Source organism: Pongo abelii, chromosome 5, assembly GCF_028885655.2.
Source record: "Pongo abelii isolate AG06213 chromosome 5, NHGRI_mPonAbe1-v2.0_pri, whole genome shotgun sequence".
In the NCBI taxonomy this organism is placed as follows: domain Eukaryota; kingdom Metazoa; phylum Chordata; class Mammalia; order Primates; family Hominidae; genus Pongo; species Pongo abelii.
The window spans coordinates 112,164,604-112,379,670 of NC_071990.2; the positions used below are offsets into that span (position 1 = coordinate 112,164,604).

Consider the following 215,067-nt stretch of genomic DNA (forward strand, 5'->3'; position numbering starts at 1 on the left):
CACTACAGCTGGGCTAGTTTTTTTTTTTTTTTTTTTTTGTAGAGACGATGTTTCACTATGTTGCCCAGGCTGGTCTTGAACTCCTGGCCTCATGCAATACTCCCGCCTCAGCTTTCCAGAGCATTGAAATCACAGGCGTGAGCCACAGTGCCCAGCCCATAAATGCGTTTTAATTCTGTTCTTGTTTTTCCATTAAACTTCTGTCCTTTCTCAGCCGCGCGCGGTGGCTCACGCCTGTAATCCCAGCACTTTGGGAGGCTGAGGCGGGTGGATCATGAGGTCAGGAGATCGAGACCATCCTGGCTAACACGGTGAAACCCTGTCTCTACTAAAAAATAGGAAAAATTAGCCGGGCATGGTGGCGGGCGCCTGTAGTCCCAGCTACTCGGGAGGCTGAGACTGGAGAATGGCGTGAACCCAGGAGGCAGAGCTTGCAGTGAGCCGAGATCACGCCACTGTACTCCAGCCTGGGCGACAGAGCGAGACTCCGTCTCAAAAATAAAATAAAATAATAAAATAAAATAAACTTCTGTCCTTCCTTCCCCAACCCATCTCACTCCCACCCCCATTCCTCTCACACATGTTCAAGGAATCAGAAAGTGGGTTCCAAACAGGGAGAAAACTCTGGCTCTGGTTTCATACAAGCTGGGGCTTGCATGAAAGAAGGCAGATAAGGAAGAAATGGCAAAGTATGTAGAACTCAGCAGTTAGAGCATTTGCCAAGCAAAGATCAAAGCCCCAGAGCTGTAAGTGCTTTACTGGATTGGGATTGATTCCTCAAACTGAAAACCAGGCTTCTGAGGGCTCAGACAGACGCAGAGTGGCAGATGTTGGCTCCGTGAGGCGTTGCCCTCTCACCCAGCTGGAACCCAGGGCTGCACAGGCACCATCTGTGGACACTAGATCACCGAGTGGGAGGGGGAACCTGCAACCAGAGTTAGAGCCAAGCTAAAGTTGAGCTTGTGTTCTGGTAACTCCCTCTGTCCCTCTCACACACTGTGGATGAGTTACGAAAGAGGTTCCTGAAAGGCAAGCTTATTTAATTTCTGCATTTGAAATAGATTTTGAAGATTCACATTTATCAGCTTGAGCAATTTATTTTCCCACTCTCCTACCTGATTTCCCCAGAGTCATTTATCTGACAAAGCAAATAGCATAGTGACTTGACTGATGAGAGACATCAGTTTAGATGACACCACCTGCAACAGCACCTCTGGCTCAGCCTTTCGGAGGCCGCTCTGGGTTTATGGCATTGGGAGAGCATGAGAATTCTTTACTGTCCCCATGAGGCCCCATTTCATCCCTCTGGCTCCCCAGTCAAAGCTAGTGAATGCCACAAATATGTTTTGAATTTTACCTCCAGCACCTTCCTCCATTTAAGGGCGACCTTGGGGAAGGATTAGACAGAATCTCGAAAAATCAATCAAAGCTCAAGTGGCATGAGAGCTCCTCAAAAGCAGCATCACCATACAGGCAGGAGAGTATGTAGGAGTGGCAGACAGGGCAGTGTTGTGGGAAGGAGTGTGGCATTAAATGAAACCGACACAACCCTCGCCTGCTACTCTGAGAGCTCAGCTAAGATTTAAAAGGACAATTAAAAGATACAGTGCCTAAAACCATGGGCAACACCAATTAGTAATATGGTTCTCTAAGAAAAGTGAAAATGTTTGCAGACTCAAGAAATGCAAAGGGCAGTCAATGTGGCTTTGTTTTGTAGTAGTAGTAGTAGCAGTATGACAAAGAATTTTAAAAGGGGACTTGATAAGGCAACTGGTATATTACTGGCTGGTGAAATTCCCATGTTATCTCCATTCTTAGAAAATGAGAGGAGTAGTCATCATGATTGAGAAATAAGGCTCCCGAAAGTAATTCTAGCCTAACCTCAAGGTGGGTGAAATATGGCATGCAAAGCACCTGGCCGCTTGAAATAACTTTGAGTCTCCATTCCAAACATGCATATTCAGTTAATCTTGAAGGAATTATGGGGACGTAGAATGAAGCAGAGAACTGGTGACAGATATCTTCAGTTTTGACTCTGGCAAAATTATAAGAAGAATCATGTAGGTGCCTCATGAGCTCCTACTTAGAATTGGAAATAGTCATCGCTAGGAGCCAGCCTGGGTTCCCTGAGAGTTAAGAGTGTTAACCCATTTCCTTTTTTGAAACAGGTACTTTCCCGGTAGAGCATTGAAGTCAAAATTGTAGAGACGAATCTCTAAATTTGTTTTACTTGGGAGAAAGAATTGTAACCATAATAAATTTGTTGCCTGAGGCACACAGCAAGTCAATATGCTGAGACACCAGGTTGCAGCAGAGAAAGAAGAAGAATCATAAAAATTTGAACCAGGAGGTCAGGCATGGTGGCTCACACCTATAATCCCAGCACTTTGGGAGGCCAAGGCGGACAGATTGCTTAAGCTCAGGAGTTCGAGAACAGCCTGACTAACATGGCGAAATCCCATCTCTACTAAAAATACAAAAATAAACTGGGCACGGTAGTACACGCTTTTTATTGCAGCTACTCAGGAGGCTGAGGCAGGAGAATCACTCAAACTCAGGAGGCGGAAGTTGCAGTGAGCTGAGATCACACCACTGCACTCCAGCCTGGGGGACAGAGTGAGACCCTGTCTCAAGAAAAAGAAAAGAAAAGAAAAGAAAAATTTGAGTGAGGAGATGGGAAGAAACCTCAGATACAACTCTAAGGAATTTGAGGTTAGGATTTTTTAGGGTTTTAGAGATTGTTAATTGATCAAAGAGGGCAAAGTGAAGTCATAGGACAGGGAGATGAAGAAACTATTCTCATACTGATCCCCTTTCTCTGATGGGATCTTCAAGCTGGTTGGCATCAGCTGTTTTGTTGGAATTCAGGGTCTGAAAAACATCTTCTGTTTGTTTTTGTTTTTTGAGATGGGGACTTGCTGTGTCACCCGGTGTGATTATAGCTCACTGCAACCTCGAACTCTTTGGGCTCAAGCAGTCCTCCAAACTCAGCCTCCCGAATAGAACTACAGGCACGCACTACCAGGGCCAGCTAATTTTTTAATATTTTTGTAGGAAGATACAGGGTCTCGCTATGTTCCTCAGGCTGGCTGAACTCTGCCTTAAGCAGTCCTCCCATCTTGGCCTCCCAAAGTGCTGGGATTTCAGGCTCTCGCCACCACACCTGGCCCTGAAAAACATTTTAAGTGATCCTTAAACGAAAGTGTTATGATCTAATGTTCAGAGACCCTGTAGGAACAATGGGGATGCAAGTCAATTCTTAGTCTTATGACCCTGATGTCAGAAATCCTGTCCATCATACAGTGGGGATGCAGATGGTCAGTATCTAGTGCTATGCGATTTAGCAACAAGGAAGTGGGCCAAAGGGCAGCTCGATTAATGTAAATTATAAATACATTTCTGGCCAGAACCTAACATGCAATTCTTGTCAACCCTGTGGGGGTGGTTTCAGAATTATAAGTTCAGGTATACATGCAGACTGGGTGGTCTTCAGAATGGCTGAAGAACAAAGAAAAGGCCAGAGGTTTTATTTAAAAGGAGAAATGTTACGTATTGCTGTTTGAGAAAGTTCGTTGGCACTATGGGTTTGGGGAGCTGGGAGCTCTGATCGGTGAGCAACAGCAGTGGGCAAAATTAGTCCTAGAATTGTAGCAAGTTATCTCAGAAGCTAGAGATAAAACTGGTTTCAGCTTACAACAAGCAGTTTCAGCAGCCAGGCTTGCAAAGAAACTCTATTCTTGGAGCAATGCTTTGTACCCTGAATGCTTTTTCCTCCTAGCTTCTCGACTCTGTTTTAGTTGGATCTGACAAGAATGACCCAATTCTAATGGATCAACTTTCACAGGGCAATAACCATTCACTCCACATTTATCAAGCATTATTGTTTCAGGCATTGGGAATAACACCTGACACAGTATATGTTTACAATTTAGAAAGCATTTTCTTTCTTTCTTTTTTGTTTTTCATTTTCTTTTTTTTTTTTTTTTTTCGAGATGAGTCCTGCTCTGTCGCCCCAGGCTGGAGTGCAGTGGCACGGATCTTGGCTCACTGCAACCTCCGCCTCCCAGGTTCAAGTGATTCTCCTGCCTCAGCCTTCTGAGCTGAGATTACAGCTGGGGGCGCCCACCACCATGCCCGGCTAATTTTTGTATTTTTAGTAGAGACGGGGTTTCGCCACGTTGGCCAGGCTGCTCTGGAACTCCTGACCTCAGTTGATCCGCTTGACTTGGTCTCACAAAGTGCTGGGATTACAGGGGTGAGCCACCACACCAGGTCAAGCATTTTCTTTCAAATACAAGGAATATTTTTCTGATTTAAAAAGAAAAGGAACATTTTTTTCTGATAATCAAAGGGAAAGTTGCAAAGATGAAAATAAAAGTCACCTGTAATCTCAGATGATACCAGAGATACCATCATTAACATTTTGCTGTATTTCTTACCACTGAAAAAAATGCATAGTTTAAGATGGGTGTGGTGGTGCGCATGTAGTCCCAGTGTAACTGCCCAAGGGTTCACTTTACCGGCTGCCTAGACAGAGTCGATTTACCAAGACAGGGGAATTGCAATGGACAAAGAGTAATTCACGCAGAGCCGGCTATGTGGGAGACCGGAGTTTTATTATTACCCAAATCAGTCTCCCTGAGCATTTGGGGATCAGAGTTTTCAAAGATAATTTGGTGGGTAGGGGCTTGGGAAGTGGGGAGTGCTGATTGGTCAGGTTGGAGATGGACTCATAGGGGGCGGAAGTGAATTTTTCTTGCTCTCTTCTGCTCCTGGGTGGGATGGCAGAACTGGTTGAGCCAGATTACAGTCTGGGTGGTGTCAGCTGATCCATTGAGTTCAGGGTCTGCACAATAGCTCTGATCATAGGTTTTACAATGCTGATGTTATCCCCAGGAGCAATTTGGGAAGGTTCAGACTCTTGGAGCCAGAGGCTGCATGACCCCTAAACTGTAATTTCTAGCCTTGTAGCTAATTTGTTAGTCCTGCAAAGGCGGACTGGTCCCCAGACAAGAAGGGGGTCGTTTCGGGAAAGAGCTATTACCAATTTTGTTTTAGAGTCAAACCATGAACTGAATTCCTTCCCAAAGTTAGTTCGGCCTATGCCCAGGGATGAACAAGGACCGCTTAAAGGTTAGAAGCAAGATGGAGTTGTTTAGGTCTGATTTCTTTCACTGTCATACTTTCCTCAGTTATAATTTTTGCAAAGGGGGTTTCGCCAGCTACTCAGGAGACTGAAGCGGGAGATTCCCTTAAGCCCAGGTGGCCTTAGTATGCTATAATCATGCCTGTGAATAGCCATTGTACTCCAGCCTGAGTAACATAGCACGACCCTGTCTCTAAAAAAATAAAAATAGGACCAGGCACAGTGGCTCAAACATGTAATTTCAGGAGTATTGCTTGTGTCCAGAAGTTCAAGACTAGCCTGGGCAACATATCAAGATCCTGTCTCTACAAAAAAATTTAAAAACTTAGCCAGGCATAGTGGTGCATGCCTATAGTCCTAGCTACTCTGGAGACTGAGGCAGGAGGATCATTTCAGCCCAGGAGTCTGAGACTGCAGTGAGCTGTGGTTTTGCCACTGCACTCCAGCCTAGGTGATAGAGTAAGACACTGTCTCTAAAAAATATTTAAAATATATATCTTTAAAAAACCCCAAATTTAAAAATAAAACTATGGGGTTGGGCACAGTGCCTCACGCCTGTAATTCCAGCGCTTTGGGAGGCCGAGGCGGGCGGATCACTTGAGGTCAGGAGTTTGAGACCAGCCTGGCCAACATGGCAAAACCCCATCTCTACTAAAAATACAAAAATTAGCCAGGAATGGTGACACACACCTGTAGTCTAGCTACTCAGGAGACTGAGCCAAGAGAATAACCTGAACCCTGGAGGCAAAAGTTGCAGTGAGTCTAGATCATGCCACTGCACTCTATCCTGGGCAACAGAGAATGAGACTCTGTCACAATCAATCAATAAAATACAGAAAATAAAACTGTGGTCTTATTTTGAGTTCTGCTTTTTTATTTTTAAATACATATATAGCTAAAACCTACATGTATGGAAGTGTTCATAAGAGCAAAACATGATGAATTTTTACCAAGTGAACACACTTGCATAATTATCCAGATCAAGAAATAGAAATATCCTAAGTGAATTAACATAAAGGAACAGAAAACCAAATACCACACTTGTAAGTAGGAGCTAAACAATTGGTATGCATGGACATAAAGATGGCAACAGTAGATACTGGGGACCGACTACTAGCGGGGAGGGAGCAAGGAGGCCAAGGGTTCAAAAACTGTTGGGTACTGTGCTCAATACCTAGGTAACGGGATCAATCATACCCCAAACTTCAGCATCATGCAACATACCCAGGTAACAAACCTGTACTTGTAACCCCTTTATCTAAGTTGGAAAATAAAAAGAAATAGAAATATTGTAAAGACCCACAGAAGTCCCCTTGTACCTGCTCCCATCATTAGCCCTTGCCCAAGGGTTCACTAGGTGCTCCGCCCTTTATTTTTTTAACACAGATTCTCACTCTCGCCCTGGCTGGAGTACAGTGGCATGATCACAGCACACTGCAGCCTCAACCTCCCAGGCTTAGGTGATCCTCCCACCTCAGCATTCCTAGTAGCTGGGACTGCAGGCACGTGCCACCGCCCAGCTAATTTTTTACAACAGAGGTCTTGCCATGTTGCCCAGGCTGATCTTGAACTCCTGGGCTCAAGCAATCCTCCTGCATCAGCTTCCCAAAGTGCTGGGATTACAGGTGTGAGCCATTGTGTCTGGCCTGCCCTGCTCTTTAAAATCAATGTTATATGTAAGCAGTTTCTTGCGTCATTAGTTATTTTTTAAACACTATTTTTGATGGCTCTGTAATGTTTGATTATGTGGATATGTTATTTATTTTAGTCATTCTATTGTTGGGCCTTAACGGCATTTCCTGTTGATATTATTATAAATAGTATGATAAGCACAATCTTTTTTTTTTTTTGAGATGGAGTCTTGCTGTGTCACCCAGGCTAGAGTGCAGTGGCATGATCTCAGCTCACTGCAACCTCCGCCTCCCAGGTTCAAGCAATTCTCCTGCCTCAGCCTCCCAAGTAGCTGGGATTACAGGCGCCCGCCACCACACTTGGGTAATTTTTGTATTTTTAGTAGAGGCGGGGTTTCGCCATGTTGGCCAGGCTGGTCTCAAACTCCTGACCTCATGATCTGCCCACCTTGGCCTCCCTAAGTGCTGGGATTATAGGCGTGAGCCACCGCACCCGGTTGATAAGCGCAGTCTTTTTTTGAAAGTACTTTCACATGGTATTTTCAGTTGATATTTAAAATATTCCATAAACTGAATAGTGCAGGTGGTATTTTATATAATTTCCAGTCGAGAAAGCAGAGGCTTGGATTAAGTAATCTTGTCCAACGTTATGCAACTTAAAGAGGTAAATCTGGGCCTAGAACTCAAGTCTTCTAATTCCTAATCTAGTGGATTCTCAGCAAGATGTTTTAAGTGTCTCACAGTATTCATGTGAATCACATGGAGAAATGATGTAACTAATCAGCACCCAGGCCAATTCATAGCAATTTAAACAACTACACCCAAAGGGTATTGATGAATGATGAATACATCCATGGCATCCAGAAAGCAGATCTTTACTGACAAGCCTCAGGGCTGCTATTGGCCTTTGTCTCTTTAAACGGTGTTATCTTCCACGTTCACGAAGACAAAAAAAGACACAAAGGAAAGTTCAGAACCTGGAGGGAAAATATACACATAGTTAGGATAAAGGTAACTGTTCTACAGTTGGGAAATGCCCCTGGAGGCAAACCCAATGTCAGACATCAGTGTAAGCCAGCTTCTGAAAGGTCCCCCTAAATTTAAGCTGCACTGACAGAAGTGAAACATTCAGGCTGATTAAAATCATTTATATGAGATTTTTTGAAGTCTAAAAACAAGAAATCCTGATTCAAATGTACAGTAATAAAAAAGTGGAAGTAACAGGGACCCAATATACTCTAACCTGTTCATATCTATAGTATTGGTTCCATTTCTGGGCACCACCCTTGGAGAAATTGAGCTACCTGGTAAAGGCGAAGGTAATGAAAAATCTTGAAACCCTGTCAGATTAGGTAGGGATCATTCACCTGGAGAAAAAAAGTATTTACTGAACAAAATTTGATTCCATCAACTTAATTGGAGTATAATTTACATAAAATTATTAAAATTATTTATTTTTAAAATAGAGACAAGGTCTTACTATGTTGCCCGTGCTGGTCTCGAACTGCTGGGCTCAAGTAATCCCCCTACCTCAGCCTCCCAAAGTGCTGAGATTACAGATGTGAGCCACTGTGCCTGGCCTAATTTATGTACAGTTAAATGCACCTGTTTAAAGTGTACAATTTGGTGAGTTTTGACATTTGTGAATACCTATGAAAACACTGCCACAATCAAGAGGCAGAATATTTTCATCTCACCTAAAAAATTCATACCTGTTTATTTCCCTCCACCCCATGTCCTGGGCAACCACTGATTTGCTTTTTGTCTCTAGAAATTAATTTATGTTTAATGGAATTTTGTATATACGGAATGAAAGAGAAGAACTCTTGTGACTCGCTTCTTTCACTCAGCATGAATATTTTGAAGTTCATACGTGTTGCTACATGTATCTGTAGTTGGTTGCTATAGGTAGTAGTCCATAATACGGATTTCTTATAGATTTTTAATATATTCATCTGTTTATAGACACTTGGGTTACTTTTACTTTTTGGCTGTTACGAAAAAAGATGCTATGAACATTCGTGCTACAAGTCTTTGTATGGTCAAGTGATTTCATTGCTTTGGGGTACCTGGGTCAAATTAGGAGCTGAATGAACAAGAGACAGATTCCCAGTCCCCAGAAGGCTCACTTTCTAGTGGAGGGAAAGAGGTGGTAAAACATATAAACAAATAGAATACATTCAGAAAGAGATAAGTGATATAAGAACAATATAAGAGGCCGGGCGCAGTGGCTCACACCTGTAATCCCAGCACGTTGGGAGGCCGAGGTGGGTGGATCACCTGAGGTCAGGAGTTCAAGACCAGCCTGGCCAACATGGTGAAACTCCATCTCTACTAAAAGTCCAAAAATTAGCTGGGCATGGTGGCAGGAGCCTGTAAACCCAGCACTTTGGGAGGCTGAGGTGGGCGGATCACCTAGGTCAGGAGTTCAAGACCAGCCTGACCAACATGGTGAAACCCTGTCTCTACTAAAAATGCAAAAATTAACTGGGTATGGTGGCACACACCTGTAATCCCAGCTACTCGGAAGGCTGAGGCAGGAGAACCACTTGAACCCAAGAGTCAGAGGTTGCAGTGAGCTGAGATCGCACCACTGCACTCCAGCCTGGGTGACAGGGCGAGATTCCATCTCGAGGGGGAGAAAAAGAAAAAAAAAGAAAACATTCAAGTGTTTATTAAAAGGCTGAGAAAAGAAGAATGTTAGGCCAGATGCGGTGGCTCACGCCTGTAATCCCAGCACTTCGGGAGGCTAAGGCGGGTGGATCACAAGGTCAGGAGTTCAAGACCAGCCTGGCCAACACGGTGAAACCCTGTCTCTACTAAAAACACAAAAATTAGCCAGGTGTGGTGGCATGCGCATGTAATCCCAGCTACTTGGGAGGCTGAGGCACGAGAAATGCTTGAACCAAGGAGGCAGGGGTTGCAGTGAACTGAGATTACGCCACTGCACCACTCCAGCCTGGGCAATAGAGTGAGACTCCATCTCAAAGAAAAGAAGAATGTACTATTCTCTTTCAGTCAAATGGCATAGTCTATAGTTAGTGTATAAGAAAGTGTGAGAAAATGTTTTTTTGTTTGTTTAGTTTGAGATGGGATCTTACTCTGTTGTCCAGGCTGGAGTGCAGTGGCATGATTACTGCAGACTTGACCTCCTGGGCTCAGTCAATCCTCCCATCTCAGTCTCTCAAATAGCTGGGACTACAGGCATGCGTCACCACACCCAGCTATGTTGCTCAGGCTGGTCTCAAATTCGTGGGCTCAAGTGCTCTGCCCACCTCAACACCGTAAAGTGCTAGGATTACAGGCATGAGGCACTATGCCTGGCTGAGGAAATGTTAATGATAAAAATGGGGGAAGCTGAGCACAGTGGTGCGAGCCTGGTAGTCTCATCTACTTGAGAAACTGAGACAGAAGGATCACTTGAGCCCAGGAGTTTGAGCCCAGCCTGGGCAACATAGCAGAACCCTATCTCTAAAAAAAAGAAGGGATGATAATCCATCATTTACCTAAATCAGCCCATTTACAAATAATACCACCAGCCTGGACAACCACAGTGAGACCCTATTTCTACCAATAAATAAGAAAATAAATAAGAAAGAGAGAAAATGAAAAAAGAAGAAGGAAGGAAGGGAAGGAAGGGAGGAAAGAAGGAAGAAAGGCATGCAGACAAGCCGGTCATGGTGGCTCATGCCTATAATCCCAGCTACTTGAGTGGTGGGAGGGTTACACGAGCCCAGGAGTTCAAGACTAGCCTTGGCAACCTAGCAAGACGCCTTCTGTAATAAATAAATAAAGTAATTAAAATAATAATTAACTTTTATTAATAAAATTAAATGATATGTACCAAGGTATTAATCTGGATAAAAAGATGTGACAACACAATTGGAATATGTATTAGAAGACTAAATTATACCTGATTTTATAAATGCTTATTTATCCTAATTATTGTGCAAACTTAAGAACAACAATGGAAGAAAAGAAAGGGGAAAAGGCCGGGCACGGTGGCTCATGCCTGTAATCCCGGCACTCTGGGAGGCCAAGGCAGGCAGATCACCTGAGGTCAGGAGTTCAAGACCGGCCTGTCCAACACGGTGAAACCCCATCTCTACTAAAAACACAAAAATTAGCCAGGCCTAGTCGCAGGTGCCTGTAAGGTGAATGGTGGGAGGCTGAGCAAAGAGAATCATTTGAACTCGGGAGGCAGAGGTTGCAGTGAGCCAAGATTGTGCCATTGCACTCCAGCCTGGGGTACAAGAGCGAGACTTATCTCAAAAAAAAAAAAAAAAGGTGGGGGGGAGGAAGAGGAGGAGAAGAAAGAAGAGTTGCAAAAGACAAAATTATAACAAATTTAGCTTAAAAACTTAATTGGCTTTTTGTAATTCTAGAACTGAGCAACACCTCATACTATAAAATACAATAAGGCCGGGTGTGGTGTCTCATGCCTGTAATCCCAGCACTTTGGGAGGCCAAGGTGGGTGGATCACCTGAGGTCAGGAGTTTGAGACCAGCCTGGCCAATATGGTAAAACCCGTCTCTACTAAAAATACAAAAATTAGCCAGGCGTGGTGGCAGGCGCATGTAATCCCAGCTACTCGGGAGGATGAGGCACGAGAATTGCTTGAGCCCAGGAGGCGGAGGTTGCAGTGAGCCAAGATCGCACCACTGCACTATAGCCTGGGCGACAGAGCGAGACTCCGTCTCAAAAAAAAAAAAAAAAAAAAAAGTACAATGAGTGTTCTAATTAGAGGAGGTTGGCTTTATAGACAGAAAAAGGCTGAGAAAAGCCAAAACAGAAAACAAAAAGTCGATTGATTGTTTCAAAGTTATACTTTCCTTGTAAAGGCTAAAGTAGAGGGGATTTCTTTATCATACTGGCTGAAATTGCTTGTTTGGGGATTTAGCTATTATCTCTCTCCTGATTTCTTAGAATGTTAGATAAACAACTTAGTTTCAGTTTGGTGATGTGAAACTTTAGCATGACTGACTCCATTTTGGTTTGATCTGTTGGACCTAGGGCAGGAGCTCAGTACAAACCAATGGCCTCCTATAATTGTTTTTTTTTTTTAAACAATTTCACCATTTGGGTCAGGCTGTCACCCAGGTGAGAGTGCGACCAAAACCTAGGCCATTCACACTGCTCTTAGTTCCATCATTCTGGGTTTCTGGTCTTGATGTACCATTCTTAGATGGTGGTGTCCTCATGATCACATATTTGTTTTCCTTTTTTTTTCAAACAGAGTCTCGCTCTGTCGCCCAGGCTGGAGTGCAGTGGCACGATCTGGGCTCACTGCAAGCTCCACCTCCCGGGTTCACACCACTCTCCTGCCTCAGCCTCCTGAGTAGCTGGGACTACTGGCGCCCGCTACAACGCCCGGCTAATTTTTTTTTGTATTTTAGTAGAGACAAGGTTTCATCGTGTTAACCAGGATGGTCTTGATCTCCTGACCTCGTGATCTACTGGCCTTGGCATCCCAAAGTGCTGGGATTATAGACGTGAGTCATCATGTCTTGTCTGATCACATATTTCTTTGAGTTTTTGTTATTCTAGCTGAAGACAGACCATTCAATGTTCGATGGATGGCTACATGTAAGTATTTAAAACCTTTGAGAGAATATAGCACACCAGCAAGACTACTATTATGACTATCAGGAGGATAATACCAGCAGTTTGGCATAAGCTCCTTAGCCAGGGTCCCCATGAACCAAACCAACTAAAATTTGAATAGATCAAAGAATGAGCCAGATGAGGAGTCCACTTGTTTTAACCAAGCAGACTGTTCATTTTTTGCAACCGAGTCTCTGTAATACCCATGTACAAGAAGTGTTATCAATGGCACAGACTCCTCCTATACTATACAGCTAGCAGGAAATCTGGTATCCTATGACTGGGTTATATTAAAGCAGAGAGTGAGAACAAGTGGATCTAGAAGTGTAACCCTATTAAAGGGACCACTAGTACAATTTGAAAAACAGTTACGTTAGGGATGTTGCTAAACTTACCCACTAGACGGACTAAAGAAGCTCTTAGGTTGTGTAAAGATTTGGGTTTCACATGACAGATCCAACAGTTCATCAGATTGCCCCCGTAGGAGGTGCTGACTGTGCCAAGCGAAGAAGATGGGCAAAAAAAAAAAAAAAAAAAAACAAGTTCAGAGGGTCAAGAGTCTTATGATAGGCAGTCTTGTGCTGACACCTTGGGAAAAGCTGTTTACAGCATGAAGTTGTCAACCTCTTTCCCTGGTTTGCAGTTTGAATGTCTCTGGTTATGGCATCAGGCGTTTTGGTGAACTCTGTGTGGCCAACACATCAGGAATGACACTTGTCCCTTGAAATTTACATCGAGTTGTCTGATTTCAGCTTAGAGGGCTTTGGGTACGGAGCAGTTCTTGTTCTTAGTTGGAGAATTATAGCCAGGTATTGGAGGAAAAGAGAAGAATTCTAGAATCTAGTCCAGTCTACAAGAAGATAAGAAAAACTTGAAAACGATGAGCAAAGCCACAACCTAACAGCAGGTGTACTATAGCTTTTCTTCAGAAACAGTTTTTCTCTCTACAGTCACTCCCATTTCTACCAAGAATAATCAGAATAAGACAAATGTGTTTACAAAATAAGGTTAGTCTCATCAAACTTGGCCTGATTATTTACATAAGAGCAGCAGGAATAGTGAATGACCACACAGACTGTTTTTAAGTTTGCTTTGCTGGAACTTTTTTTTTTTTTTGAGACAGAATTTCACTCTTATTGCCCAGGCTGGAGTGCAATGGTGCAATCTCAGCTCGCTGCAACCTCCGCCTCCCAGGTTCAAGCAATTCTGCCTCAGTCTCCCGAGTAGCTGGGATTACAGGCATGCGCCACCACAACCGGCTGATTTTGTATTTTTCATAGAAACTGGGTTTGTTCATGTTGGTCAGGCTGGTCTTGAACTCCTGACCTCAGGTGATCCTCCTGCCTTGGCCTCCCAAAGTGCTGGGATTACAGGCGTGAGCCACTGCGCCCAGCCTGCTGGAACTTTTTTTCTCTTTTTCTATAGCATTAACTGCTGCAAAGCTTTGCTGGAACTTTTGATAAGAACTCTAAGAATGGACAGTTTAAAACTTCTTTAGGCTAGAAAGCCAAATCAAGGCATACTTTAGACTTAGCCTGCAGTACCTATAGATTCATTCTATATATCTTCTCATATATGACATCCCAGTCACAGCTTCAGTGATACAACCAAAATCTGCCTAAAGATGGATCTTCCAAAAGAACTCAATTGTCATCAATCCTTTCATTAGGAAGTTGCAACCAGGGGAGTTTTATTTAACAAGAAGGAGAAGGAAAATTGAAGGAGAAAATCATATTCACTGCCATGAGAAACCTATTGCCTTCATCCTTCAGTGGTCTCCCTCAGTTCTGGAGTCGCCGGGTAAGAGTCCAGGCATATTTGTAGGACTATATAACTTTGTGGCATACCAACTCAACAAAGCACATCTTTAACTACAAATTTCTTTTCTTTTTATTATTTATTTATTTATTTATTTAGTTTTGAGATGGAGCCTTGTTCTGTCGCCCAGGCTGGAGTACAGTGGCATGATCTTGGTTCACCGCAACCTCCGCCTTCCACGTTCTAGCAATTCTCAGGCCTTGGCCTCCCAAAGTGCTGGGATTATAGGCATGAGCCACCATGCCTGGACGAGTGTTCTAATTTCTCCACATCATCGCCAATGCTTGCTATTTTCCATTTTTTCCCCATATAACACAAGTCCACTTATGTATATTTTCCATTTTTATTATAGTTATCCTAATGGATGTAAAGTGGTATCTCATGGTTTTGATTTGCATTTATCAGATGATTAATGGTGTTGAGCATTGGAATTTTTTCACTCTCTTGATGATGCACTTTGAAGGACTAAAGTTTTGTTTTAATAAAGTCTAATTTACACATTTTTTTCTTTTTCTTGCTTGTGATTTTGGTGTCATATCTAAGAAACTATTGCCTAGTCCAAGGTCATAAAGACTTACTCCTGTCTTTTCCTTGAAGAGTTTTGGAGTTTTAGCTCTTAGGTTTAAGTATTTGATCCATTTTGAATTCATTTTTGTATCTGGTGTGAGTTAGAGGGTCCATCTTCATCCCTTGCATATGGATATCCAGTGTCTTGGCACCATTTTTTGAAAAGACTATTCTTTCCTCATTGAATGGTTGTGTGCTCTTCTCAAAAATCAATTGACAGTAAATGTGAGGCTTTATTTCTGGACTTTCAATTCTGTTCTGTTGATTGATATGTCTGTCCTTATGCCAGTACCACTCTGTCTTGATTACTATAGGTTTGTAGTGAGTTTTAGAATTGGGAAATGTAAATTCTACAGCTTTGTTCTTTTTAAAAACTGTTTTGACCATTCTGAGTTTCTTAAATTTCCATGAGTTTTAGGATTAGCTTGCCATTTTTTGCAAAGAAATCAGCCGAGATTTTTGTTAGGGATTGTATTGAATCAGTTCAATTTGAAGAGTTTTTCCATCTTAACAATGTTAAGTGTTCTGATCTGTGAACATAGAATATCTTTCCATTTATTAAAATCTTCAATTTCTTTCAAAGATGTTTTGTAGGTTTCAGTGTACAAGCTTTGTACCTCTTTTGTTAAAGTTATTCCTGTGTATTTTTTCTTTTTGATGTTATTGTAAACAGAATTTTCTTTATTTCATTTTCTGTTTGCTTATTGCTACTATAAAGAAATACAGTTTCTGTTTGTATATTGATCTTGTATTCTGAAACCTTGTTGAACTTGTTTATTAGTTCGAATAGTTTCTTAGTGGATTCATTAGAATTTTCTATATGCAAAATCACATCATCAACTAATAGGATACTTTTATTTCTTCCTTTCCAAGCTGGGTGCTTTTATTTCTTATTCTTGCCTAATTGCCTTGGCTAGAACCTCCTTCACAATGTTGAATAGAAGCCGGGAGAGCAGACATCTTTGTCCTGTTCTTCATTTTGTCTTGATGCTTCATCTGAAAAAGAATCAGTTATTTTACCATTAAATATGCTGTTACCTGTGGGTTTTTTGTAGAAGCCTTATATTAGGTTGAAGAAATTCTCATCTATTCCTACTTTGTTGAGTGTTTTTTTCATCATGAAAGGGTGTTAAATTTTGTCAATGCTTTTTCTGCATCTATTGAAATGATCCTGTAGATTTTGACATTTATTCTTTGTGTGTGAGTGTATGTGTGTGTGTGTATGTGTGTGTGTGTGTTTTAGGCTTTACTTGGATCAGGTAGGCTTAAGGCAGGGGCCATGCTGCAGGAGAAGGGCCTGTAAACCAGTCAGTACTGCTCTTTCATGCAGCCCTGGGACCTCAGGGCTGAGCTCCACAGGCGAGGGGCCAGTTAGGCCCCTCAAAGCAGACACAACCACTAACAGGAAGGAAGGTCAGGCTGGCTTTAGTGCAGGGAAGGGTAATGTTGGGAGGGAGACGTTCATGAAGGAAAATGGGTAGCTGAGGCTTTAAAGGGCTTGGATGGGACAGGGGTTTAGGGGAACTGAAGAGGGCCAATAAAGTCTTGGGGGTAAAGAAGGGAATAAACAGGAGAAAGGAACAAGAAGGTAGGTGCTGGGGTGTAGAGTCCAGCTGCTCTCCACAGCCTGGGCAACAGGCTGAGTATGGGCAACTCACTCCCACCTCCTGGCCTTCAAGGCACTACTTGTTGCCCCAGACAGCCATCTTTGTGAACACAGGTCTTGGGAGGAAGCAGCTGGATTTCATGTAGGCAGAGATCTCCAAGCCCTCAAATCGGGAGATGAAGTCCTTCAGGTTTGGGAAGGCGTCCAACCACTTGGGCTCAAATACTTGGTTTCTCTCAAGGACACCATAAGCGATGAAATCCGCAAGTGTGATCTTGTCCCCAAGCAACCATGGCTGCTTCCCCAGAAACTGTGAGTAGAGCTTCAGCATTGCAGGGAGTGCATCCAGGTAGTCTGGCTTCAGTTTCTCAAAATCTGGGTTGTAGCAGAGTCTGGCCAGCTGCACGTGGTTGTCCACAAGCTGGTTCTCCAAAATGTCTTCCCAAATCTTCTCTCCTTCTGTCTCCCCACATAGGTTGTGCTTGTAGGCAATGCAGCCCAGGATGGCCTTGCTCTGGGTGATCTTGTGAGCCCCATCAATCAAGTAGGGCAGATTGGGAAGGTCCAGGCCCAGCTCGAATTTTTCATTCAGCCACTGGCTTCTGTCATAGTCAGGAGCTTCCCCCATCATGTACTTCTTTTCCTCATAGCTTAAGTCTGTGTATTGCAGGAGCAGGCAGACGGCGTGGGCCAGCCCTCAGATGTCCCAGTACCCCAGTGTCACGGGCATGGTGCTGGTCGGTGCGGATTCTGCAGAAAGGCCCATTTACTCTATCGATGTGATGTGTTATGTCAATTGACTTTTGGATGTTAAAACGATCTTGCATTCCTGGGATAAATTCCACTTGGTCGTGGTGTATAATCCATTTTACATATTGCCAAATTCTACTTCCTAATATTTTTTTGAGGATTTTGCGTCTTATTTGTAAGAGATATTAGTCTGTAGCTTTCTTGTGGTGTCTTTGGTTTGGGTATCAGGGTAACACCAGCCTCATAGAATGAGTTGGGAAATGTTCCCTTCTCTTCTATATTTTGAAAGAGTTTGTGAAGAATTTGTATCATTTATCTTTTAAAAATTGTGGTAAAATACACTAATATAAAAATTTCTATCTTAACCATTTTTAAGTTTACAATTTAGTAGTGATAAGTATATTCATATTGTTGTGCAACCAGCTTCCAGAACTTTTTTTTTTTTAAGGCGGAGTCTCACTGTTGTCACCCAGGCTGGAGTGCAATGGCACGATCTCAGCTCACTGCAACCTCCGCCTCCCGGGTTCCAGCAGTTCTCCTGCCTCAGCCTCCCGAGTAGCTGGGATTACAGACATGCTCTACCATGCCCAGCTAATTTTGTATTTTTAGTAGAGATGGGGTTTCACCATGTTAGCCAGGCTGGTCTTGAGCTCCTGACCTCAGGTGATCCACCTGCCTCAGTCTTCCAAAGTGCTGGGATTACAAGCATGAGCACCGTACCTGGCCCAGAACTTTTTTATCTTGCAAAATGGAAACTCTACACCTATTAAACAACCTCCCATTTCCCCTTCTCCCAGCTCCTAGTAACCACTGTTCTATTTTCTGTTTCTATAATTAAAAAAAATTTTTTGAGACAAGATCTCACTATGTCGCCCAATCTAGAGTGCAGTGGTTATTCTCAGGCACAATCATAGTGCACCATAGCCTCGAACTCATGCTCAAGCAATCCTTCTGCCTTAGCCTCCCACGTACCTCAGACTTTAGACGCATACCTGGCTTTGTTCCTATGATTCTGACTGCTCTTACGTACCTCGTATAAGGGGAATCATACAGTATTTATCTTTGTATGATTGGTTTATTTCACATTAGCATAATGTCCTCAAGGATCATTCATGTTATACCATGCATCAGAATTTTCCTCCTTTTTAAGGCTGAGTAATATTCCATTGTAGGTATACGTCACGTCTTGTATATCCATTCATCTTTCGATGGACACTTTGGCTGCTTCCATCTTTTGACTATTGTGAATATTGCTGCTATGAACAAGAAATATAATATATCTTTGAGAACATGCTTTCCATTATTTTGGATATATATCCAGAAGTAGATTTTCCAGATTATATGGTAATTCTATTTTTAATTTTGAGGAATCGCCATGCCATAATACTATCATAGAATAACACCATAGTGGTATTATTTCTTTTTTAAATGCTTGGTATAATTCACCAGTGAAGCTCAGACTTTTCTTTTATTTTACTATTAATTCAGCCTGTTTAGTTGTTATAGGTATACTCAGATTTTCCATTCTTTCTTGAATCAGGTTTGGTAGTTTATGTCTTTTGAGGAATGTGTTCATTTCATCTAAATTATATTATGTAATATGTTGGCATGCAGTTGTTCATAGTATTCCCTTATAATTTACTATTATTATTATTATTTTTTTTTTTGAGACAGGATCTCTCTCTGTTGCCCAGGCCGGAGTGCAGTGGTGCAATCTTGGCTAACTGCAACCTCTGCCTCCCGGGTTCAAGTGATTCTCCTGCCAACAGCCTCCCGAACAGCTGGGATTACAGGTGTGCACCACCACACCTGGCTGATTTTGTATTTTTAGTAGAGACGGGGTTTCACCATGTTGGTCAGGCTGGTTTTGAACTACTGACCTCAGGTGATCCACCCACCTCGGCCTCCCAAAGTGCTGGGATTACAGGCATGAGCCACCTTGCCTGGCTGCCTTACAATTTTTATTTCTGTGAGATTAGCAGTAATGAGCCCTCTTTCAATTCTGGATTTGGTAATTGAGTATTTTTTTCTTGGTCAGTCTTGCTAAGATTTTGACCATTTTGTTGGTATTTTTAAAGAATCAACTTTTGCTTTCATTGATTTGCTCTACTGTTTTTCTATTCTCTATTCATTAATATCTGCACTAATCCTTATTATTTCCTTCCTTCTGCTTGCTTTGGGTTTAGATTGTTCTTCTTTATCTCTTTGTCCTTTTGGCTGTGTGCCTTCTTTTCTTTACTCTTGTTAGAGTGGACTAGAGAGACAGCAGAGATAAATGCATGTAAAACAGAAGTCCTCTAGAGAATCCATTCACTAATGAACTGTTCCTTTGAGTCAAAACATTGTTGCCTCTGGGTGACCTTTAAAAAAATGATATGGAGGCCTGGCACCGTGGCTCACGCCTGTAATCCCAGCACTTCGGGAGGCTGAGGCGGGTGGATCACCTGAAGTCAGGAGTTCAAGACCAGCCTAGCCAACATGGTGAAACCCTGTCTCTAGTAAAAGTACAAAAATTAGTCAGGCATGGTGGCACGTGCCAGTAATCCCAGCTACTTGGGAGGCTGAGGCAGGAGAATCGCTTGAAACCGGGAGGCGGAGGTTGCAGTGAGCTGAGATTGCACCATTGTACTCCAGCCTGGGCAACAAGAGTGAAACTCCATCTCAAAGAAAAAAAAAACAGACATGGAAAATTGCCACCAGTGTTTTCTACATTAGTGTGAGTTAATTCCTCAGATACTTTGTTAAAGCCCAGTGTGATAGGTAAAAGCTGCCTAGTAGAAATAGAAGTTTTAAAAACAGGGCAAAGGGAAGAGTAACTTTCCTGTTTTCTGACTGCTGAATGGTCAGGAAAAGTTGCCAAACAGGAGACTGATTTGTTTAAAATTTGGGAACTTGCTGAAGTAGGGGACTGGGAGAGGGAAGGAAAACATAAGACGGGAGACGAGGAAGCTAAAAAAGGGAAAGAACAGTTCTTCTCACATATTACTTCTTAATCAGCACAAAGTTAAGACATTTCCACCCCCGATTTAATTCCTTTCTGTGCTTTACATCATGCCATTTGTATTTTGTCAGCTATTTACTATTTTAATAGTGATAAACTTCCAGAATCTATGAGACACATAAATCTGAGCCTTTAAAATCTGAATTTTCAAAGATAGAAAAACTAGAAAGTGAATATTTACATTACAAATATATTTCTTACTATTGCAAACAAAATTCAGTATAAGGATCTCTAAAGTAGTTGATATCTTTAGATATCAGATGATTCACTTTCCAAAAATAGTTTGCAGACAGCCTTCAAGGAACACAACGGACTTTTAAAATAAGGCACACATTTCCCTAGCAAGCAGACACAGAAAAAAAGAAATAAATAAAATCAGGCCCATTTATAATAATAAAGTGAGAAAAATAGGAAAACTAATATTTGGATTTATTTTAGCGGCAACAGTCCTGATCTAATTCTTGAGACAGTTAGTCAATTCTGTCTATATTTTATTCATTTATTTGAAGCATGCAAACAGTATTTTTGCTCCCCTTAGATGTGTTCAGAGGCCTAGAAACTTTGGGGGAAGAAACCACAAAAAACTTTTAAAGTAGATTTTAGGCCGGGTGCAGTGGCTTACGCCTGTAATCCCAGTGCTTTGGGAGGCCAAGGCAGGCAGATCACTGAGGTCAGGAGTTCAAGACCAGCCTGGCCAACATGGTGAAACCCAGTCTCTACTAAAAATACAAAAATTAGCCATGTGTGGTGGCATGCGCCTATAATCCCAGCTACTCAGGAGGCTGAGGCAGGAGAATGGCTTGAACCCAGGAGGCGGAGGTTGCAGTGAGCCAAGATGGTGCCACTGCACTCCAGCCTGGGTGACAGAGCGAGATTCTGTTTCAATAAATAAATAAATAAAAATAAAATAAATTTAAGTGGCCAGGTGTGGTTTGGCCAGGCTCATGCCTGTAGTCCCAGCACTTTGAGAGGCTGAGGCAAACGGATCCCTCGAGTCCAGGAGTTTGAGATCAGCCTGGGCAACATGGTAAAACTCCATCACTACAGAAAAATAAAAAAATTGGCTGGGTGCAGCGGCTCATGCCTGTAATCCCAGCACTTTGGGAGGCCCAGGTGGGCAGATCACTAGGTCAGGAGTTCAAGACCAGCCTGGCCAACATGGTGCAACCCCATCTCTACTAAAAATACAAAAATTAGATGAGTGTGGTGGCATGCACCTGTAATCCCAGCTACTTGGGAGGCTGAGACAGGAGAATTGCTTGAACCCAGGAGGTGGAGGCTGCAGTGAGCCGAGATTGTGCCACTGCACTCCAGCCTGAGCGACAGAGTGAGACTCAGTCTCAAAAAAATAAAAAAATTAGCCAGGCATGGTGTTGTGCACCTGTAGTCCCACCTACTCAGGGGGCTGAGACGGAAGGATCACTTGAGCCCAGGTGGTCGAGGCTGCAGTGAGTCATGAGTGCACCACCACACTCAGCCTGGGAAACAGAGTGAAACCCTGTCTCAATACATAAATAAATAATAAATTTAAGCAACAGAAAATACCAGATGACACACATTGCATTCACTCAGAAATTATTTATTGAAGGTCTAGAATGTGCTAGGCCACTGGGATATAACAATGAGTAAGACAGGCATGTTTCTGCCTTCATGGGAGTTTAAGGTCTACTATTGGAAAGACAAACAAAAGACTTGACAAAAGTAAACAAACAAAATTATCACAAAACATGATAAAAATCTATAAAGAAACAAACCATGGCCAGGGATAAAGAACATCAGGGAGAGGGAGACACTTCTGTTCCACGAGGTGGTCAGGAAGGCACTTCTGAAGAAATGATATGTCAGCTGAGACCTGTGAGACAAGAAGGAGCCAGGCACTTAAAAAGCAGGGGGCACAGTTAGAAGGAACAGTGCATTCAAAGCTCCAGAGCCTAGAACGGGGCTGACCTTCTAGAAACTAGAAAAGACCAGTGTGGCTGGAGGGCCATGAGCAAAGGAGAATGGTGAAAGAGTGAACCCTAGGTTAGCAGGGATCCAGATCACACCCAGCTCTCTTAAGCAACTGTGTTAGTCGGCTGGGGCTACCATAACAAAATACCACAGGCTGGGTGGCTTAAACAATAGAAATGTATTTTATTTATTTTCTCATGGCTGGAGGCTGGAGATCCAAGATCAAGGTATTGGCAGGTTTGGTTTCTTCTAAGGTCTCTCTCCTTGGCTTACAGATGGCCACCTTCTCTCAGTGTCTCCATGTTACCGTCGGAGGGTGTCCAGGTTCTTGGCATTCTGAACAAAGAATTGGACAAAATGGACAAACAAAGCCAGGAAATAATGAGCAATAAAAACAGAGATTTATTGCAAACAAAAGTACACTCCACAGGGTGGGAGCAGGCCAAGCACAGGGACTCAAGAGCCCAGCTACAGAATTTTCTGGAGTTTAAATATCCTCTAGAGGTTTTCCATTGGCCACTTGGTGTACACCCCATGCAAATGAAGTAGTGGCCCACAATCAGTGAAGTGAAGTTACAAAGGGTACACCCTTTGCAAACATCTGATTGGTTGTGGAAAGCAACCATTCAGAGACTAAAATGAAGTTACAAAGTTATGCTTTTATGCAAAGGAAGACAAGGCCTGCAATCAGTCTGAATGGTTGTGGTAAGCAACCAATCAGAAGCTGAGGTGAAGTTACAAGTTACACTCCTATGCAAACATCTGATTGGTTGCAGAAAGCAACCAATCAGAGGTACTTTCAATATTCCATCTGCCACGCATAAAAAGTCGGGGGCAGTTTGCAAAGGGAGTAGCTTCCAGTCCTTTTGTTACTTAGGTGTGGAAAGTTGAGGTCTGCCTTTTGATTTAGTTCTAGAGAGTCAGCGTGAATTGGCCTTAGCTTCCCTGCCTCCAGACCCTATTCTCCTGCCTCATCCACATGGTCTTTTCCCTGTGCCTGCACATCCCTAGTGTCTCTCTGCATGTCCTAATCTCCTCTTTTTATAGGGATCCAGTCAGATTGGATTAGGGCCCACCATAAAGACTCCCATTTAGCTTAATTACTTCATTGAAGGCCCTATATGCAATGACAGTCACATTCTGAGGTACTGAGAGTTAAGGTTTCAACGTATGAATTTTTTTTGTGTGGGGTTGGGGGACACAATTCAGTCCATAGAGTAACTTTAAGGGTTTCATTTTTATTTATTATTATTATTATTATTATTATAATAATAAAGACAGAGTCTCACTATGTTGCCCAGGCTGGTCTCGAACTCCTGGCCTCAAGTGATCCTCCCATCTCAGCTTCCCAAAGTGCTGGGATTACAGGCATGAGCGACTATACCTGGCCTATTTTTTTTTTTAATTTTTATTTTTACATAAAAAATGTTTTTCTGTGTCATTTCACTTAGGATAACTTTAAAGATTTCAGATTTTTTCTTAAAAGCAGTGGAAAACCATTGAAGGGTTTGAAGCAGAGACTGTATTGAAGGGGATGTGGCAAACACTTCCAGATATCAATTTTTTTTTAAATTTTATTTTAATTTTTAATTTTTTGAGACTGAGTCTCGCTCTGTCGCCCAGGCTGGAGTCAGTGGTACGATCTCAGCTCAATGCAACCTCCACCTCCTGAATTCAAGTGATTCTCCTGCCTCAGCTTCCTGAATAGCTGGGACTACAGGGCTGCGCCACCACACGTAGCTAATTTTTGTATTTTTAGCCGAGATGGAGTTTCAGCATGTTGGCCAGGCTGGTCTTGAACTCCTGACCTCAGGTGATCCATCTGCCTTGGCCTCCCAAAGTGCTGGGATTACAGGTGTGAGCCACCATGCCCTGCCCAGATATCAGTTCTTTACTATCAAAACTCTGATTTTGTTGAAGGCAGCAGTGTGTTCAGCCAAAAATGCAAACTGACTTATTTCTTTGCCACGGGGTGGCCCAGTGATAGTATAAGTGGCTAATGAGATATAATTGGAAGTCTACTGAGAGGACTTTAGTAGTCTCAGTGATGGCTATTGTTTTACTGATAAAAGGTATGTGCCTTTGTCCTATACCCTTTCTCATTTTTCCTGCCTGGGAAAACGATACAATGCCTAGAGTTGCAGCAGCCTTATTGCAACCATGAGGGTGAAAGTTTCATGCCAATATACGTATATACACACACAGCAGGCAGATATAGGAGCTTGTTTTTCAGATGACACTCTTGAGCAGCCATATAAGCTCTAGTCTGTCCACATCCAGACTTTTTGTTACATAAGAAAAATAAATCTACTTGTTTCAACCACTGAGGTAGGGATTCCTGTTACAGCTGAACAGACTCCTGGCTGATACGGAGGGCTGGAGTAGAAGAGGGACTACCAGTTTGGAGGCCTTTTCATTGGTCCATAGCAGAGATCAGAAATATCTAGACAAGTGCTGGCAGTTAACTCAGAGCAAAGTAGAGGAATTCCCGATATAAAATACATTGCCTGAGCAGCCCCCACATGGATACCAAGAATTTCCCCTCACTTATTCAGGGCCATTGAGTCCACCTTGCTTTAATAGGCCTTATCTTAAAGTCCTGTAGCATGTGCAGCCTCAATAATCTTTTTTTTTTTAAAGATAGTCTTGCTGTGTCGCCCAGGCTGGAGTGCAGTGGTATGATCTTGGCTCACTGCAACCTCACCTCCCAGGTTCAAGCGTTTCTCATGCCTCAGCCTCCCGAGTAGCTGGGATTACAGGTGTGCACCACCACGCCCAGCTAATTTCTGTATTTTTAGTAGAGACAGGGTTTCGCCTCCTTGGCCAGGCTGATTTCAAACTACTGACCTCAAGTGATCCGCCTGCCTCAGCCTCCCAAAGTACTGGGATTACAGGTGAGCCACCGTGCCCAGCCTCAATAAACATTTTTGGAGCACCTACCCTGTGCTACATCCTGTGCTTTTGAGGGATTTATTTCCAGGTTTCTAAAATTTACATTGGTGACTCCTTCCTGTGATATCAGTTGTTTTCAAACTTTGTGTCTGTAAGCCACAATAAAAAATATATTTCACATCATGACTGGAACACATGTGACTTGACAAAAAACTGAAAACAAAGGTTTCACAAAACAATATCCAAAGTATGTGCTGTATGCCTTAATATTTTCCGTTCTATTCTACTCCATTAAAAAAACTTCTGGTCACATCCACTGTCCACCAAACTCGCTTTTATTATCCACTGATGAGTCAAGACCCATAGTTTAAAAGTCAATCTGTGTTATTCTTTTGGCAATCTTTCTTTATCACCCAGTGATAGCTCTTGTATAGTTGACTTAAAAACATTTTTTGTGGGTACGTAGTAGGTGTATATATTTATGGGGTACATGAGATGTTTTGATACAGGCATGCAATGTGAAATAAACACATCATGGAGAATGGGCTATCCATCCCCTCAAGCAGTTATCTTTGTATCACAAACAATCCAATTACACTCTTAGTTATTTTAAAATGTACAATTGGCTGGGTGCAGTGGCTCACGCCTGTAATCCCAGCACTTTGGGAGGCCAAGGCAGGCAGATCACCTGAGGTCAGGAGTTCGAGACTAGCCTGGCCACCATGGCAAAACCCCGTCTCTACTAAAAAATACAAAAATTAGGTAGGCGTGGTGGTGGACGCCTGTAATCCCAGCTACTAGGGAGGCTGAGGCAGGAGAATCGCTTGAACCCGGGAGGCAGAGGTTGCAGTGACCTGAGATTGTGCCACTGCACTCCAGCCTGGGTGACAAAGTGAGACTCCATCTCAAAAATAAGTAAAAAATAAAATTTACAATTAAGTTATTGTTCACTATAGTCCTCTGTTGTGCTATCAAATAGTAGGTCTTATTCGTTCTATTTTTTTTTTTGTACTCATTAACCCTCCCCGTCTAGTTGATTTTTCATGCCAATGTCTCATCTTATCTCCTGGTTCATGAGCCCCTGCCTTGCTCATCTCTGTATCCATAGTGCCTGGCCCTGTGCCTGGCAAATAGGGGATTGTATGTTCCTTGAAACCCAGAGCCATACAATGTGGCTCTTAGGATCTCCTCAACACAGTAAACATGATAAATGCACCCTTTCCATTTGTCTGGGGTCACGGTGGGAGCGGACATGGTTCTTAGTAGTTTAGGCAAATAGGAAAAGTTTGTCCCCAACAAATACTTCAGGCTGCCGTCCACATTTCTCTTCAACAATCTGCCTCTTTATAGGACTCTTAGTGTTATCATTATTATGTCAAATCTTAGATTTTTAGTGCCTTTCTCAGTATTCAACACATGGGCTAGTTGATCTGATTTAAGGCAACATACACCTTAAAACGCTAGAGGATTGAGCTAGGGCAGAAGACTGTCTCGCTAACTAGGAAATTTCTAGAAGCCTAGGAGGAAAAGGCCATGGCAAGGTGATGGTAGAGCGATGGGGGACAGGGATGTTTATTGGCCCTGGTCACAACATCCTTGGATCAGCCCATCTGCATTTGAGGCATTCGAGAGATGGAAGGCTGGGGAATTGGGGGGCAGTTTTCTAGAGCACCTGGACTTGCACAAGCCAGCGGGCAGGAGACAGAAAGCAACCTTATTCCTGGAGCGAAGTGCATTCTTCAGTCTTGTTTTCTCTGGACATGCTGCCTCCATTTATTAACAAGAGATATTTCTGCCTCCTGAGCGTCCCCACACTGTGGGCAAGAGACAGGAATCTCAGAGTTTGTATTCCTGGTTTCCATGGGCAGACCTGGTAGGTGGGCCACTTGCTTCCTGTCATTTTGGCTCAAGGGAGGATCTAGATGCCCCTGGGAGAGCCACCATTTGTTGTGTGCAAAGAAATTGCTATTCTAATAAAAAGCTATTCCAATTGCCTGCTTTAATTAGGCAATCTGGAACAGGCTCCAGGATACACTGTTAGGTGAAAAAAATAAGGTGCAGAGAGTGTGCATAGTCTGCTGCCACTAGGGGGAGAAGAAGGAAGAATATTTATTTGTAAATTCATTTTGCACATACACAAAATATCTCTGGAAGTACACACGACAGACTAGAACTCTTTGATGAGAGCTGGGTGGTTGGAAGACAGGGATGGGAACGCGGGGAGACATCTTTCTTCTTGGCCCTCCGTATCTGCCGAATGTACTACACCATTTTATATAAGGGACTTGAGCATCTACAGGTTTTTGGTATCCTCCGGGGATCCTGGAACCAATCTCTTGTGAATGGGGAGGGACAACTGTATTTTTTTGCATTTTGAATTTTTTTTTACCATATATATTATAATCTACTCAAATAAATTATTTCATAACAAATATAACAAAGTAATTACATTATTTCATAACGAATATAACAAAATAATTAATGTAGCTCCTAAAAGTAATATTTGTGAGACATATATAATAACATAGTTTATAATATCTTTTTTTTTTCTTTTTTGAGACAGAGTTTTGCTCTTGTTGCCCAGGTTGGAGTGCAATGGCGCGATCTCGGCTCACCGTAACCTCTGCCTCCTGGGTTCAAGCAATTCTCCTGCCTCAGCCTCCCTAGTAGCTGGGATTACAGGTATGTGCCACCACGGCCGGCTAAGTTTGTATTTTTAGTAGAGATGGAGTTTCTCCATGTTGGTCAGGTTGGTCTCGAACTCCCAACCTCAGGTGATCCCCCCGCCTCAGCCTTCCAAAGTGTTGGGATACAGGCGTGAGCCACTGCGCCCAGACTTCTGTCAGTCTTAAGATCTCTATTTTAATGTTAATGGTGATCAGCTGTGTGTGAACTTTAAAAGGGAGAGTGTATAATGAGGCATGTTCAGCAACCCCATCCTATCATGGCCTGGACTAGCTATTTGGGTTTCTTTGGAAGGCCCTTGGCTGAGAGGGGGTGTCCATTCAGTTTGTTGGGGGACTTGGAATTTTAATTTTGGTTTACAGTATCCTCGTTGTTAAGTGACACATGACTATTTTTTCTTCCCAGGTTGCAGCAACTGAGCTGCCCAAAGGTGGACTAACCTACTCACATGTTCTTGACTCCCCTTGTCGGGGAGAGGGCTACATTTGAACTAGAAGCTGGGTATGGTGGAGCAGTCCCACCTACAATCCTAGGTATTCAGAAGGCTGAGGCAGGAGGATTGCTTGAGCCTAGGACTTCCAGATCAGCCTGGGCAACATAGCCAGACGCCATCTGTGAAGAAATAAGATAAAACAGATCTGGACTAGAGATGAAGCTGTAAGGCAGTGGGCAGAGTCAAACAAAGGAGGAAGGATTTCAGTTGCTTCCACCTGAGGCATTTTCTCCACCTTCACCACGGCTGTTTGTGTGCTGTGGGAGAGCCAAGTGAGCCTGTCTGCATACACCTCCTCCTTGAAGCTTTCCCATTTACTGTGCTCTCACAGCTTGGATCACCTCCCATTCTAAGTTCTCTCTAGTTGGTAGCTCGTAAGTTCACACTTAGCTCCTTGTCCTTTTTTTTTTTTTTTTTTTTTTGAGACTGAGTCTCATTCTATTGCCCAGGCTGTAGTGCAGCGGTGCCATCTTGGCTCACTCACTGCAACCTCCGCCTCCTGGGTTCAAGCGATTCTGCTGCCTCAGCCTCCTGAGTAGATGGGATTACAGGTACACGCCACCACATCTGGCTAATTTTTGTATTTTTAGTGGAGACAGGGTTTCACCATGTTGGCCAGGCTGGTCTCGAACTCCTGACCCCAGATGATCCACCTGCCTCAGCCTCCCAAGGTGATGGGATTACAGGCGTGAGCCACCTCACCTGGCCGGTAGGGTCCATTTTGATTCTCCATCTATAGGTGTGTCCCCACCTGTGCTAAAAATGTCCCTAGCCTCTACCTCTTGTTTTAAAGTCCCCTACCTCCTGGGTGTCTTCTGGAGAACACCCAGCTACATTAAACAGGTTTGAAGTAAGCATGTGTTTCCCCTGCCAAACCTGCTGCCTACCTTGTACTCTCCGTCTCTGTTAATAGCACTACCACCCACCCAGTTGTCGGGCAGGATCTTGGCATTCACCTTGACTCTCTCCTCTCCCTCGACCCCTCTCTCCCTCCCACTGTTCTGCCAGTTCTCCCCTTCTCTCCATACCCTCTGCCTATCATCCTTTACCTTTCAGTCTCCCAGCCTTTACTAGAATCTGTCATTTATAAATAAAAGTCTGATCCAGCAGCTCTCCTACTTAAGGACTCTCAGCTCTCCTCCTTAACAATTCCATTCATGTGATAAAATCCAAATTTCTTGTGTGGTAGAAGAGAGTCTTTATAATATATTCCCAACCTGCCTCTCTGGCTGCATTCTCTAACACAGCCTAAATTATACCAGCCTTCAGCTTCTTAATGTCCTCCAAACAAAATCTGTTCTTTACAACTCGGTACTTTGTACAACTCTGTACTTTTGAACACTGCTGTTTTTCATACTTAGTGATCTCCTACTCACCTTTTCAAGGTTGCCTCAATGGTTTGAGGGGCAATCTCTTTCCCCTTGTCTCTCAATCAGCAGACCTGGGCTATGTGGATGATGGAATGCATGATAAAACAGCTAAACCTTTGATTTGATTATGTTCTTAATTTTCATCCCACTCAACTCTACTCTTTGTAAAGGTTTAATAAATAAGCATGAATTCTTTCTTGGCATTAGGCTGCAATTGGAGCCAGAGGATTATATTACAGCTAAGAAGTGTCTGAACAAACAGGGGACAGGACGTCAAAATTGTGCCGGAAGGAAAAATGCCTTTCAGGCTCTTGGAGATTTGCTGCCCCTGATCCTCTGGCTTTGATCTCCAGGACTCCATTACAATAAGGTGTTAGCATTAACTAGCTCATTGTTTCTGTGCCAGGAATGTAGGCCAAGGGGTCGTACTTAGAAAAGAAGTGAGACATTGTCTCTACAAAAAATTAAAAAATTAACCAAGGATAATGGTGCGTGACTGTAGTCCTAACTACTCAGGAGGCTGAGGTGGGAGGATCGCTTAAGCCCAGGAGTTGGAGGCTGCAGTGAGCTATGATAGCGCTTCTGCACTGCAGCCTGGGGGAAAGAGGAAGACCCTGTTTCCTAAAAAACAACAACAACGAAAAACCAGCAACAATGATCTGCGGTCAGACTCAGACACACACAACACTAGAAGACAGGTCCTTCTCCAGTAAGGACAAGAAGTAGAAGCATCAGGGGATGGATATTCAATTTTCCATGTTGTGATTGTTACGCATTACATGCCTGTACCAAAATATCTCATGTACCCCATAAATATATACACCTACTGTGTACCCACAAACATTAGAAATTTAAAAAATTAAGAAAGAAGTAGGAGCAGCCATGGCTGTGATCTAGAAGCAGGAGAGGAGGTAGCCCCTGACCCTGACTGTGGTTAACCAACTTCTCTGGAGCCGCAGCCCCTGCTGACTAGAGGAGACCCAGGCCCAGGACTTCCTGTGGGCAACTGCTATTGTCACACCTCCATAGGATGATCATCATGTGGGCTGAGTGAGGACAGGTGAAGGATGGGAGCCATCACTTGAGAAATTGACAACACAAGTGTGGCAAAGGGCATTGTTGGGATGAGGTGCACAGTTTCTAAGCACTCCATGCCCCCTCCCCTCCCCACATGCACACGCATGCACACACATGCACGTTCACACACACAAAGACATGGTCACAGACATGCACCCCTTCCTTTTAGCCTCCTTCCAATCCTGTTTCATTGTCTGTTTCAGATTCAGGTAGACGATTATAATATCCAGGATTATGATGCTGAGACGTGGCTCAATTTGCTATAGCAGAGATGGGAGCAGGAAATAAAAAGAGTAGTATTTGCCTTTTTGAGGACAAGATAGCCCTTTGGCAGCCAAAATACAGTGACATTCAAAGAACATGCCTCCTTCTGGCCTAGCAAACATTAACCTCCTCTCTTTCATTCCTAAACTTACAAAGTCACTGGATTAGTCTGTTTTCATGCTGCTGACAAAGACATACCCAAGATTGGGAAGAAAAAGAGGTTTAATTGAACTTACAGTTCCGCATGGCTGGGGAGGCCTCAGAATCATGGCGGGAGGCAAAAGGCATCTCCTACGTGGTGGTGGCAAGAGAAAATGAGGAAGAAGCAAAAGCACAAACCCCGGATAAACCCATCAGATCTTGTGAGACTTATTCACTATCATGAGAATAGCACGGGAAAGACCAGCCCCCATGATTCAGTTACCTCCCCCTGGGCCCCTCCCACAACACGTGGGAATTCTGGGAGATGCAATTCAAGTTGATATTTGAGTGGGGACACAGCCAAACCATATCAGTCATCATCTCTCACCACCTCCATTTCCTTACCACAAACTCACTCATCACTCTGCAGGATGGCTCCCTCCTCCAGTCCTTCTCCAGGAAGACACCAAGACTCCTGAATCTTCTCAGACCACATCATCTCCCCTGGGGGAATAGCACTGCCATTCCCAGAACCAGGAAAAAGGTGGTCTCTCAGGCAGCAGCTATGAAGCCTTGGAGTCATCTTTACCTCTTTTGTGCACGTCCCCTCCCCCACCAGCTCAGCATCTGATGAGTTGCCAAGTCCCACCAAGTCCACCCCGTAGGATCTCTCTAGCATCTGCTGACATTGACATCTTCACCCTCACAGCAATCACAAAGCACCAAAGCCGGACTGAGAAAACTGCCCGCTATCAACCCCAACTCTCCAACCACCGTCTTCTTCATGTCTGTATGAGCTTCCCAAGGTTGCTATAACAAAATACCACAGGGTGGCCTTAAACTGCAGAAGCTGGCCGGGCACCATGACTCACACCTGTAATCCCAGCACTTTGGGAGGCCGAGGCTGGTGGATCGCCTGAGGTCAGGAGTTTGAGACCAGCCTGGCCAAGATGGTGAAACCCCATCTCTACTTAAAAAAATACAAAATTAGCCAGGCATGGTGGCTGCACCTGTAATCTCAGCTACTTGGGAGGCTGAGGCTTGAACCCTGGAAGTAGAGGTTGCAGTGAGCCGAAATCACGCCACTGCCCAGCCTGGGCAGCAAGAGTGAAACTCTGTCTCAAAACAACAACAACAAAAATTAACCAGGCATGGTGACATGCACCTGTAGTCCCAGCTACTTGCGAGGCTGAGGTGGGAGGATGGCTTGAGTCCAGGAGGTAGAGGTTTCAGTGAGCTGAGATTGTGCCAGTGCACTCTAGCCTGGACAGCAGAGCCAAACCATGTCTCAATAAATAAATAAATATTTTTTTAAATGCAGAAATTTATTCTCTCCCAGTTCTGGAGTCTAGGAGTTCTTTTTATTTTTATTTTTTATTTTTTACTATTACACTTTAAGTTCTGGGATACATGTGCACAATGTGCAGGTTTGTTACATAGGTATACATGTGCCATGGCAGTTTGCTGCACCCATCAACTCATCATTTCCATTAGGTATTTCTCCTAATGTTGTCCCTCCCCCGGCCTCCCACCCCCCGACAGGCCCTGGTGTCTGACGTTCCCCTCCCTATGTCCATGTGTTCTCATTGTGCAGCTCCCATTTATGAGTGAGAACGTGCAGTGTTTGGTTTTCTCTTCTTGTGTTACTTTGCTCAGAATGATGGTTTCCAGTTGCATCCATGTCCCTGCAAAGGACATGAACTCATCCTTTTTTTCTGGCTGCATAGTATTCCATGGTGTATATGTGCCACATTTTCTTTATCCAGTCTATCATTGATGGACATTTGGGTTGGTTCCAAGACTTTGCTATTGTGAACAGTGCTGCAATAAACATATGTGTGCATGTGTCTGTATAGTAGAATGATTTATAATCCTTTGGGTATATACCCAGTAATGGGATTGCTGGGTCAAATGGTATTTCTAGTTCTAGATCCTTGGGGAATTGCCACACTGTCTTCCACAATGGTTGAACTAATTTACACTCCCACCAACAGTGTAAACGCGTTCCTATTTCTGCACATCCTCTCCAGCACGTGTTGTTTCCTGACTTTTTAATGATCGCCATTCTAACTGGCATGAGATGGTATCTCATTGTGGTTTTGATTTGCATTTCTCTGATGGCCAGTGATGATGAACATTTTTTCATAAGTTTGTTGGCTGCATAAATGTCTTCTTTTGAGAAGTGTTTGTTCATATCCTTTGCTTATTTTTTGATGGGGTTGTTTGTTTGTTTGTAAATTTGTTTAAGTTCTTTGTAGATTATGGATATTAGCCCTTGGTCAGATGGATAGATTGCAAAAATTTTCTCCCAATCTGTAGGTTGCCTGTTCACTCTGATGATAGTTTCTTTTGCTCTGTGGAAGCTCTTTAATTAGATCCCATTTTTCTATTTTGGCTTTTGTTGCCATTGCTTTTGTTGTTTTAGTCATGAAGTTTTTGCCCATGCCTATCTCCTGAATGGTATTGCCTAGGTTTTCTTCTAGGGTTTTTATGGTGTTAGGTCTTACATTTAAGTCTTTAATCCATCTTGAGTTAATTTTTGTATAAGGTGTAAGGAAGGGATCTAGTTTCAGCTTTCTGCATACAGCTAGCCAGTTTTCCCAGCACCGTTTATTAAATAGGAAATCCTTTCCCCATTTCTTGTTTTTGTCAGGTTTGTCAAAGATCAGATGGTTGTAGATATGTGTTTTTATTTCTGAGGCCTCTGTTCTGTTCCATTGGTCTATATATCTGTTTTTGTACCAGTACCATGCTGTTTTGGTTACTGTAGCCTTGTAGTATAGTTTGAAGTCATGTAGCATGATGCCTCCAGCTTTGTTCTTTTTGCTTAGGATTGTCTTGGCAATGCAGGCTCTTTTTTGGTTCCATATGAAATTTAAAGTAGTTTTTTTTTTTTCCAATTCTGTAAAGAAAGTCAGTGGTAGCTTGATTGGGGACAGCATTGAATCTATAAATTACCTTGGGCAGTATGGCCATTTTCATGATATTGATTCTTCCTATCCATGAGCATGGAATGTTCTTCCATTTGTTTGTGTCCTCTTTTATTTCGTTGGGCAGTGGTTTGTAGTTCTCCTTGAAGAGATCCTTCACATCCCTTGTAAGTTGTATTCCTAGGTATTTTTTTCTCTTTATAGCAATTGTGAATGGGAGTTCATTCATGATTTGGCTCTCTGTTTGTCTATTATTGGTATATAGGAATGTTTGTGATTTTCATATATTGATTTTGTATCCTGAGACTTTGCCCAAGTTGCTTATCAGCTTAAGGAGATTTTGGGCTGAGACGATGTGGTTTTCTAAATATGCAATCATGTCATCTGCAAACGGGGACAATTTGATTTCCTCTTTTCCTAACTGAATACCCTTTATTTCTTTCTCCTGACTGATTTCCCTGGCCAGAACTTCTAATACTATGTTGAATAGGAGTGGTGAGAGAGGGCATCCATGTCTTGTGTCGGTTTTCAAAGGGAATGCTTCCAGCTTTTGCCCATTCAATATGATATTGGTTGTGGGTTTGTCATAAATAGCTCTTATTATTTTGAGATATGTTCCATCAATATCTAGTTCATTGAGAGTTTTTAGCATGAAGCGCTGTTGAATTTTGTCGAAGGCCTTTTCTGCATCTATTGAGATAATCATGTGGTTTTTGTCGTTGGTTCTGTTTATGTGATGGATTATGTTTATTGATTTGCATATGTTGAACCCTTGCATCCCAGGGATGAAGCTGACTTGATCGTGGTGGATAAGCTTTTGGGAGTCTAGGAGTTCTAAATGAAGGTGTTGGCAGGGATGGTTCCTTCCGGAGGCCCTGAGGAAGAACCTGTTCCCTGCCTCTTTCCCAGCTGCTGGTGGTTCCTGGCAACACTTGGTATTCCTTGGTTCGCAGACGCATCAGCCTCAACTCTGGCTCCATCTTTACATGGCACCCTCCTCTGTATGTGCATATCTCTGTGTTTCTGATTTCTTCTAAGGATACCAGTCAATATATTTAGGGCCCATCCCAGACTAGAGTGACCTCATCTTACCTAATTACATCTTCAAAGACCCTATTTCCAAATAAGATCACATTCTGAGGTTCTGGGTGGACATGAGCTTTTGGGGACACTCTTCAGTCTAGTACGGTGTCTTTCCAGTTGTCACCTTCTCACTTCTCTCACATGTTCTCCTTCCCTCTTGGGGACCTGAAGTCTGACTGCCTCCCTACTTTGTTGGTCCTCTGTTGACCCCAGACGTTCCCTTTTTTTTTCTTTTCTTGAGATAGGGTCTCACCCTGTCACCCAGGTTTGAGTGTGGTGGCACGATCTTGGCTCACTGCAACCTCCACCTCCCACGCTCACACAATCCTCCCACCCCAGCCTCCCAAGGACCTGGGACCACAGGTGTGCACCTACTGATCCTAGCTAATATTTTTGTGCTTTTTTTTTGTAGAGACAGGGTTTTGCCATGTTGCCCAGGCTGGTCTTGAACTCCTGAACTCAAGCAATACCCCCCTCCCTTGGCCTCCCAGAGTGCTGGGATTACAGGCATGAGCCACCACACCTGGCCAGATATTCCTATCTAGCCTTGATTCACACACCTGGTGACCTGAACCTTATCATCTCTTCCTCTGACTTCCTATCCTCTGTCTGCAGCCTGTCTCCCTCCATAAGGATGCATAGGCTTCTGTCTAAAAGAAACCACACTCTTGTGTGGACTAGGACCACAACAAAACCTCTGTCCTCTCCAGTCGCACCTGAGCCCCCCCATGCCCAACACTGGTCTTCAGTGAGGCTTGCAAAGTTTCCCTGCTCTCCCCAAGCCCCACCCGACAGAACCTCCTGACTCTCCGGAATTGACTCCTTACTTCATGGAAAAAATTGAACGACCTGCTCCTGCTTCCTTTTTATGTCCACTTAGACCTAAACACACTCCTCTCTCCCACATCGCAGGACGAGCTGTCCCTCTGCACAGGCCAGCTCAGCACCACAGCCTCTTGGGGAGCTGCCCTCCTGGGCCTTCAGCTCTCTCTTCTTTCTAGCTAATGCCATCTCGCTCTCTCTTTCTTTTCAAGCTAAGCTGCTTGGAAAATAGTCTCTGTGGTTTTTATGCCCTCCCTTACCATTTACTCAGAAGCCACCTGCTTCCTGGAGCCTCCCCAGGCCCCTCAATGGGATGCAGTCACTCTTCCCTCTCTCCCCCACCTAAGTCTCAGTGCTCTGTTTGTCCTCCCCAAGTGCCTGTACTGTTTGGTGTCATCATATCTACTGTGCCAGATCTGTAGCAGGGAAAGAGCAGGGCCTCTGACTTTGCACATCATCACAGACATTCTATAAATATAGTTTAAAGACTCCAAAGTTGGTTGCTCCTGGGCCACACTGTGTTCCACCAGGCCCAGTTTAGGTGTCTGCTTTCCCCCATGGAGCTGAATGAATGAAATGGGCCATAAGGGCTGAGAGGGACAGCACCTTCATAGAACAAGTCAACAGACCCCAGGCTCCCAGGATCTCCTCCCAGTAGATGCTGTGGGTGCTTTCAGTGAGTTGCAGCTGGTGACAATTTAGGCAGGGAAAGGGGGAAGGGGTCTGAGAGAACAGCTCTCCCAGTGGTGCCCACAGTCTTGTTACCTCCCCTCTGACCTGAGGCTTGCATATGTACAAGACAGTGCATGAGTCTGTGAACTTTGCTTCATGTGTGGCTTTATGGAACCAATCTTTGCCAGACCATACGTATCTTCTCCTGTACCTCCAAGGCATGGTGGTGGGTCGGCTCCTCTCCTCCACTTCCAAGTCTCCTTTGTTTTATTCTCTGGGGCACACTTGCAATCTGCCAGGCTCTGAGCTACTTGCTTTGCATACCACTTCATCCAGTCCTTATAGCTGTCCAATCACTTAGGTACTATTCCTCCCCCTACCTTTTTTTTTTTTTTTGAGACAGAATCTCGCTCTGTTGGCCAGGATGGAGGGCAGTGGTGCAATCTTGGCTCAAGCCTCTGTATCCTGGGCTCAAGCATTCTCCCACCTCAGCCTCCTAACTGAGATTACAGGCACACAACACCAAGCCTGGCTAATTTTAGTTTTAGTTTTTTTTTTTTTAGTAGAAACAGGGTTTCACCATGTTGGCCAGGCTGGTCTCGAACTCCTGACCTCAGGTGATCAGCCCACCTTGGCCTCCCAAAGTGCTGAGATTACAGGCGTAAGACACCATGCCCAGCCAAGCCTGCCTTTCTTTCTTTTTTCTTTTTTTTTGAGACGAAGTCTTGCTCTGTCACCAGGCTGGAGTGCAGTGGTGGGATCTTGGCTCACTGCAACCTCCAACTCCTGGGTTCAAGTGATTCTCCTGCCTCAGCCTCCCGAGTAGCTGGGATTACAGGTGCCCACCACCACACCCAGCTAATTTTTGTATTTTTAGTAGAGACAAGGTTTCAACATGTTGGCCAGGATGGTCTCGATCTCTTGACCTCATGATCCAGCTGCTTAGGCCTCCCAAAGTGCTGGGATCACAGGAGTGAGCCACCATGCCCGACCAAGCCTTTCTTTCTCCAGCAAGACCAACTTTGATCTTAATCTTCACGTGATCTCATGCATAGTGGTTCCGGGGTGTGTTCACCAGCTGTGTTGTGTCCGTGACACAATTCTCCCTCTCCCTGTGTGTCTCATCCACTAGCTATCCCGAAATATGTAAGGATGTCAGTGGAGAAGGAGTGATTAAAAAGGGGGCACCATAAAGCAGCAACTCAAAATACTAAAAGAAAATTTTTAAAAAGGGATAACAGGTTATGAGCTCTTACTAGATTCCATCTAATGTGACTAAGGACAAGGACTGGGGCTGTGCTCCATCTGTTTTCATATCTCTAGTGCCCATAATTATGTGCTGAGTGAAGGAGTTTACTTTTATTCCTGATCAAAATCTGCAAGCTCCTTTATCTGCCTTGGCGGTGAAAGATGTTGCAGCAGCAGTGGGTGCAGATCCTCATCTTGACTCTCCTCCCACTGCCTTATCGGAATGTCATCTCAAATAGGAACAACTGTAGGTGCACCAGAATAGGGATGTCTCTGAATTCTCTTGTCAGAAGACCTGAAGATGGTTTTGGTAACCTTGATAAAGGTTTTTGTGAAGATTTAATGTGATCATGTAGGTAAAACCTGGCACAACTTTATCAAAAAAGAAGTGTTTAGTAAAGTAACAAACATATTGACCTAGATAATCCTCTGAAGCATCCAAATAAACAAGGCTAAAGGGGTGGCCAATAACTTTTGTGCCACTTAGGAGGCCATTGGACCTTGATGTTGTTCATGTCACTGTATGTGGCACAGAGAAAAACACATCAGAACCTGAAAATCTATTTTTCCTGTGGCTCTCCTTGTGCTCAGAATCATACCTAGCTGCCTTCTCTGACCTTAAGATCTCTTCCATGTGGCTCCTGCCTCCATTTCGGATCTCATCTCAAAACCCCTCCCTCTGCAGTCTCTTGGCTGGGGGAGCAGCCCAGCCCCTTTCACCTCAGGATCTCTGCATGTGCTGTTCCTGCTCATCCTTCAGTCTCAGCTGAGGTGTCATCTCCTTCCCTGAGCACCTAGCAGAATCCCTATCTGTCATTTACAAACAAAACAACCCACTGCATGCCCAAGAATGCCCAACAAGCATGCTCAACAGATAGCTGTTGGATGCGTGCACGAAGAAACTGTACCACAGCCAGCTTAGGCAGGAAAGGAGGGCCTTGTTTTTTTTGAAATCTTATCTGTGCTTGGGGCTGTTTTAAAAATTTGTGGTGATCTGGAAGGTATTGTTTATTTATTTATTTATTATTATTTGTTTAAGACAGAGTCTCGCTCTTTTGTCCAGGCTAGAGTGCAGTGGCGTGATCTCTGCTCACCTCAACCTCCGCCACCGGGGTTCAAACGATTCTCATGCCTCAGCCACCTGAGTAGCCAAGATTACAGGCAGGAGCCACAACACCCAACTAATTTTTGTATTTTTAGCAGAGGCGAGGTTTCGTCATGTTGCCCAGGCTGGTCTTGAACTCCTGGCCTCAAGTGATCTACCCCCCTTGACCTCCCAAAGTGCTAGGATTATAGGCGTGAGCCACCGTGCCTGGGCTGATTATCTTTTTAATAAAAGGGAAAAGAGGAAAAGAGCATTCTGTTTGCAAAGCTAGTAGAATACTGCTTGAAATATTTTTAGCAATCTCTGGATGCCATCCATTCTCTGATTCTGCCTGTTGATCTCATCCTGAGTACTAAATGCGCGTCAGCTTAACTTATGGTTACCACCACTGTTTTCTGGATTTCCTGGCTTGTTGCTTTCTTGATTTCTAAGTTAACAAGGGAAGTCTTGTTACACAGCTTTTAAAAATCCCAATTAAAATTATTCTGCAACAGTAGTAATAGGAGTGATACAATTTGTATCATGGTCCATAAAGTGTTGGTTGGTTTCAAAAAGAGGCCAGAATGGGACTGGGGCTGACGCAGTGTGACCCCTCACCCAGAAATCATTAGCCTCTGGAACAGCCTCAGCAAAGAAGCAGAGGCAGCAGCAGGTCTAGGGACTTGTGCAGAGCTCGGGTACTGCCCCTGGGCATCATTAGGAGGTGTTGCTCTACAGGGGAGAAAGAAATGAGTAGGAAGCACAAAGTGTTTCCAGGGTAAAAAAGAGTTACAGAGAAAAGGAAATGTTTGACCATCCTGTGAAAACTAATAGCATAGACCAGGGATATGAGGCTTTCTGTATTCACTCATTCATTCATTCTCTCCTCCATTTATTCATTCATTCAACAAATGAACATTAAGCAGGCACCAAACTAAGTCCCAGATGATGCGAGGATGAATGGGTCTCGATTCTTGGCTTTGAATAGCTCACATTACACTGCCAAACGATATGGTGTTTGTAAAAGTGGCTTGTAAATGGCACAACACTACAACGTGTTGGTTATTCTTCCAACATTTAATATGATGGCTGGCATGAAACAGGTGCTCAAAATGGCCGTTGAATGAATGAATAAGGAGCAGGAAGTGATAGGCACTGAAACAACATAGGCACTAAGCAAGCTATAATACGTGAGAACTGGAGACAGTCTGGGTTGAAAACTAAAAAGGGATCTGTGTGATTCAGTACAGCACTAAACAGGGCTCCTTGATTATTTCAGAGACTGGGAACTTCATGTTCTAAACCTTGCTTTTTTTCATAACTGTGTGACTGTGACGACTTAATCTCTCTATGGTTGAGCAAAGGACTACAACCACATCATCAGACCCCTCCTTAGATACACTTTGTGAATTGGGCTCCATCCTAAAGTTTAAGAAAGGAGCTAGAGTTAGAAAAATGCACAGTTGCCTCTCAACTGTAAATCCCTTCAAATCCACAGTAAGAAATGAAACAGATGAAACTGTTGAACAAACATTTCCTTTTCTGGGTAGGAATGTGGTCATCACAAAAGAGAACTACTAGTTAAATTATAACCCTACGCTGGTGCTTACGTGAGCTTCTGTCTTTCTCCTGTTGACCTTCAGGAAGCTACAATGATGATCAGTATCTAATTTGGAAATTAATTACCTTATTTGGTTTTGAAACGTACTAGTTTCAAGAGACTGACAAGAATTGTGCCAAATTTGCTCCCTCAAATTCTTATATCATAGAAAGTGGCCATTATTGGAGAGATATATATATATATATATATAAACCTTTTAAAAGGTTGTTTGACTATAAAAGCCAATATCACTCTTAATTTGTGCCAGGTCAGGGAAGAAAGCCCAGACTTAAATGTGGCCAGAAACCACAGTGCAGAAAGATTTAACAGTCCTCCCCACATTTTAGAATGAGTTGGAAAGGAGTCAAAATTTAATCTTAAAATCTCACAGATGCTTTATGACTACAATTAGTGCTCAAAGCTATCAGGTGGTGTAGACATGTCCTACTATTGCAGAAATTGAGTAGTACATCTAGGTTTCCCAACAGAAAGATTTCTTTGAGGCTAAACTCATCATAAATTGTAAGGACCTTTCCTTCCTTCCTCCCTCCTTCCCTCCCTTCCTTCCTTCTTTCTTTCTTCTTTCTTTTTTTCTTTTTTTTTTTTTTTTTTTTGACAGAATCTCACTCTATCACCCAGGCTGGAATGCAGTGGCATGATCTTAGCTCACTACGACCTCTGTCGCCCAGGTTCAAGCAATTCTCCTGCCTCAGCTTCCTGAGTAGCTGAGATTACAGGTGCACACCACCATGCCCAGCGAATTTTTGTATTTTTAGTAGAGACAGAGTTTCACCATGTTGGCCAGGCTGGTCTGGAATTCCTGGCCTCAAATGATCCACCCACCGTGGGCTCCCAAAGTTCTGGGATTACCGTCATGTGCCACTGTGCTGGCCAGGATCTATTTTTTATTAAAATAATTAAATATATTTCATTATATGATAAATAGAAATTGGAAGAGGCAAGGAACAGATTCTCCCTTGGAGCCTCCAGCCCTGCTAACATCTTAATTTTAGCCCAATAAGACTGACTTCAGACTGCTGACCTTCAAATCTGTAAGAGAATCAATTTGTGCTATTTTAAGCCAGTACATTGTGGGGATTTGTTACAGCAGTAATAGGAAACCGATACAATCCTCATTTCAAAATAGTTCCCAATATGGCCGCTGCAGTGGCACACCTGTAATCCCAGCACTTTGGGAGGCCATGGCAGGAGGATTGCTTGAGCACGGGAGTTCGAGCAGCCAGCCTGGGTAACATAGTGAGACCTTGTCTGTTAAAAAAAAAAAAAAAAAGATCTTTTAAAAAATTTCTAATATATTATTTTTTATTAGACTATTGGACGTCTGGAGGGTATGTGGGCAGTAGAAGATGAAATCCTTTTGTCTCTGTGGGTGGCGGTGTTCAAATATTTTCCACTTTGGTATTTCAAAAGCTTTGTAATGTGTTGTGTTTATTTTATTCATCTGTTTTTGTCTCCCTTTATCAAGCTCTCTGGCTACATAGCCCATCATGTTTTTTCTACTCTTATTTAAGAAACTGTCTCATGAAGAGCTGTCTGAGTCAGGGAAGAGTCAAAATCGAAGCTTCTATTTGTGCCTTTTGTCACAAACCTCCCACACTTGTTCCATTCTTCCTTCACACTCCAAGTCTTTTAGTCTTTCTTTTTCTCAAGATGTCCCCCTCCTCTTATATCTCCTTTTCTGTCCCTCTGCTCCACTTACTTCCACTTAATTGATCACTGTTTTCTTCTCCTCTTTTGCTCTGGAGCTCTCTCTCATCTGTCATATTCTTGAGTTTCCACCTGATCTTCTTCAAGAGTCCAAACCCTTTGCCTACTTCACCCTCAAGAATTTCTCAGCCAGTGGTTGAATCTCAACCAGAGGCGTCAGAAGTTCTCAGAATTTGAAAGGGTTTCAAAGATTATTCTAACCATTCACGTTTGAAGTCTCCCCTCCTGCCTGACATATTTGATAAATAAATAATTTCCTTCTTTCCAAAAGTTGTTTTTTATTTCTTTTTATTTTATTTTTTTGAGACAGGGTTTTGATCTGTTTCCCAGGCTGGAGTGCAGTGGCACAATCATAGCTCTCTGCAGCCTCTAACTCCTGGGCTCAAGTGATCCTCCTGCCCCAGCCTCCCAAAGCACTGGGATTATAGGCGTGAACCACTGCACCCTGTCTGTGTCTGTTTTGTCCTACCTGCTTGTCAGGCCTACGCTCAGCCTTTGCCTGAGATCCCCAGGATGGCGGGTCACTCCTTTATGAGGCAGTCTAACCTGACTTTGGACAGCTCTGATGGAGAAGGAGTTCTTCCTTCTGCTGAGATAGCAATCTTTTTCCTTCTAACTCTGATCCATGACTTTAATTCTATCCCTTACGTCACTTGTAACAATACCATTTCCTTATCCACATGCTAGTCCTCCATTATTTGAAGATAATCTTCACATCCCCTACTGAATTTTCCTCTACTCCAGGCTTAATATCTCTAGTCTTTTGAACTATTTCACAAATGATGAATTCTAGCTTTGTGGTTACCCTCTTCTGATTTTTTTGGTCCCTGCTTCACTTAGAGTGATGTGCAGGGCTGACTGAACACACCAGAGCAGAGGGTCACTGTTACTGCTCATTACGCCAGCACTGCCTAGTAGAACTTTCGGTGATTAGGAAAATGTTCTGTATCTGTGCTGTCCAATCACAACCACCTGTGATTATTGGGCATTTGACATATGGCTAATGAGAATGAAGAACTGAACTTCTCATTTTACCTTAATTATTTTAAATTTAAATAGCTGCATATGGCCAGTGGTGATCACATTGGGCAGCACAATTCTAGTCGTTATATTTGTAATAATGTAGTTTAATTTTGCATGGTTTTGGAGTAGCCATTGGTTCATCTTCAGTTTACTTCTCTGAAAACTCTTAATTCTTTACTGATGCTAAGCCAGCTTGTTGTCACTTGTCATATAAGTACAATTGTCATATAATAAGAGAAACCCATTTTGTGTTTCTCCCTGGCTAGCATTTTAAAATGGCATGTTTTCCACCATTCTTAATCTGACTTGTGGCCATCTATGTATTCTGAGTCTAGCTCAGTACTCTCTTCTCATTGTACTTCTTGGTTTCCTGATTCTGACCCTGAAGTCTGGAATCCAGATTTTGAGCTGGGATTCTTTAGATCTTCTGCTTGTTCTTACATTATATATGCCATTTATTTATTCTATATGTTTATATGGAGCACCTTTCAAGTTCCAGGCAGGAACTGTGCTGGAGTCAGAGCCAAGAGAGATAAGACACAGCATCTCCACCAGCGCTAACTGATATCCTGCTCTAATCTGCCAGTGTAGGGGTTTTGGCTCCTGTCCTAGACTTCATATCTCAAGTTCAATATCTTGGTCTTAAGTCTTATTGTTTGAGGGTAGGTAGGGAAGAGGTAGGAAGACAGGTGGGAAGGAGAAAGGGGAATTGAGAGAAATGTTGTGGAATTCTAAGGAAAAACAGATCAAACTCCCTAGAACAACAGTATATATTTTTCTTACTGAGAGAGAAAAAAAATCCTCCCAATCATACATTTTTTTATGGCTAGCAGTCAACTTGCCTGTCTACTCTAACCATTTTCTTCTCTTTTATGTATCCACAGCCTTCTACCTCATGTTCAAAAATATGGCCTGTGGAAACACAGCCAACAAAAAGATATTCTTGATTTTGTTTTTGTATTTGTTTTCCTGATTCCTTTAAATAACCAGGACCAGGCAATGACGGTTTCTGTATATTCTGTATGTAACATACTGCCAATCTCATAAGGAGTTTATCATTTGAAGAATACATACCCTTTACCCCTCATCTAAGCCAGGAAGAAGGGAGAGAGGAAGGAGGTAGGATGGTCTTAGGATGAGAAGGTAGAGGAAGCCATTTGCCTGAGGGCAAATAGATGCTGCTTTGCTTCTCTGAAATCCATCACAACTAGTTCCGGGATAGGGGTTATCACACTTCCAGACAGCTGCCCAATTGGCCCAAATGGCTCTTGATCAACCAGGGTTAGTCATGGACCAGTTATCTGCAGGATTCTCCCCACATCCCATTTTTCCCCATGGAAAGGAACTATCTTTTATCTTAATTTTCAGAGGCCAGGCTTCAGGTGATCCTTCTCAGGGGCTGGCTAACTAATTGGAAGAAAAAATCCCCACCAACGTTAAGATTTGAGGAGAAAAAGACCCCTACATTCCCCATAGGGTGCTCTTTTCTGTGGTCACTAGTATGTTAAGCCATAGCAATGGGGGCAGTTCAGGGCAGGTGAGAAGGAGGGAAGGCTCATCTAACCTCCTCTCTTTTAAAATAGAAATAGGAAATATTACTTCTTTACACGTGGACAGGAGAAGGTATAGGAGCTACTGAAGTAAGGCCATGCTGAGGCTCTGGAAGCCTGGGGTCTTGTTGCTGTCACGCTGTAGACGTCCGTGTAGTCAGGGAATAGTCAAATGTTCATCATTTCATTTTTCCCAGCCTCAGTTTCTTCATTTGTAAAATGGGAGGGTTAGACTGAATCAGTGTTCTTCAAACCTCAAAGCACAATCTATTAGTAGGAGGTGGAATCAATTTAGAGTTTTTATCGACAGTTTTTAAAAAACGAAATAAAACATCAGAATGTGCTGTCTCGTATTTAGTAATGTAAACATTGTTTTGTTAGACTGTTGTTCCAATTGTGTGTGTTTGTGAGTGTGTACTGGGTAATGACATCCAGCGTGTTTCTAACTATGAGTTATGGTAAAAAATGTTTTAAAAACACAGGAATCCGTGATTCTTGAGGTTCCTTCCACCTGGTGTTTTAGGTTTCCCTGTCTCTGCAGAGGGCACTCTTTGGGGATCCACCTCCACCGTGATTTGGAAGAACAAGTTTCCATGACGCCATCACACACTCTCCTCCTAAGCAGGCAGTCTTTGTTTGTATCGAGCCTGTGACATGCAGAGCCCCTCAGAAGGTGAGCAGAGGAGAGGGTGAGGGGTAACTGCGAGCCGTGTTGTTAATGTGGACTCCCTGACATTTACATACACTGACAGAGTTCCTTGGCATGGCGTAGGCCCTTCAGTTTTACAATGAGGCTTTAGAAGAGTTTTTTGCCTTAAGCAGGAGGTTGGACAAAATAATAAACTCCCTCCTCTAGAGGTAATATTGTATAAGTCCATGAATACAACATTTCAAGAGCTATTTATAACTAAGGACATCATTTTCAGCAATTGCAACAACAGCAGCAGGTTCACAGTGAGGCATGGGTCACAGAGAACTTCTGGTCATTTTTCTGCTTCATTTCCTCAATAGTCCTGAGGCCTGAGGTCAGCAGCTTGTGAGAGGTTGAGTCACAACTTGCTCAAATCTTCTTCCTCCAAAATCCTTTTAACTTCTACTATACCACAAGGAAACCGATTATTTTCACCAAATGTAAATTATTAAACATGTTCTTTTGGTCAGGCACGGTGCTCACCCCTGTAATCCCAGCAATGTGGGAGGCCAAGGCAGGAAGTCTCCTTGAGGACAGGAGTTTGAGACCAGCCTGGGCAACATAGCAAGACCATGTCTCTACAAAAAAGTTTTAAATGTCAGCTAGTGCATGCCTGTAGTCATAGCTACTTGGGAGACTGAGGTGGAAGAATCACTTGAGCCCAGGAGAGCGAGGTTACAGGGAGCTATGATTGTACCACTGCACTCCAGCTTGGGCGATGGAGTAAGACACTGTCTCTAATGAAGGAATTTTTTAAACATGTTTTTTCTTCTTCTGACAGTAAATTTAATTCTATTCAGTACACTTCAACAAACATCGTAGGAAGGATCTGCGCTGAAGAGAGATATTTGTTAAGCAGCCATGCTTTGGGGACACAGCATGGGGAGCCACAGGCCACAAATAGGACATATTCCTAAGTCTTAAGACCTGGTTAGGCAATGTTGCTGTATGCAAATGAAACTGTTTAAATATCTAAACCACAGTTGTCATTCCAGAATATTTTCAAAGACTATGTGGCTCACGCCTGTAATGCCAGCACTTTGAGAGGCCGAGGCGAAACCCCATCTGTGCTAAAAATACAAAAGTTAGCCAGGCGTGGTGTCGGGCGCCAGTACTCTCAGCTATTTGGGAGGCTGAGGCAGGAGAATTGCTTGAACCTGGGAGGTGGAGTTTGCAGTGAGCTGAGATCACGCCATTGCACTCCAGCCTGGGCAACAGAGCGAGACTCCTTCCCAAAAAAAAAAAAATATATATATATATATATGTATATATATATATATATATGGGTTTCTTCAAACCTCATGAATAGTGCTAAAGTATATCTAAGGTAAACTATAGCATGACTGAGGTAATGCTATCATAATAGAATGATGGCATATGGGGTGGACCAATTGGGGTTAGATGCCCAGGAATTGTTGTGGGTTCCTAAGCACAACAAGAGACCTAGCCTCTTGAAAGCTAGCAACTGGACCACGGCCACACAGATGTGAAGTGACAGAAGCTCATCTGATTCCCAATGCTGGCTGGGCACGGTGGCTCACCCTGTAATCCCAGCACTTTGGGAAGCCAAGGCAGGTGGATTGCTTGAGGCCAGGAGTTCGAGACCAGCCTGGCCAACATGGCGAAACTTTGTCTCTACGAAAAATTACAAAAATTAGCCAGGTGTGATGGTGGGCACCTGTAATCCCAGCTACTCGGGAGACTGAGGTGGGAGAATCGCTTGAACCTTTGAGGCAGAGGTTGCAGTTGCAGTGAGCTGAGATTGTGCCATTGCACTCCAGCCTGGGCAACAAAGTGAGGCTCTGTCTCAAAAAAAAAAAAAAAAAAGAAAAAAAAAATACCAGGTGCAGCGGCTCATGCCTGTAATCCTAACATTTAGGTGGATCGCCTGAGGTCAGGTCAACACCAGCCTCACCAATATGGTGAAACCCTGTCTCTACTAAAAACAAAACAAAACAAAACAAAACATTAGCTGGGTGTGGTGACGTGCACCTACAGTTCCAGCTACTCGGGAGGCTGAGGCAGGAGAATCACTTGAACTCAGAAGGCAGAGGTTGCAGTGAGCTGAGATCGCGCCACTGCCCTCCAGCCTGGGAGAAAGGGTGAGACTCTGTCTCAAAACACCACCCCGCCCCCCCACCCCCTAAAAAAGAAAAAACCCAAGTGCTTTTGCCATTATAGCCGATGTTTTCTATGGTGGACTTGGGGAGACATCAGGGTAGCATAGCTTGATGACATTTTCTCTAAATATTATTAAATCTTTTTAACCTGGTTCTGAATCCCCTAAGAGCCTTTTTATAGTAATAGGTTTTGTCACACAGAGTTTTCCCCCTTAGAAAATAAGGCACTGTGCAACCCGTAAGAATACTCAAGTTGGCCTGACAGCACATGAAATTACATTTAAAAATGATATTGCAGGTTCTCAATTCATTTTACTGTAAATTTGCTTTCACTAAATCATTCTCTAGAGGCTAAATGGCTCTGGTGAGGGGAGATAATTGAATTCTGGAACACAAAGAGCTGAAGACCAGACTCTGGGCCCACATCACACCCACAAGGGTGGAGTGTCCTGGGGGCCTGAGGGGTGTCCTGGGAGCCTTGGGCTGCTCTCTGCCCTCTCCTATAGACATACCCCAGCACAAAGCTGGAGAAATCTGATGGAACAATTAACAGCATAAAAACCGATGCCCAATGTTTTGCTTTTGAATACACCTGAGATAAGAACCAAAATGTTTGAGGACAGAAGTCGTTGCATTAAAAAAATGAAGTGGTGCTGGGCATGGTGGCCCACGCCTGTAATCCCAGCACTTTGGGAGGCCAAGGGGGCAGATCACCTGAGGTCAGGAGTTCCAGACCAGCCTGACCAACATGGAGAAACCCCGTCTCTACTAAAAATACAAAATTAGTCGGGCGTGGTGGCATGTGCCTGTAATTCCAACTACTCAGGAGGCTGAGGCAGGAGAATCGCTTGAACCCGGGAGGTGGAGGTTGCGGTGAGCTGAGATCGTGCCATTGCGCTTCAGCCTGGGTAACAAGAGCGAAACTCCATCTCAAAAAAAATAAAAATAAAAGTAAAAAAGAAAAGAAATGGTGAAGTTATTTTCCATTAGAAATATGAAATAGGTTGGGGCATTTGTAACGGCATAAAAATAAAAATTTAAAAAGTGTATTCATTTAAGATGTAGGATTTAGATGTAACGTAAACCGTAAAATGAGAAAAAAATTTAAAGTTTTTTAAAATGTCAATAGTTTTTGGAGAACATGTGGTTTTTTGTTATGTGGATAAATTCTTTAGTTTGATTTCTGAGATTCTGGTGCAGTGTACCCAAGCAGTGTACACTGTACCCAATGGGTAGTCTTTTATCTCTCACTCTCCTCTCACCCTTCCCTGGAGTCCCCCAAGTCCATCATATCATTCTTATGCCTTTGAGTCCTCATAGCTTAGCTCCCAGAGAAAAATTTTTTTAAGGCTGTGTTATTTCAACCTAGGAGAGCCGGTTTTACTGTCAAATGCCAGACTAAAAGAAAAATTATCATTTAATGATAATTGAAGCACTATATTTAAATTTCCCCAGATTTCTCAAAAATATAATATACTACAGTGGTGGGATCAGATAACTATATAAAAACTTAATTGCTTTTTACTGCATTAGCAGTAACCAGTTAGAAGTTCTTACGGAAAAAAATTCATTCCCAAAAGCAGTGACAACAGCATTGGCAGCATGAAAATGAAATGCCTGACATAATCCTAACAAGAAATGCATGGGATCTACATGGAGAAATATTAATAAATATCACTAAGTAAAAGCCAATTTCTCTGTTAGAAAATGTGAAGAACAACCACCAAGAAACAATTTATAAAAAAGAAAATAGAGATGGTCAATAAATATGATCTTTCTCACTGATAACCAAAGATTTGAAAAAGAAACTAACAATGAAATTTCATCTTTATCCTAAATTGGCAAAGATTTAAAAATAATTATATTATTCAAGATTTCCTGCTAGGTACAGTGGCTCATGCCTGTAATCCCAGCACTTTGGGAGGCCGAGGTGCACAGATTGCTTGAGCTCAGGAGTTCAAGACCAGCCTGGGCAACATGGTGAGACCTCATCTCTACTAAAAATAAATTTTAAAAAAAAGAAGCCAGGCATGGTGGTGTGCATCTGTGGTCCCAGCTACTCGGGAGGCTGAGGTGGGAGGATAGCTTGAGCCCAGGAGGAAGAGGTTGCAGTGAGTTGAGATCGCACCACTACACTCCAGACTGAGCAACACAGTGAGACCCTGTCTCAAAAAAAAAAAAAAAATTTCCTGGAGTACGCTAACATGGGCATTTTGATACAGTACTTGTGGTAGTATGAATTGATAAAGTTCTTTAAAATTTACCAATGTATTAGGAGCCTTAAAATACTGCTTTTCACCAGTAATCTCAAATCTAGAATTCTATTCTAAGAACTTGTTAGAGATACAAAGATTTGTGTGTAAAGACGTTTATTGCAGTATTATTTATTACAGTGGAAAACCTGAAATAACTTACATGTACAATGATAGGGATGTGACTAAATAAATTATGGTCCATCTCCACAGTAGAATGCTTTATAGCCATTTGCATCTTGCTTTTGAAGAATATTTGATAACATGGGGAAATTATTTATGATGTGATAAGTAAAAAAATGCAGGATACAAAATTATGCTTTATTATGTGCACTGTGTTAGTTTTTGTTTTTAAGAGACAGGGTCTCACTCTGTCACCCAGGCTGGAGTGCAGCGGTATGATCATGGCTCACTGCAGCCTCGACCTCTTAGGCTCAAGTGATTCTCTTGCCTCAGGCTTCCAAGTAGCTGGGTCTACAGGCATGCACCACCATGCCCAGCTAATTTTTTTTATGTTGCATTAGTTTCATAGGGCTGCCAAAATGAAATACCACAGACCTAGTGACTCAAACAATAGAAGTTGTTTGTTTTTTTAGAGATGGGGGGGGTCTCGAAATGTTGCCCAGACTGGAGTGCAGTGTCTATTCACAGGTGTGGTCATAGCACACTGCAGCCTCAAACTCCTGGGCTCAAGTGATCATCCTGCCTCCCGAGTAGCTGGGACTACAGGCATGTGGCACTATGCCAGGCTCAAACAACAGAAATGTATTTTCTCACACTTCTGGAGTCTGGAAGTCCAAGATCAAGGTATCAGCAGCAGGTGTGATTTCTCCCGAGGCCATTCTCCTTGGCTTGCAGACATCTTCCTTCCCGTGTCCTCACATGGCCTTTTCCTGGTCACTCTCTAGGTTCCAATCCCCTCTTCTGAGGTGGACTCCAGTCATATTGGATTAGGGTCCACCCTAATGATCCCATTTTAATTTAATTAGCTCTTTGAAGGTGCTACCTCCAAGTACAGTCACATTCTGAGGTACTGGTGGCTAGGGCTTCAACATATGAATTTTGGAGATGGGGACACAATTAAGTCCATAAAACCATGATTCTCATTTTGTTTAAAAATACATAGAAACAAAGACTAGAAGAAAATACAGTAGACCTGTGGCTTTTGAGCAATCCTGAAGGTTCATAATATATAATAATTGGTAGGTATGTTTGCTGATGTATAGATTTGAGACATAACCTCTGGAGGAGGCCTGTGGCAGAACCCCTAAGTATAAATGACTCTAGTTGTCCTCTGGGCATCCTAATCTTATCAGCTTCTTCATGTTTCACTTATCATCTTGAATGCAACAATTTTATTTAAGAATCAAATGAGTTGCTTAATTTTTTTTGGTGATACTATACCATTTTTACAGGAAAAATACAAAACAAATATGGTAACTCTCATACATGCATAATTAATAAATATTAAGGTTAAAATGGGTTATTTGAGTGGTTCTATAATAAATATATATATATATATTTTTGAGACAGAGTCTCACTGTGTTGCCCAGGCTGGAGTGCAGTGGCACCATCTTGGCTCACTGCAACCTCTGCCTCCTGGGTTCAAGTGATTCTCATGCCTCAGCCTCCCAAGTAGCTGGGATTACAAGTGTGTGCCCCCACACCCAGATAATTTTTGTAAATTTTGTAGAGATAGGGCTTCAATATGTTGGCCAGGCTGGTCTCAAACTCCTGGCCTCAAGTTATCCACCTGCCTTGGCCTCCCAAAGTGCTGGGATTACAGGGTTGAGCCACCATGCCTGGGCTATAATAAATGATTTAAACTTTATTGTTTGTATGGTACTTGCTATAACAAGCATGTATTACTTTTTTTTTTTTTTTTTGTCTGTAGAGATAGGGTCTCACCATGTTGTCTAGGTTGGTCTAGAACTCCTGGGCTCAAGTAATCCTCCCACCTTGGCCTCCCAAACCAAAGTGCTAGGATTACAGGTGTGAACCACTATACCTGGCCTGTATTCTTTTTTTTTTTTTTTTTTTTTTGAGACAGAGTTTTGTTCTTGTTTCCCAGGCTGGAGTGCAATGGCATGATCTCGGCTCACTGAAACCTCCACCTCCCAGATTCAGGTGATTCTCCTGCCTCAGCCTCCCGAGTAGCTGGGACTACAGGCATGCGCCACCACCCCTGGCTAATTTTTGCATTTTTAGTAGAGACGGGATTTCTCCATGTTGGCCAGGCTGGTCTCGAAGTCCTCACCTCAGGTGATCCACCCACCTCGGCCTCCCAAAGTGTTGGGATTACACGCGTGAGCCACTGCACCCGGCCTTTTTTTTTTTTAGACTGAGTTTCGCTCTTATTGCCCAGGCTGGAGTGCAATGGCGTGATCTTGGCTCACTGCAACCTCCGCCTCATGGGTTCAAGGATTCTCCTGTCTCAGCCTCCCAAGTAGCTGGGATTACAAGCATATGCCACCATGCCTGGCTAATTTTTTGTATTTTTAGTAGAGATGGGGTTTCACCAGGTTAGCCAGGCTGGTCTCAAACTCCTGACCTCAAATAATCTGCCCACCTCAGCCTCCCAAAGTGCTGGGATTACAGATGTGAGCCACCTTGCCCAGCTCTGTATTACTTCTATAACTAAAAAAAGAAACACATGGTTTAAACATATTTAAAAGTTTTCACCTGAAAATACGGAATCTTCTCAATTACACACTTTGTGATTCTTTAAATTATTTTTGAACTCTATTCAATTTGGTTCAATAAATATTTGTTGTGCGCTAACACTACTTGGTGCTGTGGTTCAAAGATTTGTGAAAGACTCTCTGACCTGTCTGAAAATTCCTACACTAGCCAAGGAGATTGAAAACCATGCTACTGACCATAAAAACTGCTATAAATAAAATATGGAAGCCTAGAGGAAGGATCAGTAAAGGCTTCAGACAAGTGAATTGCATTTTGGAGTGGAGCCTTGAAGACTGAGTGAGAGTTCACCATTTGGAAAAGGGGAGAGAAGGTCATTTCAGAAGCAGGGTCTGCAGGGAGGAATAGAGGTGTTTATACTTGTTCCTGAAATGAGGAGCAGGCCTTAAGGCTGCAGAACAGAGTTTGGGCAGGTATAGGGTAGAGGATGAATTGGTGCAGGCAGAATTTGTTGGCAGCAAGACTAATTAGTAGGTCATTATGATGGCCCTTGAGAAATGATAAGGAATCATTAAGGAACCAGCAGCAAGGATGGAGAATAGGGAACCAGGCAAAAGACCTTCTGGAGCTAGAGTTGACAGGATTGCGTTTGAGAGAACCAGGGGAGAAGTATATCAGGAAGCGGACCCAGGTTTTAGCTTGGATTTGGGAGGATTAGGAGTAATACCAAAGGAGAATCAGGTTGAGGGGACTTCTGAAAGAGAGGTAAAAAAGTGGAGATGAGAGAATTAATTCAGTCTCATTTTTAAAGTGCATTTTTTGGCCCTGCGTGGTGGCTCACACCTGTAAGCTCAGCACTGTGGGAGGCTGAGGTGGGCAAATCACTTGAGATGAGGAGTTTGAGACCAGCTTGGCCAACATGGTGAAACTTTGTCTCTACTGAAAATACAAAAAATAGCTAGGCGTGGTGGCACGTGCTTGTAATCCCAGCTACTTCGGAGGCCGAGGCAGGAGAATCACTTGAACTCAGGAGGCAGAGGTTGCAGTGAGCTGAGATTGTGCCACTGCCCTCCAGCCTCAGGGACAGAGCGAGACTCTGTCTCAAAAAAAAAAAAAAAAAAAAAGGGCCGGGCACAGTGGCTTACACCTGTAATCCCAGCACTTTGGGAGGCAGAGGCAGGCGGATCATGAGGTCAGGAGATCGAGACCATCCTGGGAGGCTGAGGCAGGAGAATCACTTGAACCTAGGAGGTGGAGTTGCAGTGAACCAAGATCTTGCCACTGCATTTCAGCCTGGGTGACAGAGCGAGACTCCGTCTCAAAAATAAAATAAAATAAAACAAAATAAAAATAAATAAATAAGACTGTCCTAAATAGGAAAGGTTGGTCTTTTGAAATAGAATAAGGAATCAAGTGGATTGTTTTATTTAATAAATAAGTTTAACATAAACTACAGATGAAAAGGCCTACATAAAGTACTGTTGGCATTTAGATTTAATGAACTATTATACCTTTTAAAATTTTATAAATCTTTTTATCTGATCTCAAAGCACTTAATAAATAGGAACTCATTAAAAACATACCATCACTGCACTGAGCATCATGCCTGTAATCCCAGCACTTTGGGAGGCCAAGGCGGGCAGATTACAAAGTCAAGAGATCGAGACCATCCTGGCCAACATGGTAAAACCCCATCTCTACTAAAAATACAAAAATTAGCTGGGTGTGGTGGTGCATGCCTGTAGTCCCAGCTACTCAGGAGGCTGAGGCAGGAGAATCGCTTGAACCCGGGAGGCGGAAGTTGAAGTGAGCCCAGATTGGGCCACTGTACTCCAGCCTGGTGACAGAGTGAGACTCCATCTCAGGAAAAAAAAAAAAAAAATACCATCACTATGATGTAGTTATAAGTAAACAGGTTCATATTTTCAGGTGGAGAAGATGAGGTCAATCCAATAACACAATGTGAGTTATTGATTAGTGTGGACATAGAAATAGAAGGTAGTTTTCCTGGACACCTAAAACTCTGCTCCATTCAATAGCCTATTGGTAGTTAGAAGTAAACACTTTTTTTTTAAAGAGATGGATTATTACTTATGTTGCTTGAGGCCAGGAGTTTGAGACCAGCCTGGTTGCTGGTCTCAGCAATGCTGCTCAGGCTGGTCTCGAACTCCTGGCCTCAAGCAATCCTCCCACCTGAGCCTCCCAAAGTGCTGGGATTACAGGCTTGAGCCACCACACCTTGCCTCATTTGTTACAATTAATGACCCAATGTTGATACATTATTATTAACTAAAGCCCACATTTTGTTCATATTTCTTTACTTTTAATCTAATGTCCTTTTTCTGTTTCAGTATCCATCCAGGATATCACATTACATTTAGTTATCATGTCTCTTAGGCTTTTTTTTTTTTGAGTTGGAATCTCACTGTCACCCAGGCTGGGGTAGGGTGGCGCGATCTCAGCTCACTGCAATCTCTGCCTTCCGGGTTCAAGCGATTCTCCTGCCTCAGCCACCTGAGTATCTGGGATTACAGGCCCACGCCACTATGCCTGGCTAATTTTTGTATTTTTGGTAGAGATGGGGTTTCGCCATGTTGGCCAGGCTGGTCTCCAACTCCTGACCTCAAGAGATCCACCCGCCTCGGCCTCCCAAAGTGCTGGCATTACCAGCATGAGCCACAACACCCAGCCCTCTTAGACTCTTTTTTTACTGTGACAGTTTCTCAGACTTTTCTTGTTTTTGATGACCTTTACAGTAATGAAAGTACTTAATGGGTATTTTGTAGACTGTCCTTGATTGGGATTTGTCTAATGTTTTTCTGATGGTTAGCCAGGGATTATGGGTTTTGGCAGGAAGACCACAGAGGTAAAGTACCATTTTCATCACATCATATCGGGGATACATTATCATCTGGTTGAGGTACTGTATGCCATTTTTTGCACCCTAAAGTTACTTCTTCCCCCCACTCCCCCTTTCCATCCTATACTCTTTGGAAGAAAGTTACTATGCATACCCACACTTAAAGAGTAAACCATTGTACTTCACTTCCATGAGGGAGGGAGTATGTTCATAAAGTATTTACATTTCCTGCAGGAGAGATTTGTCTATTCTCTCCTCATTATTTATTTAATAATTTACTTACATCAGTATTGACTCGTGGATAATTCTTACATATGTGTGTGTTTGTGTGCATGCAAATATATAATCGATGTGCTTTCTTTGCCCAATAATATGTTATGGACAACTTTCAAAGTCAATAAATACAGATGACCTTCAGAACTTTTAAAGGTTATAAAGTAAGTATTTAATCAGTCTTCTACCAATGTACATTATACTTCCAAATTTTCCTTATTTCCAACAATACTGGGGTAACATCTTCATACATTCATTTTTGTGCACTTATGTGCCTATTCCTTAGTTTACTATTTTACCCTCATTTCTAAGGCAGATTACACTTGAGCTATGTTCCCCATTCCACAACCAAGCACGGCTTGCTTTCCTTAGTTTATGCTATTTTCTCTACCGGGAATGCTCTTTTCCTGTCTTGACCCACTGAAGTTGTATGTATGAATCAGGGCTTCGGCCAAAGGCTGCTTGCTGTAGAGGCTCTTCTACAGTGTTTGGAGGGAATTTAAGGGACTATCTCACCTCTCTCTTTTGTACATGTATTATAACACATCATCTGAGCCTCCTAGTCTCTCCCAGGACTCTTTTTTCCTACCAGTTTATCAACTGATAAGAGGCAGAAACGTGATCAATCGCACTCATCTGTGTACTCTATCACAGTGGTGGGCACATCAAGTAACTAGCATATTTTGACTTTGATTGAAGTGAAGAATACGAATAACAGCAATTAAGAAGCATCCTCAATATTGCATAGCAGGTTACTACTCTTCCTTTCTTTTACATAGGATGGCACTCCATGCTTCAGGGAGACAGAGGAGCTGAATACAGGTTTTAGTTTTTGTTTAAAGTGAAAACGACTGTGATGTAGTTGAAAAGTAAAGCTTTCTAGCTGTCTGTTAAAAATGTTTGTTGGTTGAAGACTTCGGAATTGCAGTCCAGTGAGGACTGAAAATAAGCATCTTCGGTGTGCCAAATATTCATAAGGAAATTGTATACGAATGCAAGAGAATGGAACTGAAGTAATAAAATAAGGGCTTTGATCCTTCAGATGACTTCTTTAAGAAGCCAGGTGGCATAACTAATCTTACGTATTATAATTAGTACTGAGAGGTGAATGCCAAAACATAAAACAAACACAATCGAGACAATGTTAGTGTGACTGTGACGCTGTGTCGGTGAGTTGAGGCTAAAGATCCAGTGTGGCTCTCCTGAAGGCCCACCGCGCCCGCACCTAGGAGACGCGCCCCTTCTGCTCATGCTTTGAGGCAGAGTGACCCACACATATCTGTGCCCCTCTCTGAGCAGGAGGAGGCCCCGTCGCAGACGCGCGCGCAGACGGCGTCTGCAGCGGGCACCTGGGGCCGCGCGCCGCGGGGCGCCCCGCCTCCGCTCTCCGAGGCCCAATCATCTGGAGGCTATGGGGGCACGTCCCGCTCCCGGCCACGCCCCCAGCCGGCGGGGCTGGGGGTGCTTTTAAGAACCGGCAGCTGGCCGTGGGCTCAGTCGGGGGTGCGGGGCTGTGACCTAGAGGCTTCGTTGTCGATCCCCGAGGCGTTCGCGCGCGCCAGCTGTCCTCGCGGCCGCCTGCGCGCTGCCCCCCCCGCCCGCCCGCCAGGGGCTCCGCCGCCCTCGCCTCGGCCTCGTTAGCCCGCCAGGAGCCCCGCAGCTCCTCCGGGAGCCCGCTGGTAACTCGCGTCCCTCGCGCTTCTCCGGCGCCTGAGGGGGCCGCCTCGGGCCATGGTGCTCTCCCAGGAGGAGCCGGACTCCGCGCGGGGCACGAGCGAGGCGCAGCCGCTCGGCCCCGCGCCCACGGGGACCGCTCCGCCGCCCGGCCCGGGACCCTCGGACAGCCCCGAGGCGGCTGTCGAGAAGGTGGAGGTGGAGCTGGCGGGGCCGGCGACCGCGGAGCCCCATGAGCCCCCCGAACCCCCCGAGGGCGGCTGGGGCTGGCTGGTGATGCTGGCGGCCATGTGGTGCAACGGGTCGGTGTTCGGCATCCAGAACGCTTGCGGGGTGCTCTTCGTGTCCATGCTGGAAACCTTCGGCTCCAAAGACGATGACAAGATGGTCTTTAAGACAGGTGAGGCGCGGCGCCCGCAGAGGCCAGCCTGGGGGACCCGCGTGGGGCCCCCGAGCGCATCCCGCGTGTGGGCTGTGTCTGCCTCCGAGTGTGCATGTCGGTGGGTCCCCGTGCCAGAGGGTGCGAGCAGGGGGGGTCTGTCGAGTTGCAGACAGAGCCTGCCGCTTCTGGGGCCTCGGGGTGCCCGTCTTTATATGGAATCCAGATGCAGAGCTGTGTGTTTGCAAGCAGGTCGCAGAACTTACTTGCCGAGATCGTCCTCCTTTCCCTCGGCAGAGCAGACACTAACAGTCCACAGGAGCCCTTCCTTTTAATGTTTGAAAACAAACAGAACCCCAGAACCTTCAACCCCAGACATCGCCCTGTCATTTTTGTGGTCTCTTTCGTGACTATGCCAGTTATGTAGTTCTTCACCTGCCTCCCATGGCCGCAGAGGGGTGTGCGTGTGTTGGCGGGGCGGGGGGTGGAGTTTGGAGGAATGAAAGAGATTTGTACGAAGGTCGCTGGAGTTCCAAAGGGGGCCCTGCAAGAGTCACGGTTCCGTGCGTTCCCGTCCCCCCGCCTTTTTTTGCCCTCTGGGCTAAATGTAGAAAACAAGGGAGGCAGCCGGATTAGGGACTGGGATGAGGAAGGTGAAGGGTTGCTTCTTCCCTCTTCCTGTTGTGTTTTTTGACTTTTTTTTTTAACCATATAGTAAATTAGATACAAAAGGTGCAGATTCAGCGTTTTCTCCCTGTAGAGCATTATTATGACTTTTTGGCTGGTTAGGCAAAAAACAAATCTAAGACCTTCTGCATGACACTTTAACATAAATTCTTTCACTGTATCCTGCACGGTAAGCGCGGTCAACCCCATTTGGGTGAGAAAACTGTAGCTCAGTGAAAGTGTCTTGGTGGGTAGTAAAATGGCAATAAAACACATATCAACTGACTTCAAGGGCTAAGTGATTTCCATTACTAAATCAACCTCCCTCCCCGTCATTTGGGGTAACTTTATATGATTAATAGTCTTTTTTTTAAACCTTGATTTTCTATTATTTTTAGAGTGAATATTCCTTAGGTCTTTAGTATGCATATGAGGAATAGGCAAGACTGTAATAAATTCTGAGACAAAGGTAATGCTGGGTTATGCTGAGAGTTTTAAAACCTTATATAAATACTATTATACTATTTGTATCATTCTGCAACTTACTTTTCTTCCATTGCGCGTCATGTTTGTGACTTATCCACATAATACCTCAGTGTGAACTGATAACTCAAATTCTTTCCATTTTAACTTACATGGTTTGCATTGTTTGACTATATTATACTCTATGCATTCTTCCTTTGATGGGCATTTAGATTGCTTCCAAACTCATTCTAAACAATGCTGCAATGAATATTCTTGTACACTCTCTTTATGCATGTGAATACCGTACCATATTTAACCTGGAATTTTTGTTCTTTAAATAGCTATTGAAACTGCTGTGGTATGCAGGTCAATGGGCTAGGTACAAAAAGTGTTAAAAATGTAGTAACATGTCCTTACCATTTAAGGAAAATAATCCTTGTAAAGTTTAGCAGGGGAGATATGCATATATAATAGCAAACAAAAATAGTTTGGTGTCTTTTCTGTATGAGTATTGGGTGTCTGAGAGAAAAAAGCCCCAAAAGAAGGCAGAATTGACAGAGTTAACATTTAAAGACTAGTTCCAACATTTACCATATTCCTGCCTGGGATTACAGATTTTTTCATGCAGTCAAGACAACAGCAGTCTTTTGTTTATCATCGTTTTTGCAAATTCGGTTAAGTAGATCCTTTGGTGTCTTTGGGTGTTTTTTTTTTTTTGAGAGAGAGAAAGAGTGAGCAATTGCCAGAGAGACCATAGCTTTGCCAGGGATGAGAATTTTGCAGTGTCAAAGTCTCTACCTACTACTTGTCCCCAAAGTTCCAATTGGCTACAATATCCCAATACTGGGTAGCTGAAAGTGAGGGAAGGAACCTGGTTTTTCTTTTGCACTCTGTGGAACTTTTTGTTTTCCATTTTGATGAATATCTTTTTTCTTTTTACTTAGTTCAGTCTTTGACAACTTTTTCAGTCATGTTTGTGTATGTGTGGGTATATATCATATAAACAGTTGTACAGGTATGCTAGTTAAATGTGTGAAGATCTTTGTGTTTCTCTGCCTGACTGCTGTATATCTATATATGGTTGTGCCATTGCACAAGGGTGTCCAACTCAGGGGTAAGTGGGGACTGAAAACCAGCCTGGGCTCTGGGTGCTCTTTGTCTGATTCCTACAGAAGGGCCCTGTGCACTTGTAATGGCCCTGTATAACACAGCATCTAGATTGAACAATGGCCATTGCTTGGGTGCTAGGTAATACATATATGACTGATAGATGTTAAGGGCTGAGAAAAAAACAGATTTAAACTTAGTGCTGAAAAAATGGTTACAAGATAGTCTTTAAGCCAGTTATTGTTGAGATCTCTCTTCCCCTGTCCCATACCCCTTTCTCTTTCCTTCAGTGCACACACACACACAAAGGTGTTTCATAAAGTCCCTCATCTACTACAGGCACTGTTATTTGAGAATATCTGCTTTGAAGTTTGATTGGTCACACTTTTTCACTTTGATATTCGAATGCTGAGTCATCTGTGATCAAGCATATGCAAGCTTCAAATACATGCCAAAAAAAATCTGGAATTTGTTTAAGCCTTTTATTTTTCAAAGTTTTGGTCTATTTTCTATTACCGTACTCATGATGGATAATCCTGGTGTTAGAGTACAGCTAGTTCTGTCTCCTTGTTTCCATTACTTTATAGCAAGTGACTAGCCTAAGGATATACAGGGAGGTGGTAGTGGAATGGAATCTAGGTCTCCAAATGATGGTGCACATTTCTTGAGTACTTTTCTATGGCTAAGCACTTTAGATGCATTCCTATTTGAACCTTACCACAATTTTCTGATAGACTTTGTTAATATCTTTCTTTTCAGATATGGGAACTCAGGCTTACAGACTTTAAGAAAGAAGTGGAGCCAGAATTCAACCCCAGGCTTATCTGACTCTAAGAGCTGGGATTTTTATTTTAATTATTTATTTATTTAAAATATGGAATGCTTCATGAATTTGCATGTCATCCTTGTGCAGGGGTCACGCTAATCTTCTCTGTGTCGTTCCAATTTTAGTAGATTGTTGTTCAAAGTGCTGCTGAAGCAAGCACCAGGAGCTGGGTTTTAATCATTCATCATATTGCATTGACTAGATAACATTCTGCAAATACGATGTTCTTTATGTTGTTGATTAATTTAAGTGTTAGTGATTGGTTGAGTGCTCTACCATGCATTCTGGGATTAGAAAGAAGGGTCCCTGTTTCTTGGTCCTACTTTGTGGTGAATAAACAATTGCAAATTATTAATGTCTCGAACTATATTTCTGAAGTGTAGAGAGACTTCCATAGAAGAACAAGATACTTCCATATGCCGTTCAAGCAAAAGTCTGGGGTTTCCTTTGAAGAACTTTTAGATTGATCCACAGCAGGACAATGTTTCTAAGCAGAACTGAGGAGGAGCCTTTCTTAGGCTGACTTCTCTTCAGGGCTCTGTTAACTCTTCCCACACAATGGATAATCTACCCAAAATTTCTCAGGAGAGGGCCTGAAGAAGTTCATTCACACTAAGGTGTAAGTGAGTTTACACATCTTACTGTTAATTCTCTTTCTACAAATGTTTACCAAGTTATCTAACACGCTCTGTTTTGGGCTGTGTCGTGGGGACTGGAGATAATGACTGACAGAGAAAATGTCAGCTGTTTCAAAGTAGCTTAGGATCTGTTGTGGGATACAAATTAATAACAAACCAGAAGTAATAGAATATTTCCCTGAAGGATTTTCAATATAACAGGACTTAGTTTTACTATAAAAGGCTGAAATTCTAAGGTCATTTCAACAGGTGGTGGGGTTAGGGGTGGGGAAGGCATTTGACACCTCTTTCTCTATGGTTATAAATCTCACTTGGTGAAATTAAGACTTTGGAAAGGTGAAGTAAGCTGACTCCAAGTTGGGCAGTAGAACCAATGAAAAATGCTGACGGCATCACAGTCCCATTATGGTGCCCAGCTGCCAATGACATGGCACTCAGAGGAGTGTCTCACACATCCTGCTGTGTCTGAGGGAGAAAGCTGAGCTTGAGTTGTCTCTTTTTTTGTTTTTTGTTTTTTGTTTTTTTTGAGACAGAGTCTCGCTCTGTTGCCCAAGCTGGAGTGCAGTGGCACCATCTTGGCTCACCGCAACCACTGCCTCCCAGATTCAAGCAATTCTGCCTCAGCCTTCTGAGTAACTGGACTACCTGCGCATGCCACCACACCTGGCTAATTTTTGTATTTTTAGTAGAGACGGGGTTTCACCATATTGGCCAGGCTGGTCTCAAACTCCTGACCTCGTGATCCGCCTGCCTCGGCCTCCCGAAGTGCTGGGATTACAGGGGTGAGCCACCGTGCCCGGCCGAGTTGTCTCTTTTTAGTTGAATTTTTACCTGTTCACATGTGCATTCTTCTTGCCTAGGTAGAGAGGAATCAGACACTCTGGGGAAGAATACAAAGAAATACCATTAAGTGGAACATTGTTTTTCCTTAGAAAGTACAATTTTAGGCTAGGCGCAGTGGCTCATGCCTGTAATCCCAGCACTTTGGGAGGCCGAGGCAGGTGGATCACCTGAGGTCAGGAGTTCGAGACCAGCCTGGCCAACATGGTGAAACCCCGTTTCTACTAAAAATACAAAAAATTAGCTGGACATGGTGGCAGATGCCTGTAATCCCAGCTATTTGGGAGGCTGAGGCAGAATTGCTTGAACCTGGGAGGCAGAGGTTGTAGTGAGCCGAGATGGCGCCACTGTACTCCAGCATGGGCAACAAGAGCGAAACTCTGTCTCAAAAAAAAAAAAAAGAAAAGAAAAAAAGAAAGAACAACTTTGTTTTAACTCTGCTAGATACTGGAAAACCCATGGAACTAATGAAGAGCCTAGGGCTTTTTGTTTATTTATTTTGTTTTGAGATTGTGCCATTTCACTCCAGCCTGGGCAACAAGAGAGAAACTTTGTCTCACAAAAAAAAAAAGTGTAAATCAAAACATTAAAAATTCAGTAGTTTGGAAGTAGATTATCAAAAAGGTCCTGAAAGGGAGGTTCTTTGGCTATAATCTTTAACGCAACTCTACACTCCCTGTATGGAGACAGATTTCTTTTTAGATGGTTACAATCACAAAGTAGGATTTTCAGTAGCATTTAGGGATGAATGAATCTTGCAGCACCTCTCCATGTATCTTGCTAGCCCCTCTGAAACTTCAGGTCAGTTAGTGCTTCCTCAGAAATTGTTCCCCCACACCAAGTTTTCACATTTACAGTTATACTGATATTCACATCGTACAGTTGTATGTGACACCTAGATTATAGGAAATTTTGGCTATAGTTCAGAAGTTAACTGCTATGTTTTGCCTTTACGCTAAAGAGATTTTGTTTTGTTTAGTAGGAAAAGCGGCCTGCATAACTAGCCATTTCTGTATCTTAGAAAAGTTTTCAGTAACAGTCCTTTGTTGAGCTAGTTACAGTGAACAAATAATCTGGTTCATGGTCCTATACATCTTTCACTATAAGAAAAATACCTGATTGTTATTTACACTGGAAGAGAGGTAGAAAAGCTAAGAGAACTCACTTAACGGCAATAAACCAATCTAAACTACCTGCTAAAATAAGTGAGAAGATTATAAAAATGGTTCTAGGATTTTGGAATAATAGTGAGTATGGTGTGGGCGTTTCATACTTCATTTCCAGAATGTTTCTGGATTCAGTGCGAGACTGAATAGCGTATATAGTGAATTCTAATTAAATACAACAATGTGAGATTCCTGTGGTGTTTTTTCATGGAATTAAAAATTAATAATTTCAATAAAATTAACTGCTGAAAGAACCCAATTAGCCAAAATGAAAAGCATAACAAATTTTTTCAGGAGAGATTTTGAGGTGTCTTTTAGAATAAATTGTACTCTGCTTTTGATGTGATTTGCTACATCTTTTTGTTGCAGTTCCTTGAGGCTCAGTCCCTGGCCATGTACTTGCTTCACTCTTCCTGCCTTCTTCCATCCACTGTCTTGGGGCTGTTATTTCCAAATCTCATCTCTGTGTTCAAGACCCTTATTTACTATTTCTGGACAGTTCCATTTGGGTACACAGGTATATCATACTAAACTAACGTGAACTCATTTTTCAGCCACACCATACAACCTTCCCTTACTACCAAAAATGACAGCCCATTTGTCGGCATTCTTCTGAATCCATATTCCTCCTTCTTAATTCTCAGTGCATGATACCTCTGGTTGTTTAAGTCAGAAACCTGGAATGTGTCTTAACTTCTTATTTCTCTTCCTTCCTTACCTGTTTTGTTAAATCAGAGTTCTTTTGTGTTTACCTTCTTAATGCCTCATAAATCAGTCCCACTTTTCTTTCACTACTGTGTCTCTTAATTCATGCCTTCATTTACTTTTTATTTTATTTTTTGAGATAGGGTCTCACTGTGTTCCCCAGGCTGGAGTGCAGTGGCATGATCATAGCTCACTGCAGCCTCAAACTTCTAGGCTCAAGCAATCCTCCTATCTCAGCTTCTTGAGCAGCTGCAACACCAGGCACGTGCCACCATGGCCGGCTAATTAAAAAAATTTTTTGTGTGGAGATGGCATTTTGCTATTTTGCTCAGCCTTGTCTTGAACTCCTGGCCTCAAGTGACCCTCCTGCCTCAGCTTCCCAAAGTGTTGGGACTACAGGCGGGACCTACTGTGCCTGGCCACCTTCGTTACTATTGGCCACAATTAGTCATAACCCCTTAACAGGATTGCTTGTCCTCAGTTGTACATCTGAGTGATTTTTCTAAAAGATTGGACCATATGATTTTTCTGTTTAAATGCCCAGTGACACTCATTACTTTTAGGAAAACGTCAAACTCCCTACTCCGAAGGCCTGCAAGCTCTGGCCCTTGCCTGGCCCTCTAGCCTTGCCCCTGCTTCTCTTCCTTATTGGTCTTTGTGTTCTAACCAACCTGTAGGTGTTACACTGGCCCAAATTTGTCTTGCTGCTTTTTGCCTCTGTACCTTTGTGTGTGCCATTCCTGTCTTCAGTGCGACGGTTGGTCCTTGTGAGATTCTGATGAAATGGTTGGCCATTTTATTCTTATGTCACAATCCTGGGACACAAACAGTGATTTTATGCAATTGTTATGTATTTGATGCACTTGGAATATTGGGGGTAGCTACATTTTGGAGTTTTGAGAATGAATTCAAATAAGTTACAAATTATGTTTAAAGTGGTAGACAGAGAACCTGATTTCAACCCATTCTAATAAAGCATTCCATGAAAGCCATTTTAAAGATCCGTATTTGTTAAAGTGGTAATTTTTATATTCTCTGATATAGTTTGGCTGTGTTCCCACCCAAATCTCATCTTGAATTGTAGCTCCCATAATCCACACTTGTCATGGGAAGGAGGTAATTACCTGGTGGGAGGTAATTGAATCATGGGGGCAGGTTTTCCTGTGCTGTTCTTGTGATAGTTAATAAGTCTCATGAGATCTGATGGTTTATAAAGGGCAGTTCCCCTGCACACTTTCTGTTGCCTGTTGCCATGTAAGACATGCCTTTGCTCCTCTTTCACCTTCCACCATGATTGTGAGGCCCCCCTAGCCATGTGGAACTGTGAGTCCATTAAACCTCTTTTTCTTTATAAATTACCCAGCCTCAGATATTTCTTCATAACAGTATGAAAATGGAGTAATACATTCCATTACCATAAAGAAAAGGCTTTCATGTACATTATTTTTTAGAGTAGCCTTGTGGTATGTCATTACCTCCATGGATAGGTAAGAAAGTTGCAACTTGCACAGTATTAGGATTGATATCAGTATTTACTTTTATTAAGTTGAGCTTAAGAGCAGCTTTTTGGCTGGAAAAAAGTTGTACTTATGTCAAAGTTGTCCTGGAAGTAGAATCCTACTCCTGTCCCCAGCCTGAAACTATTTACTACATATTTACTTGCATGTTCTTTAGAATATTCTCTCAATAGTGTCTCCTACTCAAGTCATCAGAAATGCTGTGATGTCATTTTTGGAAAAGAATTCCAGAGTTATCACCGCCTAGCTAGAAATCTGGTCTTATATTCAAATTAAACAAGCAAACCTTAACAAAAACAAGCTAAATCCTAAACATAACTTGAACAGTCAGCTCACCATAGTTCTGAGCACCTGCCTTGCCTGGTGCCACCCACGCAGGGACTGTAGATGTTTTTATTGGCAGAGATTCAGAACAGGAAACTCCAGCACACCTGGGAACTGCGCAGACCCACCACATAAGAGAGATAGCCTATCAGTGGCTGGAGGAATGGAGGAAAGCAGTGCTTTCAAACGTACATGCGTATGATCATACCTCTTTGTTAAAGTGCCTTCTGTAACAGCAAAATTCCTCACCTTGCATATAGGAACTAAAAAAAAGTCGATGAAGAAATGGCTTGCCTTATTTTCAAGTAAGAAGTCTTTTTTCATTTCACTAATTTTTAATCATGGGCATAAGTATGAAATACAGATTAGAAATACTGAATATGGACCAAAGCAATGTTTCCTTTGTGGACCAAAGCAGTGTATCTTTTTTCTTTCTTTCTTTTCTTTTTTTTTTTTTTTTTTAAGAGACAGGGTCTTACTCTGTTGCTCAGACTGGAGTGCAGTCAGTGATGTGATCATGGCTCACCATAACCTCAACCTCTTGGGCTCAAGGGATCCTCCTGCCCCAGCCTCCTGAACAGCTGGGATTACAGGCACATACCACCATACCTGGCTAATTTTTAAAAATTTTTTTGTAGCGGGGGGGGGTCTCTCTATATTGCCCAAGCTGGTTTCAGATGCCTGAGCTCAATTGGTCCTCCAACCTCAGGCTCCCAGAGTGTTGGGATTACAGGTTTGAGCCACTGTGCCTGGCCCCAAAACAGTGTTTGTAACTCCCTTTGTCCCCTCTTGATAAACATAAAAGTCTCATGTTACTTCAGAATTTTGTCACACACATCCAAGTGTAGTTTGCCTTTCCTTGTGAGTGGCAGAAGACAATGTCATACTTTGTATTTATCCATCAGCCAAAGTTTTGTCAAGCTTTACTTTTATTTTTAAGTTTTTATTTGTATTTTTTTTGGAGACGGAGTCTTGCTGTGTCACCCAGGCTGGAGTGCAGTGACGTGATCTCGGCTCACTGCAACCTCTGCCGCCTGGGTTCAAGCGATTTTCGTGCCCCAGCCTCCAGAGTAGCTGGGACTACAGACGTGCACCACCATGCCTGGCTAATTTTTTTGTATTTTTAGTAGAGGTAGGGTTTCGCCATGTTGGTCAGGCTGGTCTCGAACTCCTAACCTCAGGTGACCCACCCGCCTCAGCCTCCCAAAGTGCTGGGATTACAGGCATGAGCCACCATGCCCGGCCAAGCTTTACTTTTAGTTATGTTGTGGATATAATTAGAATTATTTTCTTGTTCTTTAAATACAGAATTATAATATTGAATGTGTGCTTTAAAAAAATTAGTAAATGTACCCCTCTAGAACTTCTGATCTGTGCCTCTTAGTGAGTGAGGGGAGCTGTGCCGCTTTTCTCCTCCAGTGCCTCCACTTAAGAATCACTCACTAAGGAGTTTTAAATTCAATTAAAGGTATGCTTTAGATGGTTAAGTCTAAATGAAAGGTCAATGATTAAATTAATGGATAAAAGTCCATTGCACCTACGGAAAGGTGCATTGGTCTGCAGTTCAGCTAGTACCTATTTTTTGCTAAAGAGTAAATTGCAGCTGGGCAGGGTGGCTCATACCTGTAATCCCAGCACTTTGAAAACCTGATGGAGGCCGGGTGCTGTGGCTCATGCCTGTAAATCTTAGCACTTTGGGAGGCCGAGGTGGGCGGATCACTTGAGGTCCGGAGTTAGAGACCAGCCTGACCAACATGGAGAAACCCTGTCTCTACTAAAAATACAAAATTAGCCGGGTGTGGTGGCGCATGCCTGTAATCTCAGCTACCGGGGAAGCTGAGGTAGGAGAATCACTTGAACCCGGGAGGTGGAGGTTGCAGTGAGCCAAGATCGTGCCATTGTACTCCAGCCTGGGCAACAAGAGTGAAACTCAGTCTCAAAAAAAAAGAAAACCCTAGGTGGAAGGATCGCTTGAGTCCAGGAGTTCAAGAACAGCCTGGGCAACATAGTGAGACCCCGTCTCTACTTTTAATTAAAATAAAATTAACATTAAAAAGTGTAGTAAAAATTTTAAAAAGAGTAAATTGTATCAGCAATGTTCTGCCTGTGTTCAGAAAGCCAAAATTTATATTTGTGTTGCATTTAGATTGAATCCAAGACCAATTTTGAGATGTGTTTTAATATTACAAAAATAGAAAACTACCTGTTCATTAAATGGTGATATTTATTGACTTTTCTGTGTAGATAAGTATTAATGCCAAGTCAAGTAGGTTAGTCTGGAGACTGTTTTTATTAATAAAAACCTTTTCATCTTACTTAATTATCCTTTTTATTAGTTTTGACTTTATGTTGCAACTTCAAATGGCAGCATCTCAAAGGGTTCACATTTGTCAGTGGTTGTTTAAACAACGACATTCCACAAAGTTAGTGTGAATGGGGCAGGAAGTTGTCATTGTTGTCCTGTGGTAATGTAGCACTCAAACTTTGACAGGAGGACCCCAGCCATGTAGTTATTGACTGTAAGTACACTTCCCTTAAGAGTAAGTTGTTTTTTAGGAATAAATGATAAATGTATGGAGTTTTAGTTGTAGGTGTTATGTTTTGTCTCCTTCTACTCAGAGAAAAATGTTACTGTGGAATAGGCTTAAACTGAAAAAAGGACTTGATTTTTAATAAGATCAGATCCTTTGGCCATATTTTGATGTTGGTTCAAAACAAATGTTTAATATCAGATGCACAATTGTTAAGAGCTCTGTGATGTAGTGATAACAACTGAGCCTCAGCCAGTGACTACACATTAAGTTCTTGTTCATTTTTTGCAGGGGCAGGGGAGCTGGTGAGGCATAAAGAAGGGTCAGAGGAGATAATAGACTTATATTTGTATTTTTATGCATAATTATATAGGAAACATTAAATCCAGAGTTGATAAATAATTTGTATGTATGTATTTATTTATTTTTGAGACTGGGTCCTGTTCTGCTGCCCAGGCTGAAGCGTAGGGGTATGAACACAGCTCACTGCAGCCTTGACCTGGGCTCAAGCGATTTTCTTGCCTCAGCCTCCTGAGTAGCTGGGATCACAGGCATGTGCCACTACACCTGGCTAATTTTTGAAGTTTTTTTGTAGAGATGGGGTCTCACCACGTTGCCCAGGCTGGTCTTGAACTCCTGGGCTCAAGCAGTCCTCCTGCCTTGGCCTCCCAGAGTGTTGGGATTATAGGTGTTAGCCACCATGCTCAACTGATAAATAATTTGTAATCTAAAAATCCTATTTTGTATGGAGAGGGGAGGGCAAATAGGCTATTTTTTCCACATTTTGTTGCTGGCCAGAATCTCAGAGGGTTTTTACCTGCATTAAAAATGATTAAGGCTGGGCAGAGTGGCTCATGCCTGTAATCCCATCACTTTGGGAGGCCGAGGCAGATGAATTGCTTGAGCCCAGAAGTTCTAGAGCAGCCTGGGCAACATGGTGAAACCCCATCTCTACGAAAAATACAAAAATTAGCTGGACATGTTGGCAGGCACCTGTAGTCCCAGCTACTCAAAAGGCTGAGGTGGGAGGATCACCTAGCCCTAGAGGTCAAGGATGCAATGAGCCAAGATTGTTCCACAGCCCGCCAGCCTGGGCAACAGAGCAAGACTCTGTCTCAAAAAAAAAAGAAAAGTTATTTTCTTTCAGCATAGACAAAGCAGGGGAAAGAAAAGATTATGTTTCAAATGTTCATTTAAACCACTACATTTAAAGTAATACTTTCTAATGATTTAAACTTTAGTCTATTTACGGGTCACCTGGAAGATTCTTTATAAAACATGAGAGTTTATTACTTCTTTCAATACACGGGTGTCTGTAAATGATGCTCAATAGATCTGAAGCCTGAACTTTCTGCAGAAATGTTGTGAAATTATCTATAGATGTCTACTTAAATTTAAATAAAAATAAATTATAATACATTTGGTTTTATTGGTTTTGAATCTGTAATTATTTGGGGATTCGGATTTGGTTTATCTACAGTTGTCTTTTTTTTTTGAGATGGAGTCTCGCTTTGTCACCAGGCTGGAGTGCAGTGGTGTGACCTCGGCTCCCTGCAATCTCCGTCTCCCGTGTTCAAGCGATTCTCCTGCTTCAGCTTCCTGAGTAGCTAGGATTACAGGCATGCACCTCCATGCCCAGCTAATTTTTGTATTTTTAGTAGAGATGAGGTTTCACCATGTTAGCCAGGATGGTCTCGATATCTTGACCTCGTGATCCGCCTCGGCCTACCAAAGTGCTGTGATTACAGATGTGAGCCACCGTGCCTGGCCTACAGTTGTCTTTTTTTACTCACCCCCACAGATGAAGCATTATAAGGAGGTTAGCTTTCCTTAAAGAATACACTCTCCTTAAGCGGTTTTATCAACAAAGCCAGGGAATGCCAAAGTTTAACACTTTTACCTAAATTTATAACTGATGCATGTATGCATATATACATACATACATACATACATGTATATGTTGTTATATATTTATAGATATCATCAGTATAGATAGTCTGTCAGTATAGTAATTGTTTGTCTGAAACTTGGGGTTCTCTCTCTCTCTCTCTCTCTCTCTCTCTCTCTCTCTCTATATATATATATATATATATTTTTTTTTTTTTTTTTTCTTCCTTTTTTGAGACAGGATCTCATTGTGTCACCCAGGCTGGAGTGCAGTGGTGGGATCATGGCTCACTGCAGCCTCAACCTCCTGGGCTCAAGTGATCCTCCCACCTCAACCTCCCAAGTAGTTAGGACTACAGGGGCATGCCACTACACGTAGCTAATTTTTGTATTTTTTTGTAGAGACAGGGTTTTGCCTTGTTGTCCAAGCTGGTCTTGAAATCCTTGGCTCAAGCAATCTGTCCACCTCGGCCTCCTAAAGTGCTGGCATTACAGGTCTGAGCCACTGCGCCCAGCCTAGGTTTTTTTGAATTGTAAAAAAGTAACCTGCTCCCTACTGAAGTAAATAGAGTTAAAAAAAAGTAACTTGGTACAGACACCTGTATTTTCTGACACCCCTAGAAGAGTCCCAGGTACCCTATAATCAAATACATTAACATTTCTGCAGCAAAATGTATGGATAAGTGAGTTAAATAGAGACCATGAGTAGCTTCACGTCAGTTCAGATCAAGTTTTGCTTCTAATTAAATGTTGATATTCTCTTACAAAAACTTTGGGTTTGGGTTTTCAGATTTGCAAATAAATAATTATAAATTATTATTTTTTTTGAGACAGAGTCTTGCTGTGTTGCTCAGGCTGGAGTGCCATGGCACGATCACGGCTCACTGCGACCTCAACCTCAGGCTGAAGCCATCCTCCCACTTCAGCCTCCCAAGTAGCTGGGACTACAGGAGTGTGCCACCATGTCCAGCTCATTTTTGTATTCTTAGTAGAGACAGGGTTTCGCCGTGTTGGCCAGGCTGGTCTCAAACTCCTGGTCTCAATGATCCGCCTGCCTTGGCCTTCCAAAGTGTTGAGATTATAGGCGTTAGCCACTGGGCCTGGCAGAATTATACATTTATATGTCAATATTTGCTTTTGTTTTCTGTTTTTCAGTAAACATTTTTTAAGGTACATTTTTCTGTATCACATAAGGCACCTGCTTAATTGTTTCAGTAAGTGTGATGTTCTACCATATTGGTCTACCCTAGGTTACTCAACCAGGCCTCCTTTGTTTAGTGAGTAGCAGGCAGTGTTATACAACATATGTAACATATCTGTATATGTTGTCGAACAAATTGTTTTTTTCCCCTCTCTTGGATTGCTTCCTTGGGTGTACATCCAAAAGTGAGATTACTGGTTCAAAGGGTATGAACAACTTTATAACACCTGTTACACATTGCCAGATTATTCTTTAGAAAACTTGAATCAGTTTATTGTGCCACTAGTGATGTGCTGGCTTCCTGAAAACCCTACCAATGTTTGGTTTTATTTTTATTAGTATTTGCTAAATTGATAAGTACCAATGATATTTTTTAAAAGTAGTTTAAAATCATATTTCAGTGCTTATAAGTCTGTGTTCCCAGTTTTTGAGCCCTTTAGAAGCTGCAAATGACCTGGCAATTACATATAATATTTGCAAATACAAGAGGACATATGTCAGTGAATATATTAGGGTAAAACTTCATTCCCATAGGTAATGAAGGAAGGCTTGAGATTATCTTAGGCCTTAGATTCTCACCTGACACATCTTGGCAGGTAGACCATGTCCTTGTTTCCTCTGCTGTCTTAGCCCAGGTGTTGATCAAGGTCTGTCTTAGGGCGGGGGATAGGAATGGAAATAAACCATGTAGAGACTTGGGCATGAGGATTTTGTGATTCTTCCAGGTGACATCTCATCCTTCAGAGGATCAAGTCTGCAAGAGTAGCCATATCTTAATCTCTTTCAGTGCTGTCACCTTGCATCAACCTCTGGACTCGAGCTAATTCCATTGAAAATATTTTATCAATTAATTTTGGGGTATGTTAAAAATTTTGTTTGCATGTATTTATTTAGTTATTTTTATGAGACAGGGTCTCGCTCTGTCACCCATGCTGGAGTACATACAGTTGCACACTCATGGCTCACTGCAGCCTTGACTTCCCAGGCTCAAGTGATCCTCCCACCTCAGCCTCCCGAGTAGCTGGGACTACAAGTGCATGTCACCACATCCAGCTAATTTTCACATTTTTTGTAGAGACGGGGTTTCACCACATTGCCCAGGCTGGTCTCAAACTCCTGAACTCAGGGGATCTGCCTGCCTCAGCCTCCCGAAGTGCTGAGATTATAGGTGTGAACCACCGGGCCCAGCTCCCCATTTAATTTTTTTGTTGTTTTTTAGATGGAGTTTCACTCTTGTCGCCCAAGCTGGAATGCAATGGCACGATCTCGGCTCACTGCCACTTCCACCTCCTGGGTTCAAGCGATTCTCCTGTCTCAGCCTCCTGAGTAGCTGGGATTACAGACACACGCCACTATGCCTGGCTAATTTTTGTATTTTTAGTAGAAATGGGGTTTCACCATGTTGGTCAGGTGGGTCTCAAACTCTTGACCTCAGGTGATCCACCTGCCTCAGCCTCTCAAAGTGCTGGGATTATAGATGTGAGCCACCATGTCCAGCCACCCATTTAATTTTTTGAGCACAAAATATGTACTGAGAGCCACACAAGAAACAAATTCGACTTATTCCATGCTCTTGAGAGGTCATGAGGGGAAACAGAATGATACATACTTAAGTAAGTCTGAGAGAATATGCTGTACATGCTAAATGCTGTGCAAGCAAGATACAGGATTTTAGAGGAAGGGAGAATGACTTCTGATTGAGCGAACTAGAGAAGGCTTCAGTTTTTGAGTTAGGTGTTACGAGATTGGGAGACTTTCCTCAGCATATCTAACAGAAGAGGGTATCTGAGGTGAGAGTGTAAGGCCTGGGCAAGGGTTGGGAGGCAGTTCTAATACTGAATGTTCTGACTGTGGTTTATTATGTATTTTAGGTTATTTTGTTAAATCTATCCAGTAATCCTTTCATGTAACAATTATGATGTGTGTGTTTTAGGTGGGGCTACTAAGGCTAGTAAGTAGTGAGGCTGGATTTAAACTTAAGTCTCCAGCTTCATGGCCCAGGTTCTTTATACTTGACTCCACACTGGGCTTATTAAGTGAATGACAAGGAGTTTGGTTTGTCGAGGGGCCCAGGATATGTAGTGAAAGGTCATAGACTATAAGGCTGGAAAAGAATGGTGGAGCTGGGGAATGGAAGATCTAAATGCCAAGGTAAGCTTGGACGTTATTTAATAGAGGCAATGGGGAGATACTGAGGATTTCTGAAGAGGGTTTCTAAGTAGTGCTTTAAAAAGATCTCTGGGTTGCAGAGGCAAGAAATAGGAGGAACACCAATTACAAAGCCCCGACCGAAAGCCGAGTGAGATTTGAGGGGCAGCCATGGAAATGGGAATGAAGGGACAGATGTGAGGCATTTCAAAGGATAGACTGCAGGAATTCTGGCAAACAGTGGGTGTGGACAGTGATAAAGAACACAGAAACAGCATTGATGCCTACATCTGGAGCCTGTGTCTTAATAATTTTTGATCAGGGAGACCTACAATACATTTTGTATTGTGCCCCACAAAATCATGTTGACAGCCCTAGACGGTGCCATGGACAGGTATGGGGCATGAGGAGAAGGAGTTGCCAGGGAAAGGCTGGCTCACATTTTAGACATGTGGAGCATTAAGGGTCAGCAAGACATCAAGGGCGATGTCAGGCAGGTAACTGGAAATGCAAACTGGGAATCTCAGAGTGACGCTGAGTCCAGTGGTGGGGCTTTGGAAAGAACATATATCTCTAAGAGGAACATGACATAATAGAAACCCAGAAATCCTGCCTTGAGTGGACTCAGGGGCTGCTTCTAGGTAATTTAGTTCATTTCTACTGAAATCATTATATTTAAAAGTACGGCCGCACTGAGATGGCCACTGTAGCTGCTGCCACCTCTTAGCTTTGGTCTTAAAAAAAAAAAAAAAAAGTAATAGAACTTCCTTAAAATGTCTTTCTAGCCTTTGGATTTCTCTAATTCAGATTTGCATCTTCCCAAGGGTCAAAATTATAATTTTACTATCCCTGTCTTAGGTATTTCCAAAACTTCGTCTTAAGACTTAGTCATTTTTTTCCCTTCAATTTGACATGACTGCTAAAGACTTTTGTCATGTTCCTCCTCCTTTCATTTGTGATGTAATTAAGTTGGTCTGTAAGTCTTATTTTTAAGATGTTCTAGACCAAGAGACTGTGAGAATAGCTTACAGTCATTTCAACTAATTTATGTATTTTAAATTTAAAGTATTGACAGTGGTGAAAACCTGTTCAACAAGCAGATGATGTTATCTTATATATTCACAGAGTTTAGTAACTGAGCCAACTACTTCATTCATAATTCAAAATGAAAACAGCTAATTCTTTTAACTATAATACTATTATAGAATAAGTGAAATTAAGTTATCTGACTAGGACTGGGGTGGAATATTGCACAGTTTATTGAGAAATATGGACTGTTTTTGCACATTCATAATAGACATTTGAGGTTTGTTAGGGGAGGAGGTGTCTTCTTTATGGCACTTTCTGGCTGGGAAGGGGGTCAGTCCTAATTGAGATAATAACTAGCCACCTGGCCACACACAAGTATGTTTTGCCTTAATTACCTGTCACACAGTGAGCAGCGAGACTCAAGAGAGTGTCAAAGTACTTTTCAGTGCATAAAGCGCTACAGAACCGTCCAACACTGTTGTGACTGAGCAGGTTGGCACGGTGCCTGTGTGCAGGCGTGTGTGTTGACTCACGTGCTGTCCTGTGATCTCTCAGGACTCAGGTCCTGAATTGCTCTCTTGTGATTGAAGCCCAGCTGAAGGTGCTGGAAGTGCAGTGACCCTGGAGGAAGAACCAGTAACAGCAGGGGGTGGATGAAAGGGAATTGATAGTTGTGCAAGAAGAGATATCTGCCGTTTTTTGTAAGCCAAGACACCTTTACCCTTCCAGTAATTGTTTCGTCTTTTAATATCATTTGGCTTCATTTACAGAATCTGTATTAAAGCAAAAGTCAGCATGTAAGGCAGTATTTTGACCACATTTGTCTGCTGTTGTGCCTTCTGGGTGAACTGAAGTACTGGCTTGCTGACCAGTAAATATGTTTTCTGACAGTTATAGGGAAGGGAAGAAAAGGAAAGTCCAATTAAAGCATTTTTCTCCTCAGAGTTTGAAAAATAGAATTTATACAATCTTTTAAATTCCTTGCTAACACATCAGACAAGAAGAGACTTGATAGTAGTAAAGGTTGGGAACCAAAAGAACAATGTAAGTTTTTGATATTGACTTCAAAACATGGTGTTCTATAATTTAGTGTTCATTTGTTACATGTATGGTATTATAATTAATTTTGTATATGTGGTAGTTATTTTTTGCACTTTGATTAGGAAACAAATATTGAGCCACTTCAAGAGGCAGACTATTTTGGAAAAAAAAATCTGGTAAAAGTAATGCTTAATCTAATTAATCTGTCTTCATCCTCTTAATTCATCAAGATGACTTTGGGTGTCTGGTGGCAACTGAGAATGGGTTATGGAAGAATGTCAAGGCAATGTAATCCCCATTATTTATGGTTACTTGAGAGGATAAATTAATCAGCGGTCACTAATCTTTGGATAATCACTCTATTGAGCCAGAACTATCCTTAGTATTTTGGAAAGCAAGTCAGTGAGTTAGAACTGTCAAAACTGATCAGCTTTTCTAAGCTTAATGGTAAGTGAATAGAAACTAGTTGCCTTCAACCCTTTCCTCCCTGCATTGCAGCATGATCATTCTGTAACTCTGGAAATGGTTTATGGAACAACAGGGAAAATACATTGATACACTGTCTTGTGGTAGATTTTCAGATAGGCTTTAGACAAAGTTCAGAGCCTTTCCTCTAGCTGGGGATTAACAAAGCTGTCTTCATAGTTAAAGATTTGCACCCTGTGTATGCATTTTCAGTTACTAGAATTAGGTAAGTTAGTGTTATAAAATTGGTTTGAGTGTGAATTGTTTAGGAAGTGAGTCTTTTGGTGGCAGCAATTCTGTTATGCATCAAATAGATACATATTTTGAACTAGTCAACATTGTTTAAGTACTGTATTAGATGCTGGGGGTGGGTATGGGAATAAAGAAACGTATGAGGGGTCTTGGAAAAGTTCATGGAAAAAATGTACACTATGAAAAAAAACTATGCATGGATTTCAAAATATTTTTGAACCAAAATCAACTTGTACTAACTTGTTACAACATGTTTGAACTTGTTACAACATGTCTGAACAGTTCGAGACATTAAGAAATGATATGGTACCAGTTTTTAAAAAGCCCCTATCAGGGCAGCATGAATTCTGCTAAAATTGAAGCAAGAACAAACATCAAATTTATGGTGGTGCTTGGGTAGAAGGATGGTGAAATCATTGATGCTTTACAAAAAGTTTATGGGGACAATCCTCTAAAGAAACCAACAGTTTACAAATGGCTAACATCCTTTAAGAAGGGACGAGATGATGTTGAAGAGGAAGCCCACAGCAGTAGACCACCCACGTCAATTTTCAAGGAAAAAATTAATCTTGTTAATGCTATAATTGAAGAGGGAACTTTACATGAAATTTTAAACAAGTGGGATTGAGATCCTGTGGCATATGTCCGAAGGATTGTAATAGGAGAGGAAACATGGCTTTACCAGTATGATGCTGAAGACAAAGCACAACCAAAGCAATGGCTACCAAGAGGTGGAAGTGGTCTAGTTAAAGCAAAAGCAGACTAGTCAAGAACAAAGGTCATGACAAGAGACTTTTGGGATGCTCAAGGTATTTTGCTTGTTGACTTTCTGGGGAGCCAAAGAATGATAATATTTGCTTATTGTGTGTGCTTTGAGAAAATTAGCCAAAGTTTTAGCAAAACAAACAAACAAACACCCAGGGAAGCTTTACCAGAGAGTCCTTCTCCACCAGGACAATGTTCCCACTCATCCTCTCATCAAAAAAGGGCAATTTTGCAAGAGTTTTGATGGGAAATTATTAGGCATTCACTTACAGTCTTTTTTTTTTTTTTTGAGTTGCAGTCTCACTTTGTCTCCCAGGCTGGAGTGCAGTGGTGCAATCTTGGCTCACTGCAACCTCCACCTGCCAGGTTCAAGCAATTCTCCTGCCTCAGCCTCCCAAGTAGCTGGGATTACAGGCATGATCCACCATGTCCAGCTATTTTTTGTATTTTTAATAGAGATGGGGTTTCACCATGATGACCAGGCTGGTCTTGAACTCCTGACCTCAGGTGATTCACCTGTCTCGGCCTTCCAAAGTGCTGAGATTACAGGCATGAGCCACTGTGCCTGGCCTATCTTACAGTCTTGATTTGGCTCTATCTGACTTCTTTTTCTTTCCTAATCTTAAAAAATATTTAAAGGGCACCTATTTTTCTTCAGTTAATAATGTAAAAAGGACTGCATTGACATGATTAAATTCTGGGACCCTCAATTCTTTAGAGATGGACTAATGGCTGGTATCATTACTCACAAAAGTATCTTGAACTTGATGGAGCTTATGTTGAGAAATGAAGTGTATATTTTCATTATCTCTTAATTTCATTTTTTAATGAATTTTTTGGAGTCCCCTTGTATACATTTTAATCCTAAGGGAATAAAGAAAGGAGGAAGTCCTAGCCCTGTGCTTTCCGCCTAGGTACAGTGTCTGAAAGACAGACCAGTATTCACCCTTTGAAATTTGAGGTTTCCATTCAGGAGGTTCTCAAAGAGAATAAATGAAATTGCTATGCAGGCAGAATCAAAGAGCACACGGCTTATTTATCATAATCAAAATAATGCCATTTTCATAACAAACTTCACCTGCTTATGTACATTGTAAATTGTTGCCTTGATAAGCTTCCCGGAGATAAAGTAATTCAGCTAAGTATTATTTCCAATCATAATTTTGTGTCATTATGAGCAACACAATACTATATATGGGATTGATTCACCGCAGAACTGAAATAAATATAAATTAGGTCTTTAGAAAAGAAACGTAGATTTAAAAATCTTATTTTAGAAGGCTCAATTAGTTAAATGTAATTAATTTTTTAAAATCAGCTTTATTGAGGGATGACTTAGATATTATATAATTCACAAATTTTAAGTGTACAGTTTGATAGTTCTGACAAATATATACAATCATGTAACCACCATCACAATCATAATATAGTGTGTCCATCACCCCAGGATGTACCCTCGTGATCCTTTTTGCAGTTAGTCTTTTTCCCCTACATTCTGGCTCCTGAAAACTTTATCTGCTTTCTGTCACTATAGCTGTGCCTTTTCTAAAATTTTATATGAATGGAATCATACAGTGTGTTTTCTTTTGCATCTGTTTTTCACTCAGCATGATGCTTTTGAGATTTCTCCTTGTTGTGGTATGTATTAGTAGTTCATTCTTTTTTATTACTAAGTAGTATTCCGTTGTATGCCTATGCCACATTTTTTTTTTTTGTTTTCAAGGCAGAGTTTTGCTCTGACACCCAGGCTGGAGTGCAGTGGTGTGATCATGGCTCACTGCAGCCTTGACTTCCCAGACTCAGGTGATCCACCTGCCTCAGCCTCCTGAGTAACTGGGACCACAGGTGTGTGCCACCATGTCTGTCTAATTTTTAAATTATTTGTAGAGATGGGGGTCTCTGTATGTTGCCCAGGCTGGTCTCAATCTCCTGGCCTCAAGCAATCCTTCCACCTTGGCCTCCCAAAGTGTTGGGATTACAAGTGTGAGCCATCACACCTGGCCTACCACAATTTTTTATCGATTCACATATTGATGGATATTGGGTTGTTTTCAGTTGTTGCCTATTATGAATAGAGCTGCTATGAACATTTGTGTGCAAATCTTTGTTGGGATGTATGTTTTTATTTCTCTTTTGTACATTAAATTTAAATTTAAATTTTGTTCTGTATTATTTATCTGTATTTTTAAATTTCTCAAGTGGGTAATACTGTGTACTTTTTTTTGAAATTAAAAAAATTGTGGCCGAACAAGGAGATAAAAAAGTAAGAGTGAGAGGACTCTGGAGAGTTACAGGGCTTTGGTTTAGAGAATTGGATGAATAGTGGTGCTGCCAATAAAGAAATTTAAATATGGCTGATATTTCCTATATTTAAGAAAGACCAAAGAGGGTCCATTGAAATGAGTCAGTGGGAAATCCCCTATGACTTCAGCCAGCACGCTTTCATCGGCCTGGATATATGGGAAGTGAAGTCTGATTATAGTCTGTGGAGCAGTGAATGGGAGGAAGAGATAGGGGTACAGGCTAAGAAGGGAGGAAGTCAAGTCAAAGGGAGAAGTAGGGTGGTAGCTAGAGGAAGATTAGAGTCAAAGGAGGGTAACAATTTTTTTTTTTTTTTTTGAAGATAGGAGTAGCTTGAGAACTAACTTAAAGAAGGAGCCTGTAGAGAGGGAGGAGGTGAAGTTACTAAAGGGCTAATTGATGGGATAAGGTTCATGAGCAGATCAGATCTTTACAAGGAAGGTTCTTGCTAGAGGGGCAAGATTCAAAACCCCTATTCAGAACCGGGAGAGAAGAAAGTAAGAATGGGAGCAAATGTAGGTAGGTTTGGTGAGGATCAGGAAATGGAGGGGAAGAGGTCATTAAATGTGGTCCTGGGGTTGAGCAGCAGATTGAAAGAGAATGGCAAAAGTTTGGGAGCTGATTAGTGATAAGGAAAAGGTTTGAGAATCTGATGAAGATTAGAAACCATGCATTTGTAGTGAAACCTGTTTCTAAGATTGTGCTCTTACCCACCTCCAGCTGTGCTCTGATAGGTGCACTATACAATCGATGTAAGGCTGGCAGATAATCAAAGCCAAGAAATTTCATGTTTTCTGTCTATTTTCACTTCTGTGCCATATAGCTTCTCTCATATAGCACTCATATGTTTTAAGTTTTTGGTGAAGTTGATTAAACATTTAACAACTTGTTTTTTACATTTTTATTGTGACAAAACATATATAGCATAAAATTACTATTCTGGTAAATTTACCAAAACCCATTTATAGCATAAAATTTACCATTTTGGTCAACTTATTGTAAAGATTACTGCCAGTTCTGTACAGCCATTTGTTTAATGCAGTCTGCTCTAATACCCTCCAAGGCAAAATTGCAAATAAAAACCTTTTTTGATTTCTACTTAATTTTGGTAAATTTACCAAAAGGGCAAATTTTATGCTATGAATTTTTTTTTGTTTTGACATTTAAAATATGTTTTGTAAAAAAAATTGGCAGATAACATTGTATGTATTTAACATGCATAATGTGATGTTTTGTATTATGCATAACATGATGTATATGTCATACATAACATATATACATTGTAGAATTGTTAAGTCTAGGTAATTAACAAATGCATTACCTCACACAGTTATCATTGTTGTGGTAAGAACATTTTAACATCCACTCTCTTTAAATTTTTCAAGAATAAAATGTTATCATCTGGTCATGGTGGCTCATGCCAGTAATCGCAACACTTTGGGAGGGCAAGGCGGGAGGATTGATTGAGACTAGGAGTTCTAGACCAGTCTAGACAACATAGTGAGACCCCGTCTCTACAAAAAATAATAAAAAAGAATGCAATATTGTCTAAATTTCTTGAATTTATTTTTCCTACCTAATTATCATTATATATCCTTTAACCAACGTCTGCCCATTTCCCTCTCCTCTCTAACCAGTCCAGCCTCTGAGACCATTGTACTTTCTATTTCTATGAGATCAGCTTTTTAAGATTCTGCATGTGAGTGAGGTCGTATAAGTATTTGTCTTTCTGTACCTGGCTTGTTTTTACCATTGTCACCATTTTGAAAGTGTACAATTTAGTGGCATTAAGTACATACAGAATGCTGTTCACCCATTACTACTATCCTACAATTTTAATTTGAGGCATGACTTTGTCATCTCTCTTCTATCCTTTGTACCATTCTTGATCTATAAACTCAACAAAGTCCTTAACTGAGTAGAATATTTGTGTATGTGTGTATAGATGTGTGTGTGTGTGTATATAGATGTGTGTGTGTATATATGTATATATATATAATTTTTTTTTGAGACAGAGTCTTGCTCTGTTGCCCGGGCTGGAGTGAGTGGCATGATCATGGCTGACTATAGCCTCTACCATACAGGCTCAAGCAATCCTCTCATCTCAGCCTCCCAAGTAGCTAGGACTACATGCATGCACCACCATGCCTGACTAATTTAAAAAAATTTTTTTTTTCTAGAGATGGGGTCTCTCTGTGTTGCCTAGGCTGGCCTCAAACCTCTAGGCTCAAGCAGTCCTCCTGCCTTGGCCTCCCAAGGTGCTGGGATTATAGGAATGAGCCACCATGCCTGGCCAGTATTTGTATTTTTGATACTGAGCTTAATTTTGGCAAGTGCTGTGCAAGGCACAAATTGTGATGTTAGCTTTCTAACTATTTGGTTGTGATTATTTGTTAATGTCTGTCTTTCCTAGTCATGGAAAGTCCATGAGTGCAGGGGCTGTGTCTGTCTTGTTTACAACTGTATTTGCCCTGGCCAGCACAGTGCTTGACACATAGTAGGCATTCAGTGATGTTTCTGAACAAATGAAAGTCCTTTGCTGCAAGAAGAATTTATTTTAGTTTAATAAGTTCTTTCTGAATGCTTCATATGAAGTAGGCAAAATTTGTATTCACATATTAATACAGATTATAGGTATGGCACATTCCAATGTCTGTTTAATTAGTAGAAATCAAAAAGAGTTTTTATTTGCAATTTTGCATTGGAGGGCATTAGAACAGACTGTGCACTAAACAAATGGCTGTACAGAATTGGCAGCAATAATCCCAAAGTTTGAAGGCTGTAGGTTAATTAGGATAACTTGACAGAAAGTGAGTTAATCAAATTTGAGAGTTTAATCTTCCAATAATTTATGTTCAGACATATTTCAAGTATATCAGCAGGTAACAGGAACTTTAGTTGCAGAATGCCCCAAAACACAAGAACTCCAGTGGATTTTCTGGCTTCCAGGAATGTTTTGGAGGAAGAAAAACCAGTAAAATGATTTGGGGGTCATTTTGTTCCATTACTGTATATTAAATATACTAGAATTTAAAATATTAAATTTTAAAAGATAAAAAGATGCAGTTTACCTATTAACAAATTAAATAATTTAGGAATTCTACTTTTCTTTGATGGTTACATTTATTAATGGGTTCTGTAATACTTTAATATGAGTAAATATGGGCATTTCTGTGTTAGCTAGAATTAGATAGAGTATTGCCATTTTTTTCAACTGGCTTATGGTTAAATGGAGGTAAAGGGCCAAACTACACGTATAAGAATTAGTAGTACAATATTTAATACACCCCTGTAAGAGTTATCACAGTGTGTCCTCTGTGAAAAGTAAGGGCTCCATGTGTGCTTGTGAAAAAGGCCACTGGAGGCCCTTTTCAAAAATTAAATCTGCCTCCGGCAAGGTGTTTTTGATCACATGGAAAGGGGAAGAAGAAGCTATCAGGAGCTGTAGGGTTTTTTTGTTATTGTTTGTTTGTTTGTTTTGCCACTTTTAACTCTCAAGCTAAAACTGGGGTTTCATTTGAGGAACCAGTAATAGAAAATTTCTTATGTACATTCAGCAAAATCTAGTACTGAGTGGTTACTTTGACTTTTCATCGTGGGGATTGTGTGTGTGTGAGTACATGAACGCACATGTGTGTTTAAGCGTGTAAGGCAGACAGTGGGTACAGGTCTTTGAAATGGACCTCTTGGCTAAAGTAATAGAGAAAAAGTGGAATACAAATAAGGGAGGAGGGACAGGGAAGAACAGAGTCACAGAAAACAGTGAATGAGGCTGCAGTCTCAGTCGCCCTTTCTTTGTCCCTCCACTGTTGTTGCCTGTCTTATGATGATGCTGGTTTTCAGCCAACCTTGAGTGAGTAAAAGCCGGGTCTGAGGTCTCAGTGCTTGCGTGGCTGATATGAGCAGCTTGCATTTCTGACTGGGCCCTGGAGTAGCAACAGCACAGATTTCCAGGAAACAGTTCCTCTTGTCATTTTTATTCCTGAGTCATCAAGTTTAGTTTTTCAGATGTCTGCTGTTCCCAGCTACATACAAATCAAACAAGCAGGGAATTTTTTTCTTTCTCTTCTCTCCCTCTTTTTTTCGTATTTCCATCTTGTTTTGTATACCTTTTCTTTGTTTAAGTCAAGCATTTGAACATCACTAGTTACCATTTCTTTTAGCAAGCATAGGACTTCTGTCTTACTTAAATGTCTTCTAATGCTGTGATGTGTCACGGTTAGTTGAGACGTTAAAGATGTTCCATACATGTGACAACATTGCTAAATCTCAAAAACATCATATCGAATGAAAAGACAAAGTTGTGAAATGTCTAATGTGATGCCATTTCCTTAAAAAGTCATGTAAAGCAATCCTACCACATCTCATAGAATCTAAAAGGCTACACTGATGCTAAGATGCACTATTATTTTATATACACTGAGAAAGGGGGAAAATTGCCTGTTAAATTGTGATGTAATGTCTCATTATGGATTGTAAGATACATCTACATTTTAGAAATGGTATAATGTTAAAAGTATGCATTTTAAATTGAAGGTAAATTTAATTAAATTATTTCAAAGGAAATAAGGTAAATGTATTTTATTGAAGCATAGTTATGTAATAAAAATAGAAAAGCATGCATAGGAATGCTATTTAGCCAATACAAGATGTGGTAATCTCTATAAAGGGAGGGAGGGAAATGGAGGGGGGAGTCCAGAGGAGGGGCCTCATCTCTGTAATTTATTTTTTAAAATTATAAAGCAAATATTACCAGAGTTAAGATTTGACAAAATTAATTGGTAAGCACCTATAATTTTCTGAATGCTTTCAGTATTTCATAATGAAAAGTATATATTTTAAAGGTACGTTATCTATTTATTTTTATTTATTTTTTTTGAGACAGTGTCTCATTCCATCGCCCAGGCTGGAGTGCAGTGGTGCGATCTTGGCTCACTGCAACCTCCTTAAAGCTACATTATTTAAAAGTCACATACAAAGCAAGTTGCAGAAGTCTGTATGTAGTGGATTCTATTTTTTTCTAATAGTATTTAATTGTGTGTTCTTCCACACTTTTTCCTATGTCCATTGTACCATAGCTGTGCCTTTTTTGGTGGAAGTGAGGACAGATTGCTTTCCACATCTCCATTTTTGTGTCTGAATTAAAAGATGTACAAGTATCATGTATTATCTTAGTAGTCATCAAACAAAGAAAAAGGTTTCTTTGTTTGCTTGTTTTTTTTAGATGAAGTCTCTACCCAGGCTGGAGCGCAGTGGCACGGTCTTGGCTCACTGCAACCTCTGCCTCCTGTGTTCAAGCAGTTCTCTGCCTCAGCCTCCTATATAGGTGGGATTATAGGCGCCTGCCATCACGCCGGCTAATTTTTGTATTTTGAGTAGAGACAAGGTTTTGCCAAGTTGGCCAGGCTGGTCTTGAACTCCTGACCTCAGGTGATCCACCTGCCTTGGCCTCCCAAAGTGTTGGGATTACAGGCGTGAGCCACTGTGCCCGGCCTGGAAAAAGTTTTTAATGGTAAAGATGTCATGGAATGAATAGGATTGGCTGGCATTATTTCTTGCTGTTAATAAGCAGTGAGAAGTGTTTCCATTATATGTTTCTTTGAAGCCAGCTTTCTGGTTGCTCCCTTATTCTTTCTTTCTCAGGCATGTGGTATCTAGAAAGGGTCAGGAGTACCTTGATAAAAATTATTGTACAAATTGAGCAAAACTCGGTAGTATCATGCCTAGAAATCTGATAAAGGGGCACTTTTAAAATAGAGCCTTGAAGCTAACAAACTTTTTTTTTTACCCCTTTACTGAAACCTAAAAAGAGGTCTGCAGTTTTTCCCTCCTATCACCAGATGAAAGGGCTGTAGTAGTGTTTGCTTATTCCTCAGGCAGTGAGGAATCAAAGGACTGAAGGGGCGTTTGTTTTATCATACTACTTGTAGGGACCCCTTACCTCCTATACCCATGAAAAAGGAATATTTCTTATATCCGATAATATTCTTTTAGTATCACACTTAGGTTTTAATGTCCTTACTGTTAGAGTAAAATAATTTGGGCAAGACCAATTTTTTAAATGGCAAATATAGTCACATCACTTGATTCAGAATCTCACTCCCTAGCATCTCGTGTAATTACTCATAAGAAAGAAAAAGCTAAATGCATGAAGAGGTTCACTATACCATTACTATAAAAAAGTAAAAATTTGTTTTCGTTTTTGTTTTTTTGTTTTTTGAGATGGAGTCTATCTCTGTTGCCCAGACTGGAGTGCAATGGCGCAATCTCAGCTCACTGAAACCTCCGCCACCTGGGTTCAAGCAGTTCTCATGCCTCAGCCTCCCGAGTAGCTGGGATTACAGGCATGCACCACCATGCCCGGCTAATTTTTGTATTATTAGTAGAGACGGGGTTTCACCGTGTTGGCCAGGCTGGTCTCGAACTCCTGACCTCAGGTGATCCACCCACCACAGCCTCCCAAAGTGCTGGGATTACAGGCATGAGACACTGCACCTGTGCAAAAAAAGTAAAAATTTGAAATCAACTTAAATGCCCCCAAATACAGAAATGGTTAAATGCTGATGACCTACTTTATGTACTATGATGCAAGTGATAATGTTACTGTGCAGCAACATGGAAGAACTTGGTGAAAGCAGGATGTGCCGCATGACTGTAACTCCAAAATGTGCTTGCATGTGAGGACAGATCAAGGGAATATAGAAAAATGAAGACAAAGTTGTATTAGGGTGGTAGAATTTTGAGTGGATTTCTCCCCCAACTATTGGTAAAAATTTTTGTACTTAATTCATTGTGGGCAGCCAGATCTTTTAAAGGTAAATTTGAATTTCTCTTTAAGAAAATGGCAGACAGTAGGATGGGGGATACTAGAAAACTAAAAGTAGTGCCCCTTTTGAAGACAAAACTAAAGCATTTTAAGCCTGGAATTGCTTTAGCAGTACATGTATTGATTATTTAATTTTGTCCTTTAGAAGAAAGTTGGCCCAACACAATTACATGGAAGTTGGGATATTGAAGAGGATTGATAAAAGAAGTGGGAAGGTCAGGCCAGGTGTGGTGGCTCATGCCTGTAATCCCATGATTACAGGGATTGTTACTTGGGAGGCTGAGGCGGGTGGATCACGAGGTCAGGAGATCGAGACCATCCTGGCTAACACGTTGAAACCCCGTCTCTACTAGAAATACAAAAAAAATTAGCCCGGCGTGGTGTTGGGTGCCTGTAGTCCCAGCTACTTGGGAGGCTGAGACAGGAGAATGGCGTGAACCCGGGAGGCGGAGGTTGCAGTGAGCCCAGATCAAGCCACTGCACTCCATCCTGGGCGACAGACCGAGACTCCGTCTCAAAAAAAAAAAAAAAAAAAAAAAAAAGTGGGAGGGTCAAAGCCAATGTGCAGGTTTATTCTTTTGTACCACCAAATAAACCAGATTTTTGGACCAACTTTACTTTAGTCTATATTTGGTTATTTGCTTTGAAGCTATTTGTTTGCAATAATGCAATTAACATCCTCAACAGAGCCAAAGTCTGACCCTGAAATGGCAGCATCTTAACTAATTTTATCATTTTTATAGAAATTGAACCCTTTGAGGGCATGAAGTACTATTTCTTTTCTCTATACTTCTTGTTTTTGGTTTTTGCTTCACCACCAATTTATGACTACCAAAACCCCACAGATCCTACAATTAACTCACAGCTGCTATCTTGCCACCGTAGATAGAATTCAGGAGCTGGTGATGAATGGGGAGAGAATAGAAAAACTAATAGACTGTAAGAATTTTAGACCTCTGTGGCCTTGCTGAACAATTAATCCAGCCCCTTCACTTTACAGGTAAGTCAACAAGTCCCAGGGACCCAGCAGTGAACCTGTGTCTTAGGACTTCAAATCTAGTGCACTTTCTGTTATACTTCAAGGAGAAAACTGGAGGGAAAGCGAAGCCAAAATACTGACATTTTAGAGGCTGCTTTTTAAGAAAGGATAGGACATTGGATTTGGTGTCATTATCATGTTAAGTTATAGAATTTTTAAAAACACTACCGCTCCAAAACAAAAATAGGTAAAAGATACGAACAGGCAGTTCACCAAAGAAGAAATACAGTAGACATGAAAGAATGCACAACATAATTTAAGAAATGTAAATAACAAATGTCTATTGCTATCTCAAGAGAAAACATTTACTATGAGCTTTATTATTCAAACCATTGGCTTCATAGGGCTTCTTGTTGACAATCTATGCTAATTTTAGGAAATGTAATTATAACATGAAAAAAATGAATGCAAATGATAAAAGACGAAGTATAACCTGCTCAATAAATTTTCTGAAAGTTATGGTAGTTTTAAACCTCTTTTTATTTATTCCCTCCAGTTCTGTCTAGCACCTATAAAGATGAATTATTGGCTGGGTGTGGTGGCTCACGCCTGTAATCCCAGAATTTTGGGAGGCCGAGGCAGGCGGATCATGAGGTCAAGAGATCAAGACCATCCTGGCCAACATGGTGAAACCCTGTCTCTACTAAAAATCCAAAAATTAGCTGGGCGTGCTGGTGCATGCCTGTAGTCCCAGCTACTCAGGAGGCTGAGGCAGAATTGCTTGAACCCAGGAGGTGGAGGTTGCAGTGAGCCAAGATCGCACCACTGCACCCCAGCCTGGCGACAGAGTGAGCCTCCGTCTCAAAAAAAAAGAAAAAAAGGTGAATTATCTCAGGTTTTATATGGCATTGATGGACCACTATTGAAGGAAGCTGTGAAGGACTCAAAGCAGTTGAGAATAGGTATCGCCACCTAATTTTACTTGCCTTTCCTGCCACACACAACCAGAGAAGCTGGTTTATCTCTTACTGAGGAAATATTTTCATGCTTATTCAGAAGATTTTGCAGGATCCTCAGGAAGACAAAGGCAAAGAACAAGAACAGTCAAAGTAGGAACAGGACCAAAAGTCTGCACAGTCACTGGAAGGTGTCATGCTGAAGAAGGCAGGGATGGAACTTTGAAATGAGGCCAAGTGCATTTCAGTAAAGCCAAGATTAAGGGGACTGAGTGGGTTATCTGTTGTTGGCAAGCAATGTGCCACACCTTTGAAGGGCTAAGCTAGCCCAGGAGTTCTGATAAGAGCTTTGAACTTAATATTGCTGACACAAAAATAGGTCTCCTCAGATCCTATTTGGAGGTAAACCGGGTAAAGGTGATAAATAGTACTGCTTTTTAAAGTTCATTATATATTTTAGAGGTGAGTCAGTCAGACCATATAGAGATGCTTCATTTTAATTCTCTGTAGCAAGAATTGGCAAAAATATTCTCTGTAAAGAGCCATTTAGTAAATATTTTAGAGTAGGCTGCATAGTCTCTTTTGCAGCTACTCAGCTTCATACAACAAGTAAACAAATGCGTGTGACTGTATTTTAGTAAAACTTTGTTAGACGCTAACATTGGAATCTTACACAATTTTTACATGTTTTGACATATTCTTTTGATTTTTTCCAACCATTTAAAAATGTAAAAAGCATTTTTAGCTTGTGAGGTGTACAAAAATGAGCAGTGGACCATGTTTTGCCTGCAGGGCACGTTGTGCTGATCTTTGCTCTATAGCATCACTGCCAGTAGAAATATAAAGCTAGCCATATGTTATGGACTGAATGTTTGTGACCCCCAAAATCCATATTTTGAAGCTCAAACCCCTGGTGTGGCAATATTTGGAGATGGGACCTTGACAGATGTACTTAAGGTTAAATGAGGTCACGAGGGTGGAGTCCTGATCAGATAGGATTAGTGTCCTTATAAGAAGAAACACCAGATACACTCACTGAGGAAATGCAGAACATTGTAACCTTACTGGTTTAGAAACCATAATACTGGCAGGCTTGCTTGTCTTCATTTTTATTAGTTTGAATGTCTTCTTTCAAGTATTTTATGTATCCAGACCCAATTTGTATGATAAGGGAATTTCTTTCAAACTATTAGGTGAAGTCTTTAATTATGAAGTTGGCTTAAACCATTAAGTAGTATTAATGGGGACATCCATCTTAGAAATTAACTGGAAATGTAGACTAGAAATATAAAAAAGTGTGGTCATGACTAATGTCTGTACCCATTTCCCAAAAAAGGGATTGCGTATGTCCTCACATTGCAGAACCACACTGACAATGAGGGAAACATGCTGACATCATTCTTCCAACATCCTTAGTTTGGATATCATGAAACATTTTTTTCCATTTCTCCTTTTTCTGTGTTTAGTAATCCTTTCTTGGATTCTTGGAAAAATAATCAAGACTTTTTCCTGGGGGTATATTTGTAATCATAGGCATATACCTAGTGTGAAAAGTGATCATCAACATTGTTTTACTTAAAAAAAAAAACTTGCATCAACATTGTTTAAAAATATACATAAGTATGCAAAAAAGTGCTCTGAAATCAGAGGCATTTATTTGAGTTGATAAATGGCAGTTCTTCGTGTCACTGTTTTAGAAATTTAACTTAGCTTATGGACTAGTTCAGGCTTAGATAACTCTGGAAGTCTTTGCACTTTCAAATATACTTTTTTATAGTTGAGTTTCTACACAACATAACATTTTATAACTTAAATGGAAATAAAGTGAAATGCCAAAATGCCAGTTGATTCTGTTAATGTGTGCATCCCTCCATTCCAGAATTCCAAAAATATCAGACATAATGACTTTTATTTGTATTTTATTAGATTTATCAGATATAAAATTGTTCTTTTAAACTGCTGTTTCTAAACACTCTTTGTTTCTTTAGTTATCTTGTGAACTGGTAATAGTTTGCAGACTGGTGCCTGTCCATGAACCACTTTAAGCATTGGTCTAGATGACTTTCACTTATACCATGAGCCAGCAGATACTGTAGATTATTTGGCTGTTTTTAAAAAGAGAACATCATATCATAGTGTTGGTTATTAATATTTGAGCAAGATATTAGGGTTGTCTCAATGTCTCAATCATTGTGGAGTGTTTAGTGCTTAGTGTGTGTTTGTTTTTTAAGAATTGACTTGGAAACATTTATCTTAAGGTGTTAGGGTTATTTTTATTCTTTAGTACTAATGTTATAAACTGAATTCCACTGAAATAGATCTTATTTTGATGTATAATTTTTAAAGTTATTTTTTATAAGTCTGTGGGTAGATAGCAGCCAAGTAGGCACTTTATTTCCCTAATAGAAAAAAATATATAAAGTATTTTTGTCAAATATTTCTGATTTATTCATTAATTCAAAGTATATTTGGAATGTTTATTTCCAGGAAATTTTGGAATATACAATACAACCAGCTTCTTATAACTCCACTTTAAGTGAGCCATAGGTCAAATAATGACCAGCAAAATGTAATGACACATGTGCCTGTTACTCCCTGTTGGAGGAATTGAGGCACTCTGGTAACCCTGTAGGCCTGGATTAGTCCAGTTCATTGGCACCAGCATTATCCAGATTTTATTGTGGCCGGCCACAGTGGCTCACACCTGTAATCCCGGCACTTTGGGAGGCTGAGTTGGGCCCATTGCTTGAGCCCAGGAGTTCAAGACCAGCCTGGGCAACATAGGAAACCCTGTCTCTACAAAATATATAAAAATTAGCTGGGCATGGTGGCGTGTGCCTGTAGTCCCAGCTACTTGGGAGGCTGAGGCATGAGGATCACCTGAGCCCAGGAAGTTGAGGCTGTGGTCAGCTCTGATTGTGCCACTGCACCCCAGCTTGGGTGATACAGTGAGACCCTGTCTTAAACAAACAAAAGAGATTGTATTGTGTTTTGAAAAACATAGTTTTTAGAGAAATTCTGTGTTATTCTTCTATTTCCATTACAGCTTGGTTTAAAGAAACTTTATGGAAAGCTACAGACTAACCTCCTTTTCCTTTGGTTTTTTTTCCATGTTATAGCAGAGAACCAGCCAGGGCCAGATTCCTGGGCTTGTGTCCTCTACAGTTGCACAGGACTCTGCTCAGAAGGGTCCCATACTTGGCTTAATGCTCTGCTGTCAGCATCTTGAAAATTTTTAATAATTTTATTTTATTTTATTTTATTTTATTATTTTTTTTAAAATAATAAACTAATTACATATCTTTTTATTCACTGAAACAGAAAATTGTTCCTGAGGTATTTATAATTCCTAGAGATGAAAGATGTATAGTTATAATTCTTCTAATTGTTTACTTGGAATTTCTCTGCTTTTCTTTTTTTTTTTTTTTTTTTTTTTTAGTTTTTTGTTTGTTTTTTTTTGTTTGTTTGTTTTTTTTTTTCTTTTATTATTATTATTATTATTATACTTTAGGTTTTATGGTACATGTGCGCAATGTGCAGGTAAGTTACATATGTATACATGTGCCATGCTGGTGCGCTGCACCCACCAACTCGTCATCTAGCATTAGGTATATCTCCCAATGCTATCCCTCCCCCCTCCCCCCACCCCACAACAGTCCCCAGAGTGTGATGTTCCCCTTCCTGTGTCCATGTGTTCTCATTGTTCAATTCCCACCTATGAGTGAGAATATGCGGTGTTTGGTTTTTTGTAATTTTATATTTAATCTTGTTTTGTAAGTTAAGCCCAGTGGGCCAATGGAGGCTGTTCTAGGGGTCTGGGTTTGGCTCATGAGAGGTACATCCTTCCCACCTCCCCAGGATGGGCTCTCAGCAGCTGGCTTTCTGTACCCTGGCACCCCAGGCCCTTCTTGGCCCCTACCCCATGTTCACTGTTGCCCTCACCTTGGGTGATGACTGGGTCACATGGGGGAGGAGGAAACCCATGTTCTGCTGTCACCCTCCACCTCTTGCTGGGTCCTGGGTACAAGCTCAGGGAGGGTTGGGATCATGCGTCTGTGACTCACAGTGTTGTGGGGAGTGGTGGTGGTCATTTTATCCCAGGCTGGCAGCGTGCTGGCATATTGATGAGCAGCTGCTGGCATGATGATTTGTCCTGACCCTGGACCGGACTCTGTATCTTGGCTTTAGTCTAGTCCACTTCTCAGCATTCCTTGGAAGCCCACCTAAACTGCAGAGACAAAGAGGAATATGCTTTGGGATTTTAAAGATGGAACCCCATATGCTATCAATTGGAAAGGAGTTCAGATTCTGGCTGGGCTGAGTCACTGATTTTCTGGGCAAGTGGAACTTTAATGACCCACTAGTGCCCTTTGTTCACTGTGGGCTGGCTGGGGAGGAACCCTTGCCTTTAAAGAACCCTGTGCTCTTTAAAGTTTCCAGGGCACAATTGAGATCCTCGAGGTACAGTTCATCCACGCAGACCTAGCACCTGCTTTAGGTAAGGGCTCTTGTTACCTCTTGTTCTTATCAGGTTCTTATCATGTTCAGCTCAGCTTCCTGCTTCCTCAGAGAGAAGTGGTGGGTTCTGTTTTAGGCTTTTCTTTTTTGGTGGTGGTGGGAGGTGTCAAAACCACATTATTGAGGGGAGTGGGGGTGGTAAAGCAGTGGTGAGGAGATGAGAAGCGACCTCCTCAGCCAGGCCGGGAGCTCACCTCCAAGACCCTGCCCTGCAGGCACTGAAAACTGTTTTAGGCTTTTCTGCATGGTTGGAATTTACTCTTAGTTACTGACTGTCACTCATCCCCTGGAGAGGGGTACTGAGCATAATCACTGTTGGTATTTTATTTACTACCAGTTCTTCATCATTACCGAGACTCATTCCATTTGGAAAATAAACATTGCCTCATCTGTTCATGGTATATTTTTACACTTGCCTTTCACTCACATGTTGCATATTAACTGAAAAGATCAGCATGATCTTGGAGCCTAATGTGATCTGGATCTTATTACCATGTATGTTTTTATCATCAGGTGCTGCTTTGGACTCTGGCCCATTCCTCCCACCTGTCATCATCCTGTAGGGGTTGATCTCTGCCTGGTTCCATAGTCACTTGGCTTTTAGAGTTTCATTTCTTCTCTAACCCACTCTTCCTTTCCCTGTCAAATATAATTCTCTCGTGAGCAACTGTGCCTGATAATCCCAATGTATAGGCCGTAGCTCAGGTTGTTTTCATGCTTGCAAGGAAGTCTCTTCAGATTACTACAGGGTAAAAGAATCCATTCCCTTTCAACATCTCATTACTTACTGAATCAATTATTTATTTACTTGTGTAATTCACATCCATGCTCAGGTATGTGTTTAGTTTACCTCTGAGACTGTGGCTCCCTCTAGACAAGGGTCTTTGTCTGGTATTAGTCCACTTCCTCAGTGTCTAATTTCGTGAGGACAGAATCAGGGCAAGACCTACTGGCTAAGACTTGCTGCTGCCTCAGTTATTTGGTTTACTGTTTAAGCCCTTGAGCCAGGAGGTGACAGTATCTTTGCCTGATTCTTTTGTGTTCCAATAGTTGGATAACCAGTAACAGTTTCTAGATATTCTGATGTAGGTCTAAGGGGTAATAGGAGCCTAAATCTGAGCCCCTTGGCACGGATGGTTTCCCTGGGTTACTGGATTTGAGTCTTTGTCTTCCATAATAGTAACTTCTGTGACCCTTGGCTCAAGGAGTCCTTTCTAACCTAAATGCCCTCCTGAAGAAAGTGCTGATATTCATCAGAGAAAAAAGTAGGGTTTGTGTTATGTTACCAACTGGGAGACATTGGCTTTAATCCTCTCCCCTCTTCTTTTCCTTTTAAAATTTTCAAGAATCCCCAGAATTGAGGGTCAATCCTGGATCAGAAGGGACAGAAAAGTCAGCCAGTCAGAGGTGAGAAAGGGGCCTTGTGTTCCAGTGCTCTACTTTAGAGGGCTTGAGGGCCGCATTAGGAGCAAACCAAATACTCTGAGGTCCTAAGAGAAAATTGCTCTAAATCCAGGATGATTTCATCACATGACATGAGATGGAGGGGTTCTTGATTAGTAATGGGCTTTTTGATTGGCAGGAAGTAGGTAAACTGTAGGTAATAGGATTGGCCATAGAAATATAGGGAACTCTGTGCTTTCAACTCTTGTGAAGTTAGGACCGAACCAAATTACCAAATTATTTGGGGTTCATTGGTGGCTAAGAAATTGACTTTTATACTTATAGTTTAAAAAAAAAAAACTTAAAGAACTTTTATTAATTCTTCCCCAATAGAGTGATTTTTTTTTTTTTTTTTTTTTTTTTTTTTAAAGAGACGGAGTCTGGCTCTGTTGCTCAGGCTGGAGTGCAGTGGTGCAATCATGGTCACGGCTCACTGCAGCCTTGACCTCCCAGGCTCAAGTGACCCTCCCACCTCAGCCTCCTGAAGTAGCTAGGACTACAAGCGTGCACCACCACACCCAGCTAATTTTTGTATTTTTTGCAGAGATGAGATTTTGTCATGTTGCCCAGGATAGTCTCCAACTCCTGGGCTCGGGCCATCTGCCCGCCTTGGCCTTCCAAAGTGCTGGGATTACAGGCATGAGACACCATGCCCAGCCAGAATGATTTTCCTTTGTTGAATTCTCAAAATTTTATTCTGGCTTAGGTAATTGAGTAGGAATGGCAGAGAGTAATAATTTTCAGAGTAATCTTTAGCATTACATAAATCTCTACAAACATGAAGTAAAAAGTTCTTTACAGACTTTCTATAGGAAAAATAAATGTTTATAGATCTGCTTATCAACTGTTTGTTCTTCCTACCTCTGCAATTTCATCCATTGATAACTGTCAGAGTTCAAGTTCAGTTCATTGTACAGTTTCTGGGAGTTTTTCTCACTGTTAATTAGTAAGACTTTGAATCATTAAGTGCTGATGACTACATGGCACAATTCATTAAAGACAGTCATACTTTAACCTTAGTACAGCTATAATGGGAAGGTGAAATACAACTAGGAAAGTATCTTATTAAAGTATTTTACATTTTACTAATAAAATTTATTTAAACCCTGAATTAGTGTTTATTTTTGTTTCCAAATTCTTAGTAACATCTCAGTAGATCCGTGAATCCTGCCAAAAGACGTATTTTAATCCAAAGATCTTTTTGCATCTATAATTTACCACACTAAAGCTCACGTTATCATTAAAAGCAGCATTATCATTAAATTATAGACATTTATTAGTTCATTTCCAGGGCTAATGGGAGTCGTTTGGAGTAAACCTTTGTAGAAACAATAATATGTTTTGATAAATGCATATGGGCGTGGAGTGATTATCACTTACCTCCTCATGAAATTTCTGGAAAGATGTGATCTGGAAAACCAGGACACATTTATGGTAAGATGTTATGATTAAGGCTCATTGAAAAACTCTGATTTAATGAGTTTACCAAAAAACTGTTCTATTCACATCTCATCAAACTGCCCCTGAAATTCCCTTGCTTCTGTTAAATTTTTCTAGACAGTCTGAATAGAGGCATGTAATTTTTTTGGATTTTTCTGTGGTTAAATAAATATCCTTTACAACTCTCTTTATTCTTGAATATCTGTAAGAGTTTATATTTATACTGTATGTTTGCTATTAGGATTCCTTTCAATTGCTATATAAAAAATGTAAAGTCTGTTTACTGCCTTAAACCTTCTGGTGTATTTTTATATAAAGTAACACCCTTAATTCTAACTTGGCCAACAGGCAGGATGGTATTATTATTATCTTCATTGTACAGATAAGGAAACTGAGGCTCAGATTGACTAGATCAAACAGGACTTGTCTGGAAAACCTAGGACGCAAGCCTAAATCTTTGGACTCAAATACTGCTCTACACTGAATTACAGTTATATATTGATTTCTGTTATAAATTCTTAGAGAAGACAGACATAGAAATTAGTAACTTGACTCAGTAGTGGCTTTGTTCAAACACAGGCACATGCATATTTTATGGTATATGTTTATATCTGTGTAATATCAAAAATGTCAGATTTATAATCGATAGTGCCCTATTTCTAAATTTATAGTTGAAACCTCTACTTCAGTAGGAATTAGGAATTGTCTTAAAGTCCTAGAATAATAAATATTAAGATTTTGAAGACTGCTCAAAACAGTGTTCCAGGCTGGATTTTTTCCTTAGTTTTTTTTTCCTTAGTTTTTTACCTTAGTTTTTTCCATGTAATGAATGAGGAGCCATTGGGGTTGGTGTTTGGTTGTAAAGGGCAGGTTGACTTCACCAGGAGGTGTTTCTTGGTATTTATGGATCCTGTTTTTCACACTAATACTTTGATTAGTTTCTTCTTATAGTTCATGCTTGTACAGTTGCAGCTGAGTGGTAAGTAGGTAGAAATATGCATTGACTAATGTTGAACTGTATCTAGGAGTGTCATATTCATGCTACTACTGAGCACTGTGACCTAGATGATGTGTGAGATTAAAGAACTTTATGCTTACCACGTTTCTTTTTGATCTAGTTAGAGTCATGTGAGGCAGTCCATGACTTTTAGGATGTTATAATATAATCCACATAGTACTTTATACTTTTCAATTTGTTTTTATATATTTTTCCTCACTATAAGCCTGTCAAGTCTAGTGAGACGACATGGTTATTAATATATTACAAATGAAGAAATCTGACTTGGAGGTAGTATAGCACTGTGGTTAATAATAGAAGTTCTTATATTTTTATATGAATTATATATTATGAACCAGACCAGAATACTAGCTCTACCAATTACCTAGCTGAGTGATGGTACAGCAACTTAATCTCTCAAAGCCCTGGTTTTCTCATTGTGAAATGGAGGACCTTGTAGGATTGTTGGGTAGCTTAAATGAGATAATAGGTAGAATTAAAAGTAATGGCAAAAACCGCAGTTACTTTTGCACCAACCTGATATTTAGAACAGTGGAGGCATATAGTAGGCATTCAATAAATATTGGTAGTATTATTTTCAGAGGTTATTACTCATTTAACTCAACAAAAATTGAGAGCCCCTTTCTATACGCTAGTCACTGTGCTAGGCATCAGGAACACAGGGCAAACCTGGTAGGGTGCTTACTCTGATGGAATTTACATTTTAGTGGTAGAAGTGGTAAATGAGTCAACAAGAATTTTATGGGGTGACAAGGACTTTGAGGAAAGTAAAACGGGACAATGCTTGAGAAGGGTGCTAGTTGGGAAGTCCTATCACACGAAGTGGTATTTGATCTGAGACCTGAGTGACCATAGCCGCATGAATACCTGGGGGAATCACTTCCCAGGAGGAAACAGAAGCACAGAAGCCAAAAGGCAGGATCACAGGCGGCACATTTTATTGGTACCGTGTGGAGGTAGAGGGACTGGATTGTGTAGGGTTTGTAGGCCAGGGTAAAGAGCTTGGATTTCTTCTGAGTGTAGGATTTTGAGCAGGGGAGTGATGTGTCTTATTTTGGGTGGGCGCTAGGCCAGGTACTGTGAAGGAAATAAAGGTATAGAAGAAATATGTCTTTCTTTTTAGAATCTGATGTGACATACAACTAGTGGTGGCTGATCAGCAATTAGAACTGCAGTGTTCTTGCTGGTGTACTCCTAATCTGATCATTGGATGATATTTATCATGTATTGCAGCAGTCATCTCTAAAGTGGCATTATGGTTCTAGTTTTCTATCATTGAATCTGTTTGCTCTAACAGTCCGAAGGGGCATGAAGGGTGGAAACAGAGTAGAGGGAAAGGGGTGAAGAGGCTATTTCTAAACACTAGACACAAAATAGGGATTAGGAAGTAGTGGGGGTTAGGAGAAAAAACAAAATCCTGTTGTGCATGGAGAGGGACATTGTTGAAACTGTGGCTTCTTGAGATTACATGAGTGAACCTGTGTGGACTGGGTCATGTCTTCCCTATTCACCAAGCTGAATCCAGGCCCAATCCAAGATTACTGCTGCCTTTGCTCTGAGGCTTTAGACTGTTAGTAGCTTTTCTCATCTGTACTGAGGCCAAAAGGGGCAGTGATACCCTTGAATTTTCTTCTTAAAACAGGGTTTCATTTCCTTGGAAGTTTGTTTCTTTGAATCATTCTGTCAGTTTAACTGTTATCGTCAATTGGTTAGCATTCTAATAATAATTATAATTATAGCAAACATTTATTGAGTGCTTACGAAGAGACAGTTCCAAGCTTTTTTATCTCCATTATTCTGCTACTTTCCTTCTCAGTTTACAGATGAGGAAAATGAGGCACAGAGTGGTTAATTAATCTGTTTGAGGTCCCGCTGCAGATCAGTGATGCCAGGGTTCAAACCCACACTTAACTCTACACTAGAGACTGTTTTCTTAATTATTTCTTCACAATCATATGTTTAATGATTACTTATTGATTATTTAGTGGTCTGATAAGAAGAGGAAGCATTGCTCTTCTATTGGAGAAGAAAGGCTGGCTGATCAAGACACACTGGTTGGTTTGAAGAAAAAATATAGATGTTAATTCCGTAACACCACACTCTAAACCTTTCTACTGGACGAGTTCCACCTGTGTGCCACTCGAAGTCAGATGCAGTAAGGAAGGCTATTTATTGAGGAGAGAACGAATACCTCTGTGTTCAAAAGAGAGTGTGTTGTTCCTTATAGAAGATGGAAGGGGGCTTGCCAGTGACAGATTATGATGATTACCTCCTTAGTGGTTTTTTATTGCACAGACTATAATAATAATTATAAAAATTTGTAAATCAAGAAAAATCTTTACCCCAACAAATTGTTTTTATTTTTTCATATTCACTTCCAGTTCTTAGGTGTGTATAAGCTATACACAGTTATAGAGTATCTACTTATTCTTCATTTAACATTATGCTATAACAGGTTTTAAAGTTAGGCAGTAAGTCTTTCCAGTGAAAAGGAAAAGACTGAAACGTGAAAAGGTTACGAGGCATTACTAATTGATTGGAATGATGCCTACCAGGCAGCCCATGTCAGTTTTGGAGCTGGCCTTGGAAGGAACAGCTGTGTGTTTGGACCTTGGAGCAGTCTGTCAGGCTTCCAAGAAAGTGGGCAAAGAAGGGAGGGGGGTTGGGGGCACAAGTGGAAAAGTACAGTGGTTTGGAACTGATGTGAAACTATCAAGCTGGTTGAGTTCAGTGTTAGAAAATAGGAAAAAGAAAACCATTTCTACCTGATATGGTACTTTAATTGAGGTTAGCACTTCGGTGAATAGGCAATGCATTATAATTTGTCAGAATTATCAATATTTTGTTCTTTTCAGTGGCTTTATATTTAATAGTTACATGTTATAAAGCCAGTTTTATCAGTGAAAGAACAAAGTTCTTGACAAATGCTATTTTAGTGATAAAGCTGTTATTCTGTATTTAAATTCAGTTTAACTCAAAGTGGTTTTTAAGTTTTACATTTGTATAACTATGGACTAGCCATATGGCATTCAAAGGCCTCCAAGATGTAACTCCAGACACCCTTAGGATGGAATCCCATATTCAGAATCTTTACTGACAGCTCCCCATATCCAAATTGCCTTTTCTCTCTTGGGCCTCTGGATGTGACAAGGGATAACTTGAGTGAAAGGCCACAGGACAAAGTAGAGATGCTGTTAAATCTCAATGCAGAAGGCCTGAGACAATTGATAGAGGCAATTGTTTCTCTTTTCTCCCTCATAAAATAAGTAAAATTCAAAGTGACTTTTTTTTTATTTTTTGCTTTGACACATTGTGTTTAGTCTGATTGAGGTCATCTTACACAGCAAAATCCAAAATCCTGAGAAAATAATTTATACAACTAGAATTCCAAAATTAGGTTTTGCATTAAGTTCAAGCTATCATTTCTTTAAGAAAACCTACGCTGGAGTTACGAACTGGAATATTTGGTTATGAGACACAATCATCATATCAGAGTATGTAGTTTGCTTCTAACACTTATTTGTATGCTTTTAAGACCTGCTCCCTGCCACACTTTATCATAACAAAAAACAAGAGACACATGTTAGTATTGTAGCATGTATAGTCATGGGGAATGTGTTCTAAACGAAATGCCATCACAGTGGAGTCAACACAATATTTCTAGGGGAGAAGGTCTTCCTGTTAAACTCATGTGAAGGCATTCTTCTCTACTATGGGAACTTGTTTATGTGCCCTCTAGAAGACAGCTGAGATAGTCTTCAGTGAATCTGTTCTCTGACATGTTGCTAGTTCCTTTATGTTTACATGTAAACAGTGCTTAGAAGCATCTTTCCCCAAGCTGTTCTTTTTTTGATGGACTCCCCCTTTTTGGGGGAGTATCAGTTGAATGAGCACTGTTGTACTCTCAGCACTAGACATTCTGTTATATGTGTGTGGAGCTTCCTTGTGGCTTGGTAGCATTACCTCTGCATTACATGCTGCAGCCTCACCAGGCAGAAGGGCCATTCACTTCTGCTGCTGCTTACCAGCACCTCTGTTTCCTCGAGTGTGTTACCCTCCCACCACCTGGGCCTTGGACCTGGGTCTGTTGGGCTATTATCCATGCTCCCACCTGCCCATCTCTGCTCTGATATAATCTACTAGGATAATAAAGTAGCTTTTCCCCACCAGAATGTTTTTTAAATAGACATACAGCAATGTGTAATGGTTAAGAGCATGATCCAAACTGTGTCTGATTTTGAATCCTGGCTGAGTTACTAGCTATGTAATCTTGAGAAAACTACTCAATCTCTCTGTGCCTTAATTTTCTTAGGTATAAAGCAGATACTAATCATGCCATCATAGGGTAGGTATGAGGATTAAATGAGTGAGTATTTGTAAAACACTTAAAACAGTGACTGACTTGGGCTACCCTTTTTGGGTCCCCTCCCTTTGTATGGGAGCTCTGTTTTCACTCTATTAAATCTTGCAACTGCACACTCTTCCGGTTTGTGTTTGTTATGGCTCGAGCTGAGCTTTTGCTCGCTGTCCACCACTGCTGTTTGCTGCCATTGCAGACCCGCCGCTGACTTCCACCCCTCTGGATCCGGCAGGGTGGCCACTGCACCTCTGGTCCAGCGAGGCAGTGCCCATTGCCACTCCCAGTTTGGTTAGGCATTGTTCCTGCACGGGCTAAGTGCCCGGGGTTCATGCTAATTGAGCTGAATAGAGCTATAACACTCACTGTATGGCCCAAGGTTCCATTCCTTGGAATCCGTGAGGCCAAGAACCCCAGGTCAGAGAAGAAGAGGCTTGCCGCCATCTTGGAGGCAGCCCACCACCATCTTGGGAGCTCTAAGAACAAGGACCCCCCAGTAACATTTTGGCCACCATGAAGGGACTTCCAAAGCGGTGAGTAATATTGGACCACTTTCGCTTGCCATTCTATCCTATTCTTTGTTGGAATTGGAGGAAAATACCGGGCACCTGTCAGCTGGTTACAAACAATTAGCATGGCCGCCAGACTTAAGACTCAGGTGTGAGGCTGTCTGGGGAAGGGCCTTCTAACAACCCCCAACCCTTCTGGGTTGGGACCATTGGGCTATCTGGAACCAGCTTCCACTTTCAGTTTTCCTGGGGAAGCTGAGGGCCGACTAGAGGCAGAAAGCTGTTGTCCTGAACTCCCGGCATTAGCTGGTTGAGATCATGGCGCAGCCAGAAGTCTCTACTCAACAGTCACCCATGCGTGCGCCCCTACCTTTCCTTCTGACCCATACGTCCTGGTCCTGACCACAACTTGCTTGAAAGTGCAGCCCCAAAATTCTCCTTACCTCTGAATCTACTTCCTCTGATCCCTACCTCCTAGGTACTAATGGTTCAGACCTTCATTTCCTCTAGCAAGTTGTATCTCCAAAGGGATCTAAGGAAGCTCTATGCTGTGTCCTTAAGCCCCTAGGCTCTGAACCCAGAGAGTCTTGTCCCTGGTGTCCCTCCCAATTTAGTCATACAGCTCTCAACATGGGCAGTTATGTAGGACCTCTTCCCCACCACCCTTGCTAGGGCCCCAAGTTTGTAAAGGGCTAGGAGAAGAGAGAGAGAGAGAGACGGGAGAGAAAGAGAGAGAGACAAAGAGGGAGTCAAAGAGAGAAAGAAAAAGATAGAAGTAGTAAAGAAAAAATAGTGTGCCCTATTCCTTTAAAAGCCAGAGTAAATTTAAAACCTATAATTGATCATTGAAGGTCTTCTCCTGACCCTGTAACACTCCAATACAACTTTATTGTCAGTGTAAACAAGGGTGTAGCCCAAAAACACTGAGACCACTGACAATCTATCAAAATCCTATCAAAAATCCGTAACCCAGTAACACATGGATGGGCCAAATGCATTCAGTTGGTAGTAGCAACTGCTTTGCTAAAAGTAGAAAAATAACTTTAGAGGAAACTTCATTGTGAGTACACCTCACCAGTTCAAAACTATCCTAAGTCAAAAAAGCAAAAAGGTAACTTACTAACTTGAAAATCTTAAAATATGGGGCTATTCTGTTAGAAAAAAGGTAACTCATTAACCACTGAAAATTCCCTTAACCCAGCAGATTTCCTAACAGGGGATTTAAATCTTAATTACCATACAAAGGTCCGACAGACCTAGGAGGAACTCCCTTCAGGACAGGATGATAGATGGTTCCTCCCAGGTAATTCAGGGAAAAAAACACAATGGGTATTCAGTAATTGATAGGGAAACTCTTCTAGAAGCAGAGTTAGGAAAATTGCCTAATAATTGGTCTGCTCAAACCTGCGAGCCATTTGCACTCAGCCAAGCCTTAAACTATTTACAGAATCAAAAAAACTCGATCTCAGTCCTGACTCAAAAGGTTACCTACACCCTCTCTGAAATGAATTTGCATAAGAACTGTTGTTTATGGGAATGCATCTTGATGGGGCAACTGGGTTGTTTTGAAATACTCAGGAACCCAGCCCAGCTCTAGGACTCACCCCTGAGCACAAAGGCAATGTTGGGCATGCTGGTAAAGGACCACTAGAATCCAGCAGCCCAGACCCCTTTCTTTGTGGTCAAGAAAGTCAGGAAAAGGGGTGCAGGACTGCTACATCAGTGAGTGCAACTAATCTGATAAGCAGAGGTCCATAAGTGGTTACACACCCTGGAAAGGAATAAGCATTAGGACCATAGAGAACGCTCTAGGACTAATGCTCATTGGAAAATGACTAGGAGTGCTGGCATCCCTATGTCCTTTTTCAGATAGGAAATGTTCCCCCCAAGGCAAAAATGCCCCTAAGATGTATTCTAGAGAATTGGGACCAATTTGACCCTCAGATGCTAAGGAAGAAATGACTTACATTCTTCTGCAGTACCGCCTGGCCATGATGTCCTCTTCAAGGGGGAGAAACCTGGCCTCCTGAGGGAGTATAAATTATAACACCATCTTACAACTAGACCTCTTTTGTAGAAAAGAAGGCAAATGGAGTGAAGTGCCAAACTTTCTTTTCATTAAGAGACAGCTTGCAATTATGTAAAAAGTGTGATTTATGCCCTACAGGAAGCCCTCAGAGTCTACCTCCCTACCCTGACGTCCCCTGACTCCTTCCCCAACTAATAAGGACCCCCCCTTTCAACCCAAACAGTCCAAAAGGAGATAGACAAAGGGGTAAACAATGAACCAAAGAGTGCCAATATTCCCCGGTTATGCCCCCTCCAAGCGGTGGGAGGAGAAGAATTCGGCCCAGCCAGAGTGCATGTACCTTTTTCTCTCTCAGACTTGAAGCAAATTAAAATAGACCTAGGTAAATTCTCGGATAACCCTGATGGCTATATTGATGTTTTACAAGGATTAGGACAATCCTTTGATCTGACATGGAGAGATATAATATTACTGCTAAATCAGACGCTAACCCCAAATGAGAGAAGTGCTGCCATAACTGGAGCCCGAGAGTTTGGCAATCTCTGGTATCTCAGTCAGGTCAATGATAGGATGACAACAGAGGAAAGAGAACGATTCCCCACAGGCCAGCAGGCAGTTCCCAGTGTAGACCCTCATTGGGACACAGAATCAGAAGCTGGAGATTGGTGCTGCAGACATTTGCTAACTTGCGTGCTAGAAGGACTAAGGAAAACTAGGAAGAAACCTATGAATTATTCATTGATGTCCACTATAACACAGGGAAAGGAAGAAAATCCTACTGCCTTTCTGGAGAGACTAAGGGAGGCATTGAGAAAGCATATCTCTCTGTCACCTGACTCTATTGAAGGCCAACTAATCTTAAAGGAAAAGTTTATTACTCAGTCAGCTGCAGACATTAGAAAAAAACTTCCAAAGTCCGCCTTAGGCCCGGAGCAAAACTTAGAAACCCTACTGAACTTGGCAACCTCGGTTTTTTATAATAGAGATCAGGAGGAGCAGGCGGAATGGGACAAATGGGATTAAAAAAAAGGCCACTGTTTTAGTCATGGCCCTCAGGCAAGCGGACTTTGGAGGTTCTGGAAAAGGGAAAAGCTGGGCAAATCGAATGCCTAATAGGGCTTGCTTCCAGTGCGGTCTACAAGGACACTTTAAAAAAGATTATCCAAATAGAAATAAGCCGCCCCCTCGTCCATGCCCCTTGTGTCAAGGGAATCACTGTAAGGCCCACTGCCCCAGGGGATGTAAGTCCTCTGAGTCAGAAGCCACTAACCAGATGATCCAGCAGCAGGACTGAGGGTGCCTGGGGCAAGCACCAGCCCATGCCATCACTCTCACAGAGCCCTGGGTATGCTTGATCATTGAGGGCCAGGAGGTTAGCTGTCTCCTGGACACTGGTGTGACCTTCTCAGTCTTACTCTCCTGTCCCAGACAACTGTCCTCCATATCTGTCACTATCCTAGGACAGCCAGTCACTAGATACTTCTCCCAGCCACTAAGTTGTGACTGGGGAACTTTACTGTTTTCACATGCTTTTCTAATTATGCCTGAAAGCCCCACTCCCTTGTTAGGGAGAGACATTCTAGCAAAAGCAGGGGCCATTATACACCTGAACATAGAAGGAACACCCATTTGTTGTCCTCTGCTTGAGGAAGGAATTAATCCTGAAGTCTGGGCAACAGAAGGACAATATGGATGAGCAAAGAATGCCCATTCTGTTCAAGTTAAACTAAAGGATTCTGCCTCCTTTCCCTACCAAAGGCAGTACCCCTTAGACCGGAGGCCCACCAAGGACTCCAAAAGATTGTTAAGGACCTAAAAGCCCAAGGCCTAGTAAAAGCATGCAATAGCCCCTGCAACACTCCAACTTTAGGAGTACAGAAACCCAATGGACAGTGGAGGTTAGTGTAAGATCTCAGGATTATCAATGAGGCCATTGTCCCTCTATACCCAGCTGTACCTAACCCTTATATTCCGCTTTCCCAAATACTAGAGGAAGCAAAGTGGTTTACAGTCCTGGACCTTAAGGATGCCTTTTTCTGCATTCCTGTACATGCTGACTCTCAATTCTTGTTTGCCTTTGAAGATCCTTCGAACCCAACATCTCAACTCACCTGGACTGTTTTACCCCAAGGGTTCAGGGATAGCCCCCATCTATTTGGCCAGGCATTAGCCCAAGACTTGAGCCAGTTCTCCTACCTGGATATTCTTGTCCTTTGGTATGCGTATGATTTACTTTTAGCTGCCTGTTAAGAAACCTTGTGCCATCAAGCCACCCAAGTGCTCTTAAATTTCGTCGCCACCTGTGGCTACAAGGTTTCCAAATCAAAGGCTCAGCTCTGCTCACAGCAGAGGGCTATTTATCCCTAAATACTTAGGGCTAAAATTATCCAAAGGCACCAGGGCCCTCAGTGAGGAACGTATCCAGCCTATACTGGCTTATCCTCATCCCAAAACCCTAAAGCAACTAAGAAGGTTCCTTGGCATAACAGGCATAACAGGTTTCTGCTGAATATGGATTCCCAAGTACGGCGAAATAGCCAGACCATTATATACACTAATTAAGGAAACTCAGAAAGCCAATAACCATCTAGTAAGTGGACACCTGAAGCAGAAGTGGCTTTCCAGGCCCTAAAGAAGGCCCTAACCCAAGCCCCAGTGTTAAGCTTGCCAGCGGGGCAAGACTTTTCTTTCTATGTCACAGAAAAAAACAAGAATAGCTCTAGGAGTCCTTAGACAGGTCCGAGGGACCAGCTTGCAACCCGTGGCATACCTGAGTAAGGAAATTGATATAGTGGCAAAGGGTTGGCCTCATTGTTTACGGGTAGTGGCGGCAGTAGCAGTCTTAGTATCTGAAGCAGTTAAAATAATACAGGGAAGAGATCTTACTGTGTGAACCTCTCATGATGTGAACTGCATACTTGCTGCTAAAGAAGACTGGTGGCTGTCAGACAACTGTTTGCTTAAATATCAGGCTCTATTACTTGAAGGGCCAGTGCTGTGACTGCGCACTTGTGCAACTCTTAACCCAGCAACATTTCTTCCAGACAATGAAGAAAAGATAGAACGTAACTGTCAACAAGTAATTGCTCAAACCTACCGCTCAAGGGGACCTTCTAGTGGTTCCCTTGACTGATCCCAACCTCAACTTGTATACTGATGGAAATTCCTTTGTAGAAAAAGGACTTCGAAAAGCAGAGTATGCAGTGGTCAGTGATAATGGAATACTTGAAAGTAATCCCCTCACTCCAGGAACTAGTGCTCAGCTGGCAGAACTAATAGCCCTCACTCAGGTGCTAGAATTAGGAGAAGGAAAAAGGGCAAATATATATACAGACTCTAAGTATGCTTACCTAGTCCTCCATGCCCACGCAGCAATATGGAGAGAAAGGGAATTCCTAACTTCCGAGGGAACACCTATCAAACATCAGGAAGCCATTAGGAAACTATTATTGGCTGCACAGAAATCTAAAGAAGTGGCAGTCTTACACTGCTGGGGTCATCAGAAAGGAAAGGGAAATAGAAGGGAACCGCCGAGTGGATATTGAAGCCGAAAGAGCCACAAGGCGGGACTGTCCATTAGAAATGCTTATAGAAGAACCCCTAGTATGGGGTAATCCCCTCCGGGAAACCAAGCGCCAGTACTCAGAAGAAGAAATAGAATGGGAAACCTCATGAGGACATAGTTTCCTCCTCTCAGGATGGTTAGCCACCAAAGAAGGAAAAATACTTTTGCCTGCAGCTAACCAATGGAAATTACTTAAAATCCTTCACCAGACCTTTCACTTAGGCATTGATAGCACCCATAAGATGGCCAAATCATTATTTACTGGACCAGGCCTTTTCAAAACTATGAAGCAGATAGTCAGAACCTGTAAAGTGTGCCAAAAAAATAATCCCCTGCACTTCAGGCCATACATTTCAATCCCTGAATCTTTAACCTCCTTGTTAAGTTTGTCTCTTCCAGAATCGAAGCTGTAAAGCTACAAATGGTGCTTCAAATGGATCCCTAGATGCAGTCCATGACTCAAATCTACCACGGACCCTTGGACCGGCCTGCTAGTCCATGATCCGATGTTGATGACATGGAAGGCACCCCTCCCGAGGAAATCTCAAGTGCACGACCCTTAGTTGCACCAGTTCAGCAGGAAGCAGAGCGGCCGTTGGCCAACCTCCCCAACAGTACTTGGGTTTTCCTGTTGAGAGGGGGAGCTGAGAGACAGGACTAGCTGGATTTCCTAGGCCGACTAAGAATCCCTAAGCCTAGCTGGGAAGGTGGCCGCATCCACCTTTAAACACTGGGCTTGCAACATAGCTCACACCCGACCAATCAGGTAGTAAAGAGAGCTCACTAAAATGCTAATTAGGCAAAAACAGGAGGTAAAGAAGTACCCAATCATCTATCACCTGAGAGCACAGGGGGAGGGACAATGATCAGGATATAAACCCAGGCATTCTAGCCGGCAATGGCTACCCTCTTTGGGTACCCTCCCTTTGTATGGGAGCTCTGTTTTCACTCTATTAAATCTTGCAACTGCACAAAAACAAAACAAAACCAACCAAACAAAAAAACAGTGACTGACTTATGGTAAACATTATATAAGCATAAAGTAAACCAAATACTTTTTTTCTGATTATAAAAGTCCTACACTAACATTGCAGAAAACTTGAGGAATTCAGAAAAGTTATTACTTAGTAAGAGTTGGAATGAATAAATAAGTGGGTAGTGAGGATGGCGGCATGTGTTTTAGGCAGAGAGATACAAGATAAAGAACTAAAACTAGAATCTGGTCTTTGAACCCCTGGCCTGATTGTCTTATTCATCATGATGATTTGCTTATTTTTCCAATTTCTAAATCATTCCTCTGCTGTTGACAAAGCAATAAATTATTATATTTGATAAGTGAATCTTCAGAGAACTGGCCTTGAGCCAGCTCTACAACTAACCAGCTCTGTGGCCCTTTGGAGAATTACTTAATATTTGTAAACCTCAGCTTTCCTACCAGTGAAATGAAGTGAGTCCTCCCTGTCCTGCAGGGTTGCTGCAAGGATTTAACAACATGTATATGTACAAACCACTTAGTCCTGTGCCTGGCTCGTTTGGTGCTTTTTTTTTTCTTTTTTTTAAGACAGGGTCTTGCTTGAATCTTGCTGAGGCTGGATTCAAACTCCGGGGCTCAAGTGATCCTCCTGCCTCAGCCTTCCAAGTAGCTGGGACTGCAGGCATGTACCACTGTGCCTGGCGGCAATGCTCGTTGAATGTTCTTTTTCCTTAGTTCCTTCCTAGCGCTTCTGACAGTTTTGGGGCTTATGTATATAAGGACTTGGTTGCCTCAGGGAGAGAGGATGCAGTAGAGTTACATAGCTCACCTCACATCCTCCAACAGCTGAATTCATAAGTAAACAAAGTGAGCATTTCACCCATACTTTACACAAAGTCTAGAATATTTATGGTGTCCACCAGGCTCACATACTATGACCTTCTGAGATACTTTTCCCTCTCCATTCCCTTTCCTTCTCCCTGCTGGCTTTTTTTTTTTCTTCTTCTTCTTCTTTTTTTTTTTTACTGTGAAAAACAACCTATATACAGAATAGTACAAAAACGTATCTGTATAGTTTGGAGAGTAATTATTAACAGTCTTATTAAGAAACAATGCTCCATCCATGTTACTGCAAAAGACATGATCTTATTCTTTTTCTTCTTAATTTTTTTCTTTTTCTTTCTTCATTTTGGCCCTTTTTCAGATCTAGACCTGCAGAGATCTTGTTCTTTTTTTGAGACAGCGTCTCGCTCTGTCACCAGGCTGGAGTTCAGTGGCACCCTCTGCCTCCTGGGTTCACTGCACCCTCTGCCTCCTGGGTTCAAGTGATTCCCCTGCCTCAGCCTCCTGAGTAGCTGGGACTACAGGTGCATGACACCGCATCCAGCTAATTTTTTTATTTTTAGTAGAGACTGGGTTTCACCATGTTGGCCAGGATGGTCTCAATCTCTTGACCTGGTGATCTGCCCACCTCGGCCCCCCAAAATGCTGGAATTACAGGCGTGAGCCACCGCGCCCAGCCAATCTTGTTCTTTTTTATGACTGCATAGTATTCCATGGTATATATGTACCACATTTTCTTTATGCATTCTATCATTGATGGGCATCTAGGTTGATTCCATGTCTGCTATTGTGAACAGTGCTGCAGTGAACATTCACATGCATGTGTCTTTGTGGTAGACTGCTTTATATTCCTCTGGGTATATACTCAGTAATGGGATTGCTGGATTGAATGGTAATTCTTCTTTTAGCTCTTTGAGGACTTTCTGTACTGCTTTCCACAATGGTTGGACTAACTTACACTCATACAGTATATAAGCATTCCTTTTTCTCTACAACCTCGCCAGCATCTGTTATTTTTTGTCTTATAAGTGGGAGCTAAATGATAAGAACTTATGAATGTAAAGAAGGAAACAGACACTGGGATCTACTTGAGTGGGAAGAGTGGGAAGAGGGAGAGGAGCAAAAAAGATAACTCTTGGTTACTGAGCTTAATACTTGGACAATGTAATAATATGTACAACAAACCCCCATGACACGTTTATCTATGTAACAAACCTTCACGTGTACCCCTAAACCTAATTTTTTTTTTTAAAAGAAACAGAATACCAGCCAGGCATGGAGGCTTATTGCCTCTAATCCCAGCACTTTGGGAGGGTGAGATGGGCAGATCACTTGAGCCCAGGAGTTTAAGGCCAGCCCAGGCAACATAGCAGAACCCCATCTCTTCAAAAAGTACAAAAATTAGCTGGGCGTGGTGGTGTGCACCTGTAGTCCCAGCCCCTTGGGAGACTGAGCTGGGAGGATGGCTTGAGCCCAGGAGGTCAAGGCTGCAGTGAGCTGTGATCATGCCACTGCACTCCAGCCTGGGCGACACAGCAAGACCCTGTCTCCAAAAAAAAAAAAAAAGAAACAGAATGTTGCCAGCCCAACTGCACTTCTTCACTCCCCCACCACTCTAATGAAGTCATCACCAACCCACTTCTAAAGTACTCACATACCCTAGGTCTATGGAGGTATGTCAGTGGAGGCTAAGGTATGCCAGTGGAGGCTTACGTACCTTATGTCTAAATATTTAAAGTTATTAAATTAAAAAACCATTAAAATATGCTTTCTACCTTGACAAACCTTTATAACAAAATTAGAAAATGTTTAATGTTATGGCATTAAATAATTGAAAGCAAAATATCAAAGATGACAGAATTTAATTATTTAATTATTTTATTTTATTTGAGACAGGGTCTTCCTGTGTCACCAAGGCTGGAGTGTAGTGATGCAATCATGGTTCACTGCAACCTCAACTTCCTGGGCTCTAGTGATCCTCCCGCCTCAGCCTCCCAAGTGGTTGGGACTACAGACATGTGCCACCAAATCCAGCTAATTTTTAAATTGTTTTTAATAGAGATAAGGGTCTCACTATGTTGCCTAGGCCGGTCTCGAATTCCAGGGGCTCAAGGGATCCTTTCGCCTTGTCCTCCCAAAGTGCTCGGATTTAAGGTGGGAGCCACTGTACCCACCCAACATAATTCAATTATTTAATATTTCACAGGTTTTAGTATTCCTTTGATAGGGTTGTGATGTTTGGGTGAATAATAAAGTAAATCAAAGACGTATATTTCAAAATTATGTAGTTATTCTAAAAAATTAATTATTTACCTTTATTTTAGCAAAATCAGTGTGTTAGCATAATCAAGATATTTTGGTGTTCTAGTAACAAGATCTAGTCACAGTAGTGATGTAAAGATTAAAAAATAAAATATAATAGGAACCAGTATAAACAAGTGGAATTTAAATTTAAAATGCAATACCAGCTGGGTACGATGCCTCACGCCTGTAATCCCAGCACTTTGGGAGGCCAAGGCAGGTGGATCACCTGGGGTCAGGAGTTCAAGACCAGCCTGACCAACATGGAAAAACCCCATCTCTCCTAAAAATACAAAATAAGCTGGGTGTGGTGGTGCATGCCTGTAATCCCAGCTACTCGGGAGGCTGAGGCGGGGGAATCACTTGAACCAGGGAGGCAGAGGTTGTGGTGAGCTGAGATCACGCCATTGCAGTCCAGTTTGGGCAACAAGAGCAAAACTCTGTCTCAAAAACAAAAACAAACAAAAAACACAATACCATTTACATTAGCACCCCTCAAAATCAAATACTTAGGTATAAATCCAGCAAAATAGGTATAAGAGATATGTAAGTAAAACTATAAAGCTCTGATGAAAGAAATAAAAGAACCAAATAAATGGACAGATATTCCATGTTCATGGATAGGAAGACTCAATATTGTCAAGATGTCAGTTCTTTTCATCTTTATCTATAGATTCAGTACACTTCCAATCAAAATCCCCGCTAGTTATTTTGTGGATATTGACAAACTGATTCTAAAGTTTATGTGGACAGGCAAAAGACCCAAATAGGTGACATACTATTGAAGCAGAATAAAGTTAAAGTCTCTACTTCTTCTTCTTCAATATCATTTTCTTCAATATCAAATCAACTCATTTTCTTCAATATCAAGTCAACTGTAGACTGACACTGTCCTACTTCAAGACTTACTGTAAAGCTACAGTAATCAGAGCAGTGTGGTATTGGTGAAAGAATAGACAAATAGATCGATGGAACCAGAATAGAGAGCCCAGAAATAGACCCAGACAATACAGTTAATCTGTGACAAAGGAGCAAAGGCAATAGAATGGAGCAAAGATAACCTTTTCAACAAATGCTGTTGGAATAACTGGATATCCACATGTAAAAAAATGAATCTAGACACAGACCTTACACCCTTCACAAAAATGAACACAAAATGGATCATCAACCTAGACATGAAACACAAAACTATACAAATTTCTGCTCTGTGAAAGACAATGTCAAGAGAATGAGAAGACTTGGAAAATATTTGCAAAAGACACATCTGATAAATGATTCTTATCTAAAATATATAGGAACTCTTAAAACTGAACAATAAAAAAAGAAACCTGATTTTAAAATGTGCCAAACACTCTAATAGACATCTCATCAACGAAGATATATAGATGGCAAATAAGCATATGCAAAGATGCTCCACATCATATGTCATCAGAAAAATGCAAATTAAAATGATGAGATTCTACTACACACTTATTAGAATGGCCAAAATCCAAAACACTGACAACACCAAGTGCTGGTGAGGATGTGGGGCAACAGGAACTTTCATTTATTGCTGGTGGGAATGCAAAATGGTATAGCCACTTTGAAAGACAGTTTGGCAGTTTCTTACAAAATTAAACACATTCATCATATGATCCAACAATTGCACTACTTGATATTTACCCAAAGGAGTTGAAAACTTATGTTCACACAGAAACCTGCACATAGTTGCTTATAGCAGCTTTATTCATAATTGCCAAAACTTTGAAGCAACCAAGATGTCCTTCAATAGGTAAATGAATAAATAAACTGTAGCATATCCATAAATGGAGTACTCAGTGCTAAAAAGGAATGAGGTATCAAGCTATGAAAAGACATGGAGGAACCTTTATATTTTTATTTTTTTAGAGACAGGGTCTTGCTCTGTCATCCAGGCTGGAATGCAGTGGCACAATTATGGCTCACTGTTGCCTTGACCTCCTGGGCTCGAGCTCTCTTCCTGCCTCAGCCTCCCAAGTAGCTGGGACTACAGGTGCATGTCACCACACCTGGCTAATTTTTTTTTTTTGAGAGATTGGGTCTTGCTGTGTTGCCCAGGCTGGTTTTGAACTCCTGGGCTCAAGTGATCTTCCTGCCTTAGCCTCCTGAAGTGCTGGGATTATCAGTGTGAGCCACTATGCCTGACTTTTTTTTAAATTTACTTTTCTTCTAGAGACAAGGCCTTGCTTTATTGCCCAGGCTGGAGTGTAGTGATGCAGTCATAGCTCACTGTGGCCTCAAGATCCTGGGCTCAAGTAGGAGCTCAGCTACTTTTTTTTTTTTTTTAATTTTTGTAGAGATGGAGCCTTGCAATGTGGCCCATGCTATGGAGGAAACTTAAATGCATATTTCTAAGTGAAGAAGCCAGTCTGAAAAGGTTATATACCATGTGATTTCAACTGTAAGACATCCTGGAAATGGCAAAACGATGCAACAATAAAAAGATGAATTGTCAGGGAGCTGGTCAGGGGAGAATGAATAGGTGGAGTACAGAAGATTTTTAGGGCAGTGAAATGGCTCTGATACAGTAATGGTGGACACACGTTGTATATTTGTCCAAATCCATAGACTCTATAATACCAAGAGTGAACCTTAATATAAACTGTGGACTTTGGGGCTGGGCATAGTGACTCATGTCTGTAATCCCAACACTTTGGGAGGTCAAGATGGGAGGATCACTTGAGGCCAGGAGTTTGAAACCAGCCTGGTCAGCATTGTGAGGCTCTATCTCTACAAAAATAAGTAAACCATGGACTTTGGATTATCATGATGTTTCAGTGTAGGTTCCTCAGTTATAACAAATGTACCACTCTGGTGGGGGATGTTTATAATAAAGGAGGCAATGCATGTGTTGGGGCAGGAGGTATACGGGAAATCTGTTTACCTTCGTCTAAATTTTACTGTGAATCCAAAACTGCTCTTAAAAAAAAGTCTTAAAAAATAAAATTATATTTGAGGGAAAATATTTGAATTATTATTATTATTTTCTTTTTGAGACGGAGTCTCACTCTGTCGCCCAGGCTGGAGTGCAGTGGCACGATCTCGGCTCACTGCAAGCTCCGCCTCCCGGGTTCACGCCATTCTCCTGCCTCAGCCTCCCGAGTAGCTGGGACTACAGGCGCACGCTGCTACGCCCGGCTAATTTTTTGTATTTTTAGTAGAGATGGGGTTTCACCGTATCAGCCAGAATGGTCTCGATCTCCTGACCTCGTGATCCGCCTGCCTCGGCCTCCCAAAGTGCTGGGATTACAGGCATGAGCCACCGCGCCTGGCGTATTTGAATGATTTTTATCAAAGATGTAAATTAAAACAAATGTAAAAATAAAAAACAAATCACTGTCTGATTCTATTTGTATAAATGTCTAGAAAATGCAAACTAACTTATAATGGCAAACTACTCTATAGATCAGCAGTTGCCTGGAGGCAAGAGGGAGGAATTGCAGTGAGGTATGATAAAACTTTTGGGGTAATAAATATATTCATTATCTTGATTGTAGTGATGTTGGCACAGGTACATCCATATGTCAAGATTTCTTGTTCAATACTTTAGTTTATTGCATAACAGTTCTATAAAACTAAAAATCAAAATTTTGTTTGTTTTAAAAACATTCTTTCTTTCTTTTTTCCTGAGACGGAGTCTCCCTGTATCACCTAGACTGGAGTGCTGATTGCAGCCTTGACCTCCTAGGCTCAAGTGATCCTCCAGCCTCAGCTTCCTAAGTAGCTGGTACCACACAGGTGCATGCCACCACACCCATATAATTTTTAAATTAGTTTTTGTAGAAATAGGGCCTTGCCATGTTGCCCAGGCTGGTCTTGAACTCCTGGGCTCAAGCAATCCTCCATCTTGGCCTCCCAAAGTGCCGAAATTACAGGTGTGAGCCACTGCACCTGGCCATCTTAATAATTTTTAATATTTAAAAGAAAAGTAAGGGCCAGACACTGTGGCTCACACCTGTAATCCCAGCATGAGGCCAGCCTGGGTAACATGGCAAGACCCCATCTCTATAAAAAACTGAAAAATTAACTGCGCATGGTGGTGGCCTGTGGTCCCAGCTACTCAGGAGGCTGTAGCTGGAGGATCACTTGAGCCCAGCACGTTGAGGCTGCAGTAAGCCATGTTTGCATCACTGCACTCCAGCTTAGGTGAGAGAGTGAGACACTGTGTCAGAATAAATAGATAGATAATAAATGTTGTATTTTTAAAAAGGTATTATTAAGATAAAAAACAAGCCAAGACAATTAAGTGGGGGAAGAATAGTTTTTCCAACAAATGGTGCTGGAACAACTGCATAGCCACAGGAAAAAGAATGAAGTTAGATCCCCTACCTTACACCATATTAAAAAATTAACTCAAAATGGATTAAAGACCTAAGTACAAGCTGAGACAAGAAGATTACTTGAGGCTTGGAGTTCAAGACCAGCCTGGGCAACATATTGAGACCTCCATCTCTTAAAAAAAAAAAATCAGCCGGGCATGGCAGTGTGTACCTGTATTCCTAGCTTCTCAGAAGGCCGAGGCCAGAGGATTGCTTGAGCCCAGGAGTTAGAGGCTGCAGTGAGCTATGATTGCACCACTGTACTCCAGCCTGGGTGACAGAGTGAGACCTTGTCTCCTCTACCCCTCCTCCACAAAGTATAAAGGTATAAATGTTTGTGGCCTTAGATTAGGCAATGGTTTATTAAATATGACATTAAAAGCACAAACAACAACAAAATAGATTAATTGGACTTCATCAAAATTAAAACCTCTGTGCTTCAAAGGGCACACGAAGAAAGTGAAAAGAGAATCCACACAATGGGAGATAATTTTTTGCAAATCATGTATTTTACAAGACTGGTGTCCAGAATATATAAAGAACCCTTGCAACTCAGCAATAAAAAGACAAGTAACACAATTTTAAAATGTTCAAAGGATTTGAATAGACATTTCTTCAAAGAAGATATATAAGTCACCAATGAGCATATGAAAATGTACTCAACTTCATTGGTCATTAGAGAAATGCAAATAGAAGTCACACCCATTAGGATGACTAAAATAAAAAAAGATGAACAATAACAAATGTTGGCAAGTATGTGGAAAAATTAGAACCCTCATACACTGTGGATGGGAATGTAAAATGGTGCAGACACTTTGGAAAGTTGGCTGTTCCTCAGAGATTTACCATATGACACAGCAATTCTACTCTTAGGTGTATACCCAAGACAATTTAAAAGATACATACAGGCCGGGCGCGGTGGCTCAAGCCTGTAATCCCAGCACTTTGGGATGCCGAGGCAGGTGGATCACGAGGTCAGGAGATCGAGACCATCCTGGCTGATACGGTGAAACCCCATCTCTACTAAAAATACAAAAAATTAGCCGGGCGTGGTGGGGGGCGCCTGTAGTCGCAGCTGCTAGGGAGGCTGAGGCAGGAGAATGGCGTGAACCCGGGAGGCGGAGCTTGCAGTGAGCCGAGATTGCGCCACTGCACTCCAGCCTGGGCGACAGAGCGAGACTCCGTCTCAAAAATATATATATATACACAGAAAAACTTGTACATAGATGTTCATAGTAGTATTCCAAAACACATGCCCATCAGTAGATGAATGGATAAGCAAAACGTGGTATATTAATAAATGAAATATTATCCAGCCATAAAAAGCAATGAAGTACTGATACATGATCCAATATGGATAGACCTTGACAACATTATACTAAATGAAAGAAGCCAGCCACAAAAGGCCACATAGTACATGATTACATTTGTATAAAATGTCCAGAATTAGCAATTCCATAAAGACAGAAAGTAGATTAGTAGTTGCCAAGGGCTGAGGGAAGGAGGAATGGGAGTGACTGCTAATGGGTACAGGGTTTCTTTTTGGGGTGAGAAAAGTGTTCTGGAATTACATAATGATGATAGTTGTATAACTTTGTGAATATACTAAGACACACTGAATTGTATCTTTTAAAAAGTTAAATTTTATGGTATGTGAATGATACCTCATTAAAATAGTTACATGAGAAAAAAATCAAAGGCAAAATAAAGAGTATAATTCAAGAATTTTAATTTTTAAATATGAAGTATTTATAGCCAAATTTGATTTACTTTTAAAATATGTCTTATTAAATAGTTTAATAAAAGCAAAACTGTTCTAGCATTCAGTGTTTATTAATTTGCAATACACAAACAATATCATGTTTTACTCATGTTGGGTCCACCACATATGTATGTATTTAAGAATAATGTGATTGGTCAGTACTGCAAAATGTTTCTCTTCGTGTACAGTGGCTGTGAGTACCATACTAATTAGTACACCTAGAACTATGAATTGGAACAGGAAGAAAAGCAAGAAAATGAACATTCAGCACTATTTGGAAATGAAACCTCATTATGCAAGAATTCATTGCATTCATGCCCTCTCCGGGGGAGTGTTTGATAAATTAATATTTCACTAACCTAAGAGCTTCTGCTGCTCAAATCCTCTAAACACACTAATGCGGTGTCAGTCTCTGAGTTTGGCAGTGGCACAGCCACAACTTTATGGCAGTTAGATGAAATCCCTTTTTGTTTTGTGGACATAGAACAACAGATGTGGAGCTGTACTTCTCTGGGGCCAGCACAAACGCCATTAAGTCTGTGAGTCTCATTCTGTCAGTGCTGAGCATCCATGTGTTCTTTGATTTGAGAGTGTGTGTTTGTGATTGGCAGGTTTCTCTTACGTGACTCTGAAGGAGTGTTGCTGATCACATCACACCCATCCTTAGGCCTTATTGATCATCAGTGTACCTTCCCACTACTATACTTTAAGTAGATGCCTGTTATTTAAATTTGATTTTGAGATTAAATAGAACGGCAGAGACAATTTTGAGACAAATCTTTCTTTCATGCTCTGGTAGGAAGATCAAGATTTCTAGGACACGGTAGAACAGAGTAAAAGATGAATGCTCTTGGGATCCTATCTTTCTCCTAAGCTATTTTTTCTCTCTCAGTTATTCATCATCTATCTAAATTTTTCCTAATGAACTCTTCTATATAAAAGAGGATCCAGGTCCCACATCCACTGTCAAGGAGGAATGTAAGATTGACTTGCAACTCAGCCTGTGTACGTAGTTTATGGTTTTTCTTGGCAGTTTTAATGTTCTTTCTTATCTCTTAACTTCTTGCTATTCAATAGTAAGTAACTCCCTGGCAGAATTACTTGTGGCTAGAGAATGCTGTTAACAGAGCATCTTTGTTTAATTGGTACTTAGAACAGAAGGTGTCACCTATTTGACAGGCCAACAATTATGAGCAAAGAGGCATTTGATTCATCAAGATAGAAATCTGCCTGTTAGGTGGAAACATGTCTGTGTGGGTTGATATGTTTTTAGAATATTAAGGCTTGTTTGTGCATGACAACTTCAGGAAGGTGTACTCCGAATGTCTCCAAAGGTTTGCTGTAGTTCTTTACAGAAGTTGGGCTGCTCCTGGTGGACAGTGTGTAACAATGAACAATGTATGCTCTAGACTGGGTTCCCTTCCTCCACCCTGTGTCTGTGTGGCCTTGGACAAGTTGTTTAGCCAACCACTTTTTGCCTCAGTTTCTTTATCGGAACAAGGAGAATAAGAATACTTCAATCAGGCCAGGCATGTTGACTCACACCTGTAATCCCAGCCTTTGGGAGGCTGAGGTGGGTGGATCACCTGAGGTCAGGAGTTCCAGACCAGCCTGGCCAACGTGGTGAAACCCCATCTCTCCTTTACTTATGCTGGCCTGATATTGATCGTCCATGGTAGAATTGATACTGCTTGACAAAGCAGCCTATTTCAGTGAGGACCCTTCTTCTCTAGTTTCCTCTGTGGCTATTACCTTGGCCTTCCATTTCACTCTTCACACTGCAGATACTCTCATTGATAAAGGAATGATGTCTTTATGCTTTCAAGCATTCTGGCAAGTTAGTAATTCAACTATGATTCTAGGTCAGACAAAACCAGTTATGAACATAAGACTGTTTTTAATCTCCTCCCTGGTCCCCCAACCACCCACCCCAATCAGGAGAAACTATGTTCTGCATTGGTTTAAGGAACCCGCTTCTTTCTTTGATACCTGACCTACAGATCCAATCTATTCCCAGGAATTTTGATAAGAATTCTCAAATCCTCAGCAAGGCTATGCCACTGTCATGACTCTCCTATTCCCGGTAGTGTCATTCTCAGTGTAGGCTATTTGATAGGTAGTTTTGTGAAGTCTTATTCATCATAATGGATCATAGAATTTTTAAAAGCAGGACCTGAGTCATATGCCCAGATTAATTTCAACAAAGTTGGTATGTTTTCTTCCTAAAATTAATTTTTTATGATTATCAAAGTTTTATATGCATACAGTAAAAAAATATCAGATTTCTATAAGGCTTATAATAAAGAGTAGCATTCCTCTGCCCTATTCCCCTCTCATACTGGGCACCTTACTCCAACATCAACTGCTTTCAGCTCTTTTAGCCATTTCTTATGGTTATCTTCATATTTCAAACAGCATGCTTATATGGTTGTATTTTGGATTTTCAAACTTAGATTTTTATCTACAGACTTCCTTATGGAAGATGAATATTTAACTCTTTTTGTGCTACTCCTTTTCTCATCTCTTAATGTAGGCTATGTTAAAATTTTTGGTTAAATCAATTAAAAGCCAGTATAGTATAGTGGCTTAAGAGTGAGGGTGCTCACCTCAAATTCCAGCCTCACCACCCATTACTTTGTGTGACTTTGAGCAAGTTTTAAAACCTCAGTGTCTCAGTGTTGTCAACTGAGTAGATACCTCATAGAATTGCTGTTGATATTAAGTGGCTTAATCCTATGGGCTGAATTTGTCTCTCAAAGTTCATTTGTTGGAAACTTAATCCCCAGTGCATGTGTTAAGAAGTGGGACCTTTCAGAGGTGAATAGGCTATGAGGGTTCTGCCTTCATGAATGGATTAATGCCATTGTTGCAGTAGTGGGTTCCTTATAAAAGGAAGAGTTTGACCCCCTTTCCTTGCCACCTCATGCGTGTGATGGCCTTAGCCATGTTATAATGCAGTAGTAAGGCCCTTACCAGACACTGGCTCCTTGATCTTGGACCTCTCAGCCTCCAGAACTGTAAGAAATAAAAGTTTTTTTCTTTATAAGTTACCCGGTCTCTGATATTCTGTTACGGCAGCAAAAACCAGACTGAGACACTTAATGTATATGAAGCATCTAGACTGTCTGGCACATTGTACATTTTAAATAGCAGATATTGACATCATCAATATCATCATCATCATCATCATCTGTGGCTGTATAATACCTCCCTGTGCATTTAAAGGATGAGGGCTGGCGTAGCAGTTATTAATATAAGTGAGCTAGTTGTCTACAAACCTCTCCTGTAGGCTTTGCCATAAACTTGTGTCATGGATAATCAGAGAATTTGGACCTCCTAATGACAGGCCACTGACAAGAAAAGCCCAGAGGGAGCTGACTGAGCATGCTCAGTTCTTCCTACCAAAGGCCTCAATCAGACAGATTCTCTTTCCCAGGAGTAGACGCTGAGGGGGTGGAAACAGGCTCTGAGTTGACTCCACTGAGAAGTCTCTGAATGGATAGCAGCCTGGGAATTAAGGAGTTTCCCTGTGGCAAGTCTCTACTTATACAATATTAGGACAGCTGTTTTTTTAATTTGTTCTGTGGGTGCATATTTTTGATCTCCACAACATAACTACTTACTCACTGTGTTGCTTTTTGAAATTTATAACATTTAAATTTGCAAATGTGAGGTATGCTCTCAGGAAAATTGTATATCTGTTAAAATTCTTTGCTCCTTTTAGGACACTTCCATCCATCAGGTGACCTCTAGTAGCATACATACTCAGCAACAATTAAAGGTAGTTTCTGGCTTGTTTTTCCCAAACAATAATTTGTTCAAAATACAGAAATTTGGAAAGTACCCCATGATGAGAAACTTTTGAAAGAGAATTTAAAGTAACTATTTTTTTTCTCTGAGGAATAATTTTGGGAAAAGAAATTTGCCTTATATTCAGGCATATTGAGTAAGTTGCCTTCATTTTCAAACGAATTCATCACCTCTCCTTTCCCCATTCCCCGAACTTGTTCATTTTCTTCATTCTTAAACTCTGCATCTGTCTTCCCCTCGCTTTACCACGTAGCTAAATCTCTTAAGAGCCAACCTATTGCCACTCCCTTCATCTTTTTTAATCTAATGGATCATAAGTTCTGTTAATTCCATCACTCACATCTCTCAAATCGGTCTCCTTGGATATCTTGCTACTTCTGATTTCAGACAATTGTCATTTGTCACTTGCAGCAGCCTTCCAGCTGCTTTCCTCCCAGTCTCCCCTATAAGCATTCTGTTCTTCAAACTGTTCCCAAAGAGGAGTTTCTAAAATACCGTTTGATCATGTAATTCCAGGTTTTAAAAACCTGATGTTGACTCTCTGACATTTAAAGAACAAAGTCCGTATTTCTTGGGATGACTGACATGACTTTGCTGCGACTCTGGCTACATCCTTAGAGAATCACTTGCAGATATTAATTTTGCATATGCTATTCCCTTTACGTGGAATGTTCCTGCCTCCTCTTTCCCCGATCCCTTGCCTGATGAAAGCCTATTCATCCTTCATGTCACTTTGGGTGTTACCCTGAGGAAAGAGTGATTATTTTTTCCTTGCCCATCTGGGCTGGATACCCCTCCTAAGTTGTCCCACAACACACAGTACACACCTTGGTCAATTATCACACTGTTTGTTGTTCTGCCGTTGCTGTTTGTGTCTCTCAAATATGAGTTTCTTGAGATTAGGGACTTGAGATCCCCAGTGCCCAGCAGAGCAGGACCTGTTTCCACCCCCTCAGTAACTACTCCTGGAGAAGAGAACCTACAAATAATGTGTATTGCATGAATAAAACTATATATCCCCTTCCTGTTCATACTTATCCATTTAATTTCTGAACTCTAAATGCTGTATTTTTTTCCATTAAATTTGGTTTTATTGGTTTCAGTTTTCTCTTTATATGGATTTTGAGTCCTAATTTTGTCAACCAGCATATCAACAGTTCTTTCTAGCTTTTGTCCCCCAGTAGAATGGCAGCTCCATGAAGACAGGGATTAGTGTCTGTTTTGTTCACCGCTGTCTTCTCAGCATCTAGAATAGTGCTGGCACTTATATTCTAGATACTCAAAAAGTATTTGTTGGATGAATGAAGGTCACTTACAAATTTGATAAATAAAACTTTTCTTTCAAATATTAATCCTTAGCTCCATTCTGTTCAGTATTTTTATTAGAGATAACCTTAAAAAATCTTCCTTGTCACATAAGAGTTAATTCCATGAATCTTACAGAACAAGGCTATACTGAGAAATTCAAGGAACACCTTAATGAATCAAGGTTATTTCATTGTGAGAGAATATAGAAATGGTTGATAGTATGCTGTAAGTAGTTTTACTTTACGTGTAAGTACTTTTCTCTGGCTTTCCAGAACATGCTGTTGGAGTAAGAGAGGAATGCCTTATTGTGGACCGAGGAGATAGATTTGGATACAGCCTTCTTTGAGGAAGGTAGAGAGGTCGACTATTACATATCCAGCAGTAACTTCCCTTTCAAAGACTGAGTGTTCTCATTCAATCATTGGATACTTTTTGTGCATCTACTACAATTTGAAGAATAGAAGAGGGAAATGCATGTATAAGGCGTGGTGGCGACATTTAAGAAACCCAGATTTGGGGATACAAAGTGTGTGTGTGCACATGCATGTGTGTGCAATTTAAATGCACAGGGTAAAGAAACTTGGGTCAGTGACAATGAGTGGCAATGGTGGTAAGTAAGTGCTGAGGAAGATCAAGGGGGAGAGAGAGTGCTGAGAGCCAATAGGGTGGAACATTTTTGGAAGAGCTGGGTTCTGATGTATTCCTCCATAGAAAGGCATTTTAAATAGCTTTTTTGTGTCCTTTTTCTATTAAGCATTATTAAATTGTTCTCCCATCTTTAAAAGGTTCCCTAGCTTAGGTGCACTGACAAGAAATTATAAAAGCAGCATGGCCAGGCATGGTGGCACATGCCTGTAATCCCAGCACTTTGGGAGGCCGAGGTGGGAGGATTGCTTGATCTCAGGAGTTTGAGACCAGCCTGGGCAACATGGTGAAACACTGCCTCTACAAAAAGTACAAAAATTAGCTGGGAGCAGTGGCACGTGCCTCTAGCCCCAGCTACTCAGGAGGCTAAGGTGAGAGGTTGGCTTGAGCCTGGGAGGTGGAGGTTGCAGTAAGCTGAGATTGCACCACTACACTGCAGCCTGGGCAACAGAGCGAGACCCTGTCTCAAAAAAATAAATAAATAAAAACAATAAAAGCAGTGTGGTTGCTTATAAGGAGTGATGGAATGAACAGAGGAGGTTTTTGGGCTAGTCAGGTAAGGCTGGGGTATAACTCTAGAAGTTTCCACTTAAATAGCAGGGAGCCCTTAGGCAAATCACTTAACTTCTGAGCCTTGCCTGTTTCACTTGAGGTTGCTTCAAAGATTGAATGAAACGGTATATATAAAGTGCTCCTAAACATCATCTGCCATGTGGCAGGTTCTCAAGAAATGTTAGTTTCCCGTTCTCCTTAGAAAGATAAGATGCTTGCTTTGAGTACATTTTTAGGCTTCCTGATCATTATTGGTTATGATTTTAAATCTTGGTCCAGCCACCACCTATCTGGTTCCTGCAGTTAACAAAAGAGGCAAAGGTTCCCTCTTGGGGGAAAGGAGGTGTACAGAAATGGGTGTAGAGAAAGTAGATGTTTGAAAGGGATCTAATTAGGAAAGTATTTTTCCTGGTGGTCCAGAATTTAAAATTATATCATAGAGTCTTATGAGAAAGTGATAATGTTCAAGTTAAGAACAGTTTATTATTTCCTCTCCATTTTGGAGAATATTTTCAATATCTTATATAAGAACCTTGTAAAAATTTTTCTTCTTAACTAGTTTCCCACTATAGGCCATTAATCCTGTTATTTCAAAGATTAAACAACTATAGTAATAATAGGATTATATGTGCATTAATTTATATTACTTCATTCTGCAAAGGATTTGAGGTAGTTTTTAGAAGCATAAAACACTACACAAATAAAATAGCAGGATAGGAGCAGAAAATAAAATTTCAGCAACAATGAAAAATATGACATAGTATATGTTGTGAAGACTGGGGGAATATAAACACATCACCAGTCAGGGCATATATAGTTGTTACAATCCCGTAGCAAATTTGACTCTAAGCTTCTGGCAAACAACATGAAAAGGGAAGCATGATGGATGTGGTTAAATAAGACACAATTTACTTGTTGCTTTACTCAAGGAAGCAAGTATTTTTTGCCCTTTTGTTTCTTATAGGAGATGCTGGGTAATGAAGTAATGTTGGCATTGGCCTTATAGTAGAGGTAATAATGGATTTTATCAGGCAGTTTCTTTAAGCATCTCTTGATGAAAGATGAGGCTGTGACATCAAGAGACAATTCTGAGGCTGGGCACGGTGGCTCACACCTGTAATCCCAGCACTTTGGGAGGCCGAGGCGGGCAGATCACTTGAGGTCAGGAGTGCGAGACCAGCCTGGCCAACATGTAAACCCCGTCTCTACTGAAAATACAAAAATCAGAAACCCTGTCTTTACTAAAAATGCAAAAATTAGCTGGGCATGGTGGCAGTGCCTGTAATCTCAGCTACTTGGGAGGCTGAGGCAGGAGAATTGCTTGAACCCAGTAGGTGGAGGTTGCAGTGAACTGAGATCACACCACAGCACTCCAGCTTGGGTGAGAGAACAAGACTCCATCTCAAAAAAAAAAAAAAAAAAGACAATTCTGAAAGTGGTAAGTGGTTCTACCAGGGGCCAGGATGATCTCATCTGGGTTATGGATTCTAGGTCTGGCCTCATCTAAGGTGACACACAGAGGGTACACTGCACAATCTTCCTGTCTTCTTTAAATATCACTGCTTTCAACAGGGTTTTTTTTTTTTTTTTTTTTGAAACAGGGTCTTGCCCTGCCCTGTCACCCAGGTTGAAGAGCAGTGGCATGATCATGGCTCACTGCAGCCTTGACCTCCCAGCTCAGCCTTCTGAGTAGCTGGGACAACAGGTGCATGCCACCGTGACTGGCTAATTTTAAAAAGTTGTTTCGTTTTTTTTTTTCTGTAGAGACAGGGTCTCCCTAGATTGTCCAGGCTGGTCTCAAACTCCTGGCCTCAAGCAACTCTCCAGCATTGGCCTCCCAAAGTGTTGGGATTACAGACGTGAGCCACCATGCCTGGCCCAAAAAACATAATAATGTGGTTATTCGAAGAAGTGATTTCCTCTCAAAACATAAATTCATTTCTTCTTTTACTTTTGTAACTTTCTGAGGTGAAAAGTAGGAAGTTCCCAGATTTTTCATTGCTGTAATGAAAGATTATAGACAAGCAAGGAAGGAGTTAGAATAACCTATGTGATAATGAATTAGAGTTGGAGGTATATATAAGTATGCTCAGCATGAATTTATGTTTAGCTTAATATAGACACAGATGGTTACACGTGGAAGGTATTTAGATACGCATAGGTAGGTTGGTATATGCACATGTATTTTCTACCTCGTTTGGCTAAGAGGGCGCAGACGCCATGACATCCCTGTTGCAACAAGCACACCTAGCACCATTTATCTTGGTTTGTAATACTATTCTCCAGTAAAAGCAACCAGAGCTCCGTGCAGAAAGGGCTGATGATAATATATAAGATTAGCCTGAGGCATCTTATGTGTCAGAAAGCAAGGGAGTACTCAAAAACTAAAAACAATAAACTGCTCCCCAATTATGGGAGTATGTCAAAGGGTCACAGGAGCCACGTGAAAGAGTTCGCAATAGCCAACAAAATGAAGAAATATTTGAATTTAAATCAGAGTATAAAATAAATATCTACGAGTCCATAATGATATAAACAAGTGATTGAATAATAAATAAATAAATGTGGGAGACTAGACAAATCCCCCATGCAGAAGAATTCCAAGTAATTTATGTAGGTAAATACTTCACTGTCAAAGAGGCAGAGCATAATTAATTCCCCACTCCTGTAAGGGTGGGCTGTTCTTAGTGACTTCCTTCCAGGAGTGCAGTATAAATAGGGAAAAGAAGACAACTTCACAGTGGAGGAATCTGGCAAACTCTATCCCACCCAGATGATCAATGTTTACATCAAAAGCACTAAGCCACGTTGATACTGCACTGTGTTTCCTTGATATAATGGGATGAAATGGCACTTTGTGTAGTCGTGCTTCTAAAAAACCTCATAGTCCTAGACTAATCATGGGAAGAACACCAGACAAATTCTAATCGAGGGACATGCTACATAATTCCTGAAAAGTACTCCTCAATACTGTCAAGGTCATCTGAAACAAGAAAAGTCTGGCAAACTGTCACAGTCAAGAGGAGACTAAGGAGACATGATGACTAAATATAATGTGGTATCCTGTATGGGATCTTGGAATAGAAAAAGGATATTAGTGAAAACTGAGGAAATCTGAGTAAAGTATAGACGTTTGTTAGTAATAATGTATCAATAGTAGTTCATTAATTGTGACAAATGTAACATACTATCATAAGATGTTAATAATAGAGGAAACTGGATGTGAGGTATATGGGCACTCTCTGTACTGTCTTCACAATTGTTATGTAAATCTGAAACTATTCTAAAATGAAAGTTTATTTTATTTTATTTTTTTTGAGATGGAGTCTTGCTCTGTTGCCCAGGCTATAGTGCAGTGGTGAAATCTCGGCTCACTGCAACCTCCACCTCCCGGTCTCAAGCAATTCTCCTGCCTCAGCCTCCTAAGTAGCTGGGATTACAGGCACACGCCACCACACCCAGCTAATTTTTGTATTTTTAGTAGAAATGGGGTTTCACCATGTTGGCCAAGCTGGTCTTGAACTCCTGACCTGAGGTGATCCACCCACCTCGGCCTCCCAAAGTGCTGGGATTACAAGCGTGAGCCACCGCACCCAGCCAAAAGTTTATTTTTTAAAAGGTAGGAAAGTGTCACATTTTGATTGTACTATTGAGATAAAACTTGGTTGTTGTTGTTGTTTTTGAGATGGAGTCTTGTACTGTTACCTGGGCTGGAGTGCAATGGCATGATCTTGGCTCACTGCTACCTCCGCTTCCTGGGTTCAAGCGATTCTCCTGCCTCAGCCTCCTGAGTAGCTGGGACTACAGGCGCCTGCCACCACGCTCAGCTAATTTTTTGTATTTTTAGTAGAGATGGGTTTCATTATGTTGGCCAGGCCGGTCTCTAACTCCTGACCTCATGATCTGCCTACCTTGGCCTCCCAAAGTGCTGGGATTACAGGCATGAGCCACCGTGCCCGGCCAAACTTGATGTTTTTATCTAAGAATGAGGTTTCCAAGAATAGAAGATACAAGCTAGCTAAGTAGTCAGTATCAGTGAAACCATAGAATATAACTTCAGACCACTTGTGGTTTTAAGGCAGATCTATGCCACAGAGAAGTATTTGAATTTAAATCAAAGTATAAAATAAATATCTATGAGTCCATAATGATATAAACAAGTGATTGAATAAATACATAAATGTGGGAGACTAGACAAATCTCCCATGCAGAAGAATTCTAAATAGTTTATGTAGGTAAATACTTCAGAGAGTATCAGTACTATGATCCTTCCTACAATGCTACATCTGACTAAAAAAAAAAAAGAAAAAGAACTGTGATCCTAGTTGCGAATGTTGACTTACAGCCAAAAAAAGATGACTTTCTTATTTGAAAGCATCATGAAATGCTATCAGTATGCAGAAATGAGAGGGGATAACAGAGAGCTATTCTATCGTATTTTTATTTAATGTTTTAAAAGAACTATTAATAATATAATGTGAAGAGAAGTTTTAATTTCAGAGGAATGGGATGTTTGGTTTTAAGATTATTTTTGCAAAGTGTAGTGTCATTTTTAAAGTGAACTTTATAATGAAAAGAGTTTGAAATTATTTCCCTATTATTAATATTTATTTATTTTTATTACTTTTCTGCCATGACAATTACAGTGCACATTTTCCCTATTTTTAGCCTTTTTCTGGTAAAGTGATTTTACCTCCTCTAGATTGTCAGTCCCCAGACTTTCTGGCACTAGGGATTGGCTTCACAGAGGACAATTTATTGACAAATGGGATGAGGGATGATTTCAGGATAAAACTGTTCTATCTCAGATCATCAGGCATTAGATTCTTATAAGGAATGTGCAACCTAGATCCCCTGCATGCGTAGTTCACAATAGGGTTTGTGCTCCTACGAGAATCTAATGCTGTGCTGATCCGACAGGAGGTGGAGCTCAGGTGGTAATGCTCGCTCACCTACCACTCACCTCCTGCTGTGTGGCCTGGTTCCTAACAGGCTTGGGGGCTGGGGACCCCTGCTGTAAATAACCTTTTGAAGATCTGAAAATTAACTTTAGTATTTTTTTGTATTTACTCGATATTTTAAACAAACAAAAATCTAGAGAATGACATAACAAATGTATTTTCTGCATATCCACTACTCTTTACTCAGATCCTAACATTCTCAGTTTTGAAAAGATGTGGGCCAGTCACAGTGGCTCATGCCTGTAATGTCAACACTTTAGGAGGCCAAGGAGGGCAGATCACTTGAATCCAGGAGTTAGAAACCAGCCTGGGCTATAAGGCAAAAAAACCCCGTCTCTACAAAAATTAGCCAGGTGTGGTGGCATGCAGCTGTAGTTCCAGCTACTTGGGAGCCTGAGGTGGGAGGATCAATTGACCAGAGGCTATAGTGAGCTGTGATCCTGCCACTGCACTCCAGTCTGGGTTGGCAAAGCAAGACCCTGACTCAAAAAAAAAAAAAAAAAAAAAGATGTAAACATTACAGGCCCAGCTGTGGTCCCCTGTGTACACTTCTCCATTCCTAATCCCCTTCATGCACACTTTCCCACAGGTAATCACTGTCCCAAATTTGCTTTAATTATTCCCATCATGTTTTATGCTATGACTACTAATGTGTGAATCTATATTCCATTGTATGTTAATACCAACGTTTTTTCATTTATTTTATCGCTGATGGGCAATTTAGGTTATTTCCAGATTTTTACTATTACAGATGCTTCTGTGAACATCCTTACTCATTTCTCCTTGTGCACATGTGCAAAATTTCTCTGGAGTACATACCTGGGAGTGGAATTACTAGAATGTGGTGCATGTACATGTTGTTGTATTTATCAATAGTTCACTCTTATTTATTGCTGTGTATTCCATTACATAGATATACCATAATTTGTTTATCTAATCACTTATTTATAGACATTTGGGTTCTTTCTGTTTTTTTGACTATTAGAAATAAAGCAGCTATAAACATTTGTATATACATTTTTGTATAGGCATATGCTTTGGTTTCTCTTAGGCTCGGGGGCTGGGAACCCCCTAGGAATGGAGGAATAGCTGGGTCATATGGTAGGTTTATGTTTAACTTTTTAAGAAATTCCTGAACTGCTTTCCAAAGTGTTCATACTATTTTATATTCCCAGTAGCAGTATGTGAAAGTTCTTGTTGCTCTACATCCTCACCAACACTTGGTATGATTAGTAATTTTTAGATATCCTGTGATATGTGTGGTTTTTCATTGTTTCAATTGACAGTTCCCTGATGACTAATGATATTGGGTGTCATAGGCATATTTTCCATTTATATATCTTTTTTGTAAAGTTCAAATTTTTTGCCCATTTTTAAAATTGAGTTGCTTGGTTTTTATTGAGTTCTGAGAATTTTGTATGTAATTTGTATACAAGTTCTTTATTAGATATGTAATTTGCAAATCTCTCTCAGTCTGTGGCTTGTCTTTTTATTCTCTTAGCAGTGTCTTTCAAAGAGAAGTTCTTAGTTTTGATGAAATTTAGTTTATCAACATTTCCTTGTATTGATTTCTTGTATGGGCATTTAGGTTGTTGATGTTCTATCTAAGAAATCTTTGCCTAAACCAAGATCACAAAGATTTTCTCCAGTATTTTCTTCTTCTTTTGTTTGAGACAGAGTCTCACTCTGTTGCCCAGGCTGGAGTGCAGTAGTGCAATCTCAGCTCACTGCAACCTCCATCTCCTGGGTTCAAGCGATTCTTGTGCTTCCTGAATAGCTGGGATTACAGGTGTGTGGCACCATGCTCAGCTAATTTTTGTATTTTTTTTAAGTAGAGACAGGGTTTCACCATGTTGGGAAGGCTGGTCTTCAATTCCTAACCTCAGGTGATCTGCCCAACTCAGCCTCCCAAAGTGCTGGTGACACAGGATTTTTCTCAGCTACTTTGCCAACCAGGGACTCACTCGGCCATGGGCCGAGGCACCCCACTCACTTGGTCCATCTGTGCTATAGCTTGTACCGACGTTCAGCGGTTCCCGAGCTCTTGTCATGCATCTGAAAAGGAGGAGGATATGCTGACAATTTGAAGTGTAAGAATGGGTGGAGAAGAATTTTACTGAGTGATGGAACAGCTCTCAGCATTAAGGGGACACGGGGTGGTCCCTCACCCCCACAGTCAGGTGGTTTCTCTCTCTCTCTCTGTGTCTGGGTCTGGGGCTTTTTATGGACTCAGAATGGGGAGTGCATACAGATTGGTTTGTGAGTATGCAATAAAAGTTAAAGTGAAGACAATATTCAAAGGTGGGTGCGATAGTGTATAAAACCAATTAGGAAAGGGTAGGTATGTAGCCTGGCATGGTGGCTCGTGCCTGTAATCCCAGCACTTTGGGATCAGAGGAAAGCATGCCAAACGGGAAGACAGGTTCTCAGTCCAGTCCCTGGATTTACCTGGGACTTGTAGCTAGGCTTTAAACTGTCTTCAGCTTGAAGGTCAGGTTTCACCAGGGACCCGTTCCTACCCCCTATCTGCCTAGGCATTTGTCTGCGTCTTGCTGCTGTCAGTTCTCCCCTCTGAAGAGGTACATCTAACTGCCATTAGAATAGGGATGTTGACTGATACTAACTGCTTCCTGCTGACAGGAGTGCTGTTTTGGGAAAATGGCAGTCACATCTCCCTCAGAGGACTATCTAAGGGTCCCCAGTAAAAGGGAGCCATCGTCTGAGGCTCCAGTTTCATGACTGGAGTTTAATGGCCTGAAAATGAGAAGACAAACAGATTATTAGAAGACATGTATCAAAACAAAATAAGGGGGTAAGGACAGCTCAAAAATCCCGAGGCTGCCAACATGCCCAGATAACAGGTGGCTATAGTTATGCCTGCTAAGATTTGGGTGCATGAGGCTTGGCTTTGGTCAGCTTCTTTGGTCTTATTTTTCCAAACAAAGAAACCTCTGGGTTACGGGCACCCTGTTTACTCCTATCACCTGGCAGGATTTGCAGGATAATTGCCCAGAACTAGAATATTGATCCAGATTTTTGCATCACCCATCCCTTTTGTTTCTTCTGAGCTGCAGCTGATGATCACTGGTTGGTTCACAGAAATAAGCAGGGTTAGTCTAAAATGCAGACAAAAACTTAAAAACAACTAATGAGACTAGAATTTAATGAAAAGTGTATGATAAATTTTGAAACATAATTTTTCTCTCTCCAGTCCTCATTTTTGTTAAAAACAAATCATGATAGGACTGAGTCATTTGCAGAATAAACTTTAGTCTTATATTTGGCCTGGTTATTTGCATAAAGTACAGCAAGAATAATTATTTTTCACACAGGCTTTTAAAATTGGCTTTGATGGAACTTTGTTCCACAAGGAATTTCAGATAAGACCTTTTAAAGCTGAGCCCAGCCATGGGTTTGTATCCTCAAATACCTATGAGTTGGGTAAATTCCTCTCTTCTTGAGGTCCCAAGATAACATGGGGTTCCTGCGCCTATTAGAAAGTGACATTCTTTATTCACCACAGATTAGGAACCCTGTACAGGGACTGTGTAGAAGACAAAGTATGAGGCCAGTTTTCCCAAGGGGCTTTTATTGGTTCTGCAAGTCAAACTTGATTTCTTAAAGGTAAGCACACCCTTCCAGTCAAAGCCTTGGTAAAACAACCAGTTTCTCCAATTGTGTCCTGTTGCAAAAGAAAATGGATTCTTACTGCACTGGTGCAAATAACTGTATTGCTGCAAATTAAGAATACTCAAAAATAGTTTCCAAGTTCTGGGGAAACCAGGCAGAAAGAAATAAATGTGCTCCAAATTTTGTTCACTGGAGTATACCTTACTCAATTGTTAAAAGCTATAGATAGCTCAACATAAAAGTTTCCTTGACTCTGAAAAACAAAACAAGGATCAGCAATGTTTTAAGCAAAAAAAAAGATTACTTCAGCTTTCTATTAGTTCAGTACATTCTATTAACTCTTCTTCTGCTTGATATTCACAAACATTTCAGCTCTTCATGAGTCCTGTACATTTTCCCTCTATTCCAATGTCACAATCTCCAAAGTTATCAGAAACCTGCATTTGAGAGCACTTGTCAAAGTCCCATAGCTGATTATAAACCATCTTTTGAAAAGGATCAAAATAAGACAATTGTCTGTGAATGACAAAATGTCTTTGGGTAATAACAGTCAAAACCATGATTGACAAAGAAATTTGGTTATTTCTGAGCTTTACAATAACAACATAATAATTTTAATTACGATTGATAGCATATACTCAGACATTAGAATTTTAGAAATCTGATACAATTTTGGAACATATGTATTTTTCACTAAAATATAACCTGAAGAAGATTAAACATTTTTATTTTGGCAATCCCACATAACTAAACATGTCAATTAATCCTGTTTACCTCTCTTTTGGATGCTCCAGGAGCCCTCTGTAGTACTCAAAAGTAAGGGGTCAGAAAAGACAACCTTGAAACTGAAGTTTGATTTTGGGAAGCCTGTTAAATACGTTAGAAGTTTAAAACACTTTATATTATGAAATACAGTTCCAGATTACCATAAGTCATTTATTTAGCCAAAATGATGACTCAAAAATTTTTAAAAAGGTAAAAACCTTTACTCATTAAGAGTGAAGACAGCTTTCCAAACAATCCATCTCTGGTCTCTCCCACACCCTTTATTTTTTGATGAAATCAAATCTAAAGATAATTCTGTCCAATCTTAACCAGTTTGACCATGAGGTGAGATTCTTATAAACCTTTACAAATTTTTGTTAAAGAGTAGATCAGTGCCTTAAGAAAACCTTGTTGTGCTTTTATTCTAATGTTCAATTTACAGAAAAACCATGTAATACCCTTTTGAATTTAGTCAGTATGTTCACACACAGAATTTCTTTGGCAAGATTAATTTTTACAAACCTTCCACAACTTGTTTAAACCTTCGACTTTATCTTATCCATCTTAAAACAATTATTTAAACCTCTAGGCAAAAATTTAAATTCCCATGCCTTCTTATAATCCTTTACTAAAAACACATTTTACTTTCCTTAGACACCTTGATGTAAATCTGTTTTCAGTAGTCTCAATTACATGGTATAATGGTAAACCTTAGCAATTTTTAATTTTAATGTAAAGCCTGGTAAGTTATTTTAATTATGTGCTACCAATTATACCTTAAGTTGTAGCCACTCTGGTGTGCTATTGGTAATATGGCCTTATGAAACTGTAAAGCAAGCAAGGTGAACAATTTTCAAAAGCGAAAGAAGCAGGCTGGGTGTGGTGGCTCACACCTGTAATCCCAGCACTTTGGGAGCCCAGCCAGGTGGATCACCTGAGGTCAGGAGTTCAAGACCAGCCTGGCTAACATGGTGAAAATCCGTCTCTACTAAAAAAAAAAATAGAAAAGTTAGTTGGTCATTATGGTGTGTCCCTGTAGTCCCAGCTACTCAGGTGGGTGAGGCAGGAGAATCACTTGAACCTGGGAGGCAGAGGCAACCAAGATCATGCCACTGCACTCCATCCTGGACAACAGAATGATACTGTTGAAAAAACAAAAAAGAGAAAAAAAGCCAAAGAAGCAGTTTATAACTTTAAAGCATTTAGCAAACCTAGTATCTGACCTGCATAATTTAGACCACTTGTTTACATTTTGAAGACATTTGTTATTTTACCAATAATCTCTAAAACTTTTTATTTTTCAAATATTAAAATCATTTGAACTAAAAGATATTATAGCTTTTATTTTTCCTTCAAAAAATATTTTATCTAAGTGCTTATTTTTCTCTAAGCCAATTAGAGCTCTTTTTTATACAAACATCACACACATTACGCATATATAACTATACAGACAGAGGATCCAGTAGTTCTAAGATTTTTCATTGTCCAATCTCCTAATTAGATTACTGACCTCAGGATGGAGCCCTTCAAGATCAGGGCTAGGAAAGCATGCAGTTTCTAGGGCCTAATAAATACTTATGGCTGGAAGACAAAAACAGATTTTGAGAGGGATTTATCTGCTTTTAATTCTTTGGGTTTCATGAGGAAAACAGAGGTTTTTTTCTCAAATGGGGTCAGTGGTGCCTCTTCCATTTTTTCCAGGGAGTCCCAGGCCATCAGAAGTTATCTTAGGGCCTCTCATGCATGCATTAAGAGTGGCAAGACAAAATGGAGAAAAGTAATTCAGTTGACTGAAAAAGAAAATCTTTTTCCAGTGAAACAAGATGCAAGAAGAGGAAAACATAGAGGCCTTTTAAATATGCCTATAGCTTGGATATCCACTTTTAATTAAGCTGACTTTTGACCATAGTGCTCTTATTTTAAAAAATCCTTTTAAATCCCTTGTTACTCAACTTTAGCCTCACCAAGTGGCCAATATTTCTGGCTTTTGAACTTTACTAAAAGTAACCTCCCAAGTGAAACCAACAAGCCTTAAGTAAGGTTGTGACTTAACTGCCTGTGTACAAGGTATTTTCAAAGAGATGGTAAGCAGTTTTTACAAAATCTAGAATTTTTAAAGATAGCTCAGAGAAAGGAAGATTTAAGAAAGGAAGCTAGAAGTTAGTTGTTCATGGAGGGGAAGAGAATCAGCAAATGATAAAAGTCACACAGGTATTAGCCAGAAAGTACTCATTCCCTAAGCCAGGATTGAACCTGGGCTTCCATTGTAAAATGGCAGAGACCAAAAGAAAGTACTGCCACGTGGTTACAAGGTCAAGCTCCCAAGGACATAAAACAAGATGGAGACCTTATTCAGTTTTTTTCCCTTCAGAGACCTGTAGCAAAGTCTGTAACTGACCAGTTTGCACGGCTGGCTTCAACAGTGGGCTTATGGGGTCCTAGGTCTGTGTTCTATCCTGTCTTACTCCTTATGACAGAACTATACAGAAAGACACACAAAGCATAGCAGATTGGCTACAGCTTAAGATTAGCCTCACAAATCCTTTTTTCCATTAATCAAAACTTTACAGAAGAATAAACAGTGATTTTTATCCTTCCTTTTACTGGTTTGCACAGGGAGAAAGAGGCCAGAAGTCTGACTGGTAAGAACTTTTACTCTTTTACTGGCATGTCAGGCTTCTGGGTTCCCTTCCCAGTTCAATTTTAAGCCAAGCAGTTTAAGGTTTGGGGAAATTAAACTTTTCACAGTTTGGGGGATACATCCAAGGGCAGTATCCTGTGGTACAGGGACACAATTACCCATCCACGAAGAGAAGACAGAAGATGAAAAAGAAGACATTTATTTCAAAGGAGTCCCAGTGATTTAGGATGCATTCAAAAGAAGTACAGACTGAAGATGGCTGGTTACCCATCTGGACAGAGGGGAAAAAGGCATCCTTTAGTTCCTTTCTCTTCCCAGCATGTACCTAGGGTACGTGAGGGAGAGAAAGAAAAGGTGTCCCCTTTCTTTCTTCCATCTTTGTATCTCCAAGTTCCGGTGACCTTAGCAGGTGCTGCCCACGGGTGCCAACACGGCTTTCACCTGTGTGGAACAGGGAGGCCTAGAGGGTAGGAATTATCTGTACTCACCTACGCCCTGCCTATCCTCCCTGCTGTCAGTAACCTTTGAGTTTCCTAGACCTCATCTATGCCATAGATACAAGCATGACCTCTTTCCATGAAGCAGGGGTTTAATTGGCAGGAATTAGTCCTACTTGCCTATGCTGTGTCCCTTGACTTTCATTGCCATCTGCTTCTCGATCCCTCAGATCCAGTTTTTCTTTCTAGGGCTTCAACCTGAAGCTTGAAATTGAGTTTGGGACAAAAAGGTGCCTCAGGAGGGTGCATGGGCTCATTAAGTTAGGGAGTCCCATGAATTTGGGTCCTGGCCTAGTAAGATCCTTCCAAAAGGACAAAAGAAAACCCTTGCATGGAAAAGCTCTCTGTATTCACAGGGCTGTGTTTAACTCCTGATACTGTGGAGAAAAGACAAAAAGCAGCTTAAGTACAAGAAGGGGGAAGTGCCTGGGAGAAAAAGCCTCTTGCTCTATGCAAATGGGTTCCTTCAACAGGGAAAAAAAAAAGACACTTTTAATCCCTGTATCCTCCTTGCCTCTAAGAACAGATGGAAACTGCATTGTTCTGAATTGCATATCTGACAGCTGGGCCAAATGCTCATTCTCCCCAGTAATATCTCTGTAGTTTGCAGCAACTCTCTTAACATTGTAAAAGAAGAGATAGGTGCCTTGACAGACCCCCCAAAAAGAAGGAAAATGTGGTAGAAAAAACTGGATTAGAACGAGGTTGACACTCCCAACGCTTGAGAGCAATGGGGTGAAGGGTGGGTATAGGGGTCCTCTCCAGCATCCTCTCCTCTGTAGCTGCGCCATTCGCTCTTAATTGGCTCACCAGAGGTTTGTTGCTTCATCTGTCTTCAGCACAAAGTCTGAGGACAAGAAGCCTTGGAAATGAAAGTAAAAGAGTTTAGGTCCGCATTTACTCACCCTTCAGGGATCCCGGATGAGCCCCGAGACTGGGATTACAGTTGTGAGCCGTCATGCCTGGATTCCAATATTTTCTTCTAGAAGTTTTATAGTTTTCAGTTTTACATTTAAGTTCTATGATCCATTTTGAGGTGATGTTTTATATGGTGTAAAGTAGGGATCAAATTTCATTGCTTCCTGTATTTTTAAAGCTCTGTTATTAGGTATATATACATTTATAATTTTTATAGTTTCCTGATGCCTTGACACTTTTACCATTATGAAGTATTCCTCTTCATTTCTAGTAATACTTCTTGTCTCAAAGTCTGTCTTGTCTAATATTAGTATAGCCACCTTAGGCTTTTAGGCCCAGTGTTTACATGTGATATCTTTTTCCATCTTTTTATTTTTAACTTATTTGCCTTTGAATTTAAAATGTATCTCTAAACAGGATATAATTAGTTCTTATGTCTTTATCCAGTCAGACAATCTTTGCCATTTGATTAAAGTCTTTAGTCTATTTTTATTTAATGTAAAAATTGAGGACAGGCATGGTGGCTCATGCCTGTAATCCCAGCACTTCGGGAGGGTGAGGTGGGCGGATCACTTGAGGTCAGGAGTTCAAGAGCGCCTGGCCAACATGGTGAAATCCCATCTCTATTAAAAATACAAAAATTAGCCGGGTGCGGTGGAATGTGCCTGTAAACCCAGCTACTCGAGAGGCTGAGGCAAGAGGATCACTTGAACCCAGGAGGCGGAGGTTGCGGTGAGTTGAGATCATGCCACTGCACTCCAGCTTGGGTGACAGAGCAAGACTCCATCTCAAAAAAAAAAAATGATATGACCGTATCAATTTAGGTATTTTTAAATTTAATGACATTTAGGTCAATTTTTATTTAATGTAATAATTGATATGGCCATATCATTTAGGTCTGCCATTTTGCTATTTGTTTTCTTTTTGTCTCATCTACCTTTTGTTTTTCTGTTCCTTCTTTTCTGCCTGCCTTTTCATTAATCAAATAATTTTTAGTAATCAATTTTAATTCCTTGATTGGCTTTCTAGCTATATCTCTGTGCATAATTTTTTAGTGCTTTCTTTGAGTATTACAATGTGCATCTTTAAGTCATTCCAATCTATTTTAAGTTAATACAGAATTCAGGTAAAATATAGGAGCCTTATAACAGTATATACCCATTTACATCCATCTTTAATGCTGTTTTTTCACATATTTATTTATTATAACATCTATATATAGTGTTATAGTTTTTGTTTAAACAGTAATTTAAAGTTATCTTTGTAAAGAAATTATGAGGAAAAGTGTGTGTGTGTGTGTGTGTGTGTGTGTGTTAATCCTTCCTTTGGACCCAAGTTGCCAGTGGTGTCATTTCTCTTCAGCCTGAAGAACTTTATTTAACATTCTTGTAGTGTAAATTTCCTAGTGACAGATTCTCTCCATTTAAAGAAATCTTTATTTTGCCTTCATTTTTGAAGGCTAGTTCAAAAGGCTGGATATAGAATTCTTGATTATTTTCCCCCACCTTCAGCACTATCAATATGAAAGTTCCAGTGTCTTCTGTCCCTTATTATTTACAAGAGGCCACCTGTTAATGATATCGTTGTTCTCTCTAGATATAATATATTATTTTTCTCTGCTTTCAAAATTTTCTTTTTGGCATTCAGCAGTTTGACTGTGATGAGCTTAGGAATTGTTTTCTTAGTGTTTATCTTGCTGGGGGGGTCTTTGAACTTCTTGGATCTATAAGTTAAAGTTTTTCACACAATTTGCAACTTTTATTTTGGGCTGTTCTTTTTATTTGTTTGTTTGCTTTTTACAGTGTCTTCCTCTGTCATCCAGGCTGGAGTGCAGTGGCACAATCGTAGCTCACTGAAGCCTCAACCTCCCAGGCTCAAGTGATCCTCCCCTCAGCTTCCTGAGTAGTTGGGACCACAGGTGGTGCATGCTATCACACCTAGCCTTTTTTTTTTTTTTCCTGTAAGGATGAGGTCTCACTATTTTGCTCAGGCTGATCTCGAATATCTGGGCTCAAGTGATCCTCCTGCCTTGGCCTCCCAAAGTGCTGGGAATATAAGCATGAGCCACTGTACCCAGCCCCATTATTTCTTCAAAATGACCCACATTTTTTCCTAGAGATCCATAGGTCTCTAAGACTTAGTTAATTTTGTTTAATATTATTCTCTCACCGTGAGACAGGATTTGCAATGTGAACAAAGGCCCGCTGTCTTTAGATTGGGTAATTTCTTTATATTGGGTAATTTCTACCTCCAATACTTCATCCTTCAAAAGTATGACTGAAAAAATGCATTCAGTAGTTATCTGTAGTAGGGTTTGCATGACCACTTTATTCCAATGCCATAAACAGAGGTTGATTAGCAAATATTTTTAAAGCCACTCTTAAGTGAAATATGACTACCAAATAACCTTTAGGATGGCAATAAAATGGTCAAGGCAAGAGTACAGTCTATCCACTCCTGAATTTTTGTATAGTTTCCAGACAGTTTCATGCCCCAGGAATTACTGGGACTTCGGTAAATAATATTTTGCATTTTAATATCTGTTTTGCATATTATTATGTTATATAATTTATGCTATTAGACTGATACTGAGTTATTACAGAGGAAAGATACCAATATACTTCAAAAGTATGACTGGAAAATGCATTCAATAGGTTTGCTTAGCAGATTGGAGATGGAAGATAAGAAAGGTCTGGGAACTTTGAAGATAGAAATTACCCAATCTTTAGATACATACTTTTCATCTCTAGAATTTTCTCTTTTTTCATAGTTTACATTTTGTTTTTGAGATCCCCTATCTCTTCAGTAAGTAAGATCACTTCATATCTTAAATTCTTTGAAAAATATTATTTTCTAATTCATCTAACATATTTATAATAGAAACTTTGAAATCTTGTTTGCTAAATTCAATGGCTGAGCCCTTCAGAGTCTGTTTTTATTGATTGCCTGTTTGTTTGCATGCCTCATAATTTTCGGTTGAAACTTGAACATGTAGAGAATATTTTGAAATAACTCTGATTCTACTCAAGAATTATTGAGTTTTTGCTCCTAGCAGATAGCTTGCCGGAGCTCACGTTGCAAATCCTGTCTCACTGTGGTGTGCGGCAGCTGATATCTCTGCTTAGTTCTTATAACTTTCGGATGCTGCCTTTCTTTATTCTGGCTTCTGTTCAGTCTACCAAGCATCTGCACATTTTATTGGCCCTCTAGAAAGCCCACAGCTTTGTAATTCTTCTTGCAACTGTAGCTTTTCAAACTCTCCCCCAATTTCTATCAGTTTTTCGGATATTTTCCACTATGTTTAAATAGTTTTGTTTAGCCCAGATTTAATAATAGTTATCTGTAGTAGGGTATGCATGACCACTTTATTCCAATGCCATAAACAGAAGTTGATTAGCAAATATATATATATTTGCATATGTTTATTTTACATAATTTAAGGCTGTTAGACCAATATTGGTTATTACAGAGCATAGATACCTTGAAAGAGGCCAAGATGGAGCGGAAATGCAGGTTGGAGCTACCAAAGGGCAAAAAACTATTCATCAACCTTTAACTACAATAAATCTTCCCTTTGGGTATTTGGGTAAAGTGTTTCATTTGTAAACACTTTGCCCTTGCAGTCATTTACATCTGCATAATTACAACACCTTTGCTTTATTTGGCATGCAGGAGAATCTTCTTAAATATTAAACCTAACCACTTTGAGTGATTTGCATCCTGCTTTTGTCATACATTTAGAGCCTTGGGATTTTTTCTCAGAATGGAGTAGGAAACAAATAGAGTCTGGATAGGGAAATTGAAAAGCTTCCTGGTATTTTTCTGTAGAAAGATTTCTTAACATGGCTTCTTGGGTGTGTCTCTCTGATGTCAAACATACACACGTATTCAAATAAGAGTTATACAAGCACGTCTTGTACATTTTTGGCATCTATGTCTCTTAAGACACAGGACATTCTATCTGGTGTTCTGATCGAACCACTTTTGCATATGTTACTAGACTGAAAATTATTGGAAGGTAGAGAAATCTCTTATTTGTTTTTATATTCCCAACAGCCTAGGATAGAGCCTAGAACATTAAAGAATACTAAAATTTTAATAGTGTAACTGAAAAGCAGGTTAGTTGGTCACTTCATGTAGAGTCCAATTAACAAGAGCAAATTCTGATACAAAGAAGTGTATTTATTTCAAAACCAGCTTAGGGGAAGAGGCACAAAGCATCCTGCCTTTAAATGTGCCACTTCACCTTTGGAGCAAAAAGTAGTGGGTGTTTTTATAAGGTAGGGGAGAAAATGAGCAAGGGCAAGGGTCCCTCTGCTACTGGGCAAGTATCTGAGCTGGCACCTTCTTGGGCAGAAGTAAGTTGTAAAAGTGGCCATGTGGGTGTGCTTTCAACATGCCCTCCTAGTGGGCATGAGTTCTGAGATGACCCTGTGGAGAGTTCTGTGGGGGCATGCTTTGGTTTGCAAATAGACTGTTAACTTTCGAGGAGAGATCCTCGGGGGAAAAATATATATTACGAAGTCCTCTGTGGGTGTTTTGTAGAAGGACATAGAGGGACTAGTGCTCGATTGCTATTTATTTATTTATTTATTTATTTATTTAGTGTGTGTGTGTATGTGTGTATGTGAGAGAGAGAGAGAGAAAGACAGAGACAGAGAGAGAGAGACAAGGTCTTGCTCTGTTGCCCAGGCGGGAGTGCAGTGGCACGATCATACCTTACTGCAGCCTCAAACTCCTGGGCTCCAGGGAGCCTCCTATCTCACCCTCCCAAGAATTTGGGAGTACTGTTGTGTGCTGCCATGCCCAGCTAGTTTTTAAAGTATTTTTTTTTTGTAGAGATGGGGTCTTGCTTTGTTGCCCAGGCTGGGCTTGAACTCCTGGCTTCAAGTAATCCTCCTACCTCAGCCTCCCAAAGTGCTGGGATTATACCTATGAGCCACTGTTCCTGGTCTAGTTTGCACTTTTTTTTTTTTTTTCTGAGACAGAGTCTTACTCTGTTGCCCAGGCTGGAGTGCAGTGGCACAATCTCAGCTCACTGGAACCTCCACCTTCCAGATTCAAGCCATTCTCATTACTCAGCCTCCCGAATAGCTGGGATTACAGGCGCCCGCCACCACACCCAGCTAATTTTTGTATTTTTAGTAGAGACGGGGTTTCGCCCTGTTGGCCAGGCTGGTCTCGAACTCCTGACCTCAGGTGATCCACCCACCTCGGGCTCCCAAGGTGCTGGGATTACAGGTGTGAGCCAACACACCCAGCTGATTGCATTTTTAAGATAAAAATTTTACCATGCTGGATATATTATAGTAGCTATGTACTTCAGTTTCTCAATTGTTAAACAAACTTAATAGAAGTACTACATTATAGAATTTTGGGGATTAAATGAAATAGTCTTCTGAGCACAACAAATATATTATCAGCACAACAGCTAGCTCTATTGAGTCTTTATTATTATAATAGCAGTAATAGTCAGACTTGGAAGGGGTGAAAGAGAACAACAGTCCATTTTATTTTTGTGGCATATATATCATAGGTCATAAGCCCTTGGATTATTTAGATGCCATGTTAAAACTTGACAAAACTAGAAATGTTGTGAGTGTGCAATAGCAGGTGATAACTAATCCAATCATTAATTTATTCTTGAATTTGATCAGAAGACAGACCTAACTTCATCTATTGCCAATTATTATTGTAACAAAATCTATTGGAATTTCATTTTAGGCACTGCAGTACAACAGTGTGAATTTCAAAAGTGAGATATTTTATGTGGGTTTTTAAAGTAGGTTTTCAAACCAGTTAAAGGCTCTAAAACCCGTTAAGAAGGACACTATGGGTCAGGAATAGCATTTTATGAGGACTCTTGAGAAAACGGTGCTGTGTCCCCTCCACCATGGTATAAGTGGAGGTTACTCTCACTTGTTCTCCTACTTGATATCTCTCCTTGTTCTCTCACTTGGTATCGAGTGAGAAGGGCTTGAGAGGGATGACTTAAGAGATTTAAAGGATTCCCCCCAGTTGCGGGGAACAGAGGACCAGGGTCTGACTCTCCGAGACACCCAACAAGGAGAGAACTGTGGCTGGCTTACTGTTCCCACAGAAAGAGCTATACTGTAATGGTGTCTGTGTTGAATTTGCCTACACTCCAGCCTTTGTCAGGGCAAAGGAAATGTATTTCCTGCAGATTAGAGGTGGGCCTAGTGGAGGAGAGGGGTAGCCTGGAATTTGACTCCTGTCCAAATAGATGCCTGAAAGGGCAGTGAGGTTCCAACGGTGAGTCTTTTGAATGACAGCCAAAAAGCCAGGAGAAGAATGAATTATCCAAGTCAATGGAGCTATGGCCAGGAAGGAACTCTGAGGTGAGACTCTGAATAACCCATGAAAGTGCATCTGAGAAAAAAGAATTAGCTTCAAACATCAGCAGACAGGTGTTTTGGCAGGAAGACTCGTGTTGGAATCTCCTTGCCTTCCTTCCCCAGCCTCCCTGTCTCCCATGCCTACCTTGGAAAGATCCAACAGCTAGGGATGGCGAAAAGTCGCGGAAGAGAAGAAAAGCAGCTGATTTCAATCCCTTCCCAGGTTCCCTGGGGCTGGGGAAAAGATTTGATTACCTAGTGAAGGTTGGTTTGTTACCTGCAGTGACCATAAGCCTTTCTTTAACATTGACCAAAAGAATCAAATGGGCCTGCTGAAGTGGTCATCTAGTGTCAAGGGAAAATTTTTCCCCACTGAATAAATTTTAAGAAGACAGTCAAGACAAGAGGCTGTAGATTATATCCTGTTCGTGCTTATTCAATAGACGCATAAATCTGTAATTTTTAATATTTGGTATAGAAGTAGGTTGAAATCCACAGTAATTCACAGAAACTTGTGCAAGGGTTTTTTTGTTTTGTTTTCTTTTCTTTTCTTTCTTTCTTTTTTTTTTTTTTGAGACAGAATCTCACTCTGTCCCCCAGGTTGGAGTACAGTAGGATGACCTCAGCTAACTGCAGCCTCCACCTGCCAGGTTCAAGCAATTTTTGTGCCTCAGCCTCCTGAGTAGCTGGGATTACAGGCATGAGCCAACACGGGCGGCTAATTTTTGTATTTTTAGTAGAGACGAGGTTTCTGCATGTTGGCCAGGCTGGTCTTGATCCTGACCTCAGGTGATCTGCCTGCCTTGACCTCCCAAAGTGCTGGGATTACAGGTGTGAGCCACCATGTCCAGCCAAGGTCTTTTTTCTTGAAAATATCTTCACTCATATAAGCAGTATATGCAATATAAGGATATGCTCTTGGGTTTTCTTGATGTGGTCTAATATTTAGTGTTGGCCCCTTAATTATAAAAGTTGCTTTTATCTAAAAGTAGATGTTAGTTGTCAGGCAATGTTTGCTGTAAAAAATAAATAAAAAATAAAAGTAGATGTTAGGATATTTTCTTCTAGCCTGCCTAGTATTTATATTAGATTCTTTCTTTTTTTGAGAAAGAATCTCGCTCAGCTGCCCAGGCTGGAGTGTGCAGTGGCGCGATCTCGGCTCACTGCAACCACGATCTCCTGGGTTCAAGTGACTCTCCCATCTCAGCCTCCCGAGTAGCTGGGATTACAGGCACCCACCACCACGCCTGGCTAATTTTTGTATTTTAGTAGAGATGGGGTTTCACCATGTTGGCCAGGCTGGTCTGGAACTCCTGACCTCAGGTGATCAGCCCGCCTCGGCCTCCCAAAGTGCTAGGATTACAGATGTGAGCCACTGCACCCAGCCTAGATCGTTTCTTAAACACCATAGATGTCTGAACTTTTTTGAATGAAATTAAATTATTAGAGATTAGTAAAATTTTTGTATAGGATAGTAGACTAACAGATTCTTACTAGGCTGGGTGTGGTGACTCATGCCTGTAATGCCAGCAATTTGGGAGACCAGGGTGGGCTAATCACAAGCCCAGGAGTTTGAGACCAGCGTGGGCAACATGGTGAAACCTTGTCTCTACAAAAGATACTAAAATTAGCTGGTGTGGTGGCACACACCTGTAGTCCCAGCTGCTCAGGAGGCTTAGGTGGGAGGATGGCTTGAGCCCAGAAGGCAGAGGTTGCAGTGAGCAAACATTGCGTCACCGCACTCCAGCCTGGGTGACACAGTGAGACCCTGTCTCATTAAAAAAAGAAAATTTAACCTATCTCAAGCTCTCCATATTGTAAGGCTCTGCATGTCTTGGTTGGATTGTGCTAATATATTTGGCCAATCAGCTCCTTCCTACTGTCTACTTTTGAATCCCTGTCACCACCATCTGAGTCAAGATGACAGTGTTTACACAGTCTCTTCATTGTGTTTTAAGATTATAGTCTTCTTTCTGGTGAGGGAAGAAAGAAAATAGAAATATGGCTTACTGATTGGGCCATGGCTCACGCCTGCAATCCCAGCATTTTAGAGGCCGAGGTGGGAGGATTGCTGGAAGCCAGGAGTTCAAGACCAGCTTGAGTTAGCAAAGTGAGACCCTGTCTGTACAAAAGAAACACACACAAAAGAAATATGACTGACTAAAATACATATAATTTTCATAATACTTTAAAATGTAAGAAGGCAAAAAATTTCTGGGCTCAAGGTGGATGATCGCTTGAACCCAGGAGTTCAAGACCAGCCTGGGCAACCTGGCAAAACCTTCTTTCTACCAAAAATACAAAAATTAGCCAGGTATGGTGGTGCACACCTGTGGTTCCAGCTACTCAGAAGATTGAGGTGGGAAATTTGCTTGAGCCTGGGCTGTTGAGATCACAGTGAGCTGAGATTGCACCACTGCACTCCAGCCTGGGCAGTGGAGCGAAACCTTTTCTCAAAAAAAAAAAAAAAAAAAAAAAAGGCAAAAAATTAAATTATTAGTGTGGTAAAGTTTCATTTGGACTTAATATGAAATTCATTACTAGAAATGATGATCATTTGCATAGGGCTTAACTTCCTTTGCTAAGAAAATAGAGTAGTATACTAGGAGACTTCCAGAGCTGCATAGAGCTGCAGGGTCATCTACCAAGACAATTTGTTGTCATCATCAGTGTTAAAACTCTAAATTATTAAGTGCATATGTGCCAGATACTGAGGTTTAAATACACTTTCTCTGATCTTTAATAATTCTAGAAAGGTATGTGTTTGATCCATTTTCAAGATAAGAAAACTCATTCAGAGGGGAAGTAACTTGACCAAGAATACGTTGTAGTTGTAGAGCTGGGAATATGACTCATGTCTGTTTTTTCCACAGCCCGTTTTCACTTGGGTTCCATTAGTTTATTATATATTTTAGAAGGACTTACAGACTTGATTTCCTCAGTGAAGTCAGATTACTCATTTCTTTGGCACAGAATTATGATTATTTGTATTTAATATTTCTTTCTTGTTGGTTTTCATTTTTGGGTTTTTACGGAATCTGACCTCTGATTCTCAATTTTTTATTGTGAAATATAACATACCTTCAGAAAAGAAGATTAAACATATCTATGGTTTTATAAATAATTATAAAATAAATACCCAGTAACTATTATCCAGGTCAGCAAATATTCTACTAGTGTATGAGTCAATTTCCATGGCAAAAGAACTAAGCTTAGGCACTATACTCAAAAAAACTAAAAATAAAATTTTTCTAAATGTGTATTATATCAGTGGAATAAATACAAATATAACTTACCATGTCATAATTTCCCCGACCCTTTCCCCTCTTTTACAGCATGGGTAGGTTCTCTCTCCATGGGGATGATTTTCTTTTGCTGCCCAATAGTCAGCGTCTTCACAGACCTATTTGGTTGTCGGAAAACAGCTGTCATGGGTGCTGCTGTTGGATTTGTTGGGCTCATGTCCAGTTCTTTTGTAAGGTAAGGACTTGGTTTTTTCATGTTGCTTTTTAAAAACTGTTAGATACCTTAAAGTTTTACTTTCAGAAACTCTGCTATTTACAAGCAAAGATCCTCCTTTTCATTTCTTAAAACTTTAAGCAGTATGACTTATAAAACAAACTGTTATCCATAGCAGCAAATCAGAGCTTGAGAATTTGAGTGCTTTTTTTTTTCTTGTAATGCCTAAGACTTAGACATCAATCAGGATATATGTGTTTCTTGGTGCATGGAAAAATGTTTCTCCTTATCTTTTTCTTCTATTCACATAAAAATCCTAATGGCACTCAAGTTATAACAATGAGTTATCTAAAACAGCAGCCTTAGTTTAAGGTCAGTTCAGTCTGAGGCCCATGGGTTACAATAAGTGGTGTTTTAAAGTAGCTGTTCATAGGCTTGATATGAAATATTTTTATTAATGAGACCAAAACTTTGCCATTTATTCCAACTCAGGTAGAGAATTCCTGTCTGTTCTTTAAAAAAAGAACATGCTAACATTTTAAAATATCATGGCAAAATGAAGTGGTCCAATGTACCTTAAAATAAAACTTAATGTCAATGTACTTCTCCTGTGTCTATTAGAATAAGGATCCCCAACCCCTGTGCCACAGACTGGTATGGGTCCATGGCCTGTTAGGAATTGGGCTGCACAGCAGGAGGTGAGCTGTGGGTGAGTAAGCAAAGTTTCCTCTATATTTATAGCTGCTCCCCATTACTTGCATTACCACCTGAGCTCCACCTCCTGTCAGATCAGTGGCAGCATTAGATTCTCCTAGGAGTGCAAACCCTATTGTGAACTGTACATATGAGGGATCCAGGTTGCACTCCCCTTATGAGAATCTAAATGCCTGATGATCTGTCACTTTCTCCTGTCACACCCAGATGTGACCGTCTAGTTTTAGGAAAACAAGCCCAGGACTCCCACTGATTCTACATTATGACGAGTTGTATAATTATTTCATTATATATTACAATGTAATATTAATAGAAATAAAGTGCACAATAAATGTAATGCACTTGAATCATCCCTAACCACTCTCCCCCGGCACCATCCATATGGAAAAATTCTTCCTGAAACTGGTCTCTGGTGCCAAAAAGATTGGGGATTCCTGTATTAGAAGAAAAGACGCAGTGCACTGAAGAGGGACTAACTGTAAGGAGCGGATGGGCACATAACTGCATGGAACACCTCTCCCTGCAGCTCTAGTTCTCCTTGTAAGTCCCTTGCATTGGTAGAATAATCTTCAGTTAGACAAACACTGATTTAATATGTAGCTCTGGCTAACAGGAGGTGATTAAGAAGAAAACCTCTTAAGATAATTTCCATCCTTTGTCTCTACTTTAGTGGTTTATCTTCATTTCCTGCCTCTTTCCTGTCCCTAGCTGTCTTTATGCTGCTTTAGTTGAAAAGCGTTAATGTGGTCATTAAGGAAAAATAAGTCAAATTTACATTTGACTTTTTATTTTTAAATATTTAATCAACAGAATCCTTGGTTTTACTCATTGCTGCCCCCCACCCCCCAACACACATCGCTTCCTCAACTCTAAAGTGAGCCTCATTCTTTCATATTTTCTTCCATCTAATTTAGAAATTCTATTTGGATTTTTGAAAATTATATTTATTTCTTTGTAGAAAATAGATATTTTGTCTTTAAAGTACCTTTATGGGTTTTTTCTTCTAAAATTGTTTTTTAAAGGAAAAAAGCTTTGTTTGGAATAAGATTCTGTGTAGGTAATTCCATGAGATGATTTATTTTAGCAGCAACATAATATTTACATTATTATTAATGTAATTAATGTTATTAATACCTCATCAGATAGCTTCTTTGATCTGGAAGCTTCCAGGTACCTATTGTCAGTGCTTGTGGCTCTACCACTTGCCGAATGTATTACAACTCTAGTTGTGGTAGAGAGGGGACTGAGAGGTAGATAACTTATGTAATCTACTACCTAGTTTGTTAACAAAACACACATACAAAGCAATGTTTTTCAAATTTTTCTGACCACTGAGCAATAAAAATTATGACATATATTTTGATGTGACCCAGTTCTGTCTCTCTTTCTCTACCCTCTAAGTGAAACAAAATTTATTGAAACCAAAATTCCCTTACTACATGTAATATTCTCATATATTCTATAAATTTCATTATTTAGCTTGCTGATCAAAGGCTACTGAAACTTGAGAGCAAGATACAGGAGCAAGGGGAAATGTGGTATAGATTCTGAGTGTCGAGTGGCAGGTCCATTTTTCCTCTAGTTCCAGTTCTGCCTTCTGAGGAAAACCTTCTCCAACAACTTAGGTCAATCACACCCATGTGCCTTCTCTGAATCCTTTTTGCACATATGATTGGTATCTGACAGCCTTACTCATTTACATTGCACTTATTCGGCTGCCAAGCATCACAAACTGGAACCATGTGTTACTGAAGGGAAAACCTGGAAGTGAAAAGGGTTCAGCAGTAGTGAAAATACCATCACAAAGCTCATATACTTCACTCTGTAGGAGGGAGAAGCTCTGTGGTTTTCCAGCTGAGAGCATTACAGTACAGTGGTACCACTGTACAGGAACTGATGTTCCTGATGATTCTGCTGTGAACAGTATTTTTAATATACACTTTGAAGAAGGCAGAGAGAAATGTATAATAGACTTACATTTTTTTCTTTAAAATTGTTAAATAAAACAAATAAGCACTTTAAGTAAGTTACAATTATCTGGAAAACTGCTTAGGTGGAAAAACTGATACAGAATGAATGAAGTATTAATTTCTGTTTTGTTCTGTGTTATATTATTATTATTTGGGATAGATGTCTTGTTTCTTTAAGCAGACTATGAGTATCTTGAAGGCAGAACCACATTTTTTTTTTTTTTTTTTTTTTTTTTTTGAGACAGGGTCTCACTATTACCCAGGCCAGAATGCAGTGGTGTTATCATAGCTGACTGCAGCCTGGATTCCTGGGTTCAAGCCATCCTCCTGCCCCAGCTTCCTGAGTAGCTAGGACTACAGGCATGTGCCATCACACCCAGCTAATTTCAGCTATTTTTTTTTTTAAGTAGAGATGGGGTTTTGCTATGTTGCCAGACTGGTCTCAAGCCATCCTCCTGCCTTGGCCACCCAAAGTGTTGGGATTACAGGTGTGAGCCACCACGTCTGGCCAAGGACCAGATTTTTAATATTCTTTTCTGCAATGTATCTGGTACATAGTAGTTGCTTAATATGTTGGCTAAACAAAGAGTGGAGATTCAGTAAAGGGTGATCAGAGTGAGGTGAGATTAATTTGGGAAAGCCTAGAAGTGACTCTTGAGCCTGATTTGAAGGTGGTGCTAGCTGTGGATTAATAGAGGGAGAAGGGCATCTCAGAGAGGATTGCCAACATGCCTTAATTTTATCAGATTCTAGAGTTCCTTATGATTACCTCAGCATGTTGCTAGACTAGCATTATTGTCCAAAATTTAATTATTAACCAACTTTAATCTTACTTTCTAATAAATTGTTTGCTTTTACTACTGATAGCCTTTTCAAAAAACTTTAACTAGTTTTATTCCTTACCATAATTGTTTCAAAGAACATAATGATATGATCCTTTATCTTCCTAAGAAACGTGCAATTATTTGGTTAAACTGTAAGATTATTTAATCCATTATTCTTTTGACACATGCATGGCCTTACAGCTTGCAAACTGGCATCACTAAAGGAATACACTTAATTTAGTCTTTCTGCAGTCAGAATATGATTTCTTGTTATCTTGCACAATACTGGGAACAGTGCAGTACAGGGCGAAGGTTGGTCTACAGCCCTTAGGCCAGCAAAAACAGGCACAACTGCGCCTCTGTGCAAATGTTCCTGACATAACCTTGGGGAAAAAATTTAAAATGCGGCCTTTTCTTTTACTACCTTGTTTGGTAAGTACCTGGAAAAACTCCATGAAGTAATTAGTTTTCATAGTTAATTCTAACTTTTTAAAAAAATGTTTCATTGAGACTAGGTTTTTGGTTTGTTAATTGAATCACTGTTGATTTTACCCTTCCTGGCACCAACCTTTATTTCTGAGCTGTGGAGAGCACAGTTCTTATTCAGTGCTGTGTGCATCACCTGAAATCCACAGAAAGAGAGGGTGGAACAAAATCACTGATGACCTTAATGGTTATTTTTCACATATTCAGATTAAATTAAAATACGTTTAGTGCTACATTCTTGACTTACTGAGTTTTCCCTCTATTTTGGTTAAATTTTTTTTTTTTTTTTGGTTAACTTTTACTTGTAGAAAATATGTTGATGAACAAAAACCCACTTTTACTATAAGGTTTTATTCTACCAAGCACACAGTAACAATATTGAAAGCTGCTTTCCATCTTTTTCATCTTTATACAGTTCCATCGAGCCTCTGTACCTTACCTATGGAATCATATTTGCCTGCGGCTGCTCCTTTGCATACCAGCCTTCATTGGTCATTTTGGGACACTATTTCAAGAAGCGCCTTGGACTGGTGAATGGCATTGTCACTGCTGGCAGCAGTGTCTTCACAATCCTGCTGCCTTTGCTCTTAAGGGTTCTGATTGACAGCGTGGGCCTCTTTTACACATTGAGGGTGCTCTGCATCTTCATGTTTGTTCTCTTTCTGGCTGGCTTTACTTACCGACCTCTTGCTACCAGTACCAAAGATAAAGAGAGTGGAGGTAGCGGATCTTCCCTCTTTTCCAGGAGAAAGTTCAGTCCTCCAAAAAAAATTTTCAATTTTGCCATCTTCAAGGTGACAGCTTATGCAGTGTGGGCAGTTGGAATACCACTTGCACTCTTTGGATACTTTGTGCCTTATGTTCACTTGGTGAGTATGCTCCTTCACTGATCATGAATATTACTATTTCATAAAGAAAAACTTCTTTGAAGAGAAAGATAGGTCAAGTTAAAGTTGGCCTCAAACATTATCCTGGTTGTAATTTGGGTATTCTTGAAATGAAAGGTCTCTCAAGACAATGTCAACACATCCATCAGACCACTAAACAGAGAGAGTATGTTTCGTAGTGTGCTTTGGTATTCTAAAAACCCCGCAAACCCAGCCAGACACCATGGTGCCTGTCTGTGGTCCCAGCTACTAAGCTGAGGCAGGAGGATCGCTTGAGCCCAGGAGTTCAAATCCAGCCTAGACAACATAGAGAGACTCTACCTCTAAAAATAAAATAAAAGTCCCCAAACAAACACAATTTTTTTAAAAAAGGAAGGCTAAAATCGTGGAACAAATTACATTCAATATAAAACATTCGATAGGTCTCTTTTTCTTCATGTGACTTTTATCAGGGACAAAGCTAGTGCTATGATTTTGCTACCATAAGTAAATTGTTTTTCAACCGAAGGGTGTAGGTAATTAGCAAAAAAGCCATGACGTTGATACAAAGAAACATTACATCTACTTGTGGTACACTTCTGGGAAGATGGGAATTCTATTCAGAGGAATATCTGAGAAAAGTTACTCAAGATCTAAATGAGGAAAGAGAGCTATGGTTTTATAGGAAATTAGGATTTCAAGTGCTCAAGCAGTTTATATTGTTTATCTCTATTTCAAAGGCAAAATTCAGCTTCATTATACTGAAATACGAATAATTAGTGTCTAGACTGGGGTTGGTGCCTCACGCCTGTAATCCCACCACTTTGGGGGGCTGATGCAGGAGTTCAAGACCAGCATGGGCAACATAGGGAGACTTCATCCCTACCTGGGGAAGGAAAAAAAAAAAAAAAAAAAAAAAAAAAGAAGGAAGAAGCAGTGTCTAAAGTATCTGCCCCGGCAACGTTTGTTCAAAAGTGTTCATTATGTTTCTTCCTTTTTTCTTACTTTTGTGGCTGAAAATGTATTTACAATTCACCGTAAATGATAAACAAAAATGGCATTGGCACACATATTTGTATGTTTGTGAACTTGGATTTTTTTCTAGCTTACAGTCTACTTTTGGAGATTTGTGCAATTTTTCTTTAGTTAAGAAATAAGTATAAATATAACTGATTTATGGACTATCAGGCTACATCCTGATCTGATAGTCCATTTTCATACTGTTAGGAAAGTATAGCTGAACCACCTTAAACTAAGTTTCCTGGAATATAGATCTGTTGTGACAGGATTAACTTTACCAACCAACCTCTTTCATAGCTTCTGTAGTCAAGAGAACATTTATTGTGTCCTTTCTCAAAAAGATGAGTAGAAATTCTTCTTCTTTTTTTCTTTTTTCCAGACAGGGTCTTGTTAAGTTGCTCAGGCTGGCTTCAAGCAACCCGCCTGCCCAGCTTTAAAAAAAAAATTCTCTTTGGTACTACCACGTGAACACACCCAGAGAAATCATAACTCAGCTTTGCTAATACTAGACATTTACCAAAGGAAAAGTGGTAGATGACTGTCTAGTTATTTTTGGTTATATATTTATAATTTGTAAATTAATTTCACATGTATTACTTCATTTGACTTTCACAATAAACAAGTAAAGCAGATAAAATAAATATTAGCTCCAATTTTACAGACTGAAAAACAGATCTATTGTTAATAGAGACGTTAAGTGATTTTCCAAGAATTACATGTCACTAAACAGCAGAGCAGGAGTTAGTTCTCTTCCACTGTGCTTATCTGGTAGCAAAATCAGTCTACAGTCTTAATAGCATATTGGGCCACTTCCCTGGATATATTACCAAATGTGTTCATCTTATTAGGGGAAAAATGAGTATGCCTAAGGAAATTTAATAAACATGTTATTTCTCCAGGTAAATCAAATTTCATAGTGGAAAGTGAGTTAGACAATGTTATAGATACTTTTGTGATCAGGAGATGGCAAATCAGATGGTGCACAGAACAATAAAGTCTCTGTTAATTCTGTTAATAAACCATGCCTCTTTTCTGCTTTCCCTTCTTCCAGGCATGTTTTCTTACAAAATATGTTGACATTGTTCATTTGAGATTTTCTCTTTCTCAACCCGTTATGGCACCGAATGCAGCACGGTAGAGGAAAGATCAGATTGCTAAATGCCATACAGGTGTTTAAATCTCCTCTTTGGTGATGTACTGAGTTTGTCACTTCGTTGTAATTTAAGGTTTGAATTATGGATACTTAACCAGGAATGGGACACTAGTTTCCTCCTTCTACAGGGAAAAGGTGTCTCATATCCTTCAAAAGACTAGTGAAGTAGATGATGTTCAATTTCTACTAAACCCTTTATTGACTGTTGAGGGGACACATATATGAGGCATAAAAATTTGCTCTGAAGGAGCATAAACCTAGTACATGTAATTAAAAATGGCTACAGTTTATAAAGCACTTTTACATACATTCTCTCATTTAATATTCACAACAATGCAGTACCTGTGGTGTATCCTCTTTATTTAATGGATGGGAAGACTAAGGCCCAGAAAGATTAAATAACTTGCTCAGCCAGGCACAGTGGCTCACACCTATAATCTCACCACTTTGGGAGAGTGAGGTGGAAGGATCACTTGAGCCCAGCAGTTCAAGACCAGCTTGAGCAACATAGTGAGATTCCATCTCTACAAAAAGTAATTTAAAAAAATTATCTGGGCATAGTGGTGCATGCCTGTGGTCCCAGCTACTTGGGAGGCTGAGGTGGAAGGATCGCATGAGCCCAGGAGGTCAAGGCTGCAGTGAGCCGTGATGGTGCGACTGCACTCCAGCCTGGGTGACTGAGTAAGACCCTATCTCTAAAAAAAATTATAAAGTATTCTAAAGGAAGAACAGATTGAACAATTTTTTATTTATTTGTCTCCTCCTCCTAGTGGCAGGCTTTTAAATATGGAAGGTGAAGAAATAAAGAGCCAGGTGTGGTGGTACACACCTGTAGTCCTAACTACTCAGGAGGCTGAGGCAGGAGGATCGCTGGACTCCAGCCCACGAGTTCAAGGCTGTGGTGTGCTATGATTGTGCCACTGCACGCCAGCCTGGGTAACAGAGTGAGACTCTGTCTCTAAAAAACAAATAATAAATAAATAAAGAAGTAACTTGCTCAAGGTCACAGAGATAGTGACTGATAATTATTAGTGTAGTACTTTTATGTAAGTGGCAGTATTGTATAGTGGTTTAAAAGTGAACGTTCTGGGCCTGGTGCGGTGGCTCACCCCTGTAATCCCAGCACTTTGGGAGGCCAAGGTAGGTGGATCACCAGAGGGCAGGAATTCGTGACCAGCCTGGCCAACATGGTGAAACCCTGTCTCTACTAAAAATACAAAAATTAGCTGGATGTGATTGCTTGCACCTGTAATCTCAGCTACTCGGAGGCTGAGGCAGGAGAATTGCTTGAACTTGGGAGGTGGAGGTTGCAGTGAGCTGAGACCATGCCATTGCACTCCAGCCTGGGTGACAAGAGCGAAACCCCATCTCAAAAAAAAAAAAAAAAAAAAAAAAAAGTGAAGGTTCTGAAGTAAGACATCTGGATTTCAATTCAGGTTTTGTTTCTTACTAGTTGCATAACCTTGGGCATCCTCTGTAAGCATCAGTTTCCTCATCTATGGAGATAAACTCAATTTTGCAGAGTTGTGAGGATTAGATAAAGTGTATGTGAAACATCTACCTCAGTTCTGGCATAAAAATGGGAGTTATTTGAATGTAAGGCAATGTGATTGCCAACTTGAGATAGAAGTAAATTTTAAAAGGAGAACGATAATACCCATTTGGAAAAGTGGTTTTAAAAAGTTTCATAGCATTGGAGTTGGGCCTTGAGCATGAGATTTTGTGTACAAATCTGATCTTTGATCAACTAGGGAACGAACTTACCAGTTTAGGTCTTTGAAGATTCAGAAGTACAACTGAGTGCTCTCATTGCTATGTTAAAAATTCTAAGATCTTATTAGATTGTACATGATGATTTGAGAGAGAATATGTATGCTTGCTTTCAAAGTGAGGTTGGAGGTTTGATCTTCTTGTAGTTGACTTTTCAAAAAGAAGAATTAGATTGCCTCCTTGAAGCTAATTCACCTCTCTTTTAGGCTTTCCCACTTAAAATCTTTTTTAGAAGGATACAAATCTTATAGATCAATTTAGATAAGGCCTAACTTTCTAAAAATGATTCCTAGTAGCAGCTGCGTCAGTTTTTATGAATTGCCCCTTTTGCCTGAGAGTTGTTTTGTTTTCTGGAATCTTTTTTTGTTTTGTTTTGTTTTTGTTTTCGTTTTTTTTTTTTGAGACGGAGTCTTGCTCTGTCTCCCAGGCTGGAGTGCAGTAGCGCAATCTCGGCTCACTGCGACCTCCACTTCCCGGATTCAAGTGATTCTCCTGCCTCAGCCTCCCTAGTAGCTGGGATTACAGGCACCTGCCACCATACCTGACTTAATTTTTTGTATTTTTAGTAGAGACAGGGTTTTGCCACGTTGGCCAGGCTGGTCCCGAACTCCTGACCTCAGGTGATCCACCCACCTCGGCCTCCCAAAATGCTGGTATTACTGGTGTGAGCCACTGCGCCTGGCCTCTGGGTTTCTTTTTCTTTTTTTTTTTTTTTAACGTCTCCTCTGACTCTGGTTTTTCTCATTTAGCTTTCAGGAGCATAAACTCTCTTGGTTTTCTGCCTACCTCCACATCACTCCTCCTTAGTTTCTTTGCTCACGTCTTTTTCCCACTGACCCCTGAATATCGGCATGTCCTAGGGCTTGTCCCCTGATCTTTTTCTCCATGTATTCTACTGGTGGTTTCATCCAGTCTCCTAAGTTCATACATCATGTATATGTCAATGACTTCAAATTTATAATTCTAGTCCAGACCTTTTCCCTGAATCCTCCACCAGAGCTGTATATCCAGCTGCTTACTTAATATCTCCACTTGGGTAACTGCTAGATGTTTCAGACTTACCCTGTCTAACCCTGAGGTCTTGATCTTACCCCCTAAAACTTACTCTGCCCCCAGCCATCCTCATCTCAGGAGTTGGCAATTCCACCCTTTCAGTTGATCAGACTCAAAACTTTGGAGTCATCCTTGGCTCTTCTTTCTTGCACACTGTAGTCCTGATCCGGTCAAGAAATCCTGGTGGCTTTTCTTTCAAAATATATCCAGGATCTGACCACCTCTCACCATCCTCACTACTCATACCTTAGCCCAGGCTACCACGTACCCCTAGCCTGGATCACTGCCAGAGCCTCCTAACTGGTCTCCCTGTTCCTTCTCTGCCCCGCGTAGTTTGTTCTCTATAAAGAAGCCACAGACATTCTTTCTAAACATAAGTCACTCTGCTCAGAATCCTTCAATGGCTTCCCATTTCTCTAAGAGTAAAAACCAATATCCTTACAGTGGCCTACAAGGTCCTTCACAATCTGGCCCCCACTACCTCTCCGAGCTTCCATCCCTGTCCCCTTGCCCACTCTGCTTCTGCCATTCGCCTTTTAATGGGGCTCACTCTGACTGCCTGCTTGAAACTTCCTGTGTCCCTTTTCCCCCAAGTATTCCCAAACCCCTCCTATTACTCCTTTTCTTTTTTTGTAGCACTTAATACTTTCTAACATTATCTATTTTACTTCTTTATTGTAGTCATTGCTTACTATCCATATATTTACATGTCTGCTAGAATGTAAACACCACAAGAGTAAGGATCTATTTCATTCAGTGGTAGATCCCAAGCATCTAGCACAGTGCCTAGCACACATTGGGTGCTCAAATATTTGTTGAATGACTAAATATATTCTGGGTCAGTCTAAAGTGACACTGTATAAGTAATGTTCATTTTTTCACCATTTGGATCTTTAAAATTCTCTACTTTGATGCTATAATGATTTTTCACATTCTGTACTTGCAGGACATGGTGTTATTCATATTTATTCAATACTTATTCGACAAATAAGCTCAAACTAAGGAAACCTCAGAATAATTGAGTAACCAGTAATGCTGTCCGTTGATGGAGGAGAGAGTTGGTGTGTTTTGCTCTGATTCACTTATGCCTTTGCTGAAATTTTAAGATAAATAGAAGAAATTTCTGGTCCCTCAAGCAACTGTGTCTTCACTGTCCACTGAAAAATCTCAAAGAGTCTGGAGTGGTGTGTGTAAGAATAGGATGCAGGATGCAGAACCATAACCAGGCCTCACGTCTGCATAGCTTTGGTCGAGCATTGAGCATAGGGCCTCGTGAGATAACTGATAAATGTCAAATATGACAATAATAAATGCCGAAGAATGAAGTGACAATGATAATGAAGTTACCAAAAATGATGGTAACTTTTCTCATTGGCATGAAATGCTCTAGCTTCAATCTGAAGCTGATGATTTAGTTTTAATTACTCTCATCTCTCTCCCCTGCTACTCAGATTGAAAATCAGCTACTTAGTACCTGTGTTCTTTGACTCTAGACCGTATCATTGGGTCAAATTTCAGTTTTTAAATTTTAGATCCACATGGTTCTCCGTCAAGAAGATGACTGACTCATATTGAAATCTGTAAAATATGTATCATATTGAAATCTGTAAAATATGTATCATATTGAAATCTGTAAAATATGTATCCATTAGCTTGTTTTTTAAAAACTCCCTTATAAGTGGGTTGACTTTGTGGCAGATAGTAATTGACTGTTCTCAAAAGAAACTTTGACCTGGTAGGAAGATCCCATTTACCTGATGCTATGATTCAAGACAGACAGATCATTTGCTTGCTAGCAGGGCAATTAGGTGAACTTCAAGTCCACTAGTAATTGGAAATGAATTTTTTTTTTTTTTTGAGACTGAGTCTCATTCTGTCGCCCAGGCTGGAGTGCAGTGGCATGCTCTCAGCTCACTGCAACCTCTGCCTCCTGGGTTCAAGCGATTCTTCTGCCTCAGCCTCCCGAGTAGCTGGGATTACAGGTAGCTGCCACCACGCCTGGCTAATTTTTGTATTTTTGGTAGAGATGGGGTTTCACCATGTTGGCCAGGTTGGTCTCAAACTCCTGACTCCTGGTGATCTGTCTGCCTCGGCCTCCCAAAGTGCTGGGTTATAGGCATTAACCACCGCCCTTGGCCATGAATTGTATTTTTAAACCAGAAATGAAAATTTGAGGCTAATAAGTCAGTACAGGGAGCATGTAAACCTCAAAAGGTATTTTTTAGCTTTGAGTGGTGCCACATGCTGCCAAGGGTCAATCAAAACTGGAGTGTGGCTATTGGACCTTGCTAGGCAGAGCACCTCCATTTACACTGTGGTCAGAGCAGCAGTACTGCTCCAAGCCAGAGCTAAGGGCACTGAGCCACGCAAATAGGAACAGCATACAAGCCTTCATCTCTCTGTGGCTTCCTCAGAGGGAGATTCATGTAACATTTGCCAATAATTGATATGTGTCAAGCACTTCCCCAAAATCTCACAGAACCACCACAAGGATGAGTGTAATAAATAACACATACTTAGAGCCAAGGAAACAATTCTGCAAAGCTGTGCTTGTTCAAAGTCATTCGCATTATGCTTAAAGCTGGGATTTGAACACAGGTTTCAGACAAATATGTCTGAAATATACTCTTTTTATGAAGGAGTCTGCATTCCTTCATTGCTAATCCAGAGATAGGAATGCTGCTATTTTCAGCCATACTGGACCTACACCAAAGATTGCTTTGCACGTTTCCCTTCTGTTCTCTCAGAACTAAGAACAGAGACCATGTTGAGCTGTTCCAGCACTCAGAGCATGCTTCACAGCCAGGGAGAAAACTCTGAAGGAAACCAGCTTTTGTTTTGATATAATTAATCGGAATGAGAAAATATCTATACCCTTATTTTCAGCCCCAACTTCTCTTTTGATCTCTAGTACATTGTGAATATGAGAAAACTGAGGCCATGCAAAGTTACTTTTCACAACCTGTGACAAGCAGAACATGGACCATACATAGCTTTGTGTTCAATTTTGCTTTCTACAGTAAACATTAAGCATAGCAGAAGAACAAAAATGGACATGTACAAATTTATAGCAAGATCTATCCTTTATTTGATTAACATAAATACTATTGTAGGAAAATGGAAAAAGATAAACTGCTTGAAATTTAGTCACATATAAATGCTCTGAGGCCACTGGTGGATCATTAGTCTCCTGAGAGAGCTCTAAAGAATTAGTGTGTTGGAAAACTGTTCCCTCTTGTTAATGTGTAAATTTCACCAGCGGGTTTTTTTTTAAGACAGGGTGTCACTCTCTTGTCCAGGCTGGAATGCAGGGGTGCAATCACACCTCACTGTAGCTTCGACCTCCTGGGCTCAAGCAATCCTCCCACCTCAGCCTCCCAAGTAGCTAGGACCACAGGTGCACACCACCACACATGGCTAATTTTTAAATTTTTTGTAGAGACGGGGTTCTCACCACATTGCCCAGGCTGGTCTCAAAGTTCTGTGCTCAAACAATCCTCCTGCCTTGGCTCCCTGCCAAAGCACTGGGATTACAGGTGCAAGCCACTGCATCTGGCCTTCACTAGGTTTTTCATTTTGTTTTGCATGTGTCTCAGGTTTTATTTGATAAAATGCAGTATACTTTGAATCATCTCAAATTTCATTTCTAATATGGACATTGGCATGTCTCAAATCCTTGGATTAATAATCAAAGTTTGTTCAAGTTTGAGGAACCTAAATTAGCCAATTAGATAAGGGTCCTTTCATGTTTTTATATCAACTAGAAAATAAATTGTTTTGATATGGGATGAATAGAAATAGAAATCTTAATTTGAAGAATCTTCCCCTTGTGAGGCTATACTAAATGGCTTTTGCCTGACATTTACAAGGTGGCTTTGGGTTGTGGAGAGAGTTGTCTGATCCATTGAGAGTACATTTCTTACCTTCAACATCTAGGGCATCCTTTGAGAGAAGCCCTTGCAGTCACTAACTCTAAGGATTATAGAGCATAAGGGTAAGCAGGCCTTCTTATGTATTCATGCTATCAGGAAGGGTCTTCAGCACCCAAACAAAGTTCTAGGGGCTGTACATTGCTGATGTGTTAACCCTCAGCTGCCCATGTAGTGTCTATTTCCCCCTATGCTTTCCCCCCTTTCTATCCCTATCATTATATCTCTGGCTCTTTTCCCCCTCTCCCCTTGGGCAGCTTACTTGTAATTAGAAAGTTTATATTCCCTCATAACAGATTGTAAAAGTGCTCATTTAAAGGGCAATGCACACCAAATTGGAGGTGTATAATTGCAAACGTGGAATCCCTATATCTCTGTTATGCAATCCCTATATCTCTGTATCTATGTTAAATTGAACTGATGCTTTTTTGAAGTAAAATGGTAAGAACAATGGCAACATCTAGTCTTCAGAGCGTAGTTTAAGATTTTTGCCCAATCCTCCAACCCATGCAATGGTGTGCTTTGAAAACCACAGATTTCTTTTAGACAAATATAACATTTATTTCCCACATTTCTTTTTGATGTAACATTTTAGTTAACATTTTTATCAACATTTTAATCTACAAGATGCTTCCACACTATCTCTCATTGGAGTCTCAGGACCACCGTGTGAAATGGGCAATATCAGGGCTTCTATCTAGCAAGAAAAGAACCAGATTTGGGGTGGTGAAACAACTTGCTCAGGGTTGCAAGGATGGTATGTGGTGCAGCCAGGGTTTGAGCTTGGGTCTTCTTAAAAGTGTGGCTGTTAAATAAAATACTTAAGTGCCTGCCAAAAAAGTATAACAGTAACTTAGGACCTGAAAGGCATTGTACAGGTCAGGTAGTTGCACTCCTCCCCCTGCCCTACAAAAAAAGAAAGGTAAAGGAACTAACGCATGCAATGGTTAAGTTGCTTGCCAAAAGCCACAGTTATAAAAGTAGCAGAACTGGGTGTAACACCCAAGAACATCCATGGAAAATAAATGGAAGCTTATTACAGCCCAGCCTGTAAATATGTACATAGAAACAGAATGTGTATGTAAAAACAAAATTTTTAGAGGAGTGAAATTAGTTTCTCTCCTAACCCTGGTCAACTCATAGGGTTCATTTCCCAATCAGGAGGTTGCTTTGCCATTTTGACATGATCCATTTTCTCAGAGTTGCCAAGAGCAATTGCATCTGGCTTTGTTGTCTTTCTTTCATGGATCTATTTGGAGCTCAGGGACAAGGTTGTTATGCGGCAGATTGTCCCTCACAATGCAAGGCTCACAGTAGTATCCTTATAAACCAAAGTTCACTGTACACTGGGCCAGGAATGGGCTGCTGAAGGTGACCTCTTCTTCATGTTGGTTGGTTTATCTCTGTTGGTTGGTTGTGTTTATCTCTGTTCACTATAAGGTTCTGACAGAAGCAAAGTCTTGGGCCCCGTTACATGTCCCCAGCCTGGTGGATGATGGTTACAGAGTGCTGGAAACTTTTTTATTGATTTAAAATGGAGTTATAACTGAAGAGTTGCCCTATCTCAGTCTTCTTAGCACTGCAACCAATTAAAATAGAAAGGCTTAAAATGTTAATTTTGTTTTTGGCCTAGAGTCTTAAATACTAGGGTTTAAAAGTTTCATTTACTTTCTCTCTCCCTCTCTCCCTCCCTCCCTTCCTTCTTTCTTCCCTCCCTCCCTTCTTTCCTTTTTCCTTTTTCTTAACTATGCAGAATGCTTTGCTACTTTGCAAAATAAAGAGTAATCACATCGCTTTTTCATCAAGATTTTCAAATATAAGTAGTTTTGTTTTTCTATTTTTCATTCAAAAATAGGGTTTATAACATTTCCTTGACACAGGATATATATATATATTTAGAGACAGCGTCTTCCTATGTTGCTTAGGCTGGCCTTGAATTCCTGGTGTCAAGTGATCCTCCTGTCTCAGCCTCCCCAAGTGCTGGGATCACAGGCATTAGCCACTGTACTCAGCTTTTATTAATCTAAATATGATAATTTACCCACTGAGATTCATGTGTGCTGATTAAATTTACTCTCAATCCCTATATGTATTTCTTGTATTTTTGTTGTTGTTATGTGGCCTGGAAATGTTTCCTTTATTCATTTATTCATTCCCTTCACAATTTACTTCCAAAAAGGCTATGAAGATATTTATGCACATATACATTTTCTGATTCAACTCTCATGGTAACCTTTTATAAGGAAAGCAGTGCTAATAGTGGTTCTCCTACTAATAGATAAGAATATTGAGGCTCAGAGAGGTTTAAAAGGTTTGCCTAAGGTTGTACAGTTAAGTAACAGAGTTGCCATTAGAATAGATTTCCAATTTATTCTAATGGCAACCTTAATTATTGTTGTTTGACTTGCTCTAATTATAAATCAGTTAAACAGATTCAAGCGTTCATTTGAGTATCTATTGTGTGCCATAGACACACAATATGGCACACAATATGTCTATGGCACACAATATGGGGATACAATGCTAAGAACAGATACTTTCTCACACACAGCTCAATAAACAAGTAAGTTCGTAAGAAACAAAGTAGTTTTCAAATAGTGATATTTTCTTCAAAGGAAACAAATTGAGATGGAAGGTAATGGTAAGAGATGGTAAGAGACAACTTGGGCCAGTCAGGGACAATCTCATTGAAAAGCTGATAGTAAGTACATCCTTTGGGTAAAGAGTAGTATAAGGTACTTTGAAGGTACAAAAATAAGACAGCTTTCTATTGCCCTTAGGAGGCCTATAACAGAATTTCTCAAGTCTCTAAGGCCAATCAAGAGTTGGATTTTTTTATCCAACTTATTTTTAATTGATGTATTATTAAAAATCTGCATGTCAAAAATGAAAATGTCTTGCATACTTTGCTGTAGGACCCAATCATTGTTTTTTCTTCATATACTGCATTAGTCTGTTTTCACACTGCTAATAAAGACTTACAGGCCGGGCGCGGTGGCTCATGCCTGTAATCCCAGCTCTTTGGGAGGCCGAGGCAGGCGGATCACCTGAGGTCAGGAGTTCGAGACCAGCCTGACCAACATGGAGAAACCCCATCTCTACTAAAAATACAAAATTAGCTGGGCTTGGTGGCACATGCCTGTAATCCCAGCTACTAGGGAGGCTGAGGCAGGAGAATCACTTGAACCTGGGAGGCGGAGGTTGTGATGAGCCAAGATTGTGCCATTGCACTCCAGCCTGGGCAACAAGAGTGAAACTCCTACTTAAAAAAAAAAAAAAAAAAAGACTTACCCGAGACCGGGTAATTTATGAAGAAAAAGAGGTTTAATGGACTCACAGTCCCATATGGCTGGGGAGGCTTCACAGTCATGGTGGAAGACGGAGGAGGAGCAAAGTCATGTCTTACATGGTGGCAGACAAAGGAGTGTGTGCAGGGGAACTGCCCTTTATAAAACCATCAGATCACATGAGACTTATTCACTGTCATGAGAATAGCACAAGAAACACCTGCCCCCATGATTTAATTACCTCCCACCAGCTTGCTCCCATGACGTGGGAATTATGGGAGCTACAATTCAAGATGAAATTTGGGTAGGGAACACAGCCAAACCATATCATTCTGCCCCTGGCTCCTCCCAAATCTCATGTCCTCACATTTCAAAACCAATTATGCCTTCCCAATAGTCCCTCAAAGTATTAACTCATTTCAGCATTAACTCAAAAGTCCACAGTCCAAAGTCTCATCTGAGACAAGGCAGATTCATCTGCCTATGAATCTGTGAAATCGAAAGCAAGTTAGTTACTTCCTAGATACAATAGGGGTACATGCATTGGGTAAATACACCCATTCGAAATGGGAGAAATTGGCCAAAACAAAGGGGCTACAGGTCCTATGCAAGTCTGAAATCCAATAGGGCAGTCATTAAACCTTAAAGTTCCAAAACGATCTTCTTTGATTCCATGTCTCACATTCAGGGCACATTGATGTAAGAGGTGTTCTCCCATGGCCTTGGGAAGCTCTGCCCCTGTGGCTTTGCAGGGTACAGCCCCCCTTCTGGCTGCTTTCATGGTCTGGCATTGAGTGTCTGCAGCTTTTCCAGATGCACAGTGTAGGCTGTCAGTGGATCTACCATTCTAGGGTCTGGGGGGGACGGTAGCCCTCTTTTCATAGCTCCACTAGGCAGTACCCCACTGGGGAATCTGTGTAGGGGCTCCAATCCCACATTTCCCTTCCACACTGCCTTAGCAGAGGTTCTTCATAAGGGCCCTGCCCCTGCAGCAAACTTCTGCCTGGACATCCAGGCATTTCCATACATCCTCTGAAATCTAGGTGGAGGTTCCCAAACCTCAATTCTTGATTTCTGCATACCCGCAGACTCAACACCATGTGGAAGCTGCCAAGGCTTGGGGCTTGCACCCTCTGAAGCCATGGCCTGAGCTGTACCTTGGCCCCTTTTAGCCATGGCTGGTGCAGCTAGGATACGGTACACTAAGTCCCTAAGCTGCACACAGCAGGGGGGCTCTGGGCCTGGCCCGTGAAACCATTTTTTCCTTCTAGGCCTCGAGGCCTGTGATAAGAAGGGCTACGTTGAAGGTCTCTGACATGCCTTGGGGACGTTTTCACCATTGTCTTGGCAATTAACATTGAGCTTCTTGTCACTTATGCAAATTCTGCAAATGTCTGCAGCTGGCTTGAACTTCTCCCCAGAAAATGGATTTTTCTTTTTCTTCTTCTTTTTTTATTATTATACTTTAAGTTATGGAATACATGTGCAGAACATGCAGGTTTGTTACATAGGTATACATGTGCCAAGGTGGTTTGCTGTACCCATCAACCTGTCATCTACATTAGGCATTTCTCCTAATGCTATCCCTCCTGTAGTCCCCCACTCCCCCAACCAGCCCTGGAGTGTGATGTTCCCCTCCTGTGTCCATGTGTTCTGATGTTCAACTCCCACTTATGAGTGAGAGCATGTGGTGTTTGGTTTTCTGTTCCTATGTTAGTTTCCTGAGAATGATGGTTTCCAGCTTCATCCATGTCCCTGCAAAGGACATGAACTCATCCTTTTTTATGGCTGCATAGTATTCCATGGTGTATATGTGCCACATTTTCTTTATCCAGTCTATCATTGATGGGCATTTGGGTTGGTTCCAAGTCTTTGCTATTGTGAATAGTGCTGCAATAAACATATGTGTGCATGTGTCTTTATAGTAGAATGATTTATAATCCTTTGGGTATATACCCAGTAATGGGATTGCTGGGTCAAATGGTATTTCTAGTTCTAGTTCCTTGAGGAATCGACACACTATCTTCCACAATGGTTGAACTAATTTACACTCCCACCAACAGTGTAAAAGCGTTTTTATTTCTCCACATCCTCTCCAGCATCTGTTGTTTCCTGACATTTTAATGATTGCCATTCTAACTGGCGTGAGATAGTATCTCATTGTGGTTTTGATTTGCATTTCTCTAATGACCAGTGATGATGATCTTTTTTTTTTTATATGTTTGTTGGCTGCATAAATGTCTTCTTTTGAAAAATGTTCATATCCTTCACCTACTTTTTGATGGGGTTGTTTGTTTTTTTCTTGTAAATTTAGGTTCCTTATAGATTCTGGATATTAGCCCTTTGTCAGATGGATAGATTGCAAAAATTTTCTCCCATTCTGTAGGTTGCCTGTTCACTCTGATGGTAGTTCCTTTTGCTGTGCAGAAGCGCTTTAGTTTAGTTAGATCCGATTTGTCAATTTTGGCTTTTGTTGCCATTGCTTTTGGTGTTTTAGTCATGAAGTCTTTGCCCATGCCTATTTCCTGAATGGTATTGCCTAGGTTTTCTTCTAAGGTTTTTATGGTTCTGTTGCATCGTCAGGCTGCAAATTTTCCAAACTTTTATGCTCTGCTTCCTCTTGAACACTTTGCTGCTTAGAAATTTTTTCCACCAGATACCCCAAATCATCCTTTCAAGTTCAAAGTTCCACAGATCTCTAGGGCAGGGACAAAATGCCACCAGTCTCTTTGTATAGCAAGTGTGACCTTTACTCCAGTTCCCAACAAATTCCTCATCTCCATCTGAGACCACCTCAGAAGCCATTCAACAGGTCTCTAGGAAGTTCCAAACTTCCCTACATCTTCCTTTCTTCTGAGCCCTCCAAGTCTCTAGGAAGTTTCAAACTTTCCCACATTTTCCTGTCTTCTTCTGAGCCCTCCAGACTGTTCTAACCTCTGCCTGTTACCTAGTTCCAAAGTTGCTTCCACACTTTTGGGTATCTTTACAGCAGCACCCCACTACCCAATACCAATTTACTGTATTAGTCTGTTCTCATGCTGCTAATAAAGACATACCCAAGACTGGGTAATTTATAAAGAAAAGAGGTTTAATGGACTCAACAGTTCCATATGGCTGGGGAGGCCTCACAATCATGGTGGAAGGTGGAGGAGGAGCAAAACAATGTCTTACATGGCAGGAGACAAGAGTGTGCATGCAGAGGAACTGCCCTTTATGAAACCATCAGATCTCATGAGACTTATTCACTATCATGAGAACAGCACAGGAAAAACCCACCCCCATGATTCAATTAAGTCCCACCAGGTCCCTCCTAGGACACATGGGGATTATGGGAGTTACAATTCAAGATGAGATTTGGATGGGAACACAGCCAAGCCACATTATATACTTTATTAGCTACTTATTTCTTCTAATAATACACTTGTGTTACTTAGTTCTCATGTGGTTATTCTTCTTATTACCTTTTTTTGAGATGAAGTCTCACTATGTTGCCCAGGCTAGTCTCAAACTCCTGGGCATGAGCCGTCCTCCCACATGGCCTCCCAAAGTGCTGGGATTACAGATGTGAGCCATCACTCCTGGCCTCATGTGGTTATTACAGTGAATGATTAAGACATCTTCTCTCCTTCACTTTGTCCCTACTTTTTCTCAGATTTTTTTCAATTATGTCTATGCTTTTCTTGTTTTTTTCTAGCTTTTCTAACCTTGCATTTATTTTCCTTCAGATCTCAACATCTGCTGCAATTTGACTATTCAGGTTAGTGACAATTTGCCCATTTATCAGTTTTGTGCCTTAGGCAGTATTCACCAGCATTCTCCTACTTGAGATGAATAAGGATCTTTATTTCTCTGACCACTTGTTTACTCATTCATGGGGACATTTAATATTTACAGAACACTTTCATCAAAACAAACTAGTTTTTTCTTTTCAAAATGTAATATACTAGCACAGGAACTTGAGAGAAGAGGTAATAATACAGAAGAAATCTAGAGAACTGATCATGAAGAAATAATTAAACTAAAAGCTGCTGCTTATAGTAAGGTAGACCAAGTTTGTCCTGTGTTCCAAATTATACTTAGCCAAAAATAAATATTTATAGATAATTGAATAGTAGTTTTTAGAAATGATTACTCATGGGTGGAAATTATCCCTGTAATGTAGGCCCCAAACTTCTAAAAGATTTTAAATTTGTGAGGGAGAAATAAACCCACAAACATTTGAAAATATCTAATTTTAACTTAAATTGAAAAACAGCAGTAGTGTATTTTTGTTAGGCCCTTGTATTGGGTAATATAGTCTATGTAAGTATGGGAAAGGCTGGTGAAAACTGTGGATTTATCTACAAAATGCATTGGTACATTGGGGAGTTTTGTGTGGGAAGTGTCCTAACACCTCAGGAAATGCTAAGGAAGAAATGGGTAGGGTAGACTGAACACTCCGCAAGGGTAGGGAGAGCTGCTTCTCTTCATTGCTCTAGCCCCAGCACCTAGCATATGCCTGGGACTCAATCTTTTCTTTTCTTTTCTTTTTTAACTGATTTCAGGTTGAGTTTATAGGCTAGCTGAGTTTATAGGCTGGTAGAGTACAAGGTCTACTAATTTCTCTACTCATGACTACTTTACTTTCTAATAGCACTTTATGTTCTTCAGGTGCTTTTTTTCTTTGTTCTTCAATGTATAATAAGGTGAGAACAGTTTTATCTCCATCTTGCAGGGAGAAGAGTTAGTTAAGAGAGTTTCTCAGGTCACACACAATGACAGGGTGAGGTTTAAACCTTAAATAATAGAAATAAAAGTGATTTTATAATTATCTAGAGTAGTTTCAATGTGAAATAACTTAAAGGTATGGAAATGGATGCCAAGAGGTATAGTCAGTCTTGATGGAGTAAAATAATGCCCTCTGCTTAGTGCCTTCTCTCAGGTGCTGCTTCTAGAAGAATGGGGTGTCTGAGTGTGAACATCACCCAACAAGTAGGTTAACAGATACCCACGCCCCTCTTGACCCACACACATATCAGTGGGATTTAGAATGCTGCCACATATTGATGATTGAATTTATGAAGCATTATAATATCCTCAATAATAAACCAAGTGTCCCTGTCCCAACTTGTTATCTCTGCTTCTGTGAACACATGTTTTCTTTTATATGCTCCTTACTCCTCAGTAGCTCTCTCAGGGTCTTTTCAGTTCCTGACCTTGTCCTTTTCAGCATTTTCTCACAGGACAATCCTTAGCTCCCTGTTTATTCCTCAAGCATTAATTGCTTTTTTCTGCCAGGTATTTCCTTGCTAGGCTCTTGAGCCCTCAGAGCTGTTCTGAATTATGGGGTTGGAATTGCCCAGGATTAGGAATCACCTAATGTCCCCACCATCCCCGCTTCCTTGTGAGGCACTTTCTCAAATCTGCATCCCTTTCACCTTCACAGCAACCCTGTAATGTACCCAAAGCAGTGTCACACTCGGTGCCTCCTTTTCTCTCCTGAAATAAAATTCCTAGATAAGAAGACCTCTATATTCCAGGCCTTGTCTTTGATTTTAGGAAAAAAAAAAGAAAACTACCTATATACATAATGTTTTTAAAAACCAGTAATGTCCCACTTGTTACAGAAAGGAGAAATAAAAGAAGTAAGGTAATGCTTGGGATACATGCTACAACATGGATGAACCATGAGGACATTACACCAAGTAAAATACTCCAGGCACAAAAGTACGAATACTGTATGGTTCCACTTAGATGAGGTACCCAGAGAAGTCACATTCATACATACTGAAAGTTGTATGGTGGTTTCCAAGGGGAGGGGGAAATGAGGAGTTATTTAATGGGTACAGAGTTTCAGCTTGAGAAAATGAAAAGTTCTGGAGCTGAATGGTGGTGACAGTTGTACAACAATGTAAATGTACTTAATATAGTACCCTTAAAATGGTTAATATGGCAAATTTTATGAAATAGGAATTTATCATGATAAAAAATTAAAAAGTAAGAAAAGTTACTGCTTGGGCAAAAGTATATCAAAAAAATAAAAATAGTCCCCACAAATTTCCAAAACAACCCTAATGAGGTGTTGCTGCCTAAATTGTGAACCAAATTGTGAACCAATGTGTAGTGTTTGAGACTGGGAAACTGATGCCCAAGATTTTAGCCTCAATAAGGAGTAGAGTTCATAATTTGACTCCAAAGACATTTCTTTCCCTACCATGCCAAGGCCATCTGATTCCCAGTCCAAAGAAGTTTTCTCTCTGCTCTGTAGGCTGCCTTAATCCAGAGTACACAGGCCTTCCATTTTCTTATCTGTCCTCCTGCCAGGGTATGGTCCTTTTCCTCCTGAACACTGACTGTATAATTACCAGACAAAACTAAACATATTTAAATTATAGGCAGTCCTCTATATCCAAGGTTCCACATCCTTGGATTCAACCAACCATGGATTGAAAATATTTGGGGGAAAAAAAACAATAAAAAAAACACTGGCCTGGGCAGCATAGTGAGATGCCATCTCTACAAAAACATTAAAATATTAGCTGAGCATTCCAGCACTTTGGGAGGCTGAGACAGGCAGATCACCTGAGGTCAGGAGTTCGAGACCAGACTGGCCAACATGGCAAAACCCTGTCTGTACTAAAAATACAAAAATTAGCTAGGCATGATGGCAGCTGCCTGTAGTCCCAGCTACTCAGGAGGCTGAGGCAGGGAAAATTTCTTGAACCCGGGAAGCAGAGGTTGCAGTTAGCCAAGATCCCACCACTGCACTGCAGCCTGGGTGACAGAGCGAGACTCCGTCTCAAAAAAATAAAAATAAAAATAAATAAAAGTTAGCTGAGCATAGTGGCATGTGCCCATGGTCCCAGCTACTTGGGGGGCTGAGGTGGCAGTGAGCCGTGATCATGCCACTGCACTCCAGCCTAGGCAACAGCGAGACCCCATCTCAAAACAGAAACAATAAAAAAGAACACAGATTAAAAACAAAATACAGGCTGGGCTCAGTGGCTTATGCCTGTAATCCCAGAACTTTGAGAGGCCAAGGTGGGAGGATTGCTTGTGCTCAGGAGTTTGAGATCAGCCTGGGTAACATGGCAAGACCACATCTCTACAAACAACAACAATGGGAGACTATACTTTCAGGGACCATTTCTGGGGATCATAGTTTGTTACTAGAGAAGTTTCTCTGTGTAGAGCATTGAAATATAAAAATGCAGAATAATCATTTACATAACATTTACCTTGTATTGGTTATTATAAGTAATCTAGAGATTAATTAAAGCATACAGGAGGATATACATAGGTTACATGCAAATACTACACCATTTTATATCGGGGACTTGAGCATCCATACATACGGGTATCTGAGGAGGTGCTGGGTTCAGTTCCCCACAGATACCAAGAGACTAATGTTAATTTCATTTCCCCAACCTCCACACCAGAACTCTGAAATAAGAATAAGAAAAGGAACAGTTGGGATAGACAATATCAGAAGTATGTGGAAATGATAACAGTGGAAGGAAAGCTGATCTAGGCCTACTCAACAAATTTTAATCTTCATTCAGGTAAAAACAAATTAGATTTATGGATGCAAATTTGAGCCAGCAATTAGATGGCTCTTAGGAGTAATAAAAAAAAGACTGAACATCATGCCTTCCAAAGACTGAGGGAAAGAGAAAGATAGATAGGAGACTTTGGCAAAGTAGCACTTTAGCCAACATCATTAGCCTAAATCTTAGTGAAGAGAGGTTAGAAGAAGGTAGAATTTTCATGGAAGGATCCATTTTTCTTCACTTCAGAATTAAGGGAAAAATTAGGAAGCTGAATAAGAACTAATGGCCTAATTTCTTTGTTTCTTTCAAAAATCAAATCTTTAAGTTAAAATTTCAATAACCAACAGAAGAAGGTAGAACCAATTTTGTGAATTTACAAAATACTTGCTTATTGACACTATTGCCAAGGTCATTAAATAAGTTATCAAGTTACCTCAGAGCCCAGTGATTTAAATAATGCTTTCTGAATGTGTCCTTTTCTGTTTTAAAAAGAAGCTGTATTAGGTTCTTGTGTTCCTGTAAAGAAATACCTGAGGTCGGGTGATTTATAAAGAAAAGAGGTTTAATTGGCTCACGATTCTGCAGGCTGTATAGGAAGCATGGCCCCAGCATCTGCTCAGTTTTCTGGTGAGGTCTCGGGGAGCTTTTGCTCATGGCGAAAGCAGAGTGGGAGCAGCAGGTCACTTGATGAGATTGGGAGCAAGAGTGTGGGTGGGGAGCTGCCACACTCTTAAAACAACCCAATCTCTAGTGAACTCAAGCAATAACTCACTTATCACCAAGGGAATGGTGCTAAGCCACTTGTGATGGATCCACCTCCAAAATCCAGTCACCTCCCACCAGGTCCCACCTCCAACATTGGGAATCACATTTCAGCATGAGATATGGAAGGGACAAACATTCAAACCATATCAGAAGCCTATCTTAGGCCGGGCACAGTGGCTCATGCCTGTAATCGCAGCACTTTGAGAGGCCGAGGCAGGCAGATCATTTGAGGTCAGGAGTTTGAGACAAGCATGGGCAACATGGTGAAACCCCATCTCTACTAAATATACAAAAACTAGCTAGGCATGGTGGCACACGCCTGTAATCTCAGCTACTCGGGAGGCTGAGGCAGGAAGCTCTCTTGAACCCATGGGCAGAGGTTGCAGTGAACTGAGATTCTGCCACTGCACTCCAGTCTGGGCAACCAAGCAAGGCTCTGTCTAAAAAAAAAAGAGAAGCCTATATTAAACTTATAAAATTTAGTATCATTTCCACTAGCCTTTTCTTGAGTGCATTTGTTCACTTTGGACTATTTTTCCAAATTCATTTACAGTCATGCATCTCTTAACAATGAGGATATGTTCTGAGAAATGCATCCTTAGGCAATGTCATTGTTGTGCAAACATCACAGAGTGTACTTAGACAACCCTACATGGTGTAGTCACTACATACCTAGGCTATAAGGCATAGGTAAAGCCTATTGCTCCTAGGCTACAAACCTGTATAGCATGTTACTGCACTGAATGCTGTAGGCAGTTGTAACACATGGTATTTGTGTATCTAAACATGGAAAAGGTACAGTGAAAGTACAGGATTATAATCTTATGGAATCACTGTTGTATATGTGGTTCATCTTTGACCAGAAATGTTATTATGTAGCACATGACTGTAATTCCACTATTGATTAGAGACTCCATAACCCACACCTACCTGTTCATTTGCATGCACATTTAGCCGATAGGTGACTTTATCACTAGATCAATCCAAGAATAAGTTTAAAGAGCATGTCCCCTTTTCTTGTTTTTTAATAAATGTAAAACATGGAAGTACATGATACCTCAAAGGAGCATGAATCACAAATAGGAGTCCACATCTACAGAGCCTTTGCAACCACTTTCATATCTTCAAAGTGCTCTACCAAAGTATCGGAGTCAGTCAGTCATGCAGGTAGGCTGCCAACCATGGCTGAGCCCTCAGGAACCATCTTGATGACCAGCATAGACACGGTCTGTTGTATTCATTCAAACTTGCCAGGAACCAAAGATCTGAGAGTGGTAAGTCTGGTGTGCCAAGAATGAAACTCCAAGAAAGAAACAGAATCAAATTTGAATTTAGGCCGGATGTGGTGGATCATGCCAGTAGTCCCAGCGCTTTGAGAGGCTGAGGTGGGCAGATCACCTGAGGTCAGGAGTTTGAGACCAGCCTGGGCAACATGGTGAAACCCTGTCTCTGCTAAAAATACAAAATTAGCTGGGCATGGTGGCGGACACCTGTAACCCTAGCTACTTGGGAGGCTGACACAGGAGAATTGCTTGAATCCGGGAGGTGGAGGTTGCAGTGAGCCAAGATCACACCATTGCATTCCAGCCTGGGTGATAAGACCAAAACGCCATCTCAAAAAAAAAAAAAAAAAAAAAAAAAAAAAAATGGAATGTAGGTGAAATTAATAAAAATTTAAATAAACTAACAGATTAAACCTTTCATTGTTCAGGAAGGAACAGAACAATTTTTGATAACTTGTGAAATATCTGGCACAGAAATTATTTAGAGCCACTAAATAATTTCAAGTTACCTAAAAATCCTAGTGATTTATTTTCTATTTTAAGATGAAGTCTACTTTAAACTTCTAAAATGCAGGGTTCTTTAAACTGGCATCTAAATCCAAGCTGGTTTTGGTTGGTAATTCCTCTAGGACATTTTACTAAATCTTGATCTTATCTAAATGATGCTATGTCGTAGATGGACTGTTTATTTGTTTTGTTTGTAATCCAGGGAAAATTATTTTTTTAAAAAAAAAACAAGTAGAAATAACAAAGGCTTTTAAAGAATTTTTAGTATTAGAAATGTTTTCAAAATTAGGTTCCTTAAACCATTAACCATCTCTTCCTTCTGAACTCTTCTTTTTTCTGCCCTTTGGTAGCTATGAAATAATCTGCACTCCAGAAACTTCTTTTTTCCCAGTCCTTTTTAATGTCTTAACAGTGCCATGCGTGATTATCTACACCATGGAAACCCATCTTAATGAAATGGAAAGATCAGCTGTTTAAAAAAACAAACAGAACCAATCACCCATGCCTCCTACGTCCTGTTAGGCCAAAGGTCTGCTCTCCACCTGGTCAGCTGCTGAGGAGGGGGCAGGTACCTGTACCATAGTTTAGCCACAACAGAAATATCATTAAAAAATAGACACTGGGCTACCAAAAGATGTCAGTCCTTAAAAATGTTGGCAAGCAAAGAAATTTTTCTCTAAGCACATCTTAGAGATACTTTAGTCTAAAGGCACAGTTGATCAGATTAAAGAAGCTAAGATTACATTTTGGGGCTGGTCTAATCAATGAATATCAGTGGCCATAAAGTTTTATTTCAGTGTTTTCTGGTGTAAAGGGATAAATTTTATGTACTCAAATCTATGGAGTTCATTTTTTTCCACTTTTAATCACCTCGCTCAGCTTGCTGGTGTGCAGTGCTCATGCAAAACTTCCTAAGGGAGTGCCCCACTTGTTTTAATTTACTTCCTCTAGCAAAAACACAGCTAGAGGAAACACAATCGTTTAAAAAAGAAAGAAAAAAACAAAATAAACTGTCTCATTTCATTCAGAAGATTTCTGTTCATCCTACTTTTAAGTCAAAGGGTAGTGTTAAGTTTTGATTTGCAACAAACTCAGATTATCCATTAACCCACGCTTGCAGGCTTTCTACTCCCTTTCAGATGTACGTCTATTTTTTTAAAGGGCCCAGGCTTTTTGAGTTTACCTTTCAAAAAAGTATGTTTAGGCAGAATGGTCTTCTAGAGTTATGGAATAGCTTTTCAAATGTTGGATGGATATTTTCTTAGAATTACTCCAAAATGCAGTAAATGAGAAGCAACAAGCTGAAGGTGCCAATCTCTGGTATGAACAGCAGTGAGTAAAAGTGCTTTGAACTTAGTGTCCGTATTGGAAAGTAGGAAGTTGAAAGAATCAGTTTGAATTCCATAATTGCTGTAAATATTATGTAGCATTTATTATCCCATTTTTTGATGTACCATGTAAATGTAAAACATACAGGTCCCCTCGCTCCCCCGAAGAGTTTATTCTCCTAGACATAAAATGAGTGTACATGCCTAGCCATTGTCCACCCCTTTTCAGTTTGATGATGTGTATCTTATGAGGAAGGACAGAGATGAGAGAATCAAAATCATTATAAACGAATACAGATGATGACTGGGTGACTGAAATCTTATCTCCCACAGAGCATAGTTAACTGCAGCAGCAGTGGATGATAACTACTGGGTGGGGGTAGAGGGGTTGTTTTGCTCAGTTCTGCCTAGAAGACAGTTGTAGTTATTTTAGTCCCACAGTCTCTACTCCTCCTTGGGCCTGTTTTTGCCCTGCTTTCCTGGCCTCTGTATACGGCCTTTGTTAGCACTTTGTAGTTGTCAGTCAGCTGTTACTCCAAGTCCTCTGTCAGAAATAAAGTTACTTTTGTTTGAAGAGTCTCCAGTAATCCCCCTTCTTTTTAAACTATGACTCCCCGAAGATATATAGTCTAACTTGTGTGCACCAGTATTTTATCATATTTATTTAATAAATTCCATAAACCTTACATAAAATATATTAAACAAAAAGTACTCACCCCCTTAAAAGGAGGAAGATAATGACCATCAAGGCATGGCCAAATTACACAGTCTTAGGAAACAGTACAGTAGGTAATTATTGGACCTTTTTGATCAATGGCATCCTTGCTTTGCAGGTATGTACCACCACTGCGCTTCACAGGTTTCTGTAAATAAAGTGATTTGGGGTTCCCTTCTGTTGGGCATTCTTCTATCGTGAAACCATTTGGTGATGAGAAGCTTGAGTTCTAATGCATGTTCGTTGGCTTTGTTGGAGCTGCTTTTGTATTGTGGCCACCCATTTAACTTCCTCTGTGGTTGGTATATGAGAGCTAGAGGACTCTGCCTTAGCTGCTTCATCAGAACGCCATCTGATGTCTCCAAATGTCTTACACTGTGGCTCCCCTGTAAGAGAGGTGGAGAGGAGAGAGGCCAGGGCTGAGGCCATTCCAGTGAGATGATCACTTTTTTAGGCTGCTGCCTGAGACCTCTCAAACAGGATCTGTCTGTGGGCTCTAGCGAGGGGAAAGGAACCTGCCTTCAGTTGGCTGGTCAGAAACAATTACCCAGGGCCAGGTGTGGTGGCTCATGCCTGTAATTCCAGCACTTTGGGAGGTCAAGGGTGGAGGATTGCTTAAGCCCAGCAGTTTGAGACCAGCCTGGGCAACATAACAGGACCATGTCTCTACAAAAATGATTTAAAAATTAGCTGGGTGTGGTGGCATGTACCTGTGGTCCCAGGTACTCGGGAGGCTGAGGTAGGAGAATTGGTTAAGCCCAGGAGGTCGAGGCTGCAGTGAGCTCTGATTGCGCCAGTGCACTCCAGCCTGGGCAACAGAATGAAACTCTGTCTCAAAAAGAAAAAATGTTTCAGGCACAGTCAGTGTTGAAGATGTGAATTAGCAAGGTTTTGTTAATCTCCTGGAAGTGTGCAACCCAGGATTAAACAGATGTTTAAGAACATAAATAAAAGATGAATTCCTGGCCGGGCGCAGTGGCTCACACCTGTAATCCCAGCACTTTGGGAGGCCGAGGCAGGTGGATCATGAGGTCAGGAGTTCGAGACCAGCCTGACCAACATGGTGAAACCCCGTCTCTACTAAAGATACAAAAATAAGCCAGGCGTGGTGGCAGGCACCTGTAATCCCAACGACTCAGGAGGCTGAGGCAGGAGAATTGCTTGAACCCGGGAGGCGGAGGTTGCAGTGAGCCGAGATTGTGCCACTGCACTCCAGCCTGGGTGACAGAGCGAGACTCCATCAAAAAAAAAAAAAAAAAAGATGAATTCCTGACACTTAATACATTTAGATAAAGTCTAACTTATCCTTAAAGTTAACTTTAAACAACTGCTCTACAGCATAATATTATCCCCGTGTAGACAGTGACCTCTAGTATAAGCTTTAAATTGGTTTAAAAAATAGATTAAGTATGAAAACATCTCTTCAACATTTTCATATCTCTACACAACTCTTTATTAGAAATATCCATTTTGTCCTATATTCACTTTCTTCTGAACTAAAGTGCATGCCAGTCTCCAGAGGATGACAGATGAGCAGAAATTTATAAAACAGCAGCAGTTGTGGATGGCCCAGGCTACAAGTAGAACATACCAGACCTCCTGGGTACTACTGTCTCAGTGAGAAAGGATCCAGAGATCCAGCATCCCCAGATTCCCTCACATACTGACCAAAGAAACTTTTTTAGTTTGCAGATTTTGGTGGGAATAGGGAAGGAGTATTAGAAGCTGAAGTTCTTGCTTTATTTAAATAATCATGGCAGTAACAAAATTCAGTTAAATAATGCCCCTTCTAGGCCGGGCGTGGTGGCTCATGCACTTTAGGAAGCCAAAGCAGGCAGATCACTTGAGGTCAGGAGTTTGAGACCAGTCTGGCCAACATGGTGAAACTTCATCTCTACTAAAAATACAAAAATTAGCCGGGTGTGGTGGTGCATACCTGTAATTCCAGCCACTCTGGAGGCTGAGGCAGGAGAATCGCTTGAACCGGGGAGGTGGAGGTTGCAGTGAGCTGAGATCGCGCCACTGCACTCTAGCCTGGGCGACAGTGAAACTCCATCTCAAATAAATAAATTAATTAATTAATAAATTAATTAAATAATGCCCCTTCTAGTTGAAGAACTAAGTTCCCACCTAAGCATAATTTGGATTTACCCAATTTATCTTCTTTCAAAATACCTCAAACATTTCACCTTATTATTCCTTTTAAGGATTACAAAGTAGAGCAGGGGGGAAATCATAAACCACTAATAAAGAATAATAGCCATTTGACAGACAGGTGTTCTTAGTTTCATTAAAAAAAAAGATGCCTGGTAGATTCAGTCTTTTATGAATACTAAAGAATGTCTCTTATTTTTGTTTGTTTGAGACAGGTTCATTTTGAACCTAACCTGGTGTTCTCAGGGAACATAGGTTAGAGGGGAGAGATTTAGGAGTGAGGGCTCAAGCAAGAAGCATGTTAGAAGACTCCTGTAGTGGTCCCGGTGAGGAGTGAAAGGAACGGAACTAAAATACCATGAGGAACGTGGGCCAAAGGAAACAAGTCTGAGAGATTTAGAAAGTAAATCATCAGGATTCACTGGTGACTCTTGGATTTGAAGAGGGAAAGGGAATAATCTAGGGCAGCTGTCAGTTTCTGCCATGGGTAGTTGGGCTAACAGTAGTGTATTAACTGAAATGGGGGGCAGGCAATTTGTGAGGGTGAGTTGAGTTCAGCACAGGGCCTGTTGATTTTGAGGTGCCTTTGAAACAGGAGTGGATATGTCTAATTTTACATGAAGTGTCTACTAAAGACAATGTGTAGAGACATTAACAGGGCTGGGTAGGAACACGGAATACCTCAGGTGCCAAATGAAAATTTTTGGCAATAACAAGAAGTTAGGAAGTTGAAGAGGGTAGAAGAGGCAGCAGAAATGTAGATGGATAAGAACATGTTGGCATGTTTAAGTGACATTGTGAATAAACCTGTCCTACTGGGACAGATGGGATTAGGGCTGAGATCAAAGCAGGCCTAATGCAGTTTGCAGACGTGTTTTGTTAAGACTTTTGTAGAGCTGGATCACACAGTGTCCTAAATTTAAATTAGGTGCCAACATTTCCACACAAAATCCGGATTTCTGACTTTTCTTTTAAATTAAAGGGCTCGTAGAGGTAGATTTGGCAACATTGGTAGACCTATATGATAATAATCGACTGAAGTATATGTCCTTTCTCTCCAATGAACCTGTTTTACTTATGTTATTTCGCTGAGCCCTTAGACATTTAAATTTTCTACTTTTTTTTTTAATCCAGGCTTATAAGTCAGATGAATTTTTTACTTCTGAGTCAAAGATCAGGAGGTAATAAAGGTACAAAGATAGATTAGCAACAGATTACGGAGAGCTTTGAATACCAAACTAAGGAGTGTAAATGTAGGCAGCGGGCCACCTTTGAATAAGGAATTGATGAGATTAAAGCCATATTTAGGAGGACTATTCTGGACCAGTATGAAAACACAAAAGTTAGGGAAAACAGTTAATAGTTTTGAAAGAGAAGAGAAAAAGGAGATGGTGTTGGGATACGTAAATGGGCTTTTAAAATGCAAAATGAGAAGTGTTTTAAAGAGATATCACCCAGGAAGGCTATTCACTGCCACATGGGCAGTATATGGGTGGTTGTATTTGGTGGGAAATTTGCTTGCAGACTTCCAGAACTCAGACCAATATGTGGTGTGGGGGATGGTGATTGTTGGGCATTATGGAAAGGTCAAACAAAATATGCTCACTGGCTATCTATGGCCCACAGGTCACTGTAGTCTCTGTTATAAGTACACTAAGTGGAGGAGAAAGGTCCTTTAAAAAAAAGAAAGCTAAAATTAATATCTGATTGTTATTACCTGTGTGCCAAACACTGTTCTAAGCTCTTTACACAGACATTTTATTTAATCCTCGCAACCAATTTCTGAAGTAGGTACTTTTCCAATTTCCATTTTACAGACAAAGAAACTGAAACCCTAGAGGTTAAGAACTTACCCAAAGCCACAAGGCTGATAAGAACAGAACCAGGACTTGAATGCAAGCAGTCTGCCTCTCCAGAGGTTTATCTTTTAACTGCTATGTTAAGCTGCCCCTGCATTTTAATCTGTTCTAATGCTACACAAATAGGCAACTTTACAGGTAGAGAACCTTATGCTTTATTCTAGACGCTCTGTTATAACTCATTTCAGGGTGTCAATTTGGTTCAGGTCCTCCTGGAAGAAATAAAACTCCAGAATTGACCCTTGAACTGTCTCTTAGGGAGCAGATAATGTAACGGGTCCTTGGGCGACCTTGAGAGAACAGGTATGTTCAAATGTCTGTTCTCTTCCTTTAGCTAATGGATCAGTGTAGCTTATAATTGCATGCTTCTAACCCTTTGTTGAAAAATAAAAACTCTTATAAAAATGCTTTTTTTTTTTTTTTTTGGAGACGGAGTCTTGCTCTGTCACCCAGGCTGGAGTGCAGTTGTGCAATCAGCTCACTGCAACCTCTGCCTCCCGGGTTCAAGCTATTCTCCTGCCTCAGCCTCCCGAGTAGCTGGGATTACAGGCGTGCACCACCATGCCTGGCTAATTTTTATATTTTTATTTTTAGTAGAGATGAGGGTTCACCATGTTGGCCAGGCTGGTCTCGAACTCCTGGCCTCAGGTGATCCACCCACGTCGACCTCCCAAAATGCTGGGATTACAGGCGTGAGCCACCATGCCCAGCCTTAAAAATGCTTTTAAAAATGAAAACTAAAACGTGTTAATTTTTTTCATATGTTTTCATGAAAAAGTATCACAGGACAAGTTTCATAAATATTCAAATTTGGAAAAAGTTGCAAGCCCATAACATTACAGAGAAGCAAATGCATTTGATGCAAAGCCTCAAATTTGTCAAGTTTTTCTACCGTATTTAGTGTGGTTTCTTTCTCTTTGGCCTATAGATGAAACATGTAAATGAAAGATTTCAAGATGAAAAAAATAAAGAGGTTGTTCTCATGTGCATTGGCGTCACTTCAGGAGTTGGACGACTGCTCTTTGGCCGGATCGCAGATTATGTGCCTGGTGTGAAGAAGGTTTATCTACAGGTACTTTTTTACACCTTTTTTCCCTTATCAAAAATTACTGTCATCACCCGATGGCTCATTAAATGTACTTACATGCTTAAATTCTTTTTTTTTCTTTCCTTTTTCTTTTTGAGACGGAGTTTCGCTCTTATTGCCCAGGCTGGAGTGCAATGGCACGATCTCAGCTCTCCGCAACCTCCACCTCCCGGGTTCAAGGGATTCTGCTGCCTTAGCCTCCCAGGTAGCTGGGATTACAGGCATGTGCCACCACGCCAGGCTAATTTTTGTATTTTTTTAGTAGAGATGGGGTTTCTCCATGTTGGTCAGGCTGGTCTTGCACTCCCGACCTCAGGTGATCTGCCCGCCTCGGCCTCCCAAAGTGGCTTAAATTCTTCTATAAAAATGAGAAATATTTTCTACAACATAACTTCTATAGGCAGTTTTTCAAGGACAAAATCAGTTATTAGTTTGGGTTTTAAACATGAGAAATTGGCAATGAAACAACAATTTCTTTGTTTTGTCACGGAACTCCACCAAACCAGAATGGTTTTCATCCATTGCTTTTTCTATGAAGAATGTTTTTTGGTGTAGTTCTCATAGTCATGTGCAGATCCTGTGCCCTTTGCATGTCTTATGAAATTTGGTTGTGTGTGTGACTTTTCAGCTTCTTTACTGCAAATTGCCTCCTCGTGTTTTGGGGTGAGCATAAACAAATGCTAATTCCAAGATCATTACTGACAGTCAACAGAACAGGTATTGAAGTGACTCCTTCATGCCACACACTCTGCTAAATGCTGAAAACTTAAGTGAAACATGGTCTGTGCCCTCACCTAGTAGCTAATGGTCTCACGGGAGAAGATAAAGCAGTGTTGCAGCACAGTGGAATAACGGGTTTGCTAGATGGGTGCCATGGCAACACAGGCACCATGCATCTGAGTCCCTAGTGAAGGTCTGAGCAGAGTTAAGAGGTGAGGACCAAATATGTAGATAAGGAAGACAGAGAAGCATGCTCCGAGCAGAGACAAACACATGGGAAAGCTGTGGAGGTGTGACATGGGATGTTATATCTGGGAAACGAATGTTTGAATGGAATAAAGGGAGAATAGTGGATGGATTGGTTGGGGGGATGGACAGGAAGCAGCTTGGGAAGGGCCGTTATGTACATGAGCTCTATCCTGCAATCTACTAGGAGCTATTAAAGGATTTTAAGCCAGAGAGTGACATAAATTGGGGTGGCGGGGGTTGGTGTTGTTTTGTTTTTTGAGGCAAGGTGTCACTCCATTTTCCAGGCTGGAGTACAGTGGTGCCATCACAGCTCACTGCAGCCTCGACATCCCGGGCTCAAGCAATCCTCCCACCTCAAACTCCTGAGTAGATGGGACTACAGGTGCGTGCCACCATGCCTGGCTAATTTTTGTATTTTTTTTTTTTTCTGTAGTAACAGGGTTTCGCTGTGTTGCCCAGGCTGGTCTCGAACTCCTGGACTCCGACAATCCACCCATTTCAGCCTCCCAAAGTGCCGGGATTACAGGTGTGAGCCATGCCCAGCCTGAGTTGTGTTTTATAAAGATCAATTTCGGCTGTGTGTGGTGGCTCATGCCTGTAATCCCAGCACTTTGGGAGGCTGAGGCAGGTAGATCACCTGAGGCCAAGAGTTTGAGATTAGACATGGTGAAACCCCGTCTCTATTAAAAATACAAAAATTATCCAGGCATGGTGGCACATTCCTGTAATCCCAGCTACTCAGCAGGCTGAAGCAGGAGAATCACTTGAACCTGAGAGGCAGAGGTTACAGTGAGCTGATATTGTGCCACTGCACTCCAGCCTGGGTGACAGAGCAAGACTCCATCTCAGAGAAAAAAAAAAATCAATCTGGTAACCGTGAAGAGTGGAATGGAGTGGAGGAAGGGACAAGAGTTGAGATAGTCACAAAAGGCCACATACTGAATGATTCCATGTATATGAAGTGTCCAGAATAGGAATCTCTTGTCTCCTTTCATAGAGAAAGAAGGTAGATTTGTGGTTTTAGGGGCTAGGGAAAGGAGGGAATGGGGAGTAACTGCTACTGGGTTTCTTTGTGGGGTAATGAAAATGTTATAAAATTAGATAGTGATGAAACTCACTGAATTGTACACTTTAAGTGGGTGAATTTCATAGAATATGAATTATATCTCAATAGAGCTATTTTTTAAAAAGGCCAGGCATGGCAGCTCATGCCCATAATATCAACACTTTAGGAGGCTGAAGCAGGAGGATCACTTGAGGCCAGTTCGAGACAATCCTGGAATCATAGTGAGACCTCATCTCTACAAAAAAAAAATTTTTTTTTAAGTTAGCCAGGCACGGTGGCACATGCCTATAGTCTTAGCTATGCAGGAGGCTGAGGTGGGAGGACTTTGAGCCCAGGACTTTGAGATTACAGGGGAGTATGGTCATGCCACTGTACTCCAGCCTGGGTGACAGAGTGACACCATGTCTCTAAAATTTAGAAAAAAAGAGTAGAGGTCCAGGGACTAGTTGGAAACTATATTAAAGTAGTCTAGGCATTTAGGCAGGAAGAACAAAGGCAGAGATACTGAGATCAAATGGAATAAGCTAGGGACATAGAGAATGAGAATTTGATGAAGCCACTTAGGCTGGATCTGAGATTTGTGGCTCAGGTAATGGCGTAGATGATTTTGCCATCTTATCAAGATCCATATGCAGTAGATCTAAGTATGATGATGAATTGGGTTTTTTTTAATTGAAAAAATTTTTTCACCCAACTTACCTGCCCTTGCCCCAGTGATGAGTTTGTTTTTGCCATGTTAAGTTTGTGATGCCTGTAGGAAAGCCAAGTAGGGTTTAGAGCTCATGGAAGAGTCTGGATAAGAGGCCTGTGGGTTAGGAGGCCTGTGGGTTTGGCATTCATGGGCTGCATGAAGTAAGTGGAGGACTAAGGAGACGGAAAGGGAGTGGCCAGATAGGCAGGGGGGAAAACAGGGATGAGAGTGTTTCTAGGGGCAGGAGTGGTCAGCAGTGTCAGTAGCTAGTGACAAAGAGGCTGAAAGGTTTTTGTTGAATTTAGAATAGGGAGGCTATGAGTGAGCTTACAGAGAATTGGTTTCTACAGGTGCGGAAAATTGATCATGACCATTTGAACAAATGGAAATATAGACAACTTTGTCCAAACACTTGGCTGTGGAAGGAAGGTAAAGGCAAGCCACAAGGGGGGCCTTAGGATTTGGGGATTAAGCCTGTCTAATTATATTATACATGAGAGGCAGTATTTGAGCAGGGCCTTGAAAAAGAGGTGAAATTTGGACACAGGAAAATGATTGGAAAAGGCATTTCAGATAAAGTTAACTTCCAGTAATTGACTTGAAGTAATAACAGTCAACCATTTATTGAGGACTTTCATGTGCCAGACAATGAACTAAGGGCTCTACATGCATTATCTCATTGATCCTTGCCCCAGCCCTTTAAGAGAGGAGGTACTATTGTTATTTCCACTTAGAGATGTGAACACTGAGGAACAGAGAGGCTACCTCACCGTGGGTGTCTGTGTGTATAGAGGTCCAGGCAGTCACAGGACAGTCTGGTCACACAGCTAGAAGGAAGTGAAGAGAGTTGGTAATGTGCTGCTTTTAAAAATGTATTTATTGTATCATGATCACTTTGTCAATACCTCACTGTGGACATCCTCATCTAACATTTAGTTTTGTTCTCTAGTGTCAAGGGAGCCCTCTAATGGACACTTATTGCACTACAGACTTTCAGCTTTCATTCATTCAAAAAATTGAGTGCTTCCTGTGCCCCAAGCACCAGTTCAGATGCTGTTAGGGTGATGCAAACAAGACAGACATGGTCCCTGAGTTCCTAAAGCAAGCCTGAGGCAGGAAGAAGCTGAATGTGTTTGGAAACCCAAGAAGACAGGGAAAGTGGCATGGGAAGGGACTGGAAAGTTAGGGTGGGTCAGATTAGACAGAACCTTGAAAGCCAAGATGAAGAGACTTTGCTTTAAGAGTAGTGGATTTTGGCCGGGCGCAGTGGTTCACGCCTGTAATCCCAGCACTTTGGGAGGCCAAGGCTGGCGGATCACGAGGTCAGGAGATCAAAACACAAAAACCTTGTCTCTACTATAATTACAAAAAATTAGCCAGGCTTGGTGGCACGTGCCTGTAGTGCCAGCTACTGCGGAGGCTGAGGCAGGAGAATCGCTTGAATCTGGGAGGCAGAGGTTGCAGTGAGCCGAGATCACACCACTGCACTCCAGCCTGGGTGACAGAGTGAGACTCCATCTCAAAAAAAAAAAAAAAAAAAAGTAGTGGACCTTTGTTGGAGGGCGTAGGTCTGATTTTATGTTTTTAAAGTCACTGTGGTTGTTCTGTGTGTGGAGGATGGATTACAGGGAGGGAAACAAGAGTGCAAGAGGGGAGGAAGACCTGTTAGGAGATCAATTCAGGGTCCAGGTGAGAGATGATGGACTGTGGTGCTGTAATAGATAAAGTCATGATATATTTTATATATCAGCATTTTATTCCAAAACAATTTTTGAAAGTCCTCCTACCCTAGATAGGGCAGACAGATTATCTGCAACATTTTTGGAGCACATTTTAATACCTGAGTGTTTCCAGTAATTTACAAAAGAAAATATAGCCTTTCCTAACTTGTCCTATGTTGGTCTGCAGTTACACAGCAGTAAGTTAAAAGTTAGTATTGGGGGTCAAATATTTCACTTTAGATGAAAGTTTAGCCACAATCTGGCTTCTGTTAGGCCTTATCTAATTTTTGCATCCAAATGTAGAGCATCGTTTGTGGCACCCAGTAGTACATGCTGAGTCACAGGTGTGACAGCTGCATTTCAAACAAGCCTGAGAAGGAGAAAGCAAGCCCTTCAGTGTGTCCTGTGGTTGCGAGGAGCCACCCACGGACTCCACCTTGTGAATGCAGTGGCACAGGACGCAACACAGGCCTAACCCATGCAGGATGCTGGACTCGCTCCCTTGTTCACTACCTCCTCTCTCTCCTTTTTCCTGGCTTCCTTGCCCCAACTTCCCAAACACACAGTGTGGTTTTTGATTCTTGGCTCTTCTCTGCTGCAGTTGACTCCAGCCCTGCCTGTTTGTTCCTTCCTTTTTCTCCGTCCCTGGCTCTCTGCCTTTTGGCCCATCCTTTGAGTCTTGGAATGCTCTTGGGCTTACCTTCTTTCCATTCATTGGTGGTGAGTTTTCTCAGACATACCTGCTCTCTGCTTTCATCTTTCAACTTCTTGGGTCTGTGACAACTCTTCCCTCTTTGTCCCCTGGAAGCCAGTTCTGAGTAGCAGCCAGGCCTAGAACACTGGTGACACAGACACACTTCATAGCCCTCCCACATGGTCTAGTTTCAGATCATGGTAATCCCTAGTCTAGGAGACTGCCGAGCCCAAGAGCACAGGCTCTGGAGTGAGAAACCAGTTCACCCCAGTTCTACCACCAACTTGAGAACCAACAGAGGGCTGTGGTGAGGATTCTTGGTGGCAAGTTATGTAAAGTGCCTAGCCCAGACTGGATGATTAATAAATCCTTGCATCTGTTATGTTTTAATATCCTATTAAATACTGAAAGCAGATCCTGATTTGGAATAGGTCTCAAGAAAGGAGACCCTAGTTAATCCTGAATTAGAGTCTTTGCTTATAGGTAACAAAGAATTTAGGAATTTATCTCACATTTTTGCTTAAGAGTTCTGAATTTAAACTTCCATCAAGGTCCTGGGTCCCAGGTATTTTCAACCTAATAATTCTAAATATTGAGTGGTTGGTTGCAGTAGCTTATGCCTATAATCCCAGCGCTTTGGGAGGCCAAGGCAGAAGGATCCCTTGACCCCAGGAATGCAAGACCAGCCTGGGCAATATAGTGAGACCTCATCTCTACAAAAAATTAAAAAATTAGCTGGACATGGTGGCCTGCACCTGTAGTCCCAGCTACTTGGGAGATTGAGATGGGAAGACTGCTTGAGCTGGGGAGGTTGAGGCTGCAGTGAGCTGTGATCATGCCACTGCATACCAATCTGGGTGGCAGAGTAAGACTTTGTCTCAAAAAAATAAAAATAAAAAATAAATGCTGAGTCAAGTCTACTGCTCCTGCCAGAAGAGATGACTGAAATGCATTACATAGAATAATAATGGTTAAAGAAAAGCTTTGCAAAAGTTCCCAGAATATATACTTTATTGGGACAGGAGAAGCTACGTGTGTCGTGGTATCTTTTTACTATTTTCTTAACCTTATAGGCCTGTGTTTCTAGTCACCATTAAATTACTACAGATTTGTGTTTTTAATGGAATATATAAGTGTTTTGGAAGGGTGAGAATATTTCAAAAGTTTGAAAGTTAAAACTTGTATGAAAGAATTGAAAACTTGGAATTTAGGTCACTTTTCCATTGTGTCATATTTCTCTGTGACATGGACATATTGAAGCATGGACATCATGTCCATGCACATAAAGCAGACAACCCAGACAACACACACGTGTGCACAGGAACGCTCTGGAAGGATGCAAACCGAACTGTTAAGTGTTGATTCCTGAGGAGGTGAATGGGTATGGGTTGAGAGTGAGAAGAGGTTGTAGGAAGACTTTCATATATTACTGTGTACATTTCTGTAAGGTTTGAATTTTAAAAAATATATTCATGAGTTATTTTTATAATGTAGAAATATTAATGACTTTCCTATCCATCAGCCTGCGTAAGCTTCCTCTTCCAGTTCAGGTAGAATGAACTGGATCAGTGTTGCTCCATTTTCCATTTGCCTAAAGATATCTTGGGATGAGGGTATATACTTTATCAAATGTAAGCTATTTCCAAAGTAGTATATCCAAATACTTAACAATTTCCCAGCCTAAGTGAACGATCAGAGGCTCCATACTCAGTCTCATCTAGACTGTGGCACTGGGTATGAACATATCAAATGCATGTTTCTCCATCAGGCAGAAGTGAGAGTAACCATGTGCCATGGAGAAGGTTGACAGACTCCCTGTGAAGCACTTCGAAGTGACACCGGCCTCTGTGTGCTTCAGAAGAATCCAGCCACCTGCTGTGTTGCCTGACATTTTCCTTTAGTTTGTGATGGGCCAGCAGAACTCTGTTGCCAACTGTTTTCTGTCCTGGGTGCCTAGCCAGAGGTTCTGAAAGTCTGGAGACTTTATATTGGCTAAACTTTAGGAACGTCAATTACATGTCCATCTCCAAGATGCCTTCTTTTATTCAGGTGCAGCTCGTTGTTTCCTCTTGAGCTACACTTAAGATTCTTGAGCAAAACCTAAACTGACATTTCTTCAGCAATGCTCTCCTTGAGATAGAAATGGGAAAGGTAAGAGCAAAAGGAATCTTTTGTTCTCATGTGCATACACTAACTCATAGAAGGTTAATTCTTCTATAGCCTATGCTATTATAACAAGTATTATATATTTATGATATATTTCCTTAAAGAAAACAAAAGCAATATAGACATCTAAACTGTCACTGGCTTATTAAGTGTCAGTGCCAGAGCCTAGGAGAAAATAAGGAGCCTGTGAATCCCTTATTCGAATCTAACCAGACCTGCTGTGTTTGAGAGCAAGTTTTAAAAGATTGTATGTAATACTAAGTTTATTCATCTTTCACACTGAGTCCCAGCATCACCAGATCAGTATTTGATGCCTGGATCAATCTTTATTCTGGGGAGTGATGAAGCATTGAACCTGCTATATGTATAGTTTGCCGAACGTCGGCATGTGCTCCTTGTGGCCCAGGCATCCCTGCATATAAGGAATAGGTATGTTCTCACCAGCCTCACCTACTTACCTCCACATTTAGCCAGATTCTGGGTATTAACATCTGCTGGGAAAGAGCATCACTACAGTAGCTACAAATAAGGTGAAGAAGCAAAGTATTTTTCTGAAAAGTACTTAAAGAATAGATGTGTAAATTTCTATAAACACAAGTCTTAAAGGAAAATGAAAAATTTTTACATTTAAATAACTACATAAATCATTGCCTAATTTTAATAAGAATATAACTTAATATAGCTTGAATGGAGAAAAGGACAACTTGCAGTCAGGGAAAGTATTAAGAAATAATATGCTCAGGCTGGGCGTGGTGGCTCATGCCTGTAATCCCAGCACTTTGGGAGGCCGAGGCAGGCAGATCACGCGGTCAGGAGATCAAGACCATCCTGGCTAACACAGTGAAGCCCCGTCTCTACTAAAAATACAAAAAAATTAGCCAGGTGTGGTAGTGGGCGCCTATAGTCCCAGCTATCAGGAGGCTGAGGCAGGAGAATGGTGTGAACCTGGGAGGCAGATCTTGTAGTGAGTCGAGATCGCGCCACTGCACTCCAGCCTGGGCAACAGAGCAAGACTCTGTCTCAAAAAAAAAAAAAAAGAAAAGAAAAGAAATATTATGCTCAAAATATATAGCAATAAGTTGGAAACTTTTACTTGAATAATTTTTACAAAACTGACCAAAGAACAAAAACGTGAAGAGGCCAAGTTCCAAGACTCATGTTACGTAAATTGTTTTAAAACAACATTAGCACTTAACAAAGTTGAAAAGTTAACAAAGCCAAGTACTGTACTAGGCTTCCAACATTAACTAAGTATAAAATTCCACAGAGCTGGTTTTCTTATCTTTAAAGAAATTTGTTGGCAAGTGGTACTGGTATTAAAAAAAAAAAAAAAGGAAATATGTACTGACCAAAATAGAAAAAAAATATGAAGCACATTAAAAGAAAAATATATATTCCTGAAAACCTTGTATAATTACAGTGGCATGGTTGGGAATGTTTGGTCTATAGTTTTAACAATTAAATCCATTGAATCTGGCCCCGTACCATCCTAAAGTTTTATTCTAGATTCTTTGGAGTTTGTGGTTATAGATATGTTTCTAAGATTTAAGTAACTTTCCATGTTTATCTCCTTTTATGTTTGTACATAGAATAAACATGTTTCTATTGTTAAGCATATCAGAGTTGGATGCAGTGGCTCACGCCTAGAATCCCAGCACTTTGGTAGGCCAAAGCAAGTAGTTTGTTTGAGCCCAGGAGTTCAAGAATGGCCTGGGCAACATAGTAAGACCCCATCTCTACAAAAAATAAATAATTAGCCGGGCATAGTGGCATGTCCCAGCTACTTGGGAGACTGAAGTGGGAGGATCACTTTGAGCCCAGGAGATTGAGGCTGCAGTGAGCTATGATCGCACCACTGCATTCCAGCCTGGGCAACAAAGTGAGACCTGTTTCAAAAATAAAAAATAAAAAATTGGGGTTTATCTACTTAGATTTTCAATAAAAATTACTACTTAAATCTTCACCTACTTGTTAATTTCAGACCTTTTCTACATTTTGATTTATCTTTAAATATCTTTTTGTCTCAATAAATGGGAAGTACCAGGAAGTCTTTTTACTTGCTCAAGGTCATAGAGAGCTTAGAACCTGGTAGTGTCCCTCTGAGCCCCAGTTCTTTCCAACCTGCCAGGCTGTAGGCCCAACAATTACTCACCACTAAGAAATTATGCTTGTGCTGTCATGGAAGTTGCATTGGAGAAAAGGATATTTAACTGGAAAATAAAAATCAGGAGAATGGGGAGATTTTGTTCTTTTGAAATGCTAGTGTGAAGTGCTAGGCTTATTTTTCAAATGCCCAACTCGTATTCTTTTCTTTTCTTTTTTTTTCTTTTTTTTTGAGAGGGAGTCTCACACTGTCACCCAGGCTGGAGTGCAGTGGCGCGATCTTGGCTCACTGCAAGCTCCGCCTCCCAGGTTCACACCATTCTCCTGCCTCAGCCTCCTGAGTAACTGGGACTACAAGCGCCCACCACCACGCCCGGCTAACTTTTTTTTTTTTTTTGTATTTTTAGTAGAGACGGGGTTTCACCGTGTTAGCCAGGATGATCTTGATCTCCTGACCTCGTGATCCGCCCGCCTCGGCCTCCCAAACTGCTGGGATTACAGGCGTAAGCCACCGCACCCAGCCGGCCAACTCGTATTCCTAAACTAATCATAATTTTACCATAAGACCGTATTTTAGTGATTGAAGGAAAAATGTACCGAACTGTATGATATGATGGTGTCAAAAAGAACTAACCCAATATGAAACACTTTTCAAGAGCATGTTTCCTATTTTGGTGTCAGTGGACCACTTGTGTTAAAGTTGTGAAAACCAGCATTCCTGAATTCCACCCAGAACTCACACTCTGCACCTTCAGAGGCCCTCAGATTGTGAGTGGCTGCCCTGAGGTGTACTACCAACCTCCAGCTTCCGTAGGTCCGTAGGTGTGCTAGTAGGGCCTAGGAAAAACAGAACAGATGAGGACAGTGATGCATACAGCTGCCTTATCTGGTCTCTCCTTCCTCCCTAGCCTGACTTATTGGAGGGCACCCTCCAGGCACAGTTCTGTTCACAGCCTGCTGCTGCCCACGTGGGCCATGGTTCCAGGATGGCTCCATCTTCTGTGCTTTGGGCATATTACTTAACCTCTCCCAGCATCACTATCTTCATCAGTGAAATGGAGGTAACATTAGTAACCACCTCATAAAGTTGTTATGAGGATCACCAGTGAGATAATCAATCTAAAGTGCTTACAACAATGCTTGGCACTTGGTAAACACTAAATAAATGATAGTTGCTATTATATGCATACTTTTAAAAAACCTGATGCTTTTAAAAACTTTTTTCTGCTGACTAGTGAATTGTTCAGTTTTTGTTGTTGTTTGAGACAGAGTCTCGCTCTGTAGCCCAGGCTGGAGTGCAGTGGCGTGGTCTCGGCTTACTGCAAGCTCCACCCCCCAGATTCACGCCATTCTCATGCCTTAGCCTCCCGAGTAGCTGGGATTACAGGTGCCCGCCACCACGCCCGGCTAATTTTTTTGTATTTCTAGTAGAGACGGGGTTTCATCATGTTAGCCAGGATGGTCTCGATCTCCTGACTTCATGATCCGCCTGCCTCGGCCTCCCAAAGTGCTGGGGTTACAGGCATGAGCCACCGTGCCTGGCCATGAATGGTTCAGTTTTAACAGATTCTGTGCCTTAAAAATGTTATTAAATTGACTGTTTCCTCCTTTTTTGTACCCACCATACTTTGAATATATAACTACGGCAGCATATAAACACTTCACTTGCACTTATTTATTTAAATGTCCATCTTTCCATAACCCAAGGGTAGGAACGAAGTCTTATTCATTGTTGAAATCTCTAGCACATAGCACAGTGCCTACCAAATAGTAGGCAAAATCAGGTGTTCAATTCTATTAACTACTCTAACACTGAACTGAAAGTGTTCAATGGCTCAAAATAATATAATAAGCCCTAACTCTGGGGTGCTTAAATTTATCTATAATGTCTGCCAGTGAAGTATACATAGTTTTAAAGGTTAAAAAAAAATCAAGTGTTTAATGAATTTGAGCTGATTGAGCACTGACCAGATACAGGATCCTTAAACTTCATAATATCTAGTCCAAAGATGAATTTTTTTTTTTTTTTTTTTTTGGTACAGATTCTGACCTCAAGGGATTTGCAGGCTGGGAGGGAAAGTAAATATATAAAAAGTCATTTTCGGCTGGGCGCTGTGGCTCATGCCTGTAATCCCAGCACTTTAGAAAGCCGGGCAGGCGGATCACTTGAGGTCGGGAGTTCAAGACCAGCCTGCCCAACATGGGGAAGCCCCATCTCTACTAAAAATACAAAAATTAGCTGGACATGGTGGTGCTTGCCTGTAGTCCCAGCTACTCAGGAGGCTTAGGCAGAAGAGTTGCTTGAACCTGGGAAGCGGAGGTTGTAATGAGCCGAGATCACACCACTGCACTCCAGCCTGGGCAACAGAGACAGACTCCGGCTCAAAAACAACAAGTTTTTTTATTGTCCCTTAATGGAAATATTGAGAAAGTGCTAGGAGAACTCGAAGGAGATGATTATAGGAGTTGATTATGTATGTAAAATCAAAGTGAATGAGGCAGTGGCAGGGGGGAAAGGGGGAACCAGTAATGATTTAGAAGTCCTAAGCATGTTGCATGGTAATTGTGACATTCACTTCCTGTGAGCGGAGCTGACATTGTGGTGTCTGTCCTAGGTACTCTCCTTTTTCTTCATTGGTCTGATGTCCATGATGATTCCTCTGTGTAGCATCTTTGGGGCCCTCATTGCTGTGTGTCTCATCATGGGTCTCTTCGATGGATGCTTCATTTCCATTATGGCTCCCATAGCCTTTGAGTTAGTTGGTGCCCAGGATGTCTCCCAAGCAATTGGATTTCTGCTCGGATTCATGTCTATACCCATGACTGTTGGCCCACCCATTGCAGGTAAATATAATGATTCTCCAGTAGTTACATTAATTCATAGTATTTTCTACTTCAGGCCTTAATTAAGTCTCATTTATATGTAAAACATATTACAGGTTATTGATTACTGGTCTTTTGCTTTTACGTGTGCCTTACTGGTAACATTTTTAATAAGACTAGCTATAAATGGTATGTTGAATTTGCTGAAGAGTCCCTCTTATCCTTACTGGCAGCTAAAACACTGTATAAAACACTTTGGGAGGCTGAGGCGGGAAGATCACCTGAGCTCAGGAGCTTTAGACCAGCCTGGGCAACATAGTGAGACACTATCTCTACAAAAAATAAAAAATAAAAAAGTTAGCCAGGTGTGGTGGCATGTATCTGCAGTCCCAGATGCACAGGAGGCTGAGGTGGGGGGATTGCTTGAGCCCAGAGGTCAAGGCTGCAGTGAGCTGTGATCATACCACTGTACACCAGCCTAGGCGAAACCCTATCTTTTAAAAAAAAAAAAAGATGAAGATTCTGAAAGATTTCTAAATATGTCGGCTTTTGGTAAGAGATCATACATCCCCCTGAGGAGTAGTTTATGAAAAATAACGTAATAGAAAAAACCCAAATGCCTGTAAATAGCTAATTGGATAAGCAAAATGTGGAATATCTACAGTGCAATATTATTCAGCCATAAAAAGGAGTAAGGTACAGAACTGATGCCACCAGGTAAATGGACCTCAAGAACATTACACTAAGTGAAAGAAGCCAAACATAAAAGGTGACATGGGTGGGCATGGTAGCTCACACCTGTAATCCCAGCACTTTGAGAGGCCAAGGCAGGAGAATCATTTGAGCTCAGGAGTTCCAGACTAGCTTGGGCAACATAGCAAGACCTTGTCTCTACTAAAAATAAAAAAAATTAGCCTGGCATGGTGACACATACTAATAGTAGTGTAGTCCCACCTACTCCAGGGGCGGAGGTGAGAGGATCTATTGCACCTGGGAGATCAAGGCTGCAGAGCCATGATAACACCACTGCACTCCAGCCTGGGTGACAGAGTGAGACCCTGTCTCAGAATAAAAGGTCATATATCATATGATTTATTTCATGTGAAGTATCCAAAATAGGTAAATTCATACAGACAGAAAACTGGTGATTGCCAGGGGCTGGAGAGAAAGGGATTGGGAAGTAACTACTTAATTGGAATGAAGTGTCCTATTGGCATGATGAAAATATTTTGGAAGTAAATAGAAGCAGTGGGTGCAAAACATTGTGTATGTGCTAAATGCCACTGAATTGTTCACTTTCAAATGGTTAATTCTATCTCACGTGAATTCCACCTCTAGAAATTCCCTGAATGATATTATAAAGATGTCCTATGTTCAGTATTACTTGGGTGCCTGTATCAATTAGTATTAGAAGATTCAATATAAATATGATAAAATTTAAATGTATTTACTGTCATCCGTGTTCGGCACATGAGGTGCTCAGTGAAGGTTTGGCTCAATTCATTCTCATATCCTGAACTATATTCCTAGTCATGAATCAAGCAAGCAGAGTTACTACTGAGCAGATCAAATACAGTTTAAGTTCAAAAGGTCATGGTCTCCTTATAGGAGAACCCTCCATTCCTTCTTCTCTCCCGCAGGTAATATACTATTCACTCTTCCTTTTATACCCTACAAGCTTAGTTTTACAGTTTCTAAGTCCACAGCAGATTTTATATAAGCAGCACTCTAGTAGTAAATAGTTTTGCTACCAGAAGTGACAGTTAACAGAGCAAGAATAAGGGAGGTAACAGGAAACTTCTAAAGCAGGCAGAACACCACCCCACAGCAACTGGCAGCAGAAAGCTGCTGGCTCACCAGGAGGCTCTGAGGGCATCATAATATTACAGCAGAACATAATCATGAGTGTTCATAAGGAGGAAGAGTTCAGTTATGTATGGAATGGTCTGATTCCAAAGATAGAAAACTTGTGCATTTACAGATGTTGTCTATTTTATATATGCAGAATGGATATACACATTTTCATGTGTTGGTACTTAATTGGACAAATGGTCAGCTATTTATTTAACAAAGTCAGATAGAGATTTAGTACAGTATGTTCCCTGGACATTTTAGGTAACTTAGGTTTTATAGTATAAGTTATAAGAGTTTAAAAACACTAAGATAACTTTTAAAACTGTGAGTCCTGGAATTTGTTAGAGAAATTAGAAATGTTGAGTACAGTAAAAGTTTTCAGAAGCAAAACCCAAATATAGAATGCCATTAATAATTCTTATATACTTATATTTTCTTCCAGGTACTTATAAACCTTAGTCTATTTCCAAAATGTATTTAACAACCTAACTTTCATCCAAATTATTAAATTTAAAAATTTTTTAAATTTTGAATTATAATGTTAAATAGTTTCATGTTATTTCATAAAAAACAAATACACCAAAGGGTAGTTTGAAAGCTGGGCATGGTGGCTCATGCCTGTAATCCCAGCATTTTGGGAGGCTGAGGTGGGAGGATTGCTTTAGCCCAGGAGCTTGAGACCAGCCTGGGTAATGTGACAAAACCCCGTCTCTACAAAAAATATAAAAATTAGCCAGGCATGGTAGCATGCACCTGTAGTCCCAGCTACTCAAGAGGCTGAGCTGGGAGGATCAATTGAGCTTGGGAAGTCAAGGCCTGCAGTGAGCCATGATTATGCCACCGCACTCCAGCCTGGGTGACACAGTGAGACCCTGTCTCAAAAAAAAAAAAGTCTACCTTTCTATCTTTTCAAGTAATGTCTTGGTATGAAAATCCAGAGGACTGTACTTTATGACAACGTTAAAGATATGAGATCTTTCTCTTCCTATCAAAAAAGGTTTATATTTCAGATCTGTTTCCTAAAAAAAAAAAAAAAAAAAAAAAAAAGTCTGATATCTGAGATGTCTGAATCAGTCCTGTGGCTGATCTAGACCTCCTACAGAGCCACACTTGTTCTCCCCTGGTGACAGCCTTTTCCCTTCTCAGGGTTACTTCGTGACAAGCTGGGTTCCTATGATGTGGCATTCTACCTCGCTGGAGTCCCTCCCCTTATTGGAGGTGCTGTGCTTTGTTTTATCCCATGGATCCATAGTAAGAAGCAAAGAGAGATCAGTAAAACCACTGGAAAAGAAAAGATGGAGAAAATGTTGGAAAACCAGAACTCTCTGCTGTCAAGTTCATCTGGAATGTTCAAGAAAGAATCTGACTCTATTATTTAATATCTTACATACCTCCACCAGACTGGACTTGCTTTTTGAATTTTAAGCAAGTTTCCTTTCCTTTTATACGAATTGCAAATTTCATATTTTTTTAATCACATCCTAGGCATAGCACAATAATTGGGAAATAGAACCCTTATCACTAGAAGAACCATTTTCTGCCACTAAATATCTCTGATGTTTCCATGAGTCTGAGGGCAGAGACTCTGGTATATGAAAACATGTCTGAAGCATATTGTGAAAATTTGAAGCTATCTCAGTAAAAAGCAGCTTTGGAAACTGTGAATGATCTTTAGCTTGTACAAATATTTAAAAATACCTCAGGCTATACTGAAAGGGTTGCAGTTTGGTTAGGAGTGGAAATATTTTTTTTTGTTAATGATGTCTTCAGTTCTGGTACCTCTGTTTTACTTTCTTATGCTCTTTGGAAACTTTTTGCAAAATTTAAGCCTGGGTTCTAGATAATACCAGATCTACCTAAACCTCAAGTCTATGTTAAAGTTGCTTTCCTGCTGTTAAATAAGCTATGATACTAAGATATTCTGCTTGCTCCAGTGTCAAGGGACCTTCTGGGAGCAGGTGCTAACAAAGTGTTCTGAATCAATATGTGAGATGAAAAGGATTCTCTCCAGGAGGATCCTGAGCTGTTCAGAAATCATTTAAGTTTACAGCATTGTTCCCTTTGCATTTGCAGTGTGTTTTACTCAAGTAGCCAGAAACACCCCACGTTTCTGAATTTGTTTAAATTGTAACAATAAAGTGAAATAGAATGCATGAAAGATATTCTGGCAATTGTAACTTAGAATTTTTCTGACTTCCGGATTTGTTAGCACTAGAACCTGATATTTAAACAAAGTCTTACTGAGCAGTTATCAAGTGGCAGTTACAGGCACAAATTGGTGGAGGCTGGAGGATGGGGAGGGGGGCAAAACCCTTTATATTTGTGAAGAAAATATCTGTAGCTGATAGAAATAATTGCTTAAATTGGTTTATGAAATTAATGAGTCTGAAAAGGTTAAAAGCACTTATAAAAAGAACCAAGTCCTACATTTCCAGGACTTTCTGGCAAAAATTTGCACTCATATTATTTATCCTATGAACATGCCCATTATTTTTTTTTTTTTTTTGCTATTTATATACAGATTATCGTAAGAAAGCTCTTAGTTTGAGGACCCAAAATAAAACCAAAGTCATGCCATGACCCATACTCATTTACAAAAACAAGAACACTTTCCTCTATCCCTAAAATTATACTTTAGTACTTGAGGCCTTTAAAAGTTAGTGCTTTTGATTGTGAAGACATTCAGCAACTTACTTTGTCATACACGCAATTGCACCTTACCACTTCTAATAGTGTCATATTTCATATTCAGGGGACTTAGATAATTTGCCTGTGGATGGTTCTTTTGCAGGAAAAAAAATCTACATTTTGACCATACTACCTTTTCATGTTCTTATTGTAAGCTTTTAGAAAATGATTTCATTCACTCATGTCCAGTTATATAAAACGTTACTTTCTCATTTTTGAGAAGTTCAACAAAACATACTACTAAGACCAATCATCAAACCCACTATTATAAATGTTAATTTTGGCTGGGTAAGGTGGCTTGCGCCTATAATCCCAGCACTTTGGGAGGCTGAGGAGGGAAGATTGCTTGAGCCCAGGAGTTTGAGACCAGCCTGGGCAACATAGCAAGATCCTGTCTCTACTAAAAATAAAAAAAAATTAGGCCAAGCGTAGTGGCTCATGCCTGTAATCCTAGCACTTTGGCAGTCCAAGGCAGGGGGATCACTTGAGCCCAGAAGTTCAAGACCAGCTTGGGTAACATAATGAGACCCTGTCTCTACAAAAAATTTAAAAATTAGCCAGGCATGATGGTGCCCACCTGTAGCCCCAGCTACTCAGAGGCTGAGGTAGTGGAAGGATTGCTTGAGCCTAAGAGATGGAGGCTGCAGTGAGCTATGCCACTGTCCTCTAGCCTGTTCAACTGAGCGGGACCCTGTCTATAAAAGAAAATCAAAAACAAAAAATAAATGTTAATTTTTTTTTAAGTTTTAGCACAGACTCCCCTCAAAACACCTTCTCCCCAATTTTACAGAAAGTAATTCAAAAATGAAAACTTTACTCTCTAAAGACCTCTACAGTGTTTTTCTTTCCAAAATTTGACTGATTTTAGGAAAAAAAGTGATAATCTGAAACTAAAAGAAATTGCTTGGTTAGTTTCCATATTAAAATAGCAGTAAGAAGTATATATAACTTAGATCTCAGCATATGTGTTTGTATATTAAACTTCACATATGTAGTTTTCAGTTTAATGGAATGAATCAAACTGGGTCTATAACACTGAAAAAGTTCTTTGTAATAGACTCATACGGAGAATACTCTGCTATAATAATATAAAATTAAGAAGAAAAAGTATAAACGTAAGATGCTAAATTCCATAAATGCATATTTAGTACTATGTTGTTTGTGGGAAAAGTTCTAAAAGTTTAAAATGCACAAAGAAAATGAAAAATACTAATATAAAAATTTGTGCTTTAATCTAGTCAAACTAAATCCTTTCTAATTTCTGAATGAAGTGTTACTGCTGCAATAAAGTGACCTGATAAGCCTAAATTTTTTGTGTTCAATCCAGACACTTTTCTGAGAGTCTGAAAAGAATACAGAGTCAGAACTCTGTTTTTATCTCCTCATCCTGTTTTTGATAAGACTCAGAAAATTCTCAAATTCAAAAGGTTCTGGCATTTGAGGCCAAGAAAAGCATGAAAGGGAGTAACATTTTTTATAGAAACTCTAGATTGGATACTATTGTAACAGATGGCCAAGAAACTTCCAGAAACATTTTGGTTAAATTTTATTGCAATGGATATTGCTGGGATCCATCCATTTAAGCAGTAATATACCACCCAGATTATTGATACTTTATGCAAGATGTGTTCATCTCTTTGATCATATTTATAATGCTTACTCCATAGTCCTGCTACAAGACTTATAATTTCCACTGAAAATTGCATAGTTCTTGTATTAAGATTCAAATTCTGGCTGGGCGCAGTGGCTCACGCTTGTAATCCCAGCACTTTGGGAGGCCGAGGCAGGCGGATTGCCTGAGCTCAGAAGTTCGCAACCAGCCTGGGAAATACGGTGAAACTCCATCTCTACTAAAATACAAAAAAATTAGCCAGGCGTGGCAGCGTGCGCCTGTAGTCCCAGCTACTCGGGAAGCTGAGGCAGGAGAAGAACCCAGGAGGCAGAGGTTGCAGTGAGCCGAGATTGCGCCACTGCACTCTAGCCTGGGCGACAGAGCGAGACTCCATCTCAAGAAAAAAAAAAAAAAAGTAAAAGTACACATAGTTTAAAAGTAAACATGTTTACTTCGGATAATTCTAATCCTTTTAGCTGCATTTAAGAATATTTTAATTTATACCAATGTTACTCGAAATTGGCCTGTGTCCAGATGACTTTTGATGTTAAATCAATGGAAAACTGAATAGAAAGTATGACATGAGATCGGGGGAGGGGGAAGGCAACCTATAGCATGGGTGGCTCTGAGGAGTTCCTGCTGCTGCACTTTCATGCCCTTTCTTATGTACCTTTTGTCTTACTCTTCTTACATTATTCTTATCCTCATCATTTTTTCATTTCCCTTTACTTCCTCCTATCCTTCAAAAACCTCCTGAAGAGTTCATTAACATCCATGCTTAGTTCCACTGGTTGCATGGCTGGATATTTCCTACTGATCCCTGTGGTTTCACTGAATGGATCCCCACCCAATTTCGTGTACCTGGAGAATGGCTTTCTTTCAGCCTTCGGCTTAGTTCTAATGATCTACATTGAATTTAAATTACATGACTGAAATATTTAAGGGAAGAAATAAATTTCATACAAATTAGTATCTTTTATGCTAACATTTAAAACTTTATTTAAATTTTTAAGGTAAATGCTTTGGGGGGAAAAAAAAACATTGCCAAGTCTTTAGCATATTTTCAGAGAGCATAATTTTTTACTTTGATTTCCATTTTCACTAAGGTTTCATTAAATCTTAGTTCCGAGAGCCCAGCATGAAGGGTAACTGGGAATGTAGTGTGCCTCTCTGATGCAGTTCCTAATGATTGTTCTTCAGGGACCTTCCTTAGGTTGGGTTACATTTTCTGGTGAATGGTGTTAGAGTAAATTCCCAGAGTTTAGAGATACAAGTAGAAATGCATAAGCCAATTAGCTCCAATTTTATAATATGTAAACAATTTAAACAAGTATTTAAAACTTTTTAGGAAGTCTCTAACACTGAAAAAAAGGTCATTGTTGCTGGTATAAACATTAAGGAGCAACTTTTACATTAGGTCAAAGATTGTTGCTTTTCCAGTGTGTTGTATTAAAAATAGAAGGAAATGAAACTATTACCTTCTTTTTACATCTATATGTTTTTATAATTTGAAAGGCAAGTAGTATCTTGGTGAATAAGAAATGCATCATCCATAACAATTTAATTAACTCTTAAAAAGACCAGCTTTTTGTCTTGTTATGAAAACAAAAGGCAATTTGTCATTCATAATGGTAATGTGGAATAAGAATACATCATAGAAGGAAGACTTGCTACTTTACTGACTTAATCATTAGTTCTAAGGCCATGTGTGGAGGCTCACGCCTGTAATCCCAGCACTTTGGGAGTCCAAGGCAGTAGAATCACCAGAGCCCAGGGTTCAAGACTCAGCCTCGGCAACATAGTGAGATTTCGTCTCTACAAAAAAAAAATTTAGCCAGCTTGGTGGCACATGCCTGTAGTCCCAGCTACTCAGGAGGCTGAGGCAAGAGGATCGCTTGAGCATAGCAGGTCAAGTCTGCGGTGAGCTGTGGTTGCACCACTGCACTCCAGCCTGGGTGACAAAATGAGACCTTGTCTAAAAAAAGAAAAAAAAAATTAGTTTTGCTCTACTATACATGCTGACTTTTGTTGATAGCTTGGTCTAAAAAGACTGTCTAGAGCTGAATTTAAGAATGGTTCCGGAGCAAATAATAACATGGTAGACAAACAGGCCCTGGGCTCACTATAATTTCATAGCCACAACATGTTTATTATTAGTTGGCAGAGATTAATGCTTTGTGTTATAAATATACTATAGAACAATAGGTCACGATTCTCAAGAACAAAGGCCGAATGCTCACAGTTAAGTGTGAAGCTTGCATAAATGTCAGAACCACAATTATGGACCTACCATCAATGTGCATTTTATCAGATGACTCCTCCTGAGACAGTAAAGACTCATGGAAAATGTGCCACCAAGCTGGCTAAATTTTTTTTTTGTAGAGACGAAATCTCACTATGTTGCCGAGGCTGAGTCTTGAACCCTGGGCTCTGGTGATTCTACTGCCTTGGACTCCCAAAGTGCTGGGATTACAGGCGTGAGCCTCCACACATGGCCTTAGAACTAATGATTAAGTCAGTAAAGTAGCAAGTCTTCCTTCTATGATGTATTCTTATTCCACATTACCATTATGAATGACAAATTGCCTTTTGTTTTCATAACAAGACAAAAAGCTGGTCTTTTTAATGACTTGATGACACCCATTTGATCATGACAATTCATCTATCTCCACTTTCCGTGTCCAGCTGAAAGCCCAGCTGAGTCAACTCCTGCTTCATCAGAAGGGAGCTAATGGTGATTCTGGGATTAATGACATCTTTGAATCACTCAGAAAAATCTTGAAACTCAGGACGTAGTTTCCTTAGCTTGCCTTTTTAAAAATTATCAAATTTTAAATCGTAAACTTTGTCTTCACTTCCACACGTTCAAGGACACCTCTTTTAAAGTTCAATGTTCCATACTAAAGGGGTGCAAGCTTGCTTTCTGGGGAAATAAAATTCCCCATGGTACTATATTCCTGACAGATATAAAATAACATGAGGCTACCTCATTTTTGAAATAGATTTCAATATTTTTATTAGTAAGTTGGAAAGACAGTAGGAACAAAATGAAACCTTTCTAAGTACTTGATGACACCCATTTGATCATGACAATTCATCTATCTCCACTTTCCGTGTCCAGCTGAAAGCCCAGCTGAGTCAACTCCTGCTTCATCAGAAGGGAGCTAATGGTGATTCTGGGATTAAAAAGCAAGGGGGTTGCAAATTGTTAGTGGGGTCAAAATATCAGTAAAATTTCTTAAGTGCTTTGTTCTGATAAACGGATGTAAAAGTAACAAAAAAGGAATAACAACTAATATGGCCTGTGGATCTGACAAAGAAAAACCTGAAGAAATTCAGAATCTAGATACACTTAGATTCTAAATTAGACACACTTAGATTCTAATGAACACTTAAAATCCTTCGCCAGTGGCTTTTCAAGTTACACTGGAAGCTTGATTATGAAAAAGTTTTGTTTTCATTGGCAAGAGGGTAGATGATCAGTGATGACAGATTGTACAGCTGTGCTTGAACCTGACAACTTAACACATTAAACTCCTGTAAGAGACACTCCTTCCTAGTAGAACAAGGACTGGGACAATGAATTTTTGACTCACTGGAGTTTTTTAAAATGCTGTTCTTGAGTGTGGCAATAGTGTAGAAGTTAACCCAGTCTACCTAAAGAAGTTGCTTTGCCTTTTAATATGAGTGCTATAAGAAGAGTATTTTAGAGTTCAATGTCCCTAAACATGTATACCAATAAACATGTATATTGGTAGTTCCTAAACATGTTAGGAACTACCAATATAAAATAACACTTAGAACTCAAATTAGATCGGTAATACTATTTCGGAGCCTGTGATGTATGACTTTTATTCTTTACTAGATATTTTTCAGTATCTGTCATTAGAAGAGTCAGTTTGTTAAATATTTTAAATGTGTAAACACAAAACCTTTCTACTGTGATCTTCCCTAATGAGTCAAAGTATCTTTCATAATTCAGGCTATATTGAAATGTTATTTCAGGAATGGAGGGTTTGTTATTAATAGTGCTGGGCCGAGCACAGTGACTCATGCCTGTAATCCCAGCACTTTGGGAGGCTGAGACGGGTGAATCACCTGAGGTCAGGAGTTGGAGACCAGCCTGATCAACATGGAGAAACCCCATCTCTACCAAAAATACAAAATTAGCCAGGTGTGGTGGCTCCATGCTGTAATCCCAGCTACTCGGGAGGCTGAGGCAGGAGAATTGCTTGAACCCAGGAGGCGGAGTTTGCAGTGAGCCAAGGTCGCACCATTGCACTCCAGCCTGGACAACAAGAGCAAAACTCTGTCTCAAAAAAAAAAAAAAAAAAAAATAGTGCTGTATTTTGACCCTGGACTATGAACAGACTGTATAGTTGGTGCCTCTTTTTTTTCTACCAAAGATTATTAGATCAAGATTGGTGCTATACTTCATGTTCCTTTCAAAATTATTTTTCTTTTAAAAATATTAATATGCAACACAATAGAAAATGTATACAGCTAGCAACGTTATGCATGTTGCATTTTATATACATGACTGAGGAAAAAAGCTCACCTGTACAGTGATTATTGAGTTCCAGTATCTAGTTAGAGGTATGCAATTTTTGTTAACATATAAGACTTTAAATTACAAAACTCACAAGAAAATGATCACCAAATGAGAATGTTCTAATGAACACTACCTCCCAAGGTAATAACTTTAAAGAAAAAGTCCCTTGTCAATGTTTCTAGCACAAAGTGAGCGATTTAAATATATTTTGTAACTTTGAGGCAATGTGAAAATTATATATAATAGCTTCCTATTGAGCTGACTTATGTAGACATTTGGACATTTGAAACTATTTCGCAATTTTCAGGCTAAAATCAGAGTTTTGAGAGTCATCAATCTTAAAACATGGATAATGAGTTACTTGCACAGTTATATTTTTATAATTATTTGAAATTTCTCACAAAGTATCATTGTTTGTCTTTCAGATTTAACATAAACAATAAATACTGCGGCTGGGTCAGTGTCAGCAAATCTCAGATCTATGATTTATCAAGGGCTCTCAGCACCATCATTGGTCAGATTGTGTAACACCTATGTAAAATAACATATGGGTCTCCTTGGCCAGGCGCCGTGGCTCACACCTGTAATCCCAGCACTTTGGGAGGCCGAGGCAGGCAGATTGCTTGAGGCCAGGAGTTCAAGACATACGGGTCTCTTTAATGTTCTGTAAGTAGGATTCAGATGAATTGAGAATGACAGGTTTCTTTTTCTTTGTTTGTTTCTTTTTTTTTTTGAGATGGGGTCTTGCTCTATTGCCAGGCTCCAGTGCAGTGGCGCAATCTCAGCTCACTGCAACCTCCGCCTCCCGGGCTCAAGCGATTCTTGTGCCTCAGTCTTCTGAGTAGCTGGGACTACAGGTGCCCACTACCACACCGGCTAATTTTTGTATTTTTGGTAGAGATGGGGTTTCACCATGTTGGCCAGACTGGCCTTAAGTGATCCACCTGCCTCAGCCTCCCAAAGTGCTGGAATTACAGGCATTAGCCACCATGCCCGGCTAGAGAATGACAGGTTTCAGTTGAATTCTTCTTTTAAAAGACCCTGACTTAACTGTATTTTATGAGGATTTTATAAATATAAATTAAGAAGACAATACACACTCATTTTCCTAATTAGAAAGACCATGCATTCACAATCCAGTATACTGGATTTGCTTTGGTAACTAATGATAACACTTTTCTACGTTAACATGAGTTATATTTGGAAGAGAGAATGGAAGCTTGCTAATCAGAAGTTACATTAGGATGAGATTAAACATCACTCTAATAATAACTTCTGATGTAACTTAATGTGGTTTGAGATGTGTAAGATTGTAAAGGCATTGCACAATGCTTGATAAAAGTTGCATTTTGCTTTTGTTCTTCCACCAGTTTATTTTAGCCTTAAAGTTATAGCTACAACAAATTGAACCCTGTAGTTACTACTAAGAGAGAGTGTGGATATTTTAAGTATCTCCTAGTATAATATGACATTGTTCATGTGGACTTATTTTAATGTTTATTTGAAAATTAATTTTTTAATTATTTTGTATATTTTGAGTTAGAAAAACACACTTTATCATAGACACCAAAGCCAAATTATTCCAAGTGTATGCTATACACCGCAGTGCAGCTCTGCCTCTCCCAACCTACACCGGGGCCATTTTTGGCACAATAGTTGTTCAAATGTAGATCACTATGCTGAATGATCATGCTGGATTTGACCAGTATGCAGTATTTTAGTACTTGTTAAAAAATGTATGCTTCTTTTTGAAGACTATAATTTACAATTTTTTTTATAATGTGCAATTTAATATAGATAACCAAAATCTTTTTAATGAAAAGATCTTTACAGTTGCTTGGAGGATAAGATTACTTTACTGTGGAAAAATGTGATACTCTCAGTAAATGCAATAAAAACTTTTTAGCAAATTCCTATAAGGCTTTGTGATTATGTTTGTGGAATTCTCTGGAGGGTGGGGGAGGGGAAATTACTGAAATGAAGGGAATAGTTTATGTTGAATAAAAGAAATAAGCTGTGTGCTTTTTACATTGCATATCTGTATTCTACATGCGTTTGGGTACTGTTATTTTCCCGGAGCAGGGAACAGGGATAGAAATGATCCAAAAGCTTTAGATAGTCTAAAAATCACTTCTATTTGATGCTTACTTTTTTTGTAGTTGACTTACATTGCCATTTTTCTTACATTGATTACACTTATTAAATTCAGATGATACTCAGTGAGCTTCTACTGATTGACAATTTTAGGGGATAGTCAAGAACCAGGCTGTAAATTTAAAAAGCAGTCCCATTACTGTGGATTGCTTGCTTGGATAAAAACTGACTCTGCCATCAGAAGATGTTTATGATTTGATGAGCCTTAACTACAAAGCAAATCATTATTTATGTTTAATAGTACTAATGAGATTTAATACATTAAACTGAAGAACTTGGCATTTGTGATATGTCATTTAATCCAGAAAGTATTTACATGTCAGAATGTGCAGGCCATTAGAAGACCTTTGAGGGAACTGAGGAGAGAATAGATATGACCATTGTTACTGATCTTAAGCAGGATAAAATTCATTCTCCTGAGGAAAATTTTTTTTTTTTTTTTTTTTTTTTTTGAGATGGAGTTTCACTTTTGTCACCCAGGCTGGAGTGCAATGGCGCGATCTTGGCTCACTGCAACCTCTGCCTCTCGGGTTCAAGTGATACTCCTGCCTCAGCCTCCCGAGAAGCTGAGATTACAGGCACCCACCAACACGCCCGGCTAATTTCTGTATTTTTAGTAGAGAGGGAGGTTTCACCATGTTGGCCAGGCTGGTCTCGAACTCCTGACCTCAGGTGATCCGCCAACCTTGGCCTCCCAAAGTGTGGGATTATAGGCATGAGCCACCACGCCTGGCCAGAAAATAATTTTTATAGAAAAAAATAGAAGAATTCTAATTAATACCGAAAACCTAATTTAAGAGACATACCAATTACCGTAGTATCAGCCTTTTAGGACTGAAAGTTCTCAGAGTCTCCTATAGGTGAACCTAATACTTTTTAAATTCAGGAGTTCTTTTTATAAATCCTTAAATCAGAGTCACCAGTGTTTTCTTCCAGAGATAGGAAGCTTACCACCCTACATGGTGGTCCCCTCCACAGCTGGGCCCTCTGCTGCTCTTTCTTACCCTATCCAGCTTTACCACCTTCTATTGTCTGTGTCACAGTCATCTGTGGACCCCCCTGGTCATTCTCATATATCCATCTGTTACTCCAGCAAATGGCTTTTGGTCCAAGGCTCAGTATTCATGTGGAGCAACTTTATTTCCACTAATTTAACAGAGACACTTGGAGCCTTGTCATCTCTGGAAATGGCTTCATCTTTAAAATCTTAATACCAACACCCCTGCCTCTTATCAAAACTTCCCAGGTCTTTGCAGTTTTTACTTTGTTTCCTCCCTAATCCTTAACCCTAGGATCTACAAAACTGCAACCCCGCCCCCACTGCCCCAGTATTCCACTTACTATTGCCCCTACACCTTTCCTTTTCCAAATTAAATGCCTCCAGCTTCTCCAACCATTTCTTCTCTCTCATATTATCAATTTCCCTCTCTCTATTGGATCATTTCCACCAGCATTCCCATATATATGTGCTGTTATTTCTCTCATCTTGACAAAAAAAGACTTTTTAATTTTTTTATTGTTATCTTTTTTTTTTTTTTTGAGACAGAGTCTTGCTCTGTTGCCCAGGCTGGAGTGCAGTGGCACGATCTCGGCTCACTGCAACCACCACCTCCCGGGTTCAAGTGATTCTCCCGCCTCAGCCTCTCGAGTAGCTGGGACTACGGGAACCTGCCATCACACAGACGGCTAATTTTTGTATTTTTGGTAGAGACAGGGTTTCACTATGTTGGCCAGGCTGGTCTCAAACTCCTGACCTCATGATCCACCTGCCTCGGCCTCCCAAAGTGCTGGGATTATAGGTGTGAGCCACCGCGCCCGGCCTTGTTATCGTTTTTTATAGAGACAGGGTCTCGCCATGTTGCTCAGGCTGGTCTTGAACTCCCAGACTCAAGCAATCTTCCCGTCTCAGCCTCCCAAAGTGCTGGGGTTACAGGCGTGGGCCACCGTGCCCAGCCTTGCATCACTTTTTTCTATCCATTCACAAAAGACTAAATAACCAAATTTTTTTTCTTGAAAAAATATATATTTACTCTCTCCCATTTTATCTCATATTCTCTTTTGAATCCATTCTATCAGGATTTTGCCCCTACCACTCCACTGAAACTGCCCTTCTCATCACTAGGCTACCACTGACCTCCACAATCACTAAATCCAATAGTCATTTTTCAGTCCTCATTTTATTTGAATTATTTACAGTATTTGGTACAATATATCAATTCCTATCTCTGAATCAGGCTTCCAGGACGCCACACTTACCTGGTTTTTCTCCTGTCTTTCTAGCCACTCCTTTACTGGGTCCTGCTCATCTTCTAACCTCTAAATATTGGGAGTACATCAGGGCCTAGTTCTTGAACCCCATCTCTATTTTATCCATATTCACTACCTAGATGATCTCATCCTAGCTCATGGCTTGAATTACTACTTAAATGCTGATGAAGCCCGAACCTCCCCCTTGAACTCCAGAGCCTTATATCTGCCAACCAAACATCTCTTGTTCTGCAAGCAAATCCTATAGGCTCTGCTTCCAAAATATACCCAGAATTTCTCCATTTCTCACTGTCACCACCGGCACCACCTTGATCCAAGCCATCATGTTCTCTTTTGTTCTTTGTTCTTTTACTTCCCCTCAGTCTTTTCTTTACACAGCAGCCAGCATGATCCTGTCAAAACAAGTCAGATGAAATCAGCCCCTTTGCTTCCTGTGGCTCCTTTTATCCCTCGCAGAAAACCAAAGTCCTTACCATGACCAGTACAGCTCCACATGTTCTGCTCCCTGATACGTCTCTGACCTTATCTCCTGCTCTCTCCTGATTCACTCTGACCTCTCTCCACTTCCATCCTTGGGTGCTCTTTCCCCAGCTATCCTCTTGGATTGCTCCCTTACCTCCTTCAGGTCTACTAGAAAGTCCCCTCTGTGAGGTGAAAGACCTCTACAAGGAAAACTACAAAACACTGCTGAAAGAAATATAGACAACACAAACAAATGAAAACACATCCCATGCTCATGGATGGGTAGAATCAATGTTGTGGAAATGACAATTCTGCCAAAAGCAATCTACAAATTCAATGCAATTCCTATCAAAATACCACCATCATTCTTCACAGAACTAGAAAAAACAATCCTAAAATTCATATGGAACCAAAAAAGAGCCCTCATAGCCAAAGGAAGACTAAGCAGGAAAAAAAAAAAAAAATCTGGAGGCATTACAGGCATTACATTACCTGACTTCAAACTATACTAAAAGGCCAGTGTCACCAAAACAGCATGGTACCTGTATAAAAACAGGCATATAGACCAATGGAACAGAATACAGAACCCAGAAATAAAGTCAAATACTTACAGTCAACTGATCTTTGACAAAGCAAACAAAAACATAAAAGTGAGGAAAGGACACCCTATTCAACAAATGGTGCTGGGATACTTGGCAAGCCACATGTGGAAGAATGAAACTGGATTCTGATCTCTCACCTTATACAAAAATCAACTCAAAATGGATCAAAGACTTAAATCTAAGACCTGAAGCCATAAAAATTCTAGAAGATAACATTGGAAAAACCATTACATTGGCTTGGGCAAAGACTTCATGACCAAGAGCCCAAAAGCAAACCCAATAAAACAAAGATAAATAGATGGGACTTAAACTAAGAAGCTTCTGCACAGCAAAAGAAACAATCAGCAAAGTAAACAGACAACTTACAGAGTGGGAGAAAATCTTCGCAATCTATGCACCTGACAAAGGACTAATAGCCAGAATCTACAGGGAACTCAAACAAATCAGCAAGAAAAAAACAAATAATCCCATCAAAAAGTGGGCTAAGGACATGAATACACAATATCAAAAGAAGATATACAAATGGCCAACAAACATATGAAAAAATGCTCAACATCACTAATGATCAGGGAAATGCAAACCAAAACCATGATGTGAAAGCACCTTACTCCTGCAAGAATGGCCATAATAATAATAATTTTAAAAAATGGAGTTGGCATGGATGTGGTGAAAAGGGAACACTTTTACACTGTTGGTAGAAATGTAAACTAGTACAACCCATGTGGAAAACACTGCGGAGATTCCTTAAAGAACTAAAAGGAGGGCCGGGCGTGGTGGCTCACGCCTGTAATCCCAGCACTTTGGGAGGCCGAAGTGGGCAGATCACGAGGTCAGGAGATCGAGACCATCCTGGCTAACACAATGAAACCCCGTCTCAACTAAAAATACAAAAAAATTAGCCGGGCATGGTGGTAGGCACCTGTAGTCCCAGCTACTTGGGAGGCTGAGGCAGGAGAATGGTGTGAACCCAGGAGGTGGAGCTTGCAGTGAGCCGAGATGGTGCCACTGCACTCCAGCCTGGGCGACAGAGCGAGACTCTGTCTCAAACAAAAAAAAAGAACTGAAAGAAGATTTATCATTTGATCCAGTAATCCCTCACCTGGGTATCTATCCAGAGGAAAAGAAGTCATTACACAAAAAAGATACTTGCGCACGCATGTTTATAGCAGCACAATGCACAACTACAAAATATGGAACCAGCCTAAATGGCCATCAAGCAACAAGTAGACAAAGAAAATGTGGTATATATATATATATATATATATATATATATATATATATACACCATGGAATACTACTCAGTCATAAAAAGGAACAAAATAATGGCATTTGCAGCAACCTGGATGGAATTGGAGACCATTATTCTAAGTGAAGTAACTCAAGAATGGAAAACCCAACATCATATGTTCTCACTCATAAGTGGGAGCTAAGCTATGAGGACGCAAAGGCATAAGAATGAAACAATGGACTTTGGGGACTCAGGGGAAAGGATAAGAGTTGGGTGAGGGATAAAGGACTACACATTGGGTACAGTGTATACTGCTTGGGTGACAGGTGCACCAAAATCTCAGAAATCACCACTAAAGAGCTTACTCATGTAACCAAACACCATTTGTTCCCCAAAACTCCATTGAATTTTTTTTTTTTTTTTTTTTTTGAGATGGAATCTCACTCCGTCACCAGGCTGGAGTGCAGTGGCATGATCTCAACTCACTGCAACCTCTGCCTCCTGGATTCAAGCGATTCTCCTGCCTCAGCCTCCCGAGTAGCTGGGACTACAGGTGCACACCACCATGCCCAACTAATTTTTGTATTTTTAGTAGAGAGGGAGTTTTACCATGTTGGTCAGGCTGGTCTCAAACTCCCAACCTCAGGTGATCCGCCCGCCTTGGCCTCCCAAAGTGCTGGATTACAGGTATGAGCCACTGTGCCCAGCCAAAAAAAAATTTTTTTTTAAGTCTCCTCTGTGAAGCCTCCCCTGATCATCTAAAATGTAATCCCCTTCCCCAGGTAATTCATATCCCCCTTCCCAACTTAATTTTTTTCTTCTTAGCAGTTATCACTAGCATACCATTTATTTTATTTCTCTTTTTTTTTTTTTTTTTGAGACAGGGTCTTACTCTGTTGCCCAGGCTGGAGTGCAGTGGTGCAATCATGGCTCACTGTAGCCTCCATCTCCTGGGATCCAGCAATCCTCCCACCTCAGCCTCCTGAAAAGCAGGGACTACAGGTATGTGCCATGCCTGGCTAATTTTTTTAATTTTTAATTTTTTGTAGAGATGAGGTCTCACTATGTTGCCCAGGCTGGTCTTGACCTCCTGGCCTCAAGTGATCCTCCCACCTTGGCTTCCCAAAGTGCTGGGATTACAGGCGTGAGCCACCATGCCTGGTCTTATTTATTTATTTTTTGTTTGTTTTTGGGTTTTCCTTGAGACAGGGTCACACTCAGTCACCCAGACAAAAATGCAGTGGCTTGATCACAGCTCACTGCAGCCTCAAACCCCTGGCTTCAAGGGATCCTCCCACCTCAGCCTCCTGAGTAGCTGGGACCACAGGCATATACCACAAAGCCTGACTAATTTTTTTATTTTTTGTAGAGACAGAATTTCACTGTATTGCCTAGGCTGAACTTGACCTCCTGGGCTCAAGTGATCCTCCCACCTGGGCCTCCCAAAGTGCTGGGATCCCAGGTATGAACCACCATGCACAGCTTATTTATTTTTATTGTCTCCCCAATTAGACTGCAAGTTCCACAAAAGTAGAGCTTTTTGTCTGTTTTATCATTTCATCTCCAACATTTAGAAAAGTGCCTGGCACAGAATAAGTGCTTAATGATGATTTTTTGAATAAATGAATGGTTTCCAAACTTGTCAGTATGAACATGTTGACTTTATTTTAGTGCTTTTAAGGATTTCCCTAGAAAACTTAGCCAGTGCAACTCAGCCAGTGCAGCTGGAGTGAGTCCATGGTATCAGTGTTGAAACCAGGGGGAGCCTGGCTGGCATGGCTGCTCCAGGGCCAAGAAGAAGGCCACATAATTGGGAGACTGAGTCTATTTACAGGGGCTTGAACAAATAAATAAATATATTAAGGAAAATGGGAGCTAGGTTTCTCACTACTGGAGTAGGGAGGTACATATGTGGAAGGTGTAAAGTGAATAAACACTATGGTGATGGATTGGAATTGGGAAATGTGGTGTGAGTGTGTGTGTGTGTGTGTGTGTGTGTGTGTAGTCATGCATACATTTCCTAACTCTGTCCACAGAGAGGGTCTAGAAGCAATGACACTCCAGTAACAACTCTGAGTATACCTCCATATTAAACAGCAGAGACTCAGATGACAGATACTTTACTAAAGAGAAGCTCCTGTATAAATTTTAAACCTAAAATAGAATGCTAGCATAATGGAACTGAAGGGACACTCATGGAAAACCTACAGTGCCTTCTAGTCTTACAGAAATGAGAAGCTCATCTTGAGATGTTAAACAAGAAGAAAAAAATACTCATACTTTATCATTACAGACTATATCCCTTTAGACTATATTTACGGATATTTATAGAAATGATTTATAGAAGTGCTACACGTACTATTCTGCAACATGCTTTTTTCACTTAAGACTTGTAACATCTTTCTATGTCATATCCTTTATGACTTTTTTTTTTTTTTTGGTTAGTGATAAAAACCAAAATCAAATCAAACTGGTTTAAGAAAAAGAGTGAAAAGTCCAGGTGCTTTCTTTTTGGTAGGCATTGTTCAACGGACCTCTTTCCCACAACTCCAAGCTATCCTTTGTATCAACTCTAGCAGATGAAAAAGAACTTCCCTCTCCCAATCTTCTGGACAAAAAGTCCTGGGATCAAAACGCACTGGTCTAACATAGGTCAGGTGCCCATCTTCGAACCCATCACTGAGCCAGGAGTCAGGAGATGCTGACTCAACAGACATGAATCATGCCGCCCTGAAGCGGGGTAATGGCTAACTCACTTCCTGAAATGAGATGAGGAAGGGTGGTGGTCCCCTCAAAGAAAACTAGGGTCCTGTTGCCTGGAAAAGTGAATGGATTCTGTGCAGAAAAATAACAGAAGTTTACCACATGTGTCATTCAGTATAATTCTACATCATTATTTTGATGGTTTCCATAGTTATCCCATGAAATGGATGAATCTTTAATTTGTTGTAACTATCACTGGACATGTAGATTTGTTTCCTGTTTCACAGTGATAAACACCATTGCTATGAACACTCTAATAGCGAAATCTTTATGCTCATCTTTATTTCCCTTAGGCAAAATTCCTGGTGGTAGAATTTCTGAGTAGAAGGGTTAGTATTTTTGCCTTTACTGTGTTTTGTCAAGTTGCATTACTATATGCTTTCTCTGAACCTTCATAATATTATATACTGTTATTTTTTTAATTACAGAGACTGAACAGTTTACGGATTTTAAAAAGCCTTCATTTAAAAATTGCATTTGGGGTTTTTTTTTGAATTGTGGTAAATATACATAAGATTTACCATTTTATATAACCCTTTTTTTTGGTGGAGGGGATGGGGTCTCACTATGCAGCCAGGCTGGTCTCAAACTCGTGGGCTCTAGCAATCTTCCCACCTCATCCTCCAGAGTAGCTGGAACTATAGCTATATGCCACTACACCAGCCTCATTTTAATCACTTGTAAGTGTACTGTAGCATTATGTACATTGCCATTGTTGTAACTATGACTACCATCTCCAGAACTTTTCATCTTCCCAAATGGAAACTCCATACCCATTAAACACTAACTCCCCATTTCCCCCCGCCACTGCTCAGTTCTTGGCAATCACCATTCTACTTTCTGTCTCTACGAATCTGACTACTCTAGAACCTTATATCATGAAATCATACAGCATTTGTCTAAATTTGCATTTTTATTACTAATAAGTGTAATTTTTCTCATAAATCACTCAGCTATTTGCACTTCCTCTTTGGGGGTTTGTTCTCCTTTGTTTATTTTTCTGTTCATGAACTTTGTGAACTTTCTTCATATACCGTATTAGCTGTGACTCTCATGCGTATTGCTAAAAATTTTCCCTATTTGTTATTTGTCTTTTTACACTGATTATGGTGTTTTTAATTTTTTTTAATTTAAGTTTTTATTTTATTGGGCAACCTCCTGAGCCAGAGTAGGCCCAGAGAGACTCCTGCAGTATTTTTTTTTTTTAGTTAAAATTTTCATTTTATGGATTCTGTCTTAGTCCTTCTGGGCTATTATAACAAAACACCTTAGACTGGGTTACTTATTATTTATTTATTTATTTATTGAGACAGGATCTCACTCTGTCACCCAAGCTATAGTGCAGTGGCATGATCATGGCTCACTGGAGCCTTGACCTTCCAGGCTCAATCCATCCTCCTGCCTCAGCCTCCCAGGTAGCTGGGATCACAGGCATGTGCCACCACACTTACCTAA

The 215,067-nt window shown here is 40.9% G+C and overlaps 2 protein-coding genes, 1 long non-coding RNA gene and 1 pseudogene across 4 annotated transcripts; 1 reads left to right on the forward strand and 3 right to left on the reverse strand.

Moving 5' to 3' along the window:
* Positions 1 to 16,000: 16,000 nt before the first annotated feature.
* LOC100936843 (glutathione S-transferase Mu 2-like) lies at positions 16,001 to 17,136 on the reverse strand. Its single transcript, XM_054558036.1, has one exon. The coding sequence runs from the start codon at positions 17,002 to 17,004 to the stop codon at positions 16,450 to 16,452; it is 555 nt and encodes a 184-aa protein (XP_054414011.1). The 5' UTR covers positions 17,005 to 17,136; the 3' UTR covers positions 16,001 to 16,449.
* A 39,930-nt stretch (positions 17,137 to 57,066) lies between these two features.
* Positions 57,067 to 200,004, forward strand: SLC16A10 (solute carrier family 16 member 10). Its single transcript, XM_024248584.3, has 6 exons — positions 57,067 to 57,646; positions 146,774 to 146,918; positions 151,307 to 151,760; positions 181,038 to 181,181; positions 193,222 to 193,450; positions 196,430 to 200,004. Exons 1-6 carry the CDS (start codon positions 57,304 to 57,306, stop codon positions 196,660 to 196,662), a joined length of 1,548 nt encoding a protein of 515 aa, XP_024104352.1. The 5' UTR covers positions 57,067 to 57,303; the 3' UTR covers positions 196,663 to 200,004.
* LOC112133963 (U6 spliceosomal RNA) lies at positions 60,732 to 60,844 on the reverse strand (annotated as a pseudogene).
* On the reverse strand, positions 175,461 to 180,438 carry LOC129060028 (uncharacterized). Of its 2 annotated transcripts, XR_008526353.2 has the most exons (3): positions 179,857 to 180,420; positions 178,033 to 178,152; positions 175,461 to 176,482 (listed from the first exon to the last, which is right to left on the reverse strand). It is a non-coding gene; the product is annotated as an uncharacterized LOC129060028 (long non-coding RNA). The 2 variants fall into 2 exon arrangements; XR_008526352.2 differs by having other exon boundaries at positions 178,033 to 180,438.
* Positions 200,005 to 215,067: the final 15,063 nt, after the last annotated feature.

Excerpts from the sequence above, each read along its gene's own strand:
- LOC100936843 (XM_054558036.1), bottom strand. The coding sequence starts at position 17,004 with ATGATGGGGGAAGCTCCTGACTATGACAGAAGCCAGTGGCTGAATGAA.
- SLC16A10 (XM_024248584.3), top strand. The coding sequence starts at position 57,304 with ATGGTGCTCTCCCAGGAGGAGCCGGACTCCGCGCGGGGCACGAGCGAG. Across the intron at positions 57,647-146,773 it reads CAAGATGGTCTTTAAGACAG|CATGGGTAGGTTCTCTCTCC; the intron begins GTGAGGCGCGGC and ends CCTCTTTTACAG. Across the intron at positions 193,451-196,429 it reads TGTTGGCCCACCCATTGCAG|GGTTACTTCGTGACAAGCTG; the intron begins GTAAATATAATG and ends TTCCCTTCTCAG.